General features: G+C 40.9%; 8 protein-coding genes and 1 non-coding gene across 30 annotated transcripts; 3 read left to right on the plus strand and 6 right to left on the minus strand.

The window, feature by feature from the left end:
• Positions 1 to 13,545: 13,545 nt before the first annotated feature.
• On the minus strand, positions 13,546 to 21,259 carry wnt9b (wingless-type MMTV integration site family, member 9B). Its single transcript, XM_077558151.1, has 4 exons — positions 21,140 to 21,259; positions 19,799 to 20,052; positions 17,146 to 17,411; positions 13,546 to 16,102 (listed from the first exon to the last, which is right to left on the minus strand). The coding sequence occupies exons 1-4, from the start codon at positions 21,223 to 21,225 to the stop codon at positions 15,641 to 15,643; spliced, it is 1,068 nt and encodes a 355-aa protein (XP_077414277.1). The 5' UTR covers positions 21,226 to 21,259; the 3' UTR covers positions 13,546 to 15,640.
• A 9,583-nt stretch (positions 21,260 to 30,842) lies between these two features.
• Positions 30,843 to 149,681, plus strand: srcin1a (SRC kinase signaling inhibitor 1a). Of its 18 annotated transcripts, none has more exons than XM_077556639.1 (22): positions 30,843 to 31,331; positions 96,878 to 96,910; positions 100,953 to 101,284; positions 106,801 to 106,827; positions 115,265 to 115,460; positions 117,227 to 117,238; positions 117,937 to 118,232; positions 120,805 to 121,622; positions 121,749 to 121,850; positions 123,003 to 123,130; positions 124,909 to 124,929; positions 125,485 to 125,645; positions 128,646 to 128,821; positions 130,669 to 130,799; positions 130,942 to 131,089; positions 133,319 to 133,622; positions 133,706 to 133,973; positions 135,116 to 135,255; positions 135,765 to 135,914; positions 136,244 to 136,969; positions 138,679 to 138,807; positions 144,982 to 149,681. In XM_077556639.1, the coding sequence occupies exons 1-22, from the start codon at positions 31,310 to 31,312 to the stop codon at positions 145,378 to 145,380; spliced, it is 4,719 nt and encodes a 1,572-aa protein (XP_077412765.1). In that variant the 5' UTR covers positions 30,843 to 31,309; the 3' UTR covers positions 145,381 to 149,681. The 18 variants fall into 18 exon arrangements, with proteins under 18 accessions (XP_077412765.1, XP_077412768.1, XP_077412760.1 ...); XM_077556634.1 differs by lacking the exon at positions 30,843 to 31,331 and adding an exon at positions 54,334 to 54,461; XM_077556636.1 differs by lacking the exon at positions 30,843 to 31,331 and adding an exon at positions 54,334 to 54,461 and having other exon boundaries at positions 135,768 to 135,914.
• trnal-cag (transfer RNA leucine (anticodon CAG)) lies at positions 81,992 to 82,080 on the minus strand. Its single transcript has one exon. It is a non-coding gene; the product is annotated as a tRNA-Leu (tRNA).
• A 547-nt stretch (positions 149,682 to 150,228) lies between the features above and the next one.
• fmnl1a (formin-like 1a) lies at positions 150,229 to 164,002 on the minus strand. Its single transcript, XM_077556653.1, has 26 exons — positions 163,709 to 164,002; positions 162,851 to 163,597; positions 160,648 to 160,731; positions 160,100 to 160,186; positions 159,465 to 159,535; positions 158,167 to 158,250; positions 157,915 to 158,085; positions 157,721 to 157,829; positions 157,567 to 157,643; positions 157,409 to 157,502; positions 155,678 to 155,752; positions 155,488 to 155,598; positions 155,252 to 155,401; positions 155,073 to 155,174; positions 152,932 to 153,637; positions 152,726 to 152,850; positions 152,436 to 152,638; positions 152,117 to 152,351; positions 151,982 to 152,050; positions 151,824 to 151,904; positions 151,608 to 151,737; positions 151,372 to 151,535; positions 151,202 to 151,303; positions 151,038 to 151,130; positions 150,620 to 150,725; positions 150,229 to 150,541 (listed from the first exon to the last, which is right to left on the minus strand). Exons 2-26 carry the CDS (start codon positions 163,034 to 163,036, stop codon positions 150,477 to 150,479), a joined length of 3,480 nt encoding a protein of 1,159 aa, XP_077412779.1. The 5' UTR covers positions 163,037 to 163,597; positions 163,709 to 164,002; the 3' UTR covers positions 150,229 to 150,476.
• Positions 163,572 to 171,749, plus strand: mlx (MAX dimerization protein MLX). Of its 3 annotated transcripts, none has more exons than XM_077556658.1 (8): positions 163,572 to 163,864; positions 165,040 to 165,079; positions 165,165 to 165,254; positions 166,394 to 166,503; positions 166,600 to 166,699; positions 168,177 to 168,276; positions 169,357 to 169,558; positions 169,647 to 171,749. In XM_077556658.1, the coding sequence occupies exons 1-8, from the start codon at positions 163,826 to 163,828 to the stop codon at positions 169,701 to 169,703; spliced, it is 738 nt and encodes a 245-aa protein (XP_077412784.1). In that variant the 5' UTR covers positions 163,572 to 163,825; the 3' UTR covers positions 169,704 to 171,749. The 3 variants fall into 3 exon arrangements, with proteins under 3 accessions (XP_077412784.1, XP_077412785.1, XP_077412786.1); XM_077556659.1 differs by lacking the exon at positions 163,572 to 163,864 and adding an exon at positions 163,934 to 164,089; XM_077556660.1 differs by lacking the exon at positions 163,572 to 163,864 and adding an exon at positions 163,935 to 164,180.
• A 42-nt stretch (positions 171,750 to 171,791) lies between these two features.
• Positions 171,792 to 173,979, minus strand: psmc3ip (PSMC3 interacting protein). 2 transcript variants are annotated; one of them, XM_077556661.1, is made up of 8 exons: positions 173,812 to 173,979; positions 173,520 to 173,620; positions 173,353 to 173,442; positions 172,972 to 173,083; positions 172,334 to 172,479; positions 172,145 to 172,198; positions 172,018 to 172,077; positions 171,792 to 171,932 (listed from the first exon to the last, which is right to left on the minus strand). In XM_077556661.1, the coding sequence occupies exons 1-8, from the start codon at positions 173,828 to 173,830 to the stop codon at positions 171,876 to 171,878; spliced, it is 639 nt and encodes a 212-aa protein (XP_077412787.1). In that variant the 5' UTR covers positions 173,831 to 173,979; the 3' UTR covers positions 171,792 to 171,875. The 2 variants fall into 2 exon arrangements, with proteins under 2 accessions (XP_077412787.1, XP_077412788.1); XM_077556662.1 differs by lacking the exon at positions 172,145 to 172,198 and having other exon boundaries at positions 172,018 to 172,117.
• A 317-nt stretch (positions 173,980 to 174,296) lies between these two features.
• Positions 174,297 to 181,545, minus strand: retreg3 (reticulophagy regulator family member 3). Of its 2 annotated transcripts, XM_077556654.1 has the most exons (10): positions 181,444 to 181,545; positions 180,979 to 181,232; positions 179,100 to 179,206; positions 178,470 to 178,500; positions 178,238 to 178,364; positions 177,956 to 178,040; positions 176,755 to 176,892; positions 176,568 to 176,647; positions 176,178 to 176,310; positions 174,297 to 175,903 (listed from the first exon to the last, which is right to left on the minus strand). In XM_077556654.1, exons 2-10 carry the CDS (start codon positions 181,230 to 181,232, stop codon positions 175,365 to 175,367), a joined length of 1,494 nt encoding a protein of 497 aa, XP_077412780.1. In that variant the 5' UTR covers positions 181,444 to 181,545; the 3' UTR covers positions 174,297 to 175,364. The 2 variants fall into 2 exon arrangements, with proteins under 2 accessions (XP_077412780.1, XP_077412781.1); XM_077556655.1 differs by lacking the exon at positions 181,444 to 181,545 and having other exon boundaries at positions 180,979 to 181,436.
• A 452-nt stretch (positions 181,546 to 181,997) lies between these two features.
• On the plus strand, positions 181,998 to 187,747 carry tubg1 (tubulin, gamma 1). The gene is made up of 11 exons (XM_077556656.1): positions 181,998 to 182,189; positions 182,517 to 182,629; positions 182,881 to 183,048; positions 183,146 to 183,214; positions 183,919 to 183,998; positions 184,078 to 184,204; positions 186,225 to 186,311; positions 186,507 to 186,656; positions 186,731 to 186,883; positions 186,956 to 187,117; positions 187,201 to 187,747. The coding sequence occupies exons 1-11, from the start codon at positions 182,141 to 182,143 to the stop codon at positions 187,396 to 187,398; spliced, it is 1,356 nt and encodes a 451-aa protein (XP_077412782.1). The 5' UTR covers positions 181,998 to 182,140; the 3' UTR covers positions 187,399 to 187,747.
• A 1,357-nt stretch (positions 187,748 to 189,104) lies between these two features.
• plekhh3 (pleckstrin homology, MyTH4 and FERM domain containing H3) lies at positions 189,105 to 241,364 on the minus strand. The gene is made up of 13 exons (XM_077558856.1): positions 240,804 to 241,364; positions 232,876 to 232,934; positions 219,874 to 219,968; positions 210,214 to 210,396; positions 207,281 to 207,438; positions 203,927 to 204,050; positions 202,422 to 202,719; positions 196,385 to 196,592; positions 195,513 to 195,640; positions 195,118 to 195,238; positions 193,792 to 194,268; positions 192,553 to 192,744; positions 189,105 to 190,968 (listed from the first exon to the last, which is right to left on the minus strand). The coding sequence occupies exons 1-13, from the start codon at positions 240,936 to 240,938 to the stop codon at positions 190,813 to 190,815; spliced, it is 2,334 nt and encodes a 777-aa protein (XP_077414982.1). The 5' UTR covers positions 240,939 to 241,364; the 3' UTR covers positions 189,105 to 190,812.
• Between the last annotated feature and the right edge of the window lie 12,845 nt (positions 241,365 to 254,209).

The raw sequence follows: 254,209 nt of genomic DNA on the forward strand, positions 1-254,209 counted from the left end.
CATGGGCCCAAGTCACTGTCCAGACTGCAGGTGTGTGTGTTCAAGGAATCTCACCGTGCCACTCCCTGACCTTACCTCCATCAAGGAAGCACACCATTCTGTACCCCATGTATTGGATATCAAAACATTTTGCCGTAGTTAACGGGTTTGGATTAGAGTGGGTGAAAAGACATGGAAAACGGGACTGGTTGCTGAAGAGAGGCCAGTTTCATTCCCAAGTTAGACAGAGGTGCCCTTGAACAACATATTCCACCCACATTAGATGCAAACGAGCCTGGCAATTTAGTGTTGTACTTCTGTTGAAGATACCTTCTTCCGACTGGGGCTCATATGGGTAAATTATAGTAAGAGTCCTGGAATATGCTCAAAATAGCTTCTTCCAATCAAAATGGCTGACTTTTCTGTGAAAATAAGAGGACATTAATTGTCTCAATAAATGCCCTCTTAATTTTTTTTTTTTTCATGCATCCTCTTAAGACAGACTTGTCCACAGACTTTTGATACTCGGTGCTAATTAAAAAATAATTATAAACCAGGGGCCATTTTACAAAAAAAGTCAAAGAAAAACTAAGACATGTGCGTCCATAATATAATACAATATGGAAAGATTCTGTTTCTGGACCCACATTTGGTACCTGAATCAAAATGGATGTGCAAATTCAGAAAAAGGCAGTAAAGTAAAAAAAAAAGAAAAAAAAAAGAGTTAATATAGTACAGTAAATTTCCATCCATCCATTTTCTTGGCCGCTTTTCCTCACTAGGGTCGCGGGGGTGCTGGAGCCTATCCCAGCTGGCTTCGGGCAGTAGGCGGGGTACACCCTGAACTGGTTGCCAGCCAATTGCAGGGCACACAGAGACGAACAACCACACTCACATTCACACCTAGGGACAATTTGGAGAGTTCAATTAACCTGCCATGCATGTTTTTGGAATGTGGGAGGAAACCGGAGTACCCGGTGAAAACCCACGCAAGCACGGGGAGAACATGCAAACTCCACCCAGGAAGGCCGAAGCCCGGACTCGATCTCACGTCCTCTGCACTGGGAGGCGGACGTGCTAACCAGTCAGCCACCGTGCTGCCTCTACAGTAAATTTCTAATATTAAAATACAATTAAATGACTACCAAATTAAGGGTTAGGAAGAGGAAGTTTCCCAGTCATTGTCTTGATCATAACTCAACAAATACTAGTCACGGAGACTGACTGAAGTAAAGAAGACAATTATGGGAGGAGGAGTAGAAGAAAAAAAATGGCCTTCGGCTCAACAATTTTTTGGATACCACTCATTTTTTGAAGGCATACTGATCTTCTCGTTTCCCCCCGAGGGCGACCATCCACTCCACTTTGAAGCTGCTGTGACGAGACGCTGAATAAGAGCGAAAATGGGACCTGTCAGAACCTTGCCGGGCTTGGCCTGTGCTACCTGGAGTTCTGCTGGGAAAAAACGGGCTGCTTGCAAGTGAGTCATGTTCTGATTGAGCTGATCGGCTTTCCCTCCTTCCGACAGAGGCTGAGACCATCACATGGAGCTGTCAGTCACACACACTCATTCACCTGTGCATATACACACATGCACACGCATGCACACACACACAGCCCTGTGGCTACACCACCTGTGACATTTGAGAGATAGTTGCTTGATGGCTCAGGCCTTCCCCTACCCACGGACACACACGCACACACACTGTTAGTCACAATATTAGATACACTGCATACTATGTTTTCGGCATAGATTTTTTTTTCCAAAATGACTGATCAAAACAAAAGAGTACGAAAACTAAAACAATATTTCTCATAGGAAGCAATGTAAATCTAATTAATTTGTTCAAGACACCCAAAAATATCAACAAAAACTCATTTTAAAAAGGAAAACATAGTTTAACATACATAAAACAATATGTGACTACTGAGATGGATAAATGAACATTAAACTTCATGTTTAGCTTTATTGAAGACCCTTGATGGCGTATCAAAGGCAGCAAAAAGAGGTAAGGGAGAGAAGTTATTATTCGGAAGGGCAAGGTGCCATTTTCATACTTTGCTACAAGCTCTTTAATTCTAAGGTGTTTCTCATCTCTTGTTGAACATGAGTAGTCAATGCTTGATGTGGGGTTAAATTCCAGGAAAAGAGTGTGTAAGTTCCGTGGGCAGGTGGATGAGTTTGGTACAAAACATTTTTAATTGTACAACAAAAAAAGAGCAAAATTTTGGTGAAAAGGTACCCGAAAACAGAATCGTGTGAAAACCTGGACATTCAAAATCTGAGGTTGTGCTGTATACAATTCCAACATGAGCATTGGCTGCCTACTAGAGTTGCCACCCGTCCCATTTTTCCCCAGAATTGTTCTCTTTTTTAACCAGCTGTCCCGGGAAAATAAAAATCTCTCCCGGGACACAATTTTTCCTGGAAAAATGCCAAAAGCTAATTTGATTTCCTTCATTCCGTGGTATAAAAATCTGTGGAGCACTTAAATAGCGTGTCTCTCTCTCTCTCTCTCTCCCTCTCTCTCTCTCTCTCTCTCTCTCTCTCTCTCTCTCTCTCTCTCTCTCTCTCTCTCTCTCTCTCTCTCTCTCTCTCTCTCTCTCTCGAGGTGGACTTTGGATTACCGTAATTCTATGGCAACAAAATGGCATGTAGCCTATATCGACACTTGTATTACATGGTGGCTTTTTATAAAACCGTTCACCAAGTCTGTGACTTTGTAGTACGTACGTAATTGTGTGAAATTTAATCTGCATTGTTGGTGACGTTTTTTTAGAATAGTTATGCTTTGCCATTGCTATGTTTGTATCTTTTGAGTGAATGCTTTGTTTGTACTTTACAGTGTGTGTAACTAGCTGAGTATTCTAAATTCAGTTTGTTTTGTGATGAGGGACAACCATTGCATTAAAGGCTGAGGCATGCAGCCTTGGAGGACCTAAAATGCCAAAAGAATTTAAAACAATTGAAAATAAAAACGGCTATAAAATATAATTCAAAATTTAAAAAATAAATATAAATAAAAACAACAACAAATATACATAAATAAATAAAAGTAAAGATAAATACAAAAATAAAAACGACTCAGAAAATAAAAAGTATAAAAATAAATGTGGGAATAAATACAAAAATAAATATATAAATAGTAGTGATGAACGATAATGCTATTTTCAACTGATACGCTAAACCAATAATTTAGAAAGTGTCAATGTGGATAACCGATAAGTAAGTCGATAATTGTTTGAAAAATTAATTAAAAATATACTTTTGAATCCTACTATAAGTCTAACATGTACAAATACATTAAAATATTGTGTAAAGCACCATGAAGCTTAATTTTATTGATATCTCTGTTTCAAAGACAACCAGTAACTAATTTTGAGTTTGCCAAAACAAAACAGTCACGTTTTAAAAATATAACATTTTAGTGAGTGTTGTGGAATTTTCATTAGTTAGGCGAGATGGAAAACAATTTGTCTCTTGGGTTCCTTTATATTTAAAGCTTCAAATAAACGCAAGTCTTCCAGAGCTGTCTACAAGAAGTGATCTGTGAGAGTGTGCCCAGAAAATTATCATGGGAAGATTTTTATGCAACCCGGTTACGTTTTGGTAAAGCAAGCAGTCTCTTCCGATCAGTCAAGGTCACTTTGATATTGCTTCATGTACAAGAAGTGAAAAGCCCATTGTTAGATAAAATACAGGTGTCCACAATACAGTATAAACTTGTTATGTTAATACGTGTTAAATAGTTATTTTGCACAACAGGACAGTAAGCAAAGCCCACACTGGCGACTGCAATGTCGCCATGATGCATCTTCTGTGAACACGAGGTCGCACGCATTATGATGTCACAAATATGTGACACTACCATAGGAGAGGGGAGGGATTGAGGAGTTGGGCACAACTTGAGCCACAACCACAACAGATGGACCAACGTGGCATGCCTATTATTATCGGCAAATTTCTTTATTATCTGATTTATCTGTACGACGTCAAATTGGTCGATAATTATCAGCCACCGATATTATCGTGCATCCCTGATAACTAGATTTAAATATACATAAATCAATAACTAAAAAGGCTCTGCTCTCATATTTATTTATTTCATGCTGCAGAAGCTTTCAGCAAGAAATGCATCATGAAATGTTATTCAAATGAGGGGGAGGTCCCAGACGGGTCTTGGGTTGGACTCTGTCAACAAGTAACTTGTGAAATTGTAAAATACAACTTGACACCAGTCTCCACAAATATATGCATCATTATTAAATTTATTACTGCTAAATTTTCACGTGGACGTGTCTGCTTCATTGCAACTGGAATTCCCCCAATACAGGCTTTCCAGGTAAAGGGCGATCATTAATCGCGCGTAAAAAAAAATTGTAGTGTTATTAGGAACTTTAAATTAACTCATTAATTTTGACACCCCTAACATATATATATATATATATATATATATATACTGTATATATATATATATAACAAGCAATTTATCATAATCAGCCATCATTGTTGTTTACATTTGCCTCAAACACTTTGAGGTCGGAAGTGGAGCTACAAGTGGGATCAATCCGATTTCCCACCTTCCCTGAATGCAGCATTAAGTAGGTGAAAGGAAGCTCTCCGCTCATTGAAAATCATTGGACTTTGAGAATTACTTTGTTTTCAAAAATGAAATGTCAATTGACTACTATAAAACTCTGCCTGGTTTATATGTTAGTCACAGGCAAACGCAATACAAGACACAATTTATTATCACGGTGTACTGTGTGGAAATATCAGAAACGCTCGGATGTTCGGAATTGTCAATATATATCAAGATTGCCACCTGTGTACAGAAACAACAACGGTAGCTTGATGATTACTTATATAATGAAATGTTGTCATGTGTTATTCCCAATGGTAACAGCTATTTTGCTAACTTCATGGTAGTACAGAAACCAGTTGGATAGGTCAGTGAGGATTTTAACTCATTGCCTATTCTGGCATGCAATGCAAAATGGATCCCGCTCTCCCCAAGCCATGTGTCGTTGTGTCCTTGGGCAAGACACTTCACACACATTGCCTCCAGTGCTACTCACGCTAGTGTATTTAAGGTGCGAATGTTTGGTGGTGGTCGGAGGGACGGTAGGTGCACACTGGCCACGCTTCCGTCAGCCTGCCCCAGGGCAGCTGTAGCTACTTAAGTAGCTTACCCCCACCACAGTGTGAATGTGTGAGTGCATGAATAATGTATCCATTCCATTGTAAAGCATATTTGAGTTTCTAGAAAAGCGATATATAAATCCGATAGATGGGGGGGGATCATCATCGACAATCTGTGCTATTGCTAATGAGATTTGTTCAAATGCTAACATGCTAACAGTTTGTATGCTAACAGCAAGAGTGATGAGGATTTTACATCGTGATGTGTAGTCAAGTGCTATTTCTAATGAGGATTACGCAATAGTAGCAGTTTTTATGACAACATATAAGATTAGGTGCATTATGTATTCAGGTTGCAATCTTGCTGCAGTATAAGTTAGTATACAGTGGACCCCACATGTTTACTGCTTGGGTAATTCACCTATTCGTAGATTTTATTTTATGTTTTTACCTATCTTATGTGGTACATGGAAAAACTAACCGTAACGTGTCCAAAAAACAAAACAACGCATTCATATATAGGCCCTAGTCTATAGAATGTATCTATGTACTTTTGGAGTTTGGGTCTGGAGCTACAGTGGTTAAAATTGCCAGCTGCATTAAACATGGCATCTGGGTGTGCAGTCTATGTTTATCTATGATATCATGCAGGAGAGCTAGAACTGTAGTTTTGTCGGCTCGCGGTCGGATGTAAACAGCTGGCATGAACACAACACACAACTCCTCTGGTTGATAAAAAGGTCTTCACTTTACCATCAGCACTTTAGTACCCGCCGAGCAGTATTTCTCCATCAGCTGATCGTTTGATCACCGGCTGTTGTTAAAGTGGATGCACAATCTACTTCACCACCTTCCTTTTTACCGACCACTGTCGCCGAAGTGCTCTGAGTCTTCCTTGTCCAAAATGCACTTATTTGTCATCTGTTATCTTTGGAAAGCAAACCCTGGTGTCAGTAAAATGACACAAACACGTTTGGCACGGAGATCACTATTACAAGACTATTAAACTGTATTTTTAAAGTTACAGCAATTTTGAAGATATTTGTAAGAGTGTGAAATGTTATTAACATATTTTTGTATCATAGTTTGTGGTATATTAATAAATAAAACTTTTAACACAGTTAAACCTTGATTTTTGTAATTTTGTCTCCTCAGTTTTCGTATAAAAAAAGCATGTGACTCGGCCATTCATTTCCTGGAATCGATGCACGTTCATTCGAAGCATTTCATAAGTTGTATGATATGCGTTAAACGGCAAGATGTCACCCACAATGCAAGCTTTCATTGATAGCGCAATGCAACAACCATTCCAGTCTGCTGGCAACATAAGTGTAGCATATCCTGTCAAAGTACAGGCCTTCAAAGTAAAAGCACACAATACAATAGTAACACAGTTTACCGACACTTTCTTTGGCCACTTAGTGGCTTATTTACTGGAGTAGTCATGCTCAATGAACAAGCACAAAATAGTTTAAGGGCGATTGCTAAATAAGCACCCATGGGATCAAAGAAAATGTGGTGAAACTGTACTGTATAGATACTGGTGTGCTTTTATTTTAAATGCCTGACTTTCGACAGGAAGTGTTATGCCAATGTTGCCCCAACTTGTATGAGTGTTGCCAAGCAAACCAGGAGGCTTGTTATTGTCTTGAGTTGCATTGTGAAATACACACTGCTTTGTCTGACAATTTGACAGACAGTTCTGAATGCCACCCATTTGATAAAGGAGGCAATATACGTGACAAAATTCAAGAAAGAACTCAATTCAAAGTGAAAAAAATGGTGCCCTTCTCTACTCCTCGCTATGCCACCAAGCGTCTTCAATTAATTTATTTCAGTAATTGTTCATTTATATTTGTTTTACATTATTTTCAGTATGTAAAATGATAGTTATTTATTCTATATAAAATATTTTTTTTGTTCAAATTGTTGGGTATCTGGAAGGAATTAATTGGATTTACAACATTTCCAATGGGACATATTGATTTGGTTTTTGTACAAGTTGGTTTTAGTCAGAGTTTCTAGAACAGATTAATCACAAAAACTGAGGTTTATTTATTAATTAGAAACACTTTTATGGGCGCATCAATTATTTGTGGCTCGGTCAAACCTTATTCACATTAGTACTTAAGATGGGGGAAAATAATAAAATAATTCAGTTTAAAACCCCTAGGCGTTATTGTGACCATTTTTTGGCTTTTTGTTGGTTCTGACCAAGCCATTTCAAAATAAAATACTGCCCACGGGTTATAGTGCTTTAGACAGTGTAGTCTAGTGGCCAGATTCCAGCCATTGCTTTAAAGAGTCTGTGGATCTTCACCCACCCTGGCTCCCAGCTCATGGTATAATTATTCCGTAAAAGTGCACCATATAAAAGAAACGAATACCTTATTGCGCTGACAGGGTCAAAATATTAGGAGCAACTTTCAGTATGATGCAGTGTGCTTCTACACCACTGCGAATGACAAAAATATATTTATATTAATTTATTTCAGTCAAATCAAACATTATACATTTTTGAAACAACTCTTTGATTATGCAGCTATACCTAATAAAGTGGCTCGAACCGACCGTTTGCTACTTGCCAGCATTCCAGACACAAGGTCTCCTTTTTCTTTTATCAGTGTGTTTTCCACTCTTGGACAGAGTCGATGCCGGGATGTGTTGGTATTGGTTGTAATGGAGGTTTGTGAATATGTGTGTCTGTGTGTGTGTGTATAGCTGAGAGGAGGAGCATGGTACAAGGGAGTAAGTTTTGAAAGCGCACAACGTCGTTATCATGTCCGACGATACCGACTGACTTGTTGTTCATGCTGCAGGTGTGCAGGAGGAGCTCTTGCATGGGAACCACTTCAAGAGAGGTGATAGACACTCTACGGGGCATCCTTGCCATGGGAAAATGGAAGAATAGACAATTTCATAACAATGATTTGCAATCCTTTTTAACTTATATTCAAAGTCAAAAGTTTTCTTTACCATAATACAGTATCTCTGATGATGCGCCCTCAACTAGTCTAAACACAGCATTCAGATTAATATTGTGTCTGTGGAATATGAATTAAACCGCATAATCCGCATCCGTTTTTATCCATCTCAGTGGGTGGCCTTTGGTGGGGTGGTCACTATTTTTTAACAAGTGGACGGTATGTGCTGCTTTGAATACCCCCTTTTTCTTTTATCTCTCAGTTCCTTAGAACCCAATATAAGATTTGGGAGAGGCATTTTGTTGAATTGCAGTTATAATTCTTTAATAAAAAAAAAACTATACAAGTTTCCTCCTGTAAACATCAGTAAGCATAGAACTTAAATTAATACAGTACATGTATTTAAGGCAAGTTGTAAAATGTCTGAAGTCCTCCCATTTATATTTAACAGCTTTAAAACATCATAAATCATGCTGTTTCTACTAAGTACTGTCTCAAATGTTCTCCAATTTCGATACAAATATAAATGTATAGGATTGCATGCCGAGAAACGTTTCTTGGGAGTGGTAATATGGCGGCCTCGCAGCATCACAAGTCTTGGTCTATCAGCTATCCAGTTATATACAGATCAGTGGTATACATATACATAAGCAGTTTTTTGTATTGTCAGACTAAACAATGAATGATGGTTGCGTGATCTATGCTGATGTCACGAATGTTATTCATTATAACAATTTAATTATATTTAATTAAGGTGGAATTTAGTCCATGCCATCCATCAATTATTCTCTGCTGTGGAATTGGAATGCTGTGATTCTTGGAAATGTGCACGGCCTTGTCAGCCACCGTACCCGATCCCCAACCCCCCCAAACACCACACACCCTGTCACCCCCCAACCCCAAGGTATGCACTCAACCTTGTCATGGCCCAAGGCAGTGCATGTTCTTGTTGTGGGTTGAGCAATTGCATTACTCATTCCTAAATTCCTGCTCAATGCTGTATTCTGTGTACTGTATCTGTAATCCCCCCCCTTTTTTTTTTTTTTTTTACCCCTGCACAAAAACGTTTTTGTCCCCCCTCCTTTTTTTTTTTAATTAAAATTTTACATTACGGTCCTGCCACGGTCCTGTCGGGCTATGCGAGCGGCTTAGCACTGATGCTATCAAGCACTTGAAGAGGCGGAAGTCTCGGTCAGGTTTTAGGTGTTTTTTCTTCCCTCTTCTCCCGCACCCGAGGCTTCAAGGTTCCGATTACACATGAGGAACCAATACTTTGTGTCCTTGAGCCAAAGCAGCGAACAAACCACTGCACGCCTCACTGATTGGCCACTATTAAATAAGTCATGTATGAACCTCCAAGCAATGCTAGCTACAGCAAGAAAAAAACACTTTTTACAGTATTAAACCGAACTTGAATAATACAGCGGACCCACTGAAGCGGAATGATATTTAACAATATTTGGAATAAAATGCGCTTATAATGTACAAAATGTACCTCAGAGCTCAGTAAAGATGCATCAATAGATTTAATTCTCGTTTGCTTTTTCTTAGACTTTTTTTTGTCTAATCAAGGAGCAACTTCGAACCACAACACACATATATACAGGAAGTTTGGTGTACATTAAAATAGACTGTTTTTACTATTGCCATTAGTTAAATACTTTTAAAATGTATGGCACCAGTCTATGTATGCCAATCTTGTGGCATTTGCCAATTTGGTAGGGCGATCTACGGCAAGCTGGGCAGGCGTTCCACCGCAGCAGACAAAGTGTCCATGGAGATGTGCCTAGCAAAGTGACAATTTGGTGGCAGAAAGTCGATCGAAACCTAAGCCTTTGATCAGACAGCGTCTAATTCCTGGCACTGGCTAGACCACTGGTCTAATGTGATTCTGGTGAATTTGATTGGATGCAGATTTTAAGTCGCCAGTGGTTATCACCAGGTCATTCTGTATTTATTAAGAGCAAACACTCACATTGAGAGTTGCCACATCATGGCCAGAGCAGGGAGATTGCGGCATTCACGCATGCATCAATGCAATTATGCATTGTCCTTTTCCGTCCAGAGAACGGTGTATTGACTGTTGCACCACGTGTTAAGGGAATGAGAGGAGCTGCAATGATTTACAAATACTGAAGTCGGCTGTAAACACTCCCGTAGTGGCGCAGTCCACCCACTCTCGGATCCGCCAGCCTGGGCTTGTCAACAAAGCTTCTTTTTTTTTTTTTTTAAACAAATTTAAATACATTTTTATTCTCAAGTGTACTGTGGTCAACTTATTTTTGCACATGAAAAATATAGTGAAAAAAATATTAAAAAGTGTTTTAACCATGTAAAAAAAAAAAAGTACATTCATGTAACTCAGGGAGTCGGGGTCTATTTTGAACGTTCTTCTGTGTTTCAAATATAGTACTAGGGAAAAAAATGGTAGACTGTTTTATTGTTGATATTTTTTATGATTAAGGATAGATAACTTCTTTTGCTTGAGTTGTAGATTAAAATTATTTTTTTATTGAATATTGGAGAATTTACTTAAACATATTTCAATGCATGCTGTGACCATTCTTTACCTCCCTCCATTACCAAATATGCTTCTTTTGTCTGCATTACTAGAGACTTTTATTGTTTTTACATTTGGTTGAGAATGGTCAAATTTTATTGAAAGAATCGTAAACTTCAGTTGGTATTTTAATTTTTTTTATTTTATATATTAACATTCTAAATAATATTACTTTTTCTTAACTGTGATTATTTCAACAAGTATTGTTCATTTTATGTTTTATAAAAGCATCATAATTTTTTGGGGGGGGTGGGGGGTTCAGTTTTGCACATCTTTCTATAAGTCCAAATCTTGTTCTTGGCCTGCCAAAAGGGTACTCGACTTTTATTGTTTTTATTTTTTCTGTAAAGAGAATGTACACAGTTTGACCCTGGAATGGATTCCTACCTATTGTAGAAATTGTCCAATCTAATTGGAACAGATTGTGTTGGGTGGCATTCATTGTCTCCTGGGTGGCAAATGTCATCTTTGGGATTTCAGACCCGCACTGTAAAACCCAAATACAAACACGCCCTCTCACATATCACATGCCCTCTTGCGGAGGTGACCACAGGTGTGCACACACATATGCAAAAACCTGTTTCTACCTTCACCTGCATGATGTCAGGTCTGTGTCAAGCGCACACACACAATCACACACACGATATTGCATCGCAACCCCACTTCTCCCACCCCCACTCTGTGCCGCCACCCTGGGGGCTTGTGCGTGCGAATCTCGAGGTAGACTCCGAAGCCCCCTTTGCTGCGTCCTCTCCACTCTGGCTGGAGAAGGGAAATGAAGGCTTTAGGAGTTCATTATAAAACAACAACAACAAGCAGCATGAGGAAAGTGAGGGGGGTGGGATTGCCTCGGGGGTCTCTATCCATCCATCCTCGGTTTTCCTCCTTGATGTCCGACAACATGGCAAAAAACAAAACATGCACCTCATCTCCTTCCTGATGCAGCAGTCACGTCGATTTAAGTTAAATATTGATTTGCGATATTACAATACAGTGATCCGGTTGTCTAGTGGGATAGTCTGTGAACTTGTTTAACCTCTGGCACCAGAGGCAAGAATGATGCATGAGGTGCTCGCTGACTTTTCAGCTTTGAAGTAAGGGGAAATGAATTCTGTAGCGAAGAAGAGCTTCAAAGTGAAGGGTTGTGTTTTAAATTGTTATAATGAATGTCTTTATATTTATTATCAAGTTGCAAGAAATCACATTTGGTAATTGGTAGAGTGAGACTTAGAACTTTAGAATATTGTAGTGAGACCGCACTAATGGGCGTGGAACAATTTTTGGTAACCCAATAAGTTGTTTGTCATGTTGATGTTTCTCATTAGAACTTCAATCTGAGAGTGATAAGCAGTAAGACACATTTTCTCTTTAGAACACTTAAGCGATTGTGGAGCCATATTTGGTTACTGGTTAAAGTAACTGTTAGAATTTTAACTCAGAGTAGACAACGCTCCTTGAAAAGCACTGTGACAGGTGTCGATTGTGGAACCATTTTTGGTACCATGTTTAGTGGGTCTTCCTCATTTTAACTTCAACTTTAGAGTAGGATTTTGGGTGTTCCTTGTTATAATTAGAATATTGTTTTGTATTGTGAATAACTACTATAGTTGTGCTTTGGCAGGTGTAGGGCCATATTTGGTACCATATTAAGTGGCTGTTCCGCATTATAACTTCAACTTTACAGTATTCTTGTGAGTAGTAAAATGTAGTAGTGCTTTGCCAGATTTGGACCTATATTTTGTTAACTTTATACTTTAAGTCTTAAAACAGTGTTTCTCTACTTTATAACTTTAACTTGAGAATATTGATGTGAGTAGTACAATGTTTTTTCTAGTAGTGCTTTTCTGGGTCTAGACTCATTTAGTACTATGTGTGTATTCCTCCTTACAACATTGAGCATTGTTGTGAGTAGATTAGAATTAGTAGTAGTAATTAGAATTTTGTATTCAAAGTACTTTTGCAGTTATAGAGTTATACAAACCTATTATTCCTCATTCTAACGTCTGATTATTTGTGTTGAATAGTAAGACAATACTTTTCTATACTAGTTGCACTTTAGCAAGTGTGGAGCCGTACTCGATAACTAGTTGATAAATAATTCCAAGTTAAGTTACTATTGTTACTACTACTTCAATTTAGAAGTAGGAAGTTGTACGATTTAGTTATAATATCTAGTAGCATTTTAGGGGATGTGGAACCATATTTGATAACTAGTTCAGTTGATATAGGAACTTTAGAGTTCTTTATAAAGCCAAGTTATTGTTATCATTACCGTTATGTTTCTCTAGTAGAGATTTAGCAAGTAATGAAGCATATTTGATAACATAGTCAGTTCAAAATGGACTCTTTAGGCCTCAGTATGAACCAATAGAAGTGCATAAATTCAGCAAGGGTTGTTTATACAACATTATTATCATATACAGATTAATTTGGAGAAATCAGTTGTGTTTGGTCTATCTATATTAACAAATAGGATTGCTGCGTGCTCGCTATAGTGTTAATAGAGAACAATTTGTCTTACCCCTTCTCACCACAACAGGCTCTTGTTGATGTCCTAGCGAGGAATAATAATGTGTAATCACTTCCTTTTAGAGTGCAACATCAAAAGCAGAAGCTCATAAAAAAAAATGCAAAATAAGTTTCTGATTCACGCTTAATCGCACGTAAACGGCGGGGTCGACCACTCTTGTTTGTTTGCATATGTGACATTCCTCAGCGTTATCGTACTCGTTGTGATCATCATCATTATCATCATCATCATCACTTTGTGGATGGCCATAGGCACAACACCTGTCGGGACTTTTCCTGCCAAAATAGCTGCCACGCTAATGCTAATGTATGTGTGGGTGGGGGGTGCACTGTTTGACATCACTGACACAGTCTCTTATAAACATTTGTCTGTTTGTTTATTTGCTTTAAATAATAAAGTTTTTTTTTTTTTTATCACTTGACTTGGAGATATATTACCAGCTTCAAAAGACACTTGACAAACGTTTCAAAGGACATTTACTGCATCTCCATGAGAGTATAACACCACTCATCAATGGGCACGCTCTTAGGCCCAAAAAATAAAAAGAGGAAAAAAAGGTGAGGTAGAAAATGATACGAGCCCTGATATAAGTTCAATTCGAAAAATCTTTCATTACAAAGTCCCATGAGATTTTTGGCTCTTTTGACCTGCACACATGGACACTTTGCGTCTTAGGATGAGGGTGCGCCACATGGCCATTTTCTTTGATTTGCAACTGGGAGGGAAAACAAGCAGGCCAATTACAGACCCACTTTGAAATCGTTTATGGTAAATATGTGGTTAAATGACACTTAAAACAATAACAAATTATTGTCTGGGGCAATTTTAAACTTTAAAGCATTGTTGTTTTTAATTCCCACACTGTTAACCCGATTTTGTTCCCTCTGTAGGATCCAGCACACATTCATTCCACGCAGATTTCCATAAAGATTTCCATAAGAGCAACCGAAAAGCCAGCATGACTTCTTTTTTTGGAGCAATAGTCATCCTGTACTGTACATGCCACAGCGACAATGTCCTCCAGTGATACTTAAAACTACTATCATTTCTGTTTTTTAAGCTATACTGCACATTGCCAGAGCAGCATAAGTGCTTTAACCCTTAATTGTCATAAACAAATAAAATAAAAATACAGCAGACATGAAAGACAGACAGGTTGGTTCATTCAGAGCGTAAAGTACAAAAAGCAGCAGTAGTAGATCAGATACATTAAAAACTTAACAGTACCTGTTTGAAATGCTCATTGGGAATTTTCAGTGCATCCGGCACAATGGAAAGAATCCGTATAGAATAGCATGAAAATGTCAAAATCAGGGTTGCTATTTCATGGTATCACAAAGCAGTTTAATGCATTGTGCTCCCACCTAATTGTGTGAATCAAGGCAGGAAAAAACAATGGAACACAGCATTTTAAGTTGAATTTAGTTGCAAAAAGTTAGCTAAATGTTTTTATTTGACATGCACTATCCTGTGTGATGTACATTTCGAATGAAAAACATTGGTAAAATGACTGCAGGATATTGTGTTAGCTACCGAGCACTGACAAATAAGCGGACCGATGAGAAAAGTATGGCACACAAGAGTTGAGTGTCAATTTGGAAGTAGAAAAACAATTAAATTGAACATCGTACACCCGCTTCTTGAAATTATGATGCAGTTTACGGCAGATGTGGGTACTCAAGCTCCAGAAAGTAAAAACTCTGTCACAGTTTGGCTTTAGCTACAGGTGCTTCTACTAAAGGAGAACACCTGTGGCCTGGACCTGGAGTACCCACATCTGGTTTATGGTACGTTGAAATGACACAAGGAAATAACGCCAAATCTTTGTTTTCCAAATCGTATTCTAACTAACTGAACTGAACTGCAAGACTTGGTGGAAACAGGTTGATGTAAAATATCCTATAATGTGTAATGTAACCATCTGGATACAAAATAATATTGGAAAACAACCACGGAAAAGTCAGAGAAATAACTTTTCACAAACAAAATGTTTTCACTAACCCACACTGGCAGATTGAGGCGATGCAATGAATACTTGGCCATGGACTAATGATAACTGAATTACAAAATTACAATTGGGAAGACCAAACGAAATTTGCCTTCAACGGGAAAAAAAATGTTGTATGGTCTTGCTTTTGTTTTTCTATGTTATGCTTAACTTTCCGAATTGCACCAAGCTCTGACTGTACAGCAAACGTTCTTACAGTAGGACACCAAAACAACCAAAACGGATCCACTTGTAAAGGAAGATATAGATGATGATATGAATTGCTTTGTTTGGGATGATAAATTAAATAGGAAAATGTTAGGGCCTTAATCGGCAAACACTTTTACTCAATCTCGCACAAAGCGTAGATCTGCAAGGGCATGTTCCAAAGTGAGCCTCGCCAGAAAATATTTATTGGCCATTGGCTGTTAAAGTTCGGCCATGTTTATATGTGGCTGGCCTGATAAGTTTCTGCCACATTCCCAGGGGATCTCAGTGTTCCGCAGGATCCCCAGGCCTATGTGGTCTTGCAGGTGTACACCTCCTCCTCACGGACACACGTCTGGCACTCAACATGGCAACACCAGCGCACCTGGCAGTGGCATGAAAGGCTGGTGAAGCGCATGGCCGTGTTGTAGCCGCGGCCACAGCACAGGTTCTGGCAGCTGCTGTCCTTGGCACATGACCGTCCGCCCGTGCCCGCTGAGTAGCGCGAGGGCCGGCAAAAGCTGGGCGACGCTTCCAGGTAGACCAGGTCGGTGGTGCGCAGGCTCTGGCTGTGGCGACGAGGCCCCGCCAGCTCGCTCTCGCCGGTAGCCACGTTGGTGACGCTGAGAACCCGCATGGCTGTGTCGTAGCGGTACTTGAGCAGCCGGCCCGTGTCGTGGAACGGGGACAGCTGCTTCCAGCAAGTCCGTATGGCGCAAGAGCCGGAAACCCCGTGACACTTGCAGGTGGTCTTGAGGCCGCTCTTTACCGCCTTGGACAGACAGCGCAAGAAGGAGGGGGTAAAAGGAGGGGAAAAAACAGGGAGACGTCAGTTCTCTGGCTTTGATTCATTACCTGTCCTCTTATCTGGGAGGTCTATCTGCACGGAGGCGGACGGTTTCCTGAAGGCGGTCGGCTGCACCTTTTCAGAATGTTTCTGCTCAGCTCGGTGGAAACTTTAACATAATGGATCGAGGGCAACTGTCGTATTTCATTTGGCTCACATCTCTCACTCGGACAGCTTGGGCTTTGTTGCGACGAGTACTGTCTGCCTCGCATGTCTCAATCCTCAAGCCCGCGGCATGGCGGGATCCATGGCGCAAATGCTGGAATCTCTCCACCTCCCTTTCCCGTCTGCTGACGCAAACAACTTCAACCAAACCCCCCAAAAACTAGAACATGCGGGGTACCCCTGATTTGTGCGCCTCATCACTCAGCGTCTTGACGAGGGCCAGAGACAGGTCAGATTGCATGGGGGTTAGTCCGACCGGCCCCAGGGTACTTTGGGGTTGAAAAGTTGTGCTCAGTTCCTCCCTCTGCAGGTATGAAACCCTCAGGGGTCTTCTGAGTACTATTACTGAGAGACGGGTGGGTGGCTGGAGGCCCATGCTCTCTTCTCAGACTACATTGGCGTAAAGTGAGGAAAACAGTCAACCCAGATAAGTTAACTGTCCTTGCTTCTTCCTGTTTTTTTGTTTTGGTTTCTACGGTGAAAGACCCCCGGGGGCTTCTTGTCTATCTCAGAGCGCCACAGTGGTGGTTACCAACATTAGGCGGGATTTATGGTGAGTGCAGTGATTTAGTATGAGGAAAAAAATGCTTGCTCGTATATTAAAAAAGAGGCCACAGTTATAATCGCTCCCTCTGCGATATAAGACCTTTAATTTGTACTCAGCCCGCACAGCAAGCTTTATCATGTCTGAGAGCACCTGGCTCTGACTTTTGCTGACTTAAAACCAAGTCTAGTATCCTCTCATGGCACAGATAGAGTTAAGAACAAAAAAATTCCGTTTTTTTGTGTCACTGTGTACTCACTCGAATGCCCACATTGATATTGTGGGCGTCCACCTGAGCTCTCAAGTCCTTGCTGACCCTCTTCTGGCTCAGGAACCTCTTGAGGAATTTGGTGCTGTACTTGAGGTTGTCGCCGCATACCCCCCATTGCCACGCCTCCCGGTGCTGGATGCCGGGCGATTCGTCGCAGGTGCAGCGCTCCATGCGGCCCGAGCTGCACGCCTTGGCGAGGGCGTGGGTCAGCGCCGCCGACGACACCGCCAGGAGAAAGGCCGTTTCTTTGAAGGCTGGATGGAACGAACCAGTGCAAAAACGTCAGTAAAGTGCAAAAACAAAGTGAGGTGAAGTTTGACTTCGCTCAAGGTAGTGTTGAATTCCCTGCTCATTTCCCAGACCTCACACCAATAGAGATTTTTTAATAGGGTGATCTCAATAATAAGGGTGAGGCCGCAAAACCAGCAACAGTCAAGGAGTCGAAAGAACCGATTGGAACAGGGTTTCACAATTCCAAATGAAATGCTGTCAAATCCATTCTTATCTGCTGTTTGGAAACAAGCAATGCAAACACAGGAATGATTAGACTAGACTAGGGAAAGAAGATTTTTCTTTTACGCCATTAGATTATTTTGAATGTGCTTTTTAATTGAATATGTCAGACTTGCATCAATGACAAAAAAGTCAAAACAATTATGCATGAGTAATGGAAAGCCCAACAGTGAGTTTTAGTTATTATTCTTACCGACTCTCCTGTTCTCTCTTTTAACTGCGTGAGATGTTTGAGCCAAGTTGCCACATATAGTAACATTGCATAGTAACTTGCTTGGGGAATATTTTTATGGCTACATTCTGCCTGGCAACAAGTCACAGCACAAAGTTAATCTTACTAAGAACCCATTCAGTTCTAATACAAGACCTTCAGGATCAAACAGTAGTCGGTAAGTGACAGGAAGTGTGCTATAACCATCTTTGTAAACAAATATAATAAAGTGTAGCTCGGCCTTTAGCTAGCAGATGTCATTGTTAGCGATATGCTTCACGTCATACTTAGCAAGCATTTATTTACCCAGCCTCTTTCAGTTCTCAACTTCTCATCTACCTGGGATCCATGAAGGCAATGCTAAGTGCTAAGCTAACGTGCATTGACTACAGGGACTAGCTTATCTAAGCTGGTAGTTCTTGCCTTGATGTCAAATAAACCACATTTCGGACACATATGTTGCTAAAGGAGATCTAACTAAATAACACATACATACATGACATACATTGATTGCATTTTTCCTGCACTCTAAAAACAGTTGGGTCAAAAATAACCCAACTACGGGTCAAAAATGGACCGATCCTCTACTTGGGTCGATTTGACCCAACTTTGAGTCAAGAAATGGGTCTTTCAGCGTAAAACAACTCATAAATATTCGTCAGAGCCTTTACTTGGGTTAAAAAAAATTGGGTCATTTTGTATAAAAAAAAAAACAGAATGTTGCGTCAAATTGACCCATAAAGTGGATCGGTCCATTTTTGATCCATAATTGGATTACTTTTGACCCAACTGTTTTCAGAGTGCGAAAAAAAAGTTTTTTTTTTATCGTTTATTTATTGGCGAATTTAAGTACAGCGAGTATATTTGTTTAGTGCATTTTGCTCCTTTGCTATACTAAATACTAAAACACTCCAAAAAGCACAACTGCCCTTGAAAAGCTTGAAAGCTCAAATGTTTACAAAATGTACGCTGTCATGTCATCGTGTCATCCTCCTCTGACCCGTCTCGTCCATGTCACACTCTGTTATTTGCGTCGCTCCCAAGCTATCGGCCCGGCGTGTCTATTTTGATCCAATTAATTATTATTTTGACTAGGACATAGCCTTTTCCCACATGAAAACGGGCAATTGCGCCACCCTTTTCCTCTGGGAATTGGGCGCTTTTCCTGGCGGATAAAAATAACCACACAGGGCTTCAGAAGTCTCCGCCGCCACCACCACCGCCATTTGTTGGCATCCTCACTCCCTCATTACTTCCTTGCTGACCTTTTCATCTGTCCCACATGTTGATATGAATATGGACCACTTCTGTTTGATTCAAGCTCAACTTGCAGCTGCAGTAACTTTTTTTTTTCTTTGCTGATTGATTGGTTAACCATAAAACAGGATAAAGGTTACTAACGTTTAATGCAGCATACTACCAAAGTCATGTAAACATATTAAGTAGATCAATACCTTCCAAGTACTGTACATGTAGAACTTGAGAATGTATTAATAATTATTGCCGGTCTTTGAATAGCTGTGTTCATGGCACAACAAATTGACGGCCTTTCTGGTGGTGTAAACATGGCCAAAAACTCACCAATTGTTTGCAAGCACGTGATTCACTGCAGAAACAGTTATGTATTTCAGGGGACCTGAACACCACAGCCAACCCCATATATCCCCCCCCCCCCACACACACACACAAAAAAAACACCCCCACAGCCAGGGAATTTTGACCAAATCAGCCCTCTGCACCAGTTTCACCAATTGAAATGAATTTGGGTGGACATGGGAACAATTAAGTCTCAAGAACAAATGCCTGAACAAATCGCCAGGTTAGTTTGAAGTGACCATTTTGACTGCACTGCAGATTTTATCCTTTGAAGTTGTCCTACTATTAAATTCCCCCCAACCCCAATCCCCTGTCTCCTACCTCTCTTCAGGAGGCTCCCCCGACCATCCAGGCTGCAGTTCCAGCGCTCGTTGCGGAACTGGTAGCGACACTCGAGCAGGCTGAGGCGCACCGACTCGCGCAGCGTCTCGGCCAGGCCAGGCTCGCGTCTGCAAAGTCTTTTCTGCCGTCGGGACAGCACCATCTGCTCGCACTGTTTCAGGTGGGACTTGCCCGTCGCCGGCTCGTTGGAAAAGTGGCCCGGCAGGAAGACCAGGGGCTCCCGTCCTGTCAGCCTAGACATGAACACAAAGGTAAAAACAAATTAAGAAAAAAAAACAAGACATGCTGAATTACAACAGGTATGCTTGTTAAGTTTTTATTCTCCAGAAACTAAAAAAAAAGTCAACAAGGAAATGCCAAAAACATTTTTAACTGATGATCAGTAGATCATATCCATTTTTTTGGTTTTCATATAAAAAATATATTTTCATTGTGATTATAAAATCTTTTTTTGTATTACATTGTACTTTATAAATCAGTATAATAAACAAAGTTTAAATATTTTCATAATAATAATAATATTAGATATAAAGGCATTTTAATAATGATGATAAAAATGATCAGTTTGTAAAATAATTTTAATATACTGTAAAAGTAGATGGCGAGAAAAGTGTTTTTGAATTACCCATTTAAAATCAATGAGATTAAATTAAAAGTGTTTAAACATTGTGATATAAAAATATTGTAAAATATATACTATCCTTCTAATCCTATCCTTCCTTTTCATGTATTTAAAAAAATGATCACTTTAGTTTAAACCATTAATGATATACTGATTACAATCACTATCCTAGATTTTGTTGAAATATTTTCACATGATATAGGTTACTGAATAAACGTTTACAGTATTTTTTATTCGGTTCTAGTCAGTAGCTATAATAAATTAAGTTTGAGCAAATATTTTCATGTGCTAATAATAGCTAACACTGTTTTATTTGTTCATTGTACCGACTGTAAATAATTGACAGTTTGTTCAAATTAATTATATAATTTTTTTTCACAAAAAATGAATAAATCCCATTTTGTATTACACCTGAGCGATCGCAAGACACTTTACGCATAAGAAGCATTGGAATTAAACCCAGATTCCATGAAATAAAAGACAGCCTTAAGAAACCAAATTGTAACGCAGCAGCAACAAAACTATCTCAAAACAGCAACAACAAGATGTGTGCAGTAAAGACCTGCCCTGAGTGAATAACAATAGTAGGCCTACATCATTTGCGCCAAATCCAATTCAAAATGCACATTCAACACGTGCATTCCTGGTTTTGCGCCTCTGGAAACATTTGGAAGAAACACGCGAAAAGGTTTGCTGACCCAAAGTAAGCTGCGCTGTGCGACAGGAGGATGCAGAGTACAGCGAGACGCAGTAGGCAGGCGGTCCGCGGGAGCCTGGAGCGCATGGTGCCGGCTCGGTTCTGCTCTTCATCGCGCTGATTCTGCCCAAGGAGAAAGTCCGAGCCGCGGTGGCCGGCGCGCCTCTTTAAGGGAGGGGAGGGAGGAGGGTGACGTGACGTGACGTATCGTCCCCACTGCTGTCTTTCTGCACTTTATTAGTTGAGGTGCCCTCCCACAGTCAACGCCACCCAGGTGGATGCAGCTGCAGGGGAGCTCGTTTACCTGCGCACATGCTGCGGGGTGAGCCAAGCCGAAAAGTGCGTAAAAAAAACAACAACATAGGCTATGATAATTTTACATACTGTACATCTTAAGTGGTGCCAGTCAACAGGAACAAAAAAAAAAAGAAGACTTCAATTACACTATTGTTAATAATGCCAATAGGCTACTTTTCTATAAATTTAAGTGGCGAGATCTGCAGAAAATATGAAATCAATATTTTTTGTTTTTCTATAAATCGCTGTGTTGCCAATCCAAAGGAAAATCTAGTAATTTTATTTACGATTTTGTAAAAAAAGTATTAATTTTCCATAAGTGGTCGGCTGCCAACCTGCAGGAATTGTTTTTATGTTATAAAATATAAAATGTAAAAATATTTAATTATGGTCATTAATACTTTTTGATCAATCTAAGTGGTGCTAATCTGCAGAAAATATAAATGGATAAACATTTTTAAAATATACATATATTTTTTTGTAAATACTTTATTTATTTATTTATTTTTACGATAACTTCAAGTCGTCCTAATCTACATAATTGATTCTGGAATATTTAAGTGTGCTCCTGGGCAACCTTTCATTTTTATTTTTATTTGAATTAATTTTATTTTTACGTTCATGCTTTGTTTATGAATATAAAACTATGTTTATTCCACGATGACTTGACCATGTTGATGACAATCGATTCGAGGAAATTACTCCATCTAGTGGTTTGAAAACACATTTTAGTCCTGAGACTCTAGCCAGAAAATTAGGTACACTTGCACAATGTCAAAGTCAATGCAATATGGAAGATTTTGGACCAGAAAGTTGGATTGAATTCAGGGGGTTATATTATGTAAAATTACTTTAAAAAAATGTTTGTAAACAAAACTGTTGGGTCTCTTGAGTCTGGATTGACTGCCAGTGTCTTCTGATGTACAGGTAACAGGAAGTCAAAATCTTTCGATTTTAGAGTCTGAAATTTCAAATGTGAAAAGCTGTATTGTATGTTTTTACTGATTTCTTTAGTCCTCCGTGGAAGCAATTGGAGTGTATTTGCGTTTTAAGCAAAACTAGACATTCATAGACATCAGCTATGAATATTGATGCCAATTTTTATGCTAGTGGGGATAAAGTACGGTTCTGGATGGATAGTTGGATGGATGGTGGATGGATGGATGGATGGATGGATAGAAGGATGGACGGATGGATGGAACACTATCCATGTAGCTGCTCCCATGAAAATTCTCAAACAATTATATATTAATCTAATTCTGACTTCTTGGGAAAATAAAAGTCCTTTCGCATTTGAGACACGTTGTTGTGCTCAAAATATCATATTCTGTGCTTGTAATGTGTTGTTAGACGCACATCTACTCAAATAGATCCAGGTTGTTCATCAGATGATCGATCCATGCTAGTTACACACAAATAATTTTGCTAGACAACTTTATACTATACCTGAATAAATATTTGAAAACAAACAGTTCTAAAATACAAAATGCAAAGATATGCCTTTTGCATAGCACTAGAGGGAGCCTGCGTATCAGTGGTACACGTCAGGGGTCGTCCAGAAGATCAGCCCCATCCCCCCCCCCCCCCCCCCCCCAAGGGCAGCATGCAGACAGATCAGATCAAATGATGTAATCCAATCAATGCCCCTGCAAGTCAGAAACTCACCACTATCCAGGAGGACAACATGGCTGGGTAGCGGAAGTAAATGTCTTGAGTGGTGATCTGCTTACTGTTTAACCTGCCTCTCTCTCTCTCTCTCTCTCTCTCTCTCTCTCTCTCTCTCTCTCTCTCTCTCTCTCTCTCTCTCTCTCTCTCTCTCTCTCTCTCTCTCTCTCTCTCTCTCTCTCTCTCTCTTTCTCTCTCACACACACACACACAAAATGGCTCGGATTTATTTACTGACAATAGCGAGTTGAGTTCATGTCACGAGTCAAAATGGCAGTCGAACACCTTCAACTTTTATTTTTAATTTGGGTTCCGCTGTAATTCCCGAACACAAGACATAGACAAAAGAACAGCTGGAATGTCAATCTTCTTATTTAAGTAGACATTATTTTGTTACTTCAACACAAAATTTAAGATGCCATAGCGTCAAATTCCAGTCCTTGAGGGCTACAGTCATGCATGTTTTGGAGCTTTCCCTCCTCAAACACACCTGATTTTTCAGTACGCTCTGCAGAAACCTGATAACGATCCAGATATATATATATTTTTAAATATATATATTCAGCTGTGTTTGAGGAGGAAAACCTCTAAAACATGCAGGACTACAGCCCTCAAGGACCGGCGTTTAGCATCTGTGGATTATGCCAGCCGCCAGGGGTTGGCAAACTCAAGTCCTCAAGGGCCGGACTCCTGCAGGTTTTAGAGGCGTCCCTCCCCCAACACAGTTTATTCCAATGAACAGGAAAATGATCAGGCTTACACAGAGCTGGCTGATGAGCTGATCATAGGAATCAGGTGTGTTGGAGAAGGGAAACATCCAAAACCTGCAGGACTCCGGGCCTCGAGGACCGAGTTTGCCAACCCCTGGTTTATGCAATTCTGCTGACTCACTATGCCAGTTACACAAAAACACATTTAGACATATACACTGTACATGTACATACTATACTGTACACATGTATGCGTTTGTTCTTTTTTTTCCTGCAGACCACTCACCCTCCTTCTCACACTCTGCCTGTATTTCAGGTGGCCAATCCTCCAAAGAGTTGTTACCTTGGAAACGGCACCCTATGTATTTATAGAGAGCCACACTGTAAAAGGAGAGCGGCGGGCAGAGTGCTTCTGTGGGTCCTTTCCTGTAGGTACGGTGTTAGGCCTCTCTAAAACATGGCAATTGTAAGAGAGCATCTGTGGTATGCATCACTCTGGATCAATTTGACCACACAAGCGAGCGGGATATTATTCCAATAAGATATGCAGCGTCATACTCTGCTTCCCTGGCTTGACCTTTTGGAAGTAACTTGCTGTGAGATGTCACAAATATTCATTTCACAGCACATTAGCAATTGTCTTACGAGCCAGCAGCAGCAGCCATTTCTGCCAATGGTAACACGCCGTTTGCAACATTAGGCACACTTGCTCCATCACATATGAACGCTATATTAAACACTTAAAGACAATGATGCACTTTTTTTTTTACAATAATACTTGTAGTGCAACCAAAAAAGGATAATTGCTCCTTCCCATGGCATCAAATCATTAGCTCCGTAGCATCAATCAAAAGTGAGCATTATTATTTAGGTGGAAGTTAATGGGATTACATTTGAGAGGGTTTTTTACTAGCACAATGATGATTGTTTATATATTTGCATGTCTGTCTGTCTCTCTATCCAGCCATCCAGCTATCTCTGTCCGTCCATCCATCCAAGTAAGTATAGTTTCCCTTCTCTTAATCTGCCCTGGCTGGCTTCCAGTCTCCATCCATCCATCAGCCTGCAAATGAAGCTCCATACAATTGTTCACCATCAGATCAATATTTCAAGATCAATCGACGGCTATTGGCAGTGAATTATTTAGAATAGTGAGTGACTGAGTGAAGGTAAAACAACAGAAGAGCTAGCAATATGCATTGTGACTTGCATTTGTTTGGCTTGCAGAAAGCACAGAAGGTGCTCAGCGCCGTGCCTGTCCTTACGCCCACGCTCGCACACACACACACTAACATACACACACTTGCATACACGCTCACACTATGTGGAGTCAGTGAGTCCACAAGTGGCCATATCGCATTATAAAGGCAAGTCATCTCCAGCCGTTCACGTCGCCATGGCAACACAGGCTTTACCAGGTGATTGGCAGTGGACTGAGGCCAACGGCCTTGCGGTTTCACAACATGGCTGAAATGTGTTATTGTCAGGACATACATGGTAAATGGCGTTGCAGTTGGCAGTTGGCGGTTGGCTAGTCTCATTTCTCAGTTAATGCTTGTTTTGACTCCTTATCTCTCCACAAAGAAAATAAAGAACATCCATAAACCTGCTTCCAGAGCGGCATTACAGCATGCAATTTCATGGGAGTTATATTATAATAAATGCATGCTGGGAAATGAAATGACACTTTGAATGGCCTCCATGCAATGTGCACCATTTAAGAGCGGCATGTGAAGAGCATTGTTTGAGTGTGATCAGAATAGTGTGTGACATTCAATTCATTTTATATATGTGTGTGTGTGTGTGTTTTTGAAGAAGAATAAAGATTCTAATAAGATGCCATTCATCCAATAGGTACCTTATATACATGTAATGATATGTATGTAGGTTCCTTGTCGATTAGCTAGTTTTACCTATGGTATGTTCAAGGAAAAACGGAACAGAAATGATTTGGTTTAAAAATTGCCAATTGTTAGTAGTATCTGCATTATGTATGAATCCAACCTCAAATAATCAAAAAATCTTCAATGTAGTCTTATGTTTTCTTAAATGAACTTAATGTAATAGTATTATGTTAAAGGTCCCATGCTTTAAATTATTATTATTATTATTATTATTATTATTATTATTATTATTATTATTATTATTATTATTATTATTATTATTATTATTATTATTATCTGTGATGTCCTATTATCTCGTTTTCAAGATTATTTGGGTAGGAAATGTCCAGGATGTCATTTTTTTTAAATATTTGATATGTAAATGAGCTTTGCTTTGACTGGGTAGCTGTTCTACATAATTTGAAGTGGAAAACAGCTTTCCTCTGATTGGTCGTTGCCAATATGTTGGTCAGTGTCTCATGTCCAAGTGTCCATTCTTTGATTTGGCTCCGTTGAAATTCAGCGGGCTGTAAGTGGAATTGTAGCCAGCCGCGGTGCACTCTGAAGTGGTCACGACAGTGTGATGGCCTGGTCCCTATGGAGGATTTTATTTTATTTTTTCCACCTCAATGGTGATGCCCGTCGACCCCACAGCTGCCCAGCGAGCACACTGAGGCAGACTGAAAAATGTATTTTTAATGTGTATGAAAGCTTGTGATGTGCCCAAGCGTAGCGCAATTCCGATTCCAAAATTCTTAGGATTTTCTCCCAAAATAAGTTGAAGCAGTTTATTCCTCAACTCCTCTAGAGCCTGGCAGCTGATGCAAAGTTTCAGCATTGCAGAAGGTTTTTCCTCCGTTGAGTGGACATGTAGAAATAAAAAATTGGAGACTGAAGTCAAGCAGTCCTTTTAAACGACAAACCATGTAGATGTTAAACTTGACCCACGTCAAACTCATTTTGAGCTAAGTTAGCAATGAAACTATGGACACAATTGGATTTTGATTGCATGGGATCATTAATTTTGGTAGCACTGTGAGCTCGTATGGCTGTATGTGAAATGGAAGTGTCAAATTGTGAGAGTTGGAAGGGTGGTGTCATGTTGGTGTCTTAAAATAGTGTGATTTTCAGTTTCAGCACTGTATCGTTACAGCCCAGAAAAAAATTGTGATTCATATTTGGCCTAATTCATCAGCACGGCTAGCTGATTATTATTTATTTGAGATTATTTGCAATAAAACGTCAAATAAAGCTTTGCAAGAGTGCTACATAATGCTGTGTGTGTTTGGTGTCTGCTTACTTTACATCGCATGAAATGGACCAATAAAAAGCACCTCAGCTCGGGAGTAAGCGAACTAAAAGCCTCGAAATACAGCAACATTTTGTTCTTGTTAGCCACCTAATTATGAAGTTAATCATGTTTTATCACAGGGAAATGTTCATAGCTCTGCTGCATTTGCTCATGACCCACTGGAATGCTCGCTAGATGCGCCCTTAAGGGTTATTGCTGGTAATTTATGTCTGATACCACCCAAGTTAAACACAAGCCAGTGAATGCCACAATTGAAAGTAAGAACTATCATTGCAGGGATATTTTGGCGTGGTCTACTTTTTGGTGGACGGTCCGTGCCGACTGGCAGGCGGGAGGGTGCCTATGGAACAGCCAGACCTGCTGGACAAACTGGTATGTGTTGTGTAATTGATGCGCAGCGTGAGCATCCATTATTTATCCGTTCTCGTCATGAACAGGCTTCACATCCGCTTTTATCTTTCCATCTCCTGACATTTCGTTTTCTCCTCTGCCTCGGTCGCCGTCTATTACCTTCAATCGCTACGCACGCATACGCGGCAAACAAACAAAATAGGTGCCGCTCACTTATGGTTTATTGATATTTGCCAACAGTTTCACACCATTTGACACTTATAGCACATCACCTACAGCTGTATAAAAAGAGCCATTATTGTAACAATAATAATGCATACGGTCAGATATGGATATTTTGATACCGCTTTGAAGTGATGCGGAATAATGCTAGGATGGCTTGGTTGCCCCTTTTTGCGTTAGCGCCTTTTAAACGGAAACCAGTGAGTTGGGATATTGCAGCAACTGTGCGCGTTCATACAAGGACACAACATACCATAATCAAGCAGTAGTGCTTTAATTGAAATAGAGTTGAATTTGTTCTGGCACTGTGCTCGTAACTCAAAACACTGGTATCTCAAATCATCTTTTCCCACTGATGTGCATAATAATGCCATTACAGTTCTTCAAAGAACGCTGAAACCGTAAATATGTATTTGACGAAATATGGCATTTTCCCTCCAAAACCCCTCGAACAAAAAGTATTAAAAACTATTGAAAAAAAATATGGAAAAAGTATCATCAAAGTAGTAACTCCAAAAAATCTCCCAAAAACAAAATGTGTTTTTTAATAAGGAAAAATAGATAATATTGTACTTTATTTTTTTAATAAAAAGGTATAACATAATGAAAATTAATTTGCTCCCCAAAACACATATAAACACATTCTATTTTAAATATTGCCATGGTCCCCAAATGTATTTATATGTTTTTTTTTGTTTTTTTTAAATATATATATTTTTAATGCTAGAGCATACAGAAGGCTTTGATAAAGCCTCTGGCCTGAAAAGGTCGCTTAAAGCACTAGTAGTTTCTACAAAAAAAAACGGCCAGCAGGTGGCAGCCGAATATAAGAGATCAATGGGGGCCATGTTGCAATGAGGTATTTTCCTCAGTGTTTTCACCAGGTTTGTGAATAATGATGAAACTTAACAGTCAAAATCCAGTAAAACAGTTGTGAGCGAAGGGAGTTGCTTCAGTGAAAATGACTGGGAGTGAATGAGTTAAATACAGTACACTTGACTGTAAAAAATTAAACAGTTTGTGCATTATGATTTAAGTCTGCAATTCTGTTAATTGTGATATTGAGACTAGCGATGCTAACTGTTGGCATTTCAATGGTGTTGTGCATTCTGGTATCATTAAGCTAATAAAGCTAAACTATGCTGATTTAAATTAACATGTAATTCTCTTCTTCTTCTTTTTTTGTACATTTAGCGTGTCAGTCAACTTCAAGTGATGTCATGAAATGGTGAGCGTAGGAGAGGGTGGACCCAAATGTGGGGACACAAAGCAGGGAGACAGGAAGTTAAAACTAGGTGAGAAACTTTATTGAAACAGGAAGGGACGGGTGAGTAGACGAGGGCAGAATGTGGAGAACCTTGCAGGAACGTGGAAAACGGTTTCAAGACTTGCGTGTGTCCAAAAGAAGACGCTGAGGACGTTTAACGGCTGTAATGTATATGCCAAGTCTGGAGTGGCGCTGTAGCGCAGCCAAAGGGAGTTAACGGAAAGCGTAGAAGACGGACACTTTTATTTGTTCTAACTATATTGCAATCTACAGAACAAACATGGCTTTGCATGTATCGAAACAACAAGAAAAAGACGAACACAGGAGAAGTAAGAAGTGACAATGGCGGACGATTCAAGTACAACACCGCTTGTTGAACGTGGGAATAAAGAAGCAAAATATTTTGCTGCATAAGCAAGCTAAGGAGGCTGCGCAAAACGACTATGACACGGCTATCCGCCATTGTTGTTGACAGACTGACGGTTCACATGCAGTCACGCGAGAATTGGCGCATACGTCATCAATCTGCGACAATGCGTCGTCATCGCGCTGCGACCATTACGTCATCACTGGAGGAGTATCCCGCATATGGTGTCCAAACGCGTACGGGGCGCGGTTTGAAATCTTTCCACTCTGGAGCCCGATTTCAAAAGTGATCGGTTTTAAGCTCCGAAACTGCGCCATCGTGTGGACAAACGGCTTTAAACGGTAAGAAAATTGTGAGGATACATTGAAACTGGCTTTTGTGTGGACGGGGCCTAAATACACCAACACTAATGTGAAACACCTGGGAAACACAATAGGGTGAGGGCACTGATTGCTCAAACACACTGGGAAGGGGAAAGACGCACAGGTGGACGTAATCAGACATAACGAGACAGGGGAAACACACAGGAACACAAGACAAATCCACCAAAATAAAACAAAACCCCAACCCCTACAAAACTGAAACACAACAAGTGGGACTGGAAATAAAACTGCTTTTAAGCCCCGCCCCCACCCCCTCCCCCCATTTTTGCCAAACTACTGCTTATTAAGAAATTAGTTAAATAACATCAGCGCCCACGTCTGGCGTGACGGATGACAGTAAGTATTGGGTAGCATCAACATCCACATCCCATCTTCCCGGCATTCACCATTTACGCAGGAAGGCACTGATATTACCTGCGAAGGCATAAAATTGCCATTGTGTCATTTTGTTTTCTTCGAAATGCTGATGTAGCGTTTGCCACGCTCTGATTACATTGAGTTGTAATAACCAATTGATTACTTGCGACCACGCACGCACACACTCATCCCGCCATGCAATGGTTGCCATGCCGATTCAGAGCCAGATTGCCTTCGGTTTTGGACGTAGCCTCATCATTAGTTGGTGGTGTCACTCGAGGGATATTTCGAGCATTTTGCTCTCTGTTTTTCTCCCTTAAGCACCAACATTCTTCAACAGCTATTCCTGGTACAAATATTGCTTGTAATATTCCCTTCTCCAACTCACATATATATATATATATATATATATATATGCACAGTAGTTAGAGTAGATAATTTGTCACTTTCGGGTAGAAATCTTGTACATGTCAAAATATTGTCAATTTAATATTTTTTTCAAAAATCAATATAGGGCTGTTAAGGTGTATTAGATTTGAGTTGAAGACTTCCTATGTCATGTCGACAATAGTAGTTATTTTTTCCATATGTTAATTACTCACCTCATCCTTGTCGACATGGTGGCAGGGTGGCCCTCCCGTGCTAACATTTAGTAGAATCCTTTCATTTGGATCAATGTGGACCTGAGTGACCAGATTTTGGTGTGACATCACACCTTCATTTGAGTTCTTCCTGACCACCACTGCTTTTAGCTCACTGACCATTGTGTGTTGGCACCCATAGTGGCGCCTGTGTCTTTAAGAGAGAAAGTACAATGTTTAATGTGGAAGCTGAGGGGAGCTAGTGAGTGAGGAACGTGTGAATTTATCAACATTTGTGCTTCCTTTCGCAAGCTGTGTGCGGAGGCTCGGTGCACCGGCATGCACCCTCTTCCAAGGCTTCTGAAGAGCTCACCTCTCTCTCTCTCTCTCTCTCCACCTCCCACCCGGGCGCTCCCTTACACACACACACACACACACACACACACACACACACGCACACGCACACACACACACACACACACGCACACGCACGCGCACGCACGTGCACACACTCACTCACTCACACACACATACATACATACACACAGACACATACCGCTGTCGGGGAGCGCCGCTGCTGGTCCGCGGCCATCTCGCCAAAGGGAAGGGAGTCCGAGCGAGGGCGAAGGGACAAAAGGGGAAGGAAGCGGGAGCGGAGCGACTGGAAGCGGGAACCCGGCGCAAGGCGAAGGAGCGACCTTTACTTGGAGCGAAAAAGGAGGCGGGAAGGAGGAAAACGCGATCACTGTCACGGCTGCAGCGCTCCTTGACGCAGCATGGGCAATGCACCATCCCAAGGCATGTCAAACCTTCAGCTTTTTATTTTCATAGTGTGTGTGTGTGTTGTGCGATTCAACCTGCTGACTGTCACACTGTTTAAGATGGGGGGCTGTGCTGATCCGGAGGAGAGCGATGCTGGATGTAAGGTGCGGGTGAAGCTTTGCTTGGGTTAGAGGTGCTTGAGGGATGGGTGGGGTGGCAGAATGAGGTTGGAAGCAGGTGGTGCTTGTGTGTGTGCAGGTGTGCTATAAGTGCTATAAGCTATATGTGTCCCTATAAGGAAGCTTTTCCTTGTAAGGTGCTGGAAAGACAACCAAACACGCAAGAAGACTCATAATTGCCAGCTGTTATGTCGACTGATTAAATGGCTTTTTCTCCTGAGGCCGGGGGATGGTATTTTCTAATGAATGTCCAGGTCAACCTCTATTCTTTCCACCATAGTTTCCTTTATTCTCAGCGAGGTGCACACTGCAGGTGTTCCAATGACAAAGCTAATTGAAGGTCGTGATGAGCCTTAATGAGATAACACTGATAGTCCGGGTGATTACCTCCACCAAGGTTGCCATGACATGACCATTTTTCACAAAACTTTGTGGAACACATCAGTTTTGATTTAATGGAGATATCATGATGAGGAAAGCAATTTCCTTAATTTCTTTGCCAAGCACATTTCTGTCCAATGATAGCTGTGTATGTCACATTTTGTTAATACTGACGGCAGCATAGCGGAACACAGTAGTGGTGAGCACGTATGCTTCAGCTGGGAGGTTCTCATGGAGCTTATATGTTCTACCTGTGCTTTTCTCTGGGCACCGGTTTTTCAAAGTCTAGTTGTCCGTCTGTCTTGGTGCCCTGCGAGTGTGCCGACCAGTCCAGGTGTAACCCACTTCTTGTCTTAAGTCAACTGGGTGGAGGCCCAGCTCGCCCATGATGCCAAATGAGGGCAGACACAACACTGTAGAAAAGTGATCGCAAAATATATAGATGGATGTTAAATACTGAAGTATTTTATAAAATAATTCATAATTTGTCAATTAAATCACTTCATCACCAGAAATGTCAATCTACAATCGTGTCTTGAATGACTTGACTAATGATGTAAGAGCCATCGATTGGCTGATTTTATACCGTGAATGCGAGCGCAGACTTACAACTCAACCCACTTCACAACAATTAGTACTCTGGAAAACAGTGAACAATTCTAAAAAAGTTTTCAAGTGTTAAGTGCCACTTGAAGGTTAAAGTTTTCAGTCAAACTATACGTTAAAACAAATATAATAACATCTTGCGTATTTAAATCAACCACATTGCTTAAACTTTCAGTCCACCAGTTCTCAATGCTAATGCTAATTATCATCTATATTGTGGTGCTACAACCCTTCAAAGCAACAGATTAAATACAAACTGCGCAGGAACACAGGTAGAAAGACAATATAACAGTACTCAGTCATATATTTTTGATCCTCTCTGAAGAATGACTAATATGGGGTAGATGCCACGGACTTCCCACTTCCGGGTTTTACACATCAGCGCCGTTTCCGGCCACTGCTGGCCGCGTTCCAACACTCGCACCCCCACCCCTGCGCCCTCGAACCGCGCGCTCCCGCTCATTGGCGGGAGGGCTTCTCGACTATCTCCTCCGTGGCATATAGTCCATTTATGCTGTAATGATGTTCTGAAAGAAGTTAAGATGGCCGCCATACTATTTAAGATGTGTGACAAAAGCAGTTTAATTATTTTGAATCCTATTTAATTATGTCACTACTGTATGTCTTTATAAAGTACAAAATTACAAAGTGCTGTTTTTCTTAAAATACCATTTACAGCATTTTTTGTTGTTTTGTTGGGGAAGGCTGGAACAGATTAACAGCATTTCCATTCATTTCAACAGGAAGAGATTATTTTAGATGCATGTGTTTCAAGTTAAAGCTGCTTAACGCAGAAAATTATTTTTCGAATCGCTACTGCTCCTTGTGGCCAGAAAATGAAACGGCATTTTCCCTTCTTCACGTACACAACGTGCACATGACGTCACATCCGCAGACAGAGGGCGGGAAATTCAAACCCGAATCCAGTCTGAAAACGCGGCCAGAGGCTTGCAGGGATATATACCCATTGTGAACAGCTAAGGTGCTACTCTATGGCTTTCTGTGACATGTAGCCTAATGATGGTTAAAGGACAAGCGACACATTGATGCTTTACATTAAATATGGTGAATCTAGCCCTGCGATGGTACCGACATATGAAGTTTCAAGGTTTCGATTCAAACGACGTGCAATGAATTCGTTCGTGCAGTGGGGAAAGAATCTTGTCATTGCCATAAAATGGACTTATGAGGTTTTCATTGGGCAATACGCACTATGTGGGTCGGCCATTTAGTGCTGATCCAAATTGGGATTGCTCGGCCATTCTACTTTCATTGGGGTCCATTCAAGGACACACAGAGAGGAGGGAAAAGCACGGAGGGTGCGGGGGTGTGAAAGTGAACAACAACTGGCGTGCTGCGTGAGGATTCAAAGTCTTGATCCTCAGCCATCATTTAGGCGGACAGTGGAGTGGGCCCTGGGGAGGAGATGATAGGACTGAAAGGAAGTTTAAAAGAACACAAAAGCGAGAAAGCCGAGGAAGGGCTGAGCGGTGCGGAGATGCCGACGGTCTTGTCGGTGGCGGCGCGCTGGAATAAGGTCATCATTTAGGAGGCTCGTAAGTGCTCAACAGCCCCTAAAATCTTTTATTCCGCCTCAGCGAGGGAAACACACGTTGCTTCTGTCTCATTCAAGAGATTACTCGGGTCACATTCAGGTGACGGCCGACTTAAGCGTGTTTAGACCTTTTGCACCCGGCAGTTTACTTGGTTTCATGCTTTATTACGCTAAAGCCTTGTGTCTGTCAAAACAGATTTGACTCTGCGGTTTCTTTGGGAATTTAAAGTCACGCAATGAATAGTTCAAAGCTAAAATGTTCCAAAATGTGTCATGTGTTGCCTGAACATTCTCATAAACTGAGCAACATTTTTTTTTTTACCCATTTTTGAGAAACCCCGAGTTAAACAATACTATAATACCGATCCACATGACTTTCAAGTACGCTCGCCACTGGTGGCAATTAAGCGCAATTAGTTTAACATCACTAATCTGCCGCAACGTACTGCCGGAGCAGGCGGGGCTTGTAACCGCCGGCTGCCATGGCGAACGGAAGTAAAGCCCATTAGACGTCACAGTAGCAGGCTCGAGCGCGGGAATAGCTTAAGCCGAGTGGAGCGTTAAACCCGGCGTCGGCTCACGCTGGCGACGATGATGCCATTGTCCACAGATGACTGATCCGGCTAACCTTCGTGTTCATCTCCTTTTTAAATCTCTCTATCCCATCCTGCAGTGACACTTTTAGATGCGAGTTTTAAAAAAAACGTACTGATGTGTGGAAGAGTAGACTTTGTACATATTGTTAATAAGACGCTGAAAAGCAATCCAAAAAAATATCAGCCTTTAAAAAGATACTGTTACTACATTTTTGTTTGCTCCTGCACAGTTTTTAAAGCAGACTTCCCTATATTGCCTGCCATTTTTCAGCATTTTGAGTTCTCTGACAATATGAGCACCGAAACAATCAGAAGACAAATCGACTCTCTTCCTTTGGAAAACTTTATTTAACTTTTTAATGCTATGATGCCAATGACCCTGGGAGTTTCCAGAACTTTTTGTTAAATTTAAAAACAGTTAGCTAAGAAAACAAAACAAAAACAAAAAAACTAATATTTCACAAATCTTGCAGGGACCAATCTCTTAGCCATTACAATGGTTTAGAAAGAGGAATTTCGAAACCCTCTTCCGTGTCTACCCATTGATAAATGCATTTGTTGCACACTGTAACAAATTTCTGTAAAATCTACAGCAAAAAAATACAGCATTATCTTGTTTTATAATTTTACAGTATTTAACTGTATACCGCAAAGCATTATGGGTAAAACAAAGTGCAATATGGGTAAAAACAAAGTACAGTAATTTGCTGTATAATTAGCAGTCAAATACTGTACATTATACAACGACTATGTTTTGGCATGTATATTTGTGGATTACAGGTAAATACTGTAAATATTATCGGGCTTTGGCGGGTATCTCTCTATATCGTCTTCACATCGCATTTCTACGATAAACAGGCAACATTACAGCTAACATTCATTTATGAACAACGATTAAATTTTACAACAAGGGTGGCAGGGTGACTGGTTAGCACGTCCGCCTCCCAGTGCTGAGGGCGTGAGATTGAATCCGGGCTTCAGCCTTCCAGGGTGTGGTTTGCATGTTCTCCCCTTGCCTGCATGGGTTTTCTCCGGATGCTCTGGTCTGCCACATTCCAGAGACATACATGGCCGGTTACGGTCATTAGGTGTGACTGTGAGTGTGGTTGGTTGTTTGTCATGTCAACCAGTTCAGGGTGTAAGCCGCCTACTGCCTACAGCCAGCACCCCTGCGACCCTTTTGAGGAATAACGGTTAAGAAAATGGATGGATATTTTTTACTGTATTATTTATTTACAGGAATTTACTGGCAACTTAAGTTGTAACTGTAATTTATATACAGTAAATACTTGTAAAAAAAAAATGTCATAATATACTGTAATAGAATTTTACACTAATTAAGTGAAATTTTACAAGAATTGGCTGGCAACTTTTTTGCCAGTTATTTCTTGTAAATTCTGCAGTCATTCATTAAGCATTAGTTGGTGATAGGTGACACAGGTAAACATCCTGAGCAGTGAATTAGTCAAATAGTAATTCATTTATATAGTGCTTTTCACCTTACAAGGTCCTCAAAGCACTTTACATTTTGACTACTCATTCACCTACTGATGATGATGATGATGATGATGCAGCTACGGTTTATCTTGCTCAAGGATGCTTCGACATGGCCACAATGGCCTGGGATCCAACCCACAACCTCACGGTTGCACGACAGCCATTCTACCACTGACCCACGCTGCCCCCAAAGAGGTGTTAATAAAAAATGGAGTGTGTTTACTCTTGTAGTAAGAGATGGTGTAATGTTTGGCATTGCATCATAAAGAGGTCATCGGTTTTACACAGACTTCCATTGCTACTAGAATTTGTACGTTACTCAACGTTGTCTATCCTAACATATACTAACGCAGTAGTAAAGTTGTAGAAAGGCCACTTTTATGTCCCAAATATAAAACAACGAAAGTGTGCAGTCAGTTTCAACACCACCAAACTAATAAACACGCTGTTAAATTAACACCGCCCTGAAAGTGTCACCTAAGTCCTGGAATGACTCCTTTTGTAATGGCAGTAATATTTTATGGGGTCCTAATATCGTAATCAATCCCGCCAAATCAAGTGAAAATGAAATTTACTGCTGATACTCCCATTTATTGCACTCTTAATTACAGTAAAACAGTGTTTAGCAACCTCATGCGTTTGCATCTTCATCAGTTAGCTCTCACTTCTTAAAATCTAGTGGTTATCTTCTGTTTCTCCTCTTTTCCTCAGGCAGGTGGGCAGTTTGGCTCGGATATTTATCCAACATGCATAAACAGCGACCCTCACATGAACTCCCATTTTATTCATCTTCATTTTCAAGACCAATCACAAGTAGGCTGACACCGGCGTGTTTGCACACTCACTTATTGGCCGTGGTGCACCTGCTCGTTCCTGCTGCACAAAGACCCGCCGGCTCTGCCCTATGATTGGCTGGCGATGACGCAATGTTTCACGGCAGGCGTCGACAACCATTCGCTCTCTGTGTTTTCGGGGCATGTCGGATAGTAATTGACCCTTGTGGGAGCAGCGTTGCGAGATGAAATCTGATAGTCATGCACACATTAATAAGATTGATCGTATTTGGTTGGCACGTGTAGTAAGATCCACTTTTAAAGCTTCTTACGGCGTACTTGTCCCGGCAGGTTGTGACTGCACCAGTGCCTGCCGGAGGTTTTTGATACACATCCAAGACAGTTAATTAACATACAGCGCCGCGGACTGTACATATTCTGTGAAGCTTTTGTCTTATCAGGCGCTTTTAAAATCTAAATTTCAGCTTTCTGCTCCAGAGATTTCTCCCTGTAGTCTCAAGGTTGTTAATGATTTACTAGTTTAAATAATACATACATTTATCAAAGATATTTTTCTTCGCAGCTCATGCTGCACCTCTGAGACGAGAGGTTTGACGTGTGTGCGCAGTGATGACAGACAAATAATGGAATAATTACAGGACTTGTCATCCCTTTTATATCATCACTGTAGCCATTTATCAGCATCAGTTTTGTCTTTTTTGTTGTCACGCCTGAAAGTATCATTAAGATCGAGCGTCAAGTCAAAGCAATCTCTTCTCATTTATTAAACTCATTATACCAGCTTTGATTTGAAAATTCTATCATTTTGTAATGGACTTCGAAAAATTGGCCTCTACCATATGTGTGCCAGATTTGTAAAGCCTCCTGTCACATGTTGACGTTCGGCAGATTTCTAGTGATCCTGAGGCTACACGTCAATATTGACGTCATCATGGCTCAAGTTTAGCTTCTGCCAGAGGAAATTTAGAAAATTTAGATAAAGGAAGCTTTACAGAGCGGAGTTTGCAATTGAAAAACTCCACCCCCCCACACATTTATTAAAATAGTAGGGGGGGGTGGTGGTGGCTGGGTGGGGGTGGGGGAAGGGGGGTGCTGGGCATGGGGGGAGCGGGGGCTTTGGACCGGTGGGGTACCTGGCGGGCCTGCATTGCCCCATCCTGCTGCGTTGGGTTGGGGGCGCGGCCCGTCGTGGGGTGGGGGGCGCTCCTGCTCCTGGGTTTGCTCTCCGGCCGGTGGCCCTTGCGGGGCCCGGGGGTTGTCCGTTGGCGCTGCCGTGGCCTGGGGGGCCCTGAGGTGTTGCGCTTGCTCTGTCCTGGCAGGGGTCGACGGCTCCCCTCTTTGGTGGAGATTTTCATGCATGCCAGATCCACCACACCAGCATCTATCGAAATTCAAACACAATCTGCTTCTTCCTCTGGTCATTGAATCGGTGGAGGCTGATGTCTGGGGATCTCACTCTGCTTCGTCTGTCCTTCCTTCCTATCCTCAGTCTCTCCTTTGGTCTCTTAAGGTCTCCATGATTTGTTGGAATTTAGATGTTTCTGGGGTTGGTGAAGGACTCTGGTTGTTGGCCCGGTGGGTGGTGGGTGGTGTCTGGTCGGTGCTGGATTTCACTTTCCTTTCTTTGGTCCTTCCTCGGGTCTCCTGGTGGCCTCACGACTCTGGCTGGATTCTGAAGTGTTCGGTTTAGGTGAACGGTATGGGATTTTTTGATATGTTTTAGGTGAACTAATGAATACACACACACACACGCACGCAAACAAAAATAAAAAATAATAATAATTTAACACACAGCGCCATAGGAAAAACAACCAATCAGAGATAGAAGGCGTGACTCAAAGTTTCAATCACACATTTGTAGGCACGCTCATCGCAGGCACACCTTTACTCCTGATTGAGTCACACCTTCTGTCTCTGATTGGTTGTTTTTCATCAGGCGCGGTGTTTTTTTGCAAATTAAACTAGCGGACGGCAGTGTTGTGCTCGTTACAAAAAAAAAAGAGTAACTAGTTACAGTTAAAAAAGTAACTCAATTACTCTGATGATTACTTAAACAAAAAAGTAATGTGTACTATTAAAAGTAACCTTTTTACTTTTTTTTTTTTTTTTAAAAGGACATACACTATTCCTTTATGCTCAGCTAAAGTAACGAGCGTATTTCCACGTCAAAAAACTCGTCTTGCGCTCGGCTTGATACTCCATGACTACTGAATCCGATATCCGCCCATAATGTGTCTTCTTCGCAATCCATTGTAAACAGGAAGTAGTAGTACACAGCAGCCATCCATTCATGATTTGATTCTGAACCGCTTATCCTCACGAGTGTCGCACAATTAAATTATTACATTAAATAATTTATCAAGTAACTGACTAACATACCATACTGTAACTGAGTTACTGTATTTAAAAAAAGTAATGCATTAGAGTATTAGTTATTGTAAAAGGTAACTAAGTAACAGTAACGCCTTACTAGTAACTAGTTACTGCCCAACACTGGCAGGTGTTTTCACAGGTCATATTTCTCACAGTTTTAACAAATATGACAGAAAGTTAAATTGCAAACTCCCCCTTTGATAGACACAGGAAGTGAAAAAGGATAAAAAAAAATTTGTTGATCGACACTTTAGATCTTCTGGGAAACCTAAGGAGTGTGTCTGTAAGGATTTTGGATACTAACCGGCAAGTGTTGATGAAATGTTTTTGTTTTTTTCCAGTTACTCCGGGTTCTTTCCACACAGTAAATTTTGCAAAGAGTAAATTTGAAAAAGACTATATTCGGTCCCACTCTAAATGGAAAAAAACTTTTACACTTGTAAGAGAGTAAAACACTAAAATAACAATAAAACAAACCGATTGAGGAACAATCCCACAACCTTCAGCATGGAAGACAGCCACTCTACCACTTGAGCTATGCTAGACTCATTGTTAGCTAACATATTGCTGGTATGTCCCAGACCAAAAAAATGAGGTACAAGGATTCCACCTGACACCTGCAATATAGAGTAGGAGTGGTATGGGTCAGTGGTTAAGGTTCAACAAGTCGTCTAACAATTACACTAGCCAAGTAACTCAGTGAGATAAGTCCAGCTTTTTACGCTATTCAACATGGCCGATAGAGGTCGCTTAACTAAAACACGTAACACTTGGTCATAATTTGGCACCTTTTCTAAACGACCTATGTGGTTATATTTATTGGAGGACTGTCTCTTAAGGTTGGTTGTCTCCCAACCTGAAGGTTGTGTGATTGTTTGTTGATCCCCCCATTTTTTTTTACTCTCTTCCGAGTATAAAGTTTACTCTGTTTATACTGGGACGCAATATAGTCTTTTTCAGAGTAAAAAATATTGTGCATATTCCCAAAACGCACAATCAAGTACATTGAAGACTCTAAATTGTGTTTTTATGTAGCCCACCTCGCAATTAAGGTCAGCTTGGAAAGGCTCTATTTTAATGGTGACCAGAGCAAGGTCAAGGACAATATCAAAAATGGATAGAAGGCTAACTTCCTGCTAGGGTACCAAATCTCTTCATTGGCAAACAGAAAAAGTTCACTTGCAGAATGTGATCTAAAAATAAAGCTTGTCATTTTCTTGTAATATTATCATCCACAAAATGTGGCCTTCATCATTTATGTTGAATTAATAATTAACGTTGTGTCACGCTGCTTTTCCTCACCTGGTCAAGGACTACTTCCTGGCTTGTGCGCGACCAAGCACGCATATTGCGCCCAGCAAGGCAATCGGGAGCGCTCGCTAAGAGAACAAAGAGCGATGAGGCAAGCGGCGCTTTTGGAGGAAATGAGTTTGGCGACGTTAGCGAGGCGCTGGCAGAAGCGGTAATAGTTTTCCTTTTTCCCCTCCCGATGGTTCCCTCCTACGTTCTACCTCTTATCAACTTTCATTCCCCAGATGCTCTGGCAGGCATACAAAGCAGGCGGCGCAGGCACTGATGATTCCGGGCCCAGATTAGCGTCCTTCTGTTCCCAACTGGATCCAACTTATCACTCATTGCGTTCTGGTTCTATACGCGTCCACCGTCCTTTCCTCGCCTCTTAACTCGGCGTTGTATCGGTCGATTCATCAGACCCCGCAACCTGAAATCCCCAAAGCGACGCTGATGAACTATCAATTTACACATTTTCCTTCCCCGTGTCTCAACTGCCTCTGGGCTAGAGAGAGAATTTAGATTTTCATTCTGCGTCCCTGTTAGCCTTTAAAGCAGCGCCATGTTTCTTTTTTATGTGCTTTACATTCTCCAGATCAATACTTGAATGAGTGCACGCTAAGTCTCTGCAGCAAGAACTTACTTAATTTTTGGTTAGGTTAGAAACCAGTTCATGTTTCTGCATACCGTAACCAAAATGTTCCAAAATGTGCCTCCCTGTTCCTGTTAGTCGTCCTCCTCCGAGTGCAGTGTGAGTGGCTTTTGTTGGTTGGTTAAGTTAAAGTACCACTGATTGTCACACCCAAAATTCTTTTTTCGCATTTGACCCATCTCCAGCAGCAGGAGCCACGCTCGGGTTGGGAGGAAAAGTAGGATTATGAAGAAAAAAAAAAGATTAAAACACCAGCACGTGAAGGATAAAAACAAATTGTTAGTAGTACTTGGTGGGGTTCAAATTGGGAAATGCATCATGGTATTAAAAAAATACTTTTGATTCCGATATCTTCAGTTCGGAATCAGGCCTCTTCCAAATATGGATAAAACCATGTTACATAAAGGTTTTACAGCAATGTAAGTGCGGCATAAACACACAGATTGGCTATATCCGGTCAATGTGAACTTCACATCATAGACATACATATGTTGGTGACTTATACACACCTGTGTTGGCTCTAACAACACAAACCACTGGAGATAGAGCATTTTTTTATCATGGCGAATACTGATACCGATTATTAGTAGCCAAGGAAGCTGATAACCGATATTTGGAGCAGACTTTCACTAAAACATTTTGCCATAACAATTTCCAAAAGCATTGTTAAAATTGTCTTCTAGCATTTGTTTATTAAAAAAACTTTTCAGATCAGATCTTATGCAATAGGCATTTTTGTTTTAAAAATTCTCACAAAAGTTGAGGGAGGTCCCAAGTTAAATGAAAACGTAACACAATAGTTCCCTTTTGTTTTCTACAGTAGATAAAGTTTTCCAAAATGTCTGTAATGATTTCCGGAATAACCAGATAGTGGATCCCACAAATGCAGAGACACAAAGGGTGTGGGCTGACAAATTAAATTGTACTCAACGGAATTCTATGACACTAAGCGCTGGACGAAGCCAGGAGTAAAACAGTTAACAAAAGTCACTTGCAAAGTATGCAAGGAAAATAAAGTAACAAGAATACACCTGAGGGCTGTAGAATCGCACAACGAGAATAAGAAAAAACAAAATAAGCTATACAAAGTGGATAAACTAAAAGCGACGTGGGGAAAAACAACTCGTGGATACCAATCACTCAAGCGTAAAGCTGAGGAAACGCAAAACTACCGAGCAAAAAAGGCTCAACGCGTGCTTAACAAGCACTCAGGCAACAAGCCGAGGAAACAACAACATAAAACTACGTGTCAAAAAACTCACATGAGAAACTGGAAACAAGAAACGAAGCTAGAATTTGGAACACAAAGTCAGATTAGAGCTCTTGGTCGAGGACGTGGCAAGGTCACTACTCCGACGAGGAGAAGCGTTGATTTGTGAATGAGAAACAGGTGCGGCGCAGGAGGTCACGCCCCTCTACTTAATCAAAGACTGGGAAAAAAAAACAAAAACACAACGCAATGAAAGCACAACCATAACAATTTCAAAATATTTGAAATGTTACATTTTCATTCATCCTAATTTTGATTTCAAACAAAAACAGAAGGTGCTGAGTATTTCCAGGGTCAACACTGCAGCATCCCATAAGGTTAACATAAAATGTAAATAAATAGGTATCTGAAGTTAACAGTTTTCAATTAATCTACTATTGGCTGTCCAATTTTTAAAAAATGTAGATGCCAATATTCATCAAAATGCTGAATATTGGTGCCAATAATCGGCCCGGACGATAATCGGTATATCCCTAATGAACACATTAAAAACACCTGCTGTAAACCAAACCTACAACAAATTATACGAATATTAAATATGCTAAATTAAAGGTTTGTCCAATATTAAATAAGCAAGCAAAATGAATGCAGAATCAGATAGCACGTCATTGAGCAATATAAAAGTTAGCCTCATTTAAAGTCAATGGGAGAAGAGTCAGCCCAGGCCAAAATGCTACAACGTTAGATTAGGTTTAATTTATGTATTATTTATTTATTATTTGTTTCCTTCCGTGAAATCACTGCCTGCCTGTGGAGTTATGTTATTTGGCCGTCTGGTCATGCGGGGGTGTTTCACAGTTTTCCATCAGTGTGTAGACGCAGCCATATTTAATATGCATCACTTGAAAAGTGAATCTCTAATAATGATTTCAAAATAAAAATAAATAAATAATAAAAATAATAAAATAAATAAATGTAGCCATTAAATCGGAATCCGGCACTTGAACCTGCAGAATAAATCCAGCCTCAGGAATCAATAGAAAGATGTATTCATATTTTGTCAGTCTGGCATCTCATTACCAAGAAAGTAAAAGAAAAAAAAGACTATCCATGTAATGTTTGGGAATGAGTAGAGAAGCAGTACAGGACTTTCAACACACAGTCTTCCAGTTGATCAGGCGCAACATTGCATGCGAAGTCCACAGCCGCGCCCCGACCCAACTGCCACAAACGATCAGGGCAGCCACTATGAAAAGGTCACATCCTTCTTCCTCGCCCCCCTTGAGACGGACCTGCTCCCTTTTTAGTTCATCCAGCGCTCGATGCGTTCCTTGCCTCCCCATCGATCAGCCGGGCCGCATCCATCTCCTCAGTCCGACGTGTTAACGGCAAAACCATGGCTCGAACGCCAGTGTGTGGCATTGACATTTTTGAAACACTGCCAGGGAGCATGTGCAAAAGAAGAGAGGCAGAAGAAATATAGTCTGGCGCTGAGAATTTCGTACTTGAGAAGCAGAGGGCTGAAAAAAAAAGGATTGCTTTTTTCTTTTGTCTGCAATCATGTGCAGCCTATTTGGATCGCTGTCGTTCATTTGTTTATTTGTCAGGGGCCAAGTATGGAAAACGTCAAATTTAAGAGGGGAGGGCTGACTGAGTCAGAGGCAAGCGTGGTACTCCCCAGATCAGCCAATGAAACGTATAGACAAGCAATCATTTACACACACCAATCAGACTCTTCCTTGAGCGTAACATCAGAGGCAGGTAGAGTAGCCAAAAATCGTACTCAAGTAAGAGTACGGCTACTTCAGTATCGTACGACTCAAGTTAAGGCTGGAATGCATTAATGACACTTCTATTCATTTCAATGGGTAAAGATGATTTGAGATACTGTACATGATGGATCAATTCATTAGTGAGCTCGTTCTATTTTTTTATAGTGCACATATGAATTGTTCATCGGTGGCCATTTGACCTCCCCTCCATTCAATAGCAGGAGGTAATCACCGTCAAGCTGCAAGGATCTTTGAAGGTCGTCACATTGTGCTGATTTTCCCTCTGCCGGTTGTTGTTTCTCCCCTTCTGTGTGTTTATGCAAAGTCCTGGCAAAGACATTCGCATGCGACCAATAATAAGCAAATTTCATTGTCACACCTTCAGCGTTCCTCTGAGCTGAAAGAAGGCGGCCGCTATGATCCCACAGACAAACCAGTGGGTGTCTACTACAATAGCGGAACATTGTGTTTGTTATTCTGTCCTTTGTTGCAGCGTCTGTATTCGCCATCTGCCTCCTCCTTCAATATCTGACGTGTTCATTTGGAGGCAACATAATGGTACAAAAGCTTGGCGATACTGAGGTCAGGGTAGATGTCTAGGAGACCTAGATAAGATTGCAGATGATTTTGTGTTTTTGCTAGAAAGAAGAACAGCTATACAGCAAAAGCAGCAGACGCAGCGGTTGTTCAAAGAACATTTCTCTCAGCTTCTCTTTTGTACTTTTGTAATATATTCGCTAAACGTGGACTATGCTCTACATATTGATCACGCACCATCGTCTTGTCGGGCGCTGAGCTCCCGGTCGGCAAGATACATTTCAATGTTCGGTACATTTGAATGCAATGTCGTTCCCACGTTTCTCAAAAAAAAAAAAAACATTCTCTTTCTCTCTCTCTCTCTGTCCTAAATGGAGTAGCACACCTTGGCTTTAATATTAAGGCATGTACAGCCAAACAACTAACTTCTCTCATTCCAATTCCAAAAGAGTACAGCATCACTGTATGGCCTCGAGTTGACCACCTCAAGCTAGCGAGAAAAAGAGGAAGCTAGCTTCTACCTAATAACATATGTTGACATTTAACTTTTTCAACTTATATTTTTACTGTTTTTGAATTTAGTTATAGGTATATAGATGTGATATAACCATGTGTAGTTAAATGAATAACAATGTGATAATGATTTTGTGAACTACATTTGAACCTCTTACTCCTCACCATCTCTTGAGATAAGAATGTGTATGTTTTAAAAGTTGTCAAAGTCTCTTGTCATTAGTCATTTGGTCGTAAAAACTGAAGGTCCAAGGTCAAAGCCTGTCTACATCATTCCTCCGAAGCTGGTGGGGAGCTGAGATGATCATGTCAGTATCTTGTGCCTGCTTATTGTCAATACTATCTCTCTGCAAATGTAAGAGGCGGAGAGAACCTTTTCTACTAGTATAAAGACACCTGCGAGTTTCCATATTTTACACACACTGGGAGCTTATCATGACTTTTCGAATGTAAGTTTTTTTCCTGTGTCTTAAGAGCTCTTAATAAATCCTTGCAAGGAAAACTTCTTCATGAGATCTCAATTCTGATTTATTTGAACACGCAAAAGATTACACTTAATAAAGTAATCAAATAATGCCTTCACATACACAGTGACCGACGAATAAATGCAGCAAAAACTAGTTAAAGGGGAAGTTGACACAATTAATATAGCGTTTGTGGAATATAAATAAAGGTGCAAAATCCATGTGTTTTTATCCATCTCAGGGTGCGGCCATTTTGCCACTTGCTGTCGACTGAAAATGACATCAGTTGCTCAGAGCCCAGGTAATGACCAATCGTGACTCTTCTTGCCAAATTCGCATAACCAAACTCCGAAAACAGGTGGGCCATGATTGTTCGTTACCTGAGCCCTGAACAACTGGGATGTCATTTTCAGTCGACAGTAAGTGGCAAAATGGCCGTCACCTGAGCTGGATAAAAACAGGTGGACTTTGATGCTTAAATCATATTCCACAAATCCAATATTAATCAGAATGCCATGTTTAGACTAGTAGGAATGCATACAAAATGTATTGTTAATGAAATATTACACTTCAAGTATTATATGGTTTTACACTTTCTATGTTGTTTAAATGACTGTTCATTTTTGGGGGTGCTAAATTTTAGGGGTCTTACATGTGCTTCAGCAGCCCCTAAAATGAGCTATGGTCAGACTTTGTTAATCCTGATTTAACCAAACAAAACCAATGCCCCAATCACAAACGTGCTCAGCCATTTGTCACAAAGAAATGATAAATGTTCCATCCCATATTTCCCACTTTGAGACATATTATCCGGAGAGCCAAAATTGTAGATGAAATATAGCATCCAGTACGTTTAATGCAGTCTGACAAGTGGAGCTCCGCATTAGCAGCAGCGCTTGTTTATGGAATTGCCTCACGGCGCTGCGAACACTCATTGTATGTAGCGCGCATGAGATAAACGGCCGTGATGGGCCTGACGGGCGTGGGGGGAGGATGGGGGGTGCAAGTCTTTCGGGAACAGGAGCGATGCCTGACACATCTGAGAGTAAAATAATCTGGCGCCCGCAAACCGTGGTTTGGTCTTCAGGCTAATATCAGCGGATGTTTGGATGTTTTGCCTTCATTAACCCTCTTGATGCTTGATGTGCTATCAGGGTTGATATGCTGCTTGATTGACTAACTTTGTCACACATGTGTCAGACGCTAAGGCGTTAGCTCCCTCCCGCCGTTACTAGGAAACAAGCGCACCGAGCAAGCGGAGAGGTGTAACACGATTACGCCAAGCCGGCCTCTGGGGGTTAAAAGCACAAATAAACGCTTGACGCCGAATACATTAAACCCATCTCACAGCCATCCTCTTTGCTTTGCACCTGCACAAGGACACCTGTGAACGTGCCGCGCTCCCTGTTTAGGTCGTTGGAAAATTGTGCATTAGAACTGGGAGTAGCCTTAAACAGCTGGATGCATCTTTTTTGATGAATTCACAAGTGACGTGTTGAGCAAAAGGGTTTAGTTTGCGGTTAAAAGCTTCAGTTGTGTAAACAAAGCTAATGTATGTTTCTGTGGATAAAAGCAAGCTAATCAGTAGGTTTTTGTTTCATGGTGTGCTGTAAAATGCGCCATTGAGTACTTGATCAAACTCGTAAGTGGGTACGAGGTTTGCTATCCAGGAAACTGCACTTCCATCTGCTCTTATCGAGCAACCTTTTGTTGGATTGCGGACAACCATCGCAGTTCCTCCTTTGGCACGAGATCACCTGTTTGGCCAGGAAGTGGGCTTGATCGCCCGGGTTGCAGCACACCGCTCCCTCTCTCCCTCCCTCACGCTGCCTCTTTGGCTTGCCCTTGTGCCAAAAGCTTTGGTGGTAAAATAGGCACGCTGACGATATGGCAGCAAGGCGGCATCACTGTGGTGCGAAGGCTTCCAGGGGGTCTGCCAGGAGGTCTTCCCCTTCTGTGCATCCACGTGGAATGAGTGGAGCCGGGTCCGGACTGTTGTTGACAGCGACTGCTGGTTGAGGTGTCAAGTACAAGTTGGAAGCTTGGTGAAGATGTCATGTGAGGACATAATAAAAATAAATAATTGCATGATAAAAAAAAAAATTCAAACCGCAATTAGCTTATTCATTCCCAGCTATTTTCACTGAAGCAACCCCCTTCGCTCCCGGCTGCTTTACTGGATTTTGACTGATTTTGCAAGGTCCACAGAATATTGTGTGTTCTATTGCTATAAAAACATGAAACCTACCGAATGAAAGATTAGAGTCTCTTTTTTCATCAGGAAAAAAATCTGATTTGTATCTGTTACCGTATATCTACGTTTCATCATTATTCACAAACCTGTTGAAAACACTGGGAAAAAGCGCTTGTTGACCCTGGCTAATCTCTTATACTCTGCTGCCACCTGCAGGCCGTTTTTGCTTCAAGCAACCTCTTCCAACCAGAAGCTGCAATTAAGCCTTCTGTATGCTCTAGAATAAAAAAAACACACATAAAAAAACTAGTGCTGTCAAAGTTAAAGCGTTAACTGATTAATTAATCACACAAAAATTGTCGCATTAATTATGAATTAACGCAGATTAATCGCACTATTAATTTTGACCATAGATTATCCTTTAGCGTGACAGTGGATGGCTATGTTTAATGTAGCACAGGTTGATTTTCAGCAATAAACATAATTACAAGCATTTAATAAATGTTTACATATTTAGAATATTTGTAATGTCATAATATAATAAAAATATTGGGGTAATTTTTTTTCCATTTTGAATTATGCAAGTAATTAACCGATTTGAAAAAGAGGAGGATGAGCGTGTGCAGTGGATCAAATTTTTTTAAAGATGTCCTCATAACATTAAATGTCAAAAGAATTAACACATAACCGGTGCTCTTGAAATTTGGCAGGAAAAAAATATTGATTAAAAAAAGCCTTTTTGCTTTTTTATAATATACGTTTTTGAGACCATGGCAATATTTAAACTAGAACGTTTTTATACGTTTTTGGGAACAAATGAGTTTTTGTTAATTTTCGTTCAGCTCTAGCTGTATTACATGATAGATGACTCATGTCACTTCTGCAGGCGGCTCATTCAGTCATTTTTTTTGTCACCCACAATTCTTGCTGATGCCTTGTCACTCTGGATGGTAGCCTGAAATATTCATGGCGGTGTGCACGGGCTCCAGCCCACTGTGCACTCCCTTTTGTGTTTTAGTGGCTTTGTTAAAACAAAGTCTCTCTGCTGCTTGCTGGTGCATAACGACTCATTTGGCTCCTTTGTCAACATAGACGGCGTTTGAGAGGGTTGATAAATGCGATGGCTTAAAACATCCCCTAATGACAAGTGGCAGTCGGGGAGGCGGGTGGCATGAATCATTCCCGTCGATTAAAACCGGAGATAAAAGAGGACGACTGTTCTTTGCTTCCTCGTGTTTGACATTTATTGTTTATTGTGTGATGTTTACTGCATGCATACAACTCAGAGACACTCTCACACCTATGGTTGCTTTCTCAGGTGCAAACGCCATGGATGGCTTGGTTCATTTTCCTCCTGTTTTTTTTTTTAAATATATATTTTACATGTTTAGAAACTTATGGACTATTTTGAGCATTATTGCTTTGGCTTTGGTTGGACAGTCCATTCCACCCATTCACCAATCCCTAATGTATTTCCATTATCTATATACGAGCATCTAAATAATAATATAAAATGTAAAAAAAATATTGATAAAAAGAGAAAATAATCTATACAAATAGGAATATACTAATAAAATACCAGACAATTTATGTATATATATTTATTTATTTATTTATATATATATATATATATATATATATATATATATATATATATATATATATATATATATATATATATATATTTATATATATATATATATATATATTTATATATATATATATATATATATATATATATATATATATATATATATATATATATATATGTATATATATATATATGTATATATATTAGAGCTGTCAAACAATAAAATGTTTAAATCAGATAATCACATCTTAGAATTTTGATTAATCACGATTAATCACTTAATAAAAAAAGTATTTTTTTAATCAATATTCCCCCCCCTCCCCCACCCCCAAATTTGATAAGCACCGGTTATGTATTCATTCTTTTGACATTTAATGTTAAGAGGACGTCTTCAACATTTTTTTATCCGCTGCATGCATATGCTCATCCTCATCTTTTTCTAATCAATGAATTACTTGCAGAATTTAAAATGGGAAAAAAATGACCCCAATATTTGGACATAAACAAATATTCTAAATGTGATACGAACATTTATTAAATGCATGTAATTATGTTTATTGCTGAAACACAACCTGTGCTACCTTAAACGTAGCCACCCGCTGTCACGCTAAAGGATCATCTATGGTCAAAATTAATAGTGCGATTAATCTGCGTTAATTCATGATTAATGCAATATTTTTTGTGATTAATTAATCAGTTAATCAGCAGCTCGCGGAGTCACCATCGATTGTCCTGTTCTGTGTCACTGCTCGCAGCTTCTTATGATGTTGCGCAATCAATGGTGACACAAAGTCGCCACGCCCTTGTGTAATGGTTTTCTAACTTTTTACATCAAGTACTGCCTCAAACATAATTAGCTCTCCAAGTAATCTTGACCAACATTAAAAATACAGTAGCATTGTAATCGTAAGATACAGACTTTTAAAAATGTAATTCAGTGATTCATGGATTTTCGCTACCGCACTTTTGAGAATCGCTTCCCTGGCATCTCCACGGAGTGCAAGCCCAGGTTTAAAAGGTTGTTGGAGTGAGAGAGAAATCGAGTGGTACGTTCATTTGTAGTTGTTTGTTTACACCCAGGGCATTTACTTGCACAGCATACAAATGTGAGTAAAACTAAGTCTCCATCTAAACTCCATTCTCTTCCTGTGTAGTTCACATGTTTGTGTTTGTTCAATGCTTGTGTGTGGCAACAACAGCCAGCTGCCTTTAAAAAAACAAAACAAAAAAAGGGGTTTGTAGCTGTATGCAAATGAGATGTTTGGCAGACTGAGCGCTTTGGAGAACTGATGCGCCGACCTCTTGGCTTTCCGATTCCTCGCTCCTCCCGGCATTGATCCGTGTCACTCGGTGACATTTGCACCACTGAAGGCGATGGAGGGTGCAGATTAATCACATGTAGCTGTTTGGCATGGAGCTTTAAACAAAGGGAACGTTGCAGGGGGAGGAGTCCATCACTGTGCAATGGGGGAAGGATGGTCTAAAAAAAAGTCTGCCTCATTGCTATGGTTGCTGAGTGTTTACACACCACATGACCTTGGGGGGTGGGGTTGAGGGGGTGGGAATCTTTTTTTTTTTTTTTACTTTCTACCTTTTCGAAATCCTGCTGATGAACACCCTTCAAGTGTTGTTTCTTTTTTTACTGGATTGTCTGGCTCACTGTAGGAATTCCATGAATGATCATTTCTTCTGTGGCGGCGCAAACTGACTCAGCTATAAAGTCATAATTAACCTCCTGAACTTCAATTAATATCATAGCAGGCCAGCCCACCCGGTGGACCTCTTGGGTGTCCAGGTGTCAGTACCTGCTGACTCTGTTGTAAATGAATGCTGATATCTTCGGCCATGACACATCAATCTCATTTGCTCCTTTCTGCAAATCAGTGTAGCTGACTGGGATTCATACGGGGCAGCGTTTAATCAAATATAACCGACCGGTTTTTGATGAATGTAGCTAGGTGGAGTACATACAGGCCAGTGAATAATCAAACATAAGTGAATGGAGTTCACACTGGCCTGCATTTAATTATATCATAATTAGAAAGTCTATTTTGTAATGAACTTTTATTCGGGCCAGAGCAGCAAGGTCTCTATTGCAATTGAACAGATTATTATTATTATTATTATTATTATTATTATTATTATTATTATTATTATTATTATTAGTGGTAGTAGTAGTAGTATATATATATTTTTTTTGATGGCCTTCACCCAAAAATTGAGATGTTAAGTTTAGGGCCCGACTGATATGGATTTTTTTTTAGGCTAATGCCGATTCCAATATTTGGCCTAATTAAATTCTGATAACTGTTTAAATGGCTTAATTTAAACAGTATTAAAAAAGAATAAAATCGCTAAATTTACAGATAACAACAATAAATGCTGCATTTGAATTAGAGGCATAACATTTGATTGTGTTTGTCCTATAGTATATCTTTGACAACATAGAGAACAATCTTTTGTTTTGTTTTTGATTGAGGCAATGTCTGAAATTCTGAATGTCATTATCTTTGTCTCACGTTATAATGTGTTAATGTGTTTTAATAATTAGGTCCAAAAATCTGTCCATTTTTTTTTTTTTGTTATTTTAAGAGCCAATATCAGCCAATAATATTGGTCGGTCGATGAATCGGTCAGGCCCTATTTTAATTAACTAATGAATTAATGGCCACATCACCAACAGCAAGCATCTTACAAAATACTAAACGTATACGTAAAATGGTTGTACAATCATGAAATAAAGTGCAGGAATTGTGAACGCTGTAGCAATTAAAAACACAGGCACTGTCCATTGCATATCTGTTGCCTGTCCTTTTAAATAGAGCATATTAGGATATGCGGTATAGACTGTGAATGGATTGATGGAGTGCTTACAAGCCAGTGTTTAGTGTGACTGACATGTTCCCGCTTCTTTGTGACTTTGCACCTGCATCATTCAGCCACCATCCTCAAATGCGGCTTCCTTCTTCTGTGGCTTTAATTGGCAGAAAACTCCTCCATATGCTCTCCACGGCGGTGCGAAGAATGTGTGCTTGCATGTTATCTCCGGGATGCAGAGGCGTAATCTTGCTGTAGATTTGACAGCCGCCGCCTCGTACTTGAGCCATCTTGTGCCGAGCCCGGGATGTTTATCGTCATCATCGTCGGCGGCGATCGGCAATCAAATTCTTTATGTCATGTGACAGCCAGGCGGCGAGGCACCATCACCACGCCTGCATTTTCTGTCATGTTTGATGTTTTTCAACGGTCACAGTGTAACATATTTTTTGGGGGTGTGGAAGAAATGGAAGTTCAGCGCAGGTTCACTCAGCTGTACCCATTACCGACAATTTTGTTACAACACACCTTTTTGTGTTACTGATTTGATAAATATGTTTATTTATTTATTTGCAGTGGTATAAAATTACACTGAGATGCTTCAAGGAATTTGGTTACCTTGATCAGTCAGGAGAGGAACACAAAATAGTGAACACAATTTAAAATACCTGTTCAGTATAATAAATGTATTAATAACTTAAATGTATATGCAAATTTTTATAAATGTATTGTATTTTTTAGATAGATAGATAGATGGATGGATGGATGGATGGATAGATAGATAGATAGATAGATAGATGGATAGATGGATGGATGGATGGATGGATGGATGGATGGATGGATGGATGGATAGATAGATAGATAGATAGATAGATAGATAGATAGATAGATAGATAGATAGATAGATAGATAGATAGATAGATAGATAGATAGATAGATAGATAGATAGATAGATAGCAGCCTCTCCTCTGGTGACTTTTTCCGTCATTATTTCTCCACTCAGCACTCAAAAAGGCCACGGCAGTTTTTGTTTCTCTGTGTTTTTCTGGACATTTTCAGTCAATTAGTCCCAGCACTCATCTTTCCAGCGTGTCCTGCTTCTCTCTGTTTCATTCTCTTTCTCTCTCTCCATCCGAGGACTCAATTTAGCATAATCAAACACTTGTGTGCTTGCCGCCTCTGCGTACACATTCCTCAGGCCCTTCGTTATTAGATGAGCAGATTAGAGAAGCAGCTTGTTGTCAGGAAAAAGCGTATGTGTGTGTTTTCTGAAATGAAGGACGTGTGATCAGGTGCAAATATGTTCTACTGTCTCTGCTTGCTGCCCATTGTCGTTCTCAAATGAGTGACAACTACACAATATGTCTGATACATAAATGAACACATGTATGGAGACATGTTCTACATACAGGAAGGGAAAACTGAAAAAACAAGACAGGTTGTGGTCCAGGGTTTATTTTGAAGAGCACGTGGAGGGAATTTCCAAGCTAATCCCACATCCATCTATAGACCAGACTCTGACATGTGAAATTTCAAGGAAATCACATTTACCTGGTTGAGGGCTGGCACATTCCTCAATGGTTTAGGCGGAATTTACTAGTACTAGTACTTTGTGCCTGGTCGTGAAATTTCAAGATAATCCCAATTATTTTTGAAGTCGTTTCAAATACTTGGATGCTATTTGCGTTTGAAGGTGGGATTTGTGGAAATGCTTTGGAGGACATGCTGCGTTATTCCACTTGTATTCGTTGCAAAGACACAAATGGAGTCCGCCATTGTGGCGTCGTCACATTCAGTCCCGACCCCTCGCCATAGAGTGTATTCATCTCTCGAAGTGCCTTTGCCGCCTGGAGCTCTTTCGTCGAGTTGTTGAAAGAAAGTCACGAGCAAGAGATGCCATTAAAGGACGCCCTTTTGTATATGCTGAGTGTTGATATATAGGCCACTTTCCCATGTAGGCAGAAGCATCCTGGCATACTGCGGGAGGGCAACAGTGAACAGTACGGACAGAGTAGATTCAAATTTGTCTGTTTGGGGGAGGCTGCAGTGAAAGAAGGGCGGGGATGTTTGGTGAGGATTACCAGGTGTTCCTGCCTGATGTCGGCCAGGTGTTGGTGTTGGGATGCGAGGACGCTGCCGCCGGAGGTAAGCGGTGTCCAGCTACATCTCTGTGTTTTTTGCAAACGGCCTTCTGTTCCAATCTGTGCCAGTTCATTCGTAGCCTGCAGGAGAGAAATTTTGATACACTTCCAAAAAGGATTTTCTTTTCTTGTCATTACTGAGTTTGTCCGTTTTTGCTTTGTGCTAAATTTAGCGCAAAACAACTGCTGATTCGTTGCTATAAATCATTTAATCTTCCTGTGGCAGAATTTTTTATCGGAGTATATTTTTAAAATTTGTTTGGTCTTTTAGGCTCTACACAAATACAACCTAGTAAAAACAGAGACAATTGTGAAAAGCTTACCAAGCTTGGCTTTTTTAAATATATTTTTTAAGTATAAGATTTTAACGTTAAAGGGATACTGTTATTTCCAGACTACTTTAACTCATTTACTGCCATTGACGGTTATAAACGTCAAAAAATCATTTTAATTTTTCCATTAGTTTAACATTTTTTTTATGCTTTTGTTAACAATAGTATGAAAACCTAGAATTGTTTTTACTTTTTATTGCTCATTTAGAACAGATATAAAATTTGTGGTTAATTGTGAGTTAACTATTGAAGTCATGCAATTGATTGCGACAAAAATTTTAACCGCCTGACACCTCTAATTTTTAATAATCATCTCGTCAGGCGATTCATTGATTTTTAATTGTAATTAATCGCATGACTTCACTAGTTAACTCACGGTTAATCACAAATTTTTCATACTCTTGTTAAAAAAAGTGGGGGGAAAAAAGTGAAACTAATAGAAATAGTTCAAATGAATTTTTTTACGTTTATAGCCGTCAATGGCAGTAAATGAGTTAAAATGACTTTGTGTGTGAAAATTCTAATCAATTCCACTTAATTTGAGAAAAGTGTTTCAAAATCCAGAATTTTTAGGTTGAAGATTTGAGCATTTGGGGCGCTTATGTCCATGCCTTTCAATCCCACTTTATTTGACAAAATTGTTTGAAATTTAGCATTTTATTTTAGGTTTAAAAATCGCATCATTTTGTAGTGCTTATGTCCATGGGTCAGACACGGTTTAGAACAGCTTACCTGGTGAGGGGCTTTGCAAAATGCTGCTTTTTTTAGATGAAAGGTTTTAGCATTTGTTTTAGCATTTGTCACATTTACATCCTTGGGCCAGAAACTGTTTTGAAGAGCATTTTGACGCTTCCTTGAGTTTGAAATTTCAAGCTAATCACACTAACCCTAACTCAAATAAGGGGCACATATTGTTGTTTTTTGGCGTACTAGAATAGAGTGTAAGTCCACATACACTACAGTAGGTGGCAGAGGTGTACTTACAATAATTTTATCGACATATGATACTATTTATAGTCACGGTGGAGAGTTAAGAGGGTGGCGCAGTATTTTCTTCTTCCTGGGCAGGGTAGTGGCCAATCAAAAACTAATTGACCAAGCACTGCATTTTAAAGTAAAATTTCAAGCTCACACTCACTTGGTAAGTGGCTAAAACAGTTTTTATTTTATTTTTTTCATTTGAATAGTATTAGCATGCATATTTGTTTTCCCCCAGTAGGTAACTAGTTTCAGCATTTGAGGCCCAAATGTCCACGATTCAGACACTATTTAAAAGACCATTTCAGATGGCTATATCTGTCTTCTGTTTTCAGCGTCTACTTGGAAATGTTGATGCTGTCGTTTACAGTATTGCCATTGTCAGGTAAACAAATGATTTTCCGTTAAAAACAGACCCGAGCATAGATAGGCCCCTCACTCCCCGACAGCCTTTCCGCCTGCGTTATGTAGCCCATTTGATGCCTTCCAAGGTTAATTTGGCGCTTGAGTAACGACAAGAAACTGGAAAAAAAAAAGGACAACTCTGAGTGGTTATTGGCAAAAGAGAAGCAGGCAAGGCATCGACGCATTTGCTCCCTTAGCCTTTTTAAAGTCGCTTCCGAGAGCAGACAGTGCGGCCAATTAGCCGGCTCCACTGGAGTGAACGCGCTCGCTCTTTGAAGGGCACGGACATCCATACTGCGTATATGCAAGAAAAATGAGCATTGATTGTGGAGTGAACACTCAAATCACTCCACGCGATATCAATAATAACCGCTGATGAAACCAGGACAGGAAAACTGACATTGAGTCCTCCATTGTCTCCATCTGAAGCAAATATCAGATTTGATCTTTTATCACTCAGACTTTCGTAAGTTATGACTTGCATCTTGGTAATCCAATCCAACACATTTAATTAGTTCTGGTGATCAGCTCATTGTGCTTGTGTCTGCTGTCTTGGTGTATTGAAGTAACAAATACAATGGTGCCTTGAGTTGCACAGTATAACCAACAACGGATATTTGAGCACAAAAGCTGCAGCAACAAATAAAGCAAAATAACAGTACTCACAGTCATATATTCTTTATGCTCTCCAACAAGCTAAATCTCTGCAAACAGCATATCCGTCTGTCTGTTTTATATTGCCCCTAGACAGCCAGGGAGGGTCTCTTAATGTAGAGAATGTGAGTAAATTTGCCACCTGAGATATTTTAGGAAGTATTGTTCTCAGTGAGGATTCCCCGAGAGTGTTTTTTTTTTTCACACTGCCTACCGCATTTGAATGAGTTTTAGGACTTTTATGTGAAGAAGAAACACAACAACCTTGATGTCAATGACAAAACACTGCTGGAGCCAGGATTTATTTTCAAAATGATTATGAATGAAGTCAACAAAGGCCTCAGCTCCACGCCAATCATTCCTCGCTTGACAGACATCGCTTTGTTCAGGGAAATTCAGTGAAGCCAAATGGAAGTGTGTTGTTTGGCCACATAAGGGATGGAAAAGTACGGATTTCAGGAGTGTATGCATGATTGAGATAAGCAACAGATAGGAGGCAAGCTGGGCACCAGTCCTATGCTGCACGCTGGCACGTCAGCCGAAACGGTGAAGTCACGCTGCACTTGCGCCGTCAGGCAAGGACTTGTGAAGGTCACAGGAAGAGGGAGGACGGCGGTACCTTGCAGAGCGTTCAAGCTGAGCGTAAAATAGACCAGCGTTCCCTGCTTAGGATGATATTTTAGCTCGTGCCCTCCATCCTTAATAGCCTGCATTTTACTTGATGTATAACTTGATCTCGTACGTGCATAATCATATCTCTCTTTGATATATTGCTGTATGCGCCACCAGAGAGAGTTTTGGAGGTGAAAAACGGAGGTCATAGATTTTCTCTATTTGTATTATGTGTGCTTTTGACTAATGTGTGTTTTAGATACCTAACCTCTACTGTGCACTTTGGAATGTTTTTTTTTTTTTAATTTTTATGTCAAAACTGACCTCATTGACACTTCACTTGTTTACACACTCTTCAAGTTCGAGTTGTATGCAGCAGGTTCAAGTGCCCAATTTCAATTTGATGCCTATTTCCTTTTCTTTTTTAAATTATTATTATTATTATTTTTACTGTTTAGCCCTATTTCAAGTGTCACTGTCATATGTGTGTTTACAATGAGAACACACATGACAAAACCAGATTGTGCCGACACCTAAATAGTATCCACTCTAAGTAACCCTACAATTGGACAGCATGGAAGTAAACAATAATACATAAATAATACAAATATTTAATTGCATCATTTCATAGGCTGGCTGGCGTTGACAATTATTTTGAAGGACACATCATCAATGTGGCATATTTAGACCATGTTTATGCTTTTGCTTTACAATGTTTACTTGTATTGTTTGGGCAAACGTAGTTGTGTACACAGTGCATCAATATATTGTGATGATATCACACTCTAATTGTCCGATCTGATTTATTATTTGAAAAAGCCTGATCCTGAGCTGAAAAAGCCGATTTACGTTTTCTATTTTCTCTGCTCTGATGCCTAACCCAAATGTGCCTTTTGAGGGCAAAAAATCGGAATACTTTACTTGGACCATGACGTCTAAATCCAGCCTAAATCTTACTTTGCATGACTTCAAATGGGTGATCAATGTTTGGCAAACAAGCTGAATTTTAACACCCTGAATAGACAAGCGACTATGCCACCTTTTACTCAAGCATTCCAAATTAGTCCTCCCAACCCATGTCCTGCCAACTTACAGTATTCTTCTAACCGTCTTTCCAGCATGCAGATGTGGACATGGCTTCTCGGGGCTTCTCTCTGATGTTTAAACTACTTGGAATTTGGCAGAAGACTGTTAAGTTTCAGTGGTTTTCATCTGGCACACACGGCAGTAAGCAAATTAACTCTGTCTCCCAGGCCTCTGTTCTGCGGCGCTGGCCATGAATAAGTCAGCACCCAACAGTGTCTTGGCCTAATGAGCTGCTTTGCATCGCACCACCGTCAGCCCTTTTCCCCCCTGAGGCAGCGCTGCCTTAAAGACGCTGCCGACGCCGTGCCCTTGACATCACTCCCATGTGGTGGAACTCGTCTGGGGCCGATGTGCTTCTGACGAGTGAGGATCTGTCCCACGGGTGAATGGCTGAGATGGTCCCATCACGCCGCTCTTGCCGACCTTGCCCGTACTCGGAGAATGTGGGTCAGACCTTGCGTGACGGACAGTCAGCCATTGTCACCACTCACACACTGAAAAAGGTTGAGGCCAAGAGCTGTGACGTCCCGTGAGGGTAGCAACAAGCTCTGCCTCTTGCAGGACACTCTGTGATGGAACAGGGCCCTCCTCCCATGAGGCTCTTACTCCTTTTGACACGTCCCTCATAGTCCGTAATCCCCGAGAGACCAAGTGTAGGTGTGGTTAGATCTTGAGTGTATGAGATTTCCTCAGACAGACGGAACAGGGTCGCCTTCAGGCCCAGTGAGTGCAGGCTCTGGTTTGTCTGAAATCTTCCTCTATCAGCTTCAACATGACGCGTGTCTGATTCGCCACTCGGGTTCTCCTTAACACGATGTCGGGATGACAAGGGCACGCGCTCAAATCTATTTCCAGATTGTCAACATGTAACACGGTTAAGTCTCAAGACCCCGCTTTGCTTGTCTTTGTACTTCTGTAAATCCCTGATCACATCAGAATACAGTTCTTACCAATTCTCCTTGTGTAATTTCCTCCCCCTGTCCTTTTGCTACCTCGCGTTCCTTGTGTTTTAAGGGATTAGAATTCCGCTCACTCTGCAGGCTCACCAATTTGCTGTGACACTGATGTGCAGTCAGGTAGAAGAGACAAATAAAGAAAATGTCAAGGCTCTACACCAAGCTCAAGCACGGAGAGTGGATTCTTCTCGCGTTAGCTTTCCAGGAACGTTTTTTTACCCCCTTTTTGCACATGTGAATATCTCGGGTAGTCAGAATATCGCCAGAGTGTCATGGAGGAACCATGTGCGGCTGCATTTGACGACAAGCTCTTAGGAAGAACCCTAAAGATACACTGACTCATTTTTCTGTGTATGTTGGAGGTCAACACTGCAACGACACGGCTGTCATCCTTTTGTTATAGATGCGCTATACAGGAGGTGATTCTTACCCCAAGAGTGAGTCTGATTACCTTGAGTCCAGCTCTAGGCCAAGGGTTTAACGTGAAAGGCAATGAGTTCCTTTTGTAACTGCCAGGCTTACAGTTATAAATCCACACCTTCTCCCCTGACACAGGCCGGGATTACCTGCTCCGCACAGGGGAGTACCTTTCCTCTGCTTTGCCGTTTAGGGATGGCAGGCATGTTGTGTGATTCTAAAACTAACATGCCACAAGAATAAAGATCAACATCAGCGTAATTGACATGTACATACCCGCCATCTGATTTGACTCATCTGAGAGATGAAAAAGGCCTTGTCTCATTTGAAGGTCTGATCTTTCTTTTATAGATTGCTTTTTGCTGAGTATTCTAACCTTTTCTGGGACTTTTTGTAGCCCAAAGTGATAGCGCAGTCCGGAGTAAGTGTTGTTAGTATGCAGCACGAGAACTGCTGGTGTTTCTTAGGCTTTTGTCATGTTTATTATTTCTCCAAGGGAACATAGCTGTCCAAAGGCGACGGATAAGGTAAAAGACGCGAATTGAAAAATAGCAGTGAAGGAACAACAGCTGGTTTGAATGTGCTTCTCTTTGGCACAAAAAGCGCATTTTGTTTAATTTTTGTGTCGTGAGCATTTTCAGTCAGTCGCAGTTGCGTTTGCTCCCAGATGGCAGCTCATGCAGCCAACCACCTGCACACCTGACCTAGCAGTCAACCAGTTTGAATTTAAATGTTATTTTGCGACGGCCAAATCAGCTTTGTTTGCCTTATGCCCACCCATGATTGGATGCTATTAAACCCTCTATTAAACACACACTACTGTTCGCTCTCCCCAACTCATTAATGCTGCTATTTTAACTTGCCGTTTGATAAATAAGTCTCAAACTAAAAGCAATTAAATGGCTAATTTGTTTTTTGGTTCTCTACATATTAGGAATTGCCCGTGTCAATAGCTGTGTGGGGACAAAGAAAGAACAGAAGCGTGTGTTTAACTCGCTACCGGTTCCGTCTTGTCAGCAGAAACTTGTTTGTAATTTTCCTTCCAAGGACATCTGGATTTTTACTGATAAGGTTTGAGTAGAACGGTTTGAAATAAAAAGCATGGAATGCTTCTTAAATCAAAAGCCTTTACAATATTCATATTTAACATGTCAGGGTGCTGAAGAATGGGTTTCTTTGGTATTGTGGGAACGGAACGGTGGAAATAATAAGTGGCTGAGATTTTTCTGTTGTAATGTTGTCAAGGTGATGGCCGCCATAGTGGAGAGGGCCACAGAAGTGAACGCTGAGGCCACAAGGCAGTTCTGTCGAGCCGATTGACGATCAATGAGTCTCCCTTTCCTGTCCAAATTGTGTTAAAAGAGCCGTCGGACCGTTGCTTTGATTACCTTCAAACCTGAATGAGTGGCGCGTCCTTCAGGGCTGAATGCTGATTTATGCGCCGGGCCAGAGGATTGTACAGTAAGCGCTCTCCAGAAGCAGTCGTTAAAAGGCTGCTGCTCCGTTTTATACCTCTCCTCCCTGAAAATCATTGAGACTAATTTGGATGTGTTTTTCGCCTTTGTACAGCAAGATCTGCATAATTGATGAATTGCAATGTGTCACAGGGGGTTTTGCGCCAGATTACAGACAAATGTCTCGTAAATTGTTAACAGCAAACGAGAGAGCGAGAGAGACAAGCTTGTCACCATCAAAGCTTGAATATCGTTGGAAGATATCATGATATCTTCATTTGGGCAGCCCTTCCCCATTCCAGCTAGTTAGGGTTGAAGACTGTAATCGTCATGGTACAGGGCCATGGTCAAGGACGCGGCATTGATGTACAGACCTTGGGAGGACAGCTTCATTGAAGTGCTGATGAATGTAAAGCGCTGTCTCAGTTGGGAAGCCAGATAGTGGATTTTACAGAGGACGATTAAAGAACATCCTTCAGGATCAGTAAAGTAGCTACCAATAAAATCCCAAATTTAAACTAAAAAGCAATCAAAGCTCTGTAGGAGCCTTGTATTCATCACTGGGAACAATAAAAAAGTGCGGTTGCCCACTGGTTGCAAATGAAAACAAAAGCAAAATCGACTGTTTTTAGGGTTATTGCCATTAGCACTAACCACTCGGCCATGACAACAATTCAGTGGCCAGCGCCAGTCTTCGGGCAGACGATAGGGCATGAAAGCATGTAACTCACACAGTGCGAGAAACAACTTCATTAAAATGTAATAAAACGTGTTTGTTTCGTGCTTAACTCATTTGCTCCCAAAAACGTTTTATTTTAAATATTGCCATGGTCCCAAAAACTTAATTATTTTTTAATGCTAGAGGATACAGAAGGCTTTGTTGCAGCTTCTGATCTGAAGAGGTCACATAAAGCAATGGTAGTTATTACATAAAAACGGCCAGCAGGTGGCAGCAGAGTATAAGAGATTAACCAGGGCCATGTTGCAATGAGCTCTTTTCCCCAGTGTTTTCACCAGGTTTGTGAATAATGATGAAACTTAGCTATATTTAAATGCTAATTGCTGCAAAACGGAAACAGATACAAATATACTTTTTTTCCCTGATCAACGAAGACACTCTAATCTTTCTTTTGGTAGTTTTTTATAGCAATAGAACACAATATTCTTTGGGCCTTGCAAAATCAGTCAAAATCCAGTAAAACAGCTGGGAGCGAAGGGGTTGCTTCCGTGAAAATGGCTGCGAGTGAGCCCTGTGGGCTCTCTCCCCTATGGCATAACCCCGACTTTCAACTTAACAACCAACCATTTTATTTAGGTGTGTGGGAGCAGAAAGGAATTACACATCTCCACCATCTCTTCTCAGATAATATGTTTATATCATATACATCCTTGCTCCAAAAATACAATATAAAAAACAGATTTTTTTTTACATTATCTACAAGTTAAAAATATGATAAAGAAAAAAATTCCAACACTTCGGGTTACGCTCCAACCGCCTGTTTTAGCTAAAGATATTAACAAGCTTTCTCCGACAACAAAAAGAAATCTTTCAAAAATATATAAGTTACTTTCATATACTGATAAAATGTCTCGAAATAGGAGACAGACTTGTCTATAGCACCGGAATCTGACTTTTGGATTCAAGTTTGTGAAAACGCATTTAAAATGACAAAACACACAAATTTACAACTTATCCAATATAAAATTATTTACAGAACATACATTACTCAATATATGATTAAGAAAATGGGACTCTCAGACTCCGACATTTGTCTCCAATGTTTACAAAACACTACAAACACTTATGTTCATGCTTTATGGTTATGTACTCCGGTTATGTATTTCTGGACTAAAGTCTTAGAAAAACTTTCCGCTATTTTGGACTGTAGGATACCTTTATCTCCAAACTTGTGTTTGCTGGGTGACCTAACAACAACTGACTTACCACATAAACAATTTCAATCTACACTTGTAGCCCTTACTATCGCTAAAAAACAATTCTTGTTAACTGGAAAAATAAACAAACTCTGAATATCGACCAATGGTCTAACCTCCTCATAAATCACATTTTAATGGAAAAAATATCTGCCTCAAATAAAAACCAAATATCAAAATTTATAGAAACATGGTCTACGTATATAGAATTTTTTAACCTAATTCTGGTTACTTAATTCTGTCTGTTAGCGAGAGCCACTACATCGTGATAACTTACATTGATGTTTCTGCATTTGGCAATTTATTATTATATTATATTATTAGTATGGGATTTTTTTTCAATGGGCTTTTTGTGTGAACTGATGAATACACACACGCACGCACGCACACGCACGCACGCACATGCACATGCTCACCCACATACAAAAAAAAAGCATATATATATATATATATATATATATATATATATATATATATATGTGTGTATATGTATATATATGTATATATATTAAAAAAAAAAGAGAAAGAAAAGAAAAACTTTTTTTTTTTTTTAAAAAAAGGAGAGCAATGATGATGTCAAATCGAATGAACAATACTGAGCTCTCCTGGAAAAAAAGAAGAAGAAAAAAAAAACTCTTAGTTTTAGTCATGTTTTGTAAGTTTAAACAAGAGCATAGCGTCTTCACGCAGTTATACAGTCAAATGTCTGTAATGTGACTGAGTAAGCACAAGCACATCAAAGCTGCGTATGAGTAACCTAGCAACCACTATCAGCAAACCATCTTACAAAATTCAAGTGGTGTGATGAGACGTAAAAAATTCAATAATTAAATCATAATCCCAGAAGTGGACTCTGACAAGCTAAATGAATGTGCTCCCTTGGCATTATCAATTGCATTGAACTACTATCTTGTAAACATTTTCTTCTTCTTCTTTTTTTTTTTTTTTTACAATAGTCAATAATATGTGCCTGCAGACTTCATTTCAGACAAACTTTACTCATCATTACCTATGTGCTTTTTTATCCCACTCACCTAAAAATACATATACAATTTTTTTTTAAATTGCTTTTATTTTATTACCAATATTTTCATTAATTTATTCTTCAAGATAATAATATGGTGACCACTGTCGGTGGTGGTGTAGCGCCTTAGCACCCACTGGAAATCAGGCTGGAAGGACAGAAGACGAGGCCAGAACACTAAGGAACTTTCAGTTTATGTTGATTATGGCGGCACCATATAGACAAAAGCAATATTGTTATGTCTGAAGGAAGACCACATTTCCCATGAGGACAAGCTCATTGCGTTGTTTTTGAGCTCTCGCCAGCAAGCGAAAGCTGGGCCGGTATTGATCCTTGACTGTCCTGATATCCGGGTTGCTTCCCTTGTTTGTTTTTCTTTTTTGTCTCCTCAGACAAAACTTTTCAGTTGTCTTGCAGCTTCTGACAGGAAAGCAGTAATCGTGCGTCGACATTCAAATTGACTTCCATCTTTTTAACAAATTGGGAAAAGGGGAAGTGCGTATGCCGTAAAGCCTTCAGTGCATTTGTAGTTTTCTGTGGCAGTGTTCTTACCATCCTTTTCAAAGTTGCTTAGTGCCAGTAAAAATGATACTGACCCACTCAGGCCATGGCAAAAGTGCCATTCAACTAGTTTTGAGTTGATGTTTCATCAGGAGAGTTATGAAAATGTTTTATTAAGTTTGGAAAGTTCCTTAGTGCTACTTTATTGGTTTGAGCCAGTGGCTACTATATCACAGCTGTTAAATTGATGTATTCCACTATGTCTGATTGTCTACCACTGCCTCCTTCCACCATTTTCTATGCCACTTGTCTTCTAGATGGTTGTGAAGAGCTTATCTTTGCTGACTTTAGGCGAAAGGCAGAATGCACCCTAGAAAATCAGGCAAGTGAACCACTACAACATCACTGACTTGGCCTACCACCCTATTCTGTTCTCTTAGCTCTCAAAAGAGATCACGGTGGTCCACTTGCAGTATGGTCCAGACATCGCAACATTTGAGCTGACATCGCCAACCATCACATGAAATATTGATGACTCACCACATGCCGGCTCATCGCCGTTGAAGAAACTGCACGCTTCACGCGATGGCAGACGCTGACTGTCACATTGGTCCCGGGGAAGAAAAATCACAACAAACAGTTTAAATAGTCACTCTCATTGCAGCCTCTCAGGGGCAAATGATGCCTCGTCAGACTTGAGGTCGTTTGTCACCCGGTGCGACAGACGGGGCTGAAGGGGGTCCTGATCACATAAAGTTGAGTTATAGCAACCCCATAAGCTTAGATTACTGTGCTGTGGGCTACAACAGAGTGGAAAAAGTCCTCACAGGGAAGAAGCGGCTTTTTTTCCTTTTAGAGGCTGTCGGGGATGAGAAGAATGCAAGGGAGGGATGAAGACAAACATTTTTATCTCCTCTTTTGATTTTGTGTGTTTCTGCCACCAGTCACAAAGGCAGCTTTGTTGTAAGGGCACGCAGGTGGAACTTGTTCCGTTTTGAACCTGACAACAGTGAATCATTGGTTTATGGCAGAGTTCTGTTCCAACACCGGTGAAGTAACCCAAGTTTGTAAGTAAGCTAGTAAGTTTTGGAACTAAATAATTAGCCCCAGTGCCATTGACTCTACACTTAGTTGGTCATCTCTTCCCACAGATATGAATAGGTAGATATTAGGGGTGTGCCAAAAAATCGATTCTCATAAGAATAGCGATTCTTATTTAGTACAGAATTGATTTTAAATGTAACAAAATAGATTTTATTTAACTTATTTTATACTTTCTTGCTTTTGTCTGTGTGGCCCTTTATTTGGAGCGCTGTTCATGTTGTTTGGCCACTTAGGGGCAGTGTGGTTCCACGCGGTCTAATACACTGTTAAGTTGTAGCCACAATAGAGACGAGAAAGAAAACCTCATGATCAAATTATTATTCCAATAACATTTTTTTTTTTTTCTAAGCGTGGAGCCGTTCTTTTGAGTGATAAAAGTGCAGCGAGTAGCGCGCTAATTAGCATTAGCGAGTCAGACTGGAGTAGATCATTACAATTCCTTGCACATCTACTGTATAGATTGAAGTAAAAATCATTGTCAATCAAATCATTTCGAATCCAAAAATCGTTCTTAATTGAAAATCGATTCTGAATCGAATCGTGAGACATTCAAAGATTCACACCCCGAGTAGATATGCCATGCCCTTTTTGAGCTGTGTGCCTATGGCAACACCAAACAAAGAGGGCCAAAGTCGTCAGCACATTTCATATTTAAGGATGGCAAGAAAAGCCAAAGATCAAGGATGATGGTACGTTGCACTGTTTTTGATTACATACAATGTTTTATGATTACGACATAGTTAATTGGGACTAAGTTTTCACAGGAATAAAAGTGGGTTGGATTTTTTTTCTCTCCAAATGTTACATATTCATATCGTGTGCTTTGGCACTGACAAAAAAAAAAAAAGTAATGAAAATCGGTTGAGCAAATGAGCAACTTAAAAAACTTCAACATAATGTTCCTCCATTGTCTTTGTTGGGAATATAGACATCCCAATATGGCTGCCACGTAGCCAGATTGGTTTTGCCGACTGCTGCAGTGTACTAACGTTATCATAGTTAACGAAACCTAAAGAAGTAACAAAAACAAAAATTGTAAAACATTTTCGTAAAAAAAAATGGTAACTGATTAAAACTGACGAACATTTTTGCAAAATAGTCCTTCGTTTTAGGGTGTATTTAGGCCTGAACTGTTTGGTCCACTTTAAACAGACCAGAGTTTATTTCCCACCTTTTATGCAGGTGTGAATACACACAAACAAATCCTGGTGCGGATCAAACAAGCGGACCGAGACCTAATTTTTGAGGTGGTCTTGGTCCGCCTCAAGTCTGAAGACAAACTATGGCTGATCCGCACCAACATCAGGTCTCATGCGCCTTTTTGGGCTTAACAAGCCACTGTAGCCAAGCATCATGGGGGGGAAATGCGCAATAATCCTCCGTAGTTTGTTTAGCCACGTTGCTGCTAGCATGTTGTGTGTCGAGAATGAGCTGGAACGTATGTTTATTTGCACATAGACCCTCATTTTATATGCAGGAAAAGCACACACTCCACGAAAGTGCTGCAAAATTAGAAACAGCGTCACAGAAAGAACTTGCATTAAATAAGCTGCTCTTGACGCTCACAATTATTTTACAAATGTGCGTTTACAGCACAAATATGCAGAGCAGGAATGCATCACGTAGGAATTCCCATGTTTTTCTCCTTTCCTGGGTCGGTGCTCCGTGTGCCAAGCTCCTCATTTGTGTCCAATGAGAGCATAGATCGCCACATACACATAAAGTCCACTTTTAGTCTGGACCAAACAAGCAGACCAAAGGACTTTCCTGGCTGCTTCGTCTTTGTTAATGGGTTTGGTAAATGGATGTTTGTGATCTATTTGAATCGTATTGTATTACTGCACGACCATACAGAAGAAACAAGGTCGTTTTCAAGTGTAGTTTACATTATTACACAATGCCTAATGACCTTTTTATTTTTTTATCTAGCATTTTTTCCACTTTGCACTCCACAAATAGTCAATATAGAAAAAGCTAAAACTAATATTAAAACTAATAAACACTAAACTAAAACGAAGCATTTTCGATTTCCTGTATCTATGAGCTCTTCCCCACACTGCTAGTCCATTAAGCTGCTGTATTGGCTAATCTATCGCTAGCTTTTCCCCACCACTTGACAGCACCAGCATCCCCCCGAAGGCATCCGAATAAAAAGTAGTCCAAAAGGTCAGGCTTGTTTTTGCTGCGCTGTCATGAAAGTCTCGCTCACCCGCGCTCTCTTTTGGGGATCACCCGGTTGAAGACTGCGGCGCTGAGCGGACGCAGGTAGCATTAATTAGAGCAATTGCAGGCACCCAGCTGCTTTCCCCGGCCTGTAGCTCGACATCAGTAAGCGATTGCTCACCAACGTGTTGGAAGAGAAAGGTCACGGCCGACCTCCAAGGACGGTTCGCATCGTTGGCCGCATCCTGGCAAAAGCCTGCCTCTTTTTCTTGGCTGCTGCACGTGTACAAATGCGGAGGCTTCAATCTGAGCTCATCTTAGCCATTACGCTCAACGGCTAAATGTCATCTGTCAAGACGCTACGTCATGCAGTGACTAAAGTGATGACTGATTTGACTTCTTTGGCATAACAAAGATGCTAGGTGAAGCGGAATTCTTTTTTTTTTTGAGGTTGTAGTAGAGGTGTTTGATTAACGCCCATGTTTGAGATCGGAGAGAACGGCTTGGTTTTCATGATTTTGAAGCCTCATTTGATAGACTTGGACTTTTAATTTTAATTTTATTGCATTCAAACTTGACAGGGTTGTTTACAACACTTCACTGTGGTGTGTCAAATTTACAAGACATTTTATTTTCACCGTCCATGATGATGGATCTCCGAAGTGGCCTATTTTTGGGGCGTCGCTTTCCCGGTTGTTGACGACGCAGCTGATTGCTGATAATGAGCGCCTCGATGGTTTTTGTTTTCGGCTTCTTCCAGGACGTCATTTGTAGTGATGGCAAAATGAAGCTTCATGAAGCATTTGCGATACTTTTTGACTCCTCTAGATGGTGCTCTTGGTTTAAAAATAAAGGCAAGTGCCATAAAAATTGATCACATTTGCATTGCATCTTTGAATCATGAGTGCCATCTTGAGGAGTCAAAAAGTATCGCAAGTGCTTCATGAAGCTTCATTTTCCCATCACTAGTCATTTGTTCTCCGATCCTGCCAGCTCATGTTGAGGCAACACTGGTGATAGGGAGGCAATAGAGTGGAGAGTCAAACTATGGATGAAAAATGGATAATCAGAGGATGCATGGTTGGAAATTTAATGATGGTAGATCAGCATCAAGACCAATTTGTGTTGACTTATCTAAGATACCAGAATCTTGCATATAAATCCATTTTCTATACCAATAATCCTGTTCAGGGTCGTGAAGAGCTGGACTTTCAGACATTCAGGTGTTTTATTTAGTGCGGGCTATAAATATACGTACATTATGCAAGTCTGAAGCTTTTGTGAGAGGAAATGGACCATGTGCACCAGCAGCACCACTTCTGATCTTGCAAATTAGTTTCCGTTATCTTCCTACTCCATTCACAAAACGAATGGAAATAATAAGTACAAATAGATTATACATAAATAAATACAATGTGAAGGATACTTTTAAGTAAAAGAAACAAACACAGTGGGTTATTCAAAAGAGCAATGCTGTGTGCCTTTTGCAAAATTGGCTTCCACTAAAGACCTTGGAGCAAAATGGATACATGAAATATAAAGGAGGTGGTTTGATGTTACTTGGCACACGAAGGTACATAGCAAATAATTCTGCAATAATCAAGTTCATCGCTCTGCTAAGGGTAGACAGGTTTTACTAACAAATAGAGTACCAATGTTGTTTGAATTGAGCACGTAATTTATTTCTTTTTGGAAAACACTTGTCATTCATCTGTGCACAGATTAGATATTCTCAAATGGGATCCCCCAGAGCACAGTAAGCAGCAAATGCAATTTATTAAATGGAGATGCAAGGTTACCCCTCAAAAGTGTCAAAACACAGTACTCTGACTAATATTGTGTTTGCGGAATAAGAACACAACAAAACCATCGGGGGCATCGGAGATTGTGGATTGTGGATAAATGCAGTGATGAATGAATGTGATGGAGAGAGGCAAAGACACAGATGTTTTCCAGATGCCTCCCTCTCAAGATGAAGAGAGGACGAAGGAACAGGGTAGCAGGTGGTGGGGGGTGTGGGTCTCTCTCTAGGGAAACGCTCCGAGGAAGGAATACAGGAAGTAAAGAATGAGGAAAAGGTGAACCAGGGGTCAAGTACAAAACTGCCATAATGCAGCAGCGAACGTCTAGCCCATCGACAATATTTTACTCTCTGTGTTCCATAGGCAATTATGCCCTGTAATGGCGCCATCACTTTTTTGCTGATGGAGCGTAAATGCACATTAGTGAGCTTGACGAGCGAGTGGGCTCCAGAAAGTATATACATTCAAAGTGTAAACAAAAACAAGCACAAGCCGAATCACAAATCTCTTCCTCTCTCGTGGAACATAAAGCAAAGCCACAGAGATGCTAATGCAATTAAGACACGCTTGCTTTGTACACAAATCTGAATAATTAAAAGGTGAAAGAGGACACCCTGAGACATTCATATCCCGTTTGTATTTATTTGTTGGAGGCAAATTGCCTGGCGGCTCTTGTGTTGCTTCTCTCTGATGCAAAATTTAGTGGACTTGTTGTTTACTCGTCCTTGTGAGCCGCTGACTCCCTGTGTTAGCTTAGCAACACACAAAAACGCACCCACCCCATGAAAAGACTGCGGTGACAATGTGTGTGCATGTGCCCGCATGTTGCGACTCAATCCGCGTGTGGGGCAGCTGTCAAGCCCTGAGCGGCCATTGTTAACCTTGTGCCACTCAGCGTGCATCAGGTAAAATGTCTACAGGGGGGGCTGTTATCCCCTCTACACGTACCTCCAAACACACACACATACACACATGAATTTATAATGACTAATGGTAATTGCGGAATCTTAACAACAGGATGTGATGCACCGGTGTCCTGTGATGACCGTTTTGGCCACCAGAGGCCACTGTTGCAGCTAGTTAACTGAGGCACTCAATTAGTCTTCAAGATGAACATGGATAGCAAGCATTATGAATCATATTTTCATCAGCAATTGAAAATATATTTTTAATAATGCAACTCAACAGTATTCCCGCAATATTATTAATTTATTTTCATTTATTTTTATTTATTTTCATTTATTTTTATTTATTTTTATTTATTTTTATTTATTTTTATGTAATTATTTATTTATTTATTGTCTATCTAATCTATCCATCCATCCCTCCCCTGCCAGCGATCGGTTATCTTGGTGTGGAAGCTGCGAGAAGCTTCTCTTCTCTCCTCCCCAGCGGGCCTCCAAGTGTATATTCGCCACTTTGATGGGCTCTTTTTATTAGCCACGGATACCGAGATAGTAACTATCCCTGTAGGCTCCAGTTACACTTGCAGAGCGGCGGGAGAGTTCATAGATGGACGAAATTCAAATTAAAGACTCCCCTCTCGGGTTACATTGAGAGAGCGTGGGATGGAAGGTGTGGAGCTGAAACTTGACGCAAGGCTTTTAATGATTTATGCCAGCTGCTTTTTATTTCACTAATAACTCTGCCAAGGGGAAGATTTTCTGAAGTTGTTGGACTTTGTGTTCCCTTGTAATGATGTATTCAGGAGTGACCCCATCAACAGGTATGATTGCCTCCTCTTGTCCTTTTCTGGAAAATTATTGATTTTCTTCAAGCGTCTTATAAACGACCTGGCAATCAGGTTTAGTGCCACCTCTATTTTTTCAGAGGAGGGTAAATGTATCGACGAGGCTTTATATTGGTTCATGATCACTTGTATCAATACATCAGCATCAGATCACTTTCACTGCAATTATAGATTTACATGCTGTGTGTGGTTTGTGCCTTTGTCATGGAAATTTACCAGAACAGGATGCCACATGTGATCAGATAGCAAAGTCTTGTTGAAGTGGCATCAAGGCGTGTTTACTACAAGAGGGCCAGCTGATCATTTGGTAGTCAGAAGACTGTGTTCTGTGTTGTGTATCTGCTCTATACAATCTCTTACTTGCAAGGAATGAAATATAATAACAGGGGTAAGCAAACTTTTCTTTGCCATCGATAATATGGCAAAGTATGTATTTACTATAGAATTGCTCGATTCCATACTCACACGCATAACACAATTGGATATTATAGTTTGGGATTTTTCATTAGTTTTTATGCCTTTTAGCTTTTGTTTTTTACAATTCAGTTAGTTGTAATTGCTTTGTAGTTTTAAGATTAGCTTTGTTAGTTTTCCTTTGGTATGTTCCATATCAATACTAATAAGTACTGAGACCAAACACTAAAAAATAAAATATAGCATTTTTTTCCCCTTAAATTTGCATGGAATTAATGGCAAATTTATATTCTTCTAATTTCTAGTTCCTGATCGTAAAACAGCCACAAGAGGGCATAACAAATACCAATACCAAGTATCGCCCGATGCCAATAGCTGGATTTGAAGCTTAAACTATGATGTGTTGTTACTCTGTTTGCAAAAGTATCTAATGTTTCTGCCTTTCTGGTGTTTTGACTTTCTATTGTATTAAAAAACATGAAAGTAGGCTGACATTAAAAAATATATATAACAGAAGAGGCATTACATCTGCTTCAAAATATTGACGAGGCAGAGATCGTCGAATATTATTGGCGAAGAGGAGACCACAGGCCAGAGATATGTTGTTGGTTGGTTGGTTTATTGAACATAAACATATAAACACAAACACATTACAAAATACAAGTCAAAGTTAAAATAAAAAATTGAAGAAAGGGGGGAGGTTACTGTGTGGAGTCTAGTAGTCCTGGGAGAGGAGCTACAATGCATTATTTACATTTACATAAAAAAAATTAATAAACAAAATAGCTTTAGTAGCTACTCAAACGGCTTGTATTTACGTGTAATAATAATTTTAAGCAATGACATCATTACCAGAGCTCAAGCCGTTAAAATTATGGCTCTGGGTGATCTAATTAGTAGTTTTAAAATTCTGATAGAAATAGTGTTAACGCAAGGAGCGACCCCTGTTCAGTCGGTTCAAGATTTAGGCTTAGAGTTTTACATCACATCAACAGTGCGCTCCGCCGAAGTCTCCTCGTACCGGAAGGTTGGGTGCATTAAGACATCGAATGTGGAAGTACTTTGTGCATATAGTCCATTAATGGCAAATTTCTATTCCTCTCATTTCTAGTTCCTGATTGTAAAACAGCCACAAGAGGGCATCACAAATACCAATACTGTACCTTGAAATACGGCCAAGTATCAGCCAGATACCAATAGCTGGATTTGGTACTTACTTGTCCATCCCATCATTTTTATTTTTTTGAAAATGGTTCACTTTAGTTTAGTTTTTATTAGTTTTAGTATTAGGTTTTTTTTGTATTGTTGTTTGTTTTTTAATATATGGAGTATTTTTCAAATGCAAGAAAAAATACAGGTGACTAAGTATTATGTAATAAAGTAAAATAAACGACCACGACTGTTTGACCGTCTTTCTTCGGTACAGCCATAGGGCAATGCCAAATTAAAATAGGGGTGGGAATCTTTGAATGGCTCACGTTTCGATTCGATTCCGATTTTTGGGCCTGCGATTCGATTCAGGATCGATTTTCGATTAGGAAGGATTTTTGATTAAAAATGATTGGATTGACAATGATTTTTGCTTCAATCTATAGATGTGCAAGGAATTGTAATGATCTACTCCAGTCTGACTCGCTAATGCTAATTAGTGCGCTACTCGCGGCACTTTTATCACTCAAAAGAACGGCTCCACGCTGAAAAAAAACAACAAACTTTTATTGGAATAACTTGATCGTGTCTTTTTCCTTTTACTCTCTAATGTGGCTACAACTTAACAATGTATCAGACCACGTGGAACCACACTGCCCCTCAGTGGCCAAACCAGGTACAACATGAACAGCGCTCCAAATAAAGGCACACACAGACAAAGGCAAGACAGTATAAAATAATTTAAATGAAATCGATTTTGGGACATTTGAAATCGATTCTGAATCGTACCAAAGGAGAATCGCGATTCTTATGAGAATCGATTTTTTGGCGCACCCCTAATTTAAAATAAAACCTGAAAGCTCATGTATGACATTAGCAGATGAAGATGAATACAAATTACATTTTCTCTATAATTATGGTTTGTTTTAGTTAATTTTATAAATGTAAAATGTAGTTTGAGTTATTTAAAGCCCACTTATTTTATTTTGTAAAATGATGTAATTATTTGGCTAGTTTTCGTAAAACATAAAACCTGTTTAATGTGGAACTAGCCTTAAATGTTGAGCGGAGGACAGACAGGAGGTGGAGTGCCGACAAGAAAGGTGCCACGGTCGGCCATCTTTGCTACAGTGGTGTGCGCTCAGATGGAAATAATGCATGAAATGGGGTGAGTGCGACATTGGAGGACCGTGAAAGAGAAGTGACATTGTTCAGAAGTGGCAGCTTTACAGCACTCTCTCTCTCTCGATCTCTCGCCATCCTTGTCCTGACTCCGTTTTCCTTCCCAGTCAGGTGGTGACAATTAGACACGATTAGTCGATGGGCGAAGGGAGGTTACGCGGAAGGAAGAGCAAGGATGAAATGTTGAAAATAATGCCGACGGAGGACGCTGGCAAAGCCTCAGGTGGGCTCTTGAAGTGGGACCGTGCTCTCGTGTGTTGATTTTTTTTGTAACTCTCTTTTGACTTTGACTTCCTGTCAGCTGGCATCTTTGCTTTGTTTTTCCTTTCAACTTTAATGAGGCGCTCCTTTCAAGGGAACCTTTGAGGAAGGGTGGACACTTGAGTTTGTTGTCAAGAGAGGCATGTATTGCTCCACTGTAGTGCTTGAAAAAATTCGACGGGCCCCTTCAGGACTGCCGCTGCCTCCTCATCACTGACGCGCGTCTTCGCAAACTTTCCCCGCAAGTCCTCGGGGGACTTTTTAAGTCATTTGTAGCGAGTGGTTCGAGCTTTGTTTGATAGCTGCTGTCGCTGCTGCACTTGTGCTCTCACATTCATATTTGCATGCGTGGGAGAGTTTGTGAGGACTCCTTTTTATGTACGCAGCGACTTCTTTATTATAGCTGATGACATCTAATACAAGAGCTGTCAGAAAATACAAGAGTGGATTTAGCCTTTAAAGGGGAGTCAAGTCAAAAATTCTCTTTCCACTAATATGTTCTATGCAGCCCCATTAATCTAAACACATTCTGATTAATATTGTTGCGCAGGGCTCAGGAAATGACCAATCACAGCTTGCAAACATCACATGATCAAAGTCAGACAACAGTGAGCCCAGAGCAACTGTGATGTCATTTTCAGTTGACAGCTAATAGCAAAATGGCCGCCCTATGAGATGGATAAAAACGGCTGGATTTTGCTGCTTTATTCATATTCCACAAAAGCAATGCTGGTATTAATGACTAATGGGGACACATACAACATATTATTTCAAGCACATTTTCGGGGGTTGATTTCCTCTTTAAAAAAAATGAAAATAATCAGTTTTGAGTGGTTTGAATTAGCAGTAGAAGTATTTTATTTTCATGTACTTGAATGTAATCTTTTACAACTTTTTGTCTTTAAAGATGTATGTAGGTCAAATAGTGCAGCACATTTTAATTGAATCATTTCAGTATATATTTTTTAAATTTTTAAACTGCAGTGGGAATGTTCAGTGGCTCACAATATGAAATAGACTTACTATGCTACTGTGTTTCATTGAGTCATTACAGTGACACTTGATGCGCTTGAAGTATTTTTTGTTTGTTTGTTGATAAAGTTGACAAAAGAGCAGTTGTAGATGATAGGTAAGAAAACAAATGCAATCGTTATCCCTTTCTTCCATTCATGGAACTGTATTGAATTCTCATTTGTAAGGGCCTGTTTCCATGGCAACGTCAGCCGTCACTCATCTTGCAGCCCCCCCCCCCTCCTTCCCTATGACTCATGTGAAAAAGACAGGAGTTATATTTGGTTAAGCTGATTTTTTCTTTAAAGAAAATAAAATATAAAATAAACATCAACCTCAGCTGGGTGGTGTGTAACAAGGCCCCTGCCCCTGCCCCTGCCCCTGCCCCGCAATCATTAGATATTCCTTGCTATGCCCTGGAATGAGGAAGAGAAATGCAGCGACCTGGCAGTCACCACAGCCTGGCTGGCCGGGTGTCTTCTGCGCCGGAGCTCTCATTAGCCCGCTGGACTTTGAGTCAATGGAGGCCAACACCTCTCCTCGCCTCTTGTGTCTTCCCCTTCAACACACTCCAATTAGGATCTACTGTCTGTGCGCGCTCATGCGTGTGCACTCCAGTGTGTGTCACTTGGTTCACGACTTGACCTTGTTGTGGCCCTGAGTAGTAGTTACCCCCTTCTGGCAGCATTAATTAGCCAAGTCAACTATCAAGAGTTTAAAGCCAACACACCCGAGGCTACTTTTGGTATACCAAGTGAAGACAGGCACTTTAATGGAAGGATTAAACGGAGACATTTATGGGGTCGTTCTTGCCTGAACCTTTCAAAAGTGCGTCAGCGTTTTGAAGCACAAACATTTCGAAATGCTTGTCTTTCAAAAAAGGAAGACACCCGGGTCAGGACCACAAGCAATTCATTTCAGTTTGTGTCTACAATATTGCACCTGGCAGCATGGTGCGGAGTGGTTTGCAAGTATGCCACGCAGTCAAGAGGTTGTGGGTTCAAATCTTGATGAGATTTTGCTTATACGTTTAGTTCTTATTGTATGTGAGGTCAATTGAAGACGAAATTGACTGTTAAAGCAACCAGTGGAACCGCTTTTGTACATTTACTATGAATGCAAAACCGCAGAGGTCTTCAATTTATGACAGTCCTGCATACATTTTATTTTGAGGGTAGGCATACTTGATTATTATTGTACTTACAGTTTTTCATTTGTTTTGTATTCATGGCCTTGTGGTACTCACTGTAATTACTACTTCTTTAGTTTAGTGATAGAAATGTACATGTTCAGGTGACATCCTCGTTTCCATGCTAAATTGTTATTCATGTACTGTAATGCTGTTTCAAATCAATTTGATGCACTGCGGCCGCTGGCCAGAGGGTGAGCTGCACTGTATTTGTTGTGTAGTGGGCATATTGCTTCCTAACACAGTGAGCCATCGAATATTTGTAGTTCGGGATTTGCAAATTCACTTTTTGGGGGGTATTTGGGGGATTTTTCTCTATGCTCCGTTAATTGAAAAAATCACTCATTTGCTTTTTTGTGCTTCGGACAAAGCTATGTCTTACATAAAAATATTGCTTTAGTGCCATCTTGGGGCCTAAGAAGTATGTTGAAGTGAAAGAAGAAGGTTTATTTAATCCAACCAGAGGGGCAAAAAAGTGCCATGATGCCATTTTTTTGGGGCATTTATCAATTACAAATATTTTTGGGTGGAAGTCATTTACAGGCAAGGTTGGGGAATCCAGGTCCAGTAAGGAAAAAAAATACCCTGCCACAGATTGGCTTCAACCACAGGTGCTTCTGCTCTACTGGCAGGTTAACAAACTCGTCTCCACCTGTTGAGTAGAAGCATCTGTGGCTAAAACCAAACAGTTTCAGGGTTTTTACTTTCTGAACCTGGATTCCCGAAACCTGGTTAGAGTAAACCCCCATCCATCATCGGGATTACATTCCAGACCACCCCTGCAAAAAGTGAAATACACAATATAGAAATGCCCTATTTACAGCGTTGGGAGGGTTACTTTTAAAATGTAATCTGTTACCTGCTAAAAAATGTAGTTAGTAACGTAATCCAACTACCATAATATTAAAGTAATGTAACTGGATTACTTTTGGATTACTCCAATATTAAGTAAGCTCATGAAGACAAAATAAAAATAAATACCACCACAATATATTTTCTATACAATGTGCCCCTGCTATTTGCGGGTGATAGGGATCCGGGCAGCCTACAAATACCAAAAATCATTGTGTAATTAAAAAGGATGTAGGCGATTGATTGATTGATTGATTGATTGACTGACAGCAACCACACCTCACAGTTTGATAGATAGATAGATAGATAGATAGATAGATAGATAGATAGATAGATAGATAGATAGAATGAAGATGACGATGCGTGACATCAACTGCAAAATGAACTTTTATCCCAGTCACAAGTTTAGCCGTGTATATGTTGTGTATGATGTTTAAATAGTGAATTGGTGGGAGGAAAATTTGTTTGTAAGGTGTAACTCACATTATGGTTGTAGGCTAGCGGGCTAGCTAGCAAGAAGCTACAGCGTGTAGCATGCCGCGGGACTCTCAGCTCAAACTTTCGCTCCGAGTAAGTTCCAGTGAATACCGGTCGCCATTTCCTCCTCCCGTCCGTGAAGCTTTTTCAAACTGCCCGCGTGTGGAGGACACGACTAGTCAGTTAGTTCGTTCCCACCTCCCCGACATGTAGCAACGGCCGCACTCGCGCGGGTGTGCACGCGCTTTCTCTCGCTCTATCCTTCTCTCTCTTTCTCTGTCCCTATCCCTGTCTTTCTATCGTTCTCTCTCTCAATCTCTCTCTCTCTCGCCCTCTTTCACACTCTCTCTCATCGTAGAAATTGTAATCCCTCAAAGTAAGCCTCATTTTTAATAAATGTACCTGTAATCTGATTACATGTTTTTTCCTGTAACTGTAATGGAATACAGTTTAACGGTGGTACATGTATTCCGTTACTCCCCAAGCCTGCTTATTTATTTAAATAATCCCAAGGCATTTTTAATAGCATTTTTTAGCACTTTTTAAGGCGCTTAAGCACAATTTTAAAATAATACAAACACTTGTAAACACATAATATAGTGAGAGAGCGCAACAGCAATGGATCACAAAATGTGTGTGTGTTTACAGTAAACAAACAAATCTCAGGCCCTGTCTACACGTTGCAGGGTTTTTTGCAAACGTGAGGTATTTTTATGTGTTTTGCCGGCCACACGTCCCCAGGGTTTTTTTTCCATTAAAAACTAAGGCTTAAAAAAACTCCGGCCAAAGTGAAGATTTGTGTTTTTCTCCTGATCCGCGTTCACGTATAACAGTCGTAAACAAAGTTCTACCTCAAGCAACTCAAGCCATAATTTACAGCGGGTGTACTGCTCACCTGCTCGTCTGAAAATCACATGGCTCCACGTAGGACGAGATCAAAATGCTGGGCGAGTGAGCAGAGTTGTCCAAGTCGTGTGTTTCTATTCCAGAAGGCATTGTGGTGGGGTCCATACCCCCTTTGTGTGTTTACATATTTGATTTATTAAAAAAAAAGAAGAAAAGTCTGTGCTTGTGTGACGTAATGTGGAAGTGACGTCAGGAGACGAACACTTTGTCTAACTACTCCCGCCTAAAGGCTTGGCATGCATGTAAATGAGCTTATAAACGCACTTCAGTTTTGTGGCTCTATTTTATTTTAAACAAACGAGGCAATGTGGACAGACTTTTTTTTTTTACACAGGAAGGGGGAAATGTTCGTTTTTAAAATACCCGGCTACGTGTAGACAGGGCCTCAGAATATACAACAATAATCATGCCTCAACATGTACATTCTAACATGAATCTATAGCCGTCAGTTTTTGTAGGTGTGAAAAGCAGGATTACAGCAGATGATGTTCAATCATTTTCAACAAAAACAAGGCTGTGCTAAATAATAATAACTTCCTATTTCATTCTTCTTCTTTCAAATGTACACCATCTCAAACTACACAAATATACTGGCCTCTAGTGGTTACTAGTGATATTGCACCATATATAACAAAGCGTTAGACCAAAATAGAGTTGTTAACTACAAAAACAAATTTGTGAAATAGTGGGACCACAAACCTGAAACCCGTGATGGAGTGGGATTTACTGTACTTGCTGATTTTCACTATTAAAATCGCAGGTGTTCACTTGTAGAAGCTAACTTTGCATGCCAAACATCCCAATTCAAATACCGTTACACCCCCATTGTGCATTATTTTTCAAAACACACTAGTTTTTGCTGGGCTGTTGATCCTCGTTGAGAAAAAGAGAGAAAGAAAAAAAGCTCGCAAAGTGCTCACCTGTTGTGAACGCTCCTGATAGAATCATAGCAAGCAGGAATTCAAGATCAAAAGTGAGTGTCTGACATTTTGTCTTCACGCTGCGTGGAGTTGAGGTGTGCGCTGTATGATATTCATCATCATTATCTGTGTGTGCGTGTGTGTGTGTGTGAACATTTCGGGATTTCACAGAGTTGTGGGGCCCACGGTCCATGTGGGGCCATTTTGCTGGGCCCCACAAGTATAGACCTCTTTTTGAGGGTCAAGACTTGTTTTTTAAGTTTAGGTTTGAATTGGGTTATGATTAATGTTAGGGTAAGGAATAGAGGTAGGCAATTATTTTTTATGGTTGGGGATAGGGGGAGGGGCTAGGAAATGCATTATGTCAATGAGATGGCCCACAAAGATAGTAAAACAAACGTGTGTGTGTGTGTGTGTTTACACTCTCCTGACATTTTGGCTTTGACAGTCTTTGTACGAAAACTAAAACAAGTGCGTATACGTTGGCAACATCAACAAGCATCTAGTGGGCTGTTTTTGGCAACGTGCGCCGTAGAAGTGCACCGCATCATGCTGAGAAGCCTCTCGTGTGGCTTACATCTGAAATATGAGGAACAGCTCTCCGTGAGTTGCAGTGCAATTTTTCAGCCGCGATAAAAGCGTCGCTGGCGGTGGCGTCTGCAGATGGAGAGAAAAATATACGCATCTGTTCTGAGTAGCCAGAGGCAGCAGGTCACAAACACAAGTCAGCTGCAGAGGAAAGAGAGAGAGAATGGGGGGGATTGCCGTTGTTGTTGTGATTTGAAGCTAATTTAAGGTTGTCTGCGTCAGCCTTTCCAAGAGCTTCTTATAGGAAATGGATGTGATGAGCGAGAGACGCAAAAGAATCCCGGCAAGTGAGCTTTTAAACACAAGATGTGTAAGTGTGTCACAAATGTCTCAGCATGCATGAGGCGCTCCACTGAGTGACTGAGGTGCTTTTTCCTCTCACTTTTTTAAATTTAGCTGCTCCTAGTATTTTTTCATGTGGTAAATTCTTGTGAAAAAAAAAAGAGACAGGGAATCCAAAACGGCTTACGCGTTTTATTTTAATCTCCCTTCCGAGAGTGGTATGATTCTGTCTTGTCAGACCGAAGCTCTGGGTTCTATTTATGTACTACAAAGGCACAAATGAGTCTCACAGTCCTGTCCCATCACTCACCTGACCTCCATGTCTCCATTCGGCCCACTTTTTCCTCTCCAGTCAGTCACTCATTTTTATAGCAGTTGTTGCACCGTAGCCTATACACTGATTGGATGCAGTGAAGGTGTTTTCCACCAGATGGCGCTGATCTTACATTTGATCTTACATTCACCTTGTCATACTTGTATTTACGTTTTACCGTGACCACGTGCATAACTCAAAACACTTGCATCTTAAATCATTTTTTTTACATTTAAATGTACGTGAACATCAATAATCCATTCCACCTTCCCTAAAAAACAAAACATCTTAAATATCATGCCACACACAAACAGTAAATACATTTTAAACAAAATTAAAAACAGGCTAGCAGTGATACTGCATGGCTGTCCCAGATCATCAGTGCAACAGTTGTTCTATGCAGAGAATAAAGAATATACCTAAATGAAAGTGGCACACTAACAGCGCTGCATCACGAGAACTGAGCTGCAGGCTTGGTGCCTTGCTCTAGGGCAGTGGTGGCCAAATTCGGTCCTCGAGAGCCCCTATCCAGCCTGTTTTCCATGTTTCTCTCCACTAACATACCTGATTCATGCTCAAGATTGTCATCAGGCTTCTGCAAAGCTTGCTGGTGAGCTGATCATTAGATTCAGCTGCGCTGAAAGAGGGAGATATGGAAAACAGGCTGGATAGTGGCTCTTGAGGACTGAACTTTGCCAGCCCCGCTCCAAGGTAGCTTGACAGACAGACTAGCGACTGTTTGAAAAAAAAAATGTTTTCCTGCTTTGAGACATGAATCTGTAAGCTTTTAACAGATGAACTAGTGCCTTGCCAAAGTTGTCAGAAGTGGGGTTTGAATTTGAACCCACGCCTCCAGAGGAGACTGTGACCTGAACACAGCGCCTTAGACCGCTCGGCCATTCTGACATTGGTATGCAGTAGTTTGATGTTTATAGGATATCAAAACATCAAAAGTAATGAGCCAAATACACCCGTCGTTGATGTCCATCATCACGAACATGGAACTAAAAAAACTGAAAATGTCAGAATCAGAAATGAAATGAGCCCGATGAGCGAGTCATTCTTGATTGGCAGCACCTGGTCTGATGGAAGTCATCCAATCAGATGGCCCCGGGGAGTCAGGGTAAATGGCGCTTTTATTGTGTTGAATGTTACTCGGCGCCGCGGGCGTCGAGTGGGAGCCGTCAGTGTGTCTGACGTAAGCCCGGCGGCCGTCCACTCCATTGTGTTCGTGCAAGCACACCAAAAATATAGCCAGACTCTTGACCAATTGTCAATTATTAACTAAACAAGCTGGGGAAAAATTGTCAAGGTTAGTCGACCGGCGTCTACACGCACATTTTTCTTTAAAGACGTTTTAAAAGAGACATAGGCCCCATCCAGACGGAAGTAAAGCTTCGTTCCTCAAACAAATCTCGTACACACAGAAGCATTTCAAGACTTGGGTTTGTCCAGAAGAAGACGCTGAGGACGTTTAACGGCTGTAATGTATATGCCAAGTCTGGAGTGGCGCTGTTGCGCAGCCACAGGGAGTTAACGGAAAGCGTAGAAGAAGAATCAGCGAAGAAGATGGACACTTTTTTTTCCAACTTTATTGCAATCTACAGAACAAACATGGCTTTGCATGTATCAAAACAACATGAAAAAGCCGAACAGAGGAGAAGTGACAATGGAGGGCGATTCAAGTACAACACCGCTTGTTGAACGTGGGAATAAAGAAGCAAAAATATTTTGCTGCAAAAGTAGAAGCAAGCTAAGGAGGCTGCGCAAAACGCCTAACACACGACTAGCCGCCATTGTTGTTGACAGACTGACGGTTCGCGCGCAGTCACGCGACCATTACGTCATCACTGGAGGAGTATCCTGCATATGGTGTCCAGACGGACGCGTACGGGGCGCGTTTTGAAATCTTTCCACTCTGGAGCCCAGTTTAAAAGTGATTCAAGCTCCGAAACCGCGCCATCGTGTGGATGAACGGTCTGAACTGTAAGAAACTTGTGAGGATACGTTGAAACTGGCTTTCGTGTAGACGGGGCGATATTGGGCCATTTTCACAATTTAAAACCCTTCCCATGTGTTTGTAATAATGAAATCACATGATGATATCACAGGCTTGCTGAAATCGCTCGGTTTAGAAGAGGCAGTTATGTCTCAATAAAATGCAGAGGACAGCTTTCGTTGCTGTCACAATTGGGGGCGGAGCCTCGGTCATTGTAACAGTAAAAAAAAATCAGAGACAACTTACAGTTAATGATCATTTTTACCCGTCGCAACAATTTAAAAAAACAATTGTATTTAGTCGTTGAGGCATCATTTCATCACTAAGCCTTACAATTTAACTCTCAATTTCCACATCTAGTGGACACTTTACTTTGCCAAACCCAAATACCCCGCGCCATGACTTCAATTAAGGTTGGTGGATGAGGCCACTACTTCAAGAGGGTTTCAGAAATCTGTTTGTGAAAGAGGAAACCTGTTATATGTGAGGGGGGGAATTCACTGCTGTACACTAGGGATGGCAGAAATGGAACATTGAAACGATCAAATCATTTGAAACGATTGTTTCACAAAAAGAATCGATCTTTTGGAAAGTTTGAAACATCTCCCCACAGTGACATCTGGTGGCCAAGTGTAAAATATTACAATCAAACAGTAGATTAGTGTTGCCAGCTCCCCAGTAAGGAAATTAACTATTGACTGTCTGTCATCACCCAATTTACACAATTTGCAATCGGGCTATAATTGTAATGGACACCATAAGAGAGAGAAATAATATCATGGGAAACAAAAACTGAATAAGCCCCAAAGCTTTCAAGAGGATGTTGACATTTTATCATGTAGGGCGATGAATCAGCAGGGCAATTTTTAAGACAAGATTTAAGACATTTTAATATAGTGCAATGGTCGGATTTTATTCAATTTTAAAAAAGGCACTTGCTGAAACAATGTGACGTTTGGAGGCGTAATGGAACACGAAAGGTAACTGTCATGTGACAACCTGATTCTGAGACAGATTTAGGAACGCGATTCGAATCACAAGTCCGCCTGGGTTTCGGTACGTACCAAAACGCAGTTTCGATTTTGCCATCACTAGCTGTGGTGATGAAAGAACAATGAAGAGCTGGCCAACCTTTTTCCATCTTTTTTTATTTTTATTTTTATCACCAACTCAGAGGCCACGGTCATCCTCGGCTATTACAGACTAGTGATGGGTCGTTCGCGAACTTTGAAGTGAACGATGGCTCCCTCCCTCAAGAGCCTCCCACCGTCATTTTCTCTCTCTCTCTCCGTCTCTCTCTCTCTGTCTGTCTTTCTCTCTCTTCCTATGTCGCTCTCTCTTTTTCACGTGTCTGAAGCCAGGTTTGGCTGCGCTGCTCAGAGAGGGAGTGACAGGAAGAGAAAGGGGAGGGCATGCAGTGACTGTACTCCACGTTGAGCACAGAGAGAGGAGGAGGAGAAAACAAACAGAGAAGAAGTATTTAGTTTTTCTGAATGCCAATTTGAAATAAAATAAGGTATTTTATCCTGGACCTGGTGAGTAGCTTATAATGTTTGTTTTGTTTGCTGCTACAGTTGTACTTAAATTACTACACACTGTTTGTTTGATTGGATTGTTATTTTGATTGTTGTTTTTATTTTGTTGCTTGTTTATTGTTTGAAGCCTTTTTAACTTTCAATAAAAGAAACAAAAAACATTTTCTTTGCTTGATAATTGTTGCTATTTGCACTCAGTAGAATGCAATACTTATTTCACCAAGTCATTTATCAAAATGTATGCTAAATTTGTAATAAATATTTAAAAGAAAAGTTAAAAGAGCCGTTTGAGAGCCAAAAAGAGCCGGCTCTTTTCACTGAGCCGATCCAAATGAACCGGATCACCCAAAAGAGCCGAAAATCCCATCACTATTACGAGGAATGGGAAATGTTTTTGAAGCTCGATAAGACTTTGTCAATAGCAAAGAATTTGCAACTTACCTTACACAAACTTATTAATTGTGACTAAATCGTGAATCTCACCGCTTTCTGCGTTATTTTTTTCATTTATTATTTTATTTTAAACGTGGCATGGTACTTACATAGCAGTGGCAGTGGCAGTTTTCTGTGAGCTGATTGTCATCATTGCTACTTGTTATACAGTAATACATTTTGACTTAAGTAAATGTAATGAGATTACTTCACTGAAATAAGTAATGGCTAATGTAAAAAAAGAAAAGAAAGAAATATTAGAATTGCCCGTAACGTTCAAACATGTTACCGTCATCACTGGTGACATCATAATTTGTCACAATTCATAATGGGTTGCTTACAGACACATTTTCAGAATTAGGCAGCTAAACTTGTTTAATTTCACACTCGATAGCTCGAAACTCAACTATTTGTATACAAAACATTAAGAAGTCAAACTTGTCCCCTATAACTTGTAAATGTTGCAGAGGGGACGCAGAAAGGAAGCATGTGACATGATTATGAGCAGTGAGATGTGATCACTGTGGGGAAAATACGACGCTGCTCACACTACACAATGTGCCGTAATTTACTGCAGTCCTTTTGTAGCCAAGAGGCACCCTGAGAAAAGGACACAGACAGTCAATTTTATAGGCGGTGCACAGTGCAGAAAAACACCTTGCTATGCCTCCATAGAAAAGCTCATCAATCATAACCCTTTTCGCATCAAACAACTACACTGCTAAGGTAATAGACGGATTCATCAACACGATAGAAGCGCCGCAAAACAAATTTCTGAATTATGTTTGTTTTTTGTTCAAGGTACAAAATGGTTGATTTATTCTTACATATTGGAATTGGGTCAAGGAATGTATGAGTTTGCTGCTGTTTTTCCTCATTTGTTTTTAAATATGTATTGACCACACTGCTGTGAAAGTAAACAAACCACAAATACTGTTATGTTTTAATGCAGCCAGTTTCTCACACTGATTCTATTTTAATGGCATGTACAATAGTTGCTGTTTACCAACTTGTTAGCAATCACATTATGATAAATAAAACAAAGCCACTAGGAACTACTGTGTGCAGCGCCAAACTAAGGTAACTAAAATACAGTGGTGATTTCTTTTCATGCTTTAATTCAATGGACTTTGTGCAGCTCCTTCTGGTGTGCACACCTTGGCCACCAGGGTGCAGTATAATCCATTCATGCATATAATACACATGATGAAATACGAAGAAGGACGTCATAACTAAAGTGCAGTAATATTAGTTCCCCCCCCCCGTAGCACTTAAATATTAGGATCCGACCAATTAATTAGCCAATATTAGCTCTTCTCCGAAAATGTGCAAAAATTTGCAGATTTTTTTTGCAACATGAACAGATTACAGCATAAGACAAAGACGAAGATAATGACATGCTCGAACAAACTCCCCAGAAAATCGATATATGTATATTTTTTTGTGAAGTTAAACAAATGCTATAGAATTAATTGTTATAAAGCAGTCAAATGTATTGCCTGTAGTTCAAATTTTTGCATTGAGGGACTAAAAAACATGTCATTTATATATATATATATATATATATATATATATATATATATATATATATATATATACATATATATTTTTTTATTTTTTTTTATTAGACCAATTAATCGGTTATCGAATTTTTATTTTGCCAAATATCAGAATTGACATTGGCTTAAAAAAATCAGTCGGCCCCAAATAAATACATGCCTGGCTGTGATTATTGTCTTATGTTTGTGTTTCTGCACCCTTTCTGTCCTAATAACAGTTGTTTAATGGTTTATTACTACCACTCGTTTCATTAGCCCATGTGTGACGTTTCCCATTGTGTTAGCATTAAGCTGCCAAACAATGCTAAGTGGTCTGTACGTACATTTTTTCTGGCAAGAAAAAAAAAAATCGTACCACTGTTTTAGAAAAAGCCCTCAATATCACGCAATGTTTATCAAGCCATTTTGTGTTTGTTACATCATTTAGTCTACAAAGTAACACCTGCGACAACACATACAAGCTGTTAATTAACCACGACTGGTTATTTTTTCATTTTCAACACGATGTATGGCCTGTTGATGCCACCTCCCTCCTCACATCGTGTCCTCCAAGTCTCCATTAGCACAGCCGATGCTAGCGAGAGTTGCGTGTGACTTGTAATACCCGCTTCCCACACACATCTGTCACTGGCATGTGCCTGGCATGGCATGGCATGGCACCCACATGTGTGTGTCACACATGTGCAAATGTGTTTCACAGCGGTTTAATGGGTGTGTCTCGCTCCATTCAATTTCATACCGGTCAGTGTTGTAGCCGCAACAATGAAGATGGGCAAGAGTGGCTTTATCACTTCAATTTCCTCAAACAATCAACAAAATTCTTAGTTGATTTTTCAGTGGCCTTTTCACTGTCCTGTTCCTAATCATGTCTCCCCCGATCGTGTTTCCTGTCTTTCGCATGTTGGCCCTCTGATATGTTTTCGTTGGCAATTCCACTACTTTGATTGATAGCCACGAGCTGAACTCGTCTGACAACAGATGTGCCGAGGGCATGTCTTTGCTTGTGTGGGTGTGTACGAGGAGTAGCTCGTTAGCGTAGCCTCTTGGCTGTGTCTGGCATGAGAATAATTAACGAGTCTTGAGGACTGGTCTGCAGGGAGCGCATACACAGCGTGTCAGGAGCAGCCATGTAGTTCTTGTAGTCCTCACCGAATTAAAACAGCTTCTAATTAACTAACATCAAGAACTACGTTGTTTTTTTTGGTGTGTGTGTAAACGATTACACAATTGTTAAGAAACCCGAGGCTTCCCGTCGTAGTGGAACAAATTGTGTTTAGAAATTACTTAATGATAATTATAATCTTATTAAAGAGATTGTTTTGGGGTCTTACGTGCGTAAATTGACATTTATATACTCCTTTCATTGCATTTTGATTAAAATAAGCAGGATTCACAAATGGAGTCTCAATTGGAAATACATTATGCAAATGAGTTTGTCTTTTCACTCCAAAGTGGTTTCTATCAATTTGATTGCTCTGCCTCTTTTTTTTTTTTTTTTCAATCGAGCGTTTCATAAGCTTCATCATGCACCTGCTCTTTTATTTTGGAACATCATGAGCGTATGTTCTGGTGGGTTATTTAAAGTCAAGTCAAAACTTTTCTTTGCAATAATGTATTGTATGTGCCCCGGGTATAGTGTAAATTTGATATTTGGATTAATATTCTTGAAATAAGAATTAGGAAGATTCATTCAACCGTCTCTGCACCCAGAAATTGTGAGATTATTCTGCCCTCTGCTGTCGACCGAAATTGACATTAAAGTGCCCATTGCAAATGTCACATGACCAAACCAAACAACAGGTGAGCCGTGACGTTTGTCAGAGGTTAATTTTTTTCAAACTTTCTTGGGGGGGGGGTTGATACTGAGTCATATTGGTGGAAGGAGTGAACATTTAGTCACAGTCTATCAAGAAGTGCCATGAATCTATTTATGTGGTTTTATGGTGTTTATTTAACTTGTAATGTAGTTTCAAATACATATCTGGCTCTGCCGAAATACCCTTTCATACTGTATGCATGACAGTTTCATTTCCAGATTTGCATACATTAGGAGGGTTTATCATCAGCCTTGCTGGAGGTCTGCGCCCTCCGATCGCTCTTGGTGCTTCCATATGAGGAACAGCTCACAGGAACACGGCGTCACGCTGCGTTCGCGCTGGTAAAGAGACCCTTCATCTGGAGCCTTACCTTGCCCCCACAACCGGCAAATTCTTCTTAATAAGCTCATGAATATGCATACAATCTGCTTCTATATATCCACCCGTTTCTCTTCACTTATCCATTGCAGTTAGTTAAATGAAATGTATCAACATGTATTTGAATAGCTTGCAAACGCACTGCTGTTTATTACATGGGGCCCGTGGGATGCATAACTCCCCGTTCGACTCAAGCAATTAACCACGTGAGCTCAAATGTTGACTCCCCCTGTCAGCCAGGCAAGGTGGCGCAGCAGGAAATATAGGTGGAGCTGCGCAAGAGGCTGATGAAGACAGAAGGCTGCTTCTGATTGGTCATGAAAAGGGGAAGTCAACCCAAAAAGATACATTTTTTTCTTTTTTGCACTCACTCACTCACACAAACCCGCACACATACAAACATGGTCTCTCAGGCGGGCAAGTGAACCCACGCCAACCTATATCGTAGGCAAGTGACGGTACCCAAAAAGATTCTTAACAACAATACCCTCTGCGCAGCCCCACCAGTCTAATATGGAGGACCAAAACTGCCAAAATTGAAAATAAATAAATGACTAAATAAATAAATGAAACGGATCTAAAAAATATTATTCATAATTGAATACAAAAAACAAATATAAATGGAAATCAAAACAACAATATATACAGTATATATACCGTATACATACTGTATATGTACATGTATGTATTTATTTATTTTCTTTAATTCCATTTATATTTATTTTTTATTCATTAAAATTTTTTGTTATATTTTTTAGATCTCTTTTTATTTTCATTTTATTAATTTATCAATTTATTAATTAATTAATGTATTTCTTTTTTAATTTTGACAGTTTGGGTCCTCCATAGTTTAGATACTGCATTCTGGTTAATATTGTATTGGAGGAATGTGAATTAAGCAGCAAAATCCACCCGTTTATGTCCACTTCAGAGGGCGGCCATTTTGCCTTGTAGCCTACTGTCTGTTCCTATCGACTGAAAATGATATCACAGTTAGCAAATGGCCGCCCCTGAGATGGATAGAAACTATAAAAACTCTTATTTAGAATCAGTTCATACTTAATAAAAGAAGCTGAAGTGGGCCTATTTCAAGTACAAGTTACACCACTGCATGTCTACAGTTAAGTAGCATTGTTAGCTAATCTGATGTAAAGTAAAAGTAATGGGACACCTGATTGGTCATTCCATCTGCAGCTTCGAAAATAGTTGGATAGATGGTGTGTGTGATCAATGAATTGATGAAGAAGCATCCATTTGTGAATGCGTGCCGTTTTCCAAAGCAGACAAGCCCGCGAGACGCTGCTGTCAAACGCTCGCACGCTCCAATCGTCTTGAGTGCTGTTGGTGGACGAGCAGATGCTTTGCGGCGCCGTTGCCCAGGGAGACGCGATGTTAGGATGTGGAGAGGCTGGTGGGTGGTGAGGATGGAAAGCAGCCTCTTATTAAAGTTCTCCTTTGCCGATAAATGATCAAGGGGACGTTTTTTCGTTTTGTTTTTTACCCGGACGCTCCGAAGCCTTCGCGTGGTCTTGGCTTTTTAAGTTACTGCTTGACCTCATCCTGATGCTTTCCTGTCGGTGGGTGGCCGCCATCTTCGCTTCGCTTTTAGCCGCTCCCAGCTTTCACAGCTAATGGAGAAGGAAATGTAAAGTGCACACGCTTGGCCGCTAGCAATGGCCCTGTTTTTTTCTTTTCTTTTTCTTCAACTTTCTGAGTGGACACCAGAAGCGCAAACAAGAAGCATTTTTGGTGAAGTCAGTTAGTTTTTGTTTGTAGCCTCCCTCATAATTATACCACTGCAAAGCAGTATGAGCCTCCCAAAGACAATGTTATACCTTGCCTACTGGAAGATTCACCTTTTCACAGATTTTTTTTTTAATATGTATTTTTTTTAAATATATATTTTAAATCTTGTTTTACTTAGAGGTGGGGTCTAATGCCTATTTTTCATGGAAAAACATATTTATTTAGGCAGAGTTCATAGCTGCCCGAATGGAACGCTATAGAGGCTGGCCAGTTATTGTATTTGATACGAATTGGTAAATTTCCACCCTGTATTACATATATAGCACATAAAAATACAATAATACACATATGAAGGATTGGACAGCGGTGGTATGTACCTGGGGATAATATGATCAAATCATTGATTAATTATTTAACTTGTTTTTTCTAATTTTAAAATTGACAATGACAGAATACCCAGGAAAATTGTTTGTTTTTTTATCCCCATTTATTTATCGAGTTTTATCTCTAGTTGTTTTGACACATCATTCATTATTATCCATTTTAAAACTACAACATATATGAATCAGTAACCCTGTCTACATTTGTCTGAATAACAGCGACAGATTAGCTTGATAGATAGATTGAAAGTGTTAATCTTTTATTGGGGAACAGCAACCATTTAAATAGACCCACGTTGACAAGAGACATATTGCGTCTTTCCATGCATGGCCTCCCAGTTATTTGCACAGAATACCAAATGCCAATAGCTCAAGGCTGAGGCTGAATTTTCCGCTGCTCCATTTTTAAAACCCGATACTTGTTCCTCACCTGCCTCTGCTGATTTCAAGCCCCCACCTTGGTCTTAGTTAAATATTCCGCGGCGTCACAGCTGGCGTCCCAAGAGAAGCTCACGATGTGCGCCCAGTAAATTAAAATTGGATGTATACGCGCTCATCTTGCTTTGCCTGACAGACAGTCTGTGCACTGCAGGATTATAGAAATACTATTAAACATGGTCAGACAAGATACTTCTTTACGTTACATACAATATGAGTGTGCAGTGGAGCACGGGAATGCATGCACATACTGGCCACAGCATTGTGTATACTTACACAATTTAATAGAAGGGGGGGGGGGGTCTATATTCCTGGTTTGCCTACATGTGAATTCCCCAATATGTTTAAAATTTAGGTTTTACGTGTACTGAACTCTCTCTCTTTCTCTCTCTCTCTCGCTCTCTCTCTCTCTCTCTCTATATATATATATATATATATATATGGATTACAGACGCTCCCCACCTTACGAACGAGTTACGTTCCGGACGATCGTTCGTAAGGTGAATTTGTTCGTAAGTTGCTTCAGTGCTATATTTTGTATTATAATTTATGTTTAAAGCCTATATAAGTATATTGAAGGTTTATATAAGTATGTTTAAGGCTTGTACAAGTAACCTGCATTGGTTTGTACTGAAAAAAACTTTTAATAAAATGGAGAGAATACGTACAGTACTGTACTGTACTACGTATGTTAGAGAGAGAGAGCGAAAGACACACACACAGTATGTACATGTACATAATAAGATAAATAAAATGAAGTTTAACTTACTTTTGGAAGATGTACTCGATGCTTAAGGAGATGATGGAGGAGGAGGAAGAGGAGGATTTTATATCATGAGAGATTCTTCGTCGTCGCTGGAATCGGCTTCAAAAGTTATTTCCTGCTTCATGGGGACCGGCGTTTTCTTCCTCCTCCTCCTCGCCACGTTGTTCAGCCTCCAATGAGCTCTCACAGCGGCAATCGTCGGTATTAGCGGCGGAAAGAAGCACTACGCGCAATACAAAATCTAACTTACAGCATTTCTTTCCGAACTTTTTTCGACATACTGTACGCGCAGAAATGTTCGTATGTACCGTTGTTCGTAACTCGAATGTTCGTAAGTAGGGGAGCGTCTGTACTTGGGGTGGAGAATGGGACAAAACAAAAAAACCTGTTTAACCATCATAACATTTTCATTTTCTTCATGTGACCAAAAACATTTGAGATATAACATCCATGATAAGTTATCAATAAAGCACTTATCACGGACAAACATTAAATGGCAAATAATATTTTAATTGACAGAAAATTATTCAATCAAATTTCCTACTGTGGTAATATGACCTCATTTAAGCAATAAAATACTACTAGGAGCAACAATAAAATAACAAATCTTCAAAGTTGAGGCTGAATTCATTTTTTGAGAAGTCAAACTTCCAAAACATTTAAAGGGTTCAAACCTTGGACGATGGGCTTACCTGCGATTGCAATTGACTTTCCACTGATATTTTAACAGTTCCTGAAAAATTAAGGTTAATATCGTTTTCGTAAGGTACTGGTTGCCACGGACATTTGAAAGATGCAAGGACCAAAACTTTAAAGCCGTTGAGGCTCCATTGTGCAGCACATATTCCACTTCACAATACTACAGTAATGTAACCTGACGTGGTTAAACGACTTGCATAATTAACACGTGTGACATATTTATAAACTTAATACCCCTCCCATTGCTTGCTGTCAATATCTGGATCACTATAAGCAGTGCAGTCAGTTGGCTTCTTAGCATTCTGAGACCGCCTGTCTCTACCTCTCACTCCATCCGATCCGCTTTGATGTATGAAATCGATGAAAGCCGTCGAGCCGCTAGAGTTCCAGCAGGAGTAGAAGAAGACGCTTCTTCTTCTTCTTGACAAGATGGAATCCAGTTCACTGAATGGGCCCACCTCTGAGTCTCTTGGCTCTGCATACGTGATCATATTCTGTGTGTAAATATCCAGTGAAGGCGCTGCGAACTGGTGACTCAAAAAAATGTAAAAGTAGTTGAGAGTAACTTTACAATGCATACACTCTCAGGCCATAACATTAGGTATGCCTGTGTGATCCAATGTAGTTTCCCCTTCCTTTATATGACTAAAATATGAATCTGCTAATATTAACTCATTCACTGCCATTGACGGCTATAGACGTCAAAAATTCATTTGAACTATTAGTTTAACATTTTTCCCCACTTTTGTTAACAAGAGTATGAAAACCTAGAATTGTTTTTAATGTATTAGAACAGATATAAAATTTGTGATTAATTGTGAGTTAACTAGTGAAGTCATGCGATTAATTACTATTAAAGATTGTAATATAATCTTTTCTTAAAAATATATATTAAAAAAATAATTATTTTTGTTTTTTATTTTTAATATTATTTTTAAGAAAAAAATAATTCGCATGACTTCACTAGTTAACTCATGATTAATCACAACATTTATATTTGTTCTAAATGTACAAAAAAACTAATTTCTAGGTTTTCATACTCTTGTAAACAGAAGAGGAAAAAAATGTCAAACTAATAGAAATAGTTCAAATGAATTTTTGACGTCTATAGCCGTCAATGGCAGTGAATGAGTTCAGTGTTAGCATTCCAGCTATTCTGATTTGAAAAAGAATCTTTATCGATATGCCTCAGCATTTTCTCGACCCAGTTTGATATCGTGCTGTAAGTTGTGGCGTCTGTGACTCAGGCTGTAGAGAAGGTCGTTCAGCAACCAGAAGGTCGGCTGTTCGATCCCCGCTCTCCCCAAGTCATGTGTCGTTGTGTCCTTGGGCAAGACACTTCACACACATTGCCTCCAGTGCCACTCACACTGTTGTATGAATGGTGCGAATTTTTGGTGGGCAATAGAGTTCTGTTTATGTGCGTCATAAAATAAAATTACACATGGCAGCTGATGTCGTCTTCGCTTGTAAAACTGAACAATTGTGGCAAATAATGAGTTGTAAAAAAGCAGGACATTGAATTGTCCATGCTATGTAATTGTGTGGATTTTAAAACAACCTGCAAGCAGACGCCTTTAATGATTATATTTCTTATCATTTACAAATCCTTCAGCACTCTCCGCCATGTTGAAAGTTGAAAAGTACTCTCAGCTCGGAAACCCAGGTGTTAAAATAGATTCCCAGTTCTACAGTGGAAAATATGACATTTGCATGCAATTTTCAACACGACATGTGGTATTTACCATCATTTTGATACCACATGAAAGCAGCATTTACTCAGGTTGCTCGCTTGCGACATGTTAACGTTTGATCCATTGTTAGTAAAAATAACAATATAAAATCATCATCTATTCGATCTAAATGTTTCTGTGCTTGTGTTGATCTTGCTATATGTTAGCATTTAGCATTTAATTAGAAATGGCACATGACTACAGGGCACATTGCCAAATATTCACTGATGTGTCCTGTTTTCTGTACTCGTGCAGCTATTTAGCTAAAGATTTGAGTAAAATGCTTCCTGTGTGTTTAAATGCGCATAGCATGTTAGCATTCAATGAGCTCTCATTAGAAAGCTCTTGCTGTATTGTCAAGGCTACCACTCTTTTGCTCCCTACAGTTCTGCCGCCAATGTTCTTTTCTCAGGCTTCGCTTTGTCCGCAGGCTTATGTGAAGATATATAGAGGTGCCAATGACGGCAGCATGAAACATGAATTCACCTTTTTTATTCTTCGCTACCTCAAACCACACAGCCTTTAAAGACGACAGCATTTTGTCTGCTCTATGCAAAGTTTTCCGGGCTTCTTTCCAGACCTCTCACATTTGTGCACCAAACCTAATGTCTTGCATTCAGGCGTTATGTGTTGAGAGGCCGGCACAAGCATCATTTTACTGCCATTTTTTTTTTTCAAGTCAAGGTGCAACGGTTTCATTTTTGCAGAGCGTCGTGATGGGGCTCTTGAGTCGGGGCACTTGTTAGCCGACACCCGACGAACTAATGAAGTGCAAAGTGGATATCTGCTCGATGCTAACGCTATCAGCCTGCCAGTCCGCTTCACCTCTGTTTATCATCACTTCATCGTGTAATGGACGTCAGGGCGCGATAAATAGACTGGCTAAGTGGGGCAATCGCAGTCCTTCACTGCTTGTATTTCAACATTTGTCCACAGGAGAGCATTGCACAGTAAGTGTGATTACAATGAAATAATTGCCAAGCCCTGCAATGAATAGCAAAAAAACATGTCAAACTTAATGCTTAACTCATTCACTGCCATTGACGGCTATAAACGTCAAAAATTCATTTGAACTATTTCAATTAGTTTACCCCCCCCCCCCCCCACACACACACACACACACTCACAAACTTTTGTTAACAAGAGTATGAAAACCTAGAATTTTTTTTGTATTGTTCATTTAGAACAGATATAACATTTGTGATTAATCGTGAGTTAGCTATTGAAGTCAAGCGATTAATTAATATTAAAAAATGTTAATCACCTGACGCGATTTAAAAAAACAAAAGAAAAAATTGTAAAAAATTAGGGGCATCAGGCAATTAAAATTTGGAATCGTAATTAATCGCATGACTTCAATAGTTAACTCACGATTAATCACAAATGTTATATCTGTTCTAAATGTACAATATAAAATTCTATGTTTTCATACACTAGTTGACAAAGGTGGGGAAAAAAATTAAACTAATACAAATAGTTCAAATGAATTTTTGACGTCTATAGCCGTCATTGGCAGTGAATGAGTTAATGTGGAAATCAAGTCCCAAATTTTCTTTACAATATGCTGCATGTGCCCCACTAGTCCAAACACTGTTTTCCGATTAAAATTGTGTTTGTGGAATCTGAGTTAAATGGCATAATCCACCCATTTTTATCCATCGTGGCGGCCATTTTGCCATTTGCTGTGGACTGAAAATGACATCATAGTTGCGCAGGGCTCAGGTAACGACCAATCACGGCTGATCTGTTTTCTGAAGCTGATGCCAGAAAGCACCACTTTTTGGTCAATGACCATCGTTGTGTTGTGCATTGGTGGCGTTCTGCGCTCTTTCGCATTAGCAGCCTGAACGCAGCTTCAGCTCCGAAGAGACTCTCTTAGCGAGGCATACTACCCTCCACTCAATTATTCCTCCACTTTTTTTTAAACGCATTCTGTCCAACCTTTTCTTTTATTTGACAACTAACCTTCTGTGTATTGATTGAGTGTTCTGTTTCCTGTTGAATACAACTTAGATGTGCTATTAGGTGTTTTCATGAATGCATTCATCGTCAACTGTGTTGTTGTGTGCGTATGTGAATACATGATTTATGCATGCACTAATTGTAACCGTTGGGAAAGTACTATTAGGTATAATAGTGCTTTATGCTGTTGCTTGTGTGTTTGTTTGCACATGTTTGTGCACAAACACGTGAATTAACCCTTGGCATGTTTCTCTTGCAGCACATGCCAGCAGGGCCTGTTATCCCAAACAAGGTAACTCACACAGCAAACCTTCCATCCACCTTTTTGTTTTCTTCCAAGCATTCCCCCCCATACCCCCCACTCATTTGTTGGTTTTGGGCTATGCCGTGTGTCAAGTGAAGATTGATTAAAGCAGTTATTCCACTGTGACAGTGTTGTGCCATTGTTAGTGTTCATCATCAATTGAATAGGAATTTTATGATCTATTCACTAAAAGTACATGGCACATGTTTGCTTGTCTAGCTATGCTAGCTAGCCAAGGTGAATATAGTTTACGAAACTTTATAAACCATTTTTGTTAACAAAATTGAATAAAAACAGCAATGCTTTTAAAAAAATTAAAACAAACTGAATGTACATGTTTTGTTTATAAAACTAACTACAATTATCGATAATTATAGCAAAAATTAATATCATACATGAGCGTTCGGGGTTTGTTTTAAATGCATTTATTTGTGTACTTAAATGTTTTTGTTATCTTTCACTCAACAAACACGCCATATACCAGAGGTGGGCATCGAGGGCCGAAGTCCTGCAGGTTTTGCATGTTGCCCTTCTCCAACACAGCTGATATATGATCAGCTCATCAGCAAGCTCTGCATAAGCCTGATAACGATCCTGTTGATTGGAATCAGCTTGTGTTGGAAGTGAGAAACCTCCAAAACCTGCAGGACTCCGGCCCTCGAGGACCGAGATTGCCCACGTCTGCCATATACAGTATTTAAATTCTAAAACTAACACTAAAACAAATAAAAACTAATCTAAAATGAAACCTTTTCAAAAAAATAAGAACTAATACAAAACTACTCTAAAAAGTCATTAAAATGAACTGAATTTAAAAAGCAACCTTTAAAATGAAATAAAAACGAACTATAATGACAATTCCAAAGCTCTTGATGTGATATGACAGGCAGAACATTTAAATGTCCGTTCACTAGTTTTGTGTAGCCATCATTATTGCAGTATATACGGTAGGGATGTCCTGATCACACTTTTTTGGACCCGAGTCTGAGTCACCTCATTTGGAGATCGGCCGATTCTGAGTCCCGATCCGATATGTCGGCATTTTATTAAGAAGGGGGTAAAAAGTGTTTTTTTTTTTTTTTAAACAAAACTACCCCAACACATTTTATATGATGAGTGGAACAGTGGTTAAACTAAGTAAAACATTTCAACCCCCAATAACAAATCTAATAAAAAGTTATTAAAAAAAATAACCTCATACATTTATCCAAGTCGTGACCGGGAGACAACGTCCAATTCCGATCGAGTCAGCAACCACTTGCTCAGGCTCGATTTGCGATCACGTGATCGGATCGGGACATTCCTAATATACAGTATGGAAAATTAGTTAGCGGTGACAAGCATGCTCAACTACTGCTGCACCCCCGCCTTCCACTCCGTGTTTCAATGGCCATTTAAATCGATTAATCACGTTTGATCAAATGGCGGTGACATCACCACAGTGGTCACATAAATAACTTTAATATATATATTTTTTTTTTAAGTATTCAAAAAAACCTCAGTAAATGATGATTTCCGCAAAATCTTTGTGGCTTGTCTATGGATAGATGAGACAAAACTGTAATCTTTTAGCAAGGCACGTCAACTCTTATGTTCGCAGACGCAAAAATGAAGCATACCAACGAAATAACAATATCCCTGCTGTGAAACATGGAGAAGGCACTGTTATGTTCTGGGGCTGCTTTGCTACATATGACACAGGGTGCCTTGAATCTATGCAGGGAACAATGAACTCTTAAGACATCACATTATTTTAGAGAGAAATGTGCTGGCCAGTGTCGGAAAGCTTCGTCTCGTTTGCAGGTCATGGATCTTGCAACAGGGTAATGACTCAAAAGGCAGCTTCAAACAATCAAGAGAATATAAGAGCAAAACATTGGACTATTCTGAAGTGGCCTTCAATGAGCCCAGGGGTCATTTCATTTAGATGCAATCATGCGGGGGAGAAGCGCACTTGACTTGAAGATGAAATATAAAAGCATTATTCAAACGGTTATTAGAAAAAAGCGGAGCGCAACACACAACAGATGTGTATGTAGGTGATGACTGTGATGTGAAACGGTACCGCTCAAAAAGGAAATGCCAGCATATCTATGTGCGGTCTAATAACAAATCTCACGATGAATATTTAATTCCCTGCGCAATAAAGCGGCACCTTCATCAATAGGGTCATTGTCAAAAAGACAACATGCAACGTTCGCGACAAAAGTGGACTTTACGCTATAGACTATAAGCGTATTTACTCAAAAACTCGCCACAGCAGAATTTATGAATGAGGAAATGAAATGCTTGTTTGTGGCCGTAAAGAGGCGGGGACAGGGAAAAACTCGAGGTTCATTGTGGTAAACCTGCTACCGATCAGGTTTGGTTCATGGACTCTGTTACTACGGTAACTGACTGAGAGCTTAAATGACCTCTTTTTATGATACAGGCGAGAGTTTCCTCTTTTTCACTAGGTTTCAGTTACCTCCTTTTCTGAAACGGAAGATTCAAGAGTTTCCCACATTTCTGGGTTTCTTGACCCAGAGTTCTCACTCAACCTGCTTTGTGAAAAACAAAATATTAAGTTAAGGCTACCATCATTTTTGTCCCAAGTCTGCATCAGAATTGTTTTTTTTAAAAAAAATAAAGAATTTGAAAGAACCAGAATTAAATAATAATGTTTGATTTTGATTGGTTGTTATTTTTGTCCATGTTTGTATACTTTTGGTGTACGATAGCATATTAGGGGCACATACATATTTTTTAGAGGGGCTGTAATATTCCTAGAAAAACTCGCGAGACGTAGCATAGATATAGTCTGGACGAGTTGCTGGCTTTTGTCCACCTGGAGCTACATAACATGAAGGTTCGTCGGTGGTTATAGGAACAATCTTAATAAAATGAGAAGACAGGATGGAGATGAATTTCTAAACTTTACTTGTAACACACGGCAAGCCACAGCGACAACACTTCCTATCAGCTGACTAACACTAACCAATCAGAAGCTAGCAGACTTTTAGTAAATGCAAGTGAATGACTGAGAACAGCAGTTTCAACAACTCAATTTAGCGATTTGTACTTGACCGAAAAGTATTAGCACAAACATCCGAGTATGCTACGTGTATTTCTCACAAGTTTTGAGTCTGCGAGTTTATTTGTCATTAAGTTTTTTTCTTGCAAATTTAACACTTCATAATGTCATAAATCTGTGAGTTACATTATATACAGTATATACTGTATATATTGAGGGGGTTTAAATCCTGTGTAAAAACTCACAAATTTACAAGAAATAACTTGTTTATTTGCGACATTACAAAGTGGTAAAAATAAAAACTCACAGATTTTGGACATTATAAAGTGGTAATTTTGCAAGAATAAAACTTTATCACAAATAAACTCGCAGACTCAAAGCTTGTGAGAAATACACGTAACATACTCGGACGTTAGTGCTAATACTTTTTGGTCAGGCGCAAATCGCTAAATTGAGTTGTTGAATCTGCTGTTCTCAGTCATTCACTTGCATTTACCTAAAGTCTGCTAGCTTCTCATTGGTTAGTGTTAGTCAGCTGATCGGAGTCAGGAAGTGTGTATATATATAAATATATATTTATTTATTTTATGTGGCCCTAATACGCTGTCATATTGGTGACATGTTGTTTGCTGTTGTGCTTAGAGATTATTGTTATGTAAAGTGCCTTGGCTCAATAAAGGTTGCGAAACCCTGGTTTAAAGTATGTCAGGGAGTGAATTGTGTGACGAAAGAGCGACAGTGATGGCAGAAATATGACATTTCTTTCATCAGCCAAGGCTCGTTAAAGGTGCTTAGGATGAATGATATAAGAGCAAAACTAGTTTACGTTTGATTCATTACAAAAGCTTTTCCTCTTTATGCACCATTTTTCTTGCCTTGCCAGCACTTTGGAATCAATACTAGCGCCGGGAACTGCCCTCCTATCTAACATCGCATCCCATTTCTTTCTCTACCTCCTCTTTCTTATCTCTTCTCCATTCGCTTCCACCATGGTCACTCCCCCCGCCCCCACTGCAGACCCAGAGCGCGGCGGCACTCACATGATCTCCACCGATGACCTGGAGTACCCGCGGGAGTATCGGACGCTGGGCAACAGCGGCCGCCGCTTCTCCAACGTGGGCCTGGTGCACACGTCGGAGCACCGGCACACGGTGACGGCGGCGCAGAGCCTGGAGGCGCTCACCAACCTACACAAGGCCGACATGGAGCGCAAGCGGGACGCCTTCATGGACCACCTGAAGAGCAAGTACCAGCAGCAGCAGCTGCAACATCAGCACCACAACCCGCCGTCGCCCTCGCAGTCGCACGCCAGCATGAGTCGAGGCTCGGAGAGGGCCGCCCGAGAACAGGTACACACCAAACACCCAAAGGGGTTGTGAAGATGGGGCGGGAAAGAAGAATGCATTTTCACTTGTAGAGTCAGCACTTCATATATTGTGCTTGTCAATCACCTCATACCGCCCCGACCTCCACACTCATTGCATGGACTTCACCGATCAGTGCTGCTTATCGGAACCTAGCGCAAATCGGTGTATCCAGCAAAACTCAATGCAGCTCAGCTTACCTCATCATAATGTTTCAAAGAGGGAAGTCAGGCCGTGGCTTGAAAGTAGCAGATTTTCATCAAGACTAGCTAGCTATGTGGCAGTGTTATGCAATTTAGCCTATTTCTGATGTCACAAATTTAAAAAATTCAATTGAAAGTGAAAAAATGGTAGTGTTCTGGATCCATCCATTTACAGTTAACCCAGTCCTTATCAAATAGGGTGACGGGGCCCCCTGTGGGTGCACGGTGCGATGACAGGGAGGCGCCTGTGACCCCAGGGAACATGTTTTTGTTAATTTTTTGCCATACTATAATAAAAGTAATTGCACATATGCTGCACTAGGTGGCAGTATAGTGGAGTATTCTACAGTGGTGTATTTAACAATTATTTCATAGAAAAATAATACTATTACTGGTGGTCACGGCGGAGACTTGAGGGGCGCAAAATATTTTCTTCTTCCTGGTGGGGTGTAACAAAAAAATAATTGAGAAGCAGTCATGAAACCGTATAAGACACATCAAACATTTTGTACGTGTAGCATGATTAACTTTTGATAACACACACACAATTTGTTTTGACAAATGTTTCATTTGAAGGCAGATGGCTTTATTTTTTTGTATCGCAGCAGATTTCCAGACATGTTACATAATGAAATAGAAATAGACCGTTTCTTGATCAACAATCATGTTCAATAAGAGATTAAAAGCCAACTAAAAACAGTAAGAGGAGCTTGAAAAGTGCACTTTGCGTCTTAATCATAAAAGGATATTCCGTAATTTCAGCACGGTGAGCTAGTGGTTAGCGTGTCTGCCCCATAGTCAGCTAGCGTAATTGAAGACTCTAAATCAGGGATGGGCAACTGGCAGCCTAAACTCAGTTGCCCTCGATTAATTATTGAAATTTAGGACGTTTACTCTAGCTAATCAGTAGTAAGTTGTAATAGCAGTGTTCACTCCTAGATGGCAGACATCTTTCTACAGAGTGGCCCCGTGAGCAAGGCCTAATTAGGTCAGAAAAATTGTGTATTTCCAGTAAAATAGGTATGTTCACCGAATTTAAACACATTACACATCTGTTAAATGTGCTTAGAGACACTAGCAGCCATCAAGTCTAAAAGACTGATCTCAAAAGTACACAAGCAACAGGATTTTTTATTTGTTTGTTTTTCCACAAGAACCGTTGACAGGTCGTTTGAAGTCCATGATGTGTTACTGAATTTGTGTCCTTCAAAACGTATATGCTGACTTAACTAGACAGGGTCTGTTGTTATGAGTCACCCCCGATGGAATTTGAGAGGGGGGGCAGATCGGGGAGGAAATATACTGCACTATGGTATACAGGTGAAGGATCTTTAAATGGGAATTTTTGTGCAAGAGAGCACTTTGCACAGGGAAAAACAACGAGGATTAAATTATAAATTATATCAGGTTTATTCTATATTGGGAATTGTTGGTCCATTTTGGCATAGTTCTGGTTAGGATTAGTTTTTTCTGGGCCCCAATAGTATTGACGAAAAATTTTTTTGATTAATCACGATTAATCACTTGATAAAAAAGGCTTTTTTATCCCCCAAAAATGTCCCGCCAAATTTAAAAAGCACCAGGTTATGTGTTAATTCTTTTGACATTTAATGTTATGAGGACGTCTTCAAAAAAAATTAGATCCACTGCACACGCTCATCTTCCTCTTTTTCTAATCAATGAATTACTTACTAAAATGGGGAAAAAATGACTCCAATATTTTGACATGAAGAAATATTCTAAATGTCATTGGCAAACATTTATTAAATGCCTTACTTTAATGCATGTAATTATGTTTATTGCGCAAACAACCTGTGCTACCTTAAATGTAACCTTCCGCTGTCACGCTAAAGGATAATCTATGGTCAAAATTAATAGTGCGATTAATCTGCGTTAATTTATGATTAATGCGATATTTTTTTGTGATTAATTAATCAGTTAACGCTTTAACTTTGACAGCACAAAAATTAGACATTGTTAAATTTGTTTGCAGTTTCACTGCCGGTGGCTCACGCATGCGGCCTTCACAAACATACATCCTCTGCACTATTTGAGTATTTAAAAGGTAAAGAAATAACAGAGCGAGCGAGTGATTCAGGTGGAGTCCATAGTTGCCGTGGCAACCCCTCCCACATTTGTCAAGCGGAACTATCACGTATTCACGTTGCAAAGGTCAGGATGCGCAGACGAGCGGGAATTAACAAAGTGCTCGGATCGACGGGAGGTGACGTCGCGTCTTTTAGTGCAGGGGTCTCTCGTGGGGAGGGTGAGGGGGCTGGTGAGAACGCGGAGGGAAAAAAGCCCCGCATCTCGCGCATGTGGAGGAGGCGGAGAGAGAAGTGAGGGAGGAGCTAGAGCGAGCACAGCTTTGCGACTAGTCAGGCAAGCCCACTGCCGCCGTTGCCGCCGCTCAATTAGCCCGCAGCGGCGCGAGCCAGGCGTCCACCAGCAAAATAGAGAGCCCCCCCCCCGCCACCCATCAGCTGATGTCATGAATTAAATCATGTGTGAGGTGGAGGAAGGGGAGACACGGACGCCCCGCTTCGCTTGACGGACGAGCGAGGATGAATGGAGCGGCGGACTGGTGCAGGTGAGGCTGGACTGTCTACGTGTGTGCGTATATGTCCTCTACCTGTTGTTTGTTTTGGTTGTCGTGGCAACAGCAAGGGCAATACCGACGACTACATGAATGGTTGTTTGACATTTTGGAGGCGATAGACTGTGCAGTTGCAGTTTAGATGTGTGTGAGAGAAGAAGTACAAATGAGTGCGATGTGGAGGCTGATGTGGTGCTGGGGGATGACGACATGCAGTGGAGGAAGGGGTGGGGGGGGGGTGCAGGCTGCTTTACATGCTGGTCAGGTAACGCAGCGCTCCACTCACTCAGCTCTGTGCCTTATGTGCACAAATGTGCACAAGCAGCTCTTCATTTTACGAACATTCCTCTTTTGCGCTCAACCTGGAAAAATGTGAGTCTGCAGGTGCTAATTGTTGCTGAAGAACGAAGGGGAGGATCGAGGTTCTGACATGATTTGCTGGAGATGAGTGCCAACATTTCGTCAATAATGTTGTGTCATCAAGAGACCAGTAAATATTTACAATGCACTTGGTGGAGTTTTCGGCACTGACACTTGTTGTCTTTTTATTTCATTCTTAGATAGGGTGACAAGTAGGGCTGAATGATTTTGATGAATTATCTCTTTGGGATTTTCCCCTTAATATTGCAATTGTGATTTAATATGAGATTTTTTTTTCAATGTCCATTTCCCATCTATCAGATTTATTCTACATAAATGTTTCAGTCTTATATGTTTGGTTCACGCTAAAATAAAGGCAAATGAATAATAACTCAATATAAAATACTTTTTTTTCATCTACCTCAATTAGGGTTAAACACTTTGACCTTTTAGCACTCACTATATATGACGACTTCACAAAATTTTACCAAACAAGCGTGGTGTAAATATAAATCAGTAAATCATAAATTAGCCTACATCAGGGGTCACCAACATGGTGCCGACAGGCACCAGGTGGCCCCCAAGGACTACATGAGTAGCCCATTGGCCAGTTCCAAAAATAGTTCAACTGTGATGGGTCATTGTACTATTGTAGGAAATTTGAAAATGTAAACCATGGAAATGGTTTATATAAATATAGTGTTGAAAATTGTATTTATCTGGTTCCTTACTTATTGTGAAAAATCATTAACATGATCAGAATCTTCACATAAATTATCAATTATTAACTCATTCACTCCCACCCATTTTCACTGAAGCAACCCTGTTCGCTACCGGCTGTTTTACTGGATTTTGACTGATTTTGCAAAACCCCCAAAATATTGTGTTCTATTGCTATAAAAACATTGGACTTACCAAAAGAAAGATTAGAGTCTCTTCTTTCATCAGGAATTTTTTTTATATTTTTGTCTGTTTCCGTTTTGCAGCAATTAGCATTAGAATATAGCTAAGTTTCATCATTATTCACAAACCTGTTGAAAACACTGACAAAAAAGAGCTTGTTGCAACATGGCCCTGGCTGATCTCTTATACTCTGCTGCCACCTGCTGGCCATTTTATGTAAAAACTACCGTTGCTTTAAGTGACTTCTTCAGGTCAGAAGCTGCATCAAAGGTTTTTGTATGCTCTAGTATAAAAAAAAAACCAAAAAAATTATAAATACGATTTTGGGACCATGGCAATATTTAAAATGGAACGTGTTTGCACGTTTTTGGGAGCAAATGAGTTAATAACAAGGGCTGTCACTAAGAAATCTTTATAGAATTATTGTAACAATTTCTCAATCGATTACTCAGGTGTTTTTCGAGGATGACGTTTTTGTGGTGGACTTAGCAGAGTTAGGTGTTTTTATTCCCCAATCCCAATAATTTTAAAACAATTTGAGCAAATGTGTTACTTCATTGTGTATCAACCTGGTAGCCCTTTGCACTAATCAGCCACCAAGAAGTAGCTCTCAGCTTCAAAAAGGTTGGTGACCCTTGCTCTACATTGTCCTCTGGTGCGAACGGTTGTTTGTCTACAAACTGATTGATCGGGGATCCGTCTGGGGTGTAACGCACCTGCCCAAAGGTAGCTGGGATAGACCCCAGCTCACCTGCGCCCCTGATGAAGATAAAAATGGCTGGATTGAATTTCTTGTTAAAGTGACAGCAAGTTGGCTACAATTGTATTGTTGACTTATGATTGAATGCTGTAACAAAGCTTTTCAGTTTTCTTTTGGGTGTGTTGTCCTGCTTCCTCTGCATCTTCCTTCTCATACTACCTCGATTCGTACAACTGATACTACTGGACCACTATTACTGCTACTGAACTAATGTCCAAGCACTAACATTATTTTTGCTGTTTTTGCAGACTTAATGTCACCTCAAAATAAAAGACAAACCACAAAATTCATACCAATCTGCCCTTTTTTTTCTGTCATTTGTGCGCGAGGATTTATTAATATGCAGCGACTGACTGATTACTAAAGCAGAAGCAGCTAAGAAGAATAAGCGCTCGAATGAAAGGTTGGGATTTAATATTAAAATTCATGAACGCTGCCCAATCTTTCTTATTATTTAATTTTGCATCTGCGAGGTATATTTCCAAGGCGACTGGCTGCTTGTGACTCTGGGGTGATTACATTTTAATGAGGGGAGCTCACCCATGCTCAATATGAGCTGGTGTGACGGGACATCCGAGTGTGCACATTACAAGATAGACAGAACATTATTTTATTTCATTTCACTTACTAAAATTGGTCTTCTCTTTCTTCTTCTGTGCCTGCACCGGAAACACGGCAGCAACAACCCAACTACTGGAGCTTTAAGGTCAGTGTTGCATATCAAACGAAACGTCCACCAAGGAGTTAGTGTTTGCTTGTTTGTGTCTGCTTTTGTATTCGTCTGCACTAACATTTGACAAACTTTTTCAGCCCCTGTGTGGCTTTTAAATTAACTTCAAGTGTGCTGCCTAGCAAATTCCAGACAGTTAGAGTTGCATGTACAGCGTATGGAATTAATTGACACAAGTTAGTCATGCATAACACTACAGACATAAAAGAAAACCGGCCGACTGGAAGTCAAGTTTCGATTAGGCTGCTCATTTTGCAGTTAAATATGTATTTTATAAAGGAAATGTTCATGCTTAGCTTTTTATTTGGCTAAAATGATCACATGTATCTGAATTTCTTCTACTTCCTGAAGTGGAACCCAGACTGAGAAAAAAACATTTGAACTCGTGGAGGCATAAGTTGATTGTGTTGCGAGTGCTTTGAATCCAACTGAATCAAATCGTTCTTCTTTAACCCATTAACTCTTTGACTGCCAAAAACGTTAAATAACGTTTAGTAAAATCCTACGGAGGAGTGCCAAAGACGTTAAAAGACGTTTGTTTCAAAACAGAGCATTTGGGTGAAACTATCCATTTTCTATTGTTGATTACTGAAAAACGGAATAAGGTAGAAACTAACTTTTTCTTTTTGACGAAAGATGAGAGTCCAATCTTTCATTTGGTAGTATGTGTGTTTCCATAGTCCAAACACAACATTTTCTGTGGACCTTGAAAGATCAGTCAAAATGCTTAAATCGGCTGGCACTGACGGCATAAGGTTTTCTGTTTACTTACACGACATAAATGCTGTCACTTTTGTGGCCTTTGAGCATGATGTACTGCATAGATGACTGTGTGACCTCCATTTTATCTTTCTGCTCAACCCTCAAGGCTCCTGCATTCATGCATATAAATACGTATATACGCAAGTGTATATGTTGATGTATGTGTGTGCCTTTGTAGGAGGTGGTCGTGTCAGGGTGCTGTTGCCTTTGAGGATTTAGCATACCTCAGTCAGTCACGTGGCCACATTTGGCTTTTTCAACGAACCCCTCCACAGAAGAAATACTCGCTGTTAAGATGTATTGATCACCTGCTCCGACGGTCAAGTATCCCCCCGGTGGGCCGTTGTCTCTCGCAAAAGTTGGCAGGGAGGAGCTCGTGCTAAACAATGCGACTATTGATGTGTGAGAGCACGGGGGATGAAAAAAAGGCCCCGGGCTTATCTGCTGTGTATCCCCCCCCCCCCCCCCCACGCTTCTTCCATTCCGGCTCGGCTATCAGCGCGACAGGGTGGAAATGTCAGTGAATATCAATAGTCGAGTTCCTTGACCCATAGTGAGATGCGCGGCAATTTATCTATCACGCTCAGCATTTTACTCCAAAAGTGATTGATGGGAATTAGAGTGCCGCTCGCAAGCCTAATGATAGCCTTTAGCTTAGGCAGCTGACAAGCTCGTCAATTCAACTTTATTTACAACGGTAACAATTTTACAAAGTGCTGTTTTAAATTAACTTTTTAACTTTGTCTCATCATGTCTTAAAGGGATACTTGACTCATTGAGCCATTTTCAGCAGTAAAAGTTAGTATTTTGTCCAGAATGAATTTGATAACTACATTACCTTTTTGTATACAACTAATACCTCTAAAAACAAAATGTTCCACTTGCTGTTGACTGAAGATGACATCACTTGTGCTGAGGAAGTAGGTAACGACCAATCATGGCTCACCTGTTTTCTGGGTTTGGTCAGCAAGTTATCAAATTAATTCTGGAGAAAATATGAACATTTTACTGCTGAAGATGGCTCAATGAGTCAAGTATCCTAGCCTGTTATCATTCCGACCGCCCGGCGCTGGGCACTACGCCATTTTCCAGAGCGTGCAGGTGGCTCTCTTTCACTATCCAGCATGCTTGCTCGTCATGCTGTACACCGTTTGGTCATACAATTATTTCTCGAAGGGGCAGTGATTTCAGTCATGGTAGCCATGTGCTAATGTTGTGAACGGAAACGACTGGCCATGGGAGCAGAAGAAAAGAAAAATAAAGACATTTCTTTTACACATTTGAGAACTATTTTAATATGTGCAAAAATGGCATAACGTTTTACCATTAGAAAAAGTAGCACGTTACTACAGAGACAATGTTGTAGCGTTAGTTTGTGATTGTCTAGGCAATGGTTATTTTGCTGTAACCAGCAAATCTCCCGCGAATGTTATTTTGCACGTACACGTCCTTCAAAAATAAAATTAATCCACTGTCTTCTCAATGACTTGGGACAAAGGAAGCAATCACTTTTCCCTGATCATTGTTTCCCCTCTCCATGGAGCATTTGTGAGCAGGGAGAGAAAAAGAAAGGAGCAGCCAGTTTCTCGAATTTCAGTGGTCGTGACAAACCTTTACCAGAAGTGGTGCCACTAACCCGAAGGGGCCGGGTCGAGTGCACTTCCGTGTCTTTTTGACGTCACTAAGTCACGGAAGTTTAATCTGCCCGTTTGAAGCACACATTTTAGAAAGGAGGAGAAAGCTAAAGAAGTTGCGGACTGACTTTTTTTAATGCCTGGTTGGATTGAAGACAGGTCGGGGATGCATATTATTGATAGAAAACACCACTAAAGTGCATTTTCATACTATGGGACCTTAAAGTCAGACAATTGTAAATGCGAGAAAAGATGCAACTTACCCTGTATAGCCACCACTATTCCCAACCAGATGTCCCACTTGATCAAAACTAGTCCAATTACTTCCAAAAGAGTCCAATGAAAGTATTCTGGGAAAATTGTTTGCCTACACTGACCCTTTACATCCATATAGCCACGTTATTTGGTGCTGCAAGTTCCAAAATACGCGACCCAGGATGACTTGTCACTCCACATTGCCTCCACGAATTAGCCTCGGAAGGCTCGTAAAAAAACATTTGGCTGTTAGCTTCCGAATGATACCTTGTTTGGTCCAATAGAAAGATGTTTTATCGGTCACAAGATCCATGCAACCCAATGGCCGTCAAATGGTCCTCCTTCCAAACCTCCGTTGTCGCTTGAGCCTGTCATAGCAAAACTGTTAATGGATGTTTTAAAAAAAACAATCAGATTCTCAAGCCACCGACATGGCTGGTTGCCATAGTAACTCATTATTTGAAAACAAGCACCCTCCGCCTTTAGCCCTCCAATGTCATAAAGTTACGTTATTGGTTGCTGCAACTTGCCAAATACGCACAAGATTCACCCATAATTATGCTCGTTTGAGTTAACGCTCATGGCTAGCCTGAGCAACCGATCTGCAAGCAAAAAAACAAAAACAAAATCAAAGGAACCACGTGGGAAGTGATTAACACCTTATGTGGTCCAATCCCCTTGCCTTCCTTTGTCTGTCATGGCCAATGACAATGCGCGTAAAAGGTCCTCCCCTGTTCGATGCATGAAGCAGTCACAGCGATTTCATAGTGATTGACATATTGAACAGCCGATGAGATTCTGAATACAAGAGAAAACATCAGAGAGCGTCAACGGTGCGTCATAAAGGCGCATATCTCTTTGATCCCTTGCTTTGAATTCATGTCAAAATGATGTCTAAATGTGGATAAAGTCTCGCAACTACACTATGTCTAAAAATAGAATAGAATAGAATAGAATAAAATAGTGACAAATTAAAATGAATTTTTATCAGACTTGACCTTGGATTTGAAGGGTCACCCAAATGGCACAGTTTTGCTCGTTTTGGAAAATCTGTTTTGGAAAATCTGTTTTGGAAAATCTGTGTAAAATGCTCATTTTCTGTAGTATTATTGTCAAACTTGAACTGGAATTAGGGAAGACCACAAGTTTAGTATTGGTAGTGTTTTTCTAGTCCAGCAACATTCTACATTCATATTCAAAGCAGATTTTGTGAAAAATAATTAGACGAACATAAAATTTGTCTTCTTTTTATTCATACTTCCATTACTCAGTGCCAGTAGCACTTAAACAGATTTTGACTTTTAAGGAGAAAAATTAAAGTGTTAATTTTTAATAAGAGACCATAACTATGCTGATAGTCCAAATTTTTCAAGAACAGCTTCAAGTTCAAGTGTGCAACTTTTTTAGGCATTTTCGGCAAAAATGACAGAAATGGTAAGGGGTTTGCAATTCTCGCTTCACCTGTCTTGACAAACCCTTGTTAGAACGTCTCCAATGAGTTCATACTTTATGTATTTTATATATGGATGACTCTACTGTATGTAAAGCAATATGAATAAAATGTACTTTCATAATGTCAGGTAGCCCCTTCAGACCCACATTTTTTCTGCTGGAAAAAAAATCTTTTTTTGTGCTGATCTTGACTCTTTTCCCACACAAGAACAACATGGACATTTTTTGGGGTTATCTCATGTTTTTAGTTGTTATAGTGGACACCAGGATAATATGGCTGTTACATGTTGTAAACTTAAAGCTTATATGCAACATTTTTAACATGAACATCATGCAAATAAACTTGCGATTGTTATTGGTTAGTTAAAATCCAATCATGAACCAGAAGTGTTGACATCATCCAAATTATGCATTTTATTGGTTTAGACATGCAAATATGTCAAATGCACTGCAGCCATCTGGGTCTGGGGGGGTTAAATTGATGCATTTTTTTTTTTAGCTATGAGGATATTTCGTCCATTGCACATCTTATCGCCAACCTACATTATTATACTGACCTGGTCAAGATGTGTCTATTTTGCCTAATACACTATTTTCCATAACTATGGGAACATTTCATGCAATTGTAAATGTCCTTTGTCATTTCCATATTTGTAATTTATTACTGACAAAGTGAACTGAGCAGCCACGACAGACACACATTACCATTTCTCATTCAGTCAATTTCTCATTCATTTAAAGGAATTACCTTTATTTTGTAATCTTTTGCGTGTTCAAATAAATCCAAGATGAGATTCTGGTGAAGAGGGTCCTTGCAAGGTTGATTTATTACAGAGATCCCTGGTCACACAATTGCATATCACCTAAGCAGTGTCATCCAATATGTGTGTGTGCTCTTTTGCCCACACAGCCTCTTTATTCAAAACATGAGGAAACGCCTCTGTCATCCCGTGAGGTACAGAATGAGTTTGCATTTTCCCAGTAAACTAGATCGTCCTTGAACTTTTGAAAACCGGATTTCTGACGAACAGCAACTAGACTTCTTAGATAAACATAGAAACATATTAACTTTCTCATGTCTGGGAAAACAGTAGAAAAGATAGCAAGAATGTCAAAAGCATTACTCATCAGGTTATATTAGGTCAACATAATTACACCTTCATCAACACATCTATAATGAAATCTAAAACATCTAAAATGTCAAATAAAACAATAAAAATGTTAACAATGTCAACAGTTATCACTGTCATGTTTTTCTAGAGGTGTCCTTCTGGTGCTCACATCACGAGATCATCAAAAGCACTAAAAACTAAGAAAATGAAATGTCCCTTCGATAGTCATCGAGCTGAAGTTGGTTTCCACAGTGCTATTCCCTGGAAGTATTTAAGCCTATCAAATTCTATGAAAGCCATAATTCAGAACAAAACAGGAAATTCTCATCCAAGATCGAACCTTTACTGCAGTCCTCTTACAAATATTAAACTAAAATCTGATTTGATTGACAACTAAAAGATAATAAAACTACAGCTTTATGTCTGGCCCACTGTTGTCTTCAGAGGACCGTTTTCCTCTCTATGTTTATTCCCCGGCTAAGCAATTTGCTCCATGCTATGATGGCGCCTGCTATTAGAAAGCCTTAGTTGTCTTGTAAGGGGAAAGGAAGTGGGAGGTCGCTCGAGGGTATTGTGTGTCCAGGCAGAAGATTGGCCTGAGAGTAATCACGAAGGTTGCTGAATAGCGAGAGAGGCGCACTCAGTCAATTTGTGTGCAGAGAAGAGAGCAAATGTATGCGGCTGCAGTGCCAAGAGATGACAAACGAGGTACAAAGAGGAAGATATTCCTGAAAGTGTAAATTGTGTAGAAGCAGTAGGGAATTTAAAAAAAAAAATGGCAGAATGGGCGGTCAAGGTGTGAGGAATGGTGATTTCAGACAATAGCACTTATCGCTCGTCAGCCCGTCTAGAAATGTGTTTGACATTCACGCCGCTGACAGACATTCGCTCAGCCGGCTCCTGGAGAATGTCACGTGACTTAGCAGCAGTCCGTTACGTCCGCCATGCAAGTCTGAAGCCCCTCATGAGAATCAAATCAGATTTCATATGAAAAAAAAAGAAGGTTGGTTGGTTAGTTAAGCTGTTTAATTAGTTAGTTAAGTTGGAAGAAAGAAAAATCCACTAATTTTAGTTTTAGTTCCAGATCAAGGTTCAGAATTTTCACATTTTGACTGAGTTACAGTCTGCTTGAACTGGGGCCAAGCAGGTGGCAAATGACGCTGGGAAAATAACTTGGCTGCCTGTAGAGGGGGTTGGCACCTGTTGCTACCACCTAATTATAGTTAATGAAACTGCTTTAAAATCATGCAAGCAAAATAAAAGTCTTTGATAATGTTTTTTTTTAACTGCCAATTTGCCCAGTTTTGTAGGATTTCCTATTAAATTTTATCTCATTTGCAGCACTTTACCACAGCACATAGAAAATATAAAAATATATTCCTTTTTTATTTTAATGCTAGTTGTGTTTAATTGTAATAGGGTAGAGTAGTAAGTGTGTCCATTGCAGTAAAGAAAATGCAGAGGAAGGTGGTCAGTAAGCACCAGGATGTAACCTCTCATTCATTATTGACGCTGTGAAGTGGCTACAGAGAAATTTCATGATTTGTTATCTTTTCAGTTCCTATGGAGCAGTCCAGATATTTCATTTATCCTCTCTCTAGGATAGAAAACAATAAGAAAAAAAATAACACTTTGACATCTTTAAGATGTGAGTTATTGGGCTATGATTTTCTATGGCAATAGAAAACGACTGCTTTGCGCCGCCTTTCAGAGTTAGATAAACACTTTTATTACACAGGCTCTTCCAAGGACTGTAAACTTAGCTGCTATTTGCCCTAAATTACGTGTGTCTACGCAAGAGGCTGCAGCCCACACTCCACAAGGCCTCGGACAAATAAGCCTGTGAAGGAAGAAAGCGCAACGAGGCTCATTGCTACACACGCGTGTTTCTTCACACGCTTAAACTGTCCACTGAACGCTATCACATTATTGGATCATGTATGTGTGTGAAACTAAATTATGCATGCACACTGACAGAAGGCGGCACATGCAGTATATATATATAGATAGAGGGGAGTATCAAGTGAGAAGTCGCTTTAGAGCACAAATAATGAATAATGTAGCTATGATGCTAGCCATATAGCAGGCTAAAAATGTTACTTGAAGCTATTTTTGCTTTGGTTGAAATAAGTATGAAAAACGCTTTAAAAGGATCCCTCGGGAGAAATTCTTTTTACATACTAAACGGGACACACTATACGTGTAGTCTGTATAGGCGTTGTGAGCCGTTGTGGGAGGGAATGCAGTCGACTTCCAATCAATCAAAGCGGCTCCCCTTATTCCCTTTAAATTCAGTGTAGACAGAGTTGTGCGGTCTTCATGGAAATTGAAGATGCAAGAGAACTCCACACTCTAAAACAGTTGGGTCCCAAAAAAAAACAACTATGGGTAAAAAATGGGCCGATCCTCTACTTGGGTCGATTTGACCCAACTTTGAGTCAAGAAATGGGTCTTTTAGTGTAAAACAACTTAAATATTGGTCAGATCATTTACTTGGGTCAAAAAAATTGGTTCATTTTGTATAAAATAACCGAAAAAGTTGGGTCAGATTGACCCATAAAGTGTATCGGTCAATTTTTGGTCCATAATTCTTTCAACTTTTTTTTAGAGTGCATTTACGTTCGTGAATGATGTAAAGATGGCCGCTGTGGATGGGCACGTGAACACTTGTGAGTCGGTATCATAAAACGTGTTGTAAATTGAATCTGGGTACTGAAAAATCCCAATAGCAGTGAGGGAGAGGATGTGTTACGAGTGTAAGAAGACTAGGATGTCCTGTGTCAAAGACTACATATTCGTCCTCTTTCCAAACAAGCAGCAGAGAGCATTGTGGGAGCTCATTACGTGCAGCCTGTGAGCCAGAGGATCAGCCAGCCGGTCCTCTGAGCTCGGGCCCAGCTGCCCTGAATCCGCAGTGTGCCAGCGCTGGATTTGCATGAGCTTCCCAAAAAGTAGTCATTTAAAGTTTACGGGAGCAGGGCAGGCCCGGAGTTTGGACAAGGGCGCCAAGGGAGGTGTGCAAAAGGCAGACAAACATGACACAACTTATGCAAAGCCTTTTACTGCAATCTTCTATGCCTGTGAGCGTCAAACAGAAAAGCACACTCAGCGTTTTGTTAGGCACGCATGTTCTTCTTACGCCGTCATCCTCGGCCAACATTTCCTCACCACATGGTTGTGTCGTCTCCCCCCGTATAGAGCCGCAGCCCTCGCCATTCCCAGTCCACCCAGTCGGGGCTCGCCGACCAGGCCACCAAGCTGTCCTTCGCCTCCGCCGAGTCCCTGGAGACCATGTCCGAGGCCGACGTGCCCATCGGCTTCAACAGGATGAACCGCTTCCGCCAGAGCCTGCCCCTGTCGCGCTCTGCCAGCCAGAATAAGCTACGTTCTCCAGGTGAGCACACGCGCGCGCGCACACACACACACAGGTTTGTTTTATTATCTTTGTGGGGCCATCTCATTGGCATAATGAACTTCCTAGCCCCTTCCCCTAACCCAAACCATCAAAAATGATTGGACCCCTATTCCTACCCCTATTCCTTACCCTAACCTCAACCATAACCCATCTCAAACCTAAACTCTAAAACCAAGTCTTGACCCTCAAAAAGAGGTCTAAACTTGTGGGGCCCAGCAAAATGGCCCCACATGGACAGGTGGGCCCCACAACTTTGTGAAATCCCAGAATGTTGGCCCCACTATTTAACAAAAACAAGACCACACACACACTGCTTCCTCTCCTGGTCCATGCAAATCTCTGATGGAGTGAGGTAAATCCCGTGCCTAAAATGAAAATGACTTTGAAACTGTATGGCTTGTTTCCGGGAGAAAAACCCTTGCTTACTACCTGAATTTCTGATGAAAACTAATGAACAATTTTTCAAATAGTACTAACTCTACCTAACGTTTTAATATTTATTATTAATCATTTTTTATTTGTAGTATTTTTTTCCCAATTGTATTCCGTTCGACGATCATTTGTGTTTTGTCATAATTGTAATTTACTTAATCGTATTTTTCATCGTTATTCATTTTTTAAAATATATTTTGGAGGGATTTTTGTCAATTTTTTTGTGTGCTCAAGATTCCGATTTCTGTTGTCAATCAAGCATTATTGTTTATTCTTACAGTCGAACCTTTAATGTTTAGATTAATCTGTTCCAGCAAGACTTATTAAAACTGAAAATCAAAGCAATATTTCCCATAGGGAATAATGGAAATCCAATTTATCTGTTCCAATCAACCAAAAATATTAACAAAACAAAAAAAACATTTTATAGAGAATAATTTTTATTTTTTGTACAAAAAGACTTGTCAAATAAATCTCAATGACTAATGAAGGGGATAAATAAACATTAAATATCAATTATACCTTTTATGAAGACTTTATATAGCTTAGACAGACAGCAAGGAGGGCAGAGAGGGAAGCCATTTTCTAAGTTCTTCCTTGAATTCTGTAATGTTTCTCACCTGGGGCAACATTGTCATAACGTGCTATAAAAAGTCAGACTTTCAAAATAAAAGCACACCAGTATATAACAGTTTCAACACTCTTGTCTTTGGCCCCAGTGGCTTATTTAGTATTTGCACACACATTGAACGATTTTGTACTTGTTTATGAAGTGTAACTTTTAAATAAGTCAACATGTGGCCCAATGAAAGTGTGCTTTAACTGTGTTATTGGACTTGAGTTGTTAATAAAAGCTTACATTGTGCAATGTGCTTTTGTCGAATATCGACCCTTTATGCACAACTTGTGAAATGCTTTGGATGAAGTGCATTCATTTCCTGGAATCGATGCTTGTTCATACAAAAACAAGGCACACAAAAACTTCCAGGTTCATGAAGATTATTGATGTTGTTATTATATATATATTCAATTCAATTGTATACATTTTTCATTTTCAAGTTTTAGCATACTGTGTTAGTGTAATATTATTTGTAAAATTATGAAATGATACTGGGCTGGTTAGTTTCTTTATCCTCTTGACATTCCATTGATCTGTTGTGCCAATGGAGAGGCCATCTACCTTGTTCTTCTTTTCCGTGGGTTTGCATGTGCGCATTTTGGGTTCGCCAGCACCACAACATGTCTGACTTTTAACCATTGGTTCTTTCTTTGCTTTGTGTGTTCTTTGTGTGTTTGGGCGGCACTCTACCAAGATGAATATGCAGGTTAGTCAGGCGTCAAGACACATGCAAGAAATGTCAAATCAAATTGAGGTGTTATAGCATTTCAGAGTGTTTTCCATCTGGTGTGTACATTCTCTATTCAATTTCATTACATCAGTATTATGCAAAATTGTCGTATTGTAATTAAAATACAAGAATAAATGAGATAACATAAAGTGAAATTTAAATTCTGACTGGATTAATCCCATAATAAATATGCCTTGACACATTTTTGTATTTTATTTAATGTTAAACATTCTAATAAATAAACATCACCATGTTGGTCAAGTAAGTATTTTTTTCATTGTCCGTAACTGAAGTTCCCTTATATAAGTATACATTATATACATTTTTATTTTATTTTAGGTTGTATACCAAGGGTCACCAACCTTTTTGAAACTAAGGACTAGTTATTGAATACTAATTAACTTCTGTAATCAAATAATAAATACTATAAATAAATACATAAAATTATAAAATAAATTGCTTCAGAAAAACAAAAAGGATCCCAGTGAAAACACGAGAAAATGTCATTCTATATTTTAAATGTGATCATAGTTAATTGGGATTACAAATGTGTGACCAAACACATTTAAAAAAAACTACTGGGTAGAGGCTGTGTATGTGGTATAACATAATAAAGGTGCTAAATTGTATTTACTGTTTCTATCAATTTTTTCTATTTCTTTTTCTTTTTCTAGGCGTGCTCTTCCTGCAGTACGGCGACGAGACGCGTCGCGTGCACATCACCCACGAGTTGAGCAGCCTGGACACGCTGCACGCCCTCATCGTGCACATGTTCCCGCAGAAGCTGACGGCGGGCATGCTCAAGTCGCCCAACACGGCCGTGCTGATCAAGGACGAGGCGCGCAACGTCTTCTACGAGCTGGAGGACGTGCGCGACATCCAGGACCGCAGCGTCATCAAGATCTATCGCAAAGAGCCCGTTTATGCCTCCTACCCGGCCGCCGCCCACCTGGCCAACGGGGACCTGCGGGTAAGCAAGCGGCCTGTTTTCTGCTCTCTTCTAATGACCCTTAACTCATTTGCTCCCAAATACTGTACGTATAAAAACGTTCTATTTTAAAGATTGCCATGATCCCAAAAACATATTTATATCTTTGTTATGTTTTTTTATGCTAGAGCATACAGAAAGCTTTGATGCAGCCACTGGCCTGAAGAGGTCACTTAAAGAAATGGTAGTTATTACAAAAACGGACAGCAGAGTTTAAGAGATCAACCATGGCCATGTTGCAAAAAAGCTCTTTTGAAACAGATTTGTGAATAATGATGAAACTTAGCTATATTCTAATGCTAATTGGTAAATATTTTTTTTCCCCCTGATGAAAGAAAAGACTCTAATCTTTCTTTTGGTAGGTTCCATGTTTTTATAGCAATAGAACACAATATTCTGTGGACCTTGCAAAATCAGTCAAAATCCAGTAAAACAGCCTGGAGCGAAGGGGGTTTCTTCAGTGAACAGCCTTATTGTGGAAAATCTGTTTTGATTTAACCAAACAAAATTGAATCGTCACATATTGCAATATGTCTTCCTTGACTCGTACCGCATCCTATGTCCTCGTCCTTTATGAGAGATGCACACCAGGTAGAAATCGGTTTGATGTTGCACTTGAAAATGTGCCATTCTGGAATTCTGTTGTAAGCCTACCCCATGTATCGAGATACGTATTGAATCTACTTTTGTTGGAGAGAGTATTTATAAATATTTGAACAGTATCCTGGAATTGCTATTATATGTTACAATCGTCCTCACTCAGCATTCACATTACGTAATTTTGTAGTTTAAGCAAAAACATTTGCAGCCTTTAATGCAGAACTAATGAGTATGTTTAGTGGATTGTTGTTTTTATTGTTTCACTGGTGATTAAAGCAGGTATTCCTCCTGGAAATGTGTTTCCTATCTTCAGTAGACCATCTGTTGACGGCAATGTCGCCGTGTTAAAACAAGCCTTTCTTTTTTCTTTTTTTTTTTTTACATTTCCGCGTCAGTGACGATCGAGGAAGGCCTGAGGGAGAAAGATTTTTTGATTTTAATTATTTAACACAAAACCCTGCTTAGCCAGTTCTTGCCATTAACAATGCATACAATAAATAGGAGGGTGGCAATGACAAATGAACATGCAAGTGATATTTTGCTTTGTCAGGACTCAGGATACACACACACTCACATATTCGAATTAAGTTGCGGATTGGCTGTTGTAAACGAACGCCGATTCATAAATTTCCCATTCCAGTCATAATGCGTCAATGCATATTGTAACGAGGGTACTAGGGCTGTCAAAAACAAATGTTTCTATTATCAATTATCCTATCAATTATTCCATCGATTAATCAAGTTTCACCTGTTTTCTGGGTTTGGTCATGTGACATTAGCAAACTCAGCTGTGATTGGTCGTTAGCTGTTTCCTGAGCACACGTGATGTCATCTTCAGTCAACAACATGTGGCAAAATGTGTTTTTTAAGGTAATAATTGAACATGAAAAAAATAATTAAGTTATCACATTAATTATAGACACAATATTAACTTCTTACTGCTGAAAATGGCAAAATTTGTCGAGTATCCCTTTAAGCAGAGAGTTCAAGTCAAGTCTCATGACCCAGACTATGAGTCTAACTCGCTGGATAAAGTTAGTGGGTCGTTTTCAAGAGTTCCAAAAGGAGAGTCCAAGTCAAGTCTCGAGATTTTCGTGGACGATTTTAAGTCGAGTTGTTGACTTGAATTTGTCGCATCATACTAACAATTATCAACTGTATCATACTAAAAGTAATGTAGTAAGTATTGTATCATACCTTATCGTTGGGCTTATACCTGGTTGTGACTATTTAAGGCATCTGGCTGAAAGATCAGTTTGATTCTCCTGTTGGCCAGTTTGATTCTCCTTCTCGTGCCGGGATTCGAACCCGTACATTTTTCCTCTTTCTTTCTCTCCTCCTCCCCCCCTTTTTTTCCCTCACCCCCCAAACAGTCCATTATGCCCTGTTTTTGACCGAGGGGTTAAAGCCATCGGATGGACTGTTAATCCATTGTGCTCTGCATGCATGGGTTCAAATCCCATCCTTGTCGATCTTTAAGTTGTCGTATCATACTACCAAGTACCGTAACTATTGTGACATCACGTACTGTATTACTTCAGTCGGCACCTCATGCCAAACGGCATTGTATCGCCTTGTGTCACATCAGTTGTATCCCACGGAAAGTATTCTAGCGTATTATATGTACGGCTTATACCGGTATATTATTTTAATCATATTGAAAGAAAACCAGTTTTGGTTTACTCATAGTGCAGGACATGGTGTTCTCCTAATTTATTGCGCAAGAGTTCAAATCACCAACAAGGTAAGCACTGATGCTGGAAAAGCGCATCGAGTTAAGTATTAAGTGCAACAATAAATGATTGTTTGTCTTTCGATGGCCATAAAGGGAGTTGAGTGCAACTTTATGACGCTCCACAAAAAGCAGGCTAAAATGGATAGAAAGAGTCTTTAACATTGTCGTTTATGAGTGAGTAGGGTCTCCATGGTAACGCGGGCCGCTTCCTAATTTCAGAGGGAGATGGTGTACTCGTCACGTGACTCCTCTCCGACTCGCCGCCTCAACACACTCCCCTCGTCGTCGGGCTCGTCTGGCTCCCCGTCCCGCTCGCGCCTCTCCTACAGCAGTGGCCGCCCGCCCTCCTTTGCCGGCTCCCACTCACCCCACGAGCAGGCCCGTCACCCCCACCACGCCGCCGCAGCAGCCGCCCACGTGGCCAACGCGGGCCTGTCGCCTTCACCCAGCGCGATCCTAGAGCGGCGAGATGTCAAGCCGGACGAGGAGGTCTCGGCGAAGAACTTGGCACTGATGAAGAACGAGTCTCTTTACGCGGACCCCTACAGCCTGATGCACGAGGGCCGCCTCAGCATCGCCTCCACGCAGTCCCTGGCGGCCATTGGCGACCCCTTCAGTTTCCCCATGTCCTCGGGGTTGTACCGCCGCGGCTCCGTGCGCTCCCTCAGCACATACTCCGCCGCCGCTCTGCAGGGGGAGTTGGATGATTCCCTCTACAAGCCCGGGGGGTCCCTATACTCCGACACATACTCGGCCACGCTGGGCATGGGATTCCGCATGCCGCCATCGTCTCCGCAGAAGATCCCCGACATGCACTTGCGGGACAGAGACTCGTACTCTGGCTCGCCCAGCAGGGCTTCGCCCGTCAGGCAGAATTTTCGGAAGGATTCGGCGTCCTCCGTTTTTGTGGACAGTCCCAAGTCCAGACCCAGTTCTGGCTCCGAGCCTCTCTGTCTCACGGCCGGACCCGGGGAGGGGGGAAGGGCCACGCCCGGTTTTGGATCATTACTGTCTGGACCAGATGCTGATGCTAGCAGGTCAGTTGGAGCGTATAAAAGATATATTTTGTTGGGAGTGTTCACTTATGCACAAAAAATTGTATTATACGATGTTCAAGACGATTTGCGATTGGACGCCGCTTTTCTGCTCACGTTCTCTGACAGGGATCATCGTCTCGAGCGCATGGAGGCCATGGAGAAGCAAATCGCCAGTCTGACCGGCCTAGTCCAGAGCGTCCTGACAAGAGCGCCAGACAGTGACAGCACGTAAGACGTTCTAGCCTGTCACCATGTTGATGAATACGGTACATGTTAGCCTTGTCACTTCTTGCCCAACAAACCAAATGAAAACAAGTTTGAAAATGGGTTTCCTTCCAGTCACTTTTATTTCACTGTTTCCTTGTCAACTTGAGGTGGGTGGTACTGCTAACCCTAAATCTCTAACCCCAGAACCCTAACGCATCCCTGACCCCACCTTACTTTGGAAAGTTGTAAGACGAGTTTATTCATGTACATGAACGTTCTCGCTAAATCACATTTCTGCTGCCACACAAAGCAGATAAAGGACAGGGAGGGTTGGCAGCAACACATTCAGACAAATTTAAACATTTTGTACGTAAGTCTTGTGTAAAAGGCCAGAAAACAATACTTGAGCAAAAGTACAAGTATCTTCACAGAATATTATATTTACTTGGGTAGGGTAGGGTAGAAGGAAAAGTCATCTTTCAGAATGTCAAGTGAGAGAGAGAGAGAGAGAGAGAGAGAGAGAGAGAAAGAAAGAGAGAGAGAGAGAGTTCAGTATGTATGTAAGTATATATATTTTTTTTATTTTATGTTTTTTTATGCTAGAGCATACAGAAGGCAGCCTATGACCTGAAGAGGACACTTAAATCAATGGTAGTTATTACAAAAAAAAATGGCCAGTAGGTGGGAGCAGAGTATATGAGATCAACCAGGGCCATGTTGCAAAAAAAAGAAGTGACTCTAATCTTTCTTTTGGTAGGTTCCATGTTTTTATAGTAATAGAGCACAATATCACGCGGGCCTTGCAAAATCAGTCAAAATCTAGTAAAACAGCCGGGATCAAAGGGGGTTGCTTCAGTGAAAATGGCTGGGAGTGAATGAGTTCAGGAAGATACATAGGAGTATATATTTTATTTAAGAAATATAGTGGAGTACAAGTGCCAGAAACACAATTATTGAGTAAAGTACACATACGAGAAAATTCTACTCAAGTGTAGCACCAAAGTGTTTATACTCCATTACGTTAGAATGCTGCATAGCAAAGATATTTTTTGAGTAAGTAGCAACATTAGCTTTCCGGACACAATGCAGGCGACGCAACGCCTCGTTTCTGTCCGGTGTTGCTTTTAGAGTTAGCACTGTAATGTGCTTGCCCTGTGGCCGTTGATCCCTCAGATGCGGCTTGCTGCGTCTCTGCATGATGGCGGGCTGCCCCCCGGACCAGGGAGCCGACTTCTCACGGACATTACCTTTCTCTTCCAGTGACAAGACTGACACCAACAGCGACGGCTCCGCCACTGGAAGTGAGTACTGAACAGTCGGGCTCAGAGGCGGGAACACAGACGCTGCCAGCAAGTTTTGTTTTATAGCTTGTTTTTAGTTGAAACATATTACTACTAGGAAGAAAAAAAATTGTACCTGAAGGTGACAGTGGTGCCTCCAAATGCAACAATGTCAGACCATGATGTCAAAAGATACTTCAGGGTCTAAACTCAGATTGGTACTACAAGTAAACATACATTTACATTTCATTTGACAAAGGCAGAGTGATTGAAAAAAATGGGTAAATGGATCCTAGCAGTCTTCTGACTGGCTACCTGACTCAACACAGCAGTCTTAGATTATTCACTTGAATCGGTTCCCTAACTTGAAAGAGCAGACTCATCAGAAACACTTCAGAGTCAGACTGATGAGCCGTTAAAAATCAGTTCACTGACTCAAATTAGCAGACTAAGGGCGCACTGACACTAGGGCCATTGTACCGTGCCCAAGCACGCTTGTTGCTAAATTCCGGTAGTGGGAGTGCAATCGATGAGTACGGTTCGGATGCCAGGTTTAGCACGATTGGAAGAGGTGGGCCAGAGAACGGTACGGTTGGCCGCACATGCGCACAGCTACTCGCCGTGCGGAACGTAACCAGTATGTCAAGAACGCACGTGCGACGTATATAGCAAGCGACCATTCAGGCAGCACGTGATGACGTATATTTCGAAGGCAACTAGGCCCTGGCACGGTTCTGTTAGAGTAATGTGAGTGCAGGCCGGAGGGGCACAAGGGAGGGGAGGGGTGCAATCAGGCTTCAGTACGGTACGGAAGAAATGGCCCAAGTGTGAGTGCACCCTTAGAAACGATTTTGCAGCAATTGGTTAACCGGCTTTTGTCACAGACTCACCGCAAATATCTTGGACTCAAGATAAGTCTGTTATACCGGTTCGCAGACTTGAAACACTCAGATGTTTGGGTCAATTAGTTCACTGACTCGACTAAATATACTTACCGGAAACACTGCAGACTCAGACTCAGTTGCTTGGGTCCACTCGAATCTGTTTACTGATTCGAGTCAATGAGGTGAAGGGAAACACCAGGGACACAGACACGGTTGATGTGTAAAATCGCTTCACTGACTCACGTGAAGCACTGAAGACTGCCTCTGAAGATTTGCTTTTATCTCTTGACTGGCTTGAGTTAGCATACTCTGAAGTTTTGGTTCAACCGGTTATCCGGCTTCCGTTAACGGACTCGCTTCACTGGCCCAAGTTAATGAACTCACCAAAAACACTGCAGTTACAAACTTGGATAATTCGGTTAAATTGGTTTAATGATACAAGTTGGTGTACTTAATTAAGGCACCTCAGACTCAGATGGTCCAATTGAATTGTTTGCTGATTTTAATAAGTGGACTCCTCTGAAAGGCTGCAGATGATTCCATTAAATTGGTTCACTGAGTTGCTTTAACTCAGTGGAAAAAACTTTGACTCTGATAAGCCTGTTGAATCATCTGCAGACTCAGAAGATTTGTTTGATACGGTTTATAGGCACACCATAACCGCATTCAACATCAAGGTAATAACGCTGATTCAAATGTCACACTGGATAAGTTAACTTGATCACTTCAGTGAGTGACTAACCTGAGTTCATGAAATGACTTTGCCACCACTACCTGATATAACATCTAAGACAATAAAATCTGCTCACACCTGTTATAATTCCCGTCACGTAGTACAATAGAATCAAGTACCATTGTATTTGAAAAAAGTCCCTCTTACTATGATCTGAGTAACTGGATCTTTCTATATTCCAGCAGGACGACTAAAGAAGAAAGGTAGTTGCCATTTCATTACTCCTTTGCCCTCTCACCTCCCGTTTGGGTGTCGTCTTCTCCAGAGTAGTGCGGACTCCCTCCTCCCTCGTCCCCCCCTTTCTTTCTGTCTCTTAATATCTGCTTGGTCCTTCGGGGGCTTTCATAGTATTGTTTGGTCATAGACAGGACACTGTCAGGAGACTTCTATATGTGTGTGTGTGTGTGTGTGTGTGCGTTTTGGGAGCTAGCCTTACTCCCACAGCAGTGTGTTTAAGATAAGAGCATGGTTATCCCCCCTGTGTGTCACTACCGGGCCAACTAATTGCACCTGCGAATGGGTTTACTAATAGCATGAGCTCACATATCTCCAGTGGGCCATTAGGAATTTGCGGGTATGCTCATTCACACGCTGTGCACACCGTGTACGCGTGTATATGTGTTTTTTTTTTGGTGTGTATATCCTGTAGCGTGCCCCGCGGGCCGACCGGTGTCCTCTGAATGAATCAGCTTGCGTCCGCCCTGACCTCACCGTGAACCCTCCTTCCCCTCCCTCCCGTGTCCCGCTTTGATTGGCAGCTCACACGCCGTCGGCCCCGCTAGCGCTGATGCCGCCGCCGCCGTCCAACTCGACACCGCTGAACAACGTCAGCCGCCTGCAGATGCAGCTGCACCTGCACGGGCTGCAGCAGAACGCCAACGACCTGCGCAAGCAGCTCGGACAGCTGCGCAAGACGCAGGTACGTTCAATTATTCAAAAGACACCTCTCAGGATGATGCAGTCATTTGTACAGCGCTACTACTACATAGGGCTCGAACCTCACTGCAAAGTATAGTAATTTACACCCCCTCTAATTAATAATAATAATTGCCTATATTGATGGTTTCAGCCTTACATATGGTAAAACACAACTCAAACTCATCATGCATTGCCCCTTAAAAATGAATGGCTTATAAATAAAAAGAAAAGAATGCACCACATTTACATGTAGGTTACACATACATTGCACATGCACATGCAATGAAGACTCTCCACAACTTCTACTAACAACCCAGGCTAAATTTAACTCTTTCTCTCCATACAAAGATATTAGTTTTTCAGATTTTCACGCTATACAATATTTTCTTGATACCAATTACTACTTTCCTATTAACTAGGACTTTGAAGTGGCAGATAGCTATAAGTTTTACAGAAAAAAAACAAGACTAGGTGAATTTGGGAATAGCAAACTGAACAGGTGGAGGTTATTAAATATGAAAATAAATAAATAAATGAATAATATGAAAATATTATATTTTCCCCTGTAAGCAATTTGAGGGAAGCAAATTATGAGAAAGTTTGCAGGTGTACTTAGCAATAGCTTCTCTCAAATTTGACGCCAATTGTTGCCGTAATGCATGCTTAAAATTTTTCCATTTCCTTTTTTTTTTTTAATTCGTCTCAGTAAATACCATTTATTAACCATTTAAATGTATTTGTCTTTATTTTTTTCTCTTTCAAATCCATTCCTGCATTAACTATCATATATTGGATTTAACAAGTTGATATATTTTAATTTTTCAAATAAAATAAAAAAACAACAACATTGTGCAAGGGGACAATTATTATTATTATTATTATTATTATTATTATTATTATTATTATTATTATTATTATTATTATTATTATTATTATTATTATTATTATTATTATTATTATTATTATTATTATTATTATTATTATTAGGGGCAGCACGGTGGCTGACTGGTTAGCACGTCCGCCTCCCAGTGCAGAGGACGTGAGATTGAGTCCAGGCTTCGGCCTTCCTGGGTGGAGTTTGCATGTTCTCCCCGTGCTTGCGTGGGTTTTCTCCGGGTGCTCCGGTTTCCTCCCACATTCCAAAAATCATGCATGGCAGGTTAATTGAACACTCCAAATTGTCCCTAGGTGTGAATGTGAGTGTGGTTGTTTGTCTCTGTGTGCCCTGCGATTGGCTGGCAACCAGTTCAGGGTGTACCCCGCCTACTGCCCGAAGCCAGCTGGGATAGGCTCTAGCACCCCCGCGACCCTTGTGAGGAAAAAGCGGCCAAGAAAATGGATGGATGGATGGATTATTATTATTATTATTGTTATTATTATCTCTTTCATCACAGTCTTTGCTGGTGTTCCTTTTGTGCATCAGCCGGGTGCAAACCATGCACCTAGGGCGGCAGTCACTCAAGTCAATTATTCTGTTCTCTTATACTAAGCACCGTTCTGAGGATTGGCGCAGATCCCAGCATGCAGATCTTTTAAATCTCTGTCATAGTTGCTCTCTCTGATATTTTCATGATGTTTTCAACCATACCCTTCTTCACTGTACCAAGTGCATCAACAACCACCCGGATTATTACTGTTTTCATATGCCACATTCTGTGAATTCCTAGTTCTAGGTTTTTGTACTTTGTGCTTTTCTCCCCATTTTCTTCAGCGCAATGTTTCTATCTGATGGGACAGTTATATCAATCAGTTTGAAAGTGGAATTCACGGAATTATTATTATTATTATTACATGTAAAAGTATCCAGTATCCAAGTATTTTAAAATTATTTTTAATGGAAATAAAAGAATAAAAATAAATAAAATAGTTTGTATTGCTCATTTTGAGTGGACAAATCTCAATTTCAAAATAAAAAGGTATTAAATTGTTAAATTTAATATATAATAGTTAATGCATTTATTTAAAATTGTATTTTATTTTTTGAATGATAGGCTAATATTAGATAGACAATGTCCCTTTTTCTAATTAATTAAAATGTTTTTTCCTCCATTCATTTTTATAACTGCAGCAGACAGAGGGCGTTTCCTTTCCACCTTATGTGTCACCCACACTGAAGGCCCACAGCTTGCGTTTGACATGTGCCTCATGAATTATTTAACCGAGGCGGAATGCAAGATGTGGATTCTTCTCTCGCGTCTGCATATGTAAATAATATAAGCATAAATATTATTTAATATTTCATAACAAATGTTAATGTCCTCTTCTGTTTCTGCGCATCCCCATGGTGGCTTTGTAGCAGGGACCACATGGGGTCATCCACAATGCGAGTGGCGTTGTTTTACTTCCTAGAACACGAGACTCATCCATAATGCATCTTCCTCCCTTACCAGGTGCTTTCATCTCGGAGTTGTATTACACGCACCGGCTCCGTACAATTTTCCATTCATACCACCGAAGAGGAGTTTCACGATCTGTGAATCTGCCACACCCTGTGCTGTTTTTTCCTTGGGGCATCCTCAGTGTGGGTGCATGAAAATAAGTGCTCACACCGGCACTGTAAAAACAAGTTTTGAGCTTTGCAGTGTAAAAAACAAATCTAGTATCTATGAGACTTGTCATTATAATATACAACACATTTTTATGTTATCCATCCAAATCATATTTAAAAAAAATTGCATTTGTTAACATTGTAAATGAGGGTTTAAAAAAAAAAAACACTATTTGACATTGTTAATCAATCTGTGTGTTGGTGAATTGTGATTTCAAAATACATTTGGTAGAATTAATTGCACATTTTTCTTTTTCAGTATACTGTACTACTGATTAACAATATAGATTTGAATTATTTTATAATATCATATACCTGTATACAGTATGTTTCAACAACAAAAATAAACTCACACTGTGCAGTGTGTATGAGGGCTTAAAAAAAAAAAAACTTCAAGCAGTTCAAAATATGTCCTTATGGCACGATTCTCTCCCCATGTGTGTTATCCGACAGCTGGAGAACCAAGACTCCATGCGCACGCTACTGAAGCGCACCGAGGCGGAGCTGAACGTGCGCGTGGCCGACGCCCTCCGCAAGCAGGAGGACCCCCTGCAGCGGCAGCGCCTCCTGGTGGAGGAAGAGAGGCTCAAGTACCTGAATGAAGAAGAGCTCATCATCCAGCAGCTTCAGTCAGTACCACACACACACACACACACACGCACGGATAATCATAGAAAGGAGAAGAAAGGGCTACTTTTAGTAGGTTTACGACAAAGTGCATATTCAAGTGAGAGAGTGGCGGCGCGGCGCTCGGATAAAGCCGGAAGCGTAATTAAGCTCGACTTAGCGCTCCTAGATTCTTATTAAGATGTGAGGTGTTAGCAACTAATTGAAGCTCCTGCGCAAGCAGAGCTGAGAGCCACCTTGAGATCTCCGCATCAGATATGCGTCTCAGTGTTCCCTGAGGTAACCATACCCAAATTTAGCCCAAGGACAGAAGCACGGAGAATCATAACATGCAATCACATATGCATCTTTGTATATATTGGCAGTTGGAAAATTTTTCACTAAAGGCTAAAGAGGGGTTCACAGGGAACAATCCATCAAATGTCGGTGCAGGCACAGCCAGTATTATTTGATGTTGTAAGTCAGACAGATTCACGTGTTGTTTGCTTTTCTTTTCTTTTCTTTTTCTTTTTTTTAATATTCTTTGCATGTTTTGATCATGTTTGTTTTGGGTGTAATTCCACTGTTAACCACTAAATGCCGGTACACTATTCAGTTTGAAATGGTGTAATTTTGAAAGAAGAAGAACAAAAACAGGAAGTGCTGCAAGGTTTATTAAACGTAACATCCTCTTTAATCCTGCTTTTTATGCCCACAGAAAGCAACGGCTGTAGGTTCATTTAATAATTTTATTGCTTTGGATGCATTGGCCATCATTTGTGATGTTTATGATGAAATGATAACCTAAGTTTTTTAGTTTAGAAACCCTAACCCTAAAAGTGTTTTAAAGAAATTTCAGTGACTGAGAGATTAAGGCGATGGACTGCATTAGTGCCATAAATGCTATAAAAACATGCCTAGGGAGTATTGAAAGTGTTTTTTTCTATATTGCGGATTTCACTTATTGTGGGGAAGGTATGGAACGTAACTCCCACTGTAATGAATAATAATCTTTTGTCTTTTAGTTTTTGATGGTCTATATGGTAGGTGCTTTGTTGTTGTTGTTTTTCTCACACTCTTGGCTTGTTTTCCACAAATAGAAGCCGCTCACCTAGTCACAACCCCTAGCTCCACCCTCAATTGTCACGGGGTTGTTGGACAGTTGTCACTTGCATGAGAAAGGGCTAACCCCCTTAAAATGGATCAATTTCAGCAATAAAAGAAGTAGGGTGTGTTCTAAGTGTTCTATAATTAATTGTATTAATTAAAAGATGTATGCTGGGGTAAAATGAGGAAAGCATGTTACAGACATGTTGTTAATAGACATTAGTTTTCATGTGTTTTCTACAAAAGTTTTTTTCTCAATAAATTTTTTATTTTTAATTGTCTACATTTTAAATGAAAATTTATGGTAAATTATGAGGCCAAAATTGTGATACATAATTAGCTCTATGCATGACAGCACCGCCCCCTCAAAACAGGCTGATTTCAGCACGACAAAAAGTCTGTTATAAATGCTGATAGTTATAATTTGTCACAGTCTTCTTACCAAGTCACCTCTGAACTGTTTTAAATTTGACAAAGTAAAAATAGTATAACCAATGTATAAACCCATAATAATTTGCCTTATACAGTATTTTAAGCACTTCCAAATTATAGTGTAAACAAAATTTCCGATTTGCTCTTGCCCCCGTGTTCCCTGAAAGCCACCAAAGTACTTTTCCAAACTTATTAATTCCTGCCCACGCCGCTCCGGTTCAGCTGGCCGCGACACCTCTGTGCAAACTGCCAGTTGCTGGAGCAAGTTAATTGAAAAGAGCGGCGGAGCGGTGGGAGGCGTTCATCCTTCTGCACGTTTCCTCCCCCTCAGTGACCTGGAGAAGTCGGTGGAGGACATCCAGAAGGAGTCGTCCGTCAACCACAAGCTGGTGAGCGTGCAGGAGCTGGAGGAGAAGACGGCCGTCCTCCGAAAGTTGGGCGAGACGCTCACCGAGCTCAAGAGTGAGTCAGAAGCTTTCGGCGTGACTAATTAGGCCCGCTCGTCTTTTAAGTCTCCCACCCGCCGTCTGTCGAACGTTGAATCCCTCTCATTGGCTTCTCCGCCAAAGACCGAAGTTAAGTGAAGTTTGTCTCTGCGCCACAGATCAGTTCCCCAGCCTTCAGAGCAAGATGCGGGTGGTGCTCCGGGTGGAAGTGGAGGCCGTCAAGTTCCTGAAGGAGGAGCCGCACAGGCTGGACGCCCTGCTCAAACGCTGCAAGACCATCACGGACACCCTCAACGCTATGCGCAAGTATGCAACAGCAGGCGAGATTAAAGTACTCTTATTCACTTGAACAATCATAATCTTTGAAGAGGACGTCAAACCAAACTTTTTTTTTTTTTTTAATATGTTGAATCGCCTGTTTTTATTCATTTTAGGGGCCATGTGCTGTCGTCTGAAGATGACATCACAGTTGTTCACGCTCGGGTTACAACCAATCATGGCTCATCTGTTTTCTGAAACTGAGCTGTGATTCGTTATTACCTTAGCACTGATCAACTGTGATGTCTTTTTCAGTGGACAGAAAGTGACAAAATGGCTTCCCTCTGGGATGGATAAAAATTGTCTCGATTTTGCTGCTTATCTCATATTCCACAAACACAATATTAATCAGATAACAGTGTTGACACTAATGGGGCTTCATGCAACATATTGTTTAAAAAAAAAATTGGGTTGACTCTCCCTTTAAGTGGACAGTTGACAAAATGGTATTGAACTAAAATAAATGCCTCACCCTCAAGAAATGCTTCCTTTTAATGAAACCACATGTGGTCATAATTACTCTGAATATGACATCTTATACGCCCATGTGTCACCGTAGATGTCTTTACCATCTCTGAATGAAGGGGGGACATTAGACCACCCGAACACTACATGGCATCTGTAATGCTGTAGTCCTGGAGAAATAACATTAGTATGACCTCTTTGTAAAGCAAAATGACCAAATAATATTTGAATAAAGGCCTCAATTTAAATTTGATTTACTACTGGCAATTAAGACAAAAATTTGCTCAAGGTGTATGGTGTTAAATTTTACACTCTAAAAATAGTTGGGTCAAAAGTAACCCAATTGTGGATCAAAAATGGGCCGATCCACTTTGTGGGTCAATTTGACGCAACTTTCTGGGTTGTTTTATACAAAATGACCCAATTTGTTGACCCAAGTAAAGGAGGATCAATATTTATGAGTTGTTTTACGTTGGGTCAAATCGACCCAAGTTTTGACCCATAGTTGGGTTATTTTTGACCCAACTGTTCTTCAGTGTGTATTGTGGATCTGGAAACAAAGTCTGCATTTGCCATAACAATCCATGTCAATTAAAAGCTTACCTTCCGCTCAGGGCCGGACTGGGACTCATTTTCAGCCCTGGAATTCCAGGGCTCAGGCTGGCCCACTTTAGTTCAAAATTTTACAGTTTGTGTATCAATGTAAAATAGATGAACGTTACCCCCAACAATATTCATATTATATTTGATCAAAAATGTAATTTACAATCAAATACTCTTACAAGAGCACGATCATTGTTTATTTGAACAAGTGAACATAAAATGGGCAATAACAAAAGGACAAAAAACAATAAGCAAATGTACATTAAATGGAATAAGACATTTTACACTTCACGAGACACACTTACCAAATATTAAACCAGCAAGATTTAAGGCAGCTAACGTTGTACTCTTATTTTGAAATGTGTTCTCACCACTTCTGGTGCACTACTGAGCTGACTGACGCTAACTTGAAGACGGTAATTTCACATCATACTTTGTTGCTGTTACTTGTAATAGTTGTGATTGTGTTTTGCCTCTTTTATGTGTTATTTTTGTACAGACAAGATTTAATATAGTTACAGTGTTACTGTTTCTATTAATGGATTAAAGTTTTGCTACTTTTGGTATAAAATTATTGGAACTTAGTGACACCCTTAGTAACAAAGTGCTATATATAATATATAATGGCCTAAGTAAAGTGCATCGGATTTAGTTGATTGCCAATGAGACAGTCAACTTAAGATGACTTGTTTGCAGATTTTTTGGAACACGCGTGTGCTGTTGCCGGCCGATTTGCGGTCTGAATTATAGGGCGGTCCACCGAGAATTGCCCCGCCCCTCCAGATGGCCTATGTCAGGCCTGGTAAAAATATGGGAGGCCTTGTAGCTTTTTGGATGATTTTTTTAATTTTAATTGTATTTTATTTTTAATTTTATTTATTCGGGATAGTGCATGTTAATGAAGATCACATTGGACACATGCATGTAAACACACCACACCGGATTATAAGCAGATCACAGAAAGAAACAGAAACAAAACATCAGGGAGAAAAAGAACAAGATACAAAGTAACAAATATTGATTAAAACATGATTAAATGTCCAAGTAATGATTACATGCCTAATTTGCTTTTAGCCATGTTTTGAGTTCGGTCTTGAAGCTATTGAAGGTGTTTCTGATGATTGTGATGTGCATGGCTCACTCTCCAAGGCAAGCCAACGAGAGCGTGTGGAAGAAACACGAGGACTTCACGTCGTCCAAGCACAACAAGGAGCTGAGAAAGTTCCCGGATTTCGACCTCCCCAACAGCCCGCCGCTCGCCATCAATGACATCGGGGGAGGAAACAGCCTGTCCAACTGGAGCCCGCACACCAGCCTCGCCCGCCGCCACCACGGGAACCCGGCGGGCCAGCACAAGGACAATCACCCGCCCGTCCCTCACAAGGGCAAAGCCCTGGAGGAGCTGGAACGCCGCAGCGCTGCTGATAAGGCGTCGTCGGTCGAGGTTCGCCTGGTAGGAATCATTTAGATTCTTCTCCCTTTTCCCATCCTCTTATCATCGAGCCGAGGTTTTATCAGCACCCGTCGCCCTCCCAGGCGGCCGAGCGCGACTGGGAGGAGAAGCGGGCCAGCCTGACGCAGTACAGCGCTCAGGACATCAACCGGCTGCTGGAGGAGACCCAGGCCGAGCTCATGAAGGCCATACCCGACCTGGACTTTGCCGCCAAGCAGATCAAGCCCTCCTCCAACGCGACGTCCTCGCAGGCGCCCCAGACCCCTCAGAGCGGGACGGCCACCCCTGAGCACCGCACCGTCAACAACAAGCCCCTGCAGAAGAAGGAAAGCGGGTCCAGACTGGGATCTGGTGAGCAGTGCAGCAAAAATATTGTCAGCTTCTTCAAGATCAAAGAAAAGGAAAATTCCCATTTCAAATGAAAGCACTTGATAACCAATTTCTTGTTGAATAATTGAATCATGTTAAACGGAGGCTTTGAAGTTCCAGGTACACCACATACCGCTGCGAGTTAGATAAGCGGGGTACACGCATACTGATTTTTAACACCTTAACCTATTTTTAAAATGTGAAAGACCGCAAATATAACAAGTGAAAAAAAAACACTTTCATATTCTCTTATAGTCTATGGTGTCCTCCAGATGACCACTACAGCACACCGCCTTTGTCATATCTGCACCAACTATCTCCTCTCCCAAATCAGATGTCTGTTGTAGTAGCAAGACTGACCTGTGAGAGGCAGCATGGTGCCACCGAGTAGACTGATAGAAAATACAAAAAAAGAAGAAAAAGATTGGCTGACTATAGATTATCTGATATTGACATAGTGGTGGCAAACTGTTTTCCCTTTTCAAGCATTTAGCACAATAAGGACATTGTTTCACAGACATCCAAAAATGGGCTGATTTTCAAAACAAAGGCTGGAGGGGAAAAAATGCTCAAATTTTTCCGATTATTGGTTTGTGCTCCCACTTTAAGAAATACATAAAAAAGGATTTGCACAAACTTCTCTGTTTTGTTTTGTTTTCCGTAAATATTGAATTTGTATGAACTTTTACTGCATACATTGCTTATTTTTTTCCATTTTTTTACTGTGATTGATAGTTTCTTCATAGTTTTTTAAAATAATTTTTTTTGTTGTCTAAATTTGTAATTAAGTCAAGGTTCATTTTAAGTTTTAAGCCTTTTAAGAAGAAGCTAGCAATTGAAAACTGCAATCCTATATCGAGTTTAGAGGCTCCACATTAGTATACATTCTAAACCATAAAAACATAGCGTGACTGTCAAAGAAGAAGCAGGGTGCCACAAAGAAAGCAAAGAGAATGAAGGAGAGTGTGGATATGTTGATAGGTGTGTGGCAGGTAGCACCTGTTTTAAATGTGCAATTCTGCAACCTACAGGAATGGAGTAAAACAGAATCATAATTATGAGTCTTGTTGATGGTTGTTTGGCCAGATGGAGTTCTCTAATTGTTGTTTTTTCACTCCTCGCAGATGAGCTGACGGTGCCTCGCTACCGCACAGAAAAACCCTCCAAGTCTCCCCCTCCGCCCCCACCCAGACGCAGCTTCCCGTCTTCTCCGGGTTTGATCACCCGCAGTGGCGAGACACTCATTCCTGGGAAGAGCATCAAGGTAATCAGTGACAAAACACCCTGAAAATGTCACACAAGGAATTTTTCTTCAAATTGGAAATAACAACTGCAATTAATAATCTGAAAAAGTCACATTCCTGAACGGGCAGCACGGTGGCTGACTGGTTAGCACGTCCGCCTCCCAGTGCAGAGGACGTGAGATCGAGTCCGGGCTTCGGCCTTCCTGGGTGGAGTTTGCATGTTCTCCCCGTGCTTGCGTGGGTTTCACCGGGTACTCCGGTTTCCTCCCACATTCCAAAGACATGCATGGCAGGTTAATTGAACACTCCAAATTGTCCATAGGTGTGATTGTGAGTATGGTTGTTCGTCTCTGTGTGCCCTGCGATTGGCTGGCAACCAGTTCAGGGTGTACACCGCCTACTGCCCGAAGCCAGCTGGGATAGGCTCCAGCACCCCCGCGACCCTAGTGAGGAAAAGCGGTCAAGAAAATGGATGGATGGATGGACATTCCTGAACATGCTTGAGAATGTGTTCCCCTCTTGCTCTCAGAAGTCCGACTCTGAAGAAGCAGAGAGCCAGAAGCCTCACGTGAAACTGAGGAGGACGGTGTCGGAAAACCCGCGGCCCGCGTCCACGCCTCCCACGCTGTCCGGGGACAAGACAAACGCAGAGCAGGAGAAAAGTTCCGCCCAGTTGGAGGTAAGCGGTTCTGTTATGTCCTGATGGAAGACCGCAACCTCACAAGCCCCGCATGTTATTGGACAGATGTGCTCGCCAACAGTGTGCACATGTTCAAGCAGCGGAGTCCATATGTGCCCCTGTTCATGGCAGTGGGTGAAATCAGACATGACAGTGCGAGCACAGGTTGAGCTCAGAACCTCATTTTTAAAACAGCTGCTTGAAGTCTAACCCCCCCCAACAAAAAAAATGTTAGTATAATTATTCATGATTCCTTTAGTCCGTAAAGTACTTGGTCTGCAGACTTTGTGTTTCAATCAAATGAATTCAAGTGCTTTCCTGGTTTATAGGGCAGACCTTTGTGTTACATTCCACACATGTTGACGGAGAGTCCCGTCCGAGATGTGCCTCGTTGTTCCGCGAGCGCTTCGCCTCCTCAGCGCGAGCTGGAGTTGCAGCGCTCTTCAGAGGAGGACGTCAAACAGGAAGTGACTTTGCTCCTGACCGAGCTGGAGATGAGGGCGCTGTCGCCTTTCGAGGTCCACGAGCTGAGCAGCGCCATGGGAGTCATTTTGCAAACTCGCACCGTCTCGGCGCACGGCGCGGCGCTCTCCGAGGCGCACTTGAGTGAGCGGCCTCTGCTGCTGCTCTTCAGGGAGGAGGCCACGCTCAAGGAGGCCTACAAGCTTTTGCTTTCCCTTTTGGAGACCTCGCCGCCGCAGCCCAAACCCAGAAAAAAATCCCCGCCCTGCTTGGGCCAGCGGAGCGCCTTGGTGACGGCTCTGAGGAGAGGGACAGAAACAGGGGACGTGGTTCTAAAACTCCAACCTCGCACCGAGACCAAGAGTCCCGACGGAGACACGAGTGTTTTGACATTAGATCCGGCTTCCACACAGTCCAAACCAGGAGAAAATGTCCGCCAGAGTGCCTACAAGCGGCTGGATAGCTTGGAGGAGACCATTCGAGAGTTGGAGAACACGTTGCAGGAGATCAGCGGAGGTTCCCGTTCGGAGGACACCGACGCCAAAACGGGCAAGAAGCCGCCAGTCCCGCCCAAGCCGGCGACGCCGAGACAGGTTCTTTCCTCACGCCTCCTCGCCCGACACATTCTTTTCCTCATTTCCTCTCTGAGGGTCTGCGGAGAACTTTTCACGCCTCTGATGTCTGCTCCCCCATTGGCTCACAAAAGGAAAGGGGCGGGACAGACACCAGACTTGTCTTGCGCTGTGATTGGCTGTCTGTCTGTACTCTCTCACCCTTCTCATGCTTTAAACTGACAATAAAAAAAAATACTTCTTATTTTTTATTGTCGTTTCTTTGCTTCTACACCAAAACACTTTTCATCTTTGTTGTGCTGTGAAAATGATACTGTTTTATTGTGATATGAAAATTATGTTTTTCATTAAAGGAAGCCTATTTCTAGCACAGAATTACTCTAAAATAGTAAATGTAGTGTGCAGCTAACCCCCATATCCACAGAGGGATAATACCAATGCCGTTAATAGCGAAAATTCATATTTGACATCCCTCATAAAAGGTTTTTAATTTCCAATAGTTGCCATAAGCACTATAGTAGTAATACTGTACTGGCAATACTGTTTTTGCCTTGGTCTGAGCACAAAAACAGCAAATAGGTGAAATTTAAATGAGGATTGGACGGGGGGGGGGGGGGATTGTGTGACAATTTTTTTTTGCTGAATTTTTGGGGAAATCTCTAAACGCAAAAAACAGAAATATGTGGGGGTTATTTTGAGATGAAGTACTGTCTCTAATGTTATCTCATTTTTGGTGAAAACTTAAATAACATATTAGGTACTTATTAAGTAATGAGTATAAAACTTCTTACATACTACATTAAAAAAAATAGGCAATTTCAGATTACTTTTGACAGAGATATTTACTGTGTATTTTGGACAATTGAAAAATACAATTATTTTCAAAAAAAATCAAAAGTCATTTTTGGGCTGAAATGGGCTTCCATACCTTTAAAGAACAGTTGCTGTCAACCTCCCAAAATGTCGGCATGTGCGGCTGCACATATTGCACGTCACAATGCACCACTGCCTGCAACAGATTGAACTACATATACATATACATTAAATGCACAATCTCTCAATAAGATACTATAATAGAGATACGTATAGTACCCAAAAAATGTGTGTGATACCATACAAAAAATGCTAAGACTATTAATGAATAAATACCTGTGTAATCTGTGTAATCTGTATTGCATCTCTTCAAAAAAATGAGCAACTTCAACATAGCTTCACTGCCGCTTGTGTTGCCATGTGACACAAATGCAACATTCCCAGTTGCTGTGTTAGTGCAGCCTCCCACTCAGCGCCGGCCAGGCTGTCATATTCCACTGTCACGAATGCAATTCAGGATCTAATTTCCCACGGGCTCGGCAGGAGATTTCAAAGTCCTCTCGCGTTGTTTCGTCATGGCCGCGCTTGACGTTGCATCACACGCCATACTGTTGCTCCTACACACTCTCCAAACGCTTACTACCGATTGTGTTGGAAGGCAAAAGTGATAGGACGTGGCAGCTTGTGAAGTTCATCTCGTATTAACTCCGACATGGTGTCGACATTCATACAGCGTTTCCTTCTTCTCCTCTTTGCAGAGGTGGCAAAAGCAAAAAAACAAAAAAAAAACAGACCCAGAGTCAACACTGTAAACACTAGTTTTTTACTGATTGTTTTGCATATATCTACTCCAATATCAAAACAAAAGAAGATTTTCTGATACATTTCATAAATCTCTCCCCTCTTGTCTTTTCCAGGGAGGGAACGGCACCCTGTGCAAGGTCCCGCCTGCCCCGCCCTCCAAGCTGAAGCAGCTGCAGCAGCAGAACAGCACAGACAAGTACAAAGGTGGCAAGAGGGAGGACTTCCTGAAGACCCAGCAACAGGTACAGTACGTCCTTCTCAGGGGGGGGTGTGCATGCTGTGGTGACTTCACCTGCATGGTACCTCTCCTCCATGTTGTAGTAATCATAATTGCTGTCATCATGAATGTACCTTTGGTTGGGATGACAGAGAAACTTTTTGATGTTGATAATAATTAGGAGCAACGGATGAAAGCCCTTTTGGAATTGCTGTTTATTATTCTTCCAATGATTGTGAAACACAGTAAATTCTGTAAAGTAAGTTTTACTCTAAATGTAGTCTATTTGTTCCCTCTCTAAAGTAGTGATGGGAAAATGAAGCTTCATGAAGCACTTGCGATACTTTTTGACTCCTCAAGATGGCACTCATGATTCAAAGATGCAATGCAAATGTAATCAATTTTTATGGCACTTGCCTTTATTTTTAAACCAAGAGCACCATCTAGAGGAGTCAAAAAGTATCGCAAATGCTTCATGAAGCTTCATTTTGCCATCACTACAACAGAGTCAAATTTACACTTGGAAAAGAGTAAAAGATAAACAGTAAATTTTGCTCAAAGTACTTTTAGTGTGTATGTAAGAATTTGCCTGTCCCATGAAAAATTGATTAAAGATTTTTCACTCAGAAATTGTAAGTAAATTTTGCAAGAAGACAACTAAAATTAACTTAAATTATTAAATTAATTGACTAAAATGTATTTGACAAAAAAAGTAAATAAAGGGTTGAGGAACGAACTCACGTACTTCCACTTGGGAGACTGCCACACCTGAGCTATGCCACTGCTACTCTTTGCTTATATCCAAAAGGAGACCAAAAATAATGTTTTTACGTACGTGTAGTTACGAAGATTCCAGCTGACAAGAGCTATGTACTGCATGGCTCAGCATTGGTTGTCTTCCAATCTCAAGTTGTGGGTTTGTTCCTCAACCCTTGAGCAACATTTTTCTTTTTTTACTCTCTTCCAAGTGTAAATTTGACTGTAAAAATTTACTCTACAGAATTTACCGTGTGGGCATATCGGGGGTAAAATGTATGTAGCGCCCACCACTAGTTTTAATCTATCATATCAGGACGTTGAAAAAAGTCTCAAAGACCCATGCACAAAAATGAACAGGAAGATGGCCATTTTGGTTCACCATGAAAATTGGATGCCAGAGCTCCCTTGGAGTCTTTTCTCCTCCCTTTTTGGGGGCCTCAACATGCCTAAAAACTACTTTTTTTCCGAGTGTGTGTATTCTGAATTAAAAAAAAAACATTTTTTAGGGTTCTACTAATTCAAATGTGATTGGGCTCTGAATTTTGGAGACCCATCATACACATTGACTACATTCAGTGCTTTGACGACAAGCACATTGCTGACGACATACATATTGTTGACAGAAAAACATTTAGCTGTCGCAAACTTTCATCTTGATTAGCCGTCAGAATTGTCCCTCCGCCGCCTTGTTGATTTGATGAGCAGCACTCGGCTAATCAGCGTGAGTTTCCACGTCGTTGCCGCTCGGCTTTTGCGATTATACTCATTTACCAGAATGCAAATCATTTGTTTCTTTTCTGGTTTGACGTCAAAGATGACGAACGTCTTGGAGAAAGAAACTAGTAGCACTACTGGAACCAAACATCAGTGCCTTCTCATACCACAACCACATGAGTCCTTTATTGTTTTTTTTTTGTGGAAAGCAACCATTAACAGTATTTGTGTTTCCATATATTATGAACATCAATCATAGATTACAAATGATTTATCAAATAACACAAAAAAACTGACAAATGCAAACATTAAAAGTCAGGATACCAAAAATGAGACAAATACATGAATAAATGTGTAACACGACTCGCTGCTAGCCAGTAGCCGCTAACGCCAACTGTCGAACTGATGCCGTATATACCATATAAGGTCTGACATAAGGTAGGATATGATCTTGAACGTTTTGAAAACAGTAAATAAATATACTTAATACTAATAAATAGAAAGTTTTGACATCTTGGGTTTCTAAAAATTGTTTATTAAATTTTTGAGTGAATACAATAGTATCAGAAACATTTACACGGTGTACAAAGTTAAATATTTTTTTACAAGAAACCTATAAGGAGCAACCACAAATAATAACAATAATAACAAATAATCAAACACTAACACCAACAGGCAGATCAGTTAAGTCAAAAATAAACAATACAGAAAGCAATAGGCATCTCAAATCAAAGTATTAGCAATAGCAATGACCCCACCGCCATCACAGCGAAAAATACAACAACATTTTTAAATATCCAAAGCATCTCAGTCAGATGGGAGTTGCAAGTCAGACATCCTGACAAATGCCAGAAATGGACCCCATAAGCTCCCAAACTCAAAAGAGCGGCCGATTAAGGACAACCCCAAACAATGCACTCAAATCATTTGGTTAAATTTTTTCACCAACCACAACTGATAAAGTATCCAAAATATGCATCCAATATTCGTTCAAGGACGGGCAAAGCCAGAGTGTATGAATTAAGTTAGCAGGGGACCGTTTATCACCGCTTAACTTTATATTAAAATAGTAAAATAATTTCCAACCGGTTGGGGTTACGTTGTCATAAATCTTAGCCAAACGGGCCTTAGTGTAATAGATTGATGTACCCGTCTTAAAATCTCTGACCACCCTCCCTCAGCAATTGTCAGACCCAGGTCCTCCTCCCAGAATGACTTAATTAGGCTCAGCGACTCTAAACGCAAAAAAAAAAATAATATTATAGATATGCGAAATAGAGCTTTTAAAAGTAGGAATCGTATCAAAAACCCATCCAAAGCAGTGTCAGGAGGTAAATGAGGAAAACTAGGAAAAGTATTGCGAACAAAGCTGGGAACTTGTAAGTGTCTAAAAAAAATGATTGCCAACCGTACCGGAAGAAAATCAACATCCTTATATTGAAGCCAATATTTAAGAACCCTAATGTTGGAGGCCCAGTAATGAGGTAGATGCCACAGACTTCCGACTTCCGGGTTTTACACATCAGCGCCATTTTCGGCCCCTGCTGGCCGCGTTCCAATACTTGCGCCTCCACTCCTGCGCCCCCCAAATCGCGCGCTCCTGCTCATCGGCTATCTGAAATGCTTTGGACACTGAGACAAAGTTGATGGGTGAAAACCCGGAAGTCCTGCCTCCTCTATGGCATATAGTCCATAAAACCTAAAGTTCGGTAGAGCCAGCCCCCCAAGTTGTTTTGGTCTAGGGACCTTCTTCTTCCGTATAAAAGATGAAATCAAACGATCTAATTTATGAAAAAAATGACTGAAGAAGAAAGAGTGGTATGCACTGAAACAAATAGGAGAACCTTGGGAGTATATTCATCTTAACCGCATTGACACGAGCAGCTAAAGATAAATTAAGCAGAGACCACCGTTCAAAGTCGTCAACGGGGGAGCAAAATTAGCTTAGAAAGGTCCCCAAAATTTAAGTGTAACGTGAATTCCAAGATAAACAAAACTGCGTAAGGCAACTTTAAAGGGAAATCTTTGTAGGAGAAAAGTCTTAGCAGCAGCATTTATAGGAAATATCTCACTTTTGCTTCAATTTAATTTATACACAGATATTTTGCCAAATTAATTCAATGTGGCGAGGGCCCAGATTGAAACGATGACATTGCAGTATCAAGTTCAGCAATAGTTATAGGCGCCTCCAGCCTTTCTGCAGCCAAATAATCCAGCAAAGGAAAGTCTAAATTAAAAAAAAAAACCTTGTCAAAATCAGGATTGTCTAGTAGAGAGACACATAAAGGGTTTTATTCCCCTTAAAAAAAAAAAAACTTTGGTAAGGGTAGGTTAAAATTCATAGACTATTAGGTTTTAATAACCTGGTAATCTTAGCTGACGTCACATGGTTACCACCCTCGAGAGCCGTTTAGGTCTACAATTAGCTTAAAGCGTCCTTGTCAGCGAGTCTTTTCAAAAGAAGACGAAAAGAGAAACAGCAAGCTGTGAGTCGCCGTCATGCTGAAATAATGAGATTAATTTGGCTTTCATGAGACAAGTACGGGAATCCGCTCGGCTCACGGCGAGGCTGGCGGGCGTAAATTGCGGCAGGCGGAAGCTCGGGACATAAAGGAGAGGAAATAGTGAGGAAAGAGAGCGAGCACTCACTCGTCCTCTCATCATCTTCATCATCATAATCATCCCGGATAATCAGAGAGTGAAGAGGCACCACTGGGATTTGTACCAATCCCATCCCAATCTGAGGCCACCAAAGTTTCTTGTGATGTTGATGAATTACCCCCCCATAACGGCAAAAAAAAAATCCTTGTGGCTTTACTTGACATGCTTCAATAACTTTCATTTCCTTTCCTTTAAAGCCCCTTGCACATTCTTATCGCAACGTGCATAACATTTACTCTTTAGTAGTGTGCTTATAGTTAGCATCAAATCGTACTTTAGTTGGTTTTATAATCCCCCAAGGTTTACTTTAAAGAGACATATTGTGGAAAATTGGGTTTTTAATTGCTTGCATAGTATGGTCTTTCGAGTACCTGCCACACTAGTTCACAAGTGTAATTTGACGTCTTGATCGTCAGTGGTGGGCTTCCTACTTGGAAAATATCCTATACAATATTTTATGCTATGTTAATCATTGCTTACATACAGTGAATGTAGCCTACATACCAGAGAAATTGAGATAGCTAAACTACAAACTATTCAACATTAAATGTAGATTAACTACACTGAAATTAGCTACCAGAGAAATGTAGCTAGCCAAAACCCAAGCTAGGGATAGACCAATAATCAGCCTGGCAGATAATCTGCGCCGACAGCTAACAGCCAATAAACAGCAATTAGCAGCTATTAGACCGCGAGCTAACGGCTAGCTCGCAGATTAACGGCTATTTGGGAATTATCCCGGGGCTAGCGTGTGGGAGAATGGTTAGCCCGCGAGCTAACAGTTAGAATTAGTGACTATTTGGGAGTTAGCATTATAGTTGGTGCAAAAGCTGATGGCAAACAAAACAACCTTTAACATGTTGCAAATCACAAAAGCTGTTTAATAGACATGTGCTTGAAGGCATTTAAGCAGTCAAGTGCTGGAGTTTTTATTATTAAGAATTCTGACACCAACTTTTTTTTCTTCCTGCAAATGTATATCGGCTTCAAATATCGGTTATCGGCCTCCCTGACTGCTGATAATCGGTATCGGTACCGGCCCTGAAAAAAGCATATCGGTCTATCTCTACTCCAAGCTACACTATTCTACATTAAATGTAACTTACACTGAATTTACCCACCAGACAAATGACAAAAGGACCTAAATTAATGCGAAATCTACTCACAGTCGTATGGGGCCTATAAAAGAAATACTGCATTTTAAAATAATGTAATTGTACTATTGGGGTATAAATGAAGACTTCTAAAATACTTTTGATAATCATACTTCTTATTACCAATGCACACACATCTTGGACTACACTGTCTTACTTACCAGAACTGAACAGTACACACTAATCCACTTCACACATAAACAAACTTATACATAAAGATTTATTCTATTGCTGCCTAAAATATTTGCCTAACAAACAGTACAGTCGATCCAGAGTATTCATGAATAGCAAAAATCCTCTAATATTACCGGCATAAAATAATAATAATAATAATGAAAATATGAGAACAAGCGGAGGTTTCTGCAAACAAGCAAGGATCAGGTAAAAAAAAAAAAAAAACAGGAATAAAAAGTAGTGTAGGCAGGTAAGTAAGAGTGCACAAAACAAAATGTGCTTGGTTGGTACCCAAACATCACTCTGCATTTTGGCTAAAAAAGATGTGTTCGAACAGTGCTATCTAGTGGCTCATATCTTCATTACATGTGGTTGTGCTGTAGACAAGCGTGATTATTTTGAATTTTTTAATGCGTCCTCGTCATTAAAAGTCAAAATAAAATCTGTGTTGGTCTTCATGTGTCGATGGCGCCTGGCCCATCGCACATGCTTGTGTCCGCCTGAAATAATGTGTCCTCTGTTTGTTTTGTTCCCCCTTCCTCTTCCTCTTCCTCATGGTGGCGTGACCCTACCCGCCTCGTCAACGCACGATAACCGCCCCTCGTCCCCCTCCAGCAGTGAGCACCTTGTGAGCATGCGTTCGCAGGCAACTTCTACTTTGTCGGACTTTTTCATCGCTCTCCCCTGTCCGTCCTCATCACTCCCGCTCCCCTCATCACGTGTCCTCTGACCTGAAGGGAGCCGCGGGCGTTGAGTCGGGGATCCGCTGCAGGAGTGCGGAGGGCCCCACGCTGAGGGTGTCGCCCGGCCGGGCCAAGGCGCTGCTGGCCAGCCTATCGGCCGCCGGCCTGAGCGCCGAGGCCCTGCTGCTGTCATCCGCCCTGCGCCAGCACCGCCTCCTCCGCGAACAGCAGCAGCAGCAACGGGCGGCGGCCGCCGGGTCCTCCCTGCCCTCGCCCAGCAGCCGCTCGCCCTCGCCCGCCTCTTCCTCCTCGCAGACGCCCACCGCCACCCTGTCCTCATCCTCCTCACCCACCACGCCCGTCCTGTCGCCCTGCTCGCCCACGTCGCTCACGTCGCCCACCTTGTCCAAGGCTAGTCTGGAGGGCCTCAGCGGCTGCAAGAATGGACGGTAACGGCAAAAGTGTCCCTTTTGGACCTGCAGTCTTATGTGGCTCTGGAGGTCCACTAAGGGAATTAATTCTCCCTTCAACGCACAAAACTAGACTTTCCTGGTAATCCCACCTGGTGTAAGCTGATCCTGTTTCAAAATGTAGAGCTGCAATAATCATCATCATATGAGTCACTCTATACCTCTACATTGGAATATGGTGGAAAACGTTTTTTATTTTTTTATAGTTTGGCATTTAGTGACCAAAAAAAAAGAGTCTCCAAGATGTTCAATGTTTCAACTTAGTTGAAATTTACTGTCAAACCAAACATAAAATGAAGACAACACTTTGTGTATTTAAAACAACCACTAAGCCTTTCTGTCTGCTAGCTTAATGCTAACGCTAATTAGCATCTACGTTGCCGTGCACACAGGGAGGAGCAATAGGTTTCAGTGTGCTTGTTTTTTTGGGAATCCCGGTCCCACAAATTAAAAATGCACTTCTTTAAAACGATACCACATCATAATTTATTGCAAATAATTGTTGCAGACTTCCAAGCTACAAGCTCAAATCGCAGTTTGACAACTAATGTTACATTGCCTATTCACAAGGCTTACAGCTAGCCAAAACAACCTCAACACTCACAAAAAAGGTGGTTGAGTTTGCTATTGAAGAACTTGAGAGTGGCTATCAAAAACATATATTCTTGGGGTTGATTGATGAGAGAAAATTTTGTTTTGGGTTAGGAAGCAGAGCAACTCTAAATCAAGCTACTGTACATCTGCTTTTGAGACTTACAGTTAACCACAACAACAACAAAATTGCCATTTTAAGAAATTAGAATATATATATATATATATATATATATTAGGGGCGTTAGAAAAAATCGATTCGGCAATATATCGCAATATTACAGCGCGCAATTCTCGAATCGATTCGATATGCAGCCGAATCAATTTTCAAACAACAATTTTTTATGGGAATATTCAACAAAACGTCTTACTTAGGGTTAGGATTCACACATTAAGCATGGAAGAATGTTATATTAATGGAACATTAAGCCTTAATATTTGATTTACTATTATTATAGTATAATATTTTACTACAACCTGTTTGTTAAATGCAGTGGCTCAGTTATAAGCCTGAATTTTCAGATAAATAAATACATTTTCATACAAATCTTACAGTGTACAAGTTAACTGATTAGTATTTTCTAAATTTGAGTAAAAAAAAATTGCAATAATCAATTTATAGATTCGCATCGGGATTAATCGGTATCAACCTATGAATCGTGATCGCCAGCTACTGGGTAATTCACACCCCTAATATATATATACTGTATATATATATATATATATATATATATATATATATATATATATATACATACCTACATACATACATACATAAATACACACAGGAAGGATTTGGTATTCTATAAAGTATTTTCCAGTATAATTAATGAATGTATATCAAATAGCGTTTTGATTTTTGATTTTCTACCATATTCACATGTATTGATGTGTGTGTGCGTGTGTGTGTGTGTCATTGTTAAGCTATTTGGTGTTTTAACCCAAGCCAAAGTGGTGCTGTTTACATGATTCTTTGATAGACAAAAACAAAAGTATTAGTACAGATCATTTAAAAAAAAAAATGAGGTGGCTTAATCTTAATTTTTCATTTTAGCAAAGCCTTTTAGGTGGTGCTGAACGTCCCACTTTGTGGGATCAGTTTGGGAAAGTTCCCTTTTCTGTATCTGATGCACATAGGCATGTTTGGATGAATTTGTTGTGGAAGAGTCCAATGAAAAACTTCTTTTTAGCCATTTTATGTTAGCCAGCAGCACATCTCTAAATTAAGCTACAACTATACAAAGGACAGATATAATACCGATAATGAAGATATTTATATGTAGAAATGTTGATTTATACAATCTGATGCTAATATTACAGTAAGACAATCATTGGTATCACAAATACATGACGCTACCCAAAGACAACAGGCCCTGTCTGCATTTACACTTCATATTATTAAAGCGTCAAAAAAGCCCAAACAAGCACAACTGGTGTTGTCCCTTTAAAAATCAACGTCTGCGCTAATGTAAACTCATTCCTCTGGGAAGCGGCCTTATAAGCAGCTTAATGTGCGGACTTTTACGCCCAACATTTGTTAAAGAACAAAATGCACATCAAGACTCTGAGTTGCAGCTTAATTACATCTTAATGACAAAGCACAACATGACGTCTTAACTAAACACACTGTGTGTACGTTAAGCTCAAATATCCTGCTTGTGTCTCGATTGGTTTCCATCCGCACAGTTCGAAAAGCATTGCTAGGCTGTTTTTATTTCCTCATGCACAAGAACCCTTTATAGACCCCCGCCTGTGAAGCCTTAACACTTTCATTTGAGCTTTTTTTTTAATTGGAACCTGATTTTGGATATATAGCGCTAAACTGTTTTTCACTATTTCAATTTCCTTGATTGGGGGGGGGGGGGGGTTGGGGGGCCTTTATTGACAAGCACAAGTGCAGAAAATCCTGCACTGTAAACACAACATAATTTGTGAAAGCAAATTAACGTATATACTGGAGAAAAAAAAAGGCCCTGTGAATGCATCGTAAAACCATCCCTGATCCTCAGATCATGTTTGACTTCCCCCGTGACATCATCACCATAACAGAAGAGCACACTAAGTACGTTTTGTCAAATTTTGCAGATTAAAATGTGGGAATTAAGAAATGCAGCAGTGGCACTATAGAAGCTAAACCTGGAGCCTCAACGCATTTGATGAACCCTCCCCTCCCTCCCTCCCTCCCTCCCTCCCTCACTATTTCTACGACACTGCTTTGGAGTGGACATCCACTTTAAACTCGAACTAGAGCAGAGACTATAAATAAATAAATAAATTAATAAATATACATACATTTTATGGTGTGAGTGGGATGTATGTGTATGACAGTGTACCTGTGAAAAAGAAAGTCTGATTATTATGATATACATATTTATATATAGATATATAGATATACATACAGTATATAGACTTAGACTATAAATGAGGATTTACTGTAAAATGTCATCACCGCTTCAGTTTTTATAAATTAACCGTGTAATCATTTTGTACAGATTTGTTTTTTTCTTTTTCACATTCCACACAGAGATTGTTTATTCATAGGTGCAGGACTTTTTGTTTGTTTGTTTGCTTAAGATATATATCTGTATAGGCTCTGTAATATACATAGCTTCTTTTTTGTAGGATATTCTGTATGGACACACGTTCTGTAATGTATGTACTGAGGAATCAGTGACCCAAAACATTTTTTCTATTTATTTAAAAAAAATATGTATTTTTTTATTTTCTGTATTTGTTTTTTTAAATTGTATTTAATTACCCCATGCTGTGCTTGCGTGTTTTGGTGCTGTTGAAGGTGCAAATCTATGGCGTTGAGTAGTACATATGAGGTCACATGACTTTAATGTTGCATTCAAGTGCGCGTAAAACTGCAACACTCTTAAGGGTGTGTGTGGGGGGTGATTGGAAAAGCAGAACCACCGAGATGGATCAAAATTGAAGCTTTTCAACTTATATCTCATTTTTTTTAAAATATGAATACAATAAACCTATGTGCTCTATAGTATGTACTGTATATAGTACATGTACTGTATTTTTACATGAATGTGTGGATGTTGAAAAAGCATCACAAAGTAGAAGAAACAAAAATGGTGTAAATAGAGTCAGTCGTTCCTAGCTGGTCCAAGAAATTGTTATGTCCAAAAAGCTAAAAATATTGATTTATTAACATAATTTATTAGTTGTATAATGACAGGTTCAAATGTATTAAAACACCACAAACGCATGTATTGTCTCAAGCAATCGCACGGTGCAGTCAAGATGATTAAAAAAAATAAGAAATCTATAATGAATGTTTTCTCTAAAAATATTAATTAAAAAAGGATTTAAAAAAGAAAAGGTGTTGAAGTTGAGATGTTCTTTTGTGTTTTGTGTGAATCAAAGGCAGGCATGTTAGGTCATGTGACGTCTGACGGGATCGCTTGAGCGCAATGCGGCCCAGTTTGTAGTTAGTGTGACAAAGAACAAAAAGTAACTAGTGACTATATATATATATATATATATATATATATATATATATATATATATATATATATTTATTTATTTATAATTTAAAAAAAAAATAGATTAATGATGCTGGACTTAATTTATCAGTGTGGATGACATTATGTGAGGAAATGTGTGTGACAAAATGTTTTGTACATAATTTGCTGTGATTGTGTGTCCAATAAAGTGCAGCTCCTCTTATACAGTTCACTGAATCTGTGGATTTGTCTCTTAAGCAGGGCCCAGAATACAGCTAAATAATGCAATGGAACTTTGCAATTATTAAAGTGAAAGTGAATTTGGAAAATGTGTTTTTTTTGGGTGCCAATTTACTGTTTGCCAATTTGACAGATGGCTCTATCCAATGGTCCGAAGTAGCTAGGGTGTATCCTTGATAATACGCCCATCACCAAGCGGAATGAGAATTTGGTAGCAGAAAGGTGGTCTAAAGTTAAGACTGCTCAGACCATGTCTAAATAGTGGCGCAGCTGGTGATTTTGGTGAATTTGATTGGGGCGCAGGCAGACAGATTCTAAGCCATGTCATAATATTTCATTCAAAAATAAAATTGAACCATTGGAGAAATCAATGTATTCCATACATTATTATCATTACTATATTTTTTTAAAATAATGGAATGGAGTTTGATGTGTTCAGGCCCAAAAGGGCGCAGACCACGTTTTTTTTTTTTAAATTCACCTCCTTCCCTGAATGTACGTCCCCTGCCTGTTTAAAATCACAACAACGCTGAATAGGCTTTTAAAATTTAAAAAAGTATCAATTTTTTTTATTTCGAAAAGAACAACACAGATACATCTGAAAATGTACGGTAATTTCTTTCCATAATGTTTTTGATTAAAACACATCTTGAATGTATGTATTTACAAAGCAACTTCGTGCTAATAAGCCAACAAGCGATCATGTTGTTTTACTGGCAGGAGATCTGACGTTGACATCTTGTGTGTGTGTATCAATCCACTTTCAGCCTTGAGGATGTTGTTTCTTTTAGGTTTCCGAACGTTGAGCTGTCCGGCGAGCGTCCGTGCGGCGGTACGGCGTATTCCTCAGATCTGAGGTTGGAGAACGAGCAATAAGGCTATGTCCATAGCAACGCTTTCCACACATGTAAACTTGTCTCTTGGTCTTACCTGTGATGATATCCTCCAAAGCACCATCCTTGCCCTCGCGCACCTGAGGTTGCACCTGCTTCCTCTTCAGCTCAGCAATGAAGTCCATCTTGGGCATCGAGGGACCCTTAAAGGATTTAAACAGAAAGAAAGTGTTGTCGACGGAAATTGCCCATGGGCTTGCCTTGTAAACGTCATGTGACCAAACCCAAAAAGCAGGTGAGCTGTGATTTGTTTCCCGTCGGAAATCAAGGATGCAGACAAGTGTAATGGTAATAGTTTGAACAATCAGGAAATGTGTGTATTGCAACTCCACATCATCCATTATCCAGAAAGCAAGCTGTATTTTCATATTTGCTGTGAGTCCGTATGCCTCTGTACTGCATCCAGAAATCCGTGCCTAAATATTGTGTACCGTTACATCTCAGATATTTTTTACCCTTTGGCTTCCAGCCTTTGTTGGCGAACTATCTTTCGCTTGGCTCATCTCGAGCTCCATTTTCTTCTTCAGCAGATTGTCTTGCTCGGCTTTCTGTGGACAAAAAAACAGCGTCGTCAGCTCCAAATGTTCCAGACTTTTGCAAGCCCAGCTGACGTTCTCACCTTGTAGGCTTTGATAAAGCGTACAAAGAGCGGGAAGAACATGGCCGGCTGCGTGGTTTTGGTGTTCTCGCCGAAATACTCCACAACTGAGCAGTAAGCCTCCTACACAGTGGAGAAGTGGAGGTCAGGTTAGGTGATGCGCAAGCTCACTTGGGACAGTTGAGGCTAACCTGAGCGGTCTTGCTGTCTTTCATCAGAGACTCCAACTGCTCACTGTTGCTTTTGATGAACTCCTTTAAGACAGGGCTGTCATCCAACACCACAAACTCCCTCTTGGTCATTTCCATCCCTCGCTCCAGGGAGCGGATGTCCTGGAGGATGCTGTCCAAGGACACTGGCAAAGAGATGGGAGCTTTTGAGTACGAATATTCGTGTAAACACAGAAGGAGCACGTGTTAACAAGTACCGAGGGCTGCCTTGTCCACAAAGTGGAGTTCTGTGTGGAAGTTGGCTAAGTCGGGATACTTCTCGTGGACAATGTTGGCAATGAAGTGGAGCAGCGTCTGAGTGCGGTCTGTGGACTTGGTTTCCAGTAGCTGAAAGACAAGCAGAAGTTGGCATGGCTCCTTGAAAACCCACCACTGGTCTCCATTCTGATGAAAGCTCTTGGGACGCTTCTTACAAGATCTAGACTTTGCAGTCTAAAGCCATAAGCTGCCCCTCGCTTGCTGCTGTTCATGTAGTTGCCAAACGCTAACACGATCTAAAAGGGGGAACCAAAAAACCAAAGTTAGGGTCTGTCTGAAGGCTTCGTGAGCATGTTAAATCTCTTGGACCAACCTCTAAGATCTTCTTTAGTTTGGCGGAAGACTTGATGGACATGGAAGCCGCGATAATGGAGTTGATTTGCTGTGACACAAACAAATAGTCAGTCAGATCTTTGCTCCAACACTTTGGAAATAAGGCTGGACTCACCGGCTGCAGCCGTTTGATGCTCTCTGGGAAATTCCCCATGAAGGTGAGAGTGTTAATCCGCTGGCTCAGGCGAGGGATCTTGCCGAAGCGCAAAATGAACTGGTCTTCGTCCGTCAGGTCCTCGAGGGGTCGGCCGTCATTCTCGTAGTTGATCAGCAACTTGATCTCAAAGTCAGAGGGAATGAAGTGCTCCAGCAGCTCCAGGAAGTCGATGGACAATGACTGCTGATCGTACCTGTAAAAAAGAAACAGACAACAGGAGTAGGTTTTAAAAAAAAGTCTATTAAGTCGTGAAGAAGTTCAGTTAGGCGGTCCGTACGTCTCGATGGCGGCGCAGATCTCCGAAGGAGTCATCCCCGCTTTGCGCAATGTGATGGCCAAATTCTTGGCCTTGTTGGGGTCAATCAAAGACGTCTTGGTAGGAGCCTTCTGCCCCAACTTCTTTTTCCCCTTCATCAAGTCTGTCGGGTTACCCTGCGCCTTGGTCTTGAACTGTTCTTCAAACATCTCCATGTTCAGCTCCTGGAGGGACGTAGAAGGATGATAAACCTTGTTCCTTGGTCTTCAGACCTCCAGAAAATGTTCTCTGTCCGATGTGCACCTCCTTACCTCCAAGACGTGCTCATCATCCAGCTCATTAAAGACAGTTCCCGTGACCTGATTGGGTTTTAGAGGCTGCCAGTTCAACAATGGCATCCTAAACTTAGTCTGGATAGGCTTCTTACTCTTGAACCCTGAGGAGACACAAAGAAGACCAAGTTATTATCTTTTTACGATATCAGATCTGGGACCTAGATCTTTTCACTTCTCACTACCTGACAGAATGCTCAATGCTCCAAGAGGGGATGGAATAGAAGCACCAGGTGGCGGCGGCGGAGGTGGCAGCCTTTCTCCGCTACCAGGTGGAGGAGGCGGTGGAGGTGGCGGTGGAGGAGCCCCTCCTCCGGCAACAGGTGGGGGAGGCGGTGGTGGTGGTGGTGGAGGTGGAGGTGGTGGTGGCGGGGGAGGTCCTCCTCCACCGGCAAGTGGAGGAAGTGGAGGAGGAGGTGGGGGCAGCCCTTCTCCGGCAGCATGGGCCGGAGGAGGTGGAGGAGGTGGAGGTGGTGGTGGTGGTGGTAGCGGCCCTCCTCTGGCAGCAGGTGCAGGAGGTGGTGGCGGCTCTCTTCCAGAAGAAGAAAGAGGTGGTGGTGCGGCCGGTAGTGTAGTTGGAGGAGATGTCGAGGGACAGATTGCAGCTGAAGCGACACAAGTCGCGCAAATCATCTGGTGTGTTTGTACCGAGACGCTATCGGTCGCAGTGGGGGGCGCAATCTTGATGTCCAAACTTCCCGAGGGGGTCCTGGTCAAGCAGATCAGACCCTTCTCCTGCAACTCCTGGACCTTCTGCTCTAGCTCAGAAACTGCCTGAGAAGCCGCCATGCTCAAACGCTCTCTCTCTTTCTCCCGCTCCCTGTCCAGTTCCTTCTCACGTTCCCTCTGTTGCAAGGTGCTCACCTGAGAGCACGAGTCCCGCAGGCTTTCCTGATGATGGAAAACACAACTCATCAGCATGCTCTCACAGACATGCAGCAAGTGCAAACATTATATAAGACAGTAGGGGTGTGAATTGCCTAGTACCTGGCGATTCGATTTGTATCACGATTCATAGGTCACAATTCGATTCAATGCCGATTAATCCCGATACGAATCTAAAAATTGATTGCGATTTTTTTTTTTTACTCAAATTTAGAAAATACTAATCAGTAAACTTGTTCATGTACACTGTAAGATTTGTATGAAAATGTATTTATTTATCTGAAAATTCAGGCTTATAACTGAGACACTGTATTTAACAAACAGGTTACAGTCTGTTTCACCTTTGAACAGCACTGAAATCAAATATTAAGGCTTAATGTTCTATTAATATAACATTCTTCCATGCTTAACGTGTGAAACCAAACCCTAAGTAAGACGTTTTGTTCAACATTCCCATAAAAAAATGATGTTTAAAAATCGATTTGGCCGCATATCAAATCGATTCAAGGATTGCGCGCTGTAATATCGCGATATATTGCCGAATCGATTTTTTCTAACACCCCTATAAGACAGTATAACATTAAAATCACAAGAATGCTGAAATACAAACTGTCTTATGCAGCATTCGAGGATGGTCGAAAGTCAGATTTATGCCACTTCTGACCTGAAAGCATTTGAGGCGAAAGTAACTAACCAAAATGGCGGATAGTGATAAATTGTTTTTTATTTTGGTCCTCAAAACACATTTTGATCTCCAGCAAACTTACCTTTTTTGCAATTTTACTTCATTTATGTATTTATCTTATTTTATTAGCATTCCATACAGTTCAGTAGATCACAGATCGTGAATGGTAAAACACAATTTACTCGAGTATAAAACTAGATAGCTTTCTTCATTCATAAATATTCAAGATAATTTCACGTAACACAACATACGTGACAGTATGCCGCTATCTCCCTGCATGAAATTAGATGGTGAACTACTGAATTGTATGGAATGCTTATGAAATAAGATGAAAACAATAAATGAAGTAAAATTGTGAGAAGGCAAGTTTACTTGAGGTCCAAATGTGTTTTGAGAACCAAAACAAAAAGACAATGTATCACTATCCCTTATTTTGGTTGTTTACTTTCGTTTGAACGCTTTCAGGTCGGAACTGGGAAAAGCCAACTGGGGTAAGTCCGACTTCCGACCTTCCTTGAATGCAGCATTAGAACCTAATAAAAGTACTTTAGCCAGAGTACTGTATCCCTTTGACAAACCACTCATCGGCATGATCTCACAGCCGTGCAGCAAGTGTGAACATGACTAGACACATTACAAAACATTTTAAACAATACAATGCTTATAAAAATGCCTCGAACGTAATGCAAAAAGCTTTAGTTGTAACTCCACAAAAATCTTAATAACAACGACGCCCTTTTGCATAAATCAACGTACCTTGAGCAACTCGGCCTCTTTGGTGGCCTGCATGAGTTGAGTCTCGAGTTCGGAAATCTTCTCAGTGTTCTGAGACTCCATCTCGTGGAGCTGAGCATTGAGCTGAAAAGCACAGCGGGCGGAACATCTGAGCACACATCCACGACCTCCGTCGCACTCGTGCGGTCTACGTAGCCCACCTGAACATTGTGGTCCTGCAGCTGGTCCACGTGCTCCAGAACGCCGCCTCGGCTCTCGGCGTCTTCCAACAGAGCGCCGACGTCCAGCACGTTGTCCAGGTAGGCCTGGATCTGCACCAGAAGCTTCTCGCTCTCCGTTTGCCGCAGACTCTAAAATGCACGGACAAGACGGGATACATCACGGTCAACTCCATCCACGGGAGACTTCATGAGCGACACCGGCACAATCATCTCACGTCCAGATACTTGTCCAAGCCCAACTTGGTGAACTCGTACTGCAGGTGCACGCGGAAGTTCATGTTCTCCACGGAATGGACCACAATGTTGATGAACTGCATGCAGGCCACCTGCAAATTGATGAGATTCCATTTTGAACCGTCTGTTTCAAATGATTCCAATGCAATTGGGAACATGTGTAGGACCCACCATGAAGTCAATGTTGCAGTCGTCGTTGATGAAATACTCCATCAGCTTCTCAAAGCGGTACCTCTCTTTGCTCACCTGTGAGACAAAAAAACAAACATAAATAGATGCATAATTATTAAATATGGTATTTAGTCATTTTTTTTAAATTACAAATTATAGTTTGAATTACTTTTATATTAACATATACATTAAAATGCAATAATGTAAGTAAGGATGGGAGAGTATCGAAACCAGGCACCCGGCCTTATTTCAACGTATTAGTACAGATGCCAGTATGGGCTGCCCTCTTGTGACCATTTTACGATCAAGAATTCGAAATTTGAAGAATAGAAAATTGGTGCGAATTTCATGCAATTTTAAGGGAAAACGGTTTATTGGAAAAAATTTTTTTTTTTTCAAAGTCACTTAGGGGGGTTGGAAATCACAAATGTACTAGTGGTATTGGTACTTGGTATTGGTATCAGTGACTACTCAAATAATTGTCTACTCATACTGCTATTGGTCTGAAAAATATATATTATTGAACATCCCTAAATTATGTATTGTAGCTATAAATACTATATATAAAATAGAAACTGTTTTAATAACATGGCATTTTGAAAAATACATACACATTATTACAATTGAGAATTAACATGTATTATATACTACTTATTTTAATAGACGCCAATAAAGATTTATTCATAATATTTTAGTGAAACTCATTTAAAAAATGTCCAAGTGTAATGTAAAATGTGAAAATACATATTATTATTATTATTATTATCATTATTATTATTACTATTATTTATTGATTGATTTTATTCATTAATATTAATATTAATTTGTGACATATTTGTATTTTAAAGGATCTTTATGCAGTTTGTCACTTTTTTACTCGCGACTGCCACCTCTGGCTCAAAGCATAACTGCAGCATCTGTAGAAAAAGCTTTAATATTATCTTTTTAAACGGCACAATGCACCTTTAATGGCATGTTAAAATGAAAATATGCTTTTTATAATATATTCAAATTTGACAATATTTATGATTGCATGTGCATTAAAAGTTATATAATCATGAGACAACAATATGTGACAATATGTATAAGACACAATTTGCTAAATTTCATATTTTTTCAAAAATGTATATTATTAGTCAGTCCCCACAAGGGTGTTGATCTTGTCAAAAAAGCGTCGGAAATGGCTTACTCTATTTGATGATGCAACATTAATGGTGAAACAAATATGCCATTTTGGGGGTCTGTGAGTGACTGACAATTTTGAAGGAACAAGGCCTCAGACGCCAGTGGCATATTACAATATTACATGTTTGTAAGTAATGTTTATATTTTAATGACATACCGGTAATTGTGGGGGAGGGGAGCTTAACTTTTTATATTTGATAATGGTATGAATAACATTTATGAGTCCCGTGAACCCTGATGTGACTCGCAAAAATCCTCAAGCACCCCTAAATCATTTGAATTACCTTTAGATGCCACAAGATGGCAGCAAAGCACTACATTAAGCTCATCAACTCACTTCAGTATAGTTTCTTGGCACCAAAGCAATTCATATTTTATACTTTGGCCAAACCACGCATAAGGGGTGGTTCATGACATTATCAGATGTGTGCGCATTGCACCTTTTGTCCACATGGGGGTGCACAAGCATAATGAGAAAGATTGTTCTGTACTGTACATAAGAGTAAATTATAATATCTATTATGATTATAATTGTTATTAAGGAACCTCTCTGAAGTTGTCAAAGGCTGACAGGATGATGTCATGTCCTCCTCTGACCAGACACACGGCGGCCAGCAGTTCCAGCACCAGGGCTTTGGTCCTGTCACAGAAGACGCATGTGATGATGATGTCACGGGTATTCACATACACACACACGTGCACACCTTTGGTTCCTGCTGTTGAGACTGAGCGTGATTTCGTTGACGCAGCGCGGGTGCGTCATTACCAGGTTGAAACCCGACTGAAACAGGAATGGAAAACATGAACAGAATTTGAGGTATTTGGTCAGGATTCATGACCTCTAGTAACCTTTGTTACCTGATAGTTCATGATGGCCCTCAGGCACATGATGCACACGTGCACGTCATCTCTCTGACTTGGCAAATGAGACTTCTTGAGCATCTTGTTCCCCAGAGTGGAGCTGATTCTGTTCAAGATGGCGACGTGAGTGGACCGCCACCTCAAAAAAAAAAAGATCATCCCGCCTTTTTTTTTTAAAGACAGCTTCTCACCTCACTGTGAGCGCTCGTGCCGCTCGGCTCATCCCATGCGAGTGCGAGCCGCTGCTGCTGCTGCTGCCGCTACTTCTGCTGGTTTTGGTCAAGTCCTCGATGGACCTCCCGATGACGGGCTTCGCTCTGTCGCTCACAGTGCCTCCGTTCTCGCTGTTCTCCATGTCAGACCTGCATTCCAATATATCAGGTGACTCAGTGGATGGTGGGGGAATATCAGGAAGCTTTTCAAGCTGCTGCTGTGCTACTCACGTGACATCACACTGGGCCTGAGACAAATACTCCACCAACACGTCCAGACCTTTATTCTGCTCGTTGAGGAACTCTTGAGCCCAACTACAAGACACAAAGCAGTCCCGGTGAATGATTACCTCCACCAAGGAAGGTTTTGTTTGGTTGTTAGAACTCTCAATAAAGAACAGTATAACCATGCGGTTTCTCCCAGCCAGTCAACAATGAGCACTTTAAATAATATATTTTGGTCATCGATTAATCTCTTGGTTATTCTATAGATTTCTTGATCAATCACTTTTTTTTTTTTACATGTTACTTGTCCTCCCTTTATTCTAAAACAGGATATTATTTCAAGTTGAAAATGCACAAGAAGCCTATAAATTAATTGGGATTCAATGACTGGTTTGGTCTGCTACATGTCAGCAAATCAGAGAGAAAAAATGTTGATCACTTTTTTCCAAAGTAAAAGCAGATGTTTGCAAACGACAAAGATAATCAGCTTGCTTTCATGGAGGACTACAGAAATCGGACTGCTAAGTCTGAAATTCTGAGGATTTGACCATTTTGAATTAAACAGGGTCTCTATTAATCGTCAATTATCCCAAAAAATATTAAGTTTATAACCAATTAGTTGCCTATTAATCAATTAACCGTTGCATATATTGATTAATTTTAAGTCGTAAATTTTAAGTTTTATCATTATTACAGATGGTATAATGCAAATAACTAATAACTATCAATAAGATCTTGATGTTAAGGGGGGGGGGAAGTTTTACAATACAATTTTTCGGGATTCACACTTTGAATTCAATAGAATCAATTACATTAAGTCAATTCCTATATTAATGTAAAATGTATTTTTAACTTTTGTTATAACAATGTATAAAAATGATAATTAATATTATTACTGAGGAACATCTATTGTAATGGCAATATAAGAATTTAAAATGTTGAATTAACTAACAGTAATTACATTAAATAAAGTAAATTTATCTAAGTGTAATGTTCAGTTAAGTACTAAATCAAGTGTATTTATTATCTGGGAGAAGTAAAGAATAAATAAAATTACATATATATATATATATATATATATATATATATATATAAAATGTTTACATTAAATACAATTCATTCCATTAAATAAAGTATGCTCATATGTATGTTAAATGTACCCAAAAAGTGCTGCATAAATCATGTTTATTAAAATAATTATTCATAGGGAATTCATACAATTATTGCTTTTATTTATTTTTATTTTTTTAAGTTTTTTTTTTCTTCATGAAAGCACTTATTTTCGGTGAATTCATGTAGCTTACCCAATGTGATTGGTACGCAGGGATATTTCCAAATCCTTGAGGACTTTGGTGGCATCTTGTATTCTTTTCTTCTAATAAACAAGTACCAGCAGAGAATATAAGTCATTACAATCATAGACAGCATAACTTTCTATTGCATATTAGCACCCAACCGATATGGATTTTTATTAAGACAGATGTTGATTCCAATATTTGCCAATGTAATAGTCCAATAACCAATTAATCAGCCGATTAATAAAAATAACAAGAATAATAATAATAATAATAAAAAAATATATATATATATATATATATACAATGGATGAAATAAAGTATGTTTTGGTCAATTAACGGTTACACGATAAAGGTATGAATTATAGGCACAACATTTGACAGTCTTACAATACTTTGTCCTAAAGTATTAGTTTTACAATTACAACAGAGAAGAATCTGACTTTTTTTTTTTTTGTACAGGGATGTTTGAATGTCATTGTCATTATCTTATGTAGTAAAGTGTTAATGTGCTTTAAAAAAAAAAAAACAACAACAATTGGCAAATATCTGCCCCCCCCAAAAAAAAAATCAGCTAAATGAGTATATATTTATATTGGCCGATTAATCATTTGGTTTGATGAGGCAAGATCCAGTTTACAGACCCGGCGAGCAACCACCACTTGGTCCTGATAGAAGCTCCTGATCTTGGCCGGGTACGTGGACGGAGGGCTTTTCACCTGGAAGCGCTCCTGAGAGAGCAGAGAGAGTGATCTGAACGACACACACTAACATTGAGGTAAGTGTGCACACGCTAACACACCCCATGCGTGCCGTCATCCGACACTGTTGCCATGCCGACGCCTTTAAGGTTTACACTGTGCTTAACCACATATGTGCTGTGTGAAGGCGCTAGCTACCCCAAGATGTTTCATGACCTGCATGTTTTGTCAAAACAACTTCTTGGAAATTTAATTTTAAATAATTTAAGATTGAATTTTGGTTTAAAAAAATGTATTGATAGATATAACTAAATAAAATTATAACTCAATTAAAAATTAGATGAATTACATTTTTTAAAAAATGTAAATGCTAATATTTACATAAAAAATAATTAAAAATACATTTCCATTAAATACAATTTTAAATATTAAATTAAAAAATAAATTACTTTTAAAATTGCAAAAGGTCAAATAAAACAAAATCACAGTACCTGGTCACAGACAAGCTCCCATTTCTTGTCATTGTCGTACTGACTCAACAGCTGCAGTTTATCAGGTGGAAGGTTCATGTAGCTCTGAAAGACAGTAACATTCTCATTACTAACCTGCATTTATTTTATTTTTTTAAGTTCTTTGAGTGGTTTAGATCCTTCTTGGCAGGCAGGACTTTTTATGGTAGCCTTGGTTGCTCTAGTCTGAATCCTGCTCTGCCCATATGGTGTACCACAGGGTTCAATTATGGGGCCCTGTCTGTTTTCATTGTTTTTGCTGTCCCCGGGTACCATCTTAAGAAAGTGTGGCATTTCCTTTCACGGCTATGTTGATGACAGTCAGATCTATGTCCTGTTCATCAAAAAGAACGCTTGGTCCTTAAGGCAACTTTTGTGCTGTCTGGAGGAAATCAAAGCCTGAATGGCGCTGAACTTCTTAAATTTCAGATGTGATGGTGTTTGGTCTCAGTCACCCTTGTTCACCTCAGGAACTGTGAAGGCCTCACAGCTCCCCAAAAAGAAGTAACAGCGGAAATGTGGCTGCTGCCAAGTTGCCGTCTGCTCTCTTGCTGTTGTTTTTATTATTATTGTGGTTTGACATTTAAATGAGCAAGATGCCCCACTTAACATTTAAAAACGGAGACAAATTCAAACTGATGCTCACTTTGAGACACCATGAACATGTGCTTGTTGCTTGTTTCCTAATCGTGAATCTTCTGTTCATTGTACTTCCTCCTAACTTGTTTAGCTCAGACAGGAAATGAGGTCATGCTCCAATGGCTGAGAAATACATTGTTTATTCCATTGGTAATTGTGTCACAGATCTTATAAAAGAAAAAAAAATACATATCAAGTGGCACCAAGTTATATTTATAAGTAACTTCTTCTGTGACTGGCTGGGAGAAATCATATGATCAACATGGCCTCTTTTGAACATCAACTTCCTACAGGTCAAACATGATCTGCTAAGGGGCTTATAAACTCAAAAGGCAAGCAGATATGGTGTATTTGAGGATGAAAATATGAAGCACAAACATCGCGAGTGGAGCATGTTGAAAGCGTGCTGCTTTCCGGTCTTATGGTCTGTGGTGGAGCTGTGTTGCCCCACTTCCCCTTCAGACCCTGCACCTCACAATAGTAGAAAAAATTGGCGCGGATCTCGTCTTTTCCATTTAATTTGGTAATGCTGTATGTTTAAACACTCAACTGTTGTAGGTTATCCAAGCTTTGTAGGCTTTATGGCCTATGAACCATTTATTTTGGCCCTACATGTGATTTTGTTCTGTAATAGAGTGAGATTGCTTTATTTAAGTCACAAAATGAGCAACATACAAATAACCAATGGACAATCGCTTAATGTCAAGCTCAAATTATTGGCCTTTAGCATTTGCACATTTCTGTTCCTATTTTCTATAATCAAGCAGACTTTGACACACTTTTGTCTTTTTTTTGTTATCAATTTGTTGGCATGCTTTTTTGCCAGCTTTTCCCTAGTTGGGGTGACCATTTTTGAATGAAGTTGTGGTGTATTTTCTGAAATTCTGAGCACAAATCAAGTCTGGCTTTGCTTAGTAATGTGTTCTTTGCAGTGGATTTTGTCTGTCTACATGTGTTACCTAACGCCACCACTTAGCCTGTGCCTATGTTGATCATTGTGTGTTAGCACTCATCTAGTGGAGGCTATGCAGTTGTTTTAAATACACAAAGTGCAATTTCTCTTTATTTTGTTCAGTTTTGACAATTGACTTTAACTGGATGTGTCTATAAACATGGAATAGCCACTTTATTGAAGAATATTAGCTAATTCTATCTGCTGCCAAAGTGGTTGTATCTTAAATCTGTGCTCTTAAGTCAAAGCAAAAAGTCATAATGATGACTAGGATCTAAAAAAAATAATAAATAAAAAGTCGGGTCCCTCGTATCTCAAGGAATTACTGTACTTTATTTTCAGTCTGACGATGGGCCAATAAATGTTTGTGTGTTTTTTAATGTTTTGAACCCTATCAAATAAGTTTTTTACTTTTAAAAAAAATCAATCAGGCAGCTGTCAATGGCCAAATATAAATACAAAAATAGACATGATTTAAGTAGGTAAATAACAAAGAACTCTTTATAAAAAGTGACAGGTGACTCTTGCCTAATTCTGCATATGTGACCTCTGTGGGATTATTAAAGTGAGTTCAAAAGACTGTTTTCCACTCACCAGCACCACATTGAAGCGCTCCTGCAGCTCCTCCTCAGCAGGCAAGGGCAGTTTGGGGTTAGCCGGCTGCTTCTTGGGCAGCGTCGGTGCGCCGGGTTCGCTCATGTTGGACGCCGTGCCCACCGAACTCCTGGACTCACGGCCGTCGGGCGTCGGCTCCTGCTCCGAGCCCCCGGCATTCCCCATCACTAATCTCCACAAGTAATCCAGGAGGAAAGCCGTGCACAAACACTTTCTACCAAGAAATCAGAGCATACCAGAGCGGGCCGCAGTCACTCCGAAAGAGCGCGTAGGCTTAGATGAAGCCTTGTGGAGAGAGGGGCTGCATTACAACTTGGTCAAGGATGGAAGAAGAACACCTTGAGAAGAGCTCTGAGTGCGGTATCTGAACGGAAAGCAACACACTCTGAAAGGCAGAAAGACAGAAACCACACAAACAGAAAAGCAGAAGGGTAACTTCCTGTATATAGCAGCGACACCAAGAACACAGGGTGGAGCACACACGAAGGAGAGGATTGTGGTTGTGACTGTTAGGGTGGATGCAGGTGTTTTGATGTTGGAGGTGAAGTTCACGTTTTGTACCACATGTACTGGCTACTTTCCTCTTGAAGCCACCCTGGAGTTTGATCTTTACCCTTTAAAGGAGGCCAGCTTGCTTGGGGCCAGTCAAGTGATCCAAGAGGAGCAACAGCGACACCCTGTGGCCAAAACGGACTACTGCATCCCGGCCTGCGACATTTGTGGAGGCTTGGGAAAAAAGGGAACACACACACACAAGCGTCAGTCACAATGCTTTGACGTTGACAACAAAAGCCGACAATCTGTTTCAGCGAATGGTTAATGACAACACGTTCTTACTTTGCCAGCTGACCACGTACTTTGGTTTGATAGCGCAGGAAGTCGTTTTGGCTTTCAGTGTATACAAAGTTTACCAGAAGGACCGCGAACGCACCAAGCCTATCACGGACCTCCAAAATGGCGGATCCGACGACGTCGCCCGAGGACCACGGCAAGGTAAAGTCCAGCCGTGTGTTCGTAACAAACATCATCTTTTTAGTCTGTTACAAGTCTTTTGTGACATCAGTCCCAAGTAAACCGTCGTGCGTCGGTTCACTATCGGCCGCGCTGGCTGTCAGTAGTCGGGCTTTGTTGTCTTGATTGTCAAGCAAATGTAGTTGTAGGGCTTTTTTTTTTTTTTGTCGCTACCCTGTAATAAACGACGCACTTGGCAGGCAGCTGGTTAGTGTTTTTATTTTATCTCATCTAAGGGGAGAACTGCCTTTCCCCCCTTCTTCTTTTAGTCCTTTTTACTTTGGAAAGTGTTTGTGAAGTAAGTTTTGAGGTTTTAATCAGTTTACAGGCAGCGAGTTTTTGAACTGCTGAATCTAGACTAGTGTGAAATTTCGTGTTAAAATATGCTTTATAAATAAACTACTCTGTCAACCATTTTGTTAACATTGTAGTTCATTAAAAATGATGGAAATAAAATAACTACTTCCTGATGTCCATCAGAGATTTAACATCTCACCATGAAGGAAAATGTAACAATTATAGTTGTAATAGTAATAAATACATGTTATTATAAATATTAGTAATTAATACATGTTATTATTTGTTAGTCGCTTATAAATGTATTTAGATTTTGAAATTCATGTTTGTGTCACAGCTGACTTATGGGCTAGAGGCCAAGTACAGGTACACCCTGAACAGGTTGCCAGCCAACCAGGGCACAAGTTGTCAAACAACCATACCTAACCACTCGATACGAGAATTGTGCGCTGTAATATTGCTATATATTGCCGAATCGATTTTTTTTTTACACCCCTACTTCCAACATACTGCTGTGAATATGATGTATCTAGCTAGGCAAGTCCCTTACAAGGGGCAGTTAATATTTCAAGAAAGAAAATGCTGCCTTTTATTGATTTGCTAAAGAGGACATTTTCTAGACTTGGCTTCCCAAGTAGTGTTGAGCACATGTGGAGTAATTGTATGGCAGTGTCCTGATTTAAGTGGCAAACACAGCAGTGATTGAGGTCTTGTGCGTTGGTGAAAAGAAGCCATCTAGCAAGTGCACAGTGGGTGCTTTGAGGTTCATTGTCATCATGTAGGCCAGCACTTAAAACTATACTGAGTCTTACTTTTGTCCTTCCTTTCTTTCTGTCTTCGGTTGCCTGGTGACGGTTCAGCATTCGGACGTGGCGTTCGGCGATGGCGTCTTTGACCCAGGTGAGTTTGTTGCTCTCCACGTCTCAGCCTCATGGAGAAGCCGATAATGATGATGACGAATACTGAACAATGTGATTTGTTGTAGGTCTCTTTGTTGACACGTCCAGGATGGGAAGCGAGGTGTCGAGGGCCAACAGCATCAGCTCAACAAGTGCCTCTTCAGTACCAAACACAGGTCTTTCTCCTGTCACGGGCTTTCTCTTAAGTTTCGTTGCACACCGAGTGACATAGCCAAGAACAACTGAACTGACAATCACCCAAAAATTGTCATGAAAAGTTGTAACCACCTGCGTTATAAGGCAACAACATTTTCAGAGGCCACATATATAAATATTATGGGTGTGCCAAAAAATCGATTCACGATTCTCATTTAGTACGATTCAGAATCAATTTTAAATGTCACAAAATCGATTTTAGTTAAATTACTTTATACTGTCTTCCCTTTGTTTGTGTGTGCCTTTTTTTAGAGCGCTGTTCATGTTGTACCCGCTTTGGCCACTTAGGGGCAGTGTGGTTCCATGCGGCCTAATACACTGTTAAGTTGTAGCCACATTAGAGAGTAGAAGGAAAAAGTCACAATCAAGTTATTCCAATGAGAGTTTTTTTTTTGCAGCGCAGAGCCGTTCTTTTGAGTGATAAAAGTGCCGCAAGTAGAGCACTAATTAGCATTAGTGAGTCAGACTGGAGTAGATCATTACGATTCCTTGAACGTCTATAAATTGAAGCAAAAATAAGTTGTCAATCAAATCGTTTTGAATCGATTCTGACTCGAATCACACACCCAAAAATCGGAATCGAATCGAATCGTGAGACATTCAAAGATTCCCACCCCCTAATAAATATATTTTTTTAGTGAACCAAAAATAACATAGCATTAATAAAGAAACACAATCTCACATTTACCCGGGACCGTATATTTTTGTTGGGGAAACTCTTTGTGTTATGACAACTTAAAAATTGCATAAATTGCTGGCAACTCACTCATGAAAGCTGGGCAAGCTGGTTGCCGCACATTGAGCTTCAGTTAGCCAGGCTCGGCCATATCACTCGGTTTGCGGCGGGCCTCAAGGCAATGATAATGTTCCTGACCTGGTATAGATTTCATTATGCAAGCGTAGTGTTCAGAAACAAGACAAAATCCCAATTAGCAACATAAGCCGAATCATATTCGTTCTTCGTTGATGGGGAAAGTGAAGATTGCTTATATAGCAATAGGGGGAACCCTGGCGTATTCTGGGTTATGTAATGGGGCATTTACTCTTTTAACTAATAGGATAAGTATGACAATTCTTTGTGCGTTAAATGTGACAACAGATGACGAGGACAGCGACTGCAGGCACGAGACATCATACAAGAACTCCTACAAAGATCGGCGGAGGCAAGCGCACACGCAGGCCGAGCAGAAGCGGCGTGACGCCATCAAGGTGACACTGCACTCTCCTTCGACTAGGACTAGACTTGCCACTGTTGTGAGACCATGGGAACCCTTTTATAAACTCATAATCTTCCTCTCTCTCCAGAAAGGCTACGATGACCTGCAATCAGTTGTGCCCACCTGCCTGCAGTCTGAATTTGCGGTGGGAGCCCAGAAGATCAGCAAGGCCACCATCCTGCAGAAGAGTGAGGAGACAACACAAATCTTTTATCGCCAACATTGTTTAAAAGGCTACACGTCAACAAAGCTAGCTAGTCGGAATAGGAAGTCAAATGGAGGATATATTGGACAAATATCAAACACATTATATAAATAGTAATAATAATAAATACAATTTGTTTTCAATTAACTCATTCACTGCCATTGACGACTATAGACGTAAAAAATTAATTAGAACTATTTCTTTTAGTTTCACATTTTTTCCCACTTTTGTTAACAAGAGTATGAAAACCTAGGAAAAAAATGTATTGTACATTTAGAACAGATATACAATTCCAGATTCATCTTGAGTTAACTAGTGAAGTCATGTGATTAATTACAATTTTTTAAAAAATGAATCACCTGATGTCGCTAATTAAAAAAAAAGAAAAGATTATTTAAAAATTAGGGGCGTCAGACAATTACGTTTTTTAATTGTAATTAATCGCATGACTTCAATAGTTAACTCATGATTAATCACAAATTTTATATCTGTTCTAAGTGTACAATTAAAAAAAATCTAGGATTTCATACTCTTGTTAACAAAAGTAGGAAAATTTGAAACTAATGGAAATAGTTCAAATGAATTTTTTTTTATAGCCGTCAATGGCAGTGAATGAGTTAAAATATTCCCTTAGGAGAGCGAGAGAAAGTCTCCTCTGACCAGTATGAGGGCACTCGGATGCTAAAATTGTAATCTTCTCAGGATCACAGCATGCATGACATCACTTGTGTTGGCTGCAAGGTTGAATGGAAACAAATTGCAATTTCGATAACAGCTGTTAGTTGGTCCGTTAGGGAGTAATTTCACACTCACCATTATGAAAAATAGAAGGAAGCTCTTACTTAGTCATCTTCACTTGACTTCCTTATAACGCAAGCTCTCGTCCCTCCATCTCAATGTCTCTAAGGATTCATTCCTTGCTGAGGGAATGCCAGCTGTCTGCATGTTGGGACGAAGCTCCTTTTAGTTGTAGCATGATAAACAAACGAGGGAGGGGAGTCGGAGAGCATATGCATTCTCCGCAAATTTTAAAAAAATAATTATGTTGTAATAGTGCAAACAATTTAGAATGACGCAAAAAGAATATAGGGTTTGGGAGGTACATAAAAAAGAACATTAGCCCAGTTGTTGTGAGTGCCAATATAGTCCACCCAAAAAATATTCCCTTTTTTTTTATGCTGCTGCTCATCTCCTCATCCTCTTCCTCTTTAAAATAAGCAAAGCTTTCTTTTGCCGCCATGACAAATATATATTGTTGAGGTGCAGTCTGCCTTTTGTCTAACCTAGCGTGAAAAGCATCTCTGCTACTTCCTGGTAAGCAGCTACGTCAACACTTCCAAATATGGGCAAGTTTACATGCCTGCACCCTGGCCAAAATCAAGAAATCTAAATGCAGTGTGAAAAGGCCTTTACAGGTACATCCAGTTAACCTGCAACTACACAACTGTTTCTATGTGCAGCCATTGAATACATCAAGTTTCTTCACAAAGAGAAGAAGAAGCAAGAGGAGGAAGTTTCCCGCCTACGGAAAGAAGTGACGGCGCTGAAGATCATGAAAACGTGAGCTCAACACAAAAAGAGAGAAAAGCATTGAAAGGCTATTGAGGGGTGCTGCTGTTTTGGTTAACAACTGAGTTTTAAATAGACTTATCAGCCCTTAAATGTCCATATAGATTCTTTCATAATGGAGAAACATATATATATATATATATATATATATATATATATTTTATTTATGGTAAGATTCCACTCGTTGAGGGCTTGGTGGTGGTGCTGCCATCTTTTTAGCTGCAAAGTTCAGTTAGTGCTTTAAAGTACTACTAGGGCTCGACTGGCAATTAATTTTTTGAGGCAGGTCACAGTTTTTGGCAAAAAATAAATAAATCAAATAAACTTGAAAAAATGAAATAAAGTAGCACTAGTGAACTTTTAAACCTTAATAAAATATTTTTGTAACTTCTGGGGGTCGGTATCATTTTTACTGGCACGAAGCAACTTTGAGGAGGATGGTAGGAACACTGCCACACAAAAAACTACAAATGTCCTGTTTGCTTTATGGCATACGTCAATAGCTACCTTGGATGAAAGGACAGTCAAAGATCGAACACCCGGATTTCAGTCGCTGGAGTGAGCTAAAAAAATGACACAATGCGCTTGTCCTTATTGGAAATGCGGTCTTCCTTCAGACATAACATTACCACTTTTGTCCATACGGCGTCACCATAATCAACGTAAACTGAAAGTTCATTAGTGTTGCTATAATGATGAATAAAATATTTTGGTCCTTTATTGCTTCTAATAATAAATATATGAATTGAAGGCAGAACATTAGACTGCATTACAATCCTTGACTCAAGAATCATGCTTATTGGCTTGAATGGAGTCAGAGCGCCATCTGGTGGATAAAAGGCGCAAGGACAGAAAAATTGTCGCTTGATAAATCAGTCGGACCCTCGTACAAACAGCTATGAATTGGTATTGAGGTATTTACGACACTCTTGGTAGGTGCTGCTGTTTTGGTTAGCATCAGGGTTGAAATGAACTATGCTATGCTATGCTCTTTATTGTCTGGACAGCTATGAACTGAGATGGGTTTTTTTTTCCCTGATGATGAAAGAAACATTGTTATACATCTCATAGGAACTATGAGCAGATTGTGAAGACGTACCAGAACCATCCACAGCAGGGCGTGGACCAAGTCTCGGATCAGATCAAGTTTCACATCTTCCAGAGCATCATGGACTCGCTCTTCTATTCCTTCAGCAGCGCCGTGTCTGTCAACAGCTTCCAGGAGCTGTCGGCCAGCGTGATCAACTGGATCGAGGAGCACTGCAAGCCGCTGGTACGACCACCGCACGTGTGCCCCACCGGGTCCTCGCGATATCTTGCATTTGACGACGTTTTTTTGTGTTTTTTTTGTCCTCCTGTAGATGCTGAAGGAATTTGTCATGAGCGTGTTGCAACAGATCAACGGGCAGCTCTACTGACGCGGGCTGTGATGGTACATGATGGTGTCTATTTTAGCCACAGAGGCACACTTGATGTTTGTCTCATTTTGACCATTTGAGCCGGTTGACAATTGTGATAACGTGTCAGTAGACAAAACAGTGACATTTTCAAAAGCTGACAACGGATTCTTTTGAAAAACAGGCCTCAGGATGTTATCAAGAGCAACATGTTGAAGTATGTGTGTATGTTTATGTCTCAGGGCTCACTTTCTGCTCAAGGGAGATTCTTTGCCAGAGTTTGTGGCGATCTCACTAAAATGTGCCTATTATGGCTAGTGAGTGTACAGTACATAGACAATATTAAGTCAATAGTGATGGGTTAACGACATTTTCCAGGACCGGAGATTTTCCATGATATGTGATAAATGTCACTTTGAAGTGTCAAGCTACAATTTTTGTCAATTTGGGCATCAGTGAAGTATTTGACTGTTCCGTTCCGTACCAAAGCAGGATGTTGCCGTGTCTTCAGGGCAACTTATTAGATAATTATGTCTGGTTATGTCTGAGGTGGCTTTTGACACAAAGTGACGTGGACACGCACTCGCGCCTTACAAACTAGCGACGGTCTGCTCGTTGCGCTTCTGATACTACCTCACAAGCCAGCTAAAGTCTGACTTTATCCCTCATCGGTACCTTGCAAACAGGTAACTGAGCAAGTAAAAGGGTGATCCCTTTATCTTGTCTATTGTCTTTTCTGAGGTGGGCTTGCTGGGGTAGCAGCAGTGGTTCCCTCCCCTCCCCTACCCAAAGTAAGAGGGAAGCTCCCTCATCATACACTGGGGACAGTAAACCCAGTGTACAGACACCAAGACTAGGCAATAAGTGCCACACCTTGGCACCTCTTACCACCTCAGAATGGAAGAGAGTCCAACCCCTTTCAACAAGGCCAGAAACCACACACCAGATCCCAAGCTGGTTTGTGGAGGCAAGCCCAACTATTTTAGCTGCAACTACTCAACCTCACACACAAGCTCGAGCTCCTTACTTGCCAGAGAGGTGACAGTCCACATCCCGACAGCAAATTTCTGTGGATCGGACCACCCACTCACAGGTGGTGAGCCCAAAAGGCACTTGCCAACAAGCCCCACCTCCAGGCCTGGCTCCAAAGGGGGCCGGTGAAGCATGGCCAGGTGAGGGAAAACAAAGTCCAAAGTTGCTGTGCATTATAGGTCTTTGTTTGCCTTGGGTGGCCCTGCTAGAAGCATAAAGCCCCAGATGGGGACTAGCAAGTGAGTTGTAAATAAATGATGGGAAGCTAATTGTCTCGATGACAGTACTTTAAAACGCTTTCATCAGAAGCGACTTTTTTTTAATTTTATTTTTTACTTAATTTCTATATCTGAAAACGCACAAAGACAAGCAAGCAGTCCTCAAAGTAGCCAAGTATTGTATTGACAAGCAACACAGTCTTCTAATTGATCATGGCTGATGTCCCAAAACAGACTTCGCACCTCTCGATGACCTGTCATGTCAGTAGTCCCCAACCAATCATCCACGCTATGCTGTATAAATATATAAATGTCCGCTATTGATGTTTGTGTCATGTTGTGTGTGCGAAGAACGTATGTGACGCCCCCCACAGATGTTTGCCGGCCTGCAAGATGTTTGGAGGACCGGAAACCAGTCTGTGGCAGAATAAATGTTGGGGACTACGGAGTTGAGTGTTGTGATAAGTGCATCAGAAATAGATGTTGCTGTGTAAAGGTTTTACCTCGCTCCAGCTGTTTTAACCAATGGTGTGCCTCAGGGGTCTGCCCCTGAATTATTTCTATTCATTTTGCAACAATTCAAATCGAAATACAGTTGTTCTAAATAGTCCAGAATTTCGGTTTGTTAGTTGGTTTTGAACTACCCCTTTTCTTATTTATTTCAGGCAAACCACAACATTGTTTTCCTATTGTTTCCTCCTGATTTTAGGCGTTGAAATGTTTGCGTATTTTTCAATGTGCTGCTACTCTCAGTTGTGGCCAGGATCATTCCTTATCTGACCGCCTTTGCTGGTGAAATAAAAGTGTCTAAAAAGGTGGTGAGCTGTCTATATTGCGCTAAACATTGGACAGAAACATGGACAACCGACAGCAAACTTTTTATTTTTTAATTAACGCATGCAGAACAATTATAGCTAAGCTTTTAAATACAGCAAACTAATCTTCAAACAGTTGGCACGACCACCTTGTAGTCTTCGTCAGTCTCCACGCCAACCTCCTCCTGAAAGGATAACACCGCGGATATGTTTCGCTTAAAACAAAACAAAAAGTGTCACAATCAACTCCATAAGCTTCATTTCACCCACCAGGAACTCTTTCTTGCTCTTGGGGTATCCCTCCAGGATTGTGTCCATCATGTCTGAAGCCTGAGTACAATCGAGCACAAGTAGAATTAACACATGGACCCTGCAAGGAAGACTCTTAAATTATTACCAGTCTCTTCCTCTTTCGCCACTCTTTCACATAAATGTTGTGCTCTTTCAAAACCTGCAAATAAAATATTTCCGATGAAACTAATGACAATTGAGGTACGCCGATGTCTTGCTCAAATGCCAATGTTTTGTATGACTTTTAAGTGGCAAATGTCTTTATTGGGCAGCAATTCAAAAACAACTCCCAAACCTTGTCTTTCTCCTCTGGCGTGGCGTGATTGCTGGCCGACTTGATCTTGTCCAGACGCTCGTGACATCCTGAACACTCGTCTCTCAGTCTGGCGATCTCTGACATCATTTCCTGTGTGGTCAGGCTGCTGTTGAGATCCTTCAGCTCTGCAACCACGTATGTAACATTAGAGCACATCTGAAAAACATGCTCTTAGCTACAAATTCCCTTTTGAAACTTGGTAAGTAAAAAGTCTTGTGTTTTGGATGCAAAGTGGCAATGCCCCCCTCCCCATAACTCGTTTTCAAAAATAGTAATCTGTCAAAATCTCACCCATTTTCAGAACTGCTTAGCCTTACTAAGGTCGCCAGTCACAGACGAGCTGGGGCCTATCCCAGGGCGGTTAGGTATACACTGAACCCCAAAATTTATTTTTGTTTTTTAATGCTATAAAACAGAAAAACATTGCAAAATAAATGTTTTATTTAGCCACCGGTGTATATAAACATACAAAGTAGATGATCCAAATAATTTAAAATCTTAAATCACATTTAATTAGACCCCCCCCCCCCCCCCCAAAAAAAATAATAATTTGGAGTTGACATGTTTTCTCATTGGCGCAACAAAATGAGGTATTGGTCATTGAAGTGCTACTGTACCTGCATTCAGCTGTCTGCAGCTCTGGCTGAGGGTCTGCGTCTTGTCGTTGACCTTAGCAATGCGGACGTCCATAGCCTTTAGGTCTGCATCGTTCACATCTTTAAACTGAGCCTGTGTGAATAAGAGAATGGTGATCAACATGTAGACTGCACAACAGGTATAATCTGGGGACCTGAGAGACAGCTGACAAATCAGTCAGGAATCCCCTTCATAGAGTTCCTTATTAGCCATTGCCGGTTGCTGGCTAGTAGAGACCTCGAGAGACGGCTAATATTATTTGGTCCAATAAGACAACTAGAGAAACCCCTGTGGACACGTCAGGAGACGGGGCCAACAACTACCAGACTTGGTTATGTCACCCCTGTCAACATGCTACCAACCTGATCAGCAAAATAAATCTTCTGTTTGCCATAAGTCTTCTCTTTTATCTTGCCTTCCAGGGCGAGCAGCTCCATGGATTTGACCACTGCCTGGTGACAAAAACATTCACAGTATTATTATTATTATTATTATTGAACACAGCCTTTCCCCAAAGTCCAAATCTAACCGTTTTGCCCAATCCGTGTTGTTTTTGTAGGTTACAGAAGACATCCTGGGCGCTGTAAGGACGGTTCTTGGCATTCAGGTAGGCGAGGATGACTGCAGCGCCTGTGCACATGAAAAAGTGCGTTTATGACTTGGTTGGTGACATACAGTAGGCTACTGTAAGTCTAGCTAGCGAGCTAATATGTGAGGCTAAGGCTACGTCTTCCTAACAAAAACCGTAACATTAGCGGTAACTTAACTTGGCTACAAATTAAAACACGCCATAAATGATGATAATGGACAAGATAACTCACTGTTGTCCTTTTTGTTCATTTTCAACTCGTCCTCAGTCACTTCCGCTTTATTTCCCAGTTGACTTTCGCGCAAAAATTATTCGTCACGTGTAGATCGTTTAGTGACCAGAAACGTCACCCGCAGCGACGTGCCAAGCACCCACCCCGACTTCCGACTGGCTTCTTTGGGGTTTTCCCCCTACTAGTAATAACGTGTTTTTTGTAATGTTTACAATTTGTTTGATCTGTTTATAATTGTTCAATAAAGTTATGAAGGGGGGGCGCCGCGTCGTTACCAATAAAGTGTAAAATAGTTTTGACTTTTTTTATTTTAAGTATTTTAGGACTTATATAATTCCTTGGAAATTATACCAAATAAAGAAAAAGTGAAGCGTTCACATTTGTTTTTTGGTGTAGACCACTTCCGGGTTAGACGTATCCTGTTTTTCACGCAAGTTCTGCTTGTAGTGAATGCAGTTTGTGAGGTTTCTCGCTCACACAAGCAATTTAGTTGAAAACAGTTTATTCAATATAATTTGCACATCAAAACATATAAAAACATTTGCAGAGAAGAAAAATAAACAACTGAGCAGAGTGTCAATTGTTCTTTGTAAAGTGAATCCAGCTGTTTTATTGTGCAGATTGTTCACAGAAATGTGATTTTTCTCCTCAAAACCACACGTTAGAAGTCTTGAGTTCCGATAGAAACTTAATTGTGGCTCACTTAGCTGTACTGTCATATTTTCATCATAAAGTCACAGCATACTCGCAAGACTCACGGGCCACTTTTACAAACTAAAAATACTGTCGAATACTGATTTACTTGAAAGTAAACCAAACGTAAATCTATAAACTGTCTTTCATATATTTCTAATTAAAAAAAAAAAGTTCAGCATGACTTTAACTTACATTGAGATGTTTAAAGGGCGAGAAAAACAAATCAATTCCGAATTTGTTCATGCAGCAAAAAGGTACCTAAAAAATACAGAAAATCACACCAAAGTAAAAGAAGAGTTAGGGTAAAACATTTGCCATTTTCATCTGTTTGCAGGATTAACACACACTAAAATATCTATTGCACCTTTTAATGTCAAAATAGATTGTCTTCTAAATAAAGATGTGCAACTTTGGAGAACAGCCAAGAACTAAAAATAAACAGCACAGGAACTCTGGTAACTTGTGAATAAACAACCTTGTGGGAAAGCAACACGGATGGCTCAAATGGGAATGTCAAATTTGGTCCCGTGTTGGTTAGATAGCCCTCTTTTTGTCCAGACCTCTGTGGGAAAGAGGGTGACAGTTGAATGACAGCATTTTGGATGCAGCAACTCGCACCCTGCAAAGAGAACTGGACGTGTATCTCCCCCGCTCACTTAAAAAAAATAAAAAGGAGGGGGGAGAAAAAAGCTGGTATATCAAATCGATCCAATTGGGGTATTCCATAGCATATTCACAGTGACAAAAGTGATGCTGAGCAGATGGGGCAGGGATTGAACATGAACTTATATTTTGCTACTATCTAAGACTCCAACGCACTCATTTAAAGTTTAACTTTTTTTTTGTTTGTTTTTTTGTTACTGTGGTTTACCGAGCAGGCTGGACAGGAAGTTGGAGCCCTGACTCTCTCTACGTTGCCCTTCTCCAACGGGGTCCATCTGGCTCAGTTCAGACTGATCCAGCATCTCAAAGTCTTCCACATCAAAGTCCGTGTCCAGCTCTGAGCTGGACTGCTTGCGATAGCTGCGGTGGGCGCCCGCTTTGGGAGGGGCTGGCCTGCGCTGGGCGGAAGCTCGCCGGGGCTGCATGGCACCGACCAGCGCCGCCCGGATCATGTTGCTGGCGATGTCGCCCGCCAGGTTGCCCATCAAGTCGGAGGCGGGCGGAAGGCCGCTGAGGGACGTTTCGCCGTCGACGTCCTCCTGGTCAGAGTCCAGGTGAGCGTCCACGTCCAGCACGGAGGCGCGGTGACTCTGCAGCCCGGACAGAGCCAGACTGGGCAGGCCGATGCTGGTGTCGTCGTCGTCGTCCATGAGGGTGGCGTCTGGGTTGATGGAAGGGAAGTCCGGGAGATCCTGAGCGAAAGATTCCTCAGCGTCACTGTGTCTGTCTAGATCTGAATAGGGGGAAAAAAGACATGAAAACAAAAGCATTGACAGAAAGATCCATCCATTTTCTACAGAATGATTTAGAAAAATAATCTAATTGTGAGTTTTTTTCCCCCCTAAATATTGAGATTGCAATTTAATATGTGAAGATTTTTGTCAAGGTCCTCTTCCTATGTATTTTTTAATTTTTAACAAACACCCACACACGCACGGGGAAAACATACAGTACAACCACAGGCCCGCAGCACTGTCCAGAAAGGAAGATGAACAATAATAACTCACCCTCGGAACCCTCGGTTAGCGGCGTCTGGCCCCGGGATAAGTTAAATGTCCCATTGTCGGTGTAGGAAATCTCAGCGTCGGAGTGCTCGGAGTCAGTCAGAGCGAGCTCCTTTGCTACGATGACGTCGTCAAACTGGAAGAGACAACAGGTCGCTACTTAAGTCAAGCTTAACACTAAAGCCTGTCAAACAAACTTGCCACTTAAGTGTCATTTTTATAGGTTAACAACACAAACAACAAAAAACGGACTATAGTGAAGTCATGAAACTGGAAAGGGCAACACTTGTTGCTTTTTTTTTTCCAAATATGTTTTGTGCTGACATCAATTACAAATGTACATTTTTATAAAACCGTGACATGGCAAGAGAAGTTTTGATGATGCAGACTGACCGTAGGACAGAAGGCTGCCAACTCCTCCTCGCTGTCACTGCCTTCACTTGAGATGACGCCATGCAGAGGCAAGCGCAGGACTACACGGAACATGCAAGAAAACAAAGTGATGGCTTTCAATTTTGTGAAAAATGGGACCCCTACTGCGGATGGGCTACGTATGACAACGACAAACGATCCTCCTCACATTGGTTGTCAAACGGCTTGGACATCATGTATCCGCAAACGCTGAAGTCCAGTCGCTGCAGGACCGGCTCCAACTTCACAAACACGCGCTGAAAAACCCTGTGGTAGGCCGCCAGGGGCGCCAGGAGCGTCACCAACACTGGACAAGACAGAAAGAGACCATTTGTACTCAAATGTTTTTCTTTATTAGCCATAATAGACACAAGGCATTTTGACCCATGCACCACTGCACAGTCAGAGTTTAAAAACATCGGACCAATTTGGCTATCTGCCCGTTTGCCATCACACAGCCGTCTTATCTTTTTTCGCCTCGTGAGCCCTGAGGATCCCCTTTCAATAGAGGTTGGCACATTTGAGCATCTGTCATTCGGCAATCGTTAGCAGTCGTGACACCCTTCCGTCATCGTCAATCCATCAATATTTCAAGCCAAATTCATTCCTCAGCAAAATGGGTGTCCGTCTATGTTTCCCGTCATTTGAAGTAGGCATCCGTCAATGAGGGACTGACGGACCTTCCGTCAATATCGACTGACCCAGTTATTGATTGATCATTACATTGATGAATGGAAAACCCACTAATTTACTCATTAACTCATTCACTGCCATAAATTAAAAAAAAATAGATTAAAAAATTTGGGGTGACAGGCGATACTTATTATATTATTTATGACTTCACTACTTAACTCACGATTAATCACAAATTTTATGTCGGTTCTGAATTGTGCCCTAAATTTTTTTAAAACAGTTCTCATACTCTTCTTAACAAAAGTGGAAAAAAATGTTGAACTAATAGAAGCAGTTCAAATGAATTTTTGATGTTTATGACCGTCAATGGCAGTGAATGAATAAAAAAAAAAGGCGATTACATTTTTTAATCGTAATTAATGGCATGACTTTACTAGTTAACTCACGATTAATGACATATTTTATATCTGTTCTAAATGTACAATAAAAAAAATGTAGGTTTTCATACTCTTGTTAACAAAAGTGGAAAAAAGTTCAACTAATAGAAATACTTCAAATTAATTTTTGACATTTATAGCCATCAATGGCAGTGCATGAGTTAATTGTTAATCGCCAACAAAATGGGCATTTGTCATTGACGGAGTGATGGACCTTCCGTCGATGTTGATGGCAGGCCTGCCTCTGCCTATCAACACGTGAATCTTTAATGAGTCAGACAGGCGCCAGGCGGGACTCACCAGCTGAGTAGGAGAGCACCAACCCAGGGACGTATCGTCCAATCACGGCCAAAGAGAAGAAGAGGCAGCAGGTCAGGATGCAAAACTGCAACATGCAAGCAAAGCACACACATTGTGATGCCTGGCTGATTATATTGGATCTCATGTCTCAATTTAATTTGACAAATTGTGATTATTTACCAATTATCGACATGAGGGTCAACACATTCGAAGCTGATGATGCAGTGCAGTTTCAAACCAGTAACACAAATAACAATTGCACCTATTTCATATTGTCCTCACCCTGCCGGGGTTGAGTCGTTTGAATTGCGACAAGTTGGACGCAAGAACGATTGCGCTGACCCAGGCCTCGGCGACGTGGTGACACAACTCGGGTACGCTGAGGATGCCGGGCTGCACCAGGCCCCAGCTACAAATGAAACAAACAACAGTCCATCAATACATATATATATTTTTTTATCTTTCAAATGTAATACTGTCAGAAAAAAACAAAATGTCCGCTGCCATGACCAACCTCTCGCTTTCAGATTCATCCTGATTTCTGACTGCAAAGAAGAGAAAACACCGATTACAGGGTGCTACTTTTCTTTAGCCTCGCATTTATGGCCTAGAAGTATTTTTCATGCAAATATTTCCTACAATTATGACTTACTGCATTAGACAATATGGCGTCCCCACTTGCATACAAATTGGGGTTACTTTGCCAGCGTAGGAACGGAACGCTACCTTTTAAGAACGTTTACCATATTTCGTGATCATAGCTGAGCATCGACACTAACAAGCTGCTCGGCTGCGTTGCCGCTTTCAAACAGATTATTGACTTTGGAGCGTTGACTACTGATCCAGTTGTTGATGTTACATTTATCTGCCGTCTAAAAATAGGCTTGATTAATCTCACGGGCACCAGACTGCAGGCTCGTCTGAGTCGCTTGTCAAGATCAGGACACTACGAGAGGCAAGTTTAGAAGCAGGAATGGGAGATTAACTGCTGGAGGTGACACACAAATCCCTTGTTGAGTCCAGTGTTTGGGGGGTGGGGGTGGGGTGGGGGGCTGCCAGCAGGTGGTTTATCTCATCAGTTTTGTCGCACATACTGACAAGAACACAGACCTCATATTATGCTGGCAAAGAAACATGTAAGCACCTCTGAGCTTGGGCCAGATCTTGTTCCTCCACATGTCGACGCAGACCACCGTGACCAGGCCGGACGCCGCCAGGAACAACAGACGCAGGGACGACAGTGCAAAAAACCTGCGGGAGGATGCAAGCTCGTCAACAACAACAACAACAACACACGGCACTTGTTCTAACGTCCACCCAATGAAAATACCGCAAAATGATATAAGACTTGTTATGTAATGCTTGTAACCAACACAATGCTTATCTTTTTATACAGGGAGACAACATTAGACAATGGATTCTGCTCCGAGACATTATTACAATATTATTATTGTTGTGGTTGTTTTTGCCACAAAACAATTACGCTGCAAAAGCTACAGCTGGGAGATTGACCTGACAAAGAATTTCTTGGCATAATAAGGCCTGTAATTGAGGTTAGCCATGTGATGTGGAAAGTGCAAAGATCTGGAAAATTTGATTTAGACACACTCACAAGAAACCCACACAAACTCGACATGATTGCCACAGTTTTTACAAGCAGTCAAAACTGTTTTCACAATCATCATTTCAGGGTGAGCAGGTATATCTTAAGTTGAGATACAACCTTTACCCTGAATTTAACTCATTCCCTGCCAATGACGGCTATAGACATAAAAAATTCATTCTAACTATTTCTATTAGTTTAACATTTTTCCCCACTTTTGTTAAGAGTATGAAAACCTAGATTGTTTTTATTGTACATTTAGAACAGATGTAAAGTTAGTGATTAATCATGAGTTAACTAGTGAATTCATGTGATTAATTACGATAAAAAAATGTAATCGCCTGACGCCCTAATTTTTTGTAATCTTTTTTTTTTTTATCACATCAGGCGATTACAATTGTTAATTGTAATTAATGGCATGATTTCAATAGTTAACTCACGATTAATCACACATTTTATATCTGTTATAAATGTAAAATAAAAAAAATTCTAGGTTTTCATACTTAACAAAAGTGGAAAAAATGTTAAACTAATTGAAATAGTTCAAATGAATTTTTGACATCTCTAGCATCAATGACAGTGAATGAGTTAATTGCTCTGACTGTAAGAACTTGCTAATGTAGAAAATTTAAATAAAATATGGAAATTGGTTGCTAAAGAGATGCATATTCACTTCCTAAACACATCTGAGATGTGCACCTCGTGAAGATTATTGGCGCTGGGATGTTAAATTATTCATAATTTAACTGACAAGTGACATTGGGACATAACACCTGAACTTCTGCCTCCATAGATGGAGCTGTAATCTAATACCGAAGCCCTTCATCATCAAAATCAGAAAAAAAATAAGCTGTGCTAGGCATCAAATGGCAGGGAAAACGCAAGTAAGATATTCCCTGCATTGGAGTTAAAAAATTCCAAAGCAATCGATTTATGCACGGATTTTTACGGTGGACTGACTGTACTGCATTACACTCGCCAAACCACAAAATTAGGACTCACTTAATTATGATGCACAGGTATGACATGAATTTGTTGTTTGCGTCACACAAGTATCATCCATCAATTTCTTGCCACCCCCCACAAAAAATAAAAGATAAATTTCCCCTTTCGGTAGCTAAATAAGACCTGCCATATATTAGGTACACCTCAGAGTAGGATAATATATAATTTTTGCACCCTATGGTGGCTATTAATGAGTAGTTCACCATATATTTAGACTGCATCACATGCTAAAATAGTAAGTTCTTACAAGAATGCTAACTACAACCTCAACTATGATCATAATGTTACATGCACAGCATAACTCTCAACCCTGAGCATTTATATCCTTACAAGTGCGTTTGTCATACTCTTGCACTGACTCTCCAGATCAAAACGTGCAGGACGTGTACCTCGTGATGTGTCAAAAGTGTCTCACCAGAACACAACGTTGACCAGCACGTAGAGCAGCAGACACTGGACGGGTCTCTGCCACACCAGCACGGACTGCAGGTAGGTGAGCAGCCGCTCGTAGGGCCCCAGCCGGGACTGCAGCGCCGCTTTGACCGCCCGCACCTGAGCGTCCCTCTCGCTCGATCCCGGTCGACTTCGGAGGCCAGCGGCACTGGAGCTCGACTTGCCACCGGCGCCGCCCGCCGCCGCCACGTCTTCCATTACGCTCGTTTGAGCCATCTTTAAGCGCGAACGAGTCAGAAAAGAAACACTTGGTGTGAAAAGAAGCGTGTTAAGAGACGATAAGCACTAAGCAGCGCCAGCTACAAGCGAGCGGGTTTGAAGAGCGGTGTCACGGGCAGAGTGTCTAAGAGAAGCCGTTCGGAGATGTAAGAGGACTAGAGGTTATCGAAGCCATTGTGGAAAGTGTGAACAATGAACTGACACTTACTATTTGGACATTTTTGCACGTAGGAGGTCTCGATGTTGAACTGCAAATATGGCGTAACCTGTTTTTCTGAGCCCTTTATCGTCCAATCAGAATGCGCAGGGACAAAAGTGGCATGCTGCGTTCAAAAATTCAGGATTTATGATGCTTATTTTATTTTGTTTACTGAAAAAGCACTCCGTTGACGAACACAAATGCGACAAATGATGCAAATTACTGAATTAACATTTGAACGGAATGTAAATAAAATGTTTAAATTCTAAGTCATTTTCACTCACACACGCTGATATTAGAGTTGAACGACTTGGGATGTACTTTTCACTAGTGACCCATGAACGCAACGAAATGTAATAGTACTTTAATCCAGTACTTTGCTACGTTTTATCATGAACAAAAATGAAACATAATAATGCTTCGTCGTCGCTTTAAATTTCAGTCAAAATAACTGCAGTCATGGCAAAACGTGTGTAAATAGGAACGGGAAACCCCATTTGAACACTAGTTAACATTACTGTTATACCAACGTTCGCCTATGGGAGCTGCGGTACCTTTTACTGCCTCCAAATAAATAAACGAAGAAGCCCGCTTCACGCGTCACATCTGCACCAAGCGGGAAGCAGGCTAGCATTAGCTAGCACGCTATCTAAATACGCGAACGGCTAGCACCCTGGCTAAATAAAACGCCGTCCAAGGTTCCAAGATGCCTCGGGAAATCATAACGCTACAGCTTGGACAATGCGGGAACCAAAGTACGTGTGAAACAACAACAAAACGTCAATTTACGTCGTGTGACTACACAGCCGTTACGTCCACTTGGGTTAGCCTGCACAGATCGGTTGTTCTCTTATTGTCATCCTTTGACGTCACCAAAATATTGTCATCAAATGTATTAACACTTCATTTGATAGCTTCAATAAGCTGTAATAAGGATTTTAGCTTCTGCTTCCAAAGAGGTATAGTAGAGGTAGTAGATGTCGTTGCATTGGTGACAAACGTTGAATCCTGTGTCAAAACTACTATTGCACATGTCGTGTTGAGTGTGCATTAAAGATTTGCTCGTCTGTGTTTGCTTGCAGTCGGCTTTGAGTTTTGGAAGCAGCTGTGTGCAGAGCATGGAATCAGTCCAGAGGGCATCGTCGAGGAGTTTGCCACCGAAGGGACCGACAGAAAAGATGTTTTCTTCTATCAGGTGCGTGCTGTGCAGCTAACGAAAATGGTGGTGTTATTTTATTTGAAAAGGTGCTTGTATGCGGCTCTCAGAATATTGTGCAGATGTGCAGAACTAAATGTTGCATGAGTGCAATGACACAGTAATCCAGTAGATGGCATTAGAGGAGAGAAGAATAAAGCATCAGTGTTTTTTTTTCTCTCCAGGATTTCAGAAATGATAGCACACTTACAAATTCTATTACCTAGTTTTCCACTTTGTGTTCATGGCAGGCCGATGACGAGCACTACATCCCCCGCGCGGTCCTCCTGGATCTGGAGCCACGAGTGATCCACTCCATCCTCAACTCTCCTTACGCCAACCTGTACAACCCCGAGAATATCTACCTGTCCGAGCATGGCGGAGGGGCCGGGAACAATTGGGCTAGTGGGTACTCGCAGGTGAGCACTTTTGTCAGGATGTAAATGTCTTTGATCGCCCCAAGGAAATAGTTTACACATCCAAATTGTGTTTTTTTTGTTTTTGTTTTATCTGCAGGGGAAAAAAATCCAAGAGGACATTTTCGACATTATTGACCGCGAAGCAGATGGGAGTGACAGTCTGGAGGCAAGTTTTCGCATGTCATAATAACGCCAATAGTGGCAATGGGTGTTTTATTTACCCAACTGCAGAGAGTATTGGACGCAAGGGAGTTTTTTTTTTTTTTTTACCAACATGATTTTCAAATATTCAATTGTATTCTTCACAACAAATGTGGCTAAAATGAGGATTACTTGTGTTGTAGTTATTTTTTGTTATTTTTCTCACAAATGGAAAACATTAAATGATACATTATAGTAAAGATAGATGCAAAATTTGTTAAGACTTGTCTGGGTAAGTTGCGTTTCAATCAAGATTGAAAATGGCATGTAGTTTTACAGTAAACGCCGTTGCTGTAATGGCGAGCTGTTAAACGGCACGGTTGCGTCCATTTGAAACTGCGATTATTCTTAGCTCTTTTTTGTGTGCGCGCTTTCTTTAGCTGCCCTCCTTGTGAAATAACAACCATTTGCTCACTAATGTCTGCAATTCCTGAAAGGCGCTCACATTCTCGACCCCACACCACCACCGTTTAGTGTGTGCATGTGAGGTGTGGCCGAACCAGTGTGTGTATGTTGGCAGGGCGCGGTGTGTAATAAGTGCGGCGCTAATAGCTAAGGCCCAAGTTGAAGGCAGGTATTACATGCAGGGAGGTTGTGTACATTTTTTGCCAGCTGTCCATGTGTGATAATAAGCCTGCTGCTGCTTAAGTAACTTTGATTCCCTTGCAGGGGTTTGTCCTGTGTCATTCCATCGCTGGGGGGACGGGTTCCGGTCTGGGCTCCTACCTGCTTGAGAAACTAAACGACAGGTCCAAAGACACAAATATCGATGCAGGATATAAATGGAAAGGTGTCTGTCCTTACCAGGATCCTGTTTTTCCTCATCAGGTACCCGAAGAAGCTGGTGCAGACTTACTCGGTCTTCCCCAACCAGGACGAAATGAGCGACGTGGTGGTGCAGCCGTACAACTCGCTGCTGACACTCAAGAGGCTCACGCAGAATGCCGACTGTGTGGTAAGACAAATGTTGTCTTAATACTGGGAACGTGTTTGTTTTATTTCCAGGAAGAAAAAGGAACAGTTAATGTCATTAGGCTAAATACGTCTTGGGTCTCGTGGAATTGGAGGGTCCGAGCCTGCACGCTAGCTTATCGTGTGTGGGCAGTATACAAAGATAAAACGCACATATTAACCCTTCATGAAAGAAGTCCTTGACACTTTTTCTTTCAAGTTACAAAACCAACTACCGATGTAGACTTATATACTGTATGCCGGGACAAATGAGAGAAATCTCTCACACAATATAAAGTTTTTTTTTTTGCTTCACAGTTCTTTTTGTATGTTAACATGCTAAGCAACACAAATGTGTCCAATCACTTCTGGACTACAAGGCGCACCTGACTATAAGCCGCGCTGGCTAAATTGGGGGGATACTACACATATAAGCCCCACCTGACTGTAAGCCGCAGGTGTTTTAATGTTCCCGCTACTTTCTTTTCCATAATGAGGGTGCAAATTGTCTCGCTCTCGTTCTGTCTCTCCTACTGTATTTGGGCTCACTTGGTTTGGTTTGCTCTGCCTGATGCCCTTGCGTTTCAATTATAGTGCGCCCTCTTGTGATCTGATGGATAAGCCGCGCCTTTGTATTTGCCGCAGGGTCGAATGCAAGTGACAAAAGTAGCGGCTTGTAGTCTGGAAATTACTGTATGTAACGTTAAAATATCATAGTCAATATACAAATTGGCTTGCAGACAGCAACACAATTGTAATACAAAAATACATAAAAGTAACGTTTAAAAAAAAAAGACAAAAAATGAACACAGTAAAAACAAAAAAAGATTTATTTTTAAAATTGATTAAAACGACGTACCGTAAACTCCAGTGAATAACGAACATTTTCCCCCAAAATATGATCCCAATTCAAGGGGGTTACTATGAAATGTAAAAATGTTTCACATTGTTTAGATATTTATCATTGCCTAGGCAGTACCGAGGAGTTGTTGAAATAAAAAAGCTAGTTATAAGAGCATTAAAAACACAAATGCGACTGAATGATGATATATACACAGGTACAGAGAAAAACTGTTTTTTAACCCCCTAAGACCCACATTTTTTTCCTTCTGTTCTGCAATTAAATTTTATTTTTTTGCTCATTTTGACTCTTTCCCCACATAAGAAGAATATGGTAAGCAATATGGTTATCTCATGTTTTCATTTGTTACAGTAGACGACCAGGATAATATGGCTGTAACATGTTGTAAACTTACCAAGCTTATAGGCAACATTTTTAACATGAACATCATGCAAATCAGCTTGCGATTTGTGATTGGTTAGTTAAGATCCAATCATGAACCAGAAGTGTTGACATCATCAAAATGATGCGTTTTATTGGTTTAGACACACAACTATTTGATGTCTACTGCAATCATCTATGGGTCCGAAGGGGTAAGGTTCGGTTTGGGGGAGCGTTTTTTCCATGGGATTTTTTTTCGGTAGGCACTTTAAAAACGATATAATGGGTGATCTTACATTTAGAAAGATGTGAATGTGAATACATTACAATGTTATTTGGAATTCTGTTGTGTGTTTTTTTTTTAAATAAATAATTTAAATCATAGCTTTCAAGCTTTTTCACCGGACCTAAGGCAGTTAAAATAAAATAAAAATACTGGAATTCTGAAGGAGCGGGTTTTAGTTAGTTAGTTACTGATTTCTCCAAAACAAATGGAGGAAATTGAAAATGCATGCTAATATCATTTTCCTAATAAAATATGAGAGTTTATGAGTGAAAAATGGTAGATCCTGACTGAATGATTCCTTTAATGTTAACTTTAAATTTCTGAACATTGATATTAAATCCAAAATATATTTGAATTAAAACACATAACTCAATACTCGTATCAGACGCCTAAACTGCATTTGTCTCATACTTGACGTGACAAGCCGATATTCAGTTCTTAATGGTTGATGGAGCATCATCGTTTGCCCATGCTTGCGCGCCGTTGTCCTCACGTCTCGTTTACGTCCCTCACCAGGTGGTGCTGGACAACACGGCGCTGAATCGCATCGCCACAGACCGGCTGCACATCCAGAACCCTTCCTTTTCGCAGATCAACCAGCTGGTGAGCGAGCAAACGATAGACCAGTTGAATGGTTTCATTTGATCATGTGATTTGCGCTCTAGGCCAGGGAAGCCATTTTGTGTGTTAGTAGCAGCACTTGAGATGTCAAAATGTAATAGTGGATTGTAAAAATCGTTCAAGCACATGCTTGTATTTGTGATGGAATGGCTCGTACCAACATGTCGGCCATGACAGGTGTCCACCATTATGTCGGCCAGCACCACCACCCTCCGCTACCCGGGATACATGAACAACGACCTCATCGGCCTGATCGCCTCGCTCATCCCCACGCCGCGCCTCCACTTCTTGATGACGGGCTACACGCCGCTCACCACCGACCAGTCGGTGAGTGGACCCCGCCGCCAGGTCGCGGGATGCTTTCCGTGCGGGCGGGTACTAAATGGGCGGGCGCCGCGCAGGTGGCCAGCGTGAGGAAGACCACCGTGCTGGACGTGATGAGGAGGCTCCTGCAGCCCAAGAACGTGATGGTGTCCACGGGCAGAGAGCGCCAGCCCAGCCACTGCTACATCGCCATCCTCAACATCATCCAGGGGGAGGTGGACCCCACGCAGGTACCCGGGGACAGCGTTTCCTAAAAGCCGTTGAGTCCCGCCGTGTTGCAAAACAGGACGTCTTGTGCTCAGGTGCACAAAAGCCTCCAGAGGATCCGCGAGCGAAAACTGGCCAGTTTCATCCCTTGGGGTCCCGCCAGCATCCAGGTGGCGCTGTCCAGGAAGTCGCCGTACCTGCCGTCCGCCCACCGCGTCAGCGGCCTGATGATGGCCAATCACACCAGCATCTCCTCCGTAAGTCTCACCTCAATGCTGGCACAAAATACTTTTCTCTTTTTCTTTCTGTATTTGTTGAGCGCGGTCGTGTCCTCTTGCAGCTGTTCGAGCGGACGTGCCGGCAGTACGACAAGCTGCGCAAGCGCGAGGCCTTTCTGGAGCAGTTCCGCAAGGAGGACATCTTCCAGGACAACTTTGATGAGCTGGACAACTCGCGCGAGGTGGTGCAGCAGCTGGTGGACGAGTACAGCGCCGCCACCAGGCCCGACTATATCTCCTGGGGAACGCAGGAGCAGTGAACGCAGCCCTTTCCCACAAATACAACGTATGAAATGACTCCAAATGAGTGTCCTATTATGTCTCGTTGTTGTTTAACAGCACTCACATGCAACTTCTTGCCGCTTTTTTCTTTTTTTTGGTAACCCTTATTTCCATGTATAGTGCACTTTTGAAACTATTGAAAATGTACAATAAATGCATTTTCTATGAAATTGCATACATACAAGTATAAATGTGGTTAAAGCATTGTAAAAACAAAAAAAATGCTTTACTGTGCCTACAGTTGTATTTTTGTTTTGTTTGTCAGTCTTTTAACCTATTTTTCTCCCTTGGAGGGTGAAAACAAATACAGTGCTCTTGAAAAACAGACCAATATTCTGCCTGTAATTCATTTCCTTATTGTAGGCAAAATATAAAGGGACTCAAGTCATGTTATTCACTACATTTTTTTTTTCAATTAATGGAATTTTATTCTGCCAGCTATTGGAATCAGGCTCAAAATCTATACATACGCATGTTTGTACATATCTACATGTTTGTATATATATTTTTTATATAAATTAGATGTTATTTTAATAAAAAAAAAAAAAAAAACGTAGTTAGTCTGTAAAATAATAAGGGAGACAGGTAACTAAATTATTTCATTCTATTAGCTGTGGTTTTTGTTTGTGGAGTTTTGTTTCACTGACTCCTGAGTTGGGTCAAAATATGTTATACGTAAAAAAGTCTAATTTATATTAAAGCACAATAAATTCATCAGGGATGTGATTTTTCCGCTAATTCGCGGAATTCCGCTTTTTTTATCTCCCCCCAAAAAAAAAAAAAATCCGAATTTTTTTTTTTTTAGTAGTAGTTCATTGTGTATGCACATGACTCCGACAGATAACATCTTCTGCTATAACAAAGACATTTGTGGTATGCTCTAATATGAGTTACTTTTCATTTGGTCATGATACAATTATTTGTTCATGAAATTTGAACTCTTCAACATTATTTATGTGTTAACTTAGTAATCACATTAGTTAGATATGATGATATTCTCAGTGATAGTTTTTAAAAGCAAAGGCAGTCCAATGTTTTTGAATGTGACTGATTTTGAGTTGACTAAAACTGCCATTTTATATGGGATAGTTCAATATACATTGAAAATTTATGCTGTTGTTTTGTCTATTTCTTTGTCATGTGAGTGCATTGAAAGTACTTAAAAACACGGAAAACCCATGAGCCCTTGTGCCCCCACCAGGGCACTGCCCTGGACCTAGCTGGGTGCCAGCGGCCCCCAGACCCCCGGCTAAATTTTCAGATAATTTCACTTTGGTCAAATCACATCCCTGATTCATAAAAATTGGCACACGTAAAAAGTTTAATTTGAAGGAATTGTGTATATGAACTAGCTATCAAAGTTATGTCAACTATCAGATTTGTTTGCAATCCTCACTAGTGAGACAATCGTATGGTTGGCTTTATGCTATGGATACATGGACCTACATAGTTTGAACACAAAGTTAAACCATTTTATATATATAACTTTTGTGTTTATAGTTTTATTTCATCTTATTTCTATTCTAAAAACCAACCAATATCATTTACTTTATTAAAAATATCTATTAATTTATATTAAATTTTTTCCACTGCGTAGTTCATGGAATGTGAAAAGCACAAAAAGTACAAGGGGAACAATTTGACCTATTCAAATGATGTGTCCATACAAACACGTAAAAACTGATGCAAGGGTGTGTTTTCTTTTTATTAATAATTACATACAGTATTTGTCTTATTGCACTTCCAAGTTAGTTTAAAAAATAGTGCAATCAACTATACACACACACACATTAGATAAAGAAGGTACCATGCAGCGTACAAACAAAGTGAATATAAAACAGAACAGGCTTTGTTTTTGCTGTTGTTGTTGTGCTACATCCTCCCGAAGCTGCCTGCAGCTGCCAAGCTGTCAACGGTTTGCAGATTCGTCTGATATGGAACAAACTGCTGCTGCTGCTGCTGGCGTTTGTCTTTTGTATGTCTTGTCACATGGCAAACTTGAACTGCACAATTAGCGCCACAAAATCGCTCCTCAAGTACACTTCAACACTTTCATAGAAAAGTGGGGCAAGGGAGAGGGGAGCTTCATTGCAAAAAAAACAAAAACACACACCTTTGGTCCATCCTACAACGTGGCTAACTTATTTTGGCTCTGGGATCAACTTTAAACAAAAACACTCGCAGCACATTTCTATCACAAGCGTGACATTTCTTCCGGGACATGTCGACGAACAAACACCCGAAAACGGACAATCAAGGCCTCTCATCAATTCAACACAAAATGTCAGCATGTGGGAACATGGAAGTTTCTCTGCCTTCCTAGAACGTGTGTCTAATGTGTGTCCATTATTGCTTTCTATGCATGAGTGCGTGTGTGGTTTTGTGTGAAGTGTTTGTGTGTGTGTGTGTGTGTGTGAGGCTAACCAATGTCAAGACGGGCCTTTCCAACCCTTGTCACATTTGCTGTCATTTGAATGCAACACGTGCTCATCAACTGACACATGCTAGCAGAATTTGTGAACTATTGAACATCTCAATAACGAGTAAACAGGGAACATCTGCTATGCCTATGAACGTGTCCTTGAGCAAAACAAACAGCGAAACCCCCCCCCCCCCACTTGCTCCTGACGCTGCGGCGGGTGAATGCGGAGATCCGTCAAGCAATTTGGAGTACGGAAAGTCAAAGCCAATTGACCGTAGTTGAATTTAAATGTCATTAAAAATAAAACAAAACAAAAAAAGTGGCGGGGATTCCTACTTACCAGCACAACATGCCACCACACATCCAATGTCACACCTGAGGGAGGGAACGTCGCCAAATGTGTTGCTGACGGGAAAAGGTGCACTTGTGTGCATTTAATTAAGACTTTGAAGGAGGACAAAAAAAAATGAAAATGAAGTATGTGTTTTGTGTGTTTGTGGAAGCAAAAGCAAAACAAGCGAATGAATGGATGGCCAGTAACAACGGACAACTGGAAAATGCTTGTGCTCTTCAGTCAAGGGACCCCAGTTTCATCATTGTAAGCAAAGCTGCGCTGCGCTGTAACGCCATCAGTCAAGGCCGAAGTACGTATGAGGGACAAACGGGCGAGAAACCATAGAAGAAGAAAAAGAACGAGACGCCCGATAGGGTAGCGCACACGAGCCAAGGTGACTTGAGCTGCAAAAACGCAACATCTGTTTCCAGTTCCAAGTTCACACACTTGGCTGCATCGCAAGGGAAAAACTCCTTGATGAAGGTTCGACGGAAGCAGGGATGACGGCCGCCTTCGAGGCAGACAAAGTCAACCCAAACAAGAAACCAGAAAGCAGATGTGGAAGTTGTTCGTGGTCCAGCTCGGAGGACGGACGGCCCCGCCTTCGGGGCTGGGTCCCGGTGGGCGGCGTCCGTGTCAGACCGGGTGCGAGGGCAGCTCCAGCAGGGCGGGCGCCGACGGGTGTCGGAAGCCCACCGGCGTGCCGTCGTGGATTTTGACGGCGTCGCCTTTGCCTGGCTGCAGGCGGGTGGCGTTGAAGTAAGCGTTCATCAGCTGCGTGATCTCGCTCAGCTGGAACGGACACAAACACACGTTCATCATTACTTTGGGCACAATTTGCTCTTATTGACGTGGTTGATCTGTGAATGGACCAGTACATGTCTTGATTCGACAAGATTTTGTATTTTGTCATTACGAGACCAAGACAACGCCTAACAATTGCAATATTTGTCTATTTTTGTAAATTTTTTATGTTTAGATGTTTTTGCATGACTTTCCAATTTTTGGCTGCTTTTGGCTAATTAAAAAAATACAATAATTCAAGTTTCATTTATTCATTTGTGTTTTTATAGAATATTTTGCACTTCCTAATTTTAGGTAATATTTTTGTATTTTTCTTCAAACATTCTTCTGTATTTTTCATTTGTGAATGTTTAAAATCCATCTCTTATTTTCAAATATTCATTTTTCTTCCGACATCATAAGTAATTTTTTTTCTAATATTTTCAATATTTTTCATCTAGAATTTGTGTATTTTATTTTATTTTATTTGCAAGCTTTGAATTGTCATTGAATAGTTCAGCATTTTTTCTAGTATTTGTGAATGTCTGAATTCGGGGTGCCAGGTGAGTAAAAATTTTAATCGTAATTAATCGGATGACTTCAATAGTTAATCTCAAATTTAACAACTGCTCTAAATGCACAATATAATGTACAATAAAATATATTTTCCAAGTTTTCATACTCTTGTTAACGTAAAAGTGGAAACAATTTTAAACTAATAGAAATATGAGTAATGAGTAATTTCATAATAGTACATAAAATTGAGTTAAAATTAAAAAGCTGTACTTTACTGCAAAAAACAAGTGTGATATTGATTTGTGTTGGTCATTTTTCTGCCACTAGATGGAACAAATACATATGTAAGACATTGGTGACAGCTCAGTGCATTTTTTCTTTTCATATTAAGAGCCATCTAATCTTTAACATGAAGTAACTTTCTAAAATTCTGCATATTTTTAAAATTGTAAAACACACCTTGACTCCAGTCTCCACAAATATATGCATTATTATTAAATTTATCACCGCAAAATTTTTACATGGATGTGTCTGCTGCGTGGATGTGACTGGAATTCCCCCAGTTCATGCTTTCCAATTAAGGGGCGGACATTAATTGCGCATAAAAAAAATTTCCGTGGCGTTAAAGGAACTTTAAATTAACGCATTAATTTTAAAACCCTTCTTTGAATATCTTGTATTTTCTGATTTTCTCATTTAGGTCTAGTAGTGTCTATAAAATGTATTTTTCTTGCAGCATTTTTGTGTATTTTTGTCTAAAATGTTTGTATTTTTAATCTAATATTTGATATTATTTCCTACTAGTTTTACAGTAATATTTTTTCCCCTCTAGTTTTGAAATTTCTCTAATAATTTAGATTTGATTTTATTATTTTATTTTATTTATTTGCATTTTTTGCGCATTATCGCTTTGACTCACCGTGTACCTAATGTTTTGACCTGTGGCACCATTCCCCGACATATTACTTGCAGCAATAAGGTGGTTAATACCCATCAGATTTTTCCCGCGACAATGGTGATGCAGAGCAACGTTTGTTGTTTGAAGCCCTTGCAAGAGGTCATCCATCCGCCGGTTACCTTGTTGGTTTCGAAGAGCATGTCTCGGCCGCCGGCGCTGATCTTGAACGTGTTGCTGTCGGAGACGCCGTACGAGCGGATCTGTCCGTAGGGAAACGACTCGAAGGCCTCGGCCTCTCCTTGGCGATACAGAGACACGCTGCTGGCCGCCACCCCCAACCACAACTTCTGGGAAAAACTCCCCGTTGAACTCTGGAGGGGACACTCAAAATGTCAGTGTGACCTTGAAGGCAACATCTGCGAAGAGTTCATCCGAGCACCCATACTCGAACGCGCACCATGATACAGAGGCTGCAGTTACGCTTTAGGCCAGAAGTGGGAGTCACGAGTAAAAAGTGACAAACTGTGCAATGAATGCACCTTTAATCATTTAAATACTGTGAACGCAAATCAATGAATGTTTTTGTTTCTCAAGAACTCAAAATGACTGCAGTGGTAATGCCGAAAACATGCAGCAAAATGGTTTGAGCAGTATTTTTTTCAGTGCTCCACAAATGTTTTATTATAATTTTACATTATATTAGTATTTTAGACATAAGGTAATTGCAACATTATAATAAACATATTGCAAACTTTCTACACTCTAAAAACAGTTGAGTCAAAAATAACCCAATCAACTGGTCCTCTACTTTGGTCCATTTGAACCAACTTTGAGTCAATAAATGGGTCTTTTAATTTAAAGCAACTCATAAATATTGATCAGATCCTTTACTTGGGTCATTTTGTATAAATCGCACCTCGTCCCGTGCAAGCCAGAAAGTTGAGTCAAATTGACCCATGAAGTGGATCGGTCCATTTTTGATCCATAATTGGGTTACTTTTGACCCAACTGTTTAGAGTGTAGAGCACTTACAAACTTCCAAGTTCTAACCTTTAACTTAAATAAAAAAATTAAAATTAAAATATCATGATTACTATCAATGTCGTGCCCATGTAAATCAACTACGGAGTATTAAATAGTCACAAAATAAATACTGATACAAAAAAGATCAACTGTCTTCAGCCATGTCAGCAGACAGCACTACGGCTATGCAAATGAACCTATTAAATATTCAATCAAAAATTCATTATCAATGTTTTAAAACAGTATCGCTATTGTGCTTATGTGCTTTAACTATTTAACCGGCAGCACACGAGTCTGTTAACGAAACAAACCACAAAGACCAATCAAGTGGTTAGGAATGTAGCCTGTGGGCCGCAGGTTCGATCCCAGCCATTGACACGATAACAACTACTCACAATGTAGAAGTCGACTTCGTAGAGCGTGCATCCGAAGCCGGACCACTGGCGCGCTATGGCCAGGTAGGCGGCCATACTGTCTCTGCAGCTGGAACCCGCCAGGCCCCTCCAGCGCTCCAAGATGGCTCCCATGACGGCCGCCGCCTCCTCCTTCACGCGGCTGCGTAGGCGCAGGTCCTTCTCCACTTTCTGCTTGTGCGCCGCCGTTGCGTGGCTCCACAGCGCCCCCGCCAGCAGGCCCGTGGGGAAGCGCTGCGCGGCGGGGCAGCCCGTCGGCGCCGCCACCTGGCAGGGCGGCAGCGCCTGGGCCATAAGGACGCGGGCTTCCAGCACGTGGCTGGGGAAGAGTTGGTCCAGGGGCGGGCAGGGCGCGTGCGTGCTGAAGTCCCCCATGACGGCCTGAAGCCGGAGGGCCGCCAACGTCTGGAGGTCCTCCTCGCAGGCGGGCAGCTGGCCACGGATCACCATCTCGTGGCACTGCGGGTTAAAAAAAGAAAGTCAAAAATGGATTGTGTGGTGCCATCAGTCTGTTTTGACCACACCCTGTTCTCGTTGCTAAACCTCAAGAGCCTGTCAAGGCAAAGTATTCACCGATAGAACTGTGAAACACGTGAGGGACACCGACTCACCGCATGGCTTGAATTGAACGAGTGGCTTTCTTACATGGATTGGATCATCTTTTCACACGATCGTGAACAGGCATGAGCCGCTTACAGGTTTGACGTGGTTTTAAAAAGTTTCAAATAACCGCAAATACTGGCTGTCATTGGGAATAAGTTCTTCTTTTTTTCCCGAGGGAACTTCTAACCAAGGCAAAATAAGATTAGCTGTTTGCAGAGTTGAGTGAACGAGCAGACGATTTCAAGTTAATTGTCCCCCTTTTTCCTTTTCTCTCTCTCACTCTCCACAGTGAGCAGAGAGGGGAGGAGTGAAGAGTTACACATGGAGGAGGAAGGAGGAAGCAAGATGAAAGAGAGAAACACAGATGCCTTTTTGCTCTGCTTATTAATGTGCGTTGTGCTACAAAATAAAAATTTTAATGGTGCCCGTGGGTACTAGTTAGCCCCAAGGAGAACATGAGGAGCCCACGGGTCTGTTCACAAAATAGCTTAACAGTGATGGGATTTACTAAGAACAATAAAAAAATAAAAAAATAAAAAGAGGGAACGAATGTTCCATCAATAACCAGAAATTGATGAATTGATATTGGAATTCCAACTAACTAACTCAACCACAATAACAAACCTCCCTAATAGAGCCAATCAAAAGAGAGTCTTTTGCATTAGAGCCTGCAGATGTGTCTCCGGTGAGTATCTAAAGTGTTACCTGCTCAAAGAGGAAGAGATACTCGATGCTGTCGACTGAAATGCTGTCCGCATCGAGCAGGCAGTAGAGTTTGAAGCACAGTTTGCGCTGGCCTTTGGACTCGCACTCTTTGCTGGAGATGCTGCACACAAATTCACAACAGGAATCATCGTCACAGAACTAGAATTTAACTACCTTTCTTGTATTGTAGCTAACTGGAGACAAAAAACTACAACTATAACGCGTCCCCCACAGGTTGTCATGTTTGACCAACAACACCAAGACAAGGTCGCCTCTTATCAAAGCCATGCATGATGTTCCGCATGGGAAGTGATAAAGCGCACAATCTGCCGCTCGGTTGACTAACAAATAAGCGCCCGGCCGGCGCACACTGAAAAGCTTTTATTGTGTCTGACCTGGTGAGGATGTCTGCGATGAGCGCGCCGCCCGACACAGGCTGCTCCCACAGCGCCTTTTGCTCGTACAGAGCAAACGTGTTCTTGCTGTCTTTCAGGCCCAGCCTCTGCTGCATCCTCTGCACCACCTTTGGAGAACACACATGGTGGTTGGGGAAGGGAAACGACAAAAAAAAAAAAAACATATCAATCATTTTATTTTATTTTTTTTTGGGGGGGGGGGGGATTTTGCAGCGACCATATTTACATGAACCTTAATGGAAAAGTGGAAAAAAAACTCACAACATTAGCAAATTTCAACATATATTTAGTGGCTGATTCTTTACTCCATCATTCCAAATCTGGTCAATTTAATATTTTTTCACAAATTTCCTCACTATTGGCCAGCCCCCTTGTTGGTCTCTTATTTAAACAAATCATTTCATTGACCAATCTAAAGGGCATAGCACATTAAATATTGGTTTTTGAAAAGTGATTGTTTTGGAGATATTCCAATCGAGCACAAATGAGCATGTAAACGGGAGTAACTCTTTCCGCCACGCATGTAAACATGTTACCTCGATTGTAAATGTGTAAATGATGTGAAAAGATTTTCTTTACGGAATGGGCCAAGGAAGATTGAATTATTATGTTGCAGTTTTTGTTAACTCATGCTATGGAAAATGTTTTAAAAAAAAAAAACAATATGCATGCGTTTAGTTTTTGTAAAGGTGGCATAATTGACGAGTAAATAATAAATGAATCCTAATGAAATTAAAACCAATCTTTTTTTTCTTTTCTTTTTCTCTCTTTTGCAAACAAAATACAAAAAAAAATTTTTTAAACCGATCTAATGCTAGAGTATTATTGCAGTAGCACATTTAAGTGCAAACCTCATTGGCGGTGGTATGAGAGCTGATGTAGAGCTGGCAGCAACCAGATCCGGGGTAGTGCACCGTGCACAGCATTTCCTGCCTGCTCATCAGCATCTGGATCTCCTCCCAGGATGGCACGCACTCACGACACTTGGTCTTCTCCAGAGCCTCGCTGATGAAGGATGCGTAGTTGTCCATCTCCGATTCAGGACTCTGGTTCTGGATCCTGCAACAGGTTTGTGACAATTTTACATTTGCCAGACAAACTTTTAACAGAATCGAGGTTAAAAACAGTGAGTAAAACAATCTACAGTGGATATAAAAAGTCTACACACCCCTGTTCAAATGCCAAGTTTTTGTGATATAGAGTCAAAGATACTTAAAATGCTGATTGGCTAAGAAAATAGGTGGTGTCCATTTTGATTTACAAAACCAATTCTAATGAAGTTGGGATGTTGTGTTAAACATAAAAACAGAAAAAAACTATATTTAATTGAATAATAATAATAATAATAATAATAATTGAATTCATTGGTGACACGGGTAAAGCTTATTGTTTTAAGCAAATAATTATTCCCTTAGAATTTTATGGCTGCAACACATTTAAAAAAAAAAAAAAAAACGGTACAGGGTCAAGAGTACCACTAAGTTACATCACCTTTTCTTTTAACAACATTCAACAAACGTTTGGGAACTGTGGACACTAATTGTTGAAGTTTTATAGGTGGATTTCTTTCCTATTCTTGCTTGATGTATTGTACAGCCTCATCTGTTCAACAGTCCGGGTTCTCCGATGTCATATTTTACACACATTTTCAATGGGAGACAGGTCTGGACTGCTGGCAGGCCAGTCCAGTACCCACACTCCTTTACTACGAAGCCACGCTGTTGTAACGTGGAGAATGTGCTTTGGTATTGTCATGCTGAAACAAGCAAGGGCGTCTATGGAAAAAGACGTACCTCGGATGGCAGCATGTTTGTCTAAAACCTGTATGTACCACATATATGTAAGTTACCCACGCCACACATACCAACACTGATGCTGGACTTTGAACTTTGCGTCCATAACAGTCCGGACGTCCACATTTTCCAAAAACAAATGTGGACTCGTCAGACCACAGAACACTTTTCCATTTTGCATAAATCCATCTTAGATTAACTTGGGTCCAGAGATGCCGGCAGTGTTTCTGGGTGTTGTTGATAAATGTCTTTTGTTTTGCATAGTAGAGTTTTAAATTGCACTTGTGGATGTAGCGCCATAGTGTATTTACTGAGATTGGTTTTCTCAAGTGTTCCTGAGCCCATGTGGTGATATCCTTTACACATTGATGTTGGTTTGTGATGCTGCCTGAGGGAGCGAAGGTCACGGGTATTCAATGTTGCTTTACAGCCTTGCCGCTTACATGCAGTGACTTCTCCAGATTCTCTGAACCTTCTGATGTTATTATGGACGGTAGATGATGAAATCCTTAAATTTCTTGCAATTGTACGTTGAAAAACATTGTCCTTGAACTGTTTTAACTTTATTCTCATGCAATTTTTCACAAAGAGGTGAACCTCACCCCATTTTTGCTTGCAGATGACTGAGCAAATTCCACAAAGCTCATTTTATACCCAATCGTGGCACACACCTGTTCCCAATTAGCCTGTTCACCTGTGGGATGTTCCAAAAAGATGTTTGATGAGCATTCACCAACTTTCTAAGTCTTTTTGCCACCTGTCCCATTTTTTGGGAACACGTTACAGCCATAAAACTTTGAGTTAAGTTTATCATATTGAACATGAAATAACTAGTGTATTCAATTAAATATAGTTTGAACATGATTTGCAAATCATTGTATTCCATTTTTATTTATGTTTCACATAAGGGTGTCAAAATTATTGCGTTCATTTCTCGTTAACTTAAAGTGCCTTTAACCGCACTATTATTATTTTTTTAACGCTCGATTAACGGCCCCGCCCCTTACTTGGAAAGCCTCTACTGAAGGGAATTCCCCTTATTCCAGTCATGACGCAGCAGAAACGTCCACGTCAAAATTACCCAATAGAAATGCACTGTACTACACTGAAGCTAAAACATGCAATGTTTAAGAGGCAGGTTCTCTGCTTTGGAAGAACGCACTCGGTTAGCCGTTAGCAACGAGCTAGGCTGCTCCAGCAAGAGGTGTCCGTGGCACTCTCAAACCCAGAGAGAGCCAAGAGCCGAATTGACGCCGTCTTGTCAGTTGGAGTGACCCCAAGCCACTTGATCTTTAGATGTGAGGCGTATTTTATTCGGCAACTCCAGAAAATAGCTCTTAATTCTAACACATAGTCTGATAGTCGTGCTCTTGGCTCGCTTGCAGCAGAGCGCCAACATCTCTGGCTTGCAGTAAAGTGGCGTCAGTTTAATATCAATGGACCTGAATCTGAGAATTTAACAAAATAAAAGCATTGAACATTGCGCAAAGGAGTCACTTTAACACAATTTAGCAGTAATAAATTAATTAATGCATATATTTGTGGGACTGGGGTCAAGTTGTATTTTGCCGTTTTTAATAAAATGTGCAGAATTTCACAAGTTACTTCAAGTAAAAAAAATTGTCAGCTCTTAATATGAAAATAAAAATGCACTAAGCTGTCACCATTGTCTTACAAATGCAATTATGCTATGTAGTGACAGAAAAATAACAAACACAAATCAATGTCACTTTTTTTTTTTTTTACAGTACACTACTTATTTTTTATAAAAAAAAAAAAATATATATATATATATATATATATATATATATATATATATATATATATATATATGAATTGTTATGAAATTACTGATTCAATGACTAAATATGCAACCATATTTTTAATAGGTTAACATTTCTTCCCACTTTTATGTTAACAAGAGTATGAAAAATTTGGAAAAAAATATTGTACACTTTATTATAAATTCAGATATAAACTGATGTAAAACGAGCGATTAATCGTGAGTTAATCATTGAAGTCAAGTTAAAAAAAAATTAATTGACTGGCAACCTAGTTTCACACAATATTACAACTTCATTGGAACTGGGTTTGTAAGTACTCACACACACACAAATAAAAAACCCTCCAATCAAAATTGACATTGACATTTACTCTTTTTTTTTTTTTTTTTTTTTTAAATCACAGAATATTATTTTTATTAATATTTTTTACAACTTCTTATTAAAGCAATGGCATAATATTATAATGCACTTTTATCATCTGGGAAAACACATCATGTCTATTTTACTTTCGTAGCCAAATGTGGTTCCTTAATCCTCACCCTATAAAAAACATTCCCAATAAAAATATAATCAACTCTCTCTCAAAAAAATAAAGAAATAAAATAAAATATAATCAACTTGGCAGCGGTAACAAAAGACAAATTGTTCAAACATGTCGTGTTAAAAGTGACCCAAACCCTTTTAAGAGTGCGACACGGCAACTCTACCACGTTACCCCTTTTGAAGTTTTATTTTCTTTGGGCTGCCGAAATGACAAAATGTGAGAACATTCTGACGTTGGCTCTTGGGGACGTTAAAAAGCGCTTCAAAGCCACGTTTGCCTTTGAGTTTAGCACACCAAACAGGAAAAGGTGTTTCCGCTCCTGTGAACGGGGCTGACCTGCCGCTTCCTCCCGACAAAGAGTCCGAGCAGCCAGGCCCTGGTGAGCGTGCCAGCGCGTGTGCGTGCGTGCATGCGTGCGTGCAGCTGGGCCTTATAATGCATCCCTTTGACTGTGTAAGGTGTGAAATTAAATGAAAAATGTGATGAAGTTATGAGCTAAGTCTTGTGTAAACACCAAGCAGGGATGGAATATAATATGAATCCTCTCAAAAAATAACTGATGCAATACACAAAACGTTGGACATTTGTCTCAAAAAACATTTTTTTCAAGATCTCACTAAAATGTCCATTTACAAACCCAATTCCCAAAAAGTTGGGACACTATACAAATTGTGAATAAAAACTGAATGCAATTATGTGGAAGTGGCAAATTTTAATATTTTATTCAGAATAGAACATAGAGCACAGGTCAAAAGTTTAAACGGAGAAAATGTATCATTTTAAGGGAAAACTATGTTGATTTTAAATGTCATGGTGCCAACAAATCTCAAAAAAGTTGACTCTTCTTCTTACAACAGTCTGTAAACGTTTGAGGATCGAGGAAACAAGTTTCTCAAGTTTAGAAATAGGAATGCTGTCCCATTCTTGTCTAACACGCGTCTCTCTAATAACTCTTCAACTGTCTTGGGCTTTCTTTGTTGCACCTTCCCCCTTTATGATGCGCCAAATGTGCTCTAGAAGTGAAAAAAGTGGACTGGCAGGCTGGCAATTTCAATACCCGACCGGATCCTTTTTCCTACGCAGCCATGATGCTGCATGTGGTCTGGCATTATCGTGTTGAGAAATGCAAGATCTCTGAAAGTGATGATGCACTTATACATTTTCTGAGTTTAAACTTTTGACCTGTCATCTATGTTCTATTCTAAACAAAATGTTGAAATTTGGCACTTCCACATAATTGCATTCAATTGCATTTTATTTACAATTTGTATAGTGTCCCAACTTTTTGGGAATTGGGTTTGTAGTACTAATTCTATTCTCTTCATATATTCTATGACACGGACCCCTTGTGATAACCAAAATTTGGGAATCACTGGTATGACGAGTTGCATTTCCGTGGATTCATTTGCATTTCCAGTCATCGTCTGGTAAAAAAAAAAAAAAAAAGAGAGAGACGTTTTCACCAGTATTAAAATAAGTGAATCCACGGTTAATATGACCTCAGTCTTGTCTAAACAAAAATCAGAGATGGAGTGGGAAGGAAACAATTACGTGACATGAGCCCGGGGCACATAATTTACTCAAAAGAGGCGTTCAAACCGGGGCCTTTTTAATAACAACACTGTCAGGGGTGGGAATTTGTCCCGCTGCTGAAACATAATTAGGAATGTTCCAGCAAGGATGTGGGATCCCCTCATATGCCCCCTTTTCACTGCCACTTCTCCTCCCTCCACAGATTCTCTGGGGGGCACTGCATGTTGGGAGGAGTGTGTGTGTGTGTGTGTGTGGGGGGATGTGGAAGCTTTTCTGGGCCGCATGCCCAGCTCCAGCCTTGGCGCTGCCCAGCTGCGGCTTTCCAAAGGGAGCGGCGAGAAAAAGTGCGTGAGAGCAAAAAAGAGCCGTCAAGTTATTTGACTCCGTGATCGCTCCTGTAGATAAGGACCCCGCCGCCGTTTGATGGGGGACAGAAAACGCGGAGGAGGGAGATTAGAGGGCTAATAGCGTAGATTAGCATGCGCCGCAGAAGGGCTAATTCAGAACTGCAAATCCACAGCCTACAATAGCTAAAGTGTCGCTATGAGATGCTGGCGCCTGCTTATTTTTTCTATTCACCACCGTCTCGCATCAAAATTCTCATAGCAGCGGCAGTTGAATTGAACTGACCTTAAATTTCAAAGAAAATATGGTCCAAAAATTCCTAATAGGAATCCAGGATCTTTTTACAAACTCGACAAAGATTAAACGTGTAGCAGTTAGCTTCTTTGTGTAGCACATTGCTCGAGTTGAATGTCAGTGGCTTATCTACAAGCCGTTCGCCATTCGTTCCTTGAACTGCTCCCCTTTTCCTCATGATTGCTTTCGACTAACTACCATGACACATACTGTGTTCGTACCATCCATACTCTGTTTCGAGTGTCAGGTTCCTACTTGTCCGACTTCCATGTTGGCATTTCTCTCCCTCACAATCGATGGGACGAGCCAAAATTCACACCCTAATCTTTATTTTCTACACAAAAGCAGTGCTAATCTCAAATCCAAAACCATGCAACGTTGCCAACGCCGCCATCTACAGGGATCTGTTTGTCAAACTTGACATTCACAGGCAAACTCAACCTCAACGCTGACCTGTTGAAAAATGTGCTTGACGATTATATTCGTCAAAGGCAGTGAATGATTGGATTCCAGTTGATGACGATAAACGTCCATATCAGTGAATGACTTGCAAAATGTGACTGAATAATTTTGTCCACAAAATGTATTACAATACCTCTTGAGGTGGAATCGCAGATACTTGAGGACGGCGGCTCCGGGCAGGAAGGTGCAGCTCATGCAGGTGAGCAGCTGCCAGTAGCGCAGGTGGGCGGCGGTGTAGGGCGCGGGCGTGTGGCTAGTCTGCTTCACCAGCTGGCAGTAGACCTCGTCGCGCAGCGGCCGCAGGTCCAGGCAGGTCTGCAGAACGCCCTGGATGATGGGCACGGCATCGTGCACCGACTCCAGCTGCTGCAGGCCGTTGAAGAGCTTGACGGCCTCTTCGCACAACGAGCCGTAGCCCTTGCCGTGGTGGTCTGTGAAACATTCGGAATGGTTACAAACAGGAACAGTATACAACATTTTCAGGAAAATTAGGCCTTTAATGTCACGTGAGATCAATGCGTTGTCACAGGACCTTGCTCAGCAAGGATTACTTTTTAGCTGCCTTTTCTTTGGCTAGTAAAAAAGTTGGATTCAGTCACATACAAACAACATCGTATGAGATCATCAAATAAGACATGCACTGAAAAATGTCAACTTATTTTTTCAATATTTTTTTGTGACAAAATAAAAAGTCAGCAAGTTCTATAGCATTCTGTATTTGGGCTGCAGTACGCTAGAATGCCGTTGTGGAAATTACAGCGGCTATCTCTGTATAAATGCTTTAACCTTAACTTGAGACTTATTTCGACTCTCAAATTAAGTGAAACATCCACCTATTAACTAATTTGCTCACAAAAACATATAAATATGTTATATTTTAAATGTTTAAGTGTCCCAAAGACGTATTTATTTGTTGTTGTTTTTTTGCTAGAGCATATAGGCTTTGATGCAGCCTTTCAACTGCATACAATAGTTGAAACAAGGGTAGTTATTACAAAAACGGCCAGCAGGTGGCAGCAGAATAGAATAAATCAACCAGGGCCATATTGAAAAAAAAAACTAATTTACTAACAATTCTAAATAGATTTGTGAGTAATGATAAAACTTAGCTATATTCTAATGCTAATTGCTGCAAAATTAAAATAAACTTATAAACAAATCTTTTTTTGGGTAGGTTCCATGTTTTTACAGCAATAGAACAGAATATTCTGTGGGCCTTGCAAAAATCTGTAAAAATCCAGTAAAACAGCCAGGAGTGAAGGGGATGTCTTCAGTGAAAATGGCTGGGAGTAAATGAGTTAAGCAAATAGTCGCTCATCCTGCCAACTGGATTTTGGCCTGTTTTACTGCCTCTTCTCTTCTATCCTTTGCACCCATGACTACATGGCAAAAGCGAAGTGAGGCCGTTGCTGTGGAAGATTTGGCATTAACCAACCAGAACAGGTCCTGAGGAGAACCACTTTCCCGGAGGAGTCTTCCTGCAACGCTTCATTTCATTTATTGGACTCTCATGCTGCTAAAACTAACATTGTATATATCATCAAGCAAACAAGATGCACACAATCTAACACATTGCTGTCAAACAACACAACATTGGCATCATGATTTGTGTGTGTGCGTGTGTGTCAAATGGCTTACATGTGTGCTCAAGGCTGCCGTAGGGGAAGGGCAGCAGTGGAGCGTAGAGGGGGCCATGGGTGTAATTCAGGATGGGGTTGTGCTGGTAAATGTGCTCCACCACTTCAGGGTTGAACTTGTTTTCCTGAAGGACAACAGGTGAAAGAAAAGTTGCTGAGAAAGTTCATATCGCTCCTCCACCATGCGTGCGGCCAATCAAGCCCAGCGGGTGACTGAGTGCATCTGGGGCGAGGTCAAGTGATGACCCGGCAAACGGCCGCAGCACGATAGACATGTTATATTTTATCCGCCCGAGTCAGCCAGATCAACATGTTTCAGTCCTCGGTGGCCCGCGGCCCGGACGCCTTCCAGAGGCAACAGATGGCTCGCACGCTATACGGCCCTGCGCCACCTGTTGCTTATTAGTAACACCGCCACCGCCGCTCTCTCGACTTTTCCCCAGCCTCTCTATGGCGGGCTTCCACACAAGCTTACTCAGCGGGGCCCGAGTTGACACATTCCTCGGCGGTGTTCCGTGCACGCTGGTGACGGCCTAGTCTGTTTGAAGGGCAGGAACGAGACACGGACGCTTTGAACATGACAATTGCACAACTTCACTAAAGACTCCAATTCTATTCTACTTCGACAATAGCCTTGCTGGTGTCAGAGAAGCCATGACATGTTTGCTTGTCACATAAACATGTCCAGAATTAAGCCTCATTATCCAAACCACACCAGGCATGTTGGCTCAGAGCAAACAAAAGACACTGTAGGCGTGTTTACAGTAGACAATGATTGACAGTTTATGCAGCGCTCCCTTTTTCTTCAATAGAGGGGGACATGTTTAGGAAACGGACTTTGTAATTGCTTGTATACAAACATTTTAGTCTCTGGGGGTCATCAAGTGTGAAATCACGCAACCAAAAAAGTTGCTGCAAACTTTTCATTAACATGTCTTGTTTGCTGGACTGTGATGTAACAGTGGGGCTAATTAAGATAAGACTCCCCACAAACTAAGCAGCGCTGCAGTGCAAAAGTATTGATAGCGTTAAGTCATGAACACCTCTCCCACAGATCACCTCAGAACCAAGATAGAGTGTGATAGAAATGGGCCATTTGCCACTCAGAAAGACTAGGTACATAAATCTTTTGGATTAAGAATATCTACAACAATCAAGAAAAGTCCAGTTGCCTCAATTCAACTATTGTGGGTTAGCGAACGGCATTATTTTCTGATTAGCAGCACATACTTAAATTTTTGGCATGGATAGTTAGGGTAGACTAGACACTACATGCATGAATCTACTTCAAACATTGCCAAGTGTAAATGGTGATAAAGTGCTGCTTTCTTTCTTTATTGCCATTCAAATTTACTAAGTGTACAGAACGCAATGTCGTTGCACGGCTCAAGAAGAATCAAAACCAACAACAGCCATGACCAGCAGCTGAAAATGCACAGTACAGTATAAATAAGGACATAAAATAGAGATAAAAATAGAATTAAAAAAATATGACTTTATTGTCTTGTATTGTCTTGTCTTGGCCTTATCACGTTGCCCCAAGCTTCACACTCGATCGTTGTGGTAACAAAACGGTGCAGATGATGGGGGTGTAACCATATCACAGGTACGTTATTAATACACCTAGGAATTGTTTTAAATTGTTAATATTATTGTAACAGACAGAAGCACTGAACAAACTAAGCCACTTCCTGCAATATGCCCAATGTCAGTCACGAGAATTCATGCATTATTTACAGAGGAAAAATGTAAAAATACACACAGTATGACAATGTTAATGAACACTCGGATCTGCACATAGTTTTATCCTAATCTGTTTTAGCTAGCAAACAAACAAGCGATTAAACTAAACTCCCTTCACGGTTGGGGGGCAAAAAACCAAAATCGCCCTAAAGATGGTTAAATAAGCGCTGCCTCGTGTTGACATTGGGAGATGCTTTAAAAGATAAATAAAAGATAACAAAAACGGCCTCTGTTGCCGATTTTCAGAGAGCGTTCAAAGGTGAAACGACTGATGGAATTGTGAGGAGCAATTCAAAAGTGGGTCATGGGGATGCAATGAAGGGGTTCTCGACCAGTCTCACGCTATGGGACACACGTTTTCCCATGGTAATTACATCGTGAACTCATTTGTTTAAATATTAAAGTCAATTTTTTTTTTTCTACAGGAGAAAAGAAAAGAAAAGAAAAAAAAAAATAAATAAATAAATATTAAAGTCAAATTAACCTTTTTTTTTTTTAAATAACTGTAGCTGGTCACATAAGGGTGATTGTTATCATTGTCATTGCCAGTTGCGGCTGGCAAAACACTTTTTGCATAACAACCAGTCGACAATCAAGAAGAGTCCAGTTTCCTCAATTAAATTTTTGCAGTGTCGTTTCGTTTTGTTATTATTATTTTGCAAGCATGTGTATCCTGGTGAAAATCCCCAAACATGAACCCCAGGACTATCCTCAGTATTGCCTTCTGGAACATTAGAAAAAAATTGCCTCAGACTCAAGTTTGACCGATTGGCATGACATTTTGTGTACATGACTATGATAGCAGGATGCCCGAAAAAGTCTCAAGGAACCTTGAATGTAACTGAAAAGGAAGCCGGCCATTATATTTTGAATAAGATGAATTCCACGGGACCTATTTTGACAAACTCCAACAAGAAATTTCGCCCAGAAAACCCCTCAAATGGAATCAGGCCCTTTTGCCTAAAATGTCTAATGTGGGTGGAGAATGGTGTCAAAGTTTCATAAACATTTTGGGGTGGTTACCATGGAAATGTGGGTGCAGCTTCCTTTGCCAATAGAGAATCGCTGTTGTAATGTTGAACACTGCTAGCCGTTATGTAGCCGGCGAGGAAGATTGGACTGTTAAAAGTCCTCAAAGTCGCCCCCTCCAGCATGGCTCGGGCCCCCCTGGTCAAGCCGCCGGAAAGATTAAGCACTTTAAGATTAGACACTCTCGCTGTTAGATTACGCAGACATGAGTCCAAAGCAAAGTAGACCGTTTATCTGACCTCGCCGAAACCACTGCCTTCGCGGACTGGCCTGAGACGAGGCGACCGCCTGCTCCTTGAGATTCCAGTGAGCGGTTCTCTCTAGCAACCCCGCTTCTAAAAATAACCCTCATCAGCCCACTTCAGTCTTGTTTGTTCACGCATAGTGAGTCAAGCATCAAACAATAACTTTTTATCTCCACTTTCTGCCTCTGGGTTTAAGCTCCAGATGACATCATTCAGGAAAGAAAGGAAACTTTGGACTTCTGGCCTTTTGTGTGGTTTCCATAGCGACCAAGCTGGGGGTAATAACCTGTTGCCCGCTGACTGTTTGTGTTTGGTGTCGCAAGTGTATTTGGCCTTACTTCTATGTCCTGGATCAGGAGTTGCGTGGGTGTCTCGACAGGCGCTTTGGTGTCGATGATTTTCTGGATGGCACAGGCCCAGTGCACGGCCTCGTTGAAGTGTTTGGTGTACAGCCTGTAGCAGTGCTTGCGCCCATACACCGTGATGCTCCAGTAGCCTTGAAGAAGAGCACGGAAACATCACATTATATCACTGATGATCAATCACCACATTCTTGGAATTGGACCAGGCCAAATCACAACAGCGGAACTGGGTCACAAGTTCCAAAGTCCCCCTTTGTGGAAAACCAGAGCTTCTTGTATGAGCAACTCCGGCCTGCCTGAGCTGCACGGCTCTTATCATGCCTTCCTGCTACGTGACTTGGCACTGTGTCCTCCTGTCTTGATATCCTCCTAACCCCCAAAAACGGTGAGGTCTAACAGCTTGGTGCTACTAACATTTTTCACATTTGCTTAAAGGATGCCAAAGGGGCACTTGTGCGGTCCCATTGCAGGAAGTTAGCCTAGCGGAACAGTTACAGGGTTATTGTCAGGGGAGGTGAGTACCAAGTGTACAGCAAACCTGCTGGAAACAACCCAAAAAGGAACTAGAGATGATTTCTCCAGCCCAGTTGATCCTTTTGCTCATTTTATTGTTGGAAATTCAATTGCGAACCAAAATTTAATTCCTCTGAACCTATTTGGGATCATGGTTCTATGGTTAGGTTTGTATTTTCTCACATAAAAGGCTATTATTGTAATAAAATCCACATAGCAATCAGCGTACAATCAGTAATGACCAATGTATCGCCCACTAGAAAGCTTTATTGCCTTAATTCTAGCCTTAAACATTCACGAGAAAGATTCACTAAGAGTGAATAAAAGCTTAATTAATGAGGGAGGGCTTAACTCTTTGACTGCCAAAAACGTTAAATAACGTTTAGTAAAATCCTACGGAGGAGCGCCAAAGACGTTAAAAGACGTTCACCAGGTTTTTTTTTTCTTTTTTTCTGGGAAACGGGTGGAGGAAAGCCTTGGCCAGTTGTGCTGAAAGTATGAAGCAGATCTAGTTATTATAAAGACTATTTTGGGCCCCTAGATGGCAGCGATGACTCTCTTTGGACAAGCTCGGGTAGGCGTCAGTAGAAGACGTGAGGCGGAGCTAGAGTGTTGAGGGGACAATAGCTGAGAAAGCGAAAATGGCGACCGGTGGCAAGCAGCTCACGCTTGATCGTTTTTTTCAAAGAAGAGAAGCATCAACCAGTGCTAAAGAGTACATTGATGACGACGATGATGATGATGGTGACTCCGAGGTTGACGCCGAAGTTGGAAGTGTTGACGCGGCGGCTATGATCACGTCATAAAGCCTCACGGCTAGCGATGCTAACGCCGGAAAACGCGGAGCACAACCAAGCACTTCTGCACAGGCGGACGTTCAATCGGACGACGAAGAGTACCCCGAGTCCAATGCATATTCATCGGAGGAGTGGGTACAGTCTGATCACGGAGAAGACACTGGTTATGGACTACGATGCCACCATGAATGGAGCGGATAAGATGGATCAGAACATCTTACCACCCGGTAAAGGAACTGAAGGACATGAGGAGGCCAGACGTAACACCACCGTAATGTCACCGTATCATGATCCTGAGAGTAGACTTGATGGGAACATGGCCAAACACACACTGCAGTATATACTTGCTATTCCCCGGAAAAAAAAGCCAGCAAAAAAGTGTAGCATCTGCAATCGCAGTGAAACTAATCTGTTGTGCAAATCCTGCTGCGTCCCCTTGCACGCAGGGAAGTGTTACAAAAAGAAAAACTGTATTTGAAACATCCACACAATTGTAAATAGTACCACAGTTTCACACATTTGTAAATAGTTTGCCAAATTGTTTTGTCAAATTGTTACACTGTTGAATGTAAATAAACGTATTTTGCTATCAAAAAACACTTTTTCATTGTTGGTGGTAGTGTTTTATAGAAGTAAAGCACTATTTAGGTGTTTGTGGCATCATTCATGGGGGAAAAAAGTGTTCACTAGAGTGCATGAAATAATATTGTTTCACAAAAAGCTTGATTTCTCCGTATTTTGTTTCAAAACACAGCATTTGGGTGAAACTAACCATTTTCTATTGTTGATTACTGAAAAACTGAATAAAGTAGGTTTTTTTCTGATGAAAGATGAGAGTCCAATCTTTCATTTGGTAGTATGTGTGTTTCCATAGTCCAAACACAAAATTTTCTGTGGACCTTGAAAGATCAGTCAAAATGCTTAAATCGGCTGGCACCCACGGCATCCCTTTTCTGAAAACGTCTGGCAGTCAAAGAGTTAACTAGAAATAAAATATGAAGAAGTAGAAAACGCATGGAGGAAGTACACATTTTCAATTCAAGAATAAGGAACAAAAAAATGTTTTATAGCAGCTAAATGGAAGTCATTACAAAGCAAAGAGAAAAGCCACACTTCCGCCAAGAAAATTCCTCATAATGTACAATGAGGTAGTCCAAAATATTTGCTTCTGGACCAGGAGGCCGAGTAGTAAAATCCCAAAATATTGACAATCATCTCATCCAGACTGGCTTCCTGGTATACTCTAAATGTTTAGTTTCATTGAGAGAAGGAACCGAGATGCCTGACTGATCGCTGAAAAGTTTCTAAACAAACTTTCAACCGCATTTTGGACTGAGCCGCGCTGGGGCTTCCCAAATATGCTCACAATTACAGTGCATGTGGGATCACAAAGGGAACCGCAAGACATCACATACATCAGAAAACATGCAAACCATCTGACTCGGAATCTCTGAAAACGTCCAAATCACCAAACGCTTATGAACACTGCAGACATTACAGGACGACCGAGACGTCAAGCGTGAGTCAACCATGTGTCAGCCTTGCTGTGTGTGTGTGTATGCGTGTGTGTGTGTGTGTGTACAAGCGTGCGACGCTCACCCGTCTCCTTGAAGGTCTGCTTGTCTGGCCAAATGACTGAGCAGAGACTGGTGAGCACGAGTGTTCCCAGTCTGCGGGCTCCCTTTTCTGGGCCACTGTAGTAATCCAGCGAGTCCTGGCTTAGCACGAACCAGAAGCGTCGCTGCTTGATCCAGTTGCCTCGCACTTCACGCAGCAGCCAACCTTCCCCAAGACAAAAAAGTACAAATGAAACCAGTAATACATGTTCATAGATGGTCAATGTACCCCCCACCCCACAATTGTTGATATTGAAAACAGTTTATATATATAATATATAATAGTTGAAAATATGTTTTAAAAAAACTAATTACTTTGAACAACAACAACAAAAATATACTGTACATACATTTTCCACGTAAATTTTAATTATCGGACGAAACCTGTGACTATGAAGGAATTGTTACGCGTTAGGCTTTCCTGGTAGAATTATTTTGAATTGTGGCCTCAACAAAAAGGAAAATTACAAATAATGGTCAAATTTTGAAAGACTGTTGCTAAAATCGTAACAGTTGGTGTGCTAACACAAAAACACAAACACAGATTGACAAGGATCCAACTTTGTGCCCTCTATAATCAGGTACTATTGGTAACGAGGGTAGCTCAAATGCAAACACGCTAACAGCTTTGAACCAAGCAACCTGAGTGGAGAAAGCGCTGAGCTACATAGAGTAGATAGGGATTTTATGGTTTGCCCTGTGCTTGCATACTATTTCTAATGAGAACGGTTACAATGCTAGCATACTATCACTTAAATTAACATATAGCGAGATAACATCCTGAGTAAAGAAAGTGAGCAATAAGAATTTTATTATGACCTGTGTCCAGGTATTTTTTATTTAAAGAGAAGAGATCAAATATTATTGTCTTTGCTTTCTCCACCTCTCACATACACATCACTAGCATATATCGATGAACAAAGATACATTATTTGTAGCAAATAAATAATGTGTTTTAGACCAAGTGAAACTTGATGATCTCTAATGACATGTGATCTAGGATTATTATCTTGTATCGGCATGCGAAATAAACAAACAATGTGAATAGTGTGGGAAATAACATACCATAAATCTGGAAATAATGTGAATAATGCACAATGTAACACATGAATCTCAATGGTGCTTATCCCAAATCAAGTCAAGTCAAGTTTATTTATATAGCCCTTAATCACAAAAGGGTCTCAAAGGGCTTCACATGCCCACAGTTGTGCAACCTTGGCCTGCATTGTGCTGCATGCTGATGGCCAGTCAATTTACTTTGGGCCAAGAACAAAATGTTGTCCCTATTTGACTTTACAACACATTCTGGCAGCCATGTTATCAGAAAACTTCAAAGAAAAGCTCTGCCTCCCCACCCAAAACGTTCCGGACAGCAGGTAGGCTTGTCATGGAGCTACAAAAAAACGCCGCTGCACACTATGTTTCACTTATTGGTTAACCCCAGATGTCTGTAATTGTCTACAGCATTTCTGTAAGGGACACACTTGTTGGATTAAATGCTAGGGGGATACAAATATAGCCAGCTAATGGCAGAGGCATTAAAGCCTGCCATGCAGCCTGCATAATTAAAGCTGTGAAGTGAGAGAAAGAAGAAAGCAGAGGGCAAGTGTAGCTGGTGATGGAGAAAAGTGACAAAAGGTCAAGCAGAAGAATTGTAAACCATTCAAATATTTTATTTCCAAGAAGTATAGCGATGTTAAATGAGTGTGGGCCAGATCTGCCAGAGGATATTAATTTTCTAGAATTGTCAATTGTCATACAGTATTATTTGTCTCTACCAGAGATGGCAAAGCTACGCAAGTAATAAAAATTTTCACTAGTAACAAAATATGTTCCATTTAAAACCATTGGAAATCCAGATGTTCTCTCATTTGTCCACCAACATTTTACCATCAGAGCATGCAGCAAAATTTCACATCTTTCCTTTCTTCCTCAGGTCCTACAAGCGTGCCTTGCTGCTGAATTGGTAAGCATATAGATTTCAGATAATGGTCAGGGTATCGGCATCCATCAGTGGCCCACACTACGACCACGATTACACGGTCACGCTACAAGACGGAAGCAGCAATGCTTCGTAGCTTTGGGAATCAGATTGTAGTAAAATGGTTATTCGGAACTACACAAATAAGTGGAAAAATAACTAACTCGCTTGATAACCAGCTATCTGAATACCCCACTAGCTTGCTATAGCCTACCTACACAAATAACTAAACAAGATGACTAATGAGCAAGCTTGCCAACTACTGATCTACAGTAGGCCAGAAGACCAGACTTCCTTCTCCCCAGCCACTTTACTCAGCTCCTCCGGCGGCATAACCAAGGCGTTCCTGGGCAAGCTGAGAGACATAATCTCGGGTTCTGATCAGTTCCTCCCAATCAGGCCCTTTCAGGTCTCACTGTTATTGCCCACGTGAGCGTTGAAGTCCCCCAGCAGAACGAGGGAGTCCCCAGGGGGAGCGCTCTCCAGCACACCCTCCAATGACTCGAAAAACTCTGAACTGCTGTTTGGTGCATATGCACAAACAGCAGTCAGGACCTACCCCCAATCACCCAAAATTAAGGAAATCTGGGCCAATAAATCGGCCTGCCGACCGATCGGTGCACCCCTACCCAATATTATTATTATTCCAAATATGTACTTACAGAGACCTTGTGCCAACTGCAATGGAGTTAATGAAGGCTCCTGGCTATTAGTTGTGGACATATAAATACATTTAAACATTTGTGCCACTTTCAGGTTTACTATTGCACTTATTGTACATGTGAATTAAAAGTCGAACCAAAGTCTGCAATATTGGCAGCGGGCCTACTCTGACCAAAAGCCATGTGCGCACGCTTGAGCATGCCTTCAAAGCGTCAATTAGGCTGTGAATCTGGCAATGACGCCTTTGTAGCATCACGGCTTCCTCTGCGGTTAGTGAGCTGCGTACCACCTGCCAGCCTGTTTACTCCCACGCACTCCGATTTATGAATTTCCATGCGGTCCCAACTCTGTTCAACTTCACCCTACGTGGTTTTCCCAGGTAGAGTAGCGTGACACTGTGGACCGGTGGGGGTGCCTGGCGGGCCTGCAGTGCCCCGTCCTGCTGCGTTGGGTTGGGGGCGCGGGCAGCGTTGGGGTGGGGGGCGCTCCTGCTCCTGGGTTTGCTCTCCGGCCGGTGGCCCCTTCGGGGTCCGGGGGTCGTCCTTTGGCGCTGCCGCGGCCTGGGGGGCCCTGAGGTGTTGTGCTTGCTCTGTGGGTCGACGGCTCCCCTCTTTGGTGGAGATTTTCATGCATGCTAGATCCACCACACCAGCATCTACCGAAACTCAGACACAATCTGCTTCTTCCTCAGGTCATTGAATCGGTGGAGGCTGGTGTCTGTGGATCTCACTCTGCTTCGTCCGTCCTTCCTACCTTTCCTCAGTCTCTCCTTTGGGCCCTTGAGGTCTCCCTGATTTGTTGGAATTCAGATGTCTCTGGGGTTGGTGAAGGACTCTGGTTGGTGGCCTGGTGGGTGATGTCTGGTCGGTGCGGGGCTTCACTTTCCTTTCTTTTCTTTGGTCCTTCTTCGGGTCTCCTGACGGCCCCACGACACTGGCTGGATTCTGAAGTGTTCGGTTTAGGTGAATGGTATGGGATTTTTTTAATAGGTTTTAGGTGCACTAATGAATACACGCACGCACGCACACACACACGCACAAACACCCACATACAAAAAATAAAAAATAAATAGCAATGATGATGACATGTCAAATGAACAATAATGAGCTCTCCGGGAACAAAAATAAATAAAATAAAAAATAAAAATAAAAAAAGAGTTTCCCTATATGATCTTTATGGAGGGTCATCATAAGACGACCAAAATAGTCCTCCTTCGAGCTACTTAATGCCACAACGTTAAACTAAAAGAGGCCGAGTTCGCCGCACATAAGGAATGCAGACAAGCTGAGCGGGTGCGAGACACGGGGAGAAGCGCACGCCTAAAACACGTCGGCACCTCTGTCAGACATGGCATGTTGCACTTCAGCTTGCTGTCACTCACAAAACAGGGGAGGGGGGGGATGAGGGCTTTCAGGACCCCATAAACTCGCTCCACGCTCCCCCCATCTGGATCCCATCTAAGACCTGCTAATGCCTCCTCTTGGGGGCCACGGCTTACCCTTAATTTGTTTCATTTGTGACCTTTCAACCCAGCCCCCAAAATCCCTGCCCCCTCGAACAGAACATGAGCACACAAGCTTTCTCTGTGCATCAATTTTTACTCGTTATTTGCGATTATTGAGCAGCACTGTCCTCGTGAAATATGTTAGTTTACAACTGCACTGTATTTCACCAAGCATCTTCCAGTCTTATTTTTACTGTACAATTGGAATGTGTTCCAAAGTACCAACAGACCTGCCTACACTTAATTCAACCACCAATATTAATTACCCGGATCCTTAGTAAAAACAATATAAGAATGCATCAACGTTTAATTTTAGTAAGTATTAAAACTTGGACTTCTGAGCTGTGGGCTGTCAGAAGCAGTCGGTTACGTTGCTTTATATACAACTTAAGAGTATGATGATGTATGCTCAGATATAGCTGTTCAGAAAGGTGTGCCGCAGGGTTCTGTATTAGGTCCTCTTTTATATACCATTTATTAGTATAATAACAATCTAATATTAAGACTAATCTTGGTCAAAATGTGTCGAATGCAACACTCCATGACAACAAATGATAGGGGTGCAATGGTTTTTGCATTATCTGCACTCCAAACTAGGTGGCGGTAATGTGACTAAATCAGTTTGCCAACCAGCATTAATTGAAAACACGAAGGAAAAAATTGCGTCCTGGGATTTCAGATGAGAAAGAGAGGAGATTGAAGACCCACCATTTTAATTTTAAACCGATGTGTTGGAAAATTTGCACCGTTGCTGTGGAAATGGTGGATTGGAAGATGACAGTCGGCGTTGTTCGACAGTGCAGTACGTCCACGGACACATCAAACATTCTTTCATTCTATTGAGTAACAGTCCAACAACTTATTCCCACTGCTTAACTTTTTAAGAAGTGTCTACGTTTGAAAGCTGACAGGTCCAAGATATTACCGAAGCTATTAGTATATACACTTTAACTCCTATGCATCCATATGCAGTCGTTGAGGACCCAGGCTTCAGATATTTAGGGTTAGGGTTCATAGGTGCAGCTCGTGCCTGCAATGTAACAATCTTTTTTTGTGTGAAAAACTTGAAAAAAGAATAAAGCTTGGATACCTTTAAGTGGTAATCTGCAATTTATACTAAGTTGTCTCACGTAGTTCTAAATTTCTAAATTGTTCAGTACAGTAATTTCTGGACTATACGGCGCACCTGACCATAAGGCGCGCTAGCTAAATTGGGGGAATACTACAGTTTGTTACACATATAAGACGCACCCGACTGTAAGCCGCAGGTGTTTTAATGTTACCGCACCGGGCTACCGCTACTTTTCCATAATAAGTGTGCAAATTGTCTCGCTCTCGTTCTGTCTCTCCTACTGTATTTGGGCTCACTTGTTTTGTTTTGCTCTGCCTGACGCTCTTGCGCTTCCTTTATAGTGCTCCCCCCTTGTGATATGATGGATAAGCCGCACATTTGTATTAGCCGCAGGGTCGAATGCAAGCGAAAAAAGTAGCAGTTTATAGTCCAGAAATTACTGTAATTGTCTACTAAAAACAATTGAAAAGCAAACGAGACTTCACTAAAAACAATTGAAAAGACTTCTGCTTTATGGATTTTTTGGGGGGTTGCTTTTTCCTGTTCTACTGAACCCGTGACCCCAAAACCGAGGTACGTACACCAAACCATGATTTCTGTTAACCGTTACATCCCTACCAGATGACACTTTTGTTTACTGCTGTGCTGCATCTCTTGCACAAGCTGTTGTGAGCAGAAAAACTTGTTTTGAAACATAAAACTAAGCACATGATTTATGGGTTTGTATGTTTGTTTGTTTCTTTTTTTTAGATCAAAAACCAGACCAACAAAATGTTCCTGTACTTTCTACTCCTGTTGGAAAGGATATTCCATGTGTTTCTATTGAACAGAGAGGTACCGGACAATATTTCTCATGGATTTCTCAGGACTTCTTTATGCTTTTTGTTGCAAATGTTCTGACAGGCCTTTGGGTATGCTGCACCTTCAGTTTGGAATCTGTTGCAGAATGACTTAAAGCTCAAGGAACTGTCCTTAAATGCTATTAAATCCAAAATGGAAGCAATGGAATGGAATCTATAGAATGTCCACTTTTTACCATGGCTGCTTGAACAACTAAGCTAATGTTGAAGCAACTGCATGTGATTCAAAGGTGGTTACATCCGAAATGTGAACAATCTGAACATAAGAATAATCTATAAAATCATCTACCCAGTAGGATACAATAAAAATAGAACTAGATCCCACTCTATCCATTTAAGTCATGAATATTCAGACATTATTTATGAAAGAAATTAAGAAATTAGGGAAAACATCAAAATGCTGTTTTGCACCACACTTAAAGTGGAAGTCAATCTTAAACATTTCTTGACATATGTTATATGTGACCTCACTCATCTAAAGATGACATTTTGATTAATATTACATTTGTGCAATATTATGGGTTATGAAGAAAAATCCAGCTGTTTTTATCCATTTCAGGGGGCGGCCATTTTGCCACTTACTGTCGACTGAAGATGACATCAATGTTGCTCAGGGCTCAGGCAACAACCAATCAGAGCTCACCTGTTTGCTGAAGCTTCAGTCGACAGCAATTGGCAAATTGGCCGCCCCAGAGATGGATAAAAACGGCTGGAGTTTCCTGTTTAACTCATATGCCACTAATGCAATATTAACCAGAATGCCATATTTAGACTAGTGGGGCTACATAGAACATATTATTGCCAAAAGAAGTTTTGGGGGTTGACTTCCCCTTTAAAGAGATTACAGATGGGCGATTAATGGAGCAAGAGTGGAGGTGCCATCACGCGAGTTCATTTGAACTGTAAACGGTATGCCAATAAAGCAATTTCTTTTTTTTTCGTATTTTAACTGCAGTTGCAGCGTTGCGCCATTATGGAGGCGCTATATCAAAAGCAGTGCACCAGAAAGACCTGAAGCAACAAGCGAAGAAGAAACGGATCACGGAGCAATTCCGCTGCACATGCCCATTTCCTGGTTTCAAGCGAGGTACAGGCGCGCTCCAGCCGTCGCCAAAGTCATAAAAATACAGTGTATACAACTAACATAATAGTGTTTTACAGCAATGCTGAACTATATTTAGAATTTCATATGTACTTGTGGATGAATTTGTAATGACTGTAGTTAAAAAAAATAATAATTCACGATCGCGCACACAGGCTACCAGGTCGCTGCGGGGCCATCCACTTCAATGAGCGTTCCAGCCAGCCGCAGCTCGGCTTCTCGTTGCTTCCGCGGCCCATGGTCATGGCTATGGCTTCAAATAAGGCCATGAGTGTGGCTTTGGTGGCCACCGGAAGGCTTCGGACACCCGGTGAGTGAGGACGAATCGCGGCGAGCTTCGCGTGCGGGTAGCGAAATCATGATGGCAATATTTCATCCATGGTGGTCTATATGAAATTGAAGATAAGGTTCAATGTTAATTTTTTTGTGGTCTGTATATATTGTGGATTTTTGACATGACGCTGGGTGACCGGCGAGCGTCTGGTTGTGTCTTCCTGGATAAAAACAGGTGTTGTGCCAAAGTACTTACTCCTGTAAAAAATTATACCCCCTGCTGTGGGTACAATGGATGTTTTTCCAAAATGAACACACGTGTTTTTCAGTTTTAGAAACAAGGTTTTGTAAGAAGAAAAAAGGATTTATCACAGAGAACCAAAAGAAACGCAAACACTTGCTAGCATTCTGCAGTGGACTCTAGGTGCGTTCAAAATTCCATTTTTTACGGGGGTAAGTACTCCGACACGACACCTGTTATTCAACTCTTGAGTAGTCACTGATACCAAATACCAATACCACTAGTACATATATGGTACACTAGTGTGTGTGTGTGTGTGTGTGTGTGTATATATATATACATACATATACATATACATATATATAATTTTTCCATAAAATTGCAGGATATTAATGGCAATTTTCTATTCATATAATTTCTAACTTATTCCTGATCATAAAACGGCCGCAGGAGGGCGGCCGATACTGGTATTAGCCAACGCCGCGAGTACCAATACCTTAAAATAAGACTGGTATCAGTGGTCGCCCATACCTTGTCAGGATGGAACCACCTCTGCCTCAATTTGAGTCAGGAAAAACCTTGGTACTAGACACCGACATGTGCTGGCCGTAGGAGTGTGGTACATATTTAGGGTTGTAGGGTTTAGAGCTGCAGTTGATTTTACTACCGTCGCATAGTAACTGTCACAACGAGGTAACATGACAGTCACCATTGCACCTAACAGGATACAAGTTATCCAAGCATTGGCTTGGAATGGAAGAAAAAATAACCAAAAATATCCGATGAGCTCATTTCTCTAAAGTACAACATGGACAAGGCAAGACGGCACGTGTGACGTCGACGTCAGCGGCCCTCACACTGGGCCCACGCGAGCAGGCACGGAACACATGTGGCCCGCAGCTGCATGGGCTGGCTGCCCGGTGACAGCGCAGCAAGAAGTTGCGATGGTGCGTCTTAAACAAGGACAGGATCTGTTTGGACCTGAACTGCTCGGCCAGGCTTCAAGACAAAACTGATCCACTTAATTTGTTCTAATTTGATTTGTTTGATTAGTTTAATCTGTCACAATTTGAACTAGAATAGCACTCAGTAGCGTGCAGACATACGCCAAATACAAACATTAAGGAAAGCAGTGATGGAATATCTGTGTAAACCTGCTATGGCACCAAATAGCTAGCTAATTACATATGACCAAACTACACAAATAACTTGTTTATTAGTTAACTATCAAACTACATAAATATTCAGCCATTTAACTATTTAAGTAGTTCACCAGTTAATGAACAAACTACACCAATATCTAAATACCTATCCAACTAAGATGCTACGTAACTACTCAACTAAACAACTACTGACATAAGTAGTTAACTAAATACCTAGCAGACCCAAATAATAAATAACTATCCAACAAACCAACTAATTTTCTAACTCACTACCCAAATAACTAATTAACTAGCTAGCGTCATACTGGCTAGTTTGCCAATATAAATTCATTAGACAAATAATTAAGCTAAATAACTCAATAGCAAGCCAACCAACCCTACCATAGTACCATATTTTTAACACTATAAGTCACTCTGGAATAGAAGGCGCACCAGTCAAAAAAATGCATCATGAAGACGAAAACAACATATATAAGTACATTGTGGCCATGTGGGGTTCTGTTGACCTTGTATAAGGCTCTTAAAGCTGCTCCATATGTGCCATGCGCTTTGGTGCTGGTTACTGTCAATTAACAGACAAACAGGGCATTTTATAACAGTGAATCCTTAATTATACCCTTTAAACAAAAAAAATTCAAATTATATGTGCATGCTCATTAGCATAAACCTGGTCAAGGCCATCGCTCAATGCCGACACATGGAGTACAGTAGTTGATTGTAAGCAGCATCCGAGCAGGAAGAGGCGAGTGCCAACAACAGTGTTTATTTTACGAGTCTGACTCACCTTTGACCAGAATTTCAGGTTCTTCCTCCAGGGCCATCTTGTTCTTCTCCAGGATAAGGCTCTTCATCTCGTCAGCAGCGCCTGACACGGCCACTCTACGTTGGAGAGGAGAATGTAAATAAATACTTGTTACCACTCCCATACGCAGGACAGCTTATAGAGACAGCCCCAACTCTCACCCCACCACCCTGACTTGGATCCTTTTTTAAGAAGGAAGAAGTTCCATGTATATGTAATGTCCTCAAGTGTTACCCCACTGCACCACTATGGACAGCTTGCCTTGCTTTTATCACCTCGGTCGGCGTGTCAGGAGAGAGCAACTGAAAATAAACGTGACAGGGTGACGCTGAGCCCGCCAGCCAGCCGGGCTTGTATCACTTTTGGAAGGTACAAGAGGTCGCAGCCATGAGGAGCTAAAGCGCTAAACATCAAACATCTGTTGGTGGACAGATGAGTGGTTCTGTTACACTGACGACTCAGCATCACAGGGATAGACATTTCCACTAGTTGCATTTTATTCCCCTACTCATCTATTCCTCTCCGTTTTTTACATTGTGCTGTCATATATAACATTAATAACCTAATTGCGGAAAAAGTAAAGATCTATAAAGCACTGTAGACAAAACCTACCATTCATGTTCCTTTTTTGTAGTGTTGTCAAGTTTTCACTGGCAATATATTGGTGTGTGTGTGGGGGGGGGCACTGGAATGTATTTCAAAGGCTTTGAAACGAGAGTAAACGATTTTCTTGTGAAATCACACACCTTTGGACATACCCGTGGCCATCATGTTGGACGTCACCGCATTGTTTGTTCCGCAGCTTATTTAATATTTCAACATATACATTTAATAATCAGTGTAAAAAAAATGGCGAATTATTGTGCAGTGTTTGGCTGCAACAATAGAGTTGGAAGGGACAAAGGCTCATTTCAGTTTCCCATCACCAAGTCCATACTTCCGTGTTTGTTCTGAACACTTTGTTGAATGTAAGCTTTAATGCTTGCTTAGCAACATTTGAAAACGTATGTTACGTACTGTGCGTACAGTAGATATCTCCCTTTTCAATGTTCACATTTTAGTTCAGTGCACTAAAGTAAAACAAGGTTTATAAAATAGATCTTACGCTGGATACTAGTCAATTGTTTCATGATAATATATTTAAGATACATCCACATCATTAAACGTAAGGTTATTTGAATACCGGAATGGCAGCCGACTCATGCTAACAACTATCTAGCCTTGAGGGTAATGTTGGGCAAAGTCAATATGGTTTCAGATAACGTAAGCTTCAGGTATGCCGCAAACTATTGCATCATTACGTGAAGTATAACGTTTTAATTCTATGCGTATTCGCACACAGGTGGTGAGAGTTGTTTGAATTGTGTAGAGATCTGCTTATAACGGCAATTTTGTCATCATGTTGTGACTACCATTGCATCCAAAGTTTCTTCATACTCATAAACTAAACATTTTAGCACATCTAAGGAGATTGGAAAATGTATAACAAAGCTGATATAAACCGATTAGGGTTATACAGGGAAAAAAACTAATGAAAGAAAACAGACTTGAGTCAGTCTACTAGTCTTACTGTATCAAGCCTAGTTTAGCCCAATCTTGACCTCCAAAATGATAGACAAACAATACCAATCAAAAATGATCTGTTCTCAATTTCCTGTTTTTGCATAGTCAAATTTTATTTTTCCACTTTCACCTTAATGGCAGTGTTTTTGCATGTCCTGTTAGGAGTGCATGAATGCTCCAGGCTTTGAAAAGGGAGTGGACGACCCTATAGAAAACTGTTTTTCCCCCCATTCAATTCAATATGCCAAAAATGTGTGACTAAATTATGTTAGTTAAAATTTATGTTTTGTGTACCTTAATTTGTTGATGATTAGCAAACTATCATAAGAAGCAGTTATTTGGTGACTACTACCATCCATCTATGTCCACTAAGCTCGAAGACGATCAGATAAAAATCGATAAATGTTGAGGCTTTTGGTATTTTACATATATAACCTTAATGTGACCTTGGAAATAGACTTTGGCCTGAAAAGCTATAAAACCAAGGACCCTATGTGGGTAATATAAAGTGTCTACAAACATGATGATTTGTGACCGTGAGAGAGTGAAAAGTAAGCAGACAAACAGATGAAGCAATGGGTGGCTAGCCGCTCCTCTTCGTCACTACTTGCTGTTCGCTCTGTGCCGTCTTAATCCCCGTGTCAAATGGCTTCCTGCACTGCACAGGAAGTGGCCCAGTGCGGGGTCTGCTCCGTCACAGCCTCTGCTGGGGCTTCTGGGAATGCGGGGGCGGTAGCGTGCTGTGCTGGATGGAGGATGAAGGGGGAGTTGGGTGGGGGGACGGTTTGTGGATGTAGCTGCTGGACAGCTGTGCACATCCAAAAAGCTCAAAATTACTCTTGGGGGCTGGGGAGGGGCTGGGGAGGGGGGTGGTTGTCCCCTGAGCTTTACAATATGTCTGGTTTTGAAATTATTGCTTGCCATCTTTCACTTAACTTGCACATAAATTGGAGAGTGCCTGTGAAAACAAATTCAAATACAGAGGCTGACCGTTGCATTTCATTTATTGATAATCAAAGCATAGGTTAAACCTATGCAAGACAAACTTCAAATCCACCCTTAAAGTGTTGTCTCAAATTTGTTGTTTAAGTTGCTGAGAGTTGGAGAAAACTGATCTTGTTATCAAACAACTTTCATGATAGATGCATATAATTTAGTTTTAGTGTATTTTTGTGTGGCTTTGTGTTTGTTGACCTAATGTTGATAACTTTTGTAGTCTTGAGTCAAAGCCAAAAGGAGTTTTGGGACATTAGCAGAAAAGTGGTAAGAACCGTCGAGATGGATGTCAATGGAGGTCAGTCACCTTCTAAAAAAAGGTCAGAACTTGGTTTGACCTGTGTGGTTTTTGTCCTCCAGGCGCTGACATGCTACTTTCAAGCTCCGCTGAGACTTGAACAATAGAATCATCCCGACTTAGCGGGCGTGGAACGTGGCCACATTTTCCTAGAAAACTGCACAACGCAAGAGCCAAGTTTGCATTTTGAACTCCAAGAATATTATGACAGAGATTAACCGCCATTAAAAATAAACTGTGCATGCTTTTCCTGCTGGGACGACGGCTGCATTTAAATCCATAAAGTGCTCAGAGCAAAGTCCAAATAAGTGTTTTTAGACATTTGGGTTCTTCAAATTCCTAATAGCTCTTGTATTATATTGCTGTCGTGCTATTCTTTCAGCTCTCGCTCAATACAGACCCGTTGCAGATATAGCGCATAATAATCCAAGACACTGCAAATAAACACTGCAGCGTGAAGACCAGATCTGGTCTGGACAGGGTTTTTATGTCCATCTAAATCCCTGTCACTGTATGGACTAATTCTGCCAGTCTGCACGCACGTCTCGGTTACGTAGACGCAGGGTTATTAACGATCTTAGCTGAGAGGCATCCTCGCATTTCTCTGTTTATTTTAACGGCCCTCAAGAGGGCGAAGCCGGCCGTCTGCTCCGCTCCATCTACTTTTTCGTAAAGAGATGCTTTGCTGTGCGTTAGCAAGCTTAAATATAAAAAGCGAGTGCCAGTCAGTTGGCGTCAAAGACTATAAGCGCGCTTCACAAAGTGGGGCACTTGTTATGTATAGAAGAGTCCAGCTGCTTTTCTGCCATATACAGACGCATCAATTATTACTAGATGAGAATGGAGCTTTCCAGTGCTTTCAGATCAATGAGGATATAAATAATGACAGAAGAAAGAGGTAGCTTCATTTCCTGACGAGGTCATTGTAATTTCATAAGATCTCATTGAATACCAGCCATTTATACCAGCCGTTTTACTGGATTTTGACTGATCTTGCAAGGCCCACAGACTATTGTGTTCTATTGCTATATAAACATGGACACATACTAAAGGAAAGATTAGACTCAACATTCATCGGCAAAAAATACGTTTATTTCTATCTTTTTACGTTCTTTAGTTATCAGCGTTAAAATATAGCCAAGTTTTGTTGAAATTCCAATTCCTGAGAAGAAGAAAAAAACGTAAAAAATTAACTTTTGTAAAACAAACATTTCAAGCACAACTTGGACTTTATAAAACACTACTATATTTTATTTTGTGACAGCTCAAACGTCTAAATAATGTTTTCGTGCAATAACACAAGGTTCCGAAAAGTGCTTTTGATAACAAAATAACAGTTTATTTCACATAAAAAAATTAACAATTGACTGGTCTAACTGCAGCTCTGCCGCAGCATCCAGTCGTCCAGGGGTCGACGTGATCGGCAAAACGAGCAGTTAACCCCGCGAATCATCGCTCGACAGTTGCTTGTTGCATTTGCTCGACGAACGAAACGTCATTCCAGATCGATCCAAGTATCCATCGAATTGATACTAACGTGAGTATCAGTATCGGATCGATACCAGGGCGCCAATATCGATATTTTACATTCATTTATTTATTTTGGTTTCTCATGGGTCCCTCGCACAATCCCGTTATAGCACACGTGCATTTGCCGGCCAGCCAATGACAGCTGTGGTACAAATACTGTAACAAATAATATTTTTTACAGTGAATGACAACAATTACAATAATATGACAATGAGTCATATTATGCTTCGTTTGAGCTTTTCTAACTACTAGTTGAGCTAGTGTAGCACAACATGTAAGTATCGTTTATATAACGTAACTACACTAGAGGAACTTCGGTGGACGGTGGCTGGCGTTTCTTTGAGTGCAGAAGAGTGACAGAGACTGAGAATATGAAGATTATAACTTAAATAACAGCAGTGGTACTTCTGCGTTGAGGATATTTTTATGGCATGTTTAAGAACAAGAAAGTCTAATTTGATTTTTTTAAGTTATGTAATAAGACAAATTATTTAAAATACCATATTTTATGAACCTTAAAAGTACTTGGTATCGGCGACATTGGCACCAGTATTTACTTGGTATCGATCGATACTAAAATCTCAAGTATTGCAAGGCACTATTATTTTCTACTTCCTCTCCACTGCACTACAACACGCTAGTAGTGACAGACGACACCCCCAGTCCCAATCTACACTTCCTGCTTCTCTTCTTCTCTTCTACAACAAGATCCTTGCGTGATACTGGCTGATTTTATACTTGCTGCCACCTGCTGGCTGTTTCTTTTAAACAACATTGCAGTCAAGCCTAATCCTTCAGTCAGAAGCTGCGCCAGACCCTCCTGTATACTCTTTTATATATATATATATATATATATATATATATATATATATATTTATTTATTTTTTTAAGCTTATGACGTATTGATACGTCATATGTATTGAGAGAGTTAAATCAATCTGGGGCCTCAGGACCAGCATTCCAGAAAACTGGGAAATCAGACATTTCCAGCCTCCGCCTAGGAAAACTGCAACACGGGACACGGCTGTTCCTACACACAAACGGAAAAAATGGACCCCAACTAATGACGGGCATATAATGCATGTATAATGTATTTACAGGGACTTTAATGACCCAGATGATTTTGCCCATTGCATAACATAACAGCACAAAAATGTCAGCTCCCACAGAAACGCCCTATAAGAAAATTTCTGACTTGTTGCTTTCCTGAGACACATCATTACGTCAGAATGTGGCCGGCTCAGGTCAGAGAAACCACCACAAAGATGAGTTTAAAATTCAACATGAGGAACACAACACAACAATGAGACACAATGCGACAGGGGAAGTTGTGAAGTGAAGAATTCAAAAGAAAGATCATATAAAAGGAGGAAGGAAAATAAATAAATATATATATATACCCTCATCATACCATGTAAAAAGTGACCCGGCAACCAAGCTTTGGGTGGGTTGAAAAGAGGAAGGTGATGACAAGGGTAACACTTCAGACCAAAGAGGAAGGAACAACGTGAGGGAGCGCATGGCATAATCAGGCAACACCACTAGCAATTACCAAACCATGATCACGTACTCACAGCATTTGAGAGTGGTAATGCCTTTTTGTTGGCAGTGGTACTGTCAGGGATGTATTAATTTTAAAAAATCAACCACAATAAAAAACTTATTATTGTTAAATGAATACCTTTCGGACAGCGTTTGGATTGGATCTCACTTGACTGCGCTTGACTGTATTCCTAATGTGGTGGGCCAGTTAGCGGCTATTGCATGCAACATTAGGCGACCTTTTATACGGCACACATTAGCCCTTGACATAAAGACAACAAACGTACTCTTTTCTTTGGTGCATATATCGCAAGGGGAGAATTCCCATTACAAACATTGCATGCAAATATTGGCTACTCTCAATGTTCCAACTAGAGTAAACAAGCATAAAGGACACGCTCAAAGCCAACCAAGTGGTTGCACAATGAGCTGATTGGCATGTGACTGTCTGCTGCAGCAGTAAGTAATTGATTTTAAGTCTAGATTTAATCAAAACAATGAGACGCTAATTAACGTTTGAACCGAAAAAAGCGAAACAGCGTCCTTGCTCTCGGGCCTGGATGACCTCAATATTGCGACGAGATGTGTAATGTGTAGGAGAAAGTGTTCATGTTAAAAATACATTTTGCAAAATGGGCATGCGGAATTATTCAGCACTTTTGAGGTTTCATGCATGTGTCAAAAGTGGGATCCACTGTAATTTGTTTCAAGTCTTCTGTGGAATGTTACATTTTCTGGACATTAAGGATGCCTTATTCAAAGCACACAAACTTCATTTAACATTCATTGTTAAAAAAAACAAAAAAAAAAAACAAGTTCAGATCGAATCAACAAATACCATGGCTAAAACAAAGCCTACACACGCCTCTTCAAATGGCAGGTTTAATTAAGATATTAAAAAACAAAAAACACATTCAAAGTTCCAAAATTCTTTATCTTGGGTTAATTATCTTATACCACAAAAACCTGACATTGGACATTGGGGTGTGTAGACTTTTTAGATCCATTGTAAGTAGTGCTAGGCTAGAATACTGTAAATTTGATTTATTTATTTACAATGTAAATGCTGCAAAATGATGAAAATGTGCAACATGCAAATGAAGTCCATGTGCATGTCATATAATAATATAAAGAATTATTTATTGTGTTATTTGTGTGTATTCATGTGAACGAACAAAAAAAAATGGAAACATAACCTCATTGGTGGAGGTTGAAAGAATAAATACACTTGAAATAATTACACGTTGTCTACGTGATAAACCACTTGTGCCTTTCCAGCCCCCCAGTGGTCTGAGGGGCAGTCTGCAGTTGAAGGCGGGCTGGTGGGAAAAATGGGAATGTGGTGATTAAGACTGGGCCTATATGACCTTCCTGCTAAAAATACACTGTTTACCCAAGACCACAGCCAAGAAATCACTGGACTCAACGCAGGGGAGAAGAGGTGGGGAAGGAAAGAAAAAAAGTCATGTTTTGAGAAGGGAGGGGTGGTGTGACAGGAAGTCTGAGTGTGTGACTGCAGGAGAGAGGGAGTGCGAGTGCGTGTGCATGAAATGATCACAAAAAAAAATGTTACAAAGCAATGGATTTGCATTTGAGTCCAAAGGAAATAGTGAACCTGAAGCAGAATGTAAACATTCTATATGTGCTTAAAATGTAAACCATCAGGGATATCTGACAGACAGGCAGACAGACACTCAGACAGGCAATTAGCAGGGGGCCCTGGCTCACACCCTTTCAATGCACACACCCACATTCACACGCACATACAAATAAGATACACAGTGGCCTCTTTCAGTCATTACAGCCCTGGCAACTGACACGCAAGAAAGGCTTATTGAAGGTCAAACACTGAGAGCAATGGAGAAGTGTCCACTTCCCCTCCGGTACCACAATTTGCTCCAGTCATGAGGAGTTACTGCAGAATGCGGACAGCATGACTGACGATGTAATGCGATGGAGAAACTTTACAGCTGAGGTCTTCAATTGATGGACGCCGGCCCAGTTTTGGACCAGATGCCCTTCTGTATGGACTCAGACCTATGAGCAGATCATTTTTACTATTCTTTGGAGGGATCTACAGTATTTTCTGGACTACAAGGCGCACCTGACTATAAGCCGCGCTAGCTAAATTGGGGGAAATACTAGAGTTTGTTACACACATAAGCCGCACCCGACTGTAAGCCGCAAGTGTTTTTAATGTTACCGCAGCGGGTTCCCGCTACTTTCTTTTCCATAATGAGGGTGCAAATTGTCTCGCTCTCGTTCTGTCTCTCCTACTGTATTTGGGCTCACTTGGTTTGGTTTGCTCTGCCTGATGCTCTTGCGCTTCCCTTATAGTGCGCCCCCTTGTGATCTGATGGATAAGCCGCACCTTTGTATTAGCCGCAGGGTTGAATGCAAGTGAAAAAAGTAGCGGCTTGTAGTCCAGAAATGACTGTAGTTCAAACTGAATGGGGTAGCTGTCTAAAGCAGAAGGACATGTTTGAAAAACAGTTCTGTAAGATGAACATCCATCCATCCATCCATTTTCTTAACCGCTTATTCCTCACTAGGGTCGCGGGGGTGCTGGAGCCTATCCCAGCTGGCTTCGGGCAGTAGGCGGGGTACACCCTGAACTGGTTGCCAGCCAATCACAGGGCACACAGAGACAAACAACCATACTCACAATCACACCTATGGACAATTTGGAGTGTTCAATTAACCTGCCATGCATGTCTTTGGAATGTGGGAGGAAACCGGAGTACCCGGAGAAAACCCACGCAAGCACGGGGAGAACATGCAAACTCCACCCAGGAAGGCCAAAGCCCGGACTCGATCTCTCGTCCTCTGCACTGGGAGGCGGACGTTCAAACAAAAAAGCAGATGTCCATTTTTGGTGAATTTAGTCAAATGTTTGCAGATTAAAGCCGATATTTTTAGCAGAGCTGGGCGCCTCCATTAATCGTCACTTGCATTCAATGATAAAGCCCACTTTTTGCTGATGGCTTCCACATTTTCGGCAAATGCTTTATCAAGTAAAGCCTCGCAAAAATACACGGAATGAGAGGGACCGTCTGTCCTCACCGTAAGCGGTATAGGTAAACCTGCTTCAATCGGTGCTCAGTGTTTTTTCTCAAGGCTTTGCGTCATTGTGCACTCGCCGAACAGTGGGCCAATTAGCGGAAGTGCCCAGCTCAGATTGTTTCTTCTAAGTTTATGTAAATTGAACAAATAAGATGCTAGATAACGCCCAAAAAATAGTTAGTTTTTTTGTTGTTTGTTGATTTTGTACTAATGTGGTAGATGCCACGGACTTCAGAGTTTTACACATCGGCGCCGTTTCCGGCCAGCGTTCCAACACTCGCACCCCCCACCCGCGCGCTACCACTCATCAGCGGGAGAGTGTCTCGGCTATCTGAAATGCTTCTGACACTGAGACACTACACACTCGCAGCCTCGCACCAGTCGACGGGAACGCGCAACCGAAGGACACAAAGGCGGAAGCGCAAGTACTGGGACGTGGCCCACCCGTCGCAAACCGGAAACGGAAAACAAAATTGTTGGGTGAAAACCCGGACGTCGCAAGTCCCGCCTTCTCCGTGGCATATAGTCCATTAGAGAGCATGACAATTGTCATCTTATTGTTTTAAAGTACCTATGCTATTTTGTCTGTCAAAGGACTTTGTAAACACATTATTATAAAGGTGCTATAAAAACAATGTTATAGGTATTATTATTGTTGACTTCTTCATTTCAGCTACTCAAGCTCCTGTTCATCACTTGATTGCAAACAAAATCGGCGAAAGAATCCTCGCAAATTAAATCATTATTGACATGTTTGAAATACTATACAACAGAATGACAGTTTCTTTTCGAAATGGGTCGGATATTTTTATTTTTACAAATGGAAACGCTGTGAAATGTGCAGCATACCGCACCATGACTGACTTAGGACTCCAAAGCAAATATGAGCTGTGCTGGATGTGCCGTGAGAGAGACTGCAGATAATGGACGCATCCCATTGTGGTGACTTATCAGCCTGTGGCTCCACGCAGGCGAGGAGGAGTGGGCGTGTTCCGTCATTGGCCAGGTAATAACCGAGTGTGAGCGCTCTCTAATCTAAACGCTCAGCGACCGTGATTACAGCGGGGCCGCCTTTTGACACAGTCCTTGAAAAAGTTAATTATGACGTGTGCCCGAGGCTGTAGGCGCCACATTTTAAGATTAACACACGGACACAAATGCGTGCGCGCACACACACACACATATAAAGCAGTCCAGTTAGACAGTTACCAGCAGCGTCCTAAAATTGCCTTCCTCCTTTTCATTTAATGTGCTTGATAGTCCCCACAAGTTGAGCTTTGTGACTCATCGTCTTTTGAATCTGCAGATGTACAGTAGAGATTGTCATTGAGGGAGCGTGGGTGGTTGGGAATAAGGGGGGTAGGGGGTGGGGGTAGACGGCGGTGTACGATAAAGGCAAGATGCCAGAGATAGAGCTTGGTCACATCGCTGTCTGAGATCACAGCCCAGCACTAATAGTCTGGATGAGGATACCCACCCTCCACCAATGAGTCACCGAGCTTGCACTCATACTCTACGAGCGGTTGCATTTATTCAGACATTTATTCGATTCAGTGCTGACAATAGCCATAAATATCCATAAACGTACTGAAATTTCACTCAGTGTTTTGTGTTAAGCAGGTTAATTGCTAGGGGCGGAACGGTTCACCTAATCCAGGGTTCAGTTTGTATCTCGATTTTGTGGTCACGGTTTACGGTTTGGCTCGGTACACTTTGACTCTTGGGAATATCAATTATGTCCTGTAGTTAGGTTAAAACTGAAAGCATTAACACATGAAGTATTCTCACATAATTTTTATTATTTTATGCACGTATGCTGGTTTCACTGTCGTCTGGTCTGTTATAAAAGTGATAAAAGACACTCAAAACAGGTATTTGCAGTCACTAAGTTCCTGGCAAAAAGCAATGAGGAGCCCCTACAATCATGCATTTTGGTCCATCAAGAGTTATATTTTCCTCCCTGATTTGCTCAAACAAATGTATTCATCCATCCACCCATTTTCATAAGTGCTTGCCCTTATTAGGGTCTAAGGTGAGCTGGCTGGAGCCTATCCCAGTTGTCCCAAACCCAGGACTGGTCGCACAGGCCGAAGTTAAATGTGTTAAATATTTACAATCGCAAATCCGTGTGTGTGTGTGTGTGTGTGTGTGTGTGCGTAGTCAACTGCGCTACCAAAAAGGGTTGTACAGTTCCGTTATTATTCAAGCTAGCTTAGATACTTTTTTTTCGCAAAAATAAATTTCCAAACAGCAAACAAAACATACTGTATGCGTCAAGTGTGTTCAACCATGCACTAGTCATTCAGTAGCACAGGGATGAGAACCCAATAAAAGAGAGTATCAAAAAGTGGAATGGTATACAGACGCTCCCCTACTTACGAACATTCGAGTTGCGAACAACGGTACATACGAACATTTCTGCGCGTACAGTATGTCGAAAAATGTTTGGAAAGAAATGCTGTAAGTTAGATTTTGTATTGCGCGTAGTGCTTCTTTCCGCCGCTAATACCGACGATTGGCGCTGTGAGAGCTCATTGGAGGCTGAGCAACGTGGCGAGGAGGAGGAGGAAGAAAACGCCGGTCCCCATGAAGCAGGAAATAACTTTTGAAGCCGATTCCAGCGACGACGAAGAATCTCTCAGGATATAAAATCCTCCTCTTCCTCCTCCTCCATCATCGAGTACATCTTCCAAAAGTAAGTTAAACTTCATTTTATTTATCTTATTACGTACATGTACATACTGTGTGTGTGTGTCTCGCTCTCTCTCTCTAACATACGTAGTACAGTACAGTACTGTACGTATTCTCTCCATTTTATTAAAAGTTTTTTTCAGTACAAACCAATGCAGGTTACTTGTACAAGCCTTAAACATACTTATATAAACCTTCAATATACTTATATAGGCTTTAAACATAAATTATAATACAAAATATAGCACTGAAGCAACTTACGAACAAATTCACCTTACGAACGATCGTCCGGAACGTAACTCGTTCGTAAGGTGGGGAGCGTCTGTATATATAGTCTGGTCGTTTTACAGGCCAGCTGTTTTTTTCAAAACCTTTGACATTGGAAACAGCTAACAAAACCCATAGTGCATGCGTCAAGTGAGAATTCTTCACCCTTCAGTTCAACAATACACTGGTCTTTCCGTACAACTGGGATGGGTACACCAACGAAAGAATATCAAAAAAGAGAACAGTAAAGTTCAGTTATTTTCCAGGCTAGCTTAGATACTTTCATTTCTGGCTATTTCTATACCTTTCACAATTTTGACAGTGGAAACACAGAACAAAACATACAAAAGTCACAAATTCTTACATATTCAGCTCGACCAGTACTGAACTGTACTGTACCATTGAGACAGTCCTAAAGATTGGTTATTATCTCTTCAAAATCCTGGCCGCTTTCTTAACTTATACAATTTCTGGCACTAAAAAAAAAAAACTGTACCAAACTGATCTGAACCGACCACGACCCTCATTACAAACAATCACTTTTCCTACCTATCAAGGTACTCAAACATGGTTTCCTCATTCAAGTTCTCACGCAATGCTAATAGCAGATACTGCCTTGAAAGGGTGAAGGAAAGCAGCAATTCTCCAACTGCTTTATGTCTCGGTCGCTCCACCACCTGAAACATGCTGTCCTGTTGTATTATATGTGGGGAAACATCGTGGGCTCTTGCAACTGGCATTTGTTTTAAAGTTTAAAATTAAACACGTCACACGCGCTATTACAATGCCGTATAGTTGAAGTTGACCAGACGGACAAGCCAGCCTTTAGAATCAAAATAAAGGGGGTTTCACAAGGGACAACCGATACCAGCACACAGTATCCACGCAAATTTGCATTTAATGTTTGTACGCGCGCACACATGCGCAAGCGCGCACACGCACACACACTTAGATACGAGGCCTCATGAGACAACATGCGCTGTGGAGGGAAGTGGACACGTATGGTTGACCACTTCCACTTTTCTGCGACTTACCCATTTGTCCCATTTGCTGTACGTGTCGGCTGAGAAACGTGAATAACCTCGGCTGGACTCTGTCAACAGAGGAGAGAGGGAACAAAGGATCAATGGATATGCAGTACGTACTCTTACACTGAACAACAGTGCTATAATTGTAGCTAGTAGCTCTCATAAATAAACATTCAATCCCGTAAGTAAATATGTCAATCACATGAGGTGTCACCCTAAAAGAAATTGGTTTCCTCCACAAGGTTTAGTTGAGGGAATTGCCTGCAGATTGCATTCTTGATTAGCCTTGAGTCAGGAGTCTTAAAGTAGGCCTACCGTACAGTCTTACAAAACCCTGTTCCTGGAACGCTTAGCTTTCACTTGCAAGGGTAGCAATCTAGCGAAAAAGCAAAGCAGTCAATTGATGTGGGGAGCAGGAGCGACGAAGGAACAGAGGCATCGTTTGTGCGACACTGGCACTTATCCCAACCCCAAAGATCTACATCTGAAATCGGTCATCTCTCAGAACAGGTTGCTCACCTAAAAATACCTTGGGTCTTTAACCAACAAGCTCAATTTTACACATAATTATACTGTCAGCCAAGCTGGACTACTTTCCTAACAAGTATTCACATCGAACTCTCACTTTTTACATCAGTTTTACGTAGCTCCTGATCTTATGTCCCAAACAAATTAGTCATCCCAGGACTACTCCAGTAAGCAGACATTTCTATTCACAATGTTTAAGCCTCTACATTCCCAAGATGACCTTGGAAAACCCCAAAAGACATCAGTGCTGGCTTATTCACAATTTGGAGCCGTTCCCTGGTGGGCAGGGCACCGACGTCTTTGTCCCTGCGGCCTGATTTCGTACGACTGAACCGCAGCATGAACCTCAGCCTTGGGCCAGCTCATGTGGCCGGCCCAGCTCAACCCGGGGTTGCTGGTTTACCTGAAACACTATCCAGGTCAGCAATAGGCCCACTCATACACACATGCTCACACACCACACTTTACTACTGGGCAAACTAGTCTAAGTATAGCCTTTAGCGCTGCAAAAACACTCCACTGCTTCTTTGCGGGTGGCTCAAAAATAACTAAGACTAAACAAGAACTGTCAATTTATAGGCTAGTATGCAGTTGTGATGTATTTATGAATCAGACAGGCCCAGGGAGCAAAGGGGAGCTTGAAGGAGATTGGATTAATGTTTAACTCAGGGAGGGGTACTGTAAAAGTCAAAGCAGACAGCCAAAAACAACTGAACCGCGTCAGAAAGGCGTCTTGCTGCGAATGGTAAAAATGTGTAGTGTACTGTAATTCCCTTTACCCATGCATGTTAGCTATAAAGGGTTGAGCCAAGCTGACAACCGCTGTAAAGAAAACCATTCTGCATACAGCCGTTCCTGAAAACAAGAAATTAGTGCTAGTCACGACATTGATTTTAGAGTTGTAATTCCATAATATAAACCAATGCGTGCACCAATAAACCAAAGGCTCAGGTTAAAGGGTTTCAATTTTGTGTGTAATTCCAAACAGAACGTGACAATGCTTTCTGTAGTCAGTGTAGTAAATGGGCTGTGGGATGAGAAACAAGCATAGCGTGCGATGCAGAGCCTTGGCAAAAGCTCCCCCTTGGACGGGTCGTGGATGAATCACTCCAGAATAGAGCAGGGCATGGAAGGAGAGAGGGAAAGATGCCGTGATGCGTTTCGTCCCGTGGCTGGCTTCCACTCTGGCTTTCTCCCCCCTTCCTCCTTCCCTCCCAGTCTACTCTCCCGCTCTCTCTTTCCAGCTCTCTTGGGAGGCTGAGTAACCATGAGGAAATGCTTGGGCTCAGCCAGTGTCGGTCCAAAGAACAGATGTGTGGCCTGGAGGTGGTGAGGCGGAGACGCAACGGAAACCAAAAATAAAAGTAGAGAAAAACGACAAGCACTGACGATAGGGGGCGGCAGCAGCAATACTAAAACGGGCCCTTTTCCAACAGGAAGCCTAGTTTTAATGGTATCTCTTGCAATACTCTTGGGGGCAAAAGTACATGGCATACAACTGTCCCTCAGCCAAAAAGTGATACCATGGCTGTGCACCAAAGTTTACTGGTGGGATGGGGGGCTGGGGCTATAAGCCCTATGAGGTGCATTGGCAAAGGGACTGGAGAGCAGGGCTGAGCTTTAACATTCGCCAGCTCACCAATTGCCACTAAAAATTACGTCAGGTGAGTTCAGTTTACGGTACCATACGCGCGGATGGCGACCTGAAAATTATCGCAAGTGGAAGATATTTCATACACTGCACAGACTCATGAAACGCGCTATAAAAACAACACACTCATTTGGCGACTAATTCGAAAGAAGATGGCACCGATGCCATTTATTTTTTTATCACTGCTCAAACGTCAGGATTTCGCAATGAGTCTTGCAAGAGTTACATACTTCCATATTTTTGCTTTGCCTATTTTAACAGTGAGTTTTCATCTTGACGCAGCCGATCATGTGGCACTTTTTGAGCTCAGTATCTGAGCCTCCACAAAAGAAACCCACATTAATGGGTAAAAAAAAGAGAAGCAGAACAAGGAATATGAGGGAGAAAAAGTGGGTGCCGGGTTGGAAGAGATAGTCAACAGTGGAGGAGGGAACTTTTTCGGATGGCACATGCATTGGTAAAAAGAGGCAGACCTTACTGTGACTTTGAGTGTTAAAAAATAAATAAAAAGGGATACTTTGAAACATGTCATGTTTTATAGTTGCAGTATTCAGTATGACTTGAAAAAAGGGCAATATTTCTTATCAAAGGGTCGGCGGAGGCTACCTAGAAAATTGTCGAGCTACCTCAATTTCCCATGTTAGGAGCCAGCCTGGCTGGATAAACCTCAGGCCTAGGAGAGGGAATCCTACTGTAGCTCTGGTTCTTCTAAAACTATAGCTATTTGGTCCTAGAAAATGTAGAAAAATATGCTTTGTAATCCAGTAATAATCCTATGTTGTTGTTTTATTGTTTACTTTGGAAAACTGAAATTGACTCATACTGTACTCTATTACTGACAAGTAATATGGGACATTTATGGCAGGAGTTCAAAGGTTGTCTGGACAACATGAAAACTTATTAAAGCAACAACCTCCACCCAGGGCAAATTTTGGTGACCTGAAAGCTGTGAGCATGTTTGCCTTCTTCCATGAATCATCTGATCCATTATTCACATTTCAGTTATCCAATATAATGATTTATTGAGCCATGTCACGCCACACTATGTGGTTTTATAAAATTATATTAAGTGGTCTTTGAGCTATGCTCATAAGAAAGCGGTAAAAACAGTCAGACTTGGTGGTGGAAAAAGAAACTTCCTGCTCCATCACTGGGGGTGTTAAGCTCAGCACTATTTGGGCAGCTGTTGGCGAGCTGCATCTTTTAAGGAGGACTGCAAACATGCAGGAGCAGGGGTCTAGCTGCTCAAGCATCAATATATTCAGATGTCAAATGTATAGTACTTTGGGTTACTCCACATCTTGCTATGCCCCTGGCAAATATGGCAGAGATGGCGGTGAGGGTTTTGGTTAGTTTGCAAATGGGAGACTCCACCAAAAGTCTGGGTCGCTGTGGTCATCCCTGTAGTGTCAAAGCACTGCAAGGCCTGATATACACACATCCAGGGAGGTCTGACCTGCTGCATGAAAATGTGTCGTCAAGCTGCGCAGGAAATGAAGCCCTTGGCACAGGCCAAGGAACGCAGCCCTAAGGGATTCTGCCTGGGAGTTGCTTGGACCTTCCAGTTAAGTCACCCTCCCCCCACCCCACAACACCCACCTCTGTTGACACCAAGGAAAGGCAAACTCTATCAACTAAGATGTGTGTATTCTGAGGGGAGGGGCTGGCGGGGAGCATTAACGAATTGTGCTGCTCGAAGACTAGGTCAGCTGATGAAATTGGCTCTGAGTGCTTCAGCTGTGGTCTTAATTGAGGGCTCGGTGTGAACTATTGACTCTGATACAGAATCCAGGACAGAGCACAGCGAGTCAGACGTACAGGAAAGTGGATTAGAGGAAGTGCATTGATTCCTTTGCAAAAAGGTCAGCAATGATCAACTAGACGTACAAACTGATATCGAGGACAACATAAATGTCTTTGGCAAACGTATGCCCCAGTGCTGCCAAATTTTTTGTAGAAAAGAACACTGCACTGCTCTCATTATCCAGCATTGATAGAGTCAAAATGATTCCTATTACTGCAAGTATGAGCTAATTAAATAAAGCCAAAAAAAATAAGAAATAGAAGGGAAAATTAGAGTACAAAAATACATTAGCCTTAATTGAAAGTAGAACAAGACATCTTCAATTAAACACGTACAATTCCAAATGTCAGTGCCACAACACAAAATTGTTCAAAACGCCATCAAACTTAAAAGTAGTCAGAGGTCGGCGAGAGCCAATTGTGTTCCCTTCAAAGTTATTTTAACAGTTGAATCCCAAGCTTCATCCAGGCTGCATGTTAATACTGGCAGATCTGGGAACGCTACCAAAACTATAACATTTTTAAAACGGCCATCAGGCACCTCCATTAGACCGCTGTCTGAAATACGGTATTGATAGCAGATGTTTGTTGCGTGGATGGCCAAGCAGATGGCACATTATTAAGACCGAGACAGGCGGCACTTGCCAAAAAGTCGAAGACACAGCAGCATCTCTTATGATCGCCCACGAGTAACAGATGTCAGCCTTATCTGGCAGCCACTGCTTCAGTTGAGGCTATAAAGGCCTAGATAGACCAAACCGACGTCGGGAGTCGGACAGCGTTGGGCCGTCTGGTCAGTGTATACATTTCTGTCGTGAAGTCGGATCTAGTTGTAATACGCAAGTGTGTGTGTGTGTGTGTGTTTGTGGTGGGGGGTGTGGGTTGGGCTTGTTTTACAGCAAATTCGACATGTTGAATCGGCATCGAGCATTTGATCACTGTGATTGGCTGTGAGCTAGCAAATCAGCGCGCAGGGCAAGAAGAGCACGTGACAACACGGATAAACAGTACTTAACTCATTTAACTTTATGTTTTTTCAGGACAGCACACGTGAATATTAAAGTCCCTCATAAAGAGGATATGATCATATTTCAGCGACAACATTTGCAAAGCAGTTTAAATAGTTATTTTTGTATTTTGGAGATCGGTAAATGACAGCACAGCAACAGTTTGGCCAACTTCAAAGAAGGTGGCTTCCAAGCAGTGATCAATGTGGTAAATAGACATCGTCTACATTTTTTTTATTGTGTTTTTTTTAAATAGTCGCCGTTCCTCCACCTCAGCCTGATGTCCTCGGAGCGTCCAAGTAAGCACAGCCAGGCGGTAGTAATTCAATCATAGCGGTGGACTCACAAGCGACAGTCCAGGTCTCCGCCAGGCAGAGGAAATCCAAGTTGTTGGAAAGGAAAAATTCCATCAAAATAAACGTCCGGCAGTCTCGAGGAAGCTCCTTCAGAAGCTGGAGGTCGGCACCGCGTCCAAAACGCGGAGGGTAGCATCGGTAGCAGCCAGGAGTCGATAGCGTCCAGGATACGCCACAACGGAGTACATCCATGCGTTCGGGAACGAAGCCTGTTCCAGCGTCCGTTTTCGCTTCACCAGCTGGCCGCCGCGTTTACCCCGGCGCTGCTGTCAACACCGATATGAGTTGTTTACGTTTTTATATCCCAAACCCGTTAAGAGGTTGCCGGTTGCCAACAATGACTACCGCCGCCGATGGCAGGGAGGGGAATTACTTCTCACGCATGCGTTGAAGGTACGTAATATTCAGTGTGGGTGCGGTGTGTATTTACGTCATTATTCTACGCGACGTGACGACGTCTGGGCCGACGCGACATAAGTTAGGCGTCGGTCACATTTGGCCTACGTCAGATTGGTGTATCTAGGCTTTAACACTGTTGAGCTTATCAGTTGTCAACGTTTTCATGCAAATTGCTATGATCCCACACCGGCCTTTACGAGTGCACCGAGGGGTCAAACGCGGACAGATAAGTAGATATGTACATTAAGGAATGGGTCCATGTGGTACTACTTACACCTGCTTACCTACAGATGGGGGGGATGATGGAAAAATAGCACAGAACTGCTTCAGCGTGTCTTGGCATGTCTGTGGAACTCATTAGCGCTTCCAAATACTACAATTTGATTTGACAATGATTGCAGTCTCTTACTTCAGTCCAAGATTCCTCCATTTGCTTACCTTATTCTGCTACAAGAGAGTGTCAAAATGTTAGCAACAGCTCTCAGTATAATGCAGTGCAATTCTACACCATTGAAAACTAAAAGCAGAACGATACACTTATTGAAACTAAGCAATAGTGTGTCCTAAAAGGGGATATATTAGATTCATGAAAGTCAGATTTATTGTATCCCAGTAGATAATTATTTTTGTGACAATGCTTGACATACATAAAAAAACACAATTTCGCTAAATATACATTTGCTAGTAGCCTAACCAATCTATGAATATCTGATTTAATGCATTTTTTTCCCCACCTTCACATCATAATTGTGCTTATCTGAAATGTGTCACTGGAGGGAGAGGGAAGAAGGGAGAGAGAGCGAGAGAGGGAACTTTGTCACTTGAACTACACAACGTGAAAAGAGTAATGGCGTCCAAGTTATTTAAAAAGCTCAGTTTCATTATTGCAACTTGATTGTTTTGTACAGTATGTAAAGGTAGACATTTTGTACCACTCTGGTACTGTATAAGACCTCAATGAGTGCTAAGAAAACATTTTTAACTCAAAAAATATTCAGTCCCGTTCCTGTAGGCCTTCTTAGTTATTTCCCATCTAATTTGCCCCCCTTGTTCATATCTCAAATGTTGCCACTGTAATTAAAGTAAGCTTTTCGGTCTTACACTGGCACATACAGAAAAGAAGCCACCTAAACGCAGGGCATCAACAATGCCCCTTCACAAGGAAAAGGGGGGAGACGCACAATACTGATCTCTCTGTGCCCGATCACATGACGAACATTACAGAGGGGACAAGGCTGCAGTCTTTATTTGAGGCCAAACACACAAGGATCTCTTCAACACACTGGTGCTTGCATCAGTGTGTGTTGGTGTGCGAGTGTTGTGTTTGTGTGTGATCATTGCACAATGATTCCCAAGATCATTGCAAACCTCAGCAGCTGCACACACAAACACACAAACATACACTGAGCATTCCCCCATCACAAAGTGAGGATTTCCACAAGACACATGCAAACATTTGGAGTTCTGTGCTTCACAATGTGGGTCAAATACAAAAACTTGTGGTCCAAACCATACATAATTATGTTAGATCACATCAGTCAAGCAATTAAGTAAAGGTAGTAATAAGTCAATTTCATGTCATTAGTTTATTTGCAATGGACAATGCAATCAGGCATAGCTACTAAGCAAAGCTTGTAGCTGATGTTGAGCATAGAGTTTAGCAAATGTGAATGTATAACCCCATCACTTTATTCACAATCTAAAACAACCTAACCCAACCCTAAAAAAATAAATAATAAAATCACAAAATCAATTATTATAATTGAATGCAATCACACATGCTAATCACTCAGCCCCCCTCCCCACTTCCCTCCCACTCACTATTATATGGGTACAGACAGTAATGATTTCTGTTCAACCAGCTTTTAAGTTTAGAGATAAATGATAAACTCGCAGTTAGTCTATTATATCTGCGGGCATGGAGTTCCAGAGTTTGCTACGCTGATATGAAAAAGCTGACTGACCAAATGAAGTCCTGCACTGAGGGGGTGAAATATTCTGGGCCAACGTTCCTCGTGTTATTCATGGTCTCTGCATAAATGTCCAGAGACCAAAAATAAATTAGTAAACCAATTAAAAGCACAACGTTGGGCTTTAAAGTGTGTTTGTGTCACAGTGTACGGAAGGAGCCCATTTGCACGAGATTGCAATGCATAAGTATTTTTGGGGGTGTAGGTGGACACTCCTTACCTGTCCATTGGGAGTCAGGTCGTCCTTGTTGCGTAACTCAAAAGATTCTTCCTCCTCTTTCTCCCCATAGTCCCTCCCCAGCAAACTGAAGCCCTGGCGGCAGCACAGCAACCAGCAGACACCTTGCAAAGGCATTCAAATGAGGTTAAGTGTGTCGCCTAGTCGTGTCCAGGTCGAGGAATTCACGAGTGCTGGCAGCGTGCGCGCCTGCGCCGGGGCAAACTCTCCATAGAGAACCGACGACGAGGATGAAGGGAGGGAAGCATGCGACTCTCCCCTTAGAACTGTCCACAAAACACCTCCGAATGGAAGCTGCCCACAACACGGTTAAAGGCAATTCAAGAAGTCCACCTTGCTGTCCCACAAGTTCACTCGTCGTGAAGAAAAAGTCACAAAGTGTAAAGTTAATCCCATATAAAGAACTCGGGGAGTAAATACAACTGTTCCTGCCGTTTAAAATGTCGACAAAGTTGGTGGAATCTAGTAAATTAAGTTAATAAGTGACACAGGGGCGCTCACTGTCAGGCATAGACCGTTGCACTGAAGCGTGCTGTGGCTGAAGCTAGCTAATGGGAGCCAGAAACCACGCCCATGGGCTTCGTATCTGCAACCTGATTGGACGAGAGCCTACACTCCCTGGAGCGTCAGGGCCATAAGACACGCCTTCCTGCCAACGCTGCCAGGGGATCACGTGTCCTGAGGGTGACGGCGCTGTTCCAATCCTGAACATCACCATGACGTTGAATGTGCTGTGCACATGTGTTTATTATATTATTAAAAATATGATGAACGCAACTAAAATAACATAACATACTGTTACGTCACATAAAGTAACATTTCACAAAAATGACATCAAGTAATGTACCATAGAGTATATCATGCTATTAACTAACACAACGTAATATGCAACACAATAATATAATAGTTGTGACTTAGCTATCAAAGTAACAACAAAAGACAATGTAAAGTAATATGACACATGACAAATATTATGTATCGTAAAATAATGTGACAAAAAGTGCGTATGTATGTACGCAAAATGGCAAAGCATGATTTAACATAATAACAATGTAACATAACGTAATGTAACACAACATAATGTCGCACACAATGCAGAGTTTCTCAACCTTTATTGAGCAAAGGCACATACAGTATTTTACATTGGAAAATAATGGCACGACACACCACTTAGCAAAAATGCCGCAAACAAACAAATACACTGGTTAATTATGTACCTTCTGTCGAGTAGTGGAAAAGCCTTTGATTATTCTGTCTGTTACTATACATGCTTGACATTGACAAATTAACCAAACAAAACAAAATAAAAAAAATGTTTGTCCAAATAATTTGACGTTGGATAATGTCTCGCAGCACACCTGGTAATTTTTCAAGGTGCTTTAATGTGCCACAGGAATCGTTGACATAACATAATGTTAGTACATAACAGATAGACCATATGTTATGTATTGAATCATCTTTTATTGGAGAGACGCACACCCCTAGTTACTATGTTCATACGTTGCTCTTTTCACTGTCATCTTTTATTGGAGAGGTGTGCGTCTCTCCAATAAAAAAAATATTCAATACATATCTCGATACAGTCGGTACGATACAATTCAAGAACGGTATATTTTCAAGTGGAACAACCCGATTTGGTTCGATTCAGTGGTATTACCTTTGAATTCAATATGGTGTGGCTGTAGTTTTTGTCATGTTTATTAAGATGCGGCAAAAGTAAAAGCTCTTCAAAGCCAACACTATTCGTCCATCCGTCCATTATCTGAACTGCTTATCCTCACGAGGGTCGCGGGCATGCTGGAGCCTATCCCAACTGTCTTTGGGCAGTAGGCGGGGTACAGTTGTGCTTGAAAGTTTACGTAATACATATGAATGTATTGCATGGCAAGACAGAAGCTTAATGCCAATAAAATCCAAAATACTGTGGCAACTGTGCTGATATTTTCAGAGGTTGAAGTTGACATGAGTAGAGATGTGCGTGTGAAAATTTTGGTGACGATTTAAAGCCTTTTTGTGTCAATAAGTGGTGTTTAGCTTTTGTACATTTGCAGTTGTGTTCAAAAGTTTACATACCCAAAGAGTATGTAAACGTTCAAGCCCAACTGTATATCCTGAACTGGTCGTCGGCCCATTGCAGGACACACAGACAGACAAACAACCATTCACACTCACAAACAGACCTAGGGACATACATACGGATCTGGTAGGGCTGTGCAGATCGATCCAAGTGTCGATCAAATCGATACTAACGTTGAGTATCAGTATTGGATCGATACCAGAGCGCTAGTATCGATATTTTACATTCATTTATTTATTTTGGTTTCTCATGGGTCCCTCGCACAATCCCTTTATAGCACCCGTGCATGTGCCAACCTGCCAATGACAGCGGTGGGCGGCACTCACGGTAACAAATAATTATTTTTACAGTGAATGACATAATATGACAATGAGTCATATTATGCTTCATTTGAGCTTTTGCAACTACTAGTTGAGCTAGGTATTAGTGTAGGACAACATGTAAGTATTGTTTATGTAATGTGACTAGACTAGAGGAACTTCGTTGGCTGGCGTTTCTTTGAGTGCAGAAGAGTGACAGGGACTGAGAATATGAAGATTATAACTACATTGCAAATTTAAATAACAGCAGTGGTATTTTTCCGTTGAGGATATTTTTATGGCATGTTTAAGAATTTAACAAGAAAGTCTAATTTTATTTATTTTTTGAGTTATTTAATAAGATAAATTATTATATAATATTATTATTATTATATTTTATGAACCTAAAAGTACTTGGTATCAGTATCGATATCGGCGATATTGGCACCAGTATTTACTCGGTATCGATCGATACCAAAATCTCAAGTATTGCACAGCTCTTGGATCAGGCCCGCGAGATGATCTTATAAAGCTAGAAAATGATTACTGTCGGACCAATTAATCACATGGTCAAAATCAAAACATATCAATTCATAATTTCAAAAGACATTCTCAGATTTGCAATGCAATTTGTAGACTACATGGAATTGACCAGGATGTCATTGTTTTAGACACAACCTACATTTACGGTTTGTTGAAAAAAAATAAAAATAAAAAATGTCAACCTATGTAAATCAAGCGTGCTGAATAAAACACACATGCTACTGGTAACACAAACACATATGGCATGGATTAACGTCCTACAATATAAATGCAAAACAGGTAGATATAACACACCCGGAACTCATAGGGGCAAAGTGTTGCCACATTCCATTTGCATTTGTGTTATTTTTTAGAACAATATATTAACAGTTGAGCCCTGCTATTTAGTGCTGGCCTGACAAAAGCGAAAATCTGTGAATAACTGAGGCCAATTGTTTTTAAGTTATAAACCATGATTTTACCGGTCCAACCCACTTGGTAATCTATTTTCCTCCATGTGGCCCCTGAGCAGAGGTGGCAAATCCAAGTCCAGAAAGCATAAACCCTGCCACAGTTTGGCTTTAGCCCCAGATACTAGCTAGAGTTATAATTAAATTGAGGATGCTCATTTACCTGCTACGGAGTTAGCTAGTGATAGATATTATAACATTAAAAATTTTTCATTTCATATATTAACCATTGTTACACATTATTAACATTTTAATTCTTTATATTAACCTTGTCGAAATGTTTTGTGTCCTGTGCAGAGCAGATGGTGTTGATTTCGGTATAATCTGACCTTAAACTGGGACATACTATTTAGTCTAAAAAGTTCCTTCTCAGCGCTTTGTGCGAAAACACATTTGGTTCTTGAGAACAGAATCTGTTTCGAACACGCACTCCTGACTCTGTTTTCGCCATCTGCTCATGGAAAAGTACCCAGAGATATGTTTTGTCTACAAATAAAAGAGAGGAGGTCTTTTAACTATAAGAAGCGATTCTACACGCGGAAGAACTACATTCGACGCTCTGAATCCCACCTGTTTAAGTGATGAATTAGAGGCTGTTAAATGTCCAGAGATCTCTGTTAGATTAAAAAATCATTTTTGCAAAGGTGTTTTTTCTTACATTAAATCTGTCTTCAAATTTTGGAACACGCAAAGAGGACAAATACTTTTAATCCTCTTTCACTAGCTAGCACAAGGGGCTAAAGCCAAACTGTGGCAGGGATTTTACTTTCTGGATCTGGATTTGCTGATAGCTGAATCCAAATTGATTTTCCAATTCAAATTGTTTTTTGTTATACCCCTAACAATAAACACATGCTAATTAAATATGTACTATACCTGGTCAGGAAGTAAAACTAAACAAAGCACTCATCAGTTAGATTGCAAGGGTATTTCTACTACGCATAGATTGTACGCGCTAAACATTGCACAGTTAGAACAAACCAAATATTTGGATCATAAACGAGGGCGGCAGCGTGTACCACTTGAAATGATTATGGATGGGAAATTTACACAGCTAGCTTTGCTTTGTTGACTTTTGCACAGCCTGGTAGCGGAACACGTCTGGCGCACGAATGGCTTGAGACTTTTAAGACTGAACAAAGTCATCCTGCATCATGCTTCTTTTTAGCTCCACTCTTCCACTCAAATGAAAAAGTCATCAACGAAGAGAGTGCAGTAGGAGTCCAGAGGCCTAGTGCTAAGTCCCGACACGTGATACACACAGCCCCTGGGTGCTCGTGCTTATTTCCCCCCTTAATATCCCTTCATTTCCCCCCTCTCAGCTCCATGCAAACTCCCCAGAAACTCACAGTCAGCTGGCTTTAACTGTTTCCTCACCAGGAGGAGAGGCCTGTGGTGGTGCAATTCACCACCAAACACACACATATCATTATTAAAGTATACATTAGCACGCTGCACTAACCCCTTTAGTTACTTTGCTCCCCCCTGAGGCAGCTGTAGAATCAATATACACTCTCATGGATGCACCTTTTCACTGTGGCCACCCCTCACCCATACTTTCAAGCCACATTGAAACCTCAATGAGAAACAGTCTATTTTTCTTATGCATGCGAAAGCCATATTCAATATTTCTCCACTCGCCTTCTTCAAAGTACAGCAGATAAACCCCTCCCCCAACCACCAACGCCATCACAGTTTCTGCAAGCAGAATCTTCTTGGACCAGATCCTCCCCCATATCCCAAAACAATACGCTGGGGGCCCTACTCTGCTGCCACAGACATGCTTGGAACATATGTTTTATTTTTAGCAGACTCCCCCTCCTTAAAAAAAGAAAGAAAAAAAAGGAAAATCCCTCCATGGTTTTGTGGGTTTTGGTAGAGCTGAAATCAAAGTGCAAAAGTCCTCAGATATCAAGAGAAGGAATAAATGAAGGACTGTCAAATGTCCCACGCCGTTGTGTCTTCCAGGTCCACCTCTTCCAGGAGAAGACATATGAGTCTCTATGAATACATGCACACTTAGATGCATGCCAGATAAAACCTGATATGTTCAGGAGCAAGCCATATGATTTGGTCAGGCACCCGCTGAGAATTTCAAGTACAGTACTTCCTGGAGGAGGCCTCGATGCTGAGGGAGAGAATCCTTTGTATGGCCAGTATTATGATTTCAAAATCTCACACTCCCCCAACTTCCTGTCGGCCTCTCTGCTTGCGTTTGTTGAAATGGAGAGTGCAAAGTTTCCACTGGAGACGCATAGCAAATACTGCTACAAAAAGGCAACTAACTTTAGGAGGCATTTTATTTTGCCTCTCAAGTTATATTCATGAATCAATGTCAGGGTTTTCAATGTATTAGCATAGCAATGACATACGCTGCTCATAAACTAATCATATACAGAAGAAATGAATCCAAAAGCTATTTTGTCATCAAATGAGGTGCCTGGTCATCAGTTGAAATCACTAAAAGTACTTTGTACATGGACACAACTATTGGGACACATAGTCAGGAAGCGAAAATGGAAAATGGGCAGTTTACACACTGCTGGAAGACTCTGTGGGGATTTGTAACCGTTTTATCTATCTTACTGGCCCGTCATGACTGTTTCACGGGAATGTCATCGCCTACATCAAATGAGGGGTTGAACATCAGCTTTTTTTGTTGTGTTGATGATAAAGTCAACTTAAGTTGCTTACGTTATTTATAGAATTTTTTTGTGTGTGCGCGTCTCCAAACACTTGCTCACTTGCTTACTCCCCGCCTTCATCAGTCGCACAGGCTCCACCCCCAAATTGTTCATCCAATCACATGCACATACCTTGATTGCCTGGCAGAAACAGTCGGAACTTGTAAAATTCTAACACCAGTACAAAAACAACACACCAATAGGCTACTTGAGTTTGGTTTTGTTTTGGTAACTTTGCCATTCATTTTTACAATAAAGAGGTTATTGATAAACCACTGCATAATTATCTGTCTATTCAGAAGAGTGTTTTGTGAATTTGCATATGGCTAATGTGCGTATTTAAATGGGTATGCATAGTCTTGATACTTGTGCATAGACTTGCATATTTTGCAACTGATTGTACCGGTCTCATTTTTAGTAAATCATTGCTACATACTTGAGGCACCACTGCAAATCCACTACACAGACCCACCACCTGTTGGTTATAGCTAGGCGTCCTGTTGTCAGTGGCAAAACACATCATTTGTGATTTCATTAACCTCAAGCTCAAAGCATCATTGTGGAGTCAACCACGACACCAAATTCTTCTCTTAAAAGGAACCCCGACTGTAATGACAAGTTTGCTCTATATTATTTATTTGGTTGTTACTAACATAACTATGAGATTCATTTTTCAAAAATCATTTCCAGTTTAATAAATTTTGTAGAAACTTTATTTGGCCGCCATTGTTATTTACGTCACAACGCATTCAGTGCGTAGTGACGCAGAATGGCGGCTGGCTCTCTGCCGAGCAATGCGAAACGCCTATAAACAAAGTAAGGTAAGCCTCCGCAGCGTTCCTAAAGGTACGATCAAAACTCTTGAATGCGTCTGGTGAATGACGAGAGCACGGCGTGAGGGGGAGGGTGACTCTCCCGATTGCGTGTTGTTTCTTTAGGGACGTTACGAGGCTTAACTCACTTTCTTTTATAGACGTTTCACATTGCTCGGCAGAGAGCCTGCCGCCATTCTACGACACTACGCACGGAATGCGTTGCGACGTAAATACCAATAGCGGCGTACGTCCAAATAAAGTTTCTACAAAATGTATTAAACTGGAAAGGATTTTTGAAAAACGAATCTCATGTTAGTAACAACCAAATAAATAATATAGAGCAAACTTGTCGGGGTTCCTTTTAACAGTTGCCCTGAATATAAAGACTTAATAATAAAAACAGTTCTGTTCCAAGGTAACACAGTTGAGAGTAGTAGTAATAGCAGTAGAGTAGTGGTTAGTATGTTTGCCTGATAGTCAACAAGTTCTGCTACTCTTCTTCCCACACTCCAAAAATATGCATCATTATCACAATCACCCCAGCCCAAATGAATGTAGGGATGGTTCTATTCCAAACCCAGATTGTTTTTAATCAATCATGAGGCGTGTCTCAATATTTTTGTCCGTGCAATGAGCTAGAAAGATCACGTGCGGAGCTGATTGGAGACAGAGGCGCTCTCCATTGTGCGCCTCTCCGTCTGGCTCCGACTCTTTGGCGGGATCCTGTTTCTCCGCAAGCCCGTGTCGCAGCCAGGACCTTATGTTGGTAAGCCAGATTGATTGTCAACAGAACGGGATGTGAAATCCAGCCTGCCAAAGCAAAGTTGAATCACATTTTTGAGAGGGTACACGTTGGGGTTTCTTAGGCCCCATCCTTGGGAGTTTTTGCTTTTGAGCTTTCATTTGTGAGAGTGAGCTTCCAAGCACGGCTGGCTGACACATAAAGGAATTATTCACGCGCATTGCTTGCGAACTTTTTCTCCAAGGTTATCTGAAAAGCTCCTCACTCAGGATTTAGGAGAGGAACTCACCCCCTCAACATACACATGTGACTCAGACTGGATATCCTCTTCACACAGTCCAGCATTGAACTTAACGCTCATCCCGCTATGCTACGACCAGCATAGTGCGTCCAGGTCCAACAATGGGGCGGGGCCAACAGCCACAGGCTGTGTCTGGATGAACAAGAGGGCTGCTGTTCGAGTCCCCCTGGGTGCTGGTAACAGGATAGTCTATCCGTGAGAGCCACTTGACCCCCCCACCACCACCCAACCAACTCCCAACTGTGCATCATCCAACTGTGCGTAACGGATCGTGTGTGACAGTCGGTCTGCGGAGGTGCAAAATTAGTATGGAATGATGACGACGATGATGAAGGGAGATAATTATATCAACGACTAAGAAATGAGAACCATCTGCCTCTCACCGCACGCACTCAGAGAATCGCTCTGGTTTTAAAATGAGTTTTTTTTTTATAAGGGAGACAGTGGAATTTCGGATGGGCACATCTGTTCCCCTAAAACTGAGTGGGCATCAGGCAGATGTCCAACAAGCATTCGCAGCTTGAACTTGCAAACCTCCTGGCATACAGCTTGATTGCAGTAACCCTTGGTGTTCCAGACTCTGGCTTCTTCTAACTGTCAAGGGGCTGGTTCTCAGGTTTTAGGAATGTACACCAGATTTAGAGGAGACTGGTCTAGAGCATGAAGATGCGTTTCTGGGGAAGATTTGGATATTAAGGAAGAAAATCTCATAGTGTGTCCAAGATTATCATCCCCTAACCCCAACCCTTGAGAGTGGACTTGAGTGGGCAGTCGTCCAAAAAGCATTCCTGGCTTCACCTTATGAGCCTCATGGTATATTTTTCATTGCAGTAACCTTTTGTATTTTAGTGTAAGACTTCCAAATTCTAAGGATATTCTTCATTGGAGACTGGCCTTTGGATGCCAAATTAGGCCCAAGAATCATCATACACTGTCAGAAAAAAAAGGGTACTGTTGGGGTCCATTTATGAACTCCTAGGTACAACTTTTTGTAATGTACCCGACAGGGCTCATACTTGGACCCCTTAGGTACAAATAAGTACTGTTGATGGTTAATAAAGTACATTAATGGTCCAAGCTATCAAAAGGGCATAAAGGGGACAATTTTTGTACCATGTATTTGTGAATGTAGAAGTACAAATATGTGGTGATCAGTGATTGGCTGGCAGGATGTGCCAAACAGACCTGGAAGTAATTTTTGTTCCCGTTTTGTCAATTTGTAGACATTTATTTTTTGGATAGTTAGTCACAAGGGGCCGTGACAGTGAAGGACGGTCAGTTTATTTTATTGTAATTTTTAGGCATTTTCGTCCCTCCTCCTCCTCCTTGACTTCACCGTGCCACTGTGTAACGACACGCTAGAAAATGAATAGTTTTACGTCCAACCACCACTGGATATTATTGTCTTTAATTATTAATATGACCCACTTGTTTTTTAAATGCATATGTTGTAATGGTTCAGTTAAGTAATTAATTAAGTAAAGGGGGTTATGCACTAACTGCTTCCACGTTCGGGGAAACAGAATGACTCACTTCCGGCGCTTCACTTAGCCTTGGCAATAAACATCGGCACTTTTTTACGGGTTTGCAAAAAATTACCATGTCAGATGTCCATTGACGGAGAAGCACTGAAAAATGGGGTTCCGTGCCAAAAATATGTCATCATGCCTACTGTAATATTGATGTCTACTGGGCGTGTGAGACATGTTGACATACTGTATTTCTTTGTCTTTCCCATTCTGGTGGAAAGTCTCCCAAGAAGAATGGAGATGTTCTAACCCATCATGGATTCTTCCATTTTAAATGTCAAGTCTGCCTGTCCCAATATCTTTGTCTATATATATTGTATTTCCAGTATGACTTTGAGTTGCTCGGAAACGTCTTGGAGTATTTTAAGTCTCCACTTATCGAGAATATTGAGTTATGGTGTGAGGCCGCAAGTCGTTAACTTTCTATCAAGGCGTGTTGAAGGTCATCATGAAGTTGACCCGCAAGCTTCCAAGTCATGACTCACATCCATGTCTACGCCGCGAACTCTACAGTGGGCCAAGTGTGTTATTCGAGGCGCCTCCGCTGTCGCCACCGCCATCGTTACATAATGACTCTCTACAAAAGACTCAGCTCCATAATTCATCCGTTCCTGGAATTGTAAAATGTGACATTCCGTGGCGGCATGCGGCACGCATGAAAACGAGAGAAGTCATAATAGCACATTTTGTTGTTATCTTTAACTGTTATCAACCAAGCAAGCTTATGGCCGTTGTGCTTGGATCAGGGAGACAAAGATAGGGAGGAGGCAAAGGGGGGGGATCAAAAGCAGCAGATAAAATGCCAGAGCGGGGCTGAAACTACAACCTGACACAGTACAGAGCAATGCAGAAGATACAAAACACCAATATATGTTTGGGTTGTCCACTAATTTTATGTCATGGAAGGACAGACACTATTCTTTGGGCTGGCAATCACACTATGAACTTCTACTTACCTCCAGCTCTTTTACTTTAAAGATTCAGTCACTTGTTTGTTAGCTAACTGGATCTAACATAAGTGAAAAAAAGTCACCTTTTTGGGGGGAAGGTTTCATTGTGACCAAAACAGCAAATAGAAATGGGTATAATACAATAAAAACACATCATATATATAAAAGAAGAAGTAAGACAGTCGGATCGTACCATTTTGTGTACATTAGCTAGCAGGTGTCTAACTGCGGTAAACACCTGCTAGCTAATGATGCTGCTAGCTTGCTGCTAGCTAATAATGGTGGTTCATGGAGAAAGAAGACAGCATGACTGCACTTTTTTTTATGTTAGCTAGTGGTTTACTTCCTGTTTCATGGAGAAAGAAGCAAAATGACAGGACCTTTCAAAAACATTTATAGATGTACATACGCATATAATAATGCATTACAATTATCAGGCTACTTCTTGGTTCATAAAGAAAGAAGTAAGATATTGTACCTTTATTTATATATACATATATATATATATATATATATATATACATATATATATATATATATATATATATATATATATATATATATATATATATATATATATATATATATATATATATATATATATATGTATATATATATATATATATATATATATATATATATATATATATATATATTTCTGCTCATGGAGATCCTACTTTGCATTCTGTGGCGGAGGGGTACCTTCCGTTGTGCCTAATATGACGGCAAATCAAATCTTGTGTACACATTTTTATTCAAAAGGCCCAATAGTGCCTATCTACCACAAAATCAAACACACTTTTAACACAATCCTGCTAACTAAGCAACCTAACAGCAATCACAGCAACAACTGTAGCCGCCTTGACGCTTGATGGCAGTAATTATAAACAGCTAATGTGTGCGGCACTAATGATTGCAACAAGGCCCAAGATAACTTATTGACAGTTAGGCTGGGCCGGGCAGAGAGCCAGCCAGCCATTTGGGCTATTTTTAGACTGCTGACTCAAGTGAGAGCGGGGCAGAATGAAGAACTGATGACATGATGCCAAAATGTGAACCTGGGCTGGATTAGTGGCGCACTTTTGCACAAGAGCATGGTGGAAACACGCAAGGAATTCTGCTTCCAGTACTAAAAAAAAAGAAAAAAGAATTAGGGACTAAAGTTCATGTATCTTTGGTAGTAGTCACCATGGAGAACCACATAAATAAAATGGCTGCAACCAACATTTGTGCAGAATGAGTAGATACCGATTTGTTTATATGTTTCTTTGGATATAAATGCAAAAACACAAATTATTCTGAATTCTAAGTACTCAGAACCTGAGCAAAATACTGTGCAACAAATTGAAATAGCTTTTAAAACTTCTCACTGGTTGACTGTAATCTGTGTGTGTGTGTGTGTGTGTGTGTGTGTGTGTGCGCGCGCGTGCATGCGTGCATGTGTGTGTGTGAACGCGCGTGCGTGCGTGTGTGTGTGCGTGTTGTCTCATGTTTCCCCCCCAGGACTCGATCCATGCTGTTGCTAGGTGCTGTGACCTCCAAAAGAAACACATTGGCGGATGCGGACAGTGCACCCTGCAAAGACGAGGGCTATTATTTGTTTCCCACCACCCTCTACGCACAGCCACAGATACACACTTAAACACACCCTTAAACAAACAACGGTGGTTTCAACACACATTTCCTGTGCAGGCCATGAAGATTCATCACCAAAAATTCTGCCTTTTGCTTGGTTTGGACCACAGCGAATCAATTTCGAGCATGACATCAATGCGAAAATGGTTTGCATCCATCTCGTTTCTCCACTTGGCTTATTTCCTGCACACTCCTTGCAGGTGCAACTGTCATGCTGTCGGTCATTTGACACAGTCAGCACTTCAAGCCCAAGGCAGAGCCACAAAAGAGCAAAGACAGTTGGCAAACTAACTAGGAGGCAAACTAAATAACAGTGGCGGCTTGCGCATACGTGTGTCTGTGTGGTCGTGGATTTGCCTGTGTGTACATAAGCGTGTGTTACAAGTAGCGCATAATGGGAACAAAAGTGTCTTGTCGCCATGCGTATCCGTCAGACCACAGCTGTTGTTGGTATTTAAACTTCATGCAGGTGTGGGTGTGCATAGCTTGGATAGATAAGCCTTAACATTGCATTTGTGTTAATAAGCAATATGAATGGGTGATGAAGTGTCACTTGAAAGATGCCCTGTTTCACAATTAACACCACAATGGACACAAAAGGGCCATGTTTATGACAAAAAAAAACACTGAGGCCGCAACAGATAAGACTTAAGTATCTGTGAATTTACTCCTTGATGATACAATAAATGACGAGAAATACACTGGGTGTAATCACGCATATAGTGCCATCACTATGGTTGTATATGACAGCTCATTAGCATGCCAAAAAGTCTAGCTCTCTGTGGTCTTGTGGTTAACGTACAATTTTTGGGGGGTTACTTCCTAGACTTTTGTGAAAAATTGTGTCGGAAGTGATAAATAGTGTGCGAATAGTGTCAGAAACGGGAGACGGTGTAGTGACATGTCAAAGGGTCTGGCTTTCGGATGATGATTTGACCGAGAACGTTAGGGCAAGATTTTAATGTAGCCGCAAGGGGGCACAAGCCAGTGTCTTCTTGTGCCGGTCCCAAGCCCGGCTAAATACAGAGGGTTGTGTCTGGAAGGGCATTCGACGTAAAAACTTTGGCCAAATCAAACATATGACTTCCATACCAGATCGGTCTAGGCCCGGGTTAACAACAACCGCCATCGGTGCTGTTGACCTTCAGGGTGCCGGTGGAAACTGCACTACTGTTGGCCAAAGAAGGAGAGGAGGAAGGTGTGTTCGTAGGAGGAAAGAGAAGAGCAACACCAAGAGTCTAGGACTGAGAGTAGGGACTTTGAATGTTGGAACTATGACAGGAAAAGGTAGTGAGCTGGTTGACATGATGCAGAGAAGGAAGGTGGACATATTGTGTGTTCAGGAGACCAGGTGGAAAGGGAGC

Source organism: Vanacampus margaritifer, chromosome 2 (genome assembly GCF_051991255.1).
Source record: "Vanacampus margaritifer isolate UIUO_Vmar chromosome 2, RoL_Vmar_1.0, whole genome shotgun sequence".
Classification (NCBI taxonomy): Eukaryota; Metazoa; Chordata; class Actinopteri; order Syngnathiformes; family Syngnathidae; genus Vanacampus; species Vanacampus margaritifer.

Excerpts from the sequence above, each read along its gene's own strand:
- srcin1a (XM_077556634.1), top strand. The coding sequence starts at position 54,380 with ATGTTTGGTGAGGATTACCAGGTGTTCCTGCCTGATGTCGGCCAGGTG. Across the intron at positions 121,851-123,002 it reads GCGCCAGACAGTGACAGCAC|ATGCGGCTTGCTGCGTCTCT; the intron begins GTAAGACGTTCT and ends TTGATCCCTCAG. Across the intron at positions 133,974-135,115 it reads CGGGTCCAGACTGGGATCTG|ATGAGCTGACGGTGCCTCGC; the intron begins GTGAGCAGTGCA and ends CACTCCTCGCAG.
- retreg3 (XM_077556654.1), bottom strand. The coding sequence starts at position 181,232 with ATGGCTCAAACGAGCGTAATGGAAGACGTGGCGGCGGCGGGCGGCGCC. Across the intron at positions 176,648-176,754 it reads CAAGCCGTTTGACAACCAAT|TCCTGCGCTTGCCTCTGCAT; the intron begins GTGAGGAGGATC and ends TGTTCCGTGTAG. Across the intron at positions 175,904-176,177 it reads GCTAACCGAGGGTTCCGAGG|ATCTAGACAGACACAGTGAC; the intron begins GTGAGTTATTAT and ends CCCCCTATTCAG.
- fmnl1a (XM_077556653.1), bottom strand. The coding sequence starts at position 163,036 with ATGGGGAATGCCGGGGGCTCGGAGCAGGAGCCGACGCCCGACGGCCGT. Across the intron at positions 157,830-157,914 it reads GCACGAGCGCTCACAGTGAG|AATCAGCTCCACTCTGGGGA; the intron begins GTGAGAAGCTGT and ends CATCTTGAACAG. Across the intron at positions 151,536-151,607 it reads TGTGGACAAGGCAGCCCTCG|TGTCCTTGGACAGCATCCTC; the intron begins GTACTTGTTAAC and ends TCTCTTTGCCAG.
- psmc3ip (XM_077556661.1), bottom strand. Across the intron at positions 172,078-172,144 it reads GGCGAAAGAGGAAGAGACTG|GCTTCAGACATGATGGACAC; the intron begins GTAATAATTTAA and ends GATTGTACTCAG. Across the intron at positions 171,933-172,017 it reads AGAGCAAGAAAGAGTTCCTG|GAGGAGGTTGGCGTGGAGAC; the intron begins GTGGGTGAAATG and ends TTATCCTTTCAG.
- plekhh3 (XM_077558856.1), bottom strand. The coding sequence starts at position 240,938 with ATGCCTTTGCAAGGTGTCTGCTGGTTGCTGTGCTGCCGCCAGGGCTTC. Across the intron at positions 232,935-240,803 it reads ACCTGACTCCCAATGGACAG|AGTCCAGCCGAGGTTATTCA; the intron begins GTAAGGAGTGTC and ends CTCTGTTGACAG. Across the intron at positions 195,641-196,384 it reads CTCATACCACCGCCAATGAG|GTGGTGCAGAGGATGCAGCA; the intron begins GTTTGCACTTAA and ends TGTTCTCCAAAG.
- wnt9b (XM_077558151.1), bottom strand. The coding sequence starts at position 21,225 with ATGCGCTCCAGGCTCCCGCGGACCGCCTGCCTACTGCGTCTCGCTGTA. Across the intron at positions 20,053-21,139 it reads CACAGCGCAGCTTACTTTGG|GCTGACAGGACGGGAGCCCC; the intron begins GTCAGCAAACCT and ends GTTCATGTCTAG. Across the intron at positions 16,103-17,145 it reads ATATCAATGTGGGCATTCGA|GCGGTAAAGAGCGGCCTCAA; the intron begins GTGAGTACACAG and ends TGTCTGTCCAAG.
- tubg1 (XM_077556656.1), top strand. The coding sequence starts at position 182,141 with ATGCCTCGGGAAATCATAACGCTACAGCTTGGACAATGCGGGAACCAA. Across the intron at positions 182,630-182,880 it reads AAGATGTTTTCTTCTATCAG|GCCGATGACGAGCACTACAT; the intron begins GTGCGTGCTGTG and ends TGTTCATGGCAG. Across the intron at positions 183,215-183,918 it reads ATGGGAGTGACAGTCTGGAG|GGGTTTGTCCTGTGTCATTC; the intron begins GCAAGTTTTCGC and ends ATTCCCTTGCAG.
- mlx (XM_077556658.1), top strand. The coding sequence starts at position 163,826 with ATGGCGGATCCGACGACGTCGCCCGAGGACCACGGCAAG. Across the intron at positions 166,504-166,599 it reads AGCGGCGTGACGCCATCAAG|AAAGGCTACGATGACCTGCA; the intron begins GTGACACTGCAC and ends CTCTCTCTCCAG. Across the intron at positions 169,559-169,646 it reads AGGAGCACTGCAAGCCGCTG|ATGCTGAAGGAATTTGTCAT; the intron begins GTACGACCACCG and ends GTCCTCCTGTAG.